The sequence below is a fragment of the Ruditapes philippinarum genome, unplaced genomic scaffold, assembly GCF_026571515.1.
Source record: "Ruditapes philippinarum isolate M1 unplaced genomic scaffold, ASM2657151v2 ctg650_1_1_1_1, whole genome shotgun sequence".
Classification (NCBI taxonomy): domain Eukaryota; kingdom Metazoa; phylum Mollusca; class Bivalvia; order Venerida; family Veneridae; genus Ruditapes; species Ruditapes philippinarum.
The window spans coordinates 216,660-499,033 of NW_026860878.1; the positions used below are offsets into that span (position 1 = coordinate 216,660).

At 32.3% G+C, this 282,374-nt stretch overlaps 14 protein-coding genes and 1 long non-coding RNA gene across 37 annotated transcripts; 9 read left to right on the forward strand and 6 right to left on the reverse strand.

Annotated features, from left to right (window-relative positions):
- Positions 1-15,927: 15,927 nt before the first annotated feature.
- LOC132713694 (uncharacterized) lies at positions 15,928-28,781 on the forward strand. The gene is made up of 4 exons (XM_060696367.1): positions 15,928-16,169; positions 16,890-17,030; positions 18,576-18,678; positions 28,550-28,781. The coding sequence occupies exons 1-4, from the start codon at positions 16,067-16,069 to the stop codon at positions 28,779-28,781; spliced, it is 579 nt and encodes a 192-aa protein (XP_060552350.1). The 5' UTR covers positions 15,928-16,066.
- A 20,498-nt stretch (positions 28,782-49,279) lies between these two features.
- LOC132713678 (uncharacterized) lies at positions 49,280-50,729 on the forward strand. Its single transcript, XR_009623477.1, has 2 exons — positions 49,280-49,331; positions 50,055-50,729. It is a non-coding gene; the product is annotated as an uncharacterized LOC132713678 (long non-coding RNA).
- A 2,653-nt stretch (positions 50,730-53,382) lies between these two features.
- LOC132713679 (N-acetylneuraminate lyase-like) lies at positions 53,383-62,144 on the forward strand. The gene is made up of 11 exons (XM_060696328.1): positions 53,383-53,789; positions 54,227-54,288; positions 54,699-54,769; positions 54,910-54,994; positions 55,745-55,799; positions 56,859-56,934; positions 57,237-57,329; positions 58,099-58,244; positions 59,529-59,654; positions 60,390-60,429; positions 61,188-62,144. The coding sequence occupies exons 1-11, from the start codon at positions 53,724-53,726 to the stop codon at positions 61,379-61,381; spliced, it is 1,014 nt and encodes a 337-aa protein (XP_060552311.1). The 5' UTR covers positions 53,383-53,723; the 3' UTR covers positions 61,382-62,144.
- Positions 62,145-63,110: 966 nt separating this feature from the next.
- Positions 63,111-75,571, reverse strand: LOC132713680 (uncharacterized). The gene is made up of 7 exons (XM_060696329.1): positions 75,508-75,571; positions 74,984-75,037; positions 74,742-74,771; positions 66,781-66,914; positions 65,911-66,063; positions 65,005-65,051; positions 63,111-63,309 (listed from the first exon to the last, which is right to left on the reverse strand). The coding sequence occupies exons 2-7, from the start codon at positions 75,025-75,027 to the stop codon at positions 63,265-63,267; spliced, it is 453 nt and encodes a 150-aa protein (XP_060552312.1). The 5' UTR covers positions 75,028-75,037; positions 75,508-75,571; the 3' UTR covers positions 63,111-63,264.
- A 927-nt stretch (positions 75,572-76,498) lies between these two features.
- Positions 76,499-80,908, reverse strand: LOC132713682 (uncharacterized). The gene is made up of 7 exons (XM_060696332.1): positions 80,767-80,908; positions 80,179-80,230; positions 79,772-79,798; positions 78,935-79,065; positions 77,884-78,036; positions 77,344-77,390; positions 76,499-77,017 (listed from the first exon to the last, which is right to left on the reverse strand). Exons 2-7 carry the CDS (start codon positions 80,226-80,228, stop codon positions 76,979-76,981), a joined length of 447 nt encoding a protein of 148 aa, XP_060552315.1. The 5' UTR covers positions 80,229-80,230; positions 80,767-80,908; the 3' UTR covers positions 76,499-76,978.
- A 1,162-nt stretch (positions 80,909-82,070) lies between these two features.
- On the forward strand, positions 82,071-93,251 carry LOC132713681 (crystallin J1A-like). The gene is made up of 8 exons (XM_060696331.1): positions 82,071-82,245; positions 86,267-86,443; positions 86,706-86,804; positions 89,550-89,648; positions 90,014-90,170; positions 90,572-90,762; positions 91,202-91,341; positions 91,806-93,251. Exons 1-6 carry the CDS (start codon positions 82,179-82,181, stop codon positions 90,759-90,761), a joined length of 789 nt encoding a protein of 262 aa, XP_060552314.1. The 5' UTR covers positions 82,071-82,178; the 3' UTR covers position 90,762; positions 91,202-91,341; positions 91,806-93,251.
- A 275-nt stretch (positions 93,252-93,526) lies between these two features.
- Positions 93,527-95,492, reverse strand: LOC132713683 (uncharacterized). The gene is made up of 2 exons (XM_060696333.1): positions 95,209-95,492; positions 93,527-94,821 (listed from the first exon to the last, which is right to left on the reverse strand). Exons 1-2 carry the CDS (start codon positions 95,366-95,368, stop codon positions 93,836-93,838), a joined length of 1,146 nt encoding a protein of 381 aa, XP_060552316.1. The 5' UTR covers positions 95,369-95,492; the 3' UTR covers positions 93,527-93,835.
- A 4,686-nt stretch (positions 95,493-100,178) lies between these two features.
- LOC132713684 (tRNA-splicing endonuclease subunit Sen15-like) lies at positions 100,179-108,399 on the forward strand. The gene is made up of 6 exons (XM_060696334.1): positions 100,179-100,396; positions 102,451-102,593; positions 103,385-103,466; positions 104,829-105,015; positions 105,953-106,060; positions 107,127-108,399. Exons 2-6 carry the CDS (start codon positions 102,561-102,563, stop codon positions 107,242-107,244), a joined length of 528 nt encoding a protein of 175 aa, XP_060552317.1. The 5' UTR covers positions 100,179-100,396; positions 102,451-102,560; the 3' UTR covers positions 107,245-108,399.
- Positions 108,400-110,240: 1,841 nt separating this feature from the next.
- On the forward strand, positions 110,241-166,032 carry LOC132713685 (TRIO and F-actin-binding protein-like). 13 transcript variants are annotated; one of them, XM_060696335.1, is made up of 27 exons: positions 110,241-110,349; positions 118,102-118,298; positions 125,379-127,334; positions 133,424-133,629; positions 135,694-136,236; positions 137,941-138,005; positions 138,612-138,842; positions 140,518-140,630; positions 141,177-141,373; positions 142,135-142,221; positions 143,118-143,229; positions 143,657-143,825; positions 147,252-147,480; positions 148,390-148,555; positions 149,519-149,590; positions 151,903-152,191; positions 152,661-152,804; positions 154,445-154,636; positions 154,946-155,166; positions 155,675-156,037; positions 156,242-156,695; positions 157,076-157,366; positions 158,560-158,727; positions 159,266-159,371; positions 159,885-159,905; positions 160,923-161,003; positions 163,449-166,032. In XM_060696335.1, exons 2-27 carry the CDS (start codon positions 118,226-118,228, stop codon positions 163,590-163,592), a joined length of 6,693 nt encoding a protein of 2,230 aa, XP_060552318.1. In that variant the 5' UTR covers positions 110,241-110,349; positions 118,102-118,225; the 3' UTR covers positions 163,593-166,032. The 13 variants fall into 13 exon arrangements, with proteins under 13 accessions (XP_060552318.1, XP_060552330.1, XP_060552321.1 ...); XM_060696347.1 differs by lacking the exon at positions 157,076-157,366 and adding an exon at positions 156,990-157,010 and having other exon boundaries at positions 163,449-166,031; XM_060696336.1 differs by lacking the exon at positions 110,241-110,349 and adding an exon at positions 116,086-116,505.
- Positions 166,033-166,743: 711 nt separating this feature from the next.
- Positions 166,744-174,607, reverse strand: LOC132713687 (ubiquinone biosynthesis protein COQ4 homolog, mitochondrial-like). Its single transcript, XM_060696349.1, has 6 exons — positions 174,475-174,607; positions 173,243-173,383; positions 172,423-172,519; positions 170,332-170,434; positions 168,644-168,867; positions 166,744-167,901 (listed from the first exon to the last, which is right to left on the reverse strand). The coding sequence occupies exons 1-6, from the start codon at positions 174,584-174,586 to the stop codon at positions 167,730-167,732; spliced, it is 849 nt and encodes a 282-aa protein (XP_060552332.1). The 5' UTR covers positions 174,587-174,607; the 3' UTR covers positions 166,744-167,729.
- On the forward strand, positions 174,600-176,268 carry LOC132713688 (DNL-type zinc finger protein-like). Its single transcript, XM_060696350.1, has 2 exons — positions 174,600-175,162; positions 175,449-176,268. Exons 1-2 carry the CDS (start codon positions 174,744-174,746, stop codon positions 175,561-175,563), a joined length of 534 nt encoding a protein of 177 aa, XP_060552333.1. The 5' UTR covers positions 174,600-174,743; the 3' UTR covers positions 175,564-176,268.
- A 5,200-nt stretch (positions 176,269-181,468) lies between these two features.
- Positions 181,469-226,628, reverse strand: LOC132713689 (high affinity copper uptake protein 1-like). Of its 10 annotated transcripts, none has more exons than XM_060696354.1 (8): positions 226,511-226,628; positions 215,295-215,431; positions 205,212-205,349; positions 202,485-202,551; positions 196,512-196,680; positions 192,007-192,030; positions 188,325-188,390; positions 181,469-185,350 (listed from the first exon to the last, which is right to left on the reverse strand). In XM_060696354.1, exons 2-8 carry the CDS (start codon positions 215,358-215,360, stop codon positions 185,149-185,151), a joined length of 732 nt encoding a protein of 243 aa, XP_060552337.1. In that variant the 5' UTR covers positions 215,361-215,431; positions 226,511-226,628; the 3' UTR covers positions 181,469-185,148. The 10 variants fall into 10 exon arrangements, with proteins under 10 accessions (XP_060552337.1, XP_060552338.1, XP_060552339.1 ...); XM_060696355.1 differs by lacking the exon at positions 226,511-226,628 and adding an exon at positions 220,850-221,091; XM_060696356.1 differs by lacking the exon at positions 226,511-226,628 and adding an exon at positions 220,691-220,826 and having other exon boundaries at positions 215,301-215,431.
- Positions 226,629-229,791: 3,163 nt separating this feature from the next.
- On the reverse strand, positions 229,792-268,868 carry LOC132713696 (FK506-binding protein 15-like). Its single transcript, XM_060696368.1, has 28 exons — positions 268,710-268,868; positions 266,362-266,490; positions 262,633-262,693; positions 261,997-262,095; positions 259,970-260,191; positions 259,366-259,509; positions 258,553-258,720; positions 257,562-257,684; positions 255,179-255,344; positions 254,568-254,650; positions 253,683-253,764; positions 252,528-252,640; positions 250,851-250,943; positions 250,031-250,125; positions 249,480-249,582; positions 248,809-248,980; positions 248,204-248,340; positions 247,276-247,359; positions 246,804-246,875; positions 245,905-246,057; positions 245,080-245,172; positions 244,516-244,718; positions 241,579-241,697; positions 240,787-241,143; positions 238,263-238,473; positions 237,491-237,614; positions 235,168-235,185; positions 229,792-232,462 (listed from the first exon to the last, which is right to left on the reverse strand). The coding sequence occupies exons 1-28, from the start codon at positions 268,757-268,759 to the stop codon at positions 232,388-232,390; spliced, it is 3,549 nt and encodes a 1,182-aa protein (XP_060552351.1). The 5' UTR covers positions 268,760-268,868; the 3' UTR covers positions 229,792-232,387.
- A 1,947-nt stretch (positions 268,869-270,815) lies between these two features.
- On the forward strand, positions 270,816-273,937 carry LOC132713691 (uncharacterized). Of its 2 annotated transcripts, XM_060696363.1 has the most exons (3): positions 270,816-271,000; positions 272,439-273,266; positions 273,324-273,937. In XM_060696363.1, exons 1-3 carry the CDS (start codon positions 270,949-270,951, stop codon positions 273,935-273,937), a joined length of 1,494 nt encoding a protein of 497 aa, XP_060552346.1. In that variant the 5' UTR covers positions 270,816-270,948. The 2 variants fall into 2 exon arrangements, with proteins under 2 accessions (XP_060552346.1, XP_060552345.1); XM_060696362.1 differs by having other exon boundaries at positions 272,439-273,937.
- A 32-nt stretch (positions 273,938-273,969) lies between these two features.
- LOC132713692 (circumsporozoite protein-like) lies at positions 273,970-279,369 on the forward strand. Its single transcript, XM_060696364.1, has 8 exons — positions 273,970-274,162; positions 274,386-274,472; positions 275,345-275,479; positions 275,826-275,903; positions 276,935-277,123; positions 277,510-277,702; positions 278,325-278,433; positions 279,098-279,369. Exons 1-8 carry the CDS (start codon positions 273,970-273,972, stop codon positions 279,287-279,289), a joined length of 1,176 nt encoding a protein of 391 aa, XP_060552347.1. The 3' UTR covers positions 279,290-279,369.
- Positions 279,370-282,374: the final 3,005 nt, after the last annotated feature.

The window sequence follows — 282,374 nt, forward strand, 5'->3', positions numbered from 1 at the left end:
AAAAATGACCCTATATTACTTCATTTAGCTGTTTCAACATCCGCAAGCTTTATCATAAAATATGAGAACAAACTTTTACGGTCGTTATCAGTATATATAGATCTAATCAATAAAAATCGTTTCAAAATTATGAAATGCTTACGTTATAATACGTTTTTATATTCGTTTTATTCATTTAGTATTTGATTTGTTTGGTTTTACGGCGAGCCATCACAGTTTAGGTGTCAAATGGCGCCGTCGCAGGAAAGATGGTTCCGGTAACCTCACGTTTTACGAACTTAAAGCAACAGTAGAGGGTCAAAACCACCTCACCTGATGGAGCTAAGAGATGCATAGACTCCAACAATTTGAAACCATTTGGTTGCATCTTATGATTGCATGGTTAAACGGTGGTTGCATTCTTTACGCCTGAGCTCGTTGAGGAAACCAGCCATTTAGGGAAATTTATTTAGTATACATTTATACAAAGCTAAATCACTTGGTCTTTCTCTTAGCAAATGGCCTATGCAACTGCGTCATTTAATCTTTTGAGACGATTATTTTTATAAATGATGTAACGGTAGACGATTAATTCTCCTTCTAATTTATTATTCTACCAATAGCCATTTTGTTGGACGCTTACAGATATCAAATTAAAGATTCCATTCCCAATGGTGTCTTGATTGATATGGTGGTATTTAATAACAGATATGAAATCATCTGTAACAAATCATTTTAACGAATTTTGCTTTCATCCATTGCCTTTGTATTTTCCTATTCTGTATTTTTCTGGAAATACAAGATGTATTAACACAAATGTATCATACAATTATATACATGTATATCATTTTCTGCGTCACATATTCGTTATATTCCGTAAATGGACTAATTTCCATATTTGTGTAACTTTGCTTTTTATTCTTCCTCAATTTTGTTTTTTTTCTTTTCTTTCGTTCTATCTTTTACTCCTTCGTATTCTTATTACTTTGTTGTTATTGATTTCCAATGTAGAAAGGAAGGTAATGCGTCATATTACATACAGATAAAAAACGAACATATTCTGATAGTGTATGTTCATGATCAATTAAAGATATATTCGGCTCAACTTTCATATATATACTGGGTACGCAAAAACTTTACTTTTAAGAACAAAATAGAAAAAACAACATGTTTCCCCATCAAAATGTTAATGTAATATCTACCAGTAACACGAGAATCGCAAAAACCAAAACTTGTTACGGAAATTGACGGAAACCCGCCCGCCATTATCGGAAACACTCGTGGTAATTATTATGCATTCCGTAAGTTCACGTTCAAAGGTCATCTATCAAAATGGCGGAACAACAATCAGACAGCGACAATGAAAGTTCTATGGTAAGTTTACGAGTTTCTGATGTAGAAATGGGAAATAAATTAATCAATTTTTGTCGTTTCAAAATCGAGGAAAAATGTGAGAATTAAGAGATGGGCTAGTTTGACAGACACTTCATCATTTCGGTGTAAACTTCTGGGAAGATAAAATGAAAATTACGTAGGTCATAATGCATTTTTGCGTCTGGAAAATTTTATAAACGGCACTGAATTAATCATACTTGATAGCGGGACTGTATTAATTGGGACTGTATAAATTATTCTTTCACGTTCAAATGTCTTATAGAATTTATGAAAGTAGAATAATTGGATAGAAACTTTTATACGATTCGGCCACACAATCTTCGACCCTTTAGTAATTCTGGCGAAGCACAAGGGCACGTTTACAAAATATGTTATTGTTGAGTGAAAACAATTATTTTCAAATGTCAGGATTTTGTAAATAAGATATAATGTAATGGAAATAAAATTAATTTCTGACTTTGATATATATTTTTTTCTTTTCAAACATTTTGTCAGAGACTTTTATTACAGATTAAATATAGCTCTGTGAACATTCAATGAGTTGTACCCCTGTAAAGTTAAGTAAAAGTTCCGCAGGCCAGCACAACTTGAACATCTTTAAAAATATTAAATAAGTACTCAAAGCAGGAACTGTAAATATTACAGTATTTTTTGAGAGAAAAAATATGACCATCAATTATCATCTTTGCATACAGGACAAATATTTGTAAAGAATAAAAGTGAGCTTTATATTCACTGACAACATCCTTATTTATGCATACATGATAAACATAACTTACATAATTCCACTTTAGATGATTATGTGAGTTTCAATTAGGTTAAATAAAGTTACCTTTTACTTCACCTGGTCTATTTATGTTGCTTGAGCTATGTTACTGTCAAAAGAAACAGTATTTTGTCCAATTCAGTTCAATCCGAAATCTTTGAAATAAATGTCTTTTTTAAGGTTTATGTCACCTGCACTTAGATAGACCCTTCGATAAGTCCTTTACATTTTTTGTGTAATTTAGACTTCAGCATATTTCGGGGCAATTATGTTTATCTTGAAAGAAAACATTGTTTATATTTGCCTAGCAATAAATCATAAAGAGAGGAAATTGGTTACGCAGAGGTTTTGTATTGACCAAACTAATCTGAAATCGTGGTGCCAAATGCCTTGTTAAAAATAATACAATTTAGGTTCGTATTACAGAGAGCTTACAATTTATTAGGAAATCAATTTTGTTTTTGACATCGGAACTTTTTTACTGCGCTGCATTTAGATAAAAGGGATACTAACAGTTTTTAAACCCATATATAACAAAATTGCCTGTAAAGGTTTTTATTTATGTCATGGTATATGGTTATCTATAATGTCCGATTTTCACTCAAAGCTAATTTAAGTGCATTTTCAACACATAGAAACGCACATTTTATATTTATTTAACTTGTTTGATTTTATATTGATTTGATATTATAAAATGTAAAAGGACAAATAATTTCCACCAAACAGGTTTATATTTGATCCTTGTACTACTTTATTGACTCCTTAGATATTGCCTAATAACCACTTTAAAAGTACTTTTTTACACAACCAGTTAAAAAAGTCTATTATGCCATAGCCTTATTAAAATCTAAAGTTTCGTTATGGAAATACTAACCTTCATTTACGAATGTTTTAAAATGCTAATTTACGTAAGCTTTTTAAATAAATCAGAACTATGATTGTTGAATAAATTTTGGAATATTATGTTTCCTTCTTTAAGCTTTTTTTTAATTTCAGAACAAACAGAAACACATTAATTTTAAGGATTATTCTGCGAAAAATTCCTTTGCTCATTTGAAGCACTATCTCCACTTTGAAATAGGCTAGAATCACTGTAAAGTGTGTTGAAAATGAGGGGCGTGGGTTCGAACCCCAGAAGGGGTTACTTTTTTTCTTTCTTTTTTTTTCTTTTTAACATATTTTATTAATCTCCCAGATCCCTAATGGAAGAAAAAAGTGTTTCATTTTAATAATATATTTTTTGTAGGTATTTTTTTTACTAAATAATGCCAAATTTAATAGCAAATATGATACCATATATTTTCAAAGGTTAATAAAATAAAAACTACACGGTAAAAGTATTTTATATTTTGCAAGACCAACCAATATACATTTAAGAAAATTCAGGCAAACTTTGAAAACAGCTCCTCATTGCGCAAAATTTTAGGAATATTTTAAATAAGGCTTTTTACACATGGAAATGGTGAAATAAGTGTTAAAAGTGGGTGGGGTAGGATTACATTTTTATACATATCAAAAACATTTCGTTTAAAAACAATCATTTTGTTTGTTTAATTTGTTACCTAAATGTCATTATTTGTTTCTTAACAATGAGCAATAGGAAAACATTTTTCATAATGATGATATTATAGATTATTTAGAATTTCCTCATTTCTGAAAAACACCCTTTTAATGGCAAAGTTTAAGTTAAGAAGAATGTGCATAACTCATAAACCACACGGTAAATTTTGTTTAAATTTTGCATACAGGTGACATTTTAGGCATATAACTGTCCTATGTTGTCAATTTTACAGTTCCTTATAGTGACCATTAGGGGTGTACTACCTTAAAACAATATCTTAGATATTGTTTTGGTAAAATATGATGTAGGAATTTCATTTCATTAAGTATCTTTGTTTATATTTTCATTGTATTTATGTATTTATTTTATTTTATTGATTCCATATTTTTTGCTACTGGGAATGTTCGTTACCACTGCCCCATTGGAGCCTCTGTGAAAAAAAACTGCATTGATATATAACAGGTGCGAAAAAAACTCAACCGATATATAAAAGTCGAGTTTTTCCCTATATGAATCAATGAAAAAACTGTACTGTTATATATCAATACAGTTTTCAAATGAGAGTAAATTTCATTTGATTAATTATCTTTCTTTATATTTTTCATTGTACATTTGTGTATTTAAATATTTATTTTATTTTATTGATTTTTTTTTTTTTTTTGCAACTGTGAATGGTCGTTACCACTGCCCCATTGGAGCCTCTATGAAAAAACTTTATTGATATATACAAGGTGCGAAAAAAAAACTCGACCGATATATAACAGTCGAGTTTTTTCCTATATGAATCAATAAAAAACTGTACTGTTACAAATGTATATATCAATACAGTTTTCAAATGCTCATTGAAGTGTTCTGAGTATAATGGGCTTGCAAAAACAAATGGAAAGTTCCAAATCATGCGATAATAAATGTTAACCTCGTTAATTGCAATGGACACGCTAAACCTTTATAACATTTTTTTTTGTAATTTACCAATATTTGATTGAAATATGAATTTTGACTAAAAGCTGTTTGGATTCTTGTAGACAAGCGTATCAATAATCAATTCATTTGCACAACGTTGTGGCTTATTTTTAAAAAAAAAAATCTAACAGTGAAAACCAACCAATTTACTAAACTCGATGACATCTTATATTTGCTTTAATATCTTTGAAGGTATCAATATAAAAAGGCCTAATATAAACAGAATATGTACACACATACACAAAATGAAGGAAATCTATGCATTTAAACAGGAGAGAAGAAAAGTTCGATTTGTTATTATCTAGATAAAATCTTGATCGAAAGATAAATGACAATAAAAAAATAATCATAATTAGATAGAGCAGTCATCATCAACATTATTTCAAAATTGTAATAATAAAAATCTAACGTAAACGTTATCATTTTTACTCATATCAGATACTTCAATCTATGAAAATACATATTTCAGCATAATAAAAAAATTATTTAAGTCACTTTATGAATCAATTTATGACAATATATTAAAAGTAAAAAAGAAATGAGTGGCTGATTGTAATTAACACATAACCTTTGTTTGGAACAAGCTCCTTTGACAAATTGCTTCTAAAGCTAAGTCAGTTGAAGCGGGCAATGAATGATGAAGTATCAGTTTGCCTCCCGTTGAAAGACTACATAATTTCGGCTGGAATTGTACCTCTGTGAGTTTGACCGGTACCTAGGTTGAAGGAACCTTAATTTATGTGCGAAACTCAGTCTCACAATGATGAGAATTTGTGCGCCAAAGAGTGCTGTTTTGTAGTCCAAAATCTAGTGACAAATCAGTTCAGTTCATATAACTTGGCCAAAGGTGGACAATTAAATAAATCAAATGTCCATAGTTTCAAGGTATATTTTTGTCTTATGTTTGTCCAATGTTGAATATAATATCATTTGTTCACATCACATTATATCACAATGTGAAGGCTACCAGATTGCTCAGTCAGTAGAGCCGGAAGACGATATTAATCAGGACTTTCTTACCATGTGAACAATTTATATGCTTGATTTTACAGTACAAATAATATATTATCATTATTCGGTGATATTTAACATAATCAGACCTCCCCTTTCATACAATATTATTTGGTGATACAATTTGTGAAGATAAAATCACAACCAAAGATCCTGTATGTCGTTATTAAGGATGTAACAATGCTTCAATGAAATTTTAAATATGTATATAAATATTATTCTTAAACAATTTTCAAACATTCAAGAATATGTTAAATATGCTCTGCAAATGCTTACACGCATTAAACGAGTCGAATTACATTGAACGTGTAACAGCGTGTCTGCAAGAAGACAGACGTTGCATTGTAAGGAAAATAAGTGATATTCTACGTTTAAGGTACATGAAATAATGACAAAGGAACAAAAATATCCAAAGTGCTACCACGATTGTTGAAAACAGAGGAAATAGCAGAGCGGGTGGATGCGTCGTCGTAGTTTTTACTATTAAATGGCACCGACAGCATTTCGTTTCTACCAAACATTATTACCACGGATGAAACTTGGCTGCATCTATATACGCCAGAATCATAGAGGGATTCCATGATATGGTAAACACCAAACTCCCCAGCACCGCTGAAGGCTAAACAAAAGAAATCTGCTAAGATGTTTATGTTCTGCCATCGTCCGAAGGGATGTTGCTCCAGCACGCCGTACCTAGCAATCAAACAGTCATTGCTGTATATTATCAGAAGGTAAATATTAAGCATGAACTAGTAATATTAAGCATTAAAGTAAATTAATTCATATTTTAAACATATAAGATTTAAGACAATATTTATAGCATGTGCGCTATATTTAGATGGCTTATAAAAGAAAACAGAACCAATGTTCAACTTCAACGGATTTTCTTTTTTATTCCAGGTTATCCGCCGTGATCTTATTCATGCCAGTAACGAAAGGGCCTGATATGGACATAGAGAAAATGTATTTTCACCAAGACAACGCACCTGCACACCGATGTGAGGAGACGCTGCTCACTATTGACATCATTGACTTCCGAAGACTACGACATGTACCTTACTCTCCCGATAAATAACCAATGGCTTTTGCCGTTTTTCCGAGATTGAAGTTTGACTTACGCAGAAAAGGATTTCCTGACCTAGCGGAACTACGCATGGGTGTCAGATCTGTTGAATCCGGATTCGGAATTGGTACAGAAATGTTTACAGGCAATGGGTCAGCAGAAATCAGAAATGCGTGGCATCACATGGACGTTTTTTCGAGAAAGAGTGAGAACAGACGTTCATTTGACGTTTATCACGTCAAAGTGTTCCGTGATTGTATATGTTATATGTAAAGACTGTTATAATGTTAATATACATCACTGTTAAATAGTTTTTTGCAAATTTGTTTATAAGATATGTATATTTTTGCTGGCAAAAAATCTAATATGTATGTATTGTTAAAGTGTACAGAATCAAATAGTACATGGACTTTCTGGACAGCCCTCTTATGTAATCATTAAAATATATGCATTCATTTCTTTTTGAAAAATTTGGCACAGAGTTTATAAATAATAAATTTCTAATTACCTCCCTTTACACGTAAATGTACATTCTGTAATATCTTTACAAATAATGCTTTTCGAACATACAATACTGATAACCTTCATTTGAACATCATATTTATATATAAAATATAAAAAAAATTTACAGGATCTTTTACCAACCAGCAATCTTTAATTGGGCATGATCAAGCAATAACAACATTACCACGCCCGGCAAACTGTCGCTCCACTTCAAAATTGTGGTGTACGGTAAAACGAGCGAACGGCATTTCCGAGATAGAGCGTAAGGCCGATTTAAACGGATAATTGCAAGTGTTGTTTATGTTTTTGTCTTGTTATTAATTTAAGTTGTATTTTTTCGAAAAACGGAAAATGTAGTTCCGTGTAGGATTGTTTAAGGCTTTCAACGATCTAAGATGTTACAAAAACAAAATTATATTAAGCACGGGAGAACTTTTCTCCCTGACGAAGTGAACGACGTTTTGTAGAATATTAAACGTCTATTTTAACTTTAATATATTTTATTTAAAGAAATTTGTAGACTATGCTTTTTACACCAACTTAATGTTGCCTTGCGCCCAACAACCGACCTTTCGCTCTCTCTTGTCCTTTGGCTCCACTACTTTTGAAAAAAATCGATAATCAAATTTAAGAAATCCACCATGAGTAGTTTATTTTGCACGAAGGACAAGTTCTTATTACGGGTTGATATTTTCCTAATACATGTTTTAAAGAAATCCGAAGGGTATGGCATATTAATGGTTGGGAAGTTCAATATTCCACAAATCGTCGTTCACTTCGTCAGGGAGAAAAGTTCTCCCGGGCCTAATATAATTTTGTTTTTGTAACAGCTTAGATCATTGAAAGCCTAAAACAATCTTACACGGAACTACATTTTCCGTTTTTCGAAAAAAATACAACTTAAATGAATAACAAGACAAAAACATAAACAACACTTGCAATTATCCGTTTAAATCGGCCTTCCGCTCTATCTCGGAAATGCCGTTCGCTCGTTTTACCGTACACCACAATTTTGAAGTGGAGCGAAAGTTTGCCAGGCGTGATTAAGTGATATATCAAGCTATTGTTAAATGTGTTTATGATTGGCGTCCGCGCCGAAGCGCGGAGCCCTTATGGGACGCCAAAGCGCGGCGCCCTTATGGAATGAAATCAGATTTTGTGAAAGGCGACAGCAACTTCTCGAGCCTTTTAGTCGGTCATAATAAAAGCCGATCATTCCGATCGGTATGAGGGTGCTTGATTATTAATTAAGAATGAAATGTCGCGATATGTTACAATGAATAGCGAACTGGAGAATTTCGCAATGCAAACATTTTCAACTGAAATAACCTTTTCCGTCAATAAATCGCGCTCTTCGGGGTTTTTTATTTATCATTTTGTAGTACACAGTGGGTTATCATGGTATGTTATTGTTGTACATGTATCCTAGAAAGATCAGTTGATGACCTAAATATTCCAAAAATGCATGTATATTTATAGATATATCTATTTATCACTCCTATCGGTAATTACCGGTCTCTCCCGGTCTATTTTGACCGGGATTTACTAGTGACCGGCGAATAGTAACACACGTTTATTGTCCGGTCTCTCCCGGTTTTGGAGTAGATGTTTGATATCGTTACAATTAGAAAAAAAACAACAATAGCATGTTTTATTTTATCTATATGAGATAAAAACAATAAATATGTACACGGATTTATATGTAATATAAATCCGTGATATATACAATAATTGAGAAAAAGGTACATTTTTTTGGTCCTAAAATGACATTATCAACTTTGAAACATTTTATTTAATTTGTTATCCGTGTTTAGTAAAGATGCCGAGGAATTATTCAAAGTTACAAATTAGATTTTATGAATTATTCAATTGATTGATAATTTAAAAAATGATAAAGAAAAATACAAATGTACATGTACATGGTTTAAAAATAAACAATATTATATATTAAAAGATAAACCATAATGTACTGACTTTTTCCAGTTAAGCTTTGACTTATAATCGTCGGTCAATATGACAATTGAATTCTTAAAATTTATTTCACAATTTTAATAAAAAAGAGTAGTAAAAACTCAGTATTAAAATAGCACATAAAACACAAAAAAGAAAAGAAAACAATATTCATAAAATTTGTATTTTTTTATTATTTATGTAACTGTAATGTATGGAGAGAAGAAATAATACAAGAGGGCCATGATGGCCCCGAATCGCTCACCAGAAACAACTGATTTTCAGTGATAGAAATAATTTTTCAAATAAACTTGTGGAAAGACAAGTCGAGCTCAACTACAGTTTGCCTCTCGAGTTATCAAGTTTCCAGACACTGATTGTGTTTGGCTATTTGAGGTAGTATAGGTTCACTACACACAGACGGACTGACACGGTTATAATGGAAGATAATAAACAACGTGGCAGTGAACACGTTGAATTTAGAACCAGGGACAGTTTAACTTGGAACAGAGAACATAATTCGTCTTCCAGAACTTCAAGAAGAAGACGAAGTATTTCACCAGAAGGAACTCGCCAAGCAGGCCAAGTGAGTTTCAATCGAGAGATAGCCGAGAAAGACAGAAGCGTTCCAGTGATATACGAGGTAAGTCCCCGGGGGAAAGGAACGCAGTTTTTGAAGAGAAGTTTTTTTCTCTCGTTTGTCTGACTTGAAGAATGATATTATTTCTCAAAGTTTAAAGTTAAAAAAGTAACTTTGAATAAAGAATGATATGATAAACAAGATCAACAAGGAAAGGCGGTGTTCAATGAACGCAACCCCCATATGACCCAGCAACAAGAACCAGTTGCAAGGAGCCCAGGCGGACCCCAAGCAAAAACAGGGCAGGGCAAAGACAAGAGTCGCATAACATTCAACACGAATTCAACCTTTAAATTCTTGTCGGCTTGGAGTTGATTTTGAAAGAGTTGTCTAAATCAGATTTGAAGGCTGATGTTCGATAAAGGTTCGATAAGTAAGATAAAACACAGGAAAAACTGATACAAATAGCAGATAGTTCCCCTGGGGGCTGGTCTACAGTCCGAGAATATGAGAAGCTTTCTCTCGCTAGCGATAGCGATGATAAACAGAAACTCAGGCAAGCCGAATCTAGAGCCATTAAAAAGGTTAAGACAACTTCTTCAAAACAAGCTCGTTTTCATTCATTAGTATAAGAGTGATTTTCTCTATTTTATGGGTACAAATCAACCACACCAAGGGCAGATGATTCAAGATATTGGTTAAAACCACGTCCCAACTTCAATCAGCTTTATCGTGGCCAAAGGCGAGCAACACCGAATGACGTCTGCTACGCATGTGGGTACAGAGGGCACTTCCGGCGTCAATGCAACTGTTTCTTGTCTAAAAAACAGGGTACCGACGAAATCGACAAAAATGAATATATTTTAGAAACATTGAGAATTGATACAAATTAATTTTTTCTGTACATCAAAGGTCAATTAAAAATAACAAGTCTGCATTAGATAATATGGATTTCGTAGAAAAAGCTGTTTGAGAACTTTTAAAAGATCATTATATTGTTGAGGTTCCATTTACACCACATATTATCAATCCATTGACTGTTTCCATCAACAAATTAGGAAAAAAGAGATCGATTTTAGATTTGAGAAAAGTTAAACATATTTGGAAAGAAAGAATTTCTGTTGAGGACCGGAAAGTTGGACTTGAGTATTTTACACATGATGGGTATATGTTTAAGTTCGATTTAAGTAAGGGCTACCATCATTTAGACATTTTTCCAAGCCATCAAACGTTTTGAGGTTTTTCAGTAAAGGGGAAAAACTACTGTTTTACTGTTTTACTTTTGGCATCAGTAGCGCCCCTTACATTTTTACAAAAGTGTTGAGGGAAATGGATAAATACTGGAGATTGAACGGAATAAAAATTGTAATGACTTTAGTTGATGGTTGGGGTAGCAACAAAACTTTTGAACAGACTCAAGTCGATTCTTATTTTGTAAAGAACAGTTTTGAGATGGCAGGTGTTTTAATTAGTAAAGAAAAGTCATTATAATTCCAAGTTCAAGAATTATAGTGGATTGGTATTTTCTGGAACAGTGAAAAATTTTATTTATCCATTCCAAAAAAAAGATTAAATTATTTTAACATAACTCTCAATATATTGTTGGGTTCTCTCCTTTATGTATCGGCGAGACATTAAGCGAATTTTACAGGAAAAGTCATTTCTATGATGCCTGTTATTTGAAATATAACAAGACTGATGACTAGGTATTTGTATAAAAAGATAGAGACTAGGAAGTCGTAGGACTTTTGTTTTAAATTGCCATCAAATCATCCTTGCCTTACTAAAGTAAAATATATGGGTTGAATAAAGAGAAATTAAATGTCAGAAAATTTTCGGCTTACAATCAGGTACAGACTTTGGCATATTCTGATGCAAGTCATCTGTCATGTTGATTTTATATCGTTGACTGCAAAAACAGTGAGTTCAATAGCGTTTGGAATAATGAAGAACAGTCTCTCTACTTTTAAAGAATTAAGAGCAGTTTATCTTGCTTTACGAGCTTATGGAAGTTTGTTAGAAAATTCTAAAGTAAAGTGGTTTTCTGATTCTCAGTCGTGTGTAAAAATTGTTCAGTCGGGTAGCACGAAATTAGATTTGCAACTTGAGTCGCTTAATATCTTTAAATTATGTTTAAAATGAAACAAAGATTTAAGCATTCAGTCCACGCCCTCTAGCACCGGCTTAAGCAGAATTCAACATTCAAACACATAAAATGGTGAAAGTTTGAATTTTGTGTCCATACTGCGGTTATCATGGAATCTTCAATGTGACACAGTAGTGTCATTCTATAAAAAGCGGCGTATGGTCCCCAAGTAAAGGAATGCGTGTGCCCTAAACGAGAAAACAATGGGCGGAACTAAATAAAATGTAATTTAGAAAGGAATGGAATTTAAACCAACATTAATGGAGGGGGACAAGATGATAAGTAAACGAGTGAAAAATGTGATGCTGTTATTCTGATATATTAATTACAAAAATAAATCTGAATTCAAAATAGATTTATTCAGTTTAACATACAAATAGATTAACAACTAACAAAGGCTTGTGTTTTCTTATTCTACGCGATTCGCTAAATCTTTTCTATTAAATCTTCTGTTGATGCAATATTATGTTCATGAAAATATTTTGACCTGCTTTAAACTCTAGAATATCTTCCTGACGCCATTGTTTTTAAACAAAATTGGCCAATATGACGAACTGGGTCATTTCGAAACTATCAGAGTGCATTTCCCTTTACATGCTACAAGGTGAAATATGGTTCTAGAAACAAGATATATATGTGCCACAAGCCAATTATTGCAGCCTGACCAAGACTGTGTAAAAGCATCGATTGCCTCAGACTTATATTCATAAAACAAAGAGTTAAAAAAATCTGGAAACAAAGTGATCCCTCGGAAGCATTAATTACAACAAAATTACAAGAGAATTGCAGACTCGGTTTGATTGAGTGTGTACATGAGGGATAATAAATACGTGCAGCATCCCTCACGCCCCCGAGCACCGGCTTTAAATCGATTTAATTTGTAATTTTTGAAGCTTGCAAACCTATCTACGTCATGAGGACCCCACAAGTTGAAAAATTCGGTAGTTACCTCCCACTCATCTTAACTATATATTTTACTAATGTCGTCTGCTATACGGAAGTCACTGGTCGCTATGCAAATTCATTGGTTGCTATGCAAAACAGGCGGTCGCTAACGAAAGGTTACGGCTGTTGAAGAAAGTCCGTGGTCGCTATGGGGAGTCAGTAGCTGCTATGGAAGTCATTGATCGCCAGGAAAAGTCAGTGGTTGATACGGAAGTCACTGGTCGCTATGCGAATTCACTGGTAGCTATGCAAAGCCGGCGGTCGCTATGAAGAGGTAACGGCTGTTGGGGAAAGTCCGTGGTCGCTATGGAGAGTCAGTAGGTGCTATGGAAGTCATTTATCGCCAAGAAAAGTCAGTGGTTGATACGGAAGTCACTGGTCGCTATGCAAATTCACTGGTTGCTATGCAAAACCGGCGGTCGCTAACGCTAGGTTACGGCTGTTGGGGAAAGTCCGTGGTCGCTATGGAGAGTCAGTAGGTGCTATAGAAGTCATTGATCGCCAGGAAAAATCAGTGGTTGATACGGAAGTCACTGGTCGCTATGCAAATTCACTGGTTGCTATGCAAAACCGGCGGTCGCTATGAAGAGGTTACGGCTGTTGGGGAAAGTCCGTGGTCGCTATGGAGAGTCAGTAGGTGCTATAGAAGTCATTGATCGCCAAGAAAAGTCAGTGGTTGATACGGAAGTCACTGGTCGCTATGCAAATTCACTGGTTGCTATGCAAAACAGGCGGTCGCTAACGATAGGTAACGGCTGTAAGGGAAAGTCTGTGGTCGCTATGGAGAGACAGTAGGTGCTATGAAAGTCATTGATCGCCAAGAAAAGTCAGTGGTTGATACGGAAGTCACTGGTCGCTATGCAAATTCACTGGTTGCTATGCAAAACCGGCGGTCGCTAACGCTAGGTTACGGCTGTTGGGGAAAGTCCGTGGTCGCTATGGAGAGTCAGTAGGTGCTATGGAAGTCATTGATCGCCAGGAAAAATCAGTGGTTGATACGGAAGTCACTGATCGCTATGCAAATTCACTGGTAGCTATGCAAAGCCGGCGGTCGCTATGAAGAGGTTACGGCTGTTGGGGAAAGTCCGTGGTCGCTATGGAGAGTCAGTAGGTGCTATAGAAGTCATTGATCGCCAAGAAAAGTCAGTGGTTGATACGGAAGTCACTGGTCGCTATGCAAATTCACTGGTTGCTATGCAAAACCGGCGGTCGCTAACGCTAGGTTACGGCTGTTGGGGAAAGTCCGTGGTCGCTATGGAGAGTCAGTAGGTGCTATGGAAGTCATTGATCGCCAAGAAAAGTCAGTGGTTGATACGGAAGTTTATTGAAAATGCTGGGCCTCTTAGAGGCATCAGTCACATATACAATAATATATACATATAATATGACATATCATAAAGAGATATCCACGAAATATATACTGATGTATAACATGGCAAATATAAATCAAAAATGAAAGTGTTACATTATGAAAATTAGCTTAGTGATCAGTTACTGAAATGCTGAAATAATTTTTTTACAGAATACTGCAAGTTTTAACAATATACTCCTATCTGAGCTATTCATTAACATAGAAAACTTGATTGAATTAACATTAGTACTATACTCTCTAGTAATATATTGTTTTCTATCAGTATTAAAGAATTGACAATTAAATAAATAATGGTATTCATCACCAAGTGAGCTATTATTGCATAAATTACACACTCTTAATTCTCTTGGTATATTACAAAATCTACCAGACTCAATAGGCATTTTATGGTTCATACATCTAAAGCGCAATAGTACCAAAGCTAAATGAGATGGTAAAATATCTAAAAACTTTTCAAATCTGAATTCACTTTTGTACATTCTATAATTCAGACATTTACTTGATTGTGACATTTCACTATGCCACTTTTGAATGATGAAACATCAACGTAGCGCTAAGTAATATAAATGATATTTTCCGTTTTTTCTTTGTACCGATTTGTTCACTTCGATGTTAATTTTTCGTTTAAGATAAGTCGTATTTTGAAACGGAGCATGCGTAAAACAATTTTTTATGCCTCCAGCATAAGTCTGAACACTGTGGAAATAAAAACCATAATTTTCCCAATTATTTTAAAGACGATTCTAACTGCAGAATCTTGAAATATAGCATGTATATATATTTAGAAGCTCAAATATCTAATTTAATTTCAGATTTGTGTTTTGTTTGTAAATTCCTCCCTGGCCAATTCGAAACTAATGCTCCAAACTATGTTCAATTGTAGAACAAATGAGTATATTATTAAAAGGGAGATAACTACTACTTAGATATAACAAAGCCAAGCATCACGCTAGAAGATCATGATTGTGCCAATACATTAACATACTCGAAACAACGCACTTTCGACCACCCCCCCCCCCCCTTTTAGGTCTCAAATAGTAAAAAAATGTCCACTTTGGCCCCCAACACATGTTTTCGTTTGAGAAATGTTGCTAAATGTTGAGCACATTTTCGGCGCCGCCCCCATCCAAAAGATACATCAGGGAGTTGCCAGAAGGGAGATGTGCCCCCGTTCTGTTTGGGGGGTTGAAGGGGCCTATTTCTATTTTTTTTTAATCAGAGGATCGTAGCTCTTTCTTGTTTTTATTCGTCTTTATTCGACTTGTTAAAATAGAGTTGTACGCAACTTTATCTTCATTATCTTTATATATCAATTTTGACCTACCAGTTTATGTACAAGTCCATTTTAATTGAGTACATATAAATAGGTATGAACACCACTAGACACAAATCGTCATCACATGAATAAATTGTTTATAAAATGTTTCATTATCTATGTATCAAATGACAATGGAACTCAATGTTCGGATGAGTTGTGGATTTTGTAAGAAGTGGGGACTTATACTTTCTTGACTATTTTTAAAACAAAAAAAAATCGATTGCTTTTATGTTCGCTGTATATATAATTCTTATTTTGAAATAATGATTCTTGTTGATATATACAAAATATTCAAAAATTTGTTCAATCACATTTATCGTTAGCTAAGTAGACACAGGCCAAACTTTGTAAACATGTAATCAAGCACTTTGTACAAAGTCCATGTTGACAAAACGAAGGTAAAATGTGATGTGATTCAACAACGGATTGAAATTATTTTGAATTTTTTAAGCGTTTGTTAAGCTCCTTTTAAAATACAACTATTGCTCCAGAAATGATCCCGTGACATAAGAAATGAAAATGTGCGTGGACGGTTGTTGGAGATGGACTTGTTATTTTCTAAATATTGCTAAATTATTAACTGGAATAATTTTGAAGGAACATTCTTGTTCTTTGAGTAAGTCCTTTTCTCTATTTAGGTTACATCATATATTTAGATTTTAACAGGTTGGTGCTATTGTAAAAGTAAATATGAAAATTTTCTTTCTTTCTTTTATGTACCAAACACAGTAAAAGTCATATGTCGATTTTCCAGCTTTACTGGTGAAAAAAGACGTCAGGTGCCTTTCCGTGCAATATTTCAGGCACCTGCGTAGGACCTCAAACGTTCCGTAAGCTAGCTGAGTTGCTTCCTCTCATGAAAGAATCTAAATCAGGATTAAATCTCACAGCGGTGAGGGGGCAAGCGGTTTAACCACTCGGCCACGGACATCCCATTTAAAACTAATAGTCCAGTATGAGTATTTTATTTTGTATTCTTAAGAAAAGTAAGAGTCAAAAATTTTATAGTTACAATATAAATTACATTACAGTATAATTTTTTTATTTCTCTTTAAAAATAAACTCTTGTTTAGCAAGAACACTAAATGGAACCTTATTTATAGACAATAAGGCAGCAGATTTATCCAAAGTTAAAAAGTAATCAATGGTTTGATAGAAATCGGAAATTAAACGATTTAAACTTAATTCTCTAATTGTTATAGTTCATTTATGTATAGGCATAATTGTTGATAATAAACACTTAATTACAATGCTTTAAATACTTTATGTAATTTATATGACTGTTGTACTGAATTGATAACTTTATATCATTATGATTATTATGTTCGTTTTTCAGTTGCTGGATTTACTACCCTTGTTGGAATTATGTACCTCAGTCTATTTTGCGAAGTACTTGCAGTGATCTTGTTATTAAATGAATTAATACGTCGAAATATTGACAAGAATCATCACTGGATAAGCATGTCTGTTACAAGCTGTAAGATATAGAGATTGCCTTTACCTTGACTTCACTTTGACTGTTTAATTGTAAATTACTTGCTGATGCGACACAGTATAATGAAACGACCACTGTGTCAAACTGTCCGTACATTTTGTCTCAAGTTACCTCCCTTTTATATGAAGTAACTAACAAGCCGATAGTGGGAAAGTTGTTATCATATATGTCACAGTGTGAGAACAATGTGCAGTCTGGCCGGGACTCAAACCTGGGACCCTCGAAATACCGTACCGGGGTTCTACCGACTGGGATATCTGGCCGCAAAAACGCTATTTCCCATAAATAGTGAAATATATATGATACTAGAAATGTGTCATCATGCCACGGATGCACCCGCATGCAGCCAAAATTTCAGATGGTGCATTATTTTTTTTTTTCAATTTAAGTTCAAGCCCTTAAACTTTTCATGTTAACAAAACTTTCAATACACTGTTTCAAGGGACTGAATTATTCAGTCTTATCCTTTTAAAAAAATAGCTATTGCATATTTGTACCAAAATATGGTAAAAGTATGAGTGCTGTAAACTGAAAGTTAAAATTTTTCCAACATTCAGGAAAGATAAGTTTGTCAAAATATTAAACCAACCAATTCAAACTTAACTGCTTATTTCTAAGATGTATCTATGATACTTTTAAAGTGAGGGACAAAACTCTGGGCCAAAATCATCAACCAGAAAATTTCCAACTTGACCTGGCTCATCCTTTGACATACTATATGTCAATTTAAGTTGTAATAATGTACACTGTTGGGTAGATAATGACAAAACTGTAAATTTCATATTATCTTCACAAGTGAAGGGGCATTTTGGTCTGCCAAAAATCATTGAACCATGACGCAATTCGAAACTTTGGCTGGGCAATTAACCAAAAAACCTACCCATATGTCAAATTTTGGAGTTTGAATTGTTGTACCTTTGGGGAGATTAATGAACGGGAAACTGAAAATTTCATTATTATTTTCAAAGTAAAAGGGGCATAACTCCTGCCAAAATCCATCAAACCAATGACCAATTCAAAACTTGGCCTGTATTTTCTCAATGCATATCCCAATGTAAGTTTGAGTTGAATGTGTTGTACCGTTGGGGGGAAGATAATGAACGAAACTGGATATTTATATTATTTTCACACAAGTAAAGGGGGAAATCTGCCAAAAATCATCGAACCATGAACCAAATTCGAACTTGCAGCTCTGTAATTTTTCTTCATGATATATCCATATGTTTCAAATTTGAGTTGAATGTGTGCAATCGTTGTTAAGATAATGAACGGAAACTGATGATGACGGAATGACAGAATGACGGAAGGACGGAAAGGACGGAAGGACGGAAGGATGGAAGGACGGAATGACGACACAGGGTAACACTATATGCCCCGGCCATTACATGGCGGGGGGGGGGGCATAAAAATGAAGCCAAATTCTTAAGACATTGTATGAATTGGTAAAAAAATTTCACTTAGGAATAACAAAATACTTTGTAAGATTTTATTTCTCTGTACATTCATAACAATTGTTTTCATTTATAGTTCTGTTGCAAATATGTGCGATTTACTGGGACCATAATTTGACGGGCAAAACTGAAAGAGATTTCGAAGGTACACATGCGTTGTCAATTTTCTTGGACTTCACGTGGGTAAGTAAATAAACCAACAATTAAAATAAACATCTGTTTACAGGTAAACACATCACACAGGAAATAAGTATTTCAATATTTGGGTTTGTTTTTTATAACAGTTATTATAAACTTTGACCGTATTCGGTATGCACTATATTCGATATTTTTTGTTGTTTTTTTTTTCAAATAACCTAAACTTTTTGTAGGCAAAAACTGCTTCAAAACGTTCTTTTTACTAAAAATTAAGTAAGGTAAGCTTAGAAATGTATTGACCACAGGCCACTGACTTGGGAAAGATTTTTGAAAAATTGTTTAAATATTTTACAAAAAATAGATAAACCATATAAGATGTAAAAATAAATTATTGAATGCTGATTTTCCAGTCATTTGGTACTGAAAATTTTTAAGTGTCGACTTTATCATCTGTTGTGGGGTTAAAAGCACCATGTTTTGTATACCTTTCAAGGACCTTAAAGAAGTACCAGATTCCATTTTTCATACATAGTTTTTGGTGGTGTAATGTAAAAGTTTTGAACTGAACTTTGTTTAGGTGGTTCAATATTTAAATATACTGGGAAGATAATTAAAATATTGCAAAAATATGTGATTTAGTGTCGGAGTTATCTCTCGACCCAGCTATAGTTACTGTATTTGTTAAATAGAAAAAATAGCAATAATGATGGAAAATGCGTTGATTCTATCTACTTAAAATTTATATATGTATTAAATGTTTACGACGGCTTTGTGCTAATATTTCAGGCACTAAGGTTTCAATAATCGCATCCTGCCCGGCTCACTCTTAATAGCAGACACTGTAGACTGTACATTCATTTTACTTGGTTTGGGAAGAGGGATTCCACTGGTGTGGGAAGGGGGTGGAGTTTCCGAACGGTGACTTGGCTGCGAAGGTTGCAACGCTAGGAAATTCTATGCTTTATTGCTTCAGAGGACGTTTGGTAATATTTTTTCAGTTCATGAATGAAGTAAAAAATTCAATGCAGGGTGTATATAAAGCATACAATAAAAAAAACGAATCTATACGTCAAGTAAAATATTTTCAACTTCACCAAACAACAAGAAATATCCTTGAACCTATTGTTGTTAAAGCATTAAAAGGAAAAACGTTTAATGAAAGTTACCTGCCCGTTACCTCCAACGAGCCACTCTTTGATAAGTAGCATCGCCCATATTTCTGTCTTAGAGTATATTTCGGTAAACAGTCTTGCTTCCAAGCGCTGTGTGACGGTGTTATGTCATTAAATCATTTTAAACGAGGAATCAACAGGAAAATAAACAAAAAAAAATATCCCAAGTTTCGAAAAGTTAAAAATTCTTCCAATTTTCTTCTGACTGCACCTTTGCGAAAGAATGTGAAATCTATCTATCATTTCAATAGATTGTGTATTCAGTAACTTATGAAGAACATGAATTATGCCATTTTCTCGTGCATTTTTGGCCCCTACAATAAGGCCAAATATATTGAGTAAGAAATATTTGGATATACCTATGTAATGCTCGGAGAAAAACCGTTTAAGCATGTAATAATCTTCACCTTAAACAAAAACTTACCTGTGGTCTAAGTCAGATAGATCGCTCGTACCAGTTGGATGTGAGATTTGATCAACTCGCTTCGCTCGTTGATAAACCTCACATCCAACTGGTACTCATGATCTATCCTATACATAACAGTATAGTTTTTTCATTGATTCATGTAGGAAAAAAACTCGACTATATTATATATCGGTTGAGTTTTTTTCGCACCTTGTTTATCAATACAGTTTTTTTTCTTCATAGAGGCTCCAATGGGGCAATGGTAACGACCATTCCCAGTGGCAAAAAAACCCATAAGATAATAAAAAATGAAATCAATAAAATAAAATAAAATAAATATATAAATACAATGAAAAATATAAACAAAGATAATTAATGAAATGAAAAAAGCCCTTTAATCTTAAATCAATCTAGGTAACAGTATAAAATCCGCCTCTTATATTGGAAGTCTTTTGTATATTTTTTTTGCAGCAGCGAAAACAACTTGAAAAACTGCCTTATGATAAATAACTTTAATGTAGGCTAACGATTAATTTATTTATTGTTTTCTATACAAAAAAGAAAAACATTATGCCATTGCCCGATAAAAACAGTTATATATATTGAAACTCGTTAGTTAGCGGGGGTATAACACTGGCTGGGGCGACATCTCGGATGAAACACCCTTGTTGTCGCCCCAGCCTGTGTCACGGTGTCAAGGTATACGCATCATTTTTCCGCTACCGTCGAAAATTTATCATCCTGCGCGCAGCACGTATCATTTTAGAAAAATAAACACGTAAACATAAACAGCATTGATGGAAAACGGCCTGAAAGTCACATTTTTAAAGTGCTAAGTGTATTCATAAAGTGTGTCTACGCGAATATTATGATCATTTGAAGCTTATGTCTTTAGCTAGTTTTTATCAAAGACTTTTACGATTTCTTGTTTTTAATGAAAACAGCTAGAGCTGGCTTGGGAAAAATGAGCATTTGAAAAACTTTCTAAAAGATCGATAATTATGTTGTCACTCAAAAGTATTTATTAAATATAACTGATAGCGTCAAAGATATATATACACAGACTCTTGCCAACATTTAAGCTGTTTAGTTCTTAAAAAAAGTCATAAAAGTGTGACAACTGACCGAGTTCTTGGTACCGTATCATGGGTCCCCACCGAAAAATTGTGGCGCCGTATACATTAGCGCTAGACTTGCACCGCATCATGATGATTAACCTAATGGTGAAAAAAATCTTATTTGTATTATTTATTGTTGCCATCTGGGCGAGGCCTGTAGATGTATATTTATTATTTTTGAACCAGTAGAAGCAAAACCTGTTTTTTTTTTGTGTGCCCGGCGCAAACACGTGCGTTTATTATAGTGGCAAATTGTTAATGGCATACATTTTTTTAAGTCATTTTGTAATTTACTTTGTTTGTTTTTTTTAGGTTAAGCGATTTTTTTACCAAATACATGAAATTAATATCGCTTATCATATAAAATAAATATCTCAAATTTCTAAAACCACATTAACTTACTATATTACATTAAGCCAACAAGATAGACCTTCAGGGAAGGACCCTAGATAATGTTGGTATAACTTTTGGTCCAACCCTTTTGGTATGTACATTATATTTTAATATGCTTAAGATATTGATGTTAGATTGTGTAAATTAATCATGTACAAAATATGCAATAAAATATTATAAAACTAAAAACACGTGGGACCCGGGTCATATTCAAAAGAATTCGAGTCGATACTTTATTATTAAGATCGGTTCGATTAACACAACCAGAGTGCAAAATTGCTAGACATTTTTTGTACATGTAAAGAAGCAAGTTTTTAGTGAAAATGTTATGTATATTTACCACAAATATAGATATTTAATTGTCACCATTTCATACATATTCTTTGAGATAGTGCTTACGGTGAGAGTTTCTAAAAAACAAGATTTCAAGCTTTCTCCTCAAGGTCCGTGCAAATTTTTAATATTTGTCAGTTATCATGAAATGAAATATTTATAAATAAAATATTGTTTAAGTAAAAGAATTTGAGTAAATACATTTTGAAGAGTGAGTGAATCGAACCCGTGACTTTTAGGACTGAAACGTCGGACTTGGAATTCTGGCATCGCTTGTCAATGCGTGAGCTCGAACCCGCCAGAGGCCATCCCATGTTTAATGAGCGTTGTGCTTAAAGCCTATTTATAAGTTTTATAAAAGTCTATCAATAACTGGAACTACAAGGAAAAATTCAAGCATGCCGACACATATATGTAATGGATACAGTACGAGTTTTCCTTCAAAGTGTCTTCTTACAGACATAAGAAGACAATTGAAGAAAAATATGAGTAACTGTATCTGGATTTTATACGACATTAAATTGTAAGAACCGATAAATTAATAACTCATTTAATTATAAATACAATGAAATAGAAAACACATTTGATTATAAATAGATCTATGTATGTTCACGTTGAAATATTAAGCTATAGAAACTATTTGCATGGCCTTTAAGGCTTTGGCAGTGAAATGTGTAGGTAAATTTATAATTCGCACGGACTTTCGTGCACTTAGTAAATCGGACATAATTCACTTTCATTTCATGTTAAAACAATGTTAAAAATGGCTGCCAGTCAATTAACAGAATGTCACATTTACTAAAATCGATTAATAGTATGTAATCGTCTCTAACTTGTTTTGCGTCAATGTTATATGGATTACGTTTTGGACCCCAAATTTAGTAAGTTTCCTTATTCACATGATTACCTTAACGCTAACGCAATGCTCGCCGTTTATTGGCAGTTGTTTTTTATGTGTGTGGGGCGGTGGGTTACGGTACATTGTAAATTCACTTAAAGGGACTCCACTGAGGTTTTTTTTTATATGATCGGACTGAATTTTTTTTTCCATGTAAATGTACCATTTGTTTGTAGGTTTAGACCTCTAATCTTTGTGCAAAAAATTTCAGATCATTCGCGCACTTCGTTTTTCCAGAAGAACTATTCACATTGTAAATAAATGTCACAAAATGAAAAGCGTTTAAACGCTTTTCACTCAAATCGGACTAAGAAAAGCATATAAATACAATTTTCAATTATTTCAAAGCATATTTCTTAACTATATTTGCATATATTTCTGTCTAAGTCCCCAAGCTCATTATGTAAGAAATTCAAATGTTATGATTTTAGGCTTTAAACTCAGTGGACGTCCTTTTAATGTTTTTTTTTAAAAAAATGTCAGACGATTATAAAAAACAACTATGTGGTGTACCATTCTTCCAAGCGAACAACTGTTTAGTTTCGTCCAATGCTAAAAATTTCAACAGTTACTTTGTTCCTGGAAATGGCCATCCAATTTCACGATAAACTGGACTTTCTCATGAGATGCACACTACTTTCCATCGGTTTCTATAGTGTCCTGTTTGAGAAAGTTAAAATATCGCCTGTTAAGATTGACTTAATCTCTTGATTTAGCTCAACTATTCGAAAAAAATGGGAGAGCTATTGCAGTATTGTAATTGTGAATTTTGACAGAACTATCGCCCTTATTGAAAAATCTTAAGGCTTTTGTTTTACTATCAAGCAGCGCACTGGGTCTTCTTAATAGATAAGAAGCGAGATTTAACTCTTTTTTTTCGTGGACTTTCTCTATAGTCACTGGTACTGTAAATAAGTTACAGTTCTCGAATAAAACATGCGAAAATTAAGTTTAATCGCGAAAATTGTTATATTTCGATTCGCAAGAGGATTTAAGTAACGGTTATTTAAAAGTATCTTCTTACTATAATGGCTGATTTGGAATTCTTTTGTGCGTTAACACCCTAGCGCTAACACGACAAAGCGCCAAACGGCGCATTGTCGGGCTTTCGTCTTGTCGTCATGTCGCTAACGATGTACGCCAAACGGTGCGTTGTCATGCGGCGTGTTGTCGCAATGTCACATTGTCGCTCGGTTCAAATCGAAGGATTTGCTTACAAGCCAAGCGACAGGACGTCATCACGCCAAATGTCCACGCGCCGTTTGGCGTGCTTCACTAGAGGCAGGACGACAAGACGAGAGCGCGACAATGCGCTGTTTGGCGCTTTGTCGTGTTGTCGTTAGCGACAAGACAAAAAGGCAATAATGATACCGACTACGGAAGCTTCAAAGGGTCACCTCTTACGCGATCTTTTATGAGAAGATTTACGCAAGTCGAAAGAATTAAGGTGCAAAGTCATGATATCTTTAGTGTTTTCGCAAAAAATAATTCGAATAAACGAGAAGATTTGAGTTAATTTGCCAAATGTTTTCTTGCAAAAACAGAAACATTACACATAACGATTAATATTTTGACGAAAAATTAATAAAAGGTGTTTTTCGAAAAAAAATATAGAGGCAATACATGATGCATTTCACTTTCTCGGAAAAGATTATGGACGCAATACCTAATTCATTTCACCTTCTCGCATTAACTTTTGATGCATTACCATAATAAATTTCATTTGATGAAAAAAGTTTGCGCAATGCCTAAAGTGTATTCCGGTTTTCGTTATAAATTTTGTCGAGATCGTCTTCCGTTTTGCATACGATGCTTATTATTTCGTTAAATAAGTTTTAATAAAATTGTGATAGCACGCAGCGTATTTGTCGAAGTCATGGAGAAAGTTTTAACAGTATTGGTATGTAATAATAATTTTTATCATCATCATTATTAGTAGTATTACAATTAGTTGTAATAGGAGTTGTAGAAGTGGCGGTGCTGGCGGCGGTGGTTGTAGCAGCCCCCAGCAAGTATCAGTCTAAGTAGGTACATGTCGTATTACACCCTTTGTTAGATTCTCACTCATTTGGCTTTTCATGATAGCTTATTTCATAGTGAGTGATTTACGGTTGCCATTCCCTACCTCATTTTGCATTTTAATCCACGGAAACAAATTCTTAAACAGGAGCTGCCCCGATAGGAAGCTCTGGCATAAAATCCTCAATATATGCCAAAATACTGGTTATATACATTTTTCCAAGTGGCAAAGTTAATTTACTGAAATCAGGAACTATTCACAACCTAGGCTTGGTGGCAAACAATTCTGTGAATAACCCCCCCCCCCCCTCTGTTTTTGGTGATGAAGCGCGGACAAGCTTATTTTACTCAAAAAAATGAACATTAAGGGGCTATAACTGTCCCAAAATAGATTCAAGCGGAAATCAAGATACTATGCACAACTAGGCATAGTGACAAACAATCCTGTGAAGTTTCACTAAAATTACCCATCAGTTTATTTGATGAAGCGCAGACAAGCTTATTTCACTCGACAAATGACCGTTAAGGGGCTATCACTGTCCCATAAAAGAATTAAGCTGAAAATCTAGATTATATGCACAATTAGGCATAGCGACAAACATTCCTGTGAAGTGTCACTGGAATCACCAATCAATTTTCTTCATGAATTACAGACAAGCTTATTTTACTCGAAAAATGATCAGGAAGGGGCCATATCTGTGCAAAAAAAAAGATTCAAGAGGAAAATCAATAAAGTATGCACAACTAGACTTCGTGACAAACAATCCTGTGAAGTTTCACTGAAATCGCCCCATAAAGCGCGGACATGATTATCGGACAAACGTTTGGAAGAGCGGGCAGAGGGACAGTGCGATTACTATATGCCAACCTTCGGGGGCATAAAAAATGCTAAAACGACAAAATAACTATATTACTCCAATTTATTTATTCATCCAGATTTAACAGTATTTTTAAATTACCTTAAAATTTATGTGGGCCCCCTCCCTAAAAATGGTTTAAAATGATTGTAAGCATGCAATAACAGGATAAACACTTACCAAACACAGCATTTTTAGGAATCTTAATTAACCTTAGTATTTACTTCAGAAAAAAAGGATGCATAATTATCAATATATATGATATTATTAAAAGTAAAATCAAAGAACTTAATATAACTAGTTGTATTGCGACTGGTAACAGCAACCCAATGAAGTACTTAACAAAGCATATCTCTGTTTCATTGTAAAGAATTTAATTGCCAGTGCAATGTGATATTAAAGAAATTCCATATGGAATTTGCCAAACGTGTTTATTGAGTTAAGTATTGAAAATAATACAAAATTCAATAAAAAAAAGTTATGTAATATCATCACTAATATGTTAAATTTTCAAGGTCATACCGATATCAAGGTCAAATTTCATAATGTGTTAGCTCACCTGCCACGTAACATCATGAGCTTTTGTGGTCATTTTTCCGTCATCCATCGTCCGTAAAAAAGTTGGCGTTAAAGCTCTAGCGTTTTCATTTTTGCTTTGATTTTGACTAAACTTTGTCAGAAAGTGAATCTCAATGTAAGGTACATGTAGATCATTTTATACAATGGATTATGTCGGGTTATGGTCAAGGTCACAGTGACTTTGAAAACAAAATCAACAAATTATGATAATTTGTTTTACATAAGTGTCACATTGAAGGTTCCATGATAACCGCCGTATGAACACATCTGCGGATGTTTCTAAATTCACAATTTAACAATTTCACGTTTAAATGTTGAATTCTGCTTAAGCCGGTGCTGGGGGGGGGGGGGCGTGTACGGTAACTTGCACTTTCCAGTACCGTCCATGAACAGGCTCAATGAAACCGAGCCTGCAACATTTTCAATTTTGCCGTGTTGGGCTTTCTTTAGGGATTCTGTATTTATCTATTTTACATAATAATATGCTTGGAACAGTTTACCAAAATATGATAAAAGAAATTTGCAAATGTAATAATATGAATGAAATTTGGGTGCATTTATTTGAACCATACGAAAAATTGTAAATACAATATTGGCTGCAAAGCTACCAAGATGCATGTTATTGCTAAAACGCTTTTTAAGTGAAAAAGTTTTATATGCAATTTTCTTCTCTAACTTGTGAACATGTTGCAATTTACTAGAAAGTACAATAAAAGTGCACTATTGAAGAAATGAAAAAATACTTTTAAAACACGTCCGCAATGAACCGGTTTCAAAAAATATACTTCTACACAATGCCCAAGCTCATTATCTGCCATTATACAGATGAAAGGTAACATTTTTATTGCACACTACTTATTCACCAAACCTTGCCCCTTGCGACTTTTTGTTCTTCCGAAATTAATAGAAATAAAAAAAACTAATAAAAATCGCTGGAAATAGTTCTATATGATACAAGACAGACACTAATCTTGGATCTTCCCTACTAGTATACCCAAATCAGCGTACCGTGACGCATTCCGGACTAAAATCATGCATTTCTAGTAAAGGGGAGTTTTTCGAGGGAATGACATAATGAAATTGAGTAATAACTGATTACTAAACTTTATTACATCCAGTTCCATGATAAGCAAATCTTTTCGAATACTTCCTGTTACTCCGACATTGATAACGAACATTGTTTTGAGGAAATATTTTTATGGTTCAAAAACACTTCGCATTCGATGTTCCAAACGGTTTAAAAAGTTGTGTTTAAGAAAGTTCATATAGATGTGTATTATTATTTACATAGTTGTTTGAAAGAGTCGATTGTTTTTGTTGTTATTTTAAACCCTCTAAAATATCCCGATTATTGAAAAAGCGCCATTCAACCATGCAGTAGTATTGGTCCTAGTATTGCTAGCAGCAGAAACAGCAGCAGCAGTAGTAGTAGGAGGAGGAGCAGCAGTAGTAGAAGTACTATCAGTAGCAGCAGTAGTAGTAATTGCCTAAGAAGTAGAAGTAGTATAAGTAGCAGTAGCAGTAGTAGCTGAAGTAGGTAATAATAAGTAGAAATACATGTGATAAAAGTAGCTAAAGTAGTAAGTAAGTAGTAAGTAAGTAGTAGTTATGTAGTAGAAGTAGTATTTATATTAATAGTTGTCTTAGTCTTATGCGTCGTCGTTGTCGTTATCTTTTATTTTACATAATTTAATAGAAATAGAAAATGTTCTTTGCAAAAGTACTGAGACACGCCTCCACATGAGCCAAAATATTTCAAGAAATTGAATCTTTGGAAAATTTATTAAGATCTTTAAAAGTAAGAAGATTCAATAGTAAAGTAATTATTTACATGTTTTGAGCGATTAATGACTGCTTTTGAAGTATCAATCACTAGTTCTGCGTTACTAACGCAGTAAGAGATTTTTATGTATATTTTGACCTCTTTTTGATTATTAACGTGGATTGTACTCGTACATGCCGTTTGCAATGTATAATTACTTTCTTTGTTCATTTTACAATACAATGTACTTGACATTTAAATACATTTTTAAAATTTCATAAAAATAAGCAAGAACCTGGAGGCATGTTGCTATTGAATGTGTTTGTATTCAGTGAAAAAATCTAATAATTTACATTGCTTTTTGATTACTTTCAGATACTTCTCTGTGGCAATTCATATCAAGTTGTCTTATGGTATGCTACCAGATGAGCAGAGCCTACACAATACTGTCCAAAAATACTTCAATCTTGGTTATACGCATTCGGAAATGGTTGGAATGTTTGTTCACCATATTGTAGTTTCCAAAACTAAAACAGAAAGAATTCTTCGACGTTTAAACTTACGAGACGTGAAGAAAGCAACCCAGAGGATATTACTCGGGGAATAGTACAGCTACATCGAGAGGGGTATTCCGAACTAGGTTTACAGAGCAGCATGGAAATGCATTTTTTTGAGATATGGAATCAGAGCACATCAAAATACAGTGAGGATTTGTCTTAAGGCGTTAGACCCTTGTGGAGAAGTAGTCAACAGGAAAGCAAGACGATTAAGACGTAGAAAATATTTCAATCGAGGCCCAAACTTCGTAATTCATTTCGACGGATATGACAATCTAAAACCATTTGGAATATCAATTCACGGAGCTATAGATGGATTTTCCCGAAAAATTAAATTCTATGGTTGAAAGCTGCACCATCAAATAAAAAACCTGCTTTTATTGCATTTTATTTCATACAACATGTAACGAAACGTGATCATGTACCAAGAATGGTAAGGGTTGTTGCAGGGACTGAAAACTGTACATTAGAGAACCTTCAGATCGCACTTAGAATGTCACATACTGATAAGCATGTCAGGCTACAATTCTGTTTCTGTTGGGAGATCAACTGCAAATCAAAGAATTGAAATGCTTTGGAGTTTCCTCTCGAGAAACTTTATTTGTTATTGGAGGAACTTCTTTAAAGATTTGATTGATCAAAACCTATTTGATAATACCGATCAGTTGCAAAATCGAATGCCTCAGACTTTGTTTTATGCCTCTCATTCAAATTCATCTTGACAGTTTTAAGAAATCCTGGAATATTACATACGATTCGGGCACAAACTTATTGCGAGACTGTAACAGGTAAACCCAACAATGATGTATTATCAGCCAAGGATGTTCGGTTATACAGATTGTTCGTTTGCAATAAATTGTTCTGAAGAAGAATTGGAGAATCTGGTGCGGGTGTATACCGAGGAACCACCTATCCATGGTTGTTGCAGCGAAATGGTGCAGTTGAGTGAAATTTGGATAGGGTTAAATGCACATTTCTGTCAACAACTGAACACTGCAGAACAAGCAAGCGATGTTTATCAAAACATATTATCATCGCCTCATAGTCGATTACTACAGAATTAGATTTTTAGTGATAAGGAAAACATTTCACGGGGTATATGACAGCGGTAGTAAATAGGCCACGTGGAGTTTTTTCTTATTATGTCTGTATTATGCACATGCAAATACATGTATGTTTGATAATTGTTAAAATGATATGGAATCGAAATGTGTTAATTTCCCTAAAATTATTTCATTTATGTACATATATCTGATAGCGTGTAAGGTATCCGATAGATTAAGAATATCGAAACATATCTAATGTCATTTGTCACATTTGTAGAGGTATTAAATAAAAAACGGAAAAGTATTGTTTTTCAAACTTTTTATGGTGATAATATGTTACAGACTAGAGTTTATCTTTTAATGTGATGAATAACCCATTTTGTTTCTCTTGACATACGAAACTTACTTTTTATTAATACATAAGTCAATCAAATAAAGATTATAGTTTATAAGCAGTTCAAAGCAATCTTAGTCTTGTAGATTTTACCTAGAGGTATACCAGAGCTTAAGTGAACACTTAATCTGTCAAACCTGTCCAGCCAACGTAATGCTCAGCTGAAAATCTAATAATGACATCCTAAGGTATTTCTTTATGTTTGTAAGGCCCATAATTTTATATGGGAAAAATTAAAAGACACGTAACAGGAAATGGTAGGAACGACTTCTGCATGTCCACAATAAAACATTTTAAGTTAGTATTTAGTATACACAGCTTTGTTTATAAAGTCACCGTAATAAAACGAAATTATTTGCAAAATTGTTTTTACTAAACAAAGACAGATCATTCCTAACGATGAATGCTTTCACTGTTGCATATCGACCCTTTAGACACCTGGAACTATCAAACTTTCCCCGTGCTTTGAAAGTGCTTGGTTGCAAACACGTTTTTTATTTATGATTTATAGCACTGACGGATTGACACGGTCAAAAACTATATGCCACTTCTGGAGGTAAGTTACCAAAGGAACGCAATCATGTCTTACACACTGTCCACGAAAAGACTGGTCAATGTTCAAATGTTGGTAAAAGTCACATGTTTGTTTTAAATTGAATTTATGTAGGTCGCCTTTTGGAAAATAAAAACGCGTCTTGCAACAATGTCATCGAAAGCCACTAGAACTTTTACAGCTGCAGACAGCCCACTCATGTTGCTCCATCATAACAATATTGTAGCGCCTGCAGCCAACCCGAAGCACCTAGGCGGCACACACAGAACACCTCTTAGTACTTAGACTGCCAGCAGTTAACGTTAGGCTGCTTGTGAGTTTGTTTTCCTTTGAAACCGATAAACATGTTATCTCTTCTTAGTCTGAGAAAGGCATTTTTGATACATAACATTATTCTTTTTAAACTTTTTTGTGGCTATATGAATCCCCCTTGCTAGGCCACTGGGCAGCTCGAATACTAACTTTAAGGCTGCTTCTTACGCAACAAATATATATCGATAGGAAAACAAAACATGACGACAAGCTGAGTGAACAGGGTCAATCATAGGTCAAGGTCAGATTTATGAATCAAATCGATCTATAAATAAAAATTATGGACCATTAGGACAAATTAAAACAAGAGCCACCGCCGGGCGGGGCCACTCTCGACTTTTTACTTTTTTCTGAAAGCAAACAAATAAATGTTTTAACAAATCTTAACGTTTCCTTTTTATAATTTTGTTTGTATGAATCCTGCCCATATATATCCGCATGCGTATTACAGAAGAAAATATGTATGTATGTATGTAAATCAATAAAAATTCAATAATTTGACCTTCAAGTCAAGGTCATTTTATAAGTGAAGGTCAAGGTCTGTCTGATTATTTAAAAGAGCTATCCTTGAAGATTTATTATTTTCAAGTTTGAAGACAATCGATTCAAAAATAACAAAGAGACAACCAATAATAGCAAGGAACAAGCAAAATTTGGACAGATGACCTTGAAGATCAAGGTAATTTATGACTGAAGTTCAATGTTAGTGTAAGTCTTCTGAAAGGTCTTGTCCCAATAGTTAGTGTGGTCAAGTATGAAGACAATACACCAAGAACTAAAAAAGTTATGATCTAGGTACCAGTTTGCAGACGGCAACGCCGCCAGGACTATAACAATACCTCTTCTGTTTTTTTTTTTGTTTTTGTTTTTTTTTAAATGTCGAAGTAAAAATGACCAAGACGATGAATGTCATTTAGGTGTCAAGGTCATAATTATTACTCTATTTAAAGGCGGTCTTAAAGAAATACTATAAAGGCAAATGCTCGACTATACTTAATGCTTGATAGTAAAAGAGCCTTGAAAATGTAAAATTTTATGTGTTTATAACGAATGGAAATTTTTTTTCTTTAATACATGTTACAGTTATAGGCCTCGGAGAGAGTCCTATTATGCTCTCAAAGAAGAGTATACAATTTCAACTTGTTTCAATAGAATATAAAACTATTTGAGGTGGTATGCAAACCTTAATGTAAATTCTAAGTTAAACAAGAAAAATATTACATACTTTCGTATGTAATATAGGTACGATTGCATACTACTTTTTAGCTCGACTTTTCTATGAAAAGGGGAGCTATCCTACTCGCCCCGGCGTCGGCGTCGGCGTCGGCGTCGGCGTTGGCGTCACACCTTGGTTAAGTTTTTCGTACCACCCCACTTTATTTCAGAAGTATTACAAGTATGGCTTTGAAACTTACCATACTTGTTCACCATCATAACCTCCATCTACAGACAAGAGTACATAACTCTGTCAAGGTTTTTGACAGAATTATGGCCCTTTTTTGACTTAGAAAGTGTATTGAGCTTGGTTAAGTTTTTTGTACCACCTCACTTTATTTCAAAACCATTGGAGGTATTGCTTTGAAACTGACCATACTTGTTTACCATCACGACCTTCATCAACAGACAAGAGGACATAACTCTGTCAAGGTTTTTGACAGAATTATGCCCCTTTTTGACTTAGAAAATACATTGAATATGGGTAAAATCCACTTATTGCCTTAACCCTTTGAGATATTGCTTTGAAACTTTTAATGCTATTTCACATCATTACCCCCATCTGTACGCAAGAGAAGGTAACTCTGTCAAGGATTTGTTTTAAAAATTAAGGCCTTTTATCGACTTAGAATCTTGGTTAAGTTTTTAGTACCAGTCCACTTTTTGACTGAACTGTTTGAGATATTAATTTGAAAGTTGGAATACTTGTTTACAATCATGATTCCCAAACATGTCCAGGAGAAGGTAATTCTGTCAAAGATTTTATTTGAATTATGGCCCTTAACTGTCAATGTTTTGTATTATAGGCAAGCACTAAAAAAGTCGAGCGCGCTGTCTTACGGACAGCTCTTGTTAAGAAGACTTTTTATGCTTGCTGCATTATAGGTGTAATGTAAAATGTACAAACATGTCATGAGATATTTTATATCTTTAAACATTTCCATGGAATGTAATTAATGTATCATCATATTAAAGTTGCATGCCTTCAGATGAGAAAAATGATTTCAAGGAAAAAAATATGAAAAGAAAATTAACGGTCAATTGACTCTTTTGAAGCATAATCACAGAATAAAATTACAGGAAATTATAAACCTTTTTAATACACTAAAGGTAGAGTTTCATTGTAAGTCATAGTCGCAGATTTGAGATATGATTATTTATTCATATTAACATCATTATTGGTTATATATTGATAAAAAAAAACCCGAAAGACACAGTTTGTAAATATCTATTACAATAAAATATGAAAAAAGGTAGTTTCTATCCTATGCGATGCGCCGAGGTTAGCTATATTTATAATTCCCGCGCTAAATCGCGGTGGTGCTTGGGATAATCACTATACTGTAAATGGCAGCCTTTTACGATACGAAAATGCCTGGCCCTCCTCGGACAGTTTAACCTGCCGAAAAGATATGAAAAAATTCTTGCAATTCAAAGTTTGTTTGCTACATAAAGATTATCGATTTACTTTTTGCAAACCTTTTCTCTGCCTGATTGTAATAATATTGATGTGTTTTCATTGGCTTAAACCGTCACGTTATCAATACACATAAAGGTATGAACTAATTTCGTGTTCATTAAAATTATTCCGTTAATAGACATATTACAATCTAATTTACAAATGAATTGATTAAACAACAATCCCAGAAGCATTTAAGATAATAACAATAATTGGAAAAAATGAATGCATATAAATTGTAAATTTGTGTATGACAACTCACCCCCTAAACAAAACATAGTAGACTCAACCAAAACAAGCGCCTGCTTCTTAACCTAACTATGTAGTTGCATGACCATGATTAGAAATAGCTAGCGAACCAAATCTAAGAGGTAAACCTATTGTAAAAATAATACTATGACCACAGCAGATTTCGTACAGAAAAGAAGCATAATTCTGTACAAATGCTTGATACACTTACCTCCTTCTGTCTACAGGTTGGGGTCATGATGTTGAACAAATGTAAAAAGGTACAAAGCCATATGTCAATGGACTTTGAAAATATTTGAGGTATTACAAAAACTTTAACATAAGTGGTTACACCGACGTTTACAGTCGGGTGACTACAATAGCTCTTTTTCGATAAGTTAAAGTTTTGGACTGCAATGGAAATCACAACCTGACTGTTATGATAAAAGGTTAGAACAAGAGCACCGCTAGGCGGAGCATTATATGCCCGAAAGTGTTTTTTTTTTAGTAAGGATGAAGCATTCATTAGACATGGGAATTAGCTGTTCATCCTATCAAATTTTACAGATGTAGGTTGATTAATACTTAAGTCCTTAACCTTAACCTTTGACCTTGTGACCCTAAAATCAATAGGGGTCTTCTACCTTATATGGACAATCATCCTATGAAGTTTGAATATGTGGGTCAAATGGAACTTAAGTTATGCTCCGGAAACTGTTTTCAGTATCAAGGTAATAGTGACTTGACCTTTGACCTTTTGACCCCAAAATCAATAGGGGTCTTCTCCCTTATATGGACAATTAACTTATGAAGTTTGAACATTGTGGGTCAAATGGACTTAAGTAATGATCCGGAAACTGTTTTCAGTTTCAAGGTAATAGTGACCTTGACCTTTGACCTTGTGACCCCAAAATCAATAGGGGTCTTCTACCCAACATGGACAATGATCCTATGAAGTTTGAACATTGTGGGTCAAATGGAACTAAGTTATGCTCCAGAAACTGTTTTCAGTTTTAAGGTAATAGTGACCTTGACCTTTGACCTTGTGACCCCAAAATCAATAGGGGTCTTCTACCCAATATGGACAATCATCCTATGAAGTTTCAACATTGTGGGCCAAATGGAACTTAAGTTATGCTCCGGAAACCAAATTGCTAACGGACAAATTGCTAACAGACGGAAACTATTTTCAGTTTCAAGGTAATAGTGACCTTGACCTTTGACCTTTTGACCCCAAAATCAATAGGGGTCTTCTACCCAATATGGACAATCATCCTATGAAGTTTGATAATTGTGGGTCAAATGGAACTTAAGTTAGGCTCCGGAAATTGTTTTCAGTTTTAAGGTAATAGTGACCTTGACCTTTGACCTTTTGACCCCAAAATCAATAGGGGTCTTCTACCCAATATGGACAATCATCCTATAAAGTTTGAACATTATGGGCCAGATGGAACTTAAGTTATGCTCCGGAAACCAAATTGCTAACGGACGGAAACTGTTTTCAGTATCAAGGTAATAGTGACCTTGACTTTTGACCTTTTGACCCCAAAATCAATAGGGGTCATCTACCCAATATGGACAATCATCCTATGAAGCTTGAACATTGGGGGCCAAATGGAACTTAAGTTATGCTCCGGAAACCAAATTGCTAACGGACAAATTGCTAACGGACGGACGGACGGACGGACGCCAGGGGGTATAACATATAAAAAAGTAGAACTGAAAATTGGTTCTGTATGATAAAATTGTCATAAAAAATTACTTAATAGAATTTACAGTCACAATTCAATGTCAAATCTTAAAACCTCTTAACTATTTCATTGTCCATGCCAGGGCTTTAATGTTATTACATAAGACACACCCGGATACTAGCTTTTTATGAATTCCAAATTGGTTTCAAAACAATGCTGACAATGCAACTTCTAAACAATACAACAAAGAATGATTTCTAGTTTTATTTCAAATAAAATATAACAGATCGCATAAAAAGTTTATGACTCTTAATTTTTTTGCAGAACTAACCAACATACATCAAAGAAAATTGTAACATCAAAGGCACTAATTAAAGAAAACTTATTTTCTATTCCTAATATATATAAGGTTAAAAATCAACAAAATATTTATATATACGAAACCTTTGTTTCTGTTACATTACAATAAAAATATAAAAGGAAAATACAGATCACACTAAAAATTAAGACTTTGTAGTAACTTTAAAATTTTGGCAGAACTTGCCATCATACATCAAAGAAAAATGTAACTTCAAAATTACTGATTGGATAAGACTGGTTTTCTATTCTTCACCTAGTTAAGACTAAGACTTAACAAAATGTTTATATACTTTGTTTCTGTTTTATCACAATAAAGGTATGAGAATAAAATACAGAGCATGCTAAAAATTAAGACTTTGTAGCTACTTTAAAATTTTGGCATTGCCTGCCATCATACATCAAAGAAAAATGTAACTTCAAAATTACTGATTGGATAAGACTGGTTTTCTATTCTTCACCTAGTTAAGACTAAGACTCAACAAAATGTTTATATACTTTGTTTCTGTTTTATCACAATAAAGGTATGAGAATAAAATACAGAGCATGCTAAAAATTAAGACTTGGTAGCTACTTTAAAATTTTGGCATTGCCTGCCATCATACATCAAAGAAAATTACTAATTGGATAAGACTGGTTTTCTTTTCTTCACCTAGTTAAGACTAAGACTCAGGTTTATATACTTTGTTTCTGTTTTATTACAATAAAGATATAAGAATAAAATACAGAGCATGCTAAAAATTAAGACTTTGTAGTTACTTTAAAATATTGGCATTACTTGCCATCACACATCAAAGAAAAATGTAACTTCAAAATTACTGATTGGAAATTAATATTTGAATTGATGTTTGAAATTAAGAACTTGTAAAAGTGAGATACTAACTTTACCTTCAGAATTTAAACACATGGCGGCTGTTATATTAAAATTTAAATCAGTTCCAAACAAGATTGCATTTGCGAAAAATGCTATGCCACCGCATTAATACATGTACAACACTAAATAGTAATGTAGGAACAGATTTTTTTTGTTTCTTTACAATTGAAGATTGCCATAATGCATAGATCACTGACCTATCTAATTCTTATTATCAGATTAGTGGTTAAATCGATTGTTATTCAAATGAAAGATCAGAGTAGAAATCTATCAATGCAGTTGAGTCTAGTGAATTTGGTGGTGAAGGTAATTTTCACATGGCCAAAATTCCATGACTGTACATCAAAGGCCAACAGTAAGACACTTTGTCAAAATCTACGCCAGCTGATTACAAAGTTCACTTTACATCTTAATCTGTGCACATGGTTCAAATTTCATAACTGCACATCAATGGACAAGAAAGTACATGTATGTCACATCATCAAAATCTAGTTCACCTGATCACAGTTCAATTTTACAACTAAAACTGTGCACATAGTCCAAATTTCATGGCTGTACAACATAGTTACAACGGAAGTTTCTGTTTTTCGTTTTCCATGCCGGCACACTCAAACTGAAATAAAAAGTAAGAGTAATGGAATATAAGGGAAGTAACTGTACATATTACAAACTTCATTCTCATCATTCCTTATACTATATAGCCGATTAGGTTCGTTCAAAAATTTATTTATTTATTATTTTTCATTTATGAATTTATACGTAAAAGGGCCGAAGGAGAAAATACTGATTAATTTGGACCTTTCAAACAGAACATTACTTCCAGGTAATCCAAATGAAAAGCAATTAATTCGCATCAACAGAAATTCAGAGTTTCTTGGATCGTGGACCCTTCGGGATTTCCAAAGCCATTGTCAAGACTCTTTGCAACAAAATGTCTACAGTTTTATCAGCAAATGATAGTACCAAATGCATGGATATGTGAAAAAAAATATGACCAAATGACATGATGCATATTTCTATCAAAATGATTCCCTATTCAGACAATAAGCCTAATCATGCATTTGCCAGTTTAGCAAAAACAGGAGAACTTACCATTTTTTCTTCTCGAATGGCCTCATGTCCAAAAATGACGATCTCGACAAAAATATAACGAAAAGCGGAATAAACTTTAGGCATTGCGCAAACATTTTTTCATCAAACGATATGTATAAGGGTAATGCATCAAAAGATTTTGCGAGAAGGTGTAATGTATAAGTTATTGCGTCATATTCTTTTTTCGAGAAAGTGAAATGTAGCATGTATTGCGTCTACATTTTTTTCGAAAAAACACATTTTCTTAATTTCTCGCAAAAATTGACTCGTAATGTGCAATGTTTCTGTTTTTGCAAGAAAACATTTGGCCAATTAACTCAAATCTTCTCGTTTATTCGAATTATTTTTTGCGAAAACACTAAAGATATCATGCCTTTGCACCTTAATTCTTTCGACTTGCGTAAATCTTCTCATAAAAGATCGCGTAAGAGGTGACCCTTTGAAGCTTCCGTAACCGACAACGCAACGCGCAATGTACCAAATCAGCCACCATATATTACAGACGTAAGAAGACACTTTTTGAATAGCTCTGCTGGGGGTATGGTCGTATAATAAATAATACAGGGAGGATAAATCAAGCACATAGTTGCCACCTTTCTTAAATTCAGTAACATGCATAAGTTACGTTGCCCAGTCAATTAGTAAGGTAACTAAAATTCAAATGTAAAAAATAAATACTATTTTAGAAATATGAGCTTTGGCTTGCTTGTGTGTTGTATTAACAAATTTGAGAGTAAAAGTTCAATTACTGATATCAGCAAATATTATGCAATTCCCGAGTCCAAAGAAAAGTTAAACTCCACAACAGACATAAAATGCAACTGCTACGAAAGCATAGACTTTTAATAAGAAATTATCTTTAAAAAAAAAACAATAGAGTTCTAGATTGCTTTCAGGCCCAGGTAATCAATTGCCCCGCTTACCCTAACCGATAACCAAACATTTACCTTTTCTTGTCAATCCTACAATAAAAAGTAACAATACCCCCTCCAAAAAAAACAACAACAAAAAAACAGTTAAACACATTTTTAAGTACATGTATGCAGTATTACCGCGCAAAAAGAAACGGTGCCATGGTTCTGCATGATGCGGTACCATGTTTATCAAAGTTTTCTTGATTTTACAACATTATTTTGCATTATTTGTATAAAATTGGTATGTAATCAGCTCGTATCAATGCTTTTTGTGATCATTTGACATATGATACTTCTTCCGACAACTTTACTTTCGGAAAAGGATGAAAAATGTTCGCATCAAGAACACAAATGTTTCACATGTATAAAAGTGTTTTCATTAGTTTTAGGTTATGATAGACAAATAGTGTTGCAAAATATTTTGCACACATAGATGAATCATTCAAAAGTTCCGTGGTGTATGCAAACTCTCTAAATAAAATAAATTTTAGTAAGAAATTGTCGCATTTTTGAAGTTACCTCTTGAACTTTTCAGAAGATTACGTAAGAATGATACGGTGCTGCGCGCAGGATGATAGATTATAGGCGGTACGCGGAAAAATGATGCGTATACCCTTGACACCGTGAGTGTTATACCCTCGTAACTAACTCGTTTCATATACTATAACTATTACATAATGATGGCAAATGTTAGACAAGTACATGTATATAGAAGGAATAAGTATCATAGCGACTGAAAAGTTACCTCACAGATATGAAACAGACCGAAATTAACCTAAGATACCTTTGTCTTTATTAATTAGTTGATTGATTCATTGATTGATTAATTCATTCATTCATATTAGTTCATTCGTCCGTCCGTTCGTTCATTCATTTATTAATTCTATTTGTTTATTTATTTGCAGTTCATTGTTCTAGTTCTCGTTCAATGCTGCAGATGCATTCATTAAAACTTGGACAATTCTACAAACAATATGACAACAAGAGACCGTTACCTTGAACCCGTTACCTTGAACACGTTACCTTGAACACGTGTACATGTAAAGGCTGTTCAAATGAAGATAAATATTTCAAAATGATGCAGACTCTTCGAAAAAAAGAAACAAAACAACACTATAAAAATTAAGACCTTTAAACAGTCGAAGATGCAATGTGTTCAGATTTTTTTTACTGCTGACTTTAATTTTAGAAATCTGGATAAAAAGAAAATGAAAAAAGTTTTTTGTCAAGTCGTGCATGTAAACTGAACTTAAAGCGTTAATTGTCAAGATTAAGTATAAATATTATTGTCTTCATATTTAATGTATGTTAAGTATGCACAACGCAGTTCATTGCAGTGCGCACAAAAAGTCACGTGGTATAGTGATTTACAATGATTCATCGGTGGGAATTTCCGATAAGTACTTTCGTTTTCTTTGCAATTTAGTCAAAATGGCAGACGACTGTGATAACTGTATCAAATGTTTTCTTTGCTTTGCGAAGTTTGTCTTCGGAATTTTGCTGAAAGTACAGTGTTGTAATAAAAGTAAGTCAAGTTCATTGTAGCATAATTTAACCTGCTCAATTCTTTCAATTGATTCACTCAGTTTTTAATTTGGAGTCCATTCAAATACTGGTTAAATACAAAGGGGTACGGCTCATTGAATGTTCACAAAATATGTATTTGATGGTAGAAAGCATTTATCCTAAGTCAGAAATGAATTCTAAGTCTATTCCCATTACACTATATACTAATATATAGACAAGGGTAACAACTCCCATAAGAAGGTGTCTATGCCCAATCAGGGTTTTGGCCTCGCAGTTTTTTACACGATACAGCATAGATAAAAAGGAATTATGCTATTTGTAGTCGAATGATTTATCTATCGAACCAATGTAAAACTTTTCTTATATCTCTTATATTTAACGAGTACTGGCCGTCAAAGTAACAAAAAACTGTTCATTTTCGCGAGGTCGACATCGATCGTGGCTACGCAGGAAACACAAAGTTACACGACTGTTGCAATCGTTGGAGATAATATCACAAGCATTTATCATGCTGGGCAATTGAAAATACATAAAAGTAATCAAAATATACCAATAACCTATAATGACAATGTGATATAAACTCACCTGCGGCTTCAAAATATTTCCCCGTTGAAATTTCTATAAAACACCGCCATCTTGACGAATGTAAACAACTGTCATCTGATTGGTCGATTTATTTCCCGAAAATATACCCGTAAATTTCCGAAAATTGTTTTGGCAGTAACTGACTGTAACTTTGCTATTTTTGAAGGGATAAACTTCATATTATAACAGAACATTCTTAAGGACCAGACCTTGTTGTTTATCAAACCCAAATTTGCTTGGGCTCTTTAATGACCTTGACGTTGAAGGTTATATTACTGAATTTTCTCAGATTGTGCATTTATTGGTGTGTGTGTATGTATAGTATATGTACTATATATATATTATATATATATATAAATGTGTGTGTGTGTATATATAACATATATTGCAGGTATATATATATATATAAATATATATATATATATATATATATGCATGTATATATATATATACATATATGCAGGTATATATATATATATATATAATATATATATATATATATATATCCCACGGGATCCAGTTGACTTTCGGAAATAGATATATAGTTCTCTGGTCCCAATCAGTGAAGAAGACAATAAAATTGTCATCGTTGATTTGTGAGACATGATAACAGAGAACAAACTCTATATATATGCGAATGTTGAGCTTGTTTCAATGTGTAGTTGCAGTTTGTGACTGTATATAAAGCTGTTCTGAAACCATCATTTTTTGTGATGGTGGATGAGCAGTGGCTATGCTTTCATGACTGTTCTGCTAGGCGCTGTGTCGTAATTGGACTGGCATATCGATGTGGGTGGTATGTGTGTATATATTCTCTCATTTCTTAACAATCTATCTGCACACTTGTATCGTTAAGTGATCCCACGCAGGGGAAAGTATAACTGTATGAATTTAATTATCTCCTTTTATATATACTTTATCTGTCTAAATTCATTGTATCCTACGGATCTACTTTGATCTTACGGGATCCAGTTGACTTTCCGGAAATAGATATATAGTTCTCTGTCCCAATCAGTGAAGAAGACAATAAAATTGTCATCGTTGATTTGTGAGACATGATAACAGAGAACAAACTCTATATATATGCGAATGTTGAGCTTGTTTCAATGTGTAGTGCAGTTTGTGACTGTATATTAAAGCTGTTCTGAAACCATCATTTTTTTGATGGTGGCATGAGCAGTGGCTATGCTTTCATGACTGTTCTGCTAGGCGCTGTGTCGTAATTGGACTGGCATATCGATGTGGTTGTATGTGTGTATATATTCTCTCATTTCTATATATATATATATCAATATATATATATGCGTCATTGTTTCTATTTTTAGAAATTGCGTCATTTTTTCTATTTTTACAAAATTGCGTCATGTTTGTCTATTTTTAGAAATTGCGTCATTGTTGCTATTTTTAGAAATTGCGTCATTTTTTTCTAATTTTAGAAATTGCGTCATTTTTTTTCTATTTTTAGCAATTGCGTCATTGTTTCTATTTTTAGCAATTGCGTCATTTTTTTCTATTTTTAGAAATTGCGTCATTGTTTCTATTTTTAGAAATTGCATCATTTTTTTCTATTTTTAGAAATTGTGTCATTGTTTCTATTTTTAGAAATTGCGTCATTTTTTTCTATTTTTAGAAATTGCGTCATTTTTTTTCTATTTTTAGAAATTGTGTCATTTTTTTTTCTATTTTTATAAATTGTGTCATTTTTTTTTGCTATTTTTAGAAATTGCGTCATTTTTTTTATATTTTTTTTTAGAAATTGCGTCATTTTTTTTTCTATTTTTTAGAAATTGCGTCATTGTTTCTATTTTAAGAAATTGCGTCATTGTTGCTATTTTTAGAAATTGCGTCATTGTTGCTATTTTTAGAAATTGCGTCATTGTTTCTATTTTTAGAAATTGCGTCATTGTTGCTATTTTTAGAAATTGCGTCATTGTTGCTATTTTTAGAAATTGCATCAATTATTCTATTTTTAGAAATTGCATCATTGTTGCTATTTTTAGAAATTGCGTCATTTTTTATTTTTAGAAATTATGTCATTTCTTTTTATTTTTAGAAATTGCGACATTTTTTCGATTTTTAGAAATTGCGTCATTTTTTCTATTTTTAGAAATTGCGTCATTTTTTTTCTATTTTTAGAAATTGCGTCATTGTTGCTATTTTTAGAAATAGCGTCATTGTTGTTATTTTGAGAAATTGCATCAATTTTTCTATTTTTAGAAATTGCATCATTGTTGCTATTTTTAGAAATTGCGTCATTTTTTTATTTTTAGAAATTGTGTCATTTCTTTTGATTTTTAGAAATTGCGACATTTTTTTCTATTTTTAGAAATTGCGTCATGTTGCTATTTTAAGAAATTGCGTAACAAAACTAATATGACAAGACAGACCAACTATATTTATAAAAAGGAAACGTCAATATATGTTCAAACCTTTCTATGTTTGCGTTTAGAAAAAGTAAAAAGTCGAGCGTTGCCCCCGCCCGGCGGTGGCTCTTGTTTTTTTTATTTTTTTGGGGGGGGGGGGGTTGGGGGGGTTGCTGTAATTGGCTATCACTTTGTAAGAAAAAATGGTTTGTTTTTATACTTGGGTACAACAATCTATTGATTGAATTTAATTGAACTTGACCTGAACTTAAATTTGACCTTGACACTACAGGTAAAATTAGTGAATTTTACACAAAAAAATGGCATTATCTTTTTTATATGCACAAGGACAAGACACAGAGTTAGTATAGCAAACAGTTATAATTCTAGATAAAAAAATACCGTATATGATATATAGACAAGGGGTTGAACAAGCCAAATCGGCCGAATGCCACTAGTCAAGTATAAGTCAAAATTGCAGTCATTTTTACGTAAATCATATAAAGCTGTATATCAAATTGCATCTAAATGACATCATTAGATTTTGACAATAATATTACTGTCCCCACTTAAACCGTTTTTGAACAACAAACCGATATTTCGGATGGAATATCGTATTTTTGCTGTAAAAACGCAATTCCAAGCCATGACTTTGTACTGACCCGCAATAAATCGATAAAACAAATTAAAAAAAAAATTTGCCACCGGAAATTGAATTGTATAACATCTGTAAACAACTTATTTTAAAAAGTAAAAAATCACACCATTGTTTTTCATACCGATTTAAAACGTTTTTTAAAATTTTCCTTTTTGGTTGATTAAAATAAAAAGCTGAGCTTTTCACAGTATCCCCAATAAACGCGTTTTAAAACCCCCAATATATCATACACGAGAAAAAATTTTAATTGTTTTTTTGGGAAAAATTTCCACAGTAATTTATTTTTTTAAATTTTATCATTTATCAAAATTGTAAAAAATCAAGTGCCCAAAAAAAGTAAAGTGCATCATAAAATGTATTATGAAAATTATATCATTTTTATATATTACCTAATGTATGATAATTCATTATCCGTCTTATACTGTGAGAATACCATGCAAAGTCTTGGTACATAATGAACAAGTCTTCTATGCTGTGACTAACAAAGAGAGTAAGACAGTAGTCTGAATATTTTGACAAATTACTGGTAATGTATTTGGAAAGTAAGTGCCTATAGTCATGTGAGATAATTTTATATGATTTTTGTAGGTTTTCGTAAAATTTAACACACATTTGGGAATCTTTCCTTCAATAGACATTATGGTATGGGGCTGACTTGAACCCTTTTTGTGGTCTTTCCCCGGGTCAAACGTGCCTTCGGGTTTTTGTAAAACAGGGCACTTCGACAAGGCGCCTTCGGGGTTTTCGCTAGCGAAAAGACGAAAAGGGGATAACATAAATTTTGTTTCGCTTTGAAACGCAACCCAAAAGTGTCCCCCAAAAACAGCCACCAATTATTCTTGTTGAAAAATACCTTTTTTTTCCCACATTTATGCAAATTTCTTTTCTGTTTAAATGGTCCATTAAACAATTATGTTAGCCTGGCTTCGGGGTTTTCATTCTTCAATAGATAAAGGGAGCTCTTAAAAAAGACTACACCCCAAGAGGGGAAAAACACAATTGGAAAATTGCGTCTGTTATAAGCTGTAAGTATTATTATTTCTTTTAATTGGGAATATAATTATTTTAATGCCACCGCTATATCTGCGATGCGGTGGCATTTAGTGATTCACCTGTGTGTGTACGTGTGCGTGATACGCGTCTGTTATATAGATTGTATAGTGAACTTGAGAAATCTTCTTAAAAACAAAAACAAAAGAGATAATGTGCACTAGACGTTCGTTATCTTGTTGACCAAGATTGCTCAAATTATAGTTGGCCCCGCCCGGAAGTCATAGTATTTTTTTTAAATCCTCTTCAAAACTAAAAGGACCACAGCTTAGATATTTGACATGAAATATTGTCTAATGGACCACTACCAAGATTGTTCAAATTATAATTTCCGAAACAAAATTGGTCCGGCCCCGGTCTTCATGGGTTTCCCTACAAACATATAATAAACATTTTGAGAAATTTCTTCTTCAAAACTACAAGAGATTTAGCATGAAACATTATTTATCGGACATCTACAATAACTATTCAAATTATGTACAGCCTTTGGGTTTTCTCTCTATGTTTACGTACTGAAAATATTTAAAAGAGCTTCTGCTCCAAAGTTCAAGGGCTATATCTTAGATATTTCGCATGAAACATTGCAGCAATCTTTTCCAAGAGTTTAAATCCGGTCAAAATTAGCAACAAAGGGAAATTTTGGGGTTTCCCTTTTAATTTTGTAATTTTTTTATTCACCTGACACTCAGGAAGTTTTTTAAATCGTTAAGCCTCTCCGTCCACATTTTTCTTTTAACCTAGTGGGCCATTTCTTCAATCATCAAAAACTTATCAGAACTTTCTATGTATTTCTCGATAGTTCGAAAAAGGGTTTTTCTCGTTTGAAAAACTAGGGCACAGGTAAAAAAAAAAAATTGTTAATCTCTAGTGGGTGCATTTGACTAAATACCCAGAAATTTCTAAAATTTGGATTTTCAGGGGAAGTTCGGGAAAGAGTCACCCGGTAAAAAAAAAATCACTCCGCCCAAATATGGAAAAACCTTGCTAACACTCTAGTAGTCACATTTTTGACTCGATTGTCATCAAACTTTGTCAGGATGCTTGTCTAGTTAATTGCTCAAATGGCTTTGAACATGGGTCATCTCAAATGAAAACCTAGGTCACAGGAGCTAAAAATATATAAAAATATATACATATAAAAGATATGTTAACTCTCTAGTGGCTACGGTTGTTATCCAAATATCCTGGAAATTGGTCTGAAAGTTTGTCTTGATGATTTCTTGGGCAAGTTTGAATATGGGACACTGCCCAAATATGAAAAACCTTGTTAACACTCTAGTGGTTACAATTGTGACTTAATTGTCATCAAACTTGGTCAGGATGCTTGTCTAAATAACTGCTTGGATGAGTTCGATGGGTCAGGTGAGCGATCTGGGGCCATCTTGGCCCTTTTATTTAAAAAGTAGCCCCTCCGATACTACATGGGCAAGAGCTAAGATATTTGGCATTAAACATTGTCTGGTGGACCTCTACATGACCAAAAGTGGTCCCAGCTGGAGTTTGTGAATGCAATCATTACCATGTTATCAATTTATTTGCTTAAGTATATATATATATATGCTTAATTGCAATTAAAGTTGCAATTGAATTGAATATGTATTATATAGTAAAAGGTCTACTCGCCAGACTTTGATCATTGTGATGTAAGGCGGTGTACTGATATGTTCAAGTAAATAGTAATCTACTTTTGTTCAAGCTGACTCTACAATGTGGTAGCATTGCATCATTTTTAGCTTAACTTTTTTTTTGAAAAAAAAAATGGAGATATTATTACAGTCATGTCGGCGTTCCCGTTGCCGTCCTCAAACTTTAATCTTGATCATAACTTTTTAAGTTCTTGGTGTATTGTCTTAATACTTGGCTAAAGCTACTTTAGGGATAATATTTGCACCAGGAATGACTCATTTATTCAACTTCAAAACAGTATCAAAAAGGCTAGACTAAACTTGACCTTTATTCATACTGACCTCTACCTTCAAGGTCAAATGTCTAAATTTTGCCTGATTTTTGCTGCATTTGGCTATAAATTTGTCATTCTTGAATGAATTGTTTTCAAACTTAAACAGAACAGTCTTTTAAGATAGATCTTTAAGCTAACCAGACAGACTTATATCTGCACTCATAAATTACCTTGACCTTGAATGTCAAATTATTGAAATTTTCTTCTTTTTTCCCCTTGTTTTTGCTGTAACTGGCTATAACTTTTATTTATGAATGGATTGACTTCATATTAAGACACAACATTCTTAAGGATAAGGATAAGATCTTCATGTACGTATATCTGTCTATACAAACTCAAATTGACCATAACTCATTAATGAACTTGACCTTGAAGTTTAAATTATTGAATTTTCACTGATTTTGCTATAATTGACTGTAACTTGGTAATTAATGAATAAGAGGTTAATACACGGCAGGAGAGGGCCGGAAGGTGATAATCGGCCCGCAAAATGAATAATGGACCCGAGGGCTTTAGCCCGAGGGCCATTATTCATTCAGGGCCGATTATCACCTTCCGGTCCTTCTCTGACGTGTATTAATGTCTTTAATACACTTGGTAGATCTTATAGTAGCATTTAAAAAAAAACACAAATACTTTGAAGTTCTTTCGTTGAAATTCTTGTCTACAGTACTCTTCTACTGTTCTGTACAGAGATGTTTAGAGTCTACTGTTTGTGTGTTCAAAGCAGTAGAATCTAGAAGCAAGTTTTATTTTCATTATTTTTTCGGAATGAATTTGTCGTATTATTTCTTCAAATTTCAATAGTACCAAAAATGTGTTTGTACTAAATATGCTTAAGCTCTCATAATAAAAATAAAGCGATTCGTGCTGACAACCTACTTTCACTTTTACAGTTAACTGTTTGATGACGTAAAATATGACGTCACTCTTTCAGTTTGTGAACGTGCACATGTTCTGCGGGCTGATAACTAGTTTCTCGGCCCCGGGCCGCAAACTCATAATAGGTCACGTGACACTCATAATCAGTTGAAATCATAGGCAATTTTGTTTCTATATATAGTAACAAGTGTATTAATAGACTATCTTAATACTTAGACAAAACAACATTTTGCACAAGACCTTCTAAACAATGGAACTGACTTTACCTTGAGCTTTAAATGACCTTGACCGTCAAGGTCAAATTAATGAACTCTCTTCTTTTTTTCTGTTTTTGGCTATAAACTTTGCAATTTATAAATGGATTAACTTGATATTTATACACAACATTTTTAGGTCTTAAACCTTGATGTATATCAAACTCAGATTGACATTTGCTTATGTATGAACTTGACCTTGAAGTTCAAGTTTTTGAATTTTCACTCATAATTGCTTATTCTTCTAATTGACTGTAACTTGGCAATTTATAATGGAATTTCTCCAAATTGACAAAACAACCTTTTTAAAAAGGTTAACGACCTTGAACCTTCAGCTTTAAAATTGACTTTTCCCCTCAGGGGCTTTAAAAAAGCATAATTTTTCCCTTTTTAAAAAAACTTTTATAAAACAAGACTTTTAGCCCAAAAAAACATTTTTTAAAATTTTAATAGACCTTTTCTTTAATTGAAATTGATTGCCCTTTTTAATTAATATTGAATTTATTATCTGACCAGATTTTTATGAATTTAAATTTATTTTGTCCTTATGAACATCTATTAAATTTTCAAGGGACATTTTTGATTAAAAAAAGAACGTTATATTTCTGACCTAGTTTGAAATCACCTTTATTTTTGTTCCTTTTTTGTATAGCATGAAATTGGGAAAAAGTGCACAATTTTAGATAAAAAAGAATTTATTAGCGACTTAAATATTTATGAATTACCTACTTTTCCTTTCATTTTTCTGTATGAAATTGAAAGAGCACTATTTTCATTAACATTAGGGAATATTTAATTTTGACAAAACTGTGAAAAAAGGAAAAACACCTACCTATTTACCCGCGGGGGCCTTGTTTTTAAAAACTAACAACAAATTTTTTTTCTAAATTTTTTTGTAACTTTTTAAAGATTAATTTAAAGCCAACAAACACATCACTATCAAATTTTTCCAATTTTATTTTAAATGGGTTTATTAATCTAGAACACTTTTATATTTTTTCATTTTTATTTTTTTAGTTTATTTCAGATATTTTTGGGTTTTTGTTGAAATCATGTCTTTAAAATCACATTTTTTTCTTTTCTTTGAATTTTTTCCCATAGTTCGTTATTTTAAAGCAAAATGGGGCCTATGTAAATAGAGTTTTAAAAACAATTTGGGTTGTCAGTTTTATTAGACGTCATTTGGGTAAGTAAAGCAAAAAAAAAATGCAAAACCTTTGCTTAACTACCAGCCCTGGTACATGGTCTTTATTGGCAGGTAAATCTGAAAAAATAATTTAATTAGTTTGTTCTATAATTATCAATATAAGATAAGATAAGATAATCATTTATTATAGTGACTTGTGTTTTGACAATTATTACAAAACTATATACATAATTATAATAATAATAATAATAATAATAACACCCGGTCCTATACAGCCTATAAGTCACCTCGCTCACAGTGTGTTTTTTCTCAGTAGTGGACGCAACATATTATTTTTTTTTATTTTTGTTCACGTATTTTAAGGTAAAGTATATATCATTATTATTTTGAATTAATTAAAATGGACTTTATTTATGTGTTAATTTCGGATTAGGTTATTGCTCAATATTAATTATGCCAATGTCTAAATTTATTTGTTTATGTATTGAACAATTATTTCAATGCCCTACAGAAATTTCCTTCGATCAGACAATGATGCGAAGGTTCCAATGGGAGAGCGTACTTTTTATATTTATTTATCAATATATTTATTTATTTATTTTGTTGTTGTTGTTGTCGTCGCTAATTCGGATTACTGCGACATCTTTGCAGTATTATTTAAATATATGAAAGATGTTTCATACAGTATCAATTAAGATATTAGTTTGTTTTGTAATAACAGACTTCCATTTTTATAAATTTACACTTATGTTTATTTTACAGATGATTGTTTTGCTGTTAAACGAATTATGCAGAAAATGCTGCTCCGAGCCATTGTTACCATTTTGACTAAAAATCACGATCTGCAATTGAACAATGGTTCTCTTTATACGACTTTCTCTACTTTCATATTTATATAATACAAGGGTAGGAAGAATGTACCCATTGTTAAAAGTGTCTGTAACATGTGCTACAAGAAACCAGGGAGGTAATAAGATTCATATGGGAATGCAACATAGATTTACGGACGGACGTTGATGTAAACAAACCAGGTCACCTGAAAAATCTGCTAAGGTTACATATAGACTTATATTATAGTAAATTGAAAATTACATAACACTGTGCACAGTCTTAGAATATGATAACAGATATTTGGTGGCGAATTTTATTACTTATTAGAATATATCTATTTGAAAGATACTAGATGTATTTAAATATTTAACGTACCGAAACATGTTCTAATTTGACAGATTAATGGCTAGATAAAGCGACATTACTTTAGTTATAACGTTATTATTATTTACTGAAAGCACTTTATTTAAAGTTGGATGATGGTTCTCATCGTCTGTTACCTTCCTAAATAGTTTCATTGTTTATGTATATAGATCTGTGAATCCTGATTTCTATTTTGTATTTATTAAATACATGTATGTAGCTATAATAGAATTATTTATTTTGCATATGACTTCAGTTGTAATTCTGTTTATGACAGGTATTTGTTGTTCATTTTTTTTTTGCTATGACCACTTGCATATCATATGAATTGTTTTAAAGGCATATGCTAGGGTCACACATAGAAATAAACTAGTAACTACATGTACTTGATAAATTTTATTTAAAGTTTGCTTATATTAGACCATGATTAATTTCAAGCGAAACATACTGGGGATGAGGTGCGGGCAGTCACACACTTCGTATTCGAGTTATTTGTTTAGCTTTTTTACTATTTTAAGTCATTACAATCGCAGATAACTTAGTACATATTAAGTAAAACCATTTTTACTACTTCTTTATTCATTTATTTAGTTATTTTAAAAAAAAATTATCCTTGGTTACAGTACAAAATTTTAAACATAAAAAAAAAATTCCGTCATTCAATGTAAGTACATAGACTAGTTAACAATTCTGTAGAACTATCCTATTTTTAAAAAGAAATGAAATTGGCATATCTTTAGATTAAGAAGAAAAATAAATAGACTTCTCATTAACAATTCTTGAACTTTGCACAATATTGAAAAGGAAGTCAGCTACATAAAAATATGTAGGAAAGACCTTGCTGAGACCATGCAAAGTTTAAATGAATGCTATTATACAGACCTATTTTTCATCTTATATATGTAAGCCTAGCATATACCTTTAAATAAAACTGAAACTGTTACAAAAACGCCCATTCATATCATTGTCTGACAACATGTTACAGCTCTTAGCCGAAGTCTTAAGCAGTGACGATATGGGTGTCGTATGAGTTTTGAAAGAACCTTGAGATATGTTATATTTTTACACAAGATATCCTCAACTCAAGTAGCTAGGATGGATTTAGTTCCTCACATAAATTCCAACGATAATGATCATTAATACGAAAGTACGAATACGTTAAAGCGACAGCACCAAAAACAAATACTCGACATTACGATGTAATGATATCCGCCGCTTTATCCTTATCGTTCTATCCCATAATCGTTATCGCACTGTCGCATAATCGTAATCGCACTGTCGCATAATCATTATCGCACTGTCGCATAATCATTATCGCACTGTCACATAATCGTTATCGCACTGTCGCATAATCATTATCGCACTGTCGCATAATCATTATCGCACTGTCGCATAATCGTTATCGCACTGTCGCATAATCGTTATCGCACTGTCGCATAATCGTTATCGCACTGTCGCATAATCGTTATCGTACTGTCGCATAATCCGTATTGTCGCATAATCATTATGTAGTACTGGCGCGTTTTCATTATCGAACTATCATAATTATCGTAATGTCTCACTTTTGTAAATTTAGCGTTACAATTATAATTATATCTTTAGTATTTATAAGGTTCGAGCTCAGTCTAACCACCTGGATGGGCTAACTCAGGAAAATAATGCAACAATATCATGATGATAAAAATGCGAAATTATGATAGCGAAAACACGACACTCTATTGCATTTCCATTATTGTAATAATTTACTTATTTCGCTGTGACATATTGTCGTTATCGTCCTGTCATATTTTCGTTATCATACTGTCTAGAATCATGTTTCAAATAAGTTACGCACACTTTGGGGATGGCAATAACGGTATTCCGTAGGGGAAAAAAGATAATTCTAAATTAGATTTTAAAAAAGACTGACTTCCATAATAATATATATAGAGAGAGAATGAGATAGTTTTTATTTAATATTTTGCACCTAATAATCACCATAATAATGTATTACGTTCAATGTACATTGTACTACATGTTTTTCTAGTATCTGCTTACGTCCCCTTTATCTGTTCAATAGAGCTTAAAAATATAGGTCATACGTGTTGTTTTTATGATAATCGAACAACCGGCTATAAAGCTGATTAACGTATCAAGAGGTAGGTTATCGTTTTTATTTTCATTTTCTTTAATCTTAAATTTTTTGATTTGGTTTAAACAAAAATTATATTTGAATTTGACCTGTATTATACTTGAACTGTGCGTTGTACATGCATATAGTTCACCTACATTATATCAGCAACTCAAAAAGACACGCACCTTCAGTTGTAGGAAAATTAACTAAAACATACATGTAATAGGTTTTAGAACGTTATATAATTGGAAAGTTACATAAATAATATTTTCTTTATACGGCTTCTCCTTTCCGTGTAATCAATAAATATCATGACGAAAATCTGTTTTGTACCGTAGGTCGTTGACATCTTGAGTACGTGTATAACAGCGTGAACTAGTGTAGCGAAAATAAACTATGGAAGCCCTGGAGGGACATTTGAAATTAATATTTAAAACTTATTATTTAATTCTTAATATTTAAAATTTAATTCTTAATATTTAAAGATTAAATCTTAATACATGTACTTAAAATTAAGATCAGAATACATTAGACGCGGGTATATGAATTCAAGGTTTTTTGCACAAAAAAAAGAAAAATAAATGAACCCGCCCAAACCAGTCCTCCCCATGAAATAAAGAGCGTGTGCGTGTCCTAGTGGGATATTAAATTTTAAATATTAAGAGTTACATTTTAAATTGTAGGTTTTTAGTTTTAAATATTAATTTGAAATGTCCCTCCAGGGCTTCCATAATATATGGATAAACTATTTAAATAGAAAAATAGAATACCTATAAATGATCGAGATGACCTCTCCTTATAAAGCTTAGCAACCACGGCTAAATCTTGAAATCATTAGTCATTAAAACTTAAAGAAAATGATGATATTTAAACTGTGGCTGTATTTTTAACGTGTCAATAACGTAACTTGTGTCATGACGTTGTTTGTCAAATAATTATACTTGTTTAACGTAACGCTGTTTTTTTTTATTTCAGTAAACGTCGGGGATGCTAAAACTTTGCCACCAAGTTTGTTTTTAGCGTTAATCTAATAAGAAGAGTTTACTACGTTAATGTGTGGGGTGTAGTCGTTTTAACGTTACGTTGTTTATCTCGACCGTCTGTTTACCTGGATAAAAGACACAATGTTGGGCATTGTAAGCAGGTCTTTGCGCGCAAACTCTGCCAGGCTCATACAAAGATGTACAATGGTATGATATCGATTCGATAATTTCTTATAGATAACCTTATGTGACCGTTTCTATATCATGACAGCGTTTGTAGCAAATTATACATCCGTTTTATTGTTTACAATTCATCATTCATAGGCGATGGTCCTAACGGAGCACCGTATTTAACGTATAAAATGAAAAATATACCTCTTAAATCCATATGTTGTCAAGACAAACATCTTGAATACCACTGCTGGATGTGAAAGCATGCACATGTACGTGCGTGTGTGAAACGCCAGATTTTTGTTATTGTTGTGGTTTCGTCATTTTATTTATATATTAAATTCCGTGTTGTTCTAAATGTATATGCATGGAATGATGGTATCTCGTCCCCGAATTGTGTACATGTATAAACTTCTATACATTAACGTTTGATTCATATCTTAAAACATTTGTTGTTGTTGGGTTTTTTTCAGTCCACACAGAGTAAACTTGAAGGAATGGTGGTTGCGCCATATACTCCATTTAACAGTAAAGGGTAAATACATCAAAATTAGAAAAAAAAATGTTGAACAACTTATCTTTAATATGATCATTGTTATGTAACTTGTAAAGAGGAAAACTGCATATAGAATAGAAAAATGACAGGTTTTTTTTGTATTTTAAACAAAATTGGGTATTTAATGTGAAAAAAACGATGCATGTGCAAACCTCTTGTTCAGTGATGGTAACGGTATTATAAAAGAAAAAGCGACTTGGCCAGTAATATGATTTTATATTTAATTACACTGTTCACACCCCTGCATGGAGTGGATTATAGATTGTAGATATACTTTATCAAATTTTGGTAAATTTGAGATACACATTGTTACATTTACAATTTAGAAAAGCTAGTGTAATAATGTTTTATTATTTTTTTTATATATATTTGTCTCTTTTTATTAACAGTGAGGTAGATTATACAAACTTCGAGACGTGTGCCAAGTACTTCGAAAAGTCCCATTTTAACGGAATGTTCGGTGAGCAGTCTTTAAATTTCTGTTGTCGAATTGAAACAAAAGAACTTCGATTCACGTGATAATCGAATTGTGGTACTTAGTTTCTAATATTTTAAAATTGCTCTTTGTAGTTTTAATGGTTATACATGTATATTTTACAGTTAATGGAACGCTGGCGGAAGGTATGAGCTTATCATGTAAGGAGAGAATGGAAACAGCCGAGAAGTGGAAAGAGGTCTCAAACAGGTTAATATAAACCGTTCTTATTAATAACAACGAAAAATAGTGAGTTTTGAAGAAAGAAAAAAATGATCGTGAAGTTTGAAAGCTGATAAATTAAGAGTACATAGTATTGATGATTTTGAATATGTTTCCACCGTGCTTAAGAAATTCAATAGAAGTCCGTTTGACAAAAAGGGTAGTGCATTTTTAGCGGGCTCGTGGGCGTACGGAGCATACTTTCTTCATGATTAAAGGGATCTTAATTATTACTTAATACACACATATTGACCATTACGAGACGCGGTCTCTAGGTCAAAGTTCAAAGTCATTCTTAGAGAAGAAAACGCTTGTTCAGAGCCAAACTTGTGCATGCATTGGGGTATTTAAATGTAACTTGGCAAAATGTTCACCATTGTGAAGGGGTGTTAAGCGCAAAATTTAGGACCCTGTGGCCTAAGTCCATGGTCACATGCAAAGGTCCGAAGTAAAAAATGAGTATTGAACATTTAGTCATCATGAAGATGGATTTTTATGTTAATGTTCACTATATTGAGATCGACTACTAGTATTTGTGACGATCGTTTATTTTGTTACACAATGACACTATTGTTTGTCATACATAAACTTTTCAATTTTCAAACAATCAAAATCATTCAAACAAATTGAAAACCCCTTTTTGTGAATGAACTACATGTATATTCATGCTTGTCTTAATTCAACTCAATGTCCTTTTTATGTTTTACATTTATAATGACATGTAACGTTTTTTTTCAGGTTATTTATCATCTTGCATATTGGTACTGGGAATCTGAAAGAAAGTCAGGAACTGGTATATGCTTTTATTTTATTATTATTTAATGCATCTTTAATACATCCGTTGTCATAATCGTTGTCATCTTAATCATTTTTGTGGAAAACTCCGTGGCCGAGTGGTTAAGTTTGCTGACTACTAATCACTTGGCCTTAACACTTAACTTTGCTGGATAACAGTATGTAATTTGCCTTTACCGCCAGTATAGAGCCAGACCAGCCTGGACAACTGTGGAGCCATTCAGTCTGACAATGCTCTAAATTGTTGCCTTATTTATATAAACTATTCATCTTGATGTACTCAACATTGATAATAGACTATTAAAAACTGTGGCTATTCAAAGAAAATCAGCAATTAAATTCAATTCAATTCACGTAAGGGACCTTGGACTTTTACATTTTAGGAAGCTATCAAGGTAGCCTTTGAAAGCTCGGTAGTTCAACTCATTTGCTCACCCGTGCCTGAAATTATGCTCGAAGTAACCTTTTCAACGAGTAAAGCATGAAAATCGTCATTTGACCATAACATTGTCAGTGTGACTTTAATATACCCAGCAGAAATTAAAATAAACAACACACATTCTGTCGTTGTCATTTTCATTAAACGTTCACTTCTGGTATACTGCCTAAAAGAATGGCAATGTGAGGGTCAATTAATAAATATATTGGTTTATTATATACTTATAAATGAAATATTGAGAAATATTGATGAAATAAAATGAGTATTTTCATTTTCCGTATTTTCACTGTAAAAATTTATTTTTCACTGCAGTGAAACATATTTTCCGTATTTTCACTGGTGTCTTGTCGGACTACTTTCTTTTAAATTCTGCCAGTACATAAAATTTAAGGGAAAGTCTTTCAAATTTTATCACAAAAAAGAGAAAAATGTATATAATAAACAGAAAATTCAAGTTTTTTCTATAAATACACGATTTATTTTCATCTTGTGGCATGAAAATTACCATATTTCACTCGTGGCTACCGCCACTCATGAAATATTTATTTTCATACCACTCAATGAAAATAAATCATGTATTTATAGAAAAAACTTAAATATCCTCTATTTATGTTTTAGGCTAAGCATGCTGAATCTATCGGCGTTGACGCGATAGCTGCCTTGCCACCAACCTACCATAAACCAACTACGGAAGGTATACCAACGTTTTGTCCAGTAGTTATTCAATTACATTCATAGTTTGAACATCTTTTTACCTCGATTATGATGAAAGCTTCACGTTACGTTTTTTTTCGAAACAAAATCTATTTCTTTATTGTTGTCTTATTGAAGGATGTATATGCAAGACTTATCTTATTATACATGTAGTTATATAGTTAGTTAGTCTGTCTTGTACTTCATTTTATATACAAATAGTCAATGTACTCGTATATGTTTGGAATTGTATAAGGTAAGAAATGACATAATCTAAAAATGTGTTAAATTTCGTTTTTTTAGAACAGTTAGTTGCGTATATAGAAGAAGTGGCAGGAGCGGCACCCAATACGCCTATGCTGTATTATGAATATAATGTGACAACGGGAGTTTATTGTAAGTTATTAATGATAAATGATGCCTATACATGGGTTTGAGTGAGTGAATAATAATAATTCCTTTCAATTGCATAATTTACTTCGAATGAAGGATAAATAACCCACGAGTCCCGAAAGAATTTCAGTGAATCGACCTGTAACGTTTAATTTATAAAAAGATTGGGGCAGACTTTTTTGTATTTTAGGCAGATTTATATTTATCCTAAACATTTTACAGTATTAATTGTTGGTCAATCAATATTATAACAGTCAATGTTTTGTAATATATACTCAGTTCAACTTAACTTGAGCATATTGACACTTGAACTCTGTATAACTTGACGGAACTCACGGTTCATATTCCGCATATACCACATACGGTAAATAGCGTGGGTTTCCGAAGGACATCAAAACACTGAAAGTCTGATAAAATGTGTTCATGGGAAATAATTTTGATTAACATCCTGTTATCATTATCTTTCAAACTATTGTATACAGTTTTGTTTCTAACTAAACTACAATAACGGTCAGCAGACTGCAATGCACTATTTTTGTTCAGAATCATCCCCATACTCGGGTTTTCTGGTACTAGAAATTGCCTCGTTTTGAAATGTTAAATACCGATTTTGAAATACGTTTTCGCCAAGGCTTCGTTGGTAGTGCAGTGAATAGTTTTTTTATGATTTGTTAGTTTGTTGTTTATTATCATCATCACCAATATCATCATTATCTTTTTTCAAGCACGAAATGAAAATAGAAATGATCTTTGCAAGTTTTTGTATTTGCAGTGAAAATTCCACGATTTCTTGAGCTTGCTGAAAATAGAATTCCAACATTATATGGACTTAAACACACTTCTCCGGAGCTCAGCTCTGCTGTGAATTGTGCCAACGTTTGTAATGAAAAATACAAAGTTTTCTTTGGCACCGAAACGGTATGTTAATTTTCTACTGTTTATTTTAAGATGATTATTTATTTTCTATATTATTAGTAATTTTGTTGTTTTTTTTCGAATTTTGAGGACCGGCTTAAGGGCAACTAGGTTCGGAAATGTACTGTTTTGAGTATATAAAATCGCCAAAATTTTAAAGAATCTTTACTTCTCTTTCTTTTCTGGCAGATATGATTTTCGTTCAAACAAGATGTGTTTGTAGTCGGGTTGAACCGTATCTGTAAAAAGATAAGTTCATCAATAAAAACAAGAAATTGCATTGTGTACCAATGGCGTTTGTCTTGAAAATTGTCTGTTTCTCATTATACGGCAAGGTCAATTTGCACAAACATAAATGGACTTTACGTCAATTGCATTCGCAAGGTTCTGTCTCTTTATGAATAGATAGCCGTACCTTATTCCGTTGGCTTTTGTTCTATTCGTTGTGTGTACTGCTGTGGGTTATTTTCTATTTTCTTTTTCTTGAAATTCAAAAATCATTATTGCATACAGTTAAGCTCGACTAGTCGAAGAGTTGGAAATGCTATATTGTATTCCGTTTTACCCATGCTTCGGCGTCGTTGTCATACGTTGGTTAATTTTGCAAGTTAGTTTTGTTTCCAACACCACTGAGGGAAATGGGTTAAAACTTCACACGCTTATTTGAGAGCATAATAGGAGGTCAGTGTTCAAGGCCCGTAACTCTAACATGGGCTTTGACTGAATTATGGTACGTTTTGAACTTAAAAAATCTACATTATCTGGGCTCTTGTTTTCCTATCAAGCACGGAAAATAGTCGAGCACGCTGTTCTACCGACAGTTCTTTTTTAAAATTCTCTGTGCAGTCAAAATGGTTACAGTATTCGTAGTTGTACAAGCTGATCAATTAGCATCAAACTTTATATTTAGGTAAAATACTAACATTGCAGAAAGTTATTGAAATCTAGTAAATTCTTCCTGAATACATGTCTGTATTGAAACAAGTGAATGTATAAACTATGTTTGGGAAACTGCATTCCCTGTTACTTGCTGAACTGATTTGGTCTATCCTTTTAAAAGCTGTCATTTTTAATGGAAGTATGTAATCATACTGTGATTACCTGTAGTGTGTAAAGTTAACATATTTCTGTATGTGTATTCAAAAGATGTTTATTTTACATTTCAAAAGAGACTGTAAAGTAATCATCAGTTTTTTTTCAAATATCAAATATCAGCATAATATATCTTTAATGTCATATACTTGAAGCTTCGCATAGTTACTTAAACTATATCATACTCTATTACAGCAATATTTACCAACACTTTGTCTTGGTATACCGGATGTTATAACATCACCATATTTGGGCAAATGTTTCTATAACCTGAAAGCTGCCTTTGAGAAAGACGAAAGAGAACTTGCCCAGGAATATCAGGTAAAATCGTTATCTGCCAATTGCAACATGTAAAAATTAACTTATATTAGAACAGCATGATATCGACATTATATCATGATGCCCTTTGACTTACAAAGTATTTTCTATGGTTTAAAGCAGCATGTCTTCAAATTCATGCTAATTTTCATTATTAATTTTAAAATTTATTAAAAGGTCAAATATTTTCAAGTGACAAAAGAAAGTAATTTATACTTTGCAAATAGCACTTAAAACTACGAAAAGTATCAAATATAGGAAAAGACCTAACTGCGTAAGTCGCCCAGTAGAAATATGGTGATAAATTCTACAAAATCAGTGATTTTTTGCATGTAACATGTAAATTATTTCTTGAAGTGTGAATATTTTTACTTTTCTTAAAATATATTTACATTTTTCTTAAGGTAGATTCTAGATATTTCTTGAAATATTTTTTCTATCTGGAGGCATGCAGCTTTATGGATCAAATTTACATTGTTTGTGTCAAAATGTGTACTCAACTATGCATTATTAGACATCGAATAAAATAATTTCTTTACTGTGTTCGTTATGTTCAAATGGTATATTAACCTAGATTTTATATCGTTATTTTTTGTCTAATTTGTTTGTATTAAAAGTGTGTTACTCAGGCAGAATCTGATGATCGCTCTTAGGATTTTCACCGTATGTTTTCTGATTCGATTAGTAAATTATAAGAAGTTTAAACTATCAAAATTTTTGAAATCTTTTTTTTTTCAGTTAAAAGCTCAACAACTTAACAATATACAAATGAAGCATGGTAAGTCAGTTATTTAAACTTTGTTTAACTACGTATTTGACATATAGATAAACCTGTACTCGTATGCTGCTGTTTACAGTGAGCATTGCAAGAAGTTAGTATATGGATAATTGTAATTAGCTGCATGGACAGGAAAAAGTGAAATTACTTTGTATTTTTCCGGCCTATTTAACATGTACTTATCGTGACAGAATTAAGTGTTTTTCGGTATATTTACCATTGATTTTATGTTTTAACCAGTCACCACTGAAATCTGTGTGTAAGTACTATTTGGTCTCAGATAAGGACTATGTTTATTAATAATTGATGAGATGTTCCGAATGAGTTCGGTATGTGTTGTGCTAAGGCCTCTATCTTTCATTTTTTAAGTCCATAAACGAGACACACCTTCAACTAAAAGTAGCGGAGGGCCTTAAAGAAGGTATAGTTATACCTAATAATGTGTTAAGGCAAGGCCTCGGTTCTGATCTTCAATCCGTAGACATGACACGTCTTCCCCTTTAAACATGCGTCATATTACACTCCACTAAGGTTTACGACGGGACCCGGGAATATTGTAGGGAGAGCGTTGGACTGTGAATTGGGCGAGCTGTGTCCAATTCTCGGACGGTGAAGGTCACCTTCGTTGTGCAGAAGTAAAAGTAACTTAAAGTAGTAGCGGGCCTTGATACTACTTTATAACGTGTTATACTTGAAATTGAGACTTTGAGGTTATTCTGATCATCAAAATAATTATAGCAAATAATTTTCATTTTCAGGTGGTGGTATTTCATGCTCGAAAGCATTATTTGAGATTGTTTCAGGAATCACGATGGGGGCTCCTAGGCTACCATTATCACCAGTGCCTCAGCAAGTTAAAGATGCTATGAAGAAAGATTTGATAGAGGAGGGTTTTCTCGCCGACATTACCTTCACGGAGGAAGATTTTGACAGTATTTTACTTACATATTAGTGGTGGGAATTTGGGCAAGAAATAGGATGAACAAAAATTATAAAAATGTTGTCAACTAGTGTCAGAAAGTAACTTACCAAAGAATATATTTAAAACATATTGTTAAAGTTGTAATAGTCAAGTTTTATGAAAATGTCAACTCGTTCTACAATATATCTTTTAGAATCACGATTGAGTTTTTTGTGCAGTTTTTGAAACATATTTTTAAAAAATCAAGATAATTGATTGATCAATCATTACTTATGACTATGAAATGGGGTAAAAACTCTGTCGAATGATTCGTAAACATATTTTTAACATCGCCGTCATTCCATGACTTCCTAATCAGTCCATCATTAGTACATAGGATTTACATGGAAAATAGACGCTAAACATAAGTTGAACAAATATTTTGGCCAGGGGACAAATGAAATTTTGCGGGTTTTATTGCTCGGAATTTTATAACTTTAATTATTTTAGATCTTGTACTTTTGGATTTAATTATTCAAATAAACCGTTGTTAATTATATTCAATTTTGATATAGGGTTAAATTGTACCTTGTTTTAATTTGAATATGAACAATATGTTTATTTTGTACGGGTTAACATTTCGTTAATTACATGACAGTGTTTATAATTGCATTTTGTTCTGTTTTATAACAAAACTCAAGGATTACAAATCTAAGTGATCGGTAAATATCGACTTATGTCGAGTAATATGGAACGTAAGTGGTTTGACTCAGGTGCTCCGAGATCTTCCTCTGACATTAAAGCTTGAAAGTCACCAGATGACTTTTACAATGTTCATTCGGTTCCAAAGAAAATAAAAAAAACAATTATGTATGAATGTTTAATTGTTTATGATAATATTTTCATGATAATATTTCCATGTCATCATGTTTGATTTAATGATATATATGATATATCAGTTATATGTGATATATAATATCATGTTATAAGTGAGTCGACTGAATATTAAGTTTTACTAACATAGAATTTTTTAGCTTTTATTTACTGTTTAAGTTGAGATGTAAACATTTTGTTTGATCTTATATAAATGTATAGTAATGCCAAGTATGCTTTTTGCCATGTTTTATTATTACATGTATAATGTTTTGTTGAAATATGCATATAACCAATTTATATATTGTACAGTGCTGTTCTGGGCATATTAGCATGCATGTTATGATAAAATATAAGTTGTAACTTGAACAACATAGTCACAAACATTTACAGATGTTCTATATATACTTGACTTATATTATTAGTTATAAAGATCGTTGATAGGTTATATGGCCCTATATAAACGGCTATTTGTAAATATAACCTGAACCGTTAGGCGAGTACGTTTGTAAACGGCCTTATAACCTGTCAACAATCTTTAGAACGAATTTATAATACATCAAACACCATTTTTTAGAGAAAAACAGTAAGATTTGTTCATGAATCGACAGCAGCCATGTCTATTATTAGTTATAAAGATTGTTGACAGGTTATATAGCCCTATATAAACGACTATTTGTAAATTTAGCCCGAGCCGATTTGTTCATGAATCGACAACAGTCGTATATATTAAACTATATAAACGTCACGATTATCCAATGAAAAACGACGTTACAAACATGCAGTATTATAAAAAAAACTATATAGACTTCACGATTATCCAATGAAAAATGACGTTACAAACGTGCTGAAATACCAAACACGTTTTCTTCAAAACATTTGTTTGAGTAATAACACGAAAAATCAATTAGTTTTCTTCAATTTATTTTTTTAATTGAAATGTTTTGAGTCACTCAATATAGTGGTAAAGAATGTCATCTGTTTTACAAAAATCTGTGTAAATGTACATGTATGTGACACAATATTTTCTTGTAAGGTAAATTAGCACTTTTGTTGTCAGCTTATCCAACAGGTTTATCTGTGACGGCAAACAGAACATTTAACAACTGAAAAAATAAAACAAATTATAGTCCAGCATAATTATATTTTATAAAGTATTACTGTAATAGATACTACTAGTACTAAATATGTGTACTAATATAATACACTATAAAAAGTATTTACATTTCTAGTCTGAAAAAAAAATTCGCAAAAATCGTCTAAACCTTTACTATTCCATAAGATAAGGACATACCAAACCTTGAATTAGAGGTTTTTGTGTGTGATTTCAGTAGTCAGTATTTTATATCGTGGTCAGACTGCACTGTTGGTCAGACTGTACGGGTGGACACACTGCAGGGGTGAACAGACTGCCCGGGTGAACAGACTGCACGGGTGGTCAGACTGCCCGGGTGGACACACTGCACGGGTGGTCAGACTGCCCGGGTGGACACACTGCACGGGTGGTCAGACTGCCCGGGTGGTCAGACTGCTCGGGTGAACAGACTGCACGGGTGATAGACTGCACGGGTGATCAGACTGTACGGGTGGTCAGACCACGGGTGAACAGACTGCACGGGTGATAGACTGCACGGGTGATCAGACTGTACGGGTGATCAGACTGTACGGGTGGTCAGACCACGGGTGAACAGACTGCACGGGTGATAGACTGCACGGGTGATCAGACTGTACGGGTGAACAGACTGTACGGGTGATCAGACTGTACGGGTGATCAGACTGTACGGGTGGACAGACTGTACGGGTGGGCACACTGCAGGGGTGACAGACTGTACGGGTGATCAGACCTGCACGGGTGGGCACACTGCAGGGGTGGTCAGACTGTACGGGTGATCAGACTGTACGGGTGATCAGACTGTTCGGGTGGTCACTTTTTACTATTAGTATTAGTTTATTAGTAGCGCAATAAGCACATATCAAGATTTGATACGGGTGTATCTGTATATTTCAGACTAAGTCAGTATTTCACAATCAAATCAACACATGAAGCATTATGTAAATTATATCAACCTATACTCACACGAAAATTAAAGGTATGCTTTTCGTTAGAATCTTAGAAAAGCAACGTGTAAGCAAATTCCGTATCAACGTGTACATAAATGTGTTTTCAACCTCTATTTTCCTTAATTTTTTATCTATATGTTATAAGTGTTTACAGAAATCCCAAAGCAAAGTACAAACAGTTAAAAAAATATTAAAAATACAAAAAATTATGTCAATTACTTTTCACTTCAACGTTACCACATAGTATGATTTTTTAACAAAAGCACTGTTTGTTTTTTTTCGTGTGAGCATAATAACATAATTCTTTATTTGTGAAGATATTTTTTCTATTTTGATAAAGAGTTTATGCATCTATCTAATCAGGTTTTTTTTTCATCATACTTAACTATTGAATGTGTAAATTAGGTTATGCTACATATTTTAAGTGTAGTATTGAATGTGTAAATTGCAAGAAACACCTCTTATAAATATATTTATGATTGTGTATTATGTATAATTAAACAGGGGAAAAAACTCACTTGTTTCTTATATATTTAAGATATAGGAATATGTTTTAGTGTTTAAATGTAAAAGTTTGCCTGTAAGCCGGTGCTAGTCAGGATGTGTGTGGAAGCTCTCAGTACCACTGCCGTCCATAAACAATGAGCATTTTAATAGTATCAACCTTTATTGTTTTCCATCCTTTATCATTTAATAAACATTAACGTTTTATTTTCAAAACAAAAGAAAGTAAAACTTACATTGATGTAGTACTGCCTAAATTCATCTTTTGTCACTTTCTGATTTTCTGTAGAAAGAAAATAATTATATATTAAGATTATGTTGTAACTTTGCAATCGCATTCGGAGTACATCGCCGAATACCCGAACTATGACGGAAAGGGCCGAAAAATACCGGTTCACTAGAAGGCCTACCGAACTTCTGTTTGACCATCCGATGCTCCATTTTACCTGGGAAAACGTATCTTTTCAGTCTTCCCGGATGTTACATTGCTATATATGAAAGTGTTTCGAACCTCGAACTTCAACTTGAAAAAATTTAAAAAGATCAGTGATAGTTATAAGAATCTTTGCAAGTCACTTCTCTCCGTACGTTTAATGACTAATTAACACTCTTAGATTCTGTGTTCATATTTGTTTAGGGGTATGTACCGCGACTGCCCATTACGGAGGTAACCATTTAGTTTATGAAAATGTATTTTAGTTCGATTGTGTTGCAAGCGACTGCCCATAACAGAGGTAACCATTAAGTTTATACAAATTTATTTTAGTTCGATTGTGTTGGAAGCTATAAGCTTATTGCAACACTCTCGAATCCGTTCCTGGAACCAACTACTACTAAGCAATGAATGTAAAGTTTCTTGCTCAATGAAACAGCAGTTTGTCCCTGAAAGGGTTTGAACCCACGCGGTCAGCAATCCTTAGATTACTAGTCTGACGCATTAACCGCTCGGCCACGCCACCAGGTAACCATTTGTCCTATACAATACACGGAGCATGATCCATCCGAAAGATTTATAAACTTTTATTAGCGGGAGATAGAACTTGCTGTCCTTTAATTTTAAGGCTGATTCACGCTCTTACACAAGTTTGACTCAGACGAGTATTAGTAACTATACATATACAATATTATACCCTGGTACTTACTATCTGTGTCCATGACGGCAAACTCTGAGGCAACATCACTAACTTTGAGGCAGTTTGTGTTGTGGACGTCAAAATGCTTGTATATCCTAGAGGCAACTTCTGTACCCCCTGCAGAGAAGTTTTCGTACTCTGTTATTGTCATACAGCCGTTATCTGAAGAGAAAGTAGAAACAACTTATGCCATTAATGTATGTACTTTGTTGTTGTAGCATACCATTTGAAATGTTATAGCAATAATTTCATTTTTAATGCAGTCTTTTTCTAAAAATACACGTTTCTAACGGAAAGTAAATATTTTATGAATTAAATGATTTTAGAATCAAACAAACTAGATATGTATCCATAGGATACAGATGACCCCGCCAAATAACATTTTTTGCCTCAAAAAACCTTGACCCATGTGCTGTTCTTTATACACCCTCCACCCCATGTGAAATCGGCCAAATGTTTTGACAATCCGTCAAGGAATAAGAAACATACAAGCCAAAAATGGTTAAACACAGTGATACCTTTGACCGCCAAGTACAACCTTGCCCTTGAATGTGAGAATATTTGTCTAAAGCACAACACATCTGACTGATAAAGATATGTGTCGAAAATTTCTACAAGACTAAGTTATCATTCAGATTTCACCTTGGACCTCTAAGTGTGACCTTGATATTCAATGTGTTGACGTGGGTCTTGCACGCAACACATCGTTTTACGGCCCAAATATTTCAATGATCCATCAAGTGATGGCAAAATTATATAGCCAGACATATGTATACACTTTTTCAAACAGAAAAAAAAACATACGTGCGGATGCGCACGCACACACAAACATGGACACGTGTTATACTGAGCATCATGTATAATATATTGGACACTTACTATCACTATCAGCTACAATAATCAATGTATCAAACTCGTATCTCTCGATAAAGTTGTCATGATCGTTGTCGAAGTTTTTAAAGCTCCCATCAATAATCTTGTCTAGAGCTGCGCCAGTAGGAATGTGAATGTTCCTGTAGCAAAGAATAAAATACAATAATCGCTAGCGCATCAGTCACTAACGCCATTTGTAACCTTCTCTTGGCGGGAGAATAAGGCGGTTTGATTGCCGCCAAATTATATGCGTATATACAATGTGTATCAATGCGAGGAATTATGCATTGACTGTTTCTACAGTAAGGCGGGCACTCCAATAGTACTTTGGAAAAAAACAAGAAGTGCTCGTTATTCTCAGAAGATCGATGTAGGGTTTTCATATATAGGTACATATCATCTCCACGCCCGTTTAACTCACAACGAGTATAAAATATCCATCGGTAAAAATGTTGTGAGCAACTTCCGTTCCTCGTTGTGAGCACCCATCTAGGACGTGTGACACGATAAACAAGGTGAGTTTTTCATAATTTTTGAAGATTACAGACATTTATGTAAAAATGTCGGAATGCAGTTAGCTAGCGATGTGTTTTCCGAGTATGCACATGTAAAGATATTGCCTGTTGGTCGACAATTTGATGGAAATACCGTGCGACGCAGTCACTCGGGGTAGCTGGAAAACTGGAGACAACTTCTCTCGGGACCAAATTTAACATTGAAAACGTCGATTCTGGTGAAGTTTTGTGCATTCTAACCTAAAACAAATGCCCACAAGACTTCAGCGTAAATTATTATCTGAAAGTCTTCATAGAAACGAAAATATACCCTTTTTTGCTTTAATCCTCGTTGTGAGCACCATAACCTCGTTGTGAGCAAGACAAGCGCAGTGCTTGTCTGGTTTTAAAATGTAATTCAAAGTGCGAGAATACAATTTTCAATCTAGCAAACGCAATCAAAACGTTTTTGCAAAATAGTTTTTCTTTTTTGCAATAGTTCTTCTTTTTCTTCATAACTTGGCTAGTCTAACGTGAATAAAGCTTAGGATAAATATATGTTTATATCACACAGACTGCCCTCTATGTTAACTCTTGCAACACGAAGTATATGCAATTAAATACATAATTTACCTCCCCTTATTAGTTCACCACCATTTGCAAAAACAGCAAAACATTTGCAAAATCGTATGTATATTCACAGGAGCTTGAAATTCTATCAATAATCGCTCAAAAGTCCGATCTAAAAAAAAATCCATACCTATATATAAAAAAAACACAAGGAAGGAAACAACATTTTTACCCCACCCACTTTAGACAACAGCAATTTGCCGATAATATCATTTGTCACGTAAATATCCGAGCTAAAACAAATTAAGTAAACATATAAACACTATTTAACTATTAACGGTTATCAATTTCGGTCCAGTCACACAGATTCCTCACGTAAACTATAGGTTTAAGTTCAACACAGGTTCCATTTACCCTGTTGTTGTTGTTTTACCCTGTTGTTGTTGGAACTAAATTCACTAACGGTTGAGCAGCTTATATTAAGTTCTTGACCACTTTGGACTACAAGACAATTCTATTGGCTAATTCGTACACACCTTTTCTTAGAAAATCTATAAAAGGCGCAAAGACCATTCAGTCGTCGGCAAATCACTCCGTAAACACGGACATGGTTTTAAATATTAACTGAGGAAACACCCAGTAAATCCGTAAGTTTCAAGTCGTAAGTTCTCGTCCGCAAGTTTGGTAACCATCTATGATCTTGGAACAGTCGCTAGTCTAAACTCCGTATATATAACGGTCGCGAGTCTGTACTGACGACGAGTCGCTAGTTTTGAAACTCACGACTATCCGATAAAAGATAACCTTATGTTTATAATGTATTGTTGAACAGAACAAAGCTAGTTTATGTGTCGCTACTCACGACCTATCGTTAGTCTGAACTTTAATGTAATATTACAGTAACAAGGTTAGCTTTTAAAAAAGCTAGTAGCGACTCGCTTCGTAATTTTTTTCAAGGGGTGTGTTTAAATGTAAAAATGACAGTTCTGTTAGCTGAAGAGACTTCAGCGAACATCAAAATAAAAGTGAAGTCAACACTGGTCCGGTGCCCGATGGCCAGTGTATATAAGTTCAGGCCAGTGTAAATTTAAGAAAATTTTGTTAATTATTTAGTAGAATAAATTCAAAACTGGAATTCGGCCAGTAAATTCAAAATCTTAAACTCATTGACTGAAAGTGACATATAAAGTTCTCTCAGTTTAACCAAGATGAGTATGAGTATATATGAAGGTGCATGTAAACATATAGAATGAAGAACCTATGTCTATGCACATTTACTATATGGCCTGTTGACCTTGACCACAAAATGTTAGATAGGTAGATTTCATAAAGATGTCTCTTTATACAAAATTAAGTTGTAATACATGTATTTTATTTAGTATTGGAATAAGAGGCACAAGTCCTAAAGTAACACAAGTTGTCAATCAATTCAGCCAGAAAAGCCGGGATCCTATTCAAAAATATAGGGATCCCGGAAATTGACCAGTCTAAGAAGATGTTTTTCAGATAAGCCGGGATCATATTAAAACATATAGGGATCCCGGGAATTGACCAGTTCAAGAATATAGTTTTCAGAAAAGCCGGGATCGTATTAAAATGTAAATAGATCTCACGGATTGGCCAGTTCAAGTATATAGTTTTCAGAAAAGCTGGGATCGTTTTAAAACATATTGGGATCCCGGGATTTGACCAATTCAAGAAAATAGTCTTTGATTTTTCCAATTAATTAGGCATATAATTATAAGTATTGTGATTTCCGCATTTTAAGTTTGTTAATAAATAGCTCTAAATATATCTATATTCTAAGTTAAATTAATTTAACGTTCATTAAATAAAAAAAATAACGTTTAATGGCCTTTCATTACGACAACAATCAACACAAATATAGTTCATTAGGTTTTTCCTCCATATCTTATACGATCCCGGATCCCGGGCATCCCGGATCCCGGCCAGTAAATACATACACTAAATACCGGAAAGGATAAAATGACCGGAAAAAAAGGAAAAATAAAAAATGCACAGAACCAGATGTACACTTAATATGTTAATTAACCAAACGAAAACTTACTACAGAGAAAACAGGTGAAATCGCTAAATCAGAAGTCAGTGTAAATATGATTTATTGAAAAGAATTCATAAAGACAAACATTTTAATCATCATTATATCTTTGCGCTCAAAACAATACTTGCTGATTTTTAAAAATGGCGTGAAAATTGAAGGTTTTTTGACGCTATGTAAGATTAAATTTGATTGGCTAAATAATTTTGGGTCCTAGCCCTGATAGATAAATTTTGTAGAAAGCTGGAAGCCAAGCTTCGATTAAATTTTTGGATAGCTTCGGAGTTTTAGGTTGTTTCTCAGTAAAATCCTACCGTAATACCGGCTCGCCGTGGCGAGCCGGCATAATACAAGAAAAGCATTGATGCAAAGCATCAAAGGGCGACGCCAAAAGAATTTGATCCAGATTTGCACCTAAATACTTAACAAAAGATGTGTACTTGATAGCAGTTCCATTACATGTGACCTGGAGGCTAGGGCCAGGTTAAGTTGAAACTTAAACCAAAAAAGAATAGACTCTGTCTTGCCAAGATGCAAAGGCAATTTATAGTCAATTAAGCAATCTTATAAGACTCATGTTATAAGAAAGAATTTCTTCAGATTTAATTTATGAGACACAAGGATTCCTGAGTCATCAGCATATAATCACTGGCACGAGTATCGGACCTGGGAAGAAAAAATATGACCAGATGACCAGATTGATAAAAAAAAACTGTGTTTATAAAAACCAAAACAAAAAATGTAAATAATGATCCCCTTTAAAAATATACTTTCAACTTGAAGTATATTTTTAAAGGGGGTCATTATTTACATTTTATTTTGGTTGTTGACACTTTTAAGATGAACATAGGTTTTTTTATCAATCTGGCCATATTTTTTCATCCAAGGTCTGATACTCGTGCCTGTGCATTATAATAAAAGCTTATTGCTTAGGGTTGAAGACATGTAATTGACATATATTAGACATAAAAGAGGACCTAAAATGAACATCAGGGGGACAGCATAGGTACTCAGAGCAGTAGTAGAATAAGTACCAGCAACATCAACCAGCTACTATCAGAGATAAGACTTAAACCATGTAAGAATGTCATTATATATGGCAGATGCTTGAAGTTTCATGAAGAAGAAGAAAAACAACTTCTTCATGTGCAGGATAGTGTGTTCAACTGTATCAAATGCCCTTTGTAGATCTAAAAGTATCATGCAATACTGCCTTTGTCCATTTCAAATAATGCAATCTGTTAAATGAATCAAACATGTGTCAATTGAAAAACCACTTCTAAACCCTGACTGAAACTGCCTGACCATGACTCAAACCCATGACTTTCAGAAGACCAACAGAGCTATCAGTCCTGCTACACATTTTCTCTTTAATAATGAAACAGTTCTAAACCACAACATATTTCCCCACTATATCGATTTGTGTTCGTGAATTTCTTATGTTACAGAGCATAGGAAATTGAACTCATGCTTATATGCAGTCATAGGATGAGAAAAACTTTGAGCTTGACCAGAACTCATTAACCTGTGACCAACATAAGAAGAAATTTTATGAAGGCTGATTTGTATTTTGCATCAAGGGCACCGGGCAAAAACATGAAAATGCAACAAACAAACCACTTTGTGGTAGATTGTATTTTCATGTTTTCATCTGGCACCCAGTTACTTTTTGTACTATGTTGGTTTTCATGTGGCACAAATCACCCACTATAAATTTAGTGCACAAATTTATTCAAGGGCAAGTAACAATCTACTCTATGTACAGTCTGTTGTCGCGTTGACTCAGGAGACCTGGAGGTTGAGACTGGTGTCCCTCCATTACAAATAGATATAAGACAGAAGCTGTCCTTTTCAAACTATGCACATGTTAGAAAAGAAATTACTATTCAGATTATGATTTTTTGAGACTTTATTAATTATATTGCTAGATCCAAGTTTAAGGACATTTTCAATAAATACATGCATAATCATTTATAACTTTAAATGAAAGTCTCATCCCTTTAATAATAATGGCATAACTGTAACTCTTTAAATGCAGAAAAATTATAAGTCTCAACATATCAATATACTACTGTCTAAGATATACATGTACATGCACATAACATTAATAATTCCCAGTTTATATTAAATAAATATGAAATCCTAACATTAACATGCTTTTGATGACCTTACAACTGGTGAATTATATACAACAAAAATATTATTATAAGTAATACCTAAGATAGACAGAAAAAAACAAATAATTTAGTAAACATAAGTTACTTCCCCTTAAAATAAAGAAAACCTGAAACCCAAAAGAACACGATAAACAGCAAAGTTATGAAATGTTGCAGGTTCAATTTTATCAAGCCATGCAAATTAATGGTAAAGTATTCATAAAAAAATAGATGGCCATGTGTCAGCAGTAATTGCAGAAAATCGGATAGCTTTCAACATCCGGATACTGGTACACTTTGTAAAAACAACCATTCTGCGCAACAGATAAATGTAATAAGGATAAAATCAATAGGATAATCGTTTACAACAGTTTCATTACCTATCCTTATACTCAATTGCAGGTGAACTTTCTTCTTGTAGGAAAATTTTGAAAATGTATAAATGATACGGCCTCAATCTAGACCACAACGATATTCGAAATCCGGGTTTTAGTATTGTCATTAAAACTAAGGGACAAGCTGTTAAACTTAACCCGCAATTTCGTGAAAATAATATCACAATGCACATGCTTTTTACATAAAGTTATTAAATACAAATATAACAACACATTTGTTTACTTGATTTTTACGAATCAAAATAAAACTAATTTACACAACATGAAATTAACTGCTAATAATAACAGCTCCTTCCATAGGCAAAAATAAAAAGCGTTCCATAATAGACGACGCCGCTCACCGGCGTCGCCAATAAAGGATAGCTGAACACTCGGGAACTACGATGACTGACACCTAGAACATAACCCCTCCTCAGAAATAATAATAAAGAATCTAACAATTAAATAAACCAATATATATGTGTTGTTCAATAAATGTTCATGTTGCGTAGTGCATTTATCTGATTTGCATCTATAAATAAATGCATTTTGGTATTTGAAATCTATCTTTGCTATTTCTTATGGATTCTGATCATTGTCGGTAGTTCATCCTGATATAAATGCCGTGCCGTCCCGTACTACTACCGCACACATACCGATACTCTAATAATATGTAGTTTTTTAGTTAACCATTATCTATTAAGCTAAAAATATACTTGTGTAGTGTTAAGATAGCGATAATCGCATAATAACAGATTCAAATAGTTCTCAGCGTTTGTTTGCTCTGTAGAGCATTTTTCATGATTTTAGTTGCACTGTCTTTCCTAGAAAGCTCACGACAGTCTGTGTTTGACATTTAAATAGCATTTTCATCATGAAATAGTGGCATTTTTAGAAATCTTCTTGACTTCTTAGGCGTTTCACCACTAGTACAATTTCAGGTGATTTTAAAGTGTGTTTGACTGAAAAGAATGTTTTGCAAGAGACATGACTCAAACTGTCTTTTGATTTGTATGCATCACTGACAGTTTTTCTAGTAGTTCTAATCTTTTTCAGGCCAGGGCAAGTACATACTTGATGCCTCGCTTCGGTCTTCCCTTGAACGACCCCATGTCCAATCATAGAAAAGAATAGTACTACAGTTGGAAGGCCTTGTCCAAAGAGGTGTTGTGCCTAAATATGAATTAAATTGATTTACTAATAAGGACATTATGGCCAATTTTAAGTTTTTGGACAATTTGACCTTCAAGGTTAAGGCCATTCAGGGGTCAAGGTAAAAAAATACAGGTCCGTAGGAAGGTCTTGTGCTAAGGGATGTTGTGTTCAAATATGAATCAAATCCGTTTACTAATTAGGAAGTTATGGCCAAGTTTTCGGATGGACGGACTGTTTAAAAGTAATATGCCTCCTTTCGGTGTATGCACAACGTCTTGCAAAGAAATGCTGCTGTGCAAAAGCGTTTTAATTGCTTTGGTAGATTGAAAATTATATTTTCACCATCTGAATTACATATTAAAACCAGACACGCACTGCGCTTGTCTTGCTCACAACGAGGTTATGGTGCTCACAACGAGGATTAACCGATGGACATTTTACACCCGTTGTGAGTTAAACGGGCGTGACCATGGTGATGCCTTTATAATGACAAAATACTAATACATACACGTAACTGCAAATTTGTCAAGACTTTATTAACCTAATTTCATTTATTTGAAATTAAGCTCAAACTAGACCTTTGAATTTTGTAAAATCATCAGAACGCTGGCTGTGATATCATTTTACAAAGAACATGAAAGAGAAACTTATAACGCAATTAGATTTGTCAGTTCTTTCTCATAAACCCAAACGTGACATAGAGCAGTTGGTAAACAGTATCTATTTAGACCAAATGTGTGTTGATTGCCCACCAGAACGCCGGAACAATTTCGGTCGAATATAATACAATGTAAAGTTTTGTGAATTTTGATTAGATACTGGCATGCGTTAGACCAATAGTAAACAAACTTAACATTCCCGCCATATGCCATGAAATGTAACATGTTGCTTTTGAAATTGGAACATCTTACCACATTTAGTTTTTGGGGTAGTGCAGATCAAATTAATATTTTTTAGCAATAAAGTAAAGAAATAAAAATTTAAAAAAATTTAATTTCTACATTACGAATTTTCATTTCGTAACAAAACTAATATTAAAGTACACCAGCTGCAATAATCTGGTTATTCTGCAAAAAAATAAGAAGCATTTATATATATTACTATACCAACGTAGTTCAGTCACGAGGTTTGTTAAGATGACAAAGAAAATTAAACTCACCCATGTGACGCGGTTGTAGAGGCATCGGCTCTGAAAGTATATTAAAATCAAATCAGAATATACAAGTGTGAGTGAACGAGCTATAATGTACATAAAATAAGTGAACGTGTCTTTTATATTTTTAATATATTCGTTTGGTGTAAGAAGACTATAAAAATGCCATGACTGGTGTGTACTCGTTAATTATAGATGGCCTTATAATATTTAGAATTTACCTAAACATGAATACGGAATAAACTTACCCAAACACAAAACACGCTGCTAATAAAGCTATAAAACTGTTCATGGTCGTGGGTCTGAAAAAAAAATTTAACTTTCTATTTCAACGCATCTTTCATAACGAAGAAACTACACGTTATATCTTTAAGCTATTAAATTTTAATTCGTTTCTATTACAAATAGAACCAGTTGCTCTCAATGCCTAGAATAAAGACAGCCACTGCCATGTGGGTAGTTTTGGCATAGAAATATCAACCTGAGTACTCTCTTAAAGAATCTCCAACAGGGTATCAGACCATTCAATCCCTTGGTCAGCTATTAGTCGATCTATCTCAGTTCCCTTTAATCTTAACAAATAAAACTGCATAAACAAATTAATAAATAATCTAACATAATGAAGTACTAGTATTGCTTCAAATATGAACCCTAGCTAAAGAAAATACAAGCGTGTTGTTAGTGGTAGAAATTTGTCGGAATTGCTAGATAATCAGACATATGTATTTCGAAATCATTAAACAAAAATTAAAAATCAGCTAATTCGTCTTACCTGACTTGGTCACAAGCCTGATATGTGAATGCCCGTTATATCTTCTTACGTAAATACGAATATTTTTTGCACCAGGACGAGTCAGTTATTTAGATAAGAAATGACGTACAGCAAGTTTAACAGATATAACGCACTATTTGTCATGAAAGGGATTTTTAGTGCTTCCGTGCTATCTTTATCTTTTATCATATTGATTTGTACATTTATCTAAATATGAACTACTTTGTTGTTTACTTTATGACACAGCGGTACTACGAAAACTTATGCTCAACGTGGCAAGTCAGCATTACCTCTTGGATCATGGGAAGTTAAAAAAAAATGTCCCATCTTGTGCACGCAGGCCGGATAAAAGGCGCTTGTAGACAATATCAGGGCTTGTTATAAGCACCAAGTGTTAATGGACGTTTCGACCTTTGTGACAATTTTATTCAGTCTCTGACTAAATCTGAGTGATAAATCTGACTGATAGCCCGTTCAGTTCAACATGGATAGCATTAGATTTGTTATACATGGGTCACTGGTTCGATCCTCAGGGAAGGCATTTTTTTATCATTATAATTTTCTATTAACATTGATTCTAATGCTCATTTCTTTTTCACCGCTGATTCAAAAATCATAAGTCATTTATGGAGAAATCAATAAATTACTGGCTAGTTATCCATTATTCAGAAAAGCCGACTCGGTCGACAGACCACCGAGATATGACCAAAATGTGTTCAAACATACAAATGAGCCGCGTCACGACAAAACCAACACAATGCGTTTGCGACCAGCATGGATCCAGACAAGCCTGCGCATCCGCGCAGTCTGATAAGGATCCATGCTGCTCGCTATCTGTTTCTCTACTTGTAATACGATTTGTAAGCGAACAGCATGTATCCTGGTCAGACTGCGCGGGTGCGCAGCCTGGTCTGGATCCATGCTGGTCGCAAACCCATTATGTTGGTTTTGTCATGACGCAGCTCAAATATTAGTGAACGGCAACTTTAGATTTGCTCACAAATTATCCGCCATTTATAAGCATCATCTATATTGACATATAAAAGAATAATTAAGAACTCGTTCCAAACATTCAAAGGGTTATTTTTAAATATTTACTGCAAATTTAGCATATCAGGCTCTAACAATAACTTTTTTTTTAAATCATACAAGTAATATATGTGTAGATATAGCTGACTTTTTAAAGTTGATTTTCAATAATTATTTTGTCTTGTAAAATAAGCGATTGTATACAGAAAACGAATCATCCTTTCAGTATATTATCTTGAAATACATAAAGATTTCCGCACAAAAAGGATATAATATAATTGACAACAAAGAGGGAGCATTTACTGCTGCTATGTTTTTATTTCTCTCATTTGTAGAAGTTTTTTTTCACTCGTCTGTCGTGGCATATTAAAAAAAATAACTTTTCAAATATTTTCACTCTCGTCAAATCAAACGAAAAGAAATGCTTCTATAGTACTGTTGTCTAACCAACAGTTGCCGTGTTGAACAACGTATGGAGTAACTGAAAAATACAATTACATGTACATGTATATACATAATTATGATTGCCTTTAATTTATTGCATACAGTGAATGCATTGTTTATTATATGTTAATTCAAACATACTTTCAACATAATTGTGCAGAATTATATATAGAAAATCGAGACATTTTGTGTTTCTGTTACATGAAAAGTGCGTTAATTTATAATCCAGTCGCAACATTTCGACTGTTGTCGTCAATCATCGGATAACGGAAATCGCCGAGGTGTCCCGAAAGTTTTTTTTTTGATAGTTGTATATACAGTTAAAGGCACATTATACCCCAGAATGCTTTTACTTAAACTTACCTTAACATAGTAGCTTTCAAACTCACGCAGTGTTACAGTGTTGCTATCTGTAATGATTGTAATATTTAAATTATTTCTCTTCGTGTAATTTCCGATGTTTTAAGAAAGATTGAAACATAATTCAATCGTTTCTTAAAATATTTTAAGAATATATTTATACTGACATATGTGTTTTAACATAATAAGATATATAAATAATGCTTCAGGTATTGTAGCAGTTATGAAATATGTAAGACTATGGGTTCTGCCTTATTGTTGAGTGACGCCCGTACAATGTTGTCGTGTATTTTTCTGTCAAAAATGAACATCTTACCGTGTCTACTAATTTGTGCCAGTAGTCTAGATTTATCTCCTTATCCAGATTCGGTATCATTCTATTTTCAATTGAGTATTATAATCATAAAAGGTGTTATGAATAAATGAATATATATGCTTTGATATAACCAACCGCGAGCAAGAAAATATTAATACTAGATTTAACGGAAAGTACTAGATATAACGGAAAGCGACGAAATTTGCCGAATTGCCAAGTATACTTACGGTCGGAGTCCATTAAATTAAACTGATCATACACGTCGTTCACCTGGAGGCAATCAGTATTGTCTGTGTCAAAGTGCTTGTAAATCATCGTGGCAATTGCAGGTGTACCTGCCGAGAAATTCTTGTACTCCGCAAGTGTCATGCACCCGTCATCTAGAAATGATGAAAAATATATCTAAATATGGTCACATGTCGTAGTACCGTGATTGTGAGTATAGAATATTCATTGCGTCACATAGTTAAAATCGTGTACGTGTAATAGCATCTTAATGCATGTTCTCGTCCTGTGACTTCATACCGTCATATTTAATTAAAATGCATTTAAAAAAAGACTACAACTATGTGCAAACTAAAATCAAAGTCAATGACCGCATCTACTTCAATAAATCTGCGATAACTTTGCCAAATTAAATCAAGATGGCGGATGACTCCAAGCGCCAACCTCTTATCTTAATACTTTCTATTTTGTAGCTTCTTATCCCTTAATATAGAACAGATCCAAGACAGAGTAACAATGTATTTTATCTTGAATAGTTTTCACTTTCATTTTTGATAAAGTATATAACCGTTAACGTACAATTTAAATCTTTTTAAAATGCAATTGCTGTCAATCAAATACAACCCAATCATTAAGGCTGAGTGCCATTTCATAGATACAAATAAATTAATGAATCAAATCCTGTAGTTGTAATAAGGATGTATACACAAATTTCCAGAAATGTTAAATGATATATTATTCTCTTAAAACAAATTTCCAAACAATCCAAGGGAGTATGTTAAATTTTATATGTACTTGCAGATGATATTCACATTAAGATAATCCCTTAAATAATATGCGATCATAATTTTGATTTGAAAGTTTGGAATATAGAACTATACAAGAATAAATTTCTAATACCTGACCTTATTTTCACTGTATGTAAAATTCGGTAGTATCTTTACAGATAATGTTTTTGGAAGTTACAATATTGATACATTTTCATTTGAGCATCATATTTATAATATAAAACCATAAAAAATGAGTTACTGCAGCTATTTTTGCAGTGCTTACCGTCCTTGTCAGCTACAATAATCAATGTGTCGAACTCGTAAGGCTCAATTAGACCATCCTGGTCACTGTCAACGTTCTTAAAACTCTCGTTTACCAATCTGTCCAAAACAGCACCAGATGGCAGCATTGAACTGTAATGAAAATGTATTTCTAAAATCATATAGGTTACGCGGTACAAAATGTGATATTAATAATAATATATGTTTTGAAAGCAAAGCATCGTACAGTATATGAGGTAGAACATATGAGAACTTTTATCAACAAGGAATGCCGATATTTAATGAACGCAACCCGCAACAGAAGACCACCAACAAGAATTGAAAATGCCTGTTTGTGATTAATGCTTGCACGTGCGCCTTAAATGCAAGAAAAGGTTGACGTGCTGGAATATCATATACGATCGAAAAAGCTATGATTTACCTGTAAAGTTCAGATACATTAAACATATAATCAGTAATATTAAGTATGTCATATTTAATTACATAATTTACAAAATTGATATTCATAGAGAAAAAAAAGAAGAAAGAAAACAAACGTAAAGAAGTACTGCAGTTTTGCTTAAATCAGCCGTTAATACTCATACAAAAGACCAAATAAACTATTTAACTATAGGTCGAAATGTTGCGATTTGCGTCCAAATCACAAATCTCAAATTTTTGACTCTCCCCGTCAAACTTCAGATATGGACATGAGGTGTTCCGAATGTCAAATCGCCGTACAGAAATTTGATTGGTTCGCTCGTCTGTGTACCGGCGCATAGGGAATCACTGCGCAGAAGTTTGATGAAGAATATGCATAAATATATGTTTAATATATGTATCAATCTAATCCTCTTACCCGGCTGGTTTCGTTGTCATCCCAATTCTGCAAAACATAATTTTTAGATAAAGTTGTATAATAGAAGATTAAACGTGTTCTTTTAGAAGTTTAGAATCGATTTCAGTTCAATGCAACTGTTTTACTTTCGGTCAATGAGATTCATTTCATACAATTTTTAAGTACTGATCTTTTAAACAAGACAGTAGGAATATTGTACATCGATATGTCAGGTCATATCTAAGATATTTTTAATAGACTTAAAAGATAAACAGTGAATAGTCAATGGAATCACTGATTAACAAGCGGTGTTTCAATTGATAAAACAAGTTTCAATTTTAAACGAATTTCCTTGTTTAATATTATGTCCGGATAGTTTACGTTTTATTCACTGTTGTTTTCTTTTTATCAATTGTTAAATATCTTACGCAACACCGATACACACGGCACAAATGATGCCCATCCACATGTTCTTCATGGCTGAAATAAAAATAGATAATCTACAGGGTTCCAGCAATAATAAGTTTAAGTTCAGAGATACCTATTTTAAACCATAGCGTAAAGATGAAAACTTGGTTATATGGTCCAGTATAAATGGTTGTTCGCTTATAAGGACGCTGGACCCGAACCGCAAGACGAGATAATATATATAGCAAACAGCCTTTTATATAGCCATGATCCTGTCAAATGATTTAATTGTGATTTTATTGCACAAATCCTTTAATTTAATCTTATTTATTTTTATTTAAGTTAATAATCGGATGACCTCGCCGATAATCCATAATCATCCGAAGTTTGACGAAAGGGGAAGCAGTGGAAAATCAACTTTAATAAGTATTTAAACAATGTCAAATAATCTTATCAATATTATAAACTTACAATTCATGCCGTCAACGTAAATGCGTCTATTATCACTTAATCATATCGCATTTATTAACATTAATTTATGTCCTTGTTTGAAAAATTAGAAAAACTTCAAAAAAATATGAAATGATATCGAAAAAAATACCCCTTACCTTTTAGTGCTTATAGTTGACCTTTCACTACTAACAGGTGATCTGAAAGTAAGGGAGAACCGTTAAACTGATAAAGGTTTGTCTTAAATAGTTTAAACACTAAGTATATATGACCTTTATTGACCTTTATTGACCAGGAGCAAACGCCCTTGTAAGATAAGAATGACCATATTTTTGAATTGTAGCTATCTAATAAGCTGGTGGATGTGAAATCCATATTTTGATATGTTTGAGTTAACTATCCATGTTGTTATATACAATTCTCATTTTCATTTTCAATTTGAACATGCATTATGGTGACAAGACTTAGTGCTTGCAAGATTTACACCATGATAACTACCTTTAATTTCAATTTTTAAGCTATTTATTAATCATGAAAACTAATAAATATTTATTCTGATACGGCTGCCATCATATGGAGTAAAAGGGAGGTTCAAAGTAAGTAGTTGTTTGTTTTAATGAAAGATTTTTTTGCAAGCAGACCATGCACATAATTTAGTGTGTGGTCACAACCAATATGTTGCTTGAAGTAATAGAAAGAGGATCGAAACACGATGCTATCTGATTTGTACGAGGGGGCATAGCCCCCGAGTATTAATCAGATTGCCGAGTGTTTTGATGTTCTTTCTCTTTTGTATCATAGTCAAACATAAAAACACGTTCCCTGTTGTCACAATATGAAACCCCAGGAAAAAGTAGCCAATGAACGAACGTCTGAATATGATATATCTATCGCGTTTCCTTTCGCTGCCGCTGATACCCCAGCAAAAATGAACCAATCAATTGGCGTGCTCTGGAGTGCGGGTAACAGTTAACGCACTGTGCATGTATATGTATACGATTTAACTTTTGCAAATTTTCAACTGAAAAGTTCCCAAACTATAATACAAGAAAATATGGAACACGCACAATGGATTGATTGTTAATAATGAATAAAACATATCATATAGGTCCTTGTAATTTTGTTACAATTGAAAATAAAAATTAGTTTAGCTCAAAATATTACCCCCGACATTTTCGACGGTGTGCTTATTCTTTTCTTCCTGCTCTATAAAAAGTGATTCGTATCAGTAAAATAATCTGGCCCATGGTCTCGTCACGTATATAACAAATATAAATTTTAAATGCTCCAATTGACTTATAAATCTACTTATGAAACTGTTTTTATTTTATTCATGCTACATATGCATATCAAACGTTTTAAACTGGTTATTTCAGCAAACGTTTCCAAATTATGCAAGCATCGCAATGTAAGGAGCACTGTTGCGCACGTAACAAATGCAAATCTCGCGTACAGCTATACACAGTGAAAAGATAAACAAAATAATGTCACTCGTCTTGTCAAAAACTGGAACACGATTTAAAACTGGAACACGATTCAATATAATGCTGAATTACAACCAGTTGTCAAAATGACTGCGGCTGTGCAATCCCGTCGGATTGCCGCTGTCGTCGGGGCGCTTGTAGCCGACGCTTCAGGTATTTCATTTTAATAAAATAAACTCATTTTTCAAACGCATTAATTTCTCAGATCTATTTCATATCATATCTTTGTTCAACAGAATTGTTAAGTTTGAAATTTTTATTAATCACTGTTAATTTAAATTAATTATTCGTATAGTGCATTGAACTTATGTGTGTTCAATATATTCACCGTAGGGAACGTGTTACAGTATCGCGTTTTTCGGTTACAGTATAGAAATTTCAAGATGGAGGATTATTTATGGGAAGAGAGGTAGGTGATTTTTATTCAGGTCCATACTACTAGTAGTGTAATTTCTAAAAGATGTTTTTGTGCTTTGCTTGTAAGGAACAGAATCCGGTATCTAGTCATATATTTCTTCAGACCCTGCACCGCAGAATTATCTCCATATTGTCTCATAAATGTGCAGATTTGACGGTTTAAAAATTTGAATCGAGAGTCCAACGCATTTTTTCTCCCCATTCCGACATTATTTAAGCATGCCTAGATAAAGTAAATCTACAAAACGTTAGTCCTTTATGTTTAGAAACGTTTATAAAAGAAAATGACCAGTTGAACCTATTTTCCTGTTGGTAAAATGCGTTTGAAAAAATAAACAATGTTACAGTATAGAGCGAGGTTAATTTTGAAGGGTTACAGCATAGACCTAGCGACTTTGATCCAATTTTGTTACAGTTTATACCCAGATTTCTGTTACAGTTTAGCTACTTGCCAAATTTCAAACAAAGTTCATGTATCCATTATTTTTATGAAATAACTCATACCTTTCTATCTAATACATTCTTGAAAGGTTGTATTACTTTTTTTCAGTTACAAGTTTCAGATTGAGACTTTTTGCAGAATAAGTAATGTCCTAAGTAAGGACTGTTTTCACGACAACAACAGTAACTTTTATCGAATTGTAATGAGAGAAGAAAGATTATTGCTTGATTTCATTATACATTATAATAATGCCTTTTAGTAATAAAATAGAGAAAAAAGAATCCTTAACAGAAGTCCAACACGGAAAACATGAAAATGTTGCAGGCTCAGTTTGACTAAACCTGTTTATGGACGGTAGTGGTAACTGCGAGCTACCGTTCACGCCTCCTAGCACCGGCTTCAGCAGAATTCACATTAATCATAAACTGGTACACTTCAGACTTTTAACATCTGTGGATGTGTTCATATGGCGGTTATCATGGAACCTTCAATGTGACACGTTATTGCCATTCTATGAAAAGCGGCATATTACCCCCCCCCCCCCCCCCCCCCCCCAGGTTAAAACTTGTGTGTGTGTGCCCTAAACAAGAATACAATGAGTGAAACTAAACAAAATGAAATTTTGAGAGGGGATCGGGGGTTATGAAGCCTGCATACCATAGATAGGCTGTCAAAAGACACAATTAACAAGCAGGCAATACCCTAGGAATGATTAAACAGTATTTAAATGAGCAATACTGCAACCTTAAATTCTATTTTAAGTTGGAGTTTCCATCTACCAAAAATGTATTTTATAAGTATTTAAAAGGGTTTATGAACATTTTCAATTTTGTTGTGTTGGAATTTCTTTAGCGATTCTGTTTAACTCTATTTTGTTACGTTTGTCTTTCTTGTATTTTAAGTTTCAACGACACTGAGGTCAGGTTAAAACATTCCTGCTTTAGTGTAAAGAAAGACCCAAGATACCCTTTGTGAAACATTTCAGACACGATCGCCTGACTAGAACCACCGAACTTCTGTAAATTAGCTTGATAGATTCCTCACATACAAAGAATCCAAAGTCATGATTGGATTTCAACTACAGCAGTAAATGAAGGATGATTTGAAGTCGACGGCCTTATCCCGACTCTGCCACTATTATGTACCTCCATCAGGCTCACTAGAGAAGATATTGTAATTGTCTGACCTTAATTTATACTCTATAACTTTCAATATTATTTTCTTTTTCAGAAACATGAAAACTGTTATACATGATGTCTGAAATAAAAAAAAACGGCTTTTTATTTAACAATGACAAAATAATCGTAACTTCAACAAAGAAGCATTCGAAATGACGCCATGATCATGATTTGATTTGAATGCTTTTGGTTCGAGATGAGAAGGGTCTTTAAACATTGCCTTTTTTCAAAATCTATGTTTTGGGTTTCAAAATCTATGTTTTGGGTTTTCGTATCCCCGATTGCAACCGAAACCATTTGAACAACTTAATTGGTAGAAAGTCATGTAAATTTCATCACATTTATTCAAGTAGTTATTGAGCGGTTGAGATTGCACAAGCATGTGTACGACAGACGGACGAATAGCCATCGGGCCAATAAGCTCACAGAGATTTAAAAGTCTATGTAACATTCATACATTTTACCTAGTATAATTATATAGAAAATATCGACGTCTAAACTGTAACCGAAATCTGGGTATAAACTGTAACAAAATCGGATACAAATCGCTAGGTCTATGCTGTAACCCTACACAAATTACCTCGCTCTATACTGTAACATTGTTTATTTTTTCAAACGCATTTTACCAACAGGAAAATAGGTTCAACTGGTCATTTATTTTTGTAAACGTTTCCTAACATAAAAGACTAACGTTTTGCAGATTTACTTTTTCTTGGCATGCATAAATAATGTCGGAATTGCAGAAAAATGCATTGGTCTCTCGATTCAAATTTTCAAACTGTCAAATTTGCATATTTATGAGACAATATAGCGACAAACCTGCGATGCAGGGTCTAAAGAAATATATGACTAGATACCGGATTCTGTTCCTTACAAGCAAAGCACAAAAACATCTTTTAGAAACTAAACTACTTGTAGTATGGACCGGAATAAAAATCACCTACCTCTCTTCCCAACAAATAATCCTCCATCTTGAAAATTCTATACTGTAACCGAAAAACGCGATACTGTAACACGTTCCCTACGGTGATATTGATTCGTTTCGAATATGAATCGATTATCTTTAAAACCTTATTACGTAATCAACTTCGCCGCATTTCGGATATGGAAAGGTTTACGGATACGGCTTAAATTTCATTTCTGTTGTATTCTCATTTCGTATTATTTTGTATTTGTTTATATGTTGACATTGTGTTATAAACATGTATGTGTTTTAAGTCGCCAACTTAAATTTTGTTGACTCGTGTATTTTATGCTCTTTATATCGTTTTGTCTATGAATATAATATCTAGGCCTGTAAACTCCACCAACGTCTCAAAAACCTTAAAAGATAAAATTTTAATTTCGTACATAGATCACCTGGGACACTTTAAACAGAAAATATACAAATGATAGTGAAGATATATACATTATGTACTCCGAAATATATCGAGAATCGTATTTGTGTGCTATTCTATGCCCGATTTTAGTGAAAAGCGTTGTAACGCTTTTCAAATCTGGCTACTTTTCACAATTTGAATAATTTTTTTCTAGAAAAACGGAGTGATCGAATGTTTTTTAAATTTTGTGTCTAGACCTACGCGAAATGGAACATTTCCCAGTTTTGTCATGTCAAAGAAGCCCAGTGGAGTCCCTTTGAACTAGGCTGGCATAGTTCCTGTTCGAAAATATTGATTTCGAAGCCAATGTTATATTTTATATCTAGCTTTTGAACTTATTTATTGCTCTTTACCGTTGTTCTTGGTATTTGGTGGTAGTGGTGTTGGTAGTTATCATTCCGGATCACGGCAGTAAGCCACATTGAATTTACCAGAGCACAGTTCGATCAGTCGCCACATCGTTCCTGGGCATGCTAACAAGCAGTAACCAGTACGACCTGCCTTCACTTTCGCCAGGAACTGATTATTTCTGTACATGCCAGAGCAGAGGAAAGGATTTCATGGTGAATCACAACAAAAGTGACCTGCACCGTCCGGGAATCGAACCAGGGTCGCCCGATATACAGTCCAACGATCTAACTAAACTAACTGGACGGCTCGTTGTTCTATTTTGTGACCAGTGTTACATATATTCGTTGTTCTATTTTGTAGCCAGTAATATACCGATAATAGCTTTAAATCGTTGTTCTATTTTGTAGCCCAGCCAATTCATTGGAACTACAATGTCAACAAATTAGACGCTTTGTTAAGAGATGCGACGGAAGTGGCATTTTGGGAACCATCTGCTAATCCATTCTACAAACTTCCGCTCGGGAGCCAGAGTTGCTATGGAGATCAATCATTTGTCATTCTCAAATCACTTGTAGAAAATGGAGGTAAATAAACAAGCTAAATAAATAATAAGTGGAATCACATTTTCAATTTGTTTTTACGTTCAGATTTTAAAGAGGAAACATATAGTATCGAAAATACATACATGTTCATAATACCCTATAAAGTATACCAAAATTCCGCTATAAACGGTTGTAAAATATGAACCATTATATATATATATAATTAATTTAACTTTACATTATTTGTGCATGTATGCATACACATGTATTAAGATCATTCAATAGATGCCAATTGCTATTTCAGGGTTAAACATGGAACATTTGAAACAGTCCACTTTTGACTGGTTTGGTCCAAAATCACAGTATGAGAACCCAACAAACGCGGTTTATAAAATCAAAACAGGTAAGTTTATCCTAAAAGGACTTATCAGTTATCACTAAAATCCAGAGTCTGCCGGCTTTCTCTAGGATGGGTCGAGTTGCCTGAGAGTTAAACTTATAATATATCACGACGATATGTCTGTCAAACTGCAACGACCGATCTTTCTGGACTCTCAGCAGTGTGAATTAAAAGCTGCTAGCTCGGGCGAAATAATATGGAGGGCGTTCATTGCCAAAATTCCAGACATGTAAATTGTTCCTTTTGAAAACTATTTTTGAAAATGCGATCGTGTAGCATTTTTATTGTATTCGTGCACAGCAAATGGTATGCCTCTTAATCCAATCTTTTAATTGAAGGCACCCGCTTTTGAATAACATGTTTACATGTAGATCTTAACAATTGACTAAACATGGAAAACAACATCAAATTTACAAGTTCGTATCTTCCATTGCAAATAATTCATAAGCAAGTTTGCACACTTACAGATATCTATCTGTATATACCTGAAATATACAAATGAAACGTAAAACTCGACTACAGAAAATAGAGTTTAAGAAACGTGTTTCGAGTTGTAGAACTACAAGGGTACGTTTACACAGTAACAAGTTTAGAATGACAAAGTTAAACGATTTTAAGTCATGCGTGACGCCCTGCCCCTCTTTTACTTATTTATGAATTTCTGTTACGGAAATGTACGGACAGGTATAAAACCCGGCGCCTCTCCCCTATTTCTCAATAAAGTAAAGGAAAACACGGCGTCCCTCATAACTTTTTTATATTAAAAAATGGTATCAAATGAAAGATAACTTCTAAAGCTTTCTATGAATGCCTCACAAATAAAGGTGAATCAAATAGATGTATAACAATTTTTGGGTCAAAATTTATGATATTTTCCTCTGAGAAAAAACACTCTCATATTCGGTAAAAAAAAACAACACGGTGTCCCCTCCAAACTTATTTTTTTTAATTTCTCAATCAATTTATTTAATTTTGGATTGAAAAAAAAGAGTCCGTCATAAGTTTTATAGTCTATAATTATGTAATGCCTAAATATAAAAATGAATAAAGGAGAAGTATTAAAATTCTCGTTTCAAAGAATATCATGTTACGTTCTGAAAACCACACTCTGAAATTCAATAAATAAAACACGGCGCCCATTACTTACCTTTTTTTCTTTTTTCTTTACCAATTTGTATATTTTTGGTGTCAAATGAAAGAATCCTTCATGTTATTTTTAGTGAGTCTTAAAAATGAAAATTAATTATGTAGAAGTATTTTCATATATTCGGCAAGAAATCACGGCGCTCCCTTTAGATTTATAAATTAATCAATTTCAAAATAGAAAATGAATATAGAATGAAAGTTAAGACGTATATTAAAAAAAGTATTTATTCATACTGAAAAAATCTTATCAAAGATTGCACATATAAGTTTGTACGATAAGTACTTTCTCGATTTCGGAAAGGAAATCTCGGTGGTCGCTTTAAAATCCTATTTTTTTCAAATACTCGTATAGATTTTGTTTAACATGAAATTTGTGCCTATACTTTTTTCAATGATACCAATGCAAATATTGGCTGATTTTTAGATTATGAATAAAATTACTCGCTTGAAGTTGGTCATTTTCCCCAATCGCCGATGTTTCTCAGGAAAACACGAGGTAAAATAGTAAGTTAGTGCATAAGTTATCTTAATCATTTTGTATAAATAAATGGTAAAATTAGCAATTTTCAGGTGATGTAGCTAGTGATAAAATTTTTGTAACAAATGCATCAAAAATATGTAAGGGAGGATTGGGCGAGTTTCCCTTCAGTTTTATTAATAAATATGGGAAAGGCGCCGGGTTTTATACCTGTCCGCAATAGAAGTTCGTAAATACTCAAAGAGGGGCGGGGCGTCATGCATGACTTAAAATCGTTTAACTTTGTGAATCTACTTTTGTCACTGTGTAAACGTACTCTTGTAGTTCTACAACTGGAATGAACAGAAAATGTGTTTTCTTAAACTCTATTTTCTGTATTCGAGTTTTACATTTCATTTGTATATTTCAGGTACAGATAGATATCTATAAGTGTGAAAACCTGCTTATATGTTTTATATGCAATGGAAGATACGAACTTGTAAATTTTTTGTTGTTTTCCATGTTCATTCAGTTGTTAAGATCCACACGTAAACTTGTTATTTAAAAGCGGGTGCCTTCAATTAAAAGATTGGATTCAGAGACATAGCAATTGCTTTGCACGAATATAATCAAAAATGCTAGACATACACGTTTGCATTTTCAAATTGGAACCCATTACATGTCTGGAATTTTGGCAACGAACGCCCTCCATAAGATAACAGCAACAGTATTCACGATCACGAGTGAGGGCGAATTCAACCAAAACATATTTGCGACACTTGATTTCTGTCACGTCTAAGATGAGCCATTTCTTTTATTTCATGACTGATGCTGACAAGTGATTTTCGATTGTGTTTTCGAGGTTGTTGGTTTTTTGTTGTTGTTTTTTTGTCATTTGCGGTTGTTTTTCTTTAGAGATAGGGTTTAGGGGTGTTAAGTTAAAAAAATGACCTGGACGTGTATATGTTACAATGATAGAAGTGAAAACTTGTTAACTTAATGTGCTGATTGCGACAAAAACCGTTAGTTCGTGGTTTTCGTTTCCATATCCGTATGGTAATCATATTTAGAAGTTTTTATTTGCAAAGGTGATACTTTGATTAACATCTTTATCTTCAACCAAGTGTATTTCATGATATTTCTAGATGCAGAAAAGGCAACCACGTATCCTATAGAAGGACCATGGAGACATTTCAGTATCAAAGATTTCATCAAGAATATTTTGGAAGAGAAGCCTACAACTGGTACTTACTTTATATTGCCGGATTGAAAATAAGTCTTACATATACACTTTTACACTATTATGTTTGGTTCTCATAAACATCTTTTACATATATAAAAGAGTCTCATATGTACAATAATTATGGCATAAAGCATATCCCGGCTCTTCATTGCATTATTTCATATATACTAGCATGCAATAGCTGGATATTATCTGAACCGTCAATTGTATGTTCGGTGTATATTTTTCAAGCGTTGGAACAACTTGATATTTCAACTTGATATACGATGTGTGATTAATAATATTTTGATGTTTTGAATATCCTTGACGGTACTAACCTTGACCTGATTTAATACCAGAACTATTTAATGTGTGTAAATGTTACAGGATCTGAAACAGACGCTCAGATGGATTGTACATTACGGATTGTGTCAGTGGTGGCGCTGTATGCTGGTCGACCGGAAATGCTTGATAAAGCGGAAGAAGTAATCAGGTCAACTCAGAATTCTGATACTAGCGTGGCTGTGGGACTGGCTGCCGCAAGGTTAGTTGGCATAGTAACATTTTAAATGTGTTTAAATATAGAAAAGTTTTGACATGATATTAATAGTATAATAATGTTTCGAAGCTTCCGTGACTGGCTTTCGAATCAGTGATTTTTGCCGCTATAAATTCTAATTACATGTGGTACTTGACTGCCCCATTGTGCCTTAGATAATACACATCAATAGGTGCACCCTGAGCTCTGCCTCCTTCACCACTGTGTGTAAATCAATGTATCTGTACCATCACTTTTTACCTGAAATGTGTATACATATAATAATTCAATAGCTTGATATGGTGTGTTGTATTCTAACAAAATTTTTAACACATATTGAACATCTCGTAAAAAGATATTCTTTGCTTTTCTGGAAGACAACTATCGCATTTTTTTTCTTTTTTCAGATTGTTAGAATACTATATTTTGAATGGCAAAATGGAGGACGCGGTTGACCACGTGATAGAAGATCTATCAAGTCAGAATCGAAAAAACGCTCAAGATCTCGACAAAGCCTTGGCCTCCTTTCTAAGAGAAGTACTCCGGAAGAGGGATGAGCCGCACATTAAGACGGCTCGAACCTTCCGGATTGACTGAGGTACATGTACCTTAATTGCATTTCTGTGAAAACAATTTAATTCAAGTAAAATGTGATAACTCATAGATCATGGTCCCGATTTTAAAAAAAAATAAATATGCAAGTTCTATATTATTCATGTACATTGTATATAGAGAATGTGTCCCTAACTTTTTGTAACACCAAGGCGATTATCCATATCAATGGTCCTTTATTACAGAAAGGGTCAGAAAGGATATGTTTGTTCCGTAGGATGCAATCTGCAGAGTGACATCCTCTTCACTTTAGGCATTCGCCAGATTTCATGTTGTTTCTGAAATATCGGACATATATAACGTACAAGTTTCTTGTTGTTGTTTTTTACTTTATCAAATTACACGTACCTTGCTTATAATTATTTGTAGATTTTTTAACTTTTCTTATGGCAGCGAAACATAAGTGTTTTCGTTTTGTTTTGCAGTAATCCCGGGAGCTTTTCAGTCTGCTGTACACGGTGTGATAACTGGTAAAGACTACCGCTCAGGCGTTGAAACAACTCTCCGTGCTGGAGGTTGTAATGCTTCACGTGGTGGATTTATCGGCGCATGCCTTGCTGCGCAGGTAAGTTACTTATGACGTTTTTCAACTGCCACGTGCTTAACAACGTATATTGACCACGTTTTGGCGTTTTTTCTCTACATCTGTCATTTGAACAAAAGAATTTATGCAACAGACAAATTTTAGACAGTGGATAATGATTTATCCGTTGGCTATCTCTAACCAATGTTTTGAACACCGGGTCCTGCTTTCTTTTTATTGTTAACTGATACACGTGTAGAGACATATTATGAAATATTTTTGTATTTTTGTTTTTTCTACTGATGAAGGACAGCGCAGACATTGTAATACTGCATTACATAATTATGTTACATAGATTCTTTTTTATTTCTTGATTTCAAGTTTTGTCCCTTAAGTTTTATCATTGCTTTGGATGAATTTGTATTGGATGTATTGTAAATAAAATAGTCTGATTTTATTTAGTATGTGCATGTGCAACAACTGACCTGTGTTGTTGTATATTTTAGCATGGATTGTCAAGTATCCCGGATAGCTGGAAGGAAAAGACCACAAGATATCAGGAAATATTACAACAAGCTGAGAAACTCGTGCAAATTAAGCTAGATTAAATTTTGCATATTGTGACGGTCCCGTTTTTTAAGCTTTTATTATATAAAAATATTTGGTTTGTGATATATTTAAGCTCAGGAAAAAAAACAGATATAGTCTAGTGTTTGCTCAAGAAGAATATATGCAGTCAGCCTGACGTACGAAACTCTTGGTTACCTATGCCAATTCAAAATTGTGCGCTCGAATAGTTCTATGGAATTAAGGGGGGTAATTTTTTTTGCTGATGTCATTAGATTTACCACCTAAGAAGCTGTAGCTTTTAAGAGGCTGTAACTTATAAGAAGACCAATGCTCATTAAAGAGACTCCACTGAGTTTTTTTGACATGATGAGACTAAAAATATTTTCCAGATAAATGTACCATTTAATGTAGGTTTAGAACACTAATCTTTGTGCAAAATTTCAGATCATTCGCGCTTTTTGTTTTTCCAGAACAATTATTAAAATTGTAAAAAACGACCCACAATGAAAAGCGTTTAAACGCCTTTTCACTCAAATCGGGCTAAGAAAAGCATAAAAATACGATTTTCAATTTATTTCAAAGTATATTTCTTTACTATCTTTGCAGATATCTCTGTTTTAAGTGCCTCAGCTCATTTATTTAAGAATTTCAAATGTTATGTGTTTAGGCTTTTAAACCTCAGTGGAGTCCCTTTAAATTTATTTCTTTGAAAATGTATTAAAAAGTGGATAAAGGGAGCTAATCTAGCATGAAATACTTCAGGGACACGATTGTCACTTGCTTTGTCATCTAGACCATCTTTTAAAATGCAATGAATATTTAATTTATATATCGCCGATACAGGTTTAAAGTTAAATATTTGTATGTTTGTACATAGTTAAAATATCAAGTGTTCTTAATTGCTGATTGATTAAAATTATTTTACTATAATCCTGACATAAGCCCATACACATGTACATTACATTGATCTTTAAAATCGATTTAAATTATGTACACATGTCTAAATCTGTTATACATATACTGTAGTTATATTAGTATTTTGCAGTCTACTTTTATATATACATGTAAGATCAATTGATCACGGTCGGGTGTTTATGAAAAGTGTGCCATAAAACTTTGTTAAAGTTGGCACGTTTTGAAGTCTGACCCACTTCTGATCTATTGATATTATTTAATATGTTAAAAGTAGATCTGGCCTCACGTCATGTATATTTTTATGTTAATGTATGACGCATTTAATCAGTTTATAAAGACAGAATTGAGATAAGCTAAATGTATGCAACTGAACAAACAAAAATGTATACACATACACGTACGTTTTGAATTTGTATAACTATATATATGGTTATGTAATATATAGACAATAAATATTTGTTTACTTATTTTCGTTGGCATTTAGTTCAAACATTTATTTAAATCGATTGAGACTTTCTTGCATTACCCTCATATCTGCTCCATGTACCTTACCACTACTGGCTTCAGAATTTGAAACACGGGTTCGAATACATAAATATTAACCATAAGCCCATTACTCCTCTTAGTTGGCATTGTGTCAAAACGTAAGTCTATTACGATTATCTTGGAAACCGCATAAGAATCTAACAATAATACTATCTAAAAGTATATTCAATAATGAAAGCACAACAATTGCACGGTGTTTTCTTTTAACGATATTTTATTTATTTCAATAGAGAAATAATAACATCGAATATTCCTTTCAATAAATGAATGGAAATCGTACATACTTTATGAACAAGGCTTATAAATATTTGAAAGGCACTTTAATACATAATGTAAGTAATGAAAAGAAATATTGATATTTGTATGCAATATAAATTTTAAGCCAATAACATACAGGCTATTTTAGTAAAATCAATGAAAAAGGCCTCTAAATGTTACCTCATAGAGGTTTTAATATATGTATAAATGTGTAAAAATTATTCAAAGTACCAGTGTCTTTCTCTTGTCATGAGGGTTCATCAACGGGTAGTCCATCTATAGGACAATTTCTGGAAGAATTTTCGAGCCACATGTCTATACACTTAGCATGGAAAACGTGGTTACAAGGCAGAAACTTTCTATTTTGTCCGATTTCATAGGCGTCCATACACACTGGACAAATATCACCAGCACTGTTGTTATCAACCACGTCAGTTTTGAAGTTGTCAAGTAAAGATTTATCAACAGTTTTAGGAGCAACAGATTCGTCAAGTCGTAGAAGGAGGTCATAATCTTCGGGAGTCAAATCCCTGTGTTGCAGATTAATAAGAACACTTACAAAATTTGATTCGAAATGTGATGCTGCGTTTGATTTTTGCAGAGCAAAGCGCAAATTCTGAGCTGTGGCCGCTCGATTATTATTATTATTATTACTAGGAATAGCCCCGTGTGGTTTTAATCTTGATTTAGTTTCATCTGCACTTTTATTAGATCTAAGGTCAATAATTCTAAAATTAATCCCTGTAGGTATATAATGCGTCAACCTTTGTACTTCAAAATTGATTAGTTTGAATAATCGATGATGAATAAACAACTTTCTGCGTCCTTTGTTATTTTTTACACTCGTGCAATGTTTGTCTTTAATTTGTCTTCCAGCCTTCCTAACTTTTCTATCTCTGTCATTTCTGGCAAGTTTATCATTTTTCTTGCAGTTTCCCTCGAACAGCTCAGTTTCTGTTGTGTCGAAATCCCTGTAACTGTCGACCAGTTTATCATATTCTTCAAGTTCGTTTTCTATTTTGTCAATTATTTTAGATTCTTCCTCGGGATCAATCATTTCAGGTCGCGTAGGCCTTGGAAAAAGCGAAAGGTTGAAGCCGAGGTCATTTAGAGAGACCGATTTCCACTTCTTTTTCTTTTTCTTATCTTTCATATCTGGTATTTCAGAAACATCTTTGGATTCTATACAGTTTTCTGTCATATCTTGAATGACTACCTTTGGTATTTGTAAGTCTGAAAATAGCCAAACAAATAAACATCCATTATGCATGTACATATTTCTATTCCGATCATAGCTGTGACAGCATGAATTATAGGTCGCTCTTCACGTGATTATTATGAAAAGTGCTCACAATAATTTGATAAAAATAAAGAAATTACTCTTGAAGGAAACTTTTATGTCAGAGATCCATGTTTTATGGACCTACATAGACAACTATACTAATATACATGTATATGTGGCATTTATTTGACATACTGTTTTTGTTTTTTTGTGTTTTTGTTTTTTTGTTTTGTTTTTTTTTGTTGTTTATTTTTTTAAAGGTAAAACAATATGTAACAGTAAAGAAAGAAAGAAAGAAAAATAGAAATCAGAAAATCTATCTCTATTTTAATAATTACCATTTTCAATTTTCTCTTTCCTCTTCAGTTTCCTTTCCTTTGCCATATTAATTCCTAATTTAACTTTTGCATTTTTGTTTGACAACGAGTAACATACACTCGGTGGGTCTGTCACGCCCATTTTCTGAGACAATTGTGGATATTCAACGGCACAACACATAATTAAAAGTCGTTTGAATCTTCTCAGCACTTTTTTGGACGCCGCCAACGGGCGGAATGGTAAAGAATTGCACAACTTTGCCTTAAATTTGCTGAACCTATCAATTCACGCGATTGCACCACTGTTGGTAAACATAGGTAATATCTATTTAAAGTAACAAGTAATTTATAACTCGACCGATCATTGGTCGCTGTATATGTAATATCTATTTAAAGTAACAAGTATTTATAACTCAATTGGCGTTATTTTGGTATAACTAAAATAAGAAAGTGACTTTTTATCATGAAATTTAATTGACAAAAAGTCCGTAATATCAATAACAAAAAAATATTACAGCTATTCATTAATGATAAAGCGATGACGATGTAATATGTTGATACGCTAATAAACTAATTGAAACAAATTTAATTGATTATATTATGTAGGTTATTTCTGTGAATTAAAGCTGCATGCCTCTAGATGAGCCAACATTAAAGGAACCAAGGAATAAAACGTGAGAAAAATACAATTGAACAGTAATATGGCTCAATATTCATTTAACAATTAACATGTCTTGTGAAATTAATAACTGATTTTGCAGTTCTTTTTTTAAATTTACGTGGAGTGTAAATGCCGTTTGCAATGTACAAATCACTTTTTATGACAATTAGGATGAATCTGAAAGCATGTTCCTTTAAACCTAAAAATAACTGTAGTTTAAACATATTCGATCGTGTAAAAGACATATTCAATAAATATCAATATAGAATAAACAAAAACAACAAAAAAGAACAAACAATACAACGACTTTTATTCTAGTTTCTACTATTTCACTTAGGGAGATATGAATATCCGTGTAAATTTTATGCAATCGCAACTTTTCAGCCCTTTCCGTAAGTCTTTTGTCTAGCCTACGCTAACAAACCAAACATGTAAACAAATAGTAATTTAATGCTGGGAGTTGGAGACAAGTTTTAACTCCGAGGTTATTATAGATAATAGCCGAGGACGTTCCGATTGAATTGTATGGTGTTCCTGGAATGTTAACACGAAATAAGATCTCGTCTTTAAGATGATGGACCAATTAAGGTACGTACATTTTTACATTCTAAATTTGTAAATACGTTTTGAATATTTGATAAAATTATCAGTGACATTATTTCAAATACTATTTTCTTTGAAAGTGATATTAATTTCAATGCAACGGAAATGCATTAGACTATATTGTTCGCACAGTAAAAAAATATTCACACTTAAATTATATTTGATTTATATATTTCAGTACTTTGCACTTTCCATTTTATAAATTTATTTCATTCATATTATATTTATTTGTATCCTTTTTCTGATATGTTTTCCGTGGTGGAAACAATATAGACAAGAGAAATAGTCGAGGATTTCAAATGGATCGTTCAGGAACTCGAGCAATGCGGAGAAGAGATTTCTATGCGAGATTCTCCAGCCGAGAAAAATTTCCAAGTTGGACGGGCATGATTTTCAACTCGAAAAGTTGTGAACAAAATGATGAAGAAACATTTATAGGTTCGTCCAGACTCCTTCATATCACTAGAAAAAAGACTTAAATACCTACGTCATGACGACAAGAACTTTTACATCCTGGGGCAAATGAAGGCGAATTGTTAAAATTACGTTGCGCCATTCTCAGGGCATTTTTAAGTACTCTCCGTAGCAAATAATATGTTATAAATTTAATATATATAAAAACAATTATGCAATGTCAATATTAAATTTTGTGATATTCATGTTTTTTAAGTAATAAATCTGTTATGTTCGTAATTATTAAAGATAAAAAAAAAATTAAAAAAAATATCTTTTCAATTTTAGTGGCTATATATATGTGTGTAGTATTTTAAGGGAATAAGCTAGGCTGTATCTTATGAAACATTTTTTTATAAAATTAATGATTTTAACAATACTTATGATTTTGCTAATATAATTTTTTTTTTCGCCATCCTATAATTGTACTTTATCTTTATTATAACTAAAATTTTGAATGAACTCGACCATAATTTTAAGTAGGAAGTAATATTTTATAAAATTAAATACATTTTACATTTAATGAAAATTACAGTGCGCTTCCTTTCGCTCACTATCGTATTTTAGTCATACCGGTGTTATTCACGTATTTTCCCGCGAGATATAACTCTATTTTTGGAACTGGGAAATTCCGACTTAGAAGGCATGCTTCCCACTAACCTTACTAACATGTAAAAAGACAACAAGAAAAGCATTGATGCAAAGCATCAAAGGGCGACGCCAAAAGAATTTGATCCAGGTTTGCACCTAAATACTTAACAAAAGACGTGTACTTTATAGCAGTACCATTTCATGTGACCTGGAGGCTTGGCCCAGTTTATGTTGAAACTTAAACCAAAAAGAATAGACTCTGTCTTGCCAAGATGCAAAGACAATTTATAGTCAATAAAACAATCTTAAGATTTACTTTACCAGATACAAGGATACCTGAGTCATCATCATATAATGACAGGCACAAGTATCACCCCCTTTAAAAATATACTATTAACTTTAAGTATATTTTTAAAGGGGGTCATAATTTACATTTTTTTTTTGGTTTGTGACACTTTTAAGATGAACACAGGTTTTTTTATCAATCTGGTAATATTTTTTCTTCCCAGGTCTGATACTTGTGCCTGTGCATATAATAAAAGCTTATTGCTTAGGGTTGCAGACATGTCATTGGAACATATATTAGACATAAAAGAGGACCTAAAATAAACATCAGTGGGACACCATAGGTATTCAGAGAGAAGGAGTACCAGCCACATTCACCAGCTGCTATCAGAGATAAGACTTGAACCATGCAAAGAATGTCATTACATATGGCAGATGCTTGAAGTTCCATGAAGCAGAAGAAAAAAGAACTTCTTCATGTGCAGTATAGTGTGATCAACTGTACCAAATGCTTTTTGTAGATTTAAAAGTATCACGCAATACTGCCTTTGTCCATTTCAAATTAAATGCAATCTATTAAATGAATCAAACATGTGTCAGTTGAAAAAACCACTTCTAAAACCCTGACTGAAACTGCCTGACCATGACTCGAACCCATGACTTTCAAAAGACCAACTGAGCTATCCGGCCGGCTACTCATTTTCTCTATAATAATGAAACAGTTCTAAACCTAAACCTTTTCCCACTATATTGATTCATGTACTTGAATTTCTGATGTTTTATTATTACAGAGCATAGTAAATTAAGCTAATGGTTATTTGCAGTAACAGGATGAGAAAAACTTTCAGCTTGACCAGAACTCAAACCTGTGACCCACAGAATAATGTACCGCGGCTGTAGCGATTGAGCTATCTGGCCGCTTACACATTTTCTCCCCTAAATAGTGAACAGTTCTAAACCGTGACAGATATTTAGATTTTTAAATTAACAGATAATTAATTCTTAATTAATAAATAAGAGAAAAAAACCTTACATACTCATAGTCTTAATTAAAATAACAATTTATATAATTATTATTGTATAATTATTTTTACTAAAAAGGGCTAAGACAGTTATTGGTTATGCCATTATTTATAACAGGTCAATTTGAAAGTGAATATAACTGTGCTAATACATGTACAATATCTATAAGAAATTTTATGAAGGCTGATTTGTATTTTACATCAAGGGCACCGGGCGAAAACATGAAAATGCAACAAACGAACCACTTTGTGGTAGATTGTATTTTCATGTTTTCATCTGGCGCCCGGTTACTTTTTGTACTTGGTTGGTTTTCATGTGGCACAAATCACCCACTATAAAATTTAGTGTACAAATTTATTCAAGGACAAGTATCAATCTACTCTATGAAAAGTCTGTTGTCAGGTTGACTCAGGAGTCCTGGAGGTTGAGACCGGTGTCCCTCCATTACAAACAGATAAGGCAGAAGCTGTCCTTTTCAAACTATGCACATGTTAGAAAAAAATTAGAATAACTATTCAGAACATGATTTTTTGAGGCTTTATCAATTATATTGCTTGATCCAAGTTTCAGGACATTTTCAATCAATACATGTATTATCATTTATAACTTTAAATGAAAGTCTCATCCCTTTAATAATAATGACATAACTGTATCTCTTTAAATTCAGAAATATTGTAAGTCTCATCATACCAATATACTAAGATATGAATGTATGCACATAACATTAATAATTCCAAGTTTCTATTAAATAAATATGAAATATTGGGTATATAAAGCCAGTAAAAGTATATATATATATCAATATTCACTCATCAGGGCCTCTATGCTTTTGATGACCTTACAACTGGTAAATTTTATAAAACAAAAATTGTAAGTAATACCTAAGATAGACAGAAAAGAACAAATAATTTAGTAAACATGAGTTACTTCCCCTTGAAATAAAGAAAACATGAAACCCAAAAGAACACCCTAAACATCAAAATTAAGAAATGTTGCAGGCTCATTTTAATTTATATAATGCCATGCAAATTAATGGTAAAGTATTCATAAAAAAGTAGATGGCCATGTGACAGCAGTAATTGCAGAAAATCGGATAGCTGTCAACATCCGGATACTGGTACACTTTGTAAAAAACAACCATTCTGTTCAACAGATAAACGTAATATGGATAAAATCAATAGGATAATCGTTAACAACAGTCCATTACCTATCCTAATACTCATTTGCAGGTGAACTTTCTTCTTGTAGGAAAGTTTTGAAAATATATAAATGAATGAACATCAATGTAGACCACAACGATATTCGAAATCCGGGTTTTAGCATTGTCAATAAAACAAAGGGACAAGATGTTAATCAGAGCCTGCAATTTCGTGAAAATAATATCACAATGCACATGCTTTTTATATAAAGTTATTAAATACAAATATAACAACATATTTGTTTACTTGATTTTTACGAATCAAAATAAATATAATTAACACAACATGAAATTAACTGCTAATAATAACAGCTCCTTCCATAGGCAAAAATAAAAAGCGTTCCATAATAGACGACGCCGCTCACCGGCGTCGCCAAAAAAGATGGATTCTTCAGGTGATTTATATCTGACTTAGATGAAAATTGTTTATTTTTATAATGGCGATTATAATATTTTATCATACTGTATTTGCTAAGGAATTGCATACGATACGATACCTAGTAAATAAATTATATTGGTCAAATTTTCGCACCAGAATACATTCGTACTTTTCTCAATTTATCTGGTAATTAATGGTCCTAGCCCCTTTAATTATTTTCTTAAAGTTTTGTCAGGACTACTTCTACTTATGGAATTTGAGTGAAATTTTACAGGATTGATTGAATCTCAAGTAGTTCCACATATTTAATGGATTTTCCAATTTAATAATTTTGTCAGAGTTATGGCCCTTGATTAGAAAAAGCGTGTTAGCCTATAAATTAATGATTTTTGTGTCTTGTGCTATAGTCAGTAGAGCTTTGCAACATGCCACAAAGTAGCTTTAACATATAGGGAACATACTGTCCAGTCACCCCTATATACAACTGCTTAATTGGCTATCATCTGGTGACATTGTTCACTGATTGCTGTTGTCTAAAATATTAAACAGTTTAAATTCTTAAACATCACATTAGGGCCCATATTCTTCACCTATTTATTTTCATGGTCACACAGTCTTAGGTCCATTTAAGGTAGAGCTGTCATTGATTCAGTGAAAAGCATATCAACGATATATCGATATCAAGTGACTAAAATCAACGATACACCGATATATCGATAATATCCTATACTCACTTGTCTGTCATTCGCTTTCATACCTGTTTCAATGATTTCAGTCAAAAACATGTTCTGTACAGTGTCTTGTCCACTGCTTGATTTTTTCCAGACAATATTTTTTGTCACCATTGCTATGAAATAATTCCACTATATAACAAAAGCATAACATTAGATATAAATAACTGTTTCTGCATATATTTTGGGTGAATTGTATAATTTCTAGACATTTAATATATAAGTCAAAAGTATCGATTTTTTAAAATGTGTATCGATTATTGATCGACAAAAAAATATCAACGATACATCGATATTGTCGATATCGATGACAGCTCTAATTTAAGCTTGTTGTTCCCCGCCTTTTCGAAGAAGAAAGGGGGATATAGAAATAGGCTCCATCCATCTGTCCGTCCGTCACACTTTTGTTGTCCGGTCATTTATCAAAGGAATCTGAAATAACTTGGCACAAATGTTTGTTATAATAAGTCAATGTGTCATGCGCAACAACAGGACCCCTACCTCCAGGGTCAAGGTCGCACTTGCTCATTCAAGGTCAACATGTGTCCCTACGTCTAAGGTCAAGGTCACACACAGAGGTCAAAAATTTACATAGTCTGTTATAGGGTATATTTTGTGTCCAGTCCATAACTTTTTCTTAGATCAAGGGATTTTAAAAACACTTTGCACAAATAATCACAATAATAAGATGATATATCAGGTGCAAAACATGAGTCCCTACCTCCAAGGTCACACTTAGAGGTCAAAGATTAACATAGTGTGTTATAGGGTATATTTTATTTTGTATCCGATTTATAACTTCTTCATAGTTCAAGGGATTTTGAAAATACTTTGCACAAAAAGTTACAATTTTAAAATGATATGTCATGCACAACACCTGCACCCCTACCTCCAAGGTCAAGGTCAAATCTTAACATGATAGATTTTTAAATTCGCGTTTCATTTTATTTCTTTAATAATTTATTGTTGCATTTGCAGATCTAGCATTGATCATAATTTTGGACTGAAAGTCCTGAGATCCATTCCTCAATATTTTGAAATAGCACAATTTTATGCTTCATATAAAACTTTCATGAGGTGGGGGACGTTATTAACTCTGTTACAAATTCTTGTTAACTAAGAATGGATGCTTTTACAATTTTAACACTTTCAAACCAGAACAAGACATTGACCATCCAATATTACCTTTATTATCTTGACAAGTGTAATTAGAATATCTTCAGCCCTGAAAGATCTCCAGTTGATAAAACATTTTTATGTCAGTTTGCTGTGAGACATTTAACCTTTAATCTATGTTATTAATGGAGAGAAAATTTATGTTATTTTATTCATTGAACAGATACACTTGTGACATGCCTTTTAGAAGAATTTGACTAACAGTAACCAAGGCCATAGAAAACAATAAACAAAGCTAAAGGAACAGAGTTCAGCAAGCTAAACCTAAGAGTCATGACAACTATACAATTTAAAGATCACCCAGTGGTTTGTAACTTTTTTCTTAGATAGAATATCTATACTATCCTACAAGACAATAATTATTGGTGTTATGTTTACAGTAATAAATACATGTAAAATCAGTCTTGGTTTGAAATTATTCAATTACAACTCTATTTTGATGAAAGTTTTTTAACCTCTAGGTCCATGTCCTGAACCTGACCAGGCAGCACTGGTGTCATAATTATGAAACATAAACATGATCATATGATCATGAACCTATGATCTCTGGGTTGAGAGGCAGACACCTTAGCCACAAGACAACGACTCCGAAGTGAATTTAGAGTGTAAGATGCTGATTTACCAACACTAAAGTTGACTCACTAAATTAGTAAATACAGCAAAGAAACACATCATGAAAGTTAATGTCAGTATTTTACTTCAAGCCTGTTTTATAATAATGTTAACCTATGACTACCAACCTGAGAATATGTTAGCAGACTCTGCCTGTTCATTTTTACAACCAAGAATGTTAATTGGTTAAACCATCTTTATAAGCATATACAAAACTATAAGCATATATAAAACCCCTTATGTATCTTTTTTCTGTCCATGAATTTATGGTTAACATCATGGTAGTCAAACATTTACAAAATAGTTTTAAACTTACTGGAGCTTTACCTTACAAGTGACATGTCAGATGTACAGACAATATTCTTGAGGTCTGGTTTGTCATAAATTTGATACTCAAGAAGCACAAATTGTAATAAATGCAAGTTTTTGGATGTTTTATGTTCACATATTTGATAAAAGAAGATGTTCTTCTCACTTTTTCACAGTGGAAAGATATCCAGGACTTTGGAACTAAAGACAAAATTCAAGCTCAGATCACATTTATGGTGTACATGGAACTTTGTGAAGGTACTGTCTTGACAACTGTTGTCATGGAAAAAAATCTGTCAAATATTTCTGTCAAAAAATATTTAATAAATATGTGATGGTGTAAGATTGAAGTATGGCTTTATATCTTTTCTTATAATACTGCATGTTTGTTATGCTTTTCATTGGATAATCGTGATGTTTATATAATCTTTTACAAGGCTGCAGCCTATTAAAATTATTTAATTTTTTCTCTAAAAAATGGAAGTTTTCAGCATTATAAATTTGTTCTAAAGATTTTTGACAGGTTACATGACTGTACTGGTCAGAGAGATAACTCCGACGCATAGATAACCCCGACACTTGATAAATATAATTGTTATAGCTTTGTTTTTCAACAAACAAGCACATGATCATCTAATAGTATAGGAACAGGACAGAATGTGATGATTTGTTATAATTTGGTAAACTTTTTAATGTTTTTCAAATAACCTAAACATTTTGTAGGCAAAAACTGCTTCAAAACGTTCTTTTTACTAAATTACAATAAGGTAGTTAGAAATGTATTGACCACAGGCCACTGACTTGGGAAAGATTTTTGAAAAATTGTTTAAATATTTACAAAAAATAGATAAACCATATAAGATGTAAAAATAAATTATTGGTGCTGATTTTCCAGTCATTTTTTAATTGAACATTTAAGTGTCGACTTTATCTACTGTTGTGGGGTAAAAAGACCATGTTTTGTATACCTCATTCAAGACCTTAAAGAAGTACCAGATTCCATTTTCATACATAATTTTTGTAGTGTAATGTAAAGTCTTTGAACTGAACTTTGTTTAGGTTGTTCAATATTTAAAATATACTGGAAGATAATTAAGATATTGCAAAAAATATGTGATTTAGTGTCGGAGTTATCTCTCCAACCAGTATATAAATGGTTACAAACAACTGTTTATATAGCGCTATATATAACCTGTTAAAAATCATAATAACTGATAATATACAGACCAATGGTGTTTTTGTTTAAAGTATTACATCATTTACATGTAAATCAAATTTGTAGACACATCAGGGTCTTTCAAATAGAAATTTCTATTTGAAAGATCCTGGACACATGTAACATTTCTTTAGAACAAGCTCCTTGATAATGGAACCGCTGCATATAAAAAACATAAGAATGATCTGGTCTTTAGTGAGATTGTGTTTAATACTATTTCATGTTGTTATGTATAAGCATTACACACATATGCATTATATCAAATTTGTAGACATATTACTCTGTTTTTATACTGAACAGAATAGAACAGCTATTTTATTTTTGACTTGTACATCTGACATACATGTATATTAACAATTTTACAACACATACTAACATAAATCACTATTTTATGATATTTTCAGATAAAGATTGGTGGAATGTAAGGTCACACATGTGTGAAGAGCTCTCTATCGTATTTCTGTCTGGTCATGCTAGCCGGAACAAACCAAGGGAGATAATTATACCTATGACATGTGACACTCAGCTTAGTCCTGCTCAAATACAAACATATATACATACAGTGAAATTACCAGATCAGAAAAGTAACAGGTAAGCTTTTTGACATTAGAATTCCAAAAAATAAAACATTTTCAGAATTTTAAAGATCCTAACAAGATTTCTAATTTAAGCTTTAAGCTTAGGTACCCCACCGAGATATTTTTTGACAATCTGGGACTAGAATATTTTTATCCAGTTTTTTAATTTATTCCAATGATATGTGTGCAAAATTACAGATCATTTGTTTACTCAAGTTTTCTAGCATAATTTTTTTGTGTGCAAAATTACTTACAAATGAAAAGCACTTAAATGCTTTTAATTAACTCAAACCGGGCTAATAATATTGATTTTCAATTTAATTTTGAGCATAACTGTTTAGAATCTTTTTTAAAAATATTTTTCTGTTTTTAGTGCCCCAATTGATTTTTGTAAGGATTTTAAATTTCATGTTTTTTTTTAAGCTTTTGGACCTCAGTGGCGTTCCTTTAAGATTCTCAAAACTAATAAGAGCTGAGATCTCTAAGTTTTATATATAACAGATATTAGGAATATCTTCTCTTAAAATAAATTATCATTTTCTACAATTTCAAGTCTTACATATATAAAGAATGCTTTTATTTAGTTTAAAACCAAACAGATTGCTGACAGGATGTCTGTGGTTCACACAGGGGCCCACATTTTAAATTTCTGACAGGATGTCTGTGGTTCACACAGAGGCCTACATTTTATTGCTGACAGGATGTCTGTGGTTCACACAGAGGCCTACATTTTATTGCTGACAGGATGTCTGTGGTTCACACAGGGGCCCACATTTCTGTCTAAGAGGATCAGCGTTCCTCTTTTTTTACCGGTAAAGATAAAAACTCTGTATGACCCTGTATTATCAGTGTTGTTAAAACTTGCAACCAAACAAAAACAAAAGATCTTAATGTCTTCAATGAAATGCATGTGGATTGTTTTGTTATTTATTAGTTTATTATTATTTCAGTATCATATTGGCTATATGTGGAGGGGATTCTGGAACTGTTTATTACAGATTAACAGATGGTTTGGTGACCCCTGACCCACCAGAACTCACAGAGTGGAAAAAATATAGGTAGTTTATAACTAAATTAGTTTGAAAGTTTAAAGTATGTGTGGGATTAATGTGTTAAAACTCTGCTAATTCCATGAATCCCTAAGAACATTTTTAAACAGTATTTCAGTACAGCCTTCAAGGGTTGATATTTTTTCAGGTTATATATGTCTTGAAGAGTCCATTGCCTATCTCAATACGAATAACATTGGTTTTGTAATCCAGAGTTGGTGGCTTGATCCTTTAGCCAGGCAAGATTTCTCTGTGACAGTTGATTATGATATTGAACATCAAATGTAATGGTCTTTTGTCCAGATATCATGCAGGATTAGTTGTTGGTCACTTTCAGAGAAATTGGTAATTACTGGTTAGTTATCCAAGGAAGGCAAGTTAGGTGGTCTGTATGCTGACATATAGTGATGGAAATCGGATGAAATTTGTCCCAATCGATCATCGGTTCAATCGGATGAGACATAATCGATAACTTTCCGATTAAAGTCGCATTAAAAAGAAATAGGGAAGAAACATTTCTTCCCAAGGCATTTGATTATATTCAGTAACATGAACTTCATTTAGCACTTTTCAACACAGTTTTAACCCTATATAGTTATAATTTTACAAAATAGATTTAATTTTCAAATGATGTCAAATAATTACATTCACATCACATTATATTACAATTGTTTTATTCACGTATTGATCATATTCAACTTCAAATTGTCTCTGAGATAATTTTTTTGCGATCAGCGAGGTGTTCCTAAAAGAAAATTACCGTCATAATTAATTCCCTTTGATACTTTAAACATTTTCTACGACATCGTGGAACAAATTTTTGGGAATCGATTATTGTCGCTTTACATAACAGTAACTGATTATCGGCGACTTGCGACAATCGGAACATCACTACTGACATATGACCAAAAATGTATAGAGATCAGCTGCATATAACGGGACACACAAGCATGTCTTGAACACTATAATTACCTATTTATTATATTTGTAATACTGGTTTTAGTATCTGTTTATCAGGTTTCATTTGTTTTGTGTGAAACATTTCTACATTAATATGTACATGTGTATATTTCAGGCGTGATGAAATGCAAGACTTGAAGCGTCACCATATAAGTGAACAGACTGCCATGTATATAAACAGAAAACAGGCAAAAATTTCAACAGAAGAGACACAGGTCAATGATAATACCTGAAAACTGGTAGAACATTTTATATCAACTGAAAAACAACTCTTCTACCTCATACAAAATAAAATTGTATTCAGTGGAAAATAATATACAAACGGCACAGGCATGTGATTAAGGCCTTTTCCTAATGAACAAAATTGTTGAACATTTCCCCACAAACCAGGTTGTAGAAGAAGATAAATTTTGACTGGTTGTCAGTATTAAAAGTGAACATATTCAGGAAAACGTTTATATAATTCAAAAGAATTATGATAGTTTTTTTATATGATTTAAGTTCAACATTTAGCTTGGTTATTCAGAAAATAGTACTTTCTCTGGTATTAGCATAACTCTTTGTTATACTATGAATTCACTTAAATGCATGGATATGAAATTTTGTAGTTTTGTCACAAAGAACAATTTTGTGGGTACTTAAATTTGTGGACTGTTTATTTTTCCAAAAGGTAAAATGTAAATAATATGAAGATAAGTAATCTTAAACCAGACTAAATGAAATTTCATTGCATCTTAAAGTTGTTGATTGACCTATCCACAAAACCAAAAAAATTAGTGCACCACAAACAATAATGATTTTACAGTAGTTTTTCTTGCAGCTTCAGATCTTATGAAACACACTTAACTTCACATTTGAGTTTATACATGTAAAACTGTTTGTCCATAACTCAAGCATGGTTTGTCAATGAATTATTCTCCTTTGTGAGAATTGTTATCCTTTGTCAAATTGTGAGAATTATTCCCCTTTCTCAAATTGTGACAGTTATTTCCCTTTGTCAAATAGTAAGAGTTTCCCTTTGTCAAATTGCAATAGTTATTCCCCTTTCTCAAATTGTGAGAGTTATTGCCCTTTGTTAAATCTTTTGTTCTTGTTAAACTATCCAGCCCTGATGATAGTTAAGCAATTTGATTTTCATTACAAGAAACATGTTTGTTACTTCTGTTTATACATGAACTCTGTAAGTGGCTTAGTATTTGCAGACTTATAGTTAAAGTTCATCAGCATGTGTTAATGTACATGTATATGGAGACAATATTGACTTCCTAAAGTGCATGTTTAATTATTATAATTATGTGTGTTTTATAGATATGTGTTGACTTATTATAATGCCAATAAAATTTCATGACTTCATTGTATAGAAAATAAAAATAATGAAAGTTTATAGAGTGCAATTCTTTATTAGTATATTTTACATTTTAAAAATATTCCTGAAACTCCTTTTAACATGTTCATTCATGTTCATTCTTAAAAAACAGTAATGAGTATGCCTCAAGATTCATGCTTGTTTTCATGGAAATTTTGAAATTGTATTCAAAGGTGAAAATTTGTCAAGTGAAGAAAGTAGGGATGGCAACGAGTTACCGGTTAACCGAGTACTCGATCGAAAATACAATTATCAGTTATCAAAATTGATATTCGATTACTTGGAAAAAATATTTAATTCTACTTTTTTGCAATTTAGAAAGATTAGTTCAGAAATTCGGAAATGTACATGTATCTGTATAAATACTTGTTAAATGCAATCAAAACATCCTTGCAGAGGTGTGAAAATTATATCGTAAGTTTAACGAGGCGATCAGCAGTTTGACTGAACACAGTCCTGTGTTGTTTACATCATTCGGCCTCTTATGATATTTAATCACCTTTAAATATTAGACAGTTTGTAGCCGAAACTTGTGAATTATAAAAACCTATGTAGCATGCAGACGGTGTTGATATTGTGAGATCATTGCAAGTCAACCGAGTAACCGAGTACTTTATCGGAAAAATGACCGAGTACTCGAGTATTGATTTTGGTATTCGTTGCCATCCATAGAAGAAAGTAATTTACACGTCATTACAAACGTGCCTTTTTCAACCCACTTAAGTTATCAAATAAATGTCAAAATATGCTAGAATAGCCCTTACTGTGCTACATGTTATCCTGCTGTAGATATATGGTGACAAATTTATAGATACTAAAAATCTGTCATTTATTGCATATAACATGAATTGTGAATACCTTTATTTTTCTTAAAATCATTTTTGTCAAAGCAGATTTAGCATCAAGCGGTTCCTTATATATTTGCCACTTTGCTTTGTCAGGTACCACTGTTAGTTCAAGTTGTGTCTTCTAACATTATTGAACAATACTTCTTAGTTAGAGAAAACAAAAATTCTCCCTTCCAAAAGTCCTCACCTTATTTTAACTCCGAGATTAATTGTCTTCTTTGGATGAAAGTTTGTTGTTCACTGCTATGAAAACAATTTTTATTTGTTTGGGTCGTCAGACCAAACAAATAATGGTAGCGAAATTTCAGACCCTGATGCTGTTAAATGCAAATGCTGAAAGAAGTCCTCTTTTTTTGAAGCGGTTACTTCCCTTTATATGTACACTAATGCCGAAAAATTCAGGGGATATCACTGCGTAGAGATTGTCAAATGACAGGCGTATTAATTTTCAAGCGAAATAGTTACCGAATGGTCGAAGATTTCTAATATTGTTTTATTCTTTATAGATCTACATGCTTATAGTAAGCTCCATGATTATTTACATCTGTGTTAAACAACAGTTAGCGTCGAAATAATAAGGGTTACAAACCCTTATTTAGAATAATATGGTTTTCTTTAGGCTCTTAACATATAACTTCACCGTGGCCGAGGGGTTTCCGTTTGTACGCTCGCTTAGGAAGCGAGAGGTCTGGAGTTCAAATCCCAGTTAAGGCATCTCATTTTTTTTTCAAATAAACATTGAATTGAATATCAGTGTTGCAATTAATCTTATAGCCAATTTACTGCTTTCAGGACTGTTTAATAAAACCACATTATGCTAGATTCCCTACAAGTGTCAACTTAAATTGATTGCAAATAGAATTCTATATTTTATTTACATTTAGATCAATCACTTTTACCTTGATTTTTACTGTTTCATGTGGTCTCTCTGATCTAAGGGAGGTAACTATTTAAGTATTTAACATTAAAACTTATGCAGTTACTTCCCCTGGAGAAATATTTCGTCTACAGTATTTTTACAAAATTAGTATTATTGTATTAACCATATACACAGGTTTCGGTTTTGGATAATTCAACAAATTTGTGTAGGAATGTGTAATTATGGATTGCAACGATTTTAATAAGTAAGTATAACGAATAATAATCCTTTGAAATTATCAAATAAACTACGAAATATTTTATGTGATTTCAATTTTCGCTAATTAAAATTGACAGGTGCCCGATTATGAGAAAAAATAACTCGAACGCCGTTTCGTTGGTAACATGACGCTTTTTTTATGCATGAATTTTCAATTTCATTGATTTTGAAAAAATGGACAAAAACGTGTTTCAAAATGAGGTGGCACGAACATTCACATAGCAGAATACCTTAGCAAAATCTAACCGAATCTATAAGGATTTCAAACACTGCTAACACTGGTATAAATAAGGAAATATGTCATTCATTGTCAACTTGTGGACTGACTATATGCAACATGTATATTTTTATTGACTATTTTTGTTAGTGAGTAGTGTACTTCAGTGAGTAAAACAATCTCGTCTCACTAGTGTTTTGATGAAGTGTAAGGCAACATAAAGATGATTTCCCCTTCAAGTATTGATTTGATATGTCAATCATGCATGTCCTGACATGATTTTTAAAGTGTCTGTTTTATTAGGTTTTTCTACTAGTATTAAAATAACATGTATTATAGGCTTAAAGGTTCATGTGGAGATCATTAAATGAATATAAATGTTAGAAATTATTTTAGTTAGTAATTATTTATTTTTATATTTATTGATTTTAATATCATAGATCTAATTCATATTATGGAATAACTTTTTTAGGGTCAATTAACATCTAGTGAATAGTCCAATTAACTGTACTTTAATCAAAAGCAAAAACTTGCATGGTGTAATCATATTAGTGAACTTTTTAACACTCACAATTGGAAAAGAATGAAACAATTGTCAGTGCTGAAAAATGACAATTAAAATTTAATAAATGTCATTAATGAGGAACCTCCTCATAGGGATGCAGTCATGGTGGCATGCACTTTCTGATAATGAATAAAATTATGTGCACAAATTAATCGGTAAACATGTATGAGAGTGAGGAATATTTTACTTATGATCCCTGCTATTATTAAATAAATGAAATAATAAAACATCATGTCATAAGTAAGACTACTGAGGAGTCTGATATGTAAAATAATTTAATCAACCCGAAGCATGCTGGGGGATACAGAATCTACCCATGCAACCAGTGCAGACAAAGATCAGCCCACACATCTATCTGTTTGCTTTTCAGTCTTTACATGAAAATTTCCCTAAAATGAACAATGATTTTTTTAAAATTGAAAAAAAATGGACATGTCCAACTGTAACGTGTACCGAGCGGATGTACAACGAATATTTAATAAATTTTTCTTTGGGCTACCTGCCGTTTGATTAGATACAAATGATTATGAAATTATCATATATCATAAACAATCAGCTTGAATCAATACTCCAAAATACACTATTAAATTCTCAAAAGTCACATTTACAAAATAACACTATGAAATAATTCAAAAGCTATAGATATCACGCTGCAACCCGATAATTTCCTATAGTCCAGCAACTACCTCCCTATCTATGAAGCGAGGCTTCTATTTAGATAGAAAGATAAGCTGCTGGTAGGGATTTACAACAAAGTTCCAACTATACAAAGCTTATTCGTTTTAAATCTACCTCTGGATTTTTAATACCTATATGTTACCAATTTTCTGATAGCGAGGCTTTCAGGAAATGTGGTGGTCTATAAGTAACCAGAGTCAAATACAATTTCACAACTAAACTATATCGACACTATATCCATGAAGCTAGGCTTCAATTGGATAAACAAGGGTATTTAGTTTTGCCAATTCTTCTTTTCTACCTATGAAGCTAGGCTTCAGTTAGGTAGACGAAATTATCCTCTTTGTATGAAGCGAGGCTTCAATTACATAAAGTAACCTGGTGCCGGTGAATTCCTCTGCAGACTGAATAATTTTGATCTAATCGCCGTATTTATACCTGCTGAGATGATCGCTCAAGCATGACTTAATTTTCATTGGCTGATTAGAATGATCACTATCACTGAGACGATTATTATATTATATGATATAAAACGTTTATTGAAAATACGTATACTAAACGTATATTGTAAAGTACCGTAAACTTAAATACATTGTCGCAACATAAACAATTAACATAATAGTAAAGTTACACTAAAATCATTTCAGCAAACGATAATCTTTAATAAAATCTAGCTTAGTAAAAATGTCAAAACGTTACACTACCCACGCCTCCGTTTTACATGCGCCCCGCATGAACATACAACATACTTTTTTAATGCCACTAACAATTTATGGCATGCACAACTTTCGAACTTTAGATTCCGTAACTTTATGTATTCTTCTACAGTGCTGTCTTATATAAGATTTCTTTTTAAATTTCATTCCACAAAAATGACACATCACACGATTACAACCTATCGGACCTTTACATTTCAATTGTATCTTTTTACCATTGGCTGTCAACTGATTATTCGGAACATCTATTACAATAGTACTTGCTGTCATAAAATCTAATCCTAATATTGCATCTTCCTCTATGTCAGAAACTATAAAAGGATTCGTCGAAATTTCATTATTCAATTTAATATCTAAATGTGTCCTACCTTTTATTTCTAAAGGTTTTCCAGAAGCATTTACAATATTTGTTTCAAACGGTTCTAAATTTACTGGAAACTGACATCTATTTATAAAACTTGAAGAAATAATTGAAAGTGTTGCACCAGTATCAATTAAACAATTAGCTTTGATGCCATTTATTGTAGCTTCAACAAATAATCCTGAACCACACGAATTAGACAATTTTTCACAATCTTTTTCTAACACATTAATTTTTCGTTTCGATCTGCCACTGAACTTTCGACAATTGTATTTATTATGACCTTTCTTACCACACTCATAACAATTCAAACTATTTGTATTTGGCTCATTAGCAAATGTTCTTGAAGACGTTCTATTATTTTGATTTTGCTTTGAAGTATTTCGGTTTCTTTTATCAAAAATCTAAAAATTATTTTTGCGTCGAAACATTGATAACATATTCTTCATTTTCTCTTTTTAGGCTATCTAACTTGCTATCTTGACTTTTCGAACACTCATACTGATCAGAATTTAATTTTCTCATATAACCACAGGTTTCATTGGATTTTCGATCCGCACTGTTGAAAGCCTCAAGCTCAACAGCGTGTCTCACTGCTTCATTCAAGCTAGTAGGAAGAGCTTGTTTTATTCTAAGCCCCATATCCGAGTTAACCAAAGAATCTATGAATTGTTCTTTCGCTAAAGATTCTTTCACATCTGATGGTGCTGAAGGGTATGCTAAATTAGTCAAACGTCTTATGTCCTGCCCCATCTCAGATAAAGATTCTTTAGCTTTTGTCTTCTTTTTCTTAGTTGAGCTCTATATAATTCAGTGTGATTGGGTGGTGAAAACCTTTCTTGTAATGCTAATACAAGTTCATCATAATTCGGTGATTTGCTTGTCAGATTGCCAAATACACCCTGAGCTTGACCTCTTAATAAAACAGATAAATAAAGACCTTTTTCTTTGTTTGTCCATTGATTTATTTCTGAACATGCTTCAAAATGCGCTTTATAGTCTATCCATGAGCTAGTTCCATCATACGTAGTTGGCTTCATCATAACACTTCGTTTTGAATTTGAGTTTTTAGGGTCACGTTTTATTTCTGTTGAATTTGAAGTATCCAATTGTATGTTGCTGTGTAAGGTCTCTGTTTTATTTGCTGGTTGTGATTTTCTCTTTCGAAAGGTAACAAATCGATCTCTCGGATAATTTAAATCAGAGCCCCAAGAAGATTCCGTAAACCTTTGTTTTTCAACTAATGGGGTTAAGACACTTTCTATTTTAAAGGGCTTTTTATCTGGGGTCGGTGGTTAGAAACGTCGCCTTCTTTCTGATAGAGGTGTTGCATATTGTCTTGTTAAAAATTTCGGTGTTGACGTTTGTTTGTCTTCATAGTTTGAGTCATATTGATTTTGAAAAGATAACTGCATACTGTCAATCTGTCTTTCAAGTATTGATATTTCATTTTGCAATTTCAAAGCTTCATTTTGGTGCTGCAAATCTCTGAGTCTTTCGTGCAACAATGTAAGCTCATTCTCATGACTATTATCTTTACTCTCAGCCATTGTTAACGAAATTTATTTTAACGTGTGGGTCTAGATAATGGTGTTTTTATCTATATTATCCCACCGCTGCCACCAATTTTTGTAACGTGTACCGAGCGGATGTACAACGAATATTTAATAAATTTTTCTTTGGGCTACCTGCCGTTTGATTAGATACAAATGATTATGAAATTATCATATATCATAAACAATCAGCTTGAATTAATACTCCAAAATACACTATTAAATTCTCAAAAGTCACATTTACAAAATAACACTATGGAATAATTCAAAAGCTATAGATATCACGCTGCAACCCGATAATTTCCTATAGTCCAGCAACTACCTGACCCTATCTATGAAGCGAGGCTTCTATTTAGATAGAAAGATAAGCTGCTGGTAGCGATTTACAACAAAGTTCCAACTATACAAAGCTTATTCGTTTTAAATCTACCTCTGGATTTTTAATACCTATATGTTACCAATTTTCTGATAGCGAGGCTTTCAGGAAATGTGGTGGTCTATAAGTAACCAGAGTCAAATACAATTTCACAACTAAACTATATCGACACTATATCCATGAAGCTAGGCTTCAATTGGATAAACAAGGGTATTTAGTTTTGCCAATTCTTCTTTTCTACCTATGAAGCTAGGCTTCAGTTAGGTAGACGAAATTATCCTCTTTGTATGAAGCGAGGCTTCAATTACATAAAGTAACCTGGTGCCGGTGAATTCCTCTGCAGACTGAATAATTTTGATCTAATCGCCCCCGATATTATATACTGCTGAGATGATCGCTCAAGCATGACTTAATTTTCATTGGCTGATTAGAATGATCACTATCACTGAGACGATTATTATATTATATGAATATAAACGTTTATTGAAAATACGTATACTAAACGTATATTGTAAAGTACCGTAAACTAAAATACATTGTCGCAACATAAACAATTAACATAATAGTAAAGTTACACTAAAATAATTTCAGCAAACGATAATCTTTAATAAAATCTAGCTTGGTAAAAATGTCAAAACGTTACACAACATCCATTTTTAGATATTTTACACATTCTCTTGATTTACTTGTTTATTTTACACATTAATTAGGGTAAATACACAGATATATGAGTCCACAGATACAATGTTGCTACATTGTATTTCAGTCTCATGGCAAGGTATTCATATCTCCTTTTACATTTTGAGTGAAGATTTACTAAATTTTCTTTTTATATTAATTATAATATGATACTATTCTTAAATTAATATCATGTATCATTTCATTAATACTTTAACAGTCCTCGTCACTGTTTTATTATTCTATATCTCTAGAACAGACACCACCCTGTAGAACACATTTAGCAACAAAAATCCAACCTTAATATTTAAACATATAATTTATAGGAAAATAAAATGGATCAGGGTGATAAAATTCTTGTGGAATATTGTAGGGCTTACTGTCTTGAATAATAAAAACTATTTAGATATCCTAAACATGCCTCAAATCATTCAAAATCAATTTAAGGGCCATTGAAGACCTATTATCAATGAATTATTGATTTAAATACTGCAGCTTATGAATAAGAAGTTCACATTGCAATAAGATACGGGCCTGATACGCGTTCTATGGCAAAGTTTTTTTTTCAAAATCAGGTGATAAAAATGTGTCTTCTAGTGTTTAAGGTTTTAATATCAAATTGAATATTATTCAAGTGGTAAATACCTTTATTTAAGAATTATTTACATGTTGAATAATCAATTTGGCTGACTACATGAGGCAATTAATTCAAATAGATTTGGTATTTAAATCGGGGGAGTGTTCAAACCTTAATCACTAAGAGAAGCAGTTTAAAAGATTTTTGTGATTCACAATTTCACAAGTTTGTGATCATCAGACATACAAAGTTGCTTTATCTGCTGGAATAAGTTTCAACATGATAGGTTTTTTTTATCTTAATCTAGGTCAACCTGTATGGACAAAATAATAAAGTTATAGTGATTGTTATTAAATTGGACAGGATATTATATTGTTTTGTTAGGAGTAATCCTCTAAAATCCTTAATAATCCTTGAAAAGGTGACATTTTAAATTATTTTTCATTTATTTGCCATGTATGGGAACTTTTATTATTCCCAAAATAGTATGTGCATGGATTTTGTTGAAACATTGACAAAAAGTTTGGACTTAGTAAAATTAAAAGTTATTTTACAGACTTAGTGAAAATATAGAAAAAAATCCTTTAAAAATTGACTTATAAGTTTAGTTGATAACATAGATAAGTCCATTTTCAGAAGGAATTTTTATCTGTGGAATTTGGATGTATTATAATTCTATAAGTGGATTGATTTTGGATGGTTTCCAAATTAGATTGAGATTGATTTAACAAGTTCAAAACAAATATCTACAGAATTTTGTTTGTTTAGATGAGTTTTGTTTGTGAAACAGTTGTATAGGTGATCATTACATGTATTATGCAGTGAGTGAATATTTTTCATCTTCTTCTTTTTCTTCTTCTTATATAATGATGATAATAATAATAATAATATTATTATTATTCATTATCATTATTATTCATTATTATTATTATCATTATTATTATTATACAAGTATTTAAACTTTATAACCATTTTTTAAAATACTAATTTTATACTTGTATAATAATAATAATGATAATAATAATAATAATTATAATATTATTATTATTATTATTCATTTTCATTATTATTCATCATTATTATTATCATTATTATTATTATACAAGTATAAATTAGTATTTTAAAAAATGGTTATAAAGTTTGAAGGTATTCATATTTAATTTTTTGAATATCTTGTAGCTTTCGAAAGTTTGTGTACAATTTTAAATCCTTCATAATCCTAAAAACATTATGGTAATGTTTAATCAAGAAAATCATTATGTCAGTGTTGGTTGTGTTAACATTTATATATTTATTTTTCATAAAGTATTCTGAAAAATAATGCTAGTTTTTGAAATGAAAAACAAATGACTAAAATGCTTTTATCTTTAAGTTTGTGTATTGTTTTTGTTATAACATTTAAACATAGATTCAAGTGTAGTTTTGGACATAAGCAATACTGTGATATAATCTTGGTATATCAAATGTTACTGCATGTTGATTCAAGTAAGATTTCTGTGTCCTAAGGGCATTTAAAAACAGTCTTGGTAGCAAAGCTGCAGTAAGCACATCTGAACTTAACAGTGTTTATCAATAATTATTAATTGAATACTGAATGTATCAAAATGTATTTTAATTAACAATCAATATATTTGTTGTCAGGGAAGGTTTTATTCAAATATGACATTCTAAGATTATTTTATTATTTATATTTATTATAAATACCGGTATATACCTTTAGTAAAAAAAAAAATAATATTCAATAATTGTAATTATGTTTTTTGAAAATGATTGAAAATGTATTTGGCTGATGATACATGACTGTATTATGCACAACAAGTATTGGAAGCGCTACCAAAATTATGGAGTTCTGTGGTTTTCTTATTTTTCTTTTCTTTTGTTTTTATTTTTAACACTGTGTAAGGAACATTTATCACATTTTGATACCTTAAGTACTATTTTTTTTCCACTTGCTATTACATGTATGTCAACATAAACAATAATAATTAAACATAATTCTTTTACTTCTACTTTATAGATCATGATGGAACTGAGGAAGTATTAAGCTTGACAGAATTATGTGAAAATTTGGCAAATAGAGTTGACTACAACAAAGTGAGTGACAGGCAATGAAATAACTGGAAATAATACATGTAAAAAGTATGGCATTTCTTGGAGGCTACAGTGAAGATTTTGATCTAGATGACGATGGAATTTTACGAGATTCTGTGGAATGTAAGTACAAAATGTATCTTGTTGAAAAAAAGTAAACCAAAATGGTCTACAACAAGCTTAAAACATAACTGTAAAGTTAATTATACATGTATATGTATGTATATATCGGAAAAGTACAAATAGTGTCTGTATTATCAGGGCCCTCGATCAACCAAATCTGCGGCCGATATTCGGCCGCAGTCCCCCACCAAAATAGTATGTTTTTTTCCCCCTAACAGAGGTAAAAATTCCCCATCAAAACATAAAGTGTTAAAGAAAAAAAAAGAAAACTAATGTTGTTTTTGCAAATTAAAATCCATCTATTTGACGTCTATTTTGTAAATGGAATATCGTACAGTACATGTCTGCACGTTTCCGTTTGTTTTTTCCCCCAAAATCTACCTATTTGACCATAAAAGAAAAAGAGGAAAATTCCCCCCATACACCAAAATTCCCCCTGCTGAGGGTAGCGACCCGCTTCCCCCAAATTGGATTGAGGGCCCTGATTATTAAAGCAGCATGTCTCCAGATTTAGGCTAATTTTTACGAAAATTTTGAAAATGTCTTTTTATTAATAAAGTAAAATGTTGTGAATTTTACAAAGAAATTAGAGCAATTTACTTATTACAAACAGCATCCACCTAAATTACCAAAAAGAGGTCAAAAATATGCTAAAATAGCAATATCTTGGTTTGAAAAATGTTTGATATGGGCTAATAATTATGGTATAAAATGATTCTTCATCAAGTTAATGCAAGAATATGTAACATTTCAGCTGGGGGACATTGGATGGACTGTATAATTGATAATAAAAGTAAGCTTAACATGCACTGTGTTTGAGAGATACTTATGTTTTTGTAGAGCTATGTGTGTTTTCAGAAAGATAGTGTTTTTTTTCAAATGACCTTTTTTCAAAGGGAGGTTTTTTTTCCCTTACATGGTGGCACAAAAAATAAGAAGCTTTGTGTTTCAGAAACAAAATACACATAAATTTAATTTTTTACATTTTAGCAATAATTTATTGATCAATTCACTAATTCAATAATGTCTTGGTTTTTTCAATAATTAATTTATCTTTTAAATAATTTATGAATCATGTCTCTTTCATGATTATAGGTAACATAAGATGTTTCAACTGACCTTGAGACATGGTACTTTTAATGAGACTTATCTAATTAAAGATTTATTTTTCCATATCATAACTATCCTTTATTGTTGTTTTAAATGACCTAAAATTTTGAGCTAAAATTTTTTATTTACTGTGAGTGCCATAATTATTCTATCTATATTGTCACAATAAAGTTACAATGTTCGATCATTTTAGGTGGTTAAGGTATCTGTTCCTTTAAGATGAGCGCATTTGTTGCCACAACCATGTTCCCTAAAATATGTGTAACAACAAAACTTGTTAGTTCCAGGAAGCCAAGTCAAGAATGCTTTGCTTTAAATATTTTAATGCACAATCAAGCTTTATAGATAATTAACCAATTGTTACTGGGTAATTGTGATTTCTATTTACCCTAAACACTATTATAGTAACATTGTTTATACTGTAATTGTATAGTATTCTCTAATGTGATTCATTATCAAATATAATTATTGTGTCTGGATTGCTATCAAGAAAAAAGAGGATTTATTAAAACCCAAACTTAGACAAAACAAATCTCTGAACATCTCCAATACTACAGAAATACTGGAGTCATTGATATTTCGCACAGATTTGGTTTTAAAAAAGAAATATTATAATATGATAATACAGTAACGTACACAATTGAAGATGAATTTCAGATACTGTTTTGTTTGCTATGTTATAATAAGCCAATCTGAGCAATTTATGAGCCAAAATAATAGTACTTGATAGCTCTACAAACACCTTGATTCCTTGCCAAAAGGTGTATCAAGTAGTTAAATCAGGTGTAAAATTCGCATGACTATGTCAAACTTGGCAGATGGTCAAGTCAAAGGATCATGTATGGTCAACTTAATACAGAGAAATTACACTTCATACAGTGACCCTGACAGTATAGAAAAAAATTATAGTAAATTATACTTGAAATGTTAAAAATCAGGCTTAATGATTGTTAAACAATTAATTTTTGGAGCATTTTCAAGAATTTCTGTCAAAATGAAAGAGATTTTTTTGCATTTATGCTAGTAGTTCTTATGAATGGGCTCTGGCAAAAACACTTATTTTATGTGAAATAAATGGTCTGTATACCATTATTAAAGTAGTATTTTAGCAATGTTTACTTTTAAGAGTACATTTATGCTTCTTATAAAGTTTTAAATAACCATCAGACTGCTTGTTATTAAATGACTGCATGATACCTGAGTATAAATTTTCATTCTGTCCATTACTATAAAATTAATATGATGAACTGTGATAAGATTGGTAAGGGGGAGATTATAGTAATAGCAGTTAAAATGTCTGTGCCTGTCATCACAGGGATCATAGGTTAGAGCCCTACTGTCAAAGGCACGCCTCCTTTATTTTCTAATGTGGCACCAGTCAGTCCTGAGATTGGTTTATCTTTTAACACAGTTGAGCTTAAATACATCATGAACTTAAAAAAATAGAACCAATTAGAAAAGATTGATACCTGGTTATGTTAAACTATATTTTTTTTAACAGTTTTATGTGTGAAACAGCTAGTTTATTTGTTTAACTGAAAATGATACCAAAAATCATTATTAAGTGATTTCTTACTTGTAAATTTTGCTTGCTCATTCTCTGTTTACACAATTATTTGTTCTGTTATAAAATAATATAAAAGACAGGTTGCTTTGGCTCAAATGAGAGAACTGTTTGATGTTTGATTTTGATATAATGAGGTATAAAATGGCCTAATGTACTAATATTGATGTAAACATTAGATGGTAAAAATAATGTTTGCTTGCTCTTTGACTCTATCTTTGGTTGTTTCCTATATCGAAGTACTTGAACAGTTGTGTTTTATTGGGAACTTCATTACATTGTAGTGTTGTGCATTTTCTTGGAAAGTTTATCTCTCTAATTTATAAGGAGGTTAGGGGTTGTGTGGTTGGCATAAGGAGATGTGTGTTGAGGGGATGGGGTGGGGTGGTGTTGGGGGTAAAGCATTTGCTATTTGTAACATTTGCACAGAAAGTGGAAGAAATTATCAAATTTTTTATCCCATGTGTGTCCCTGACTGTCCCTGAACTGCTGTGTCAATGTTGTGGCTTCGTTTGGCACAAAACTAGTTGAGAAATGTCCAACTCACATTGCAGAGACAGTGAATTTGTATTTTCACAGGCCTTTACAGGATGTTAGTTCAAATGACAGAGACCCAACTATAATTCCTCAGGAATGTTGGTCCAGGGGTTACATTGGACTGGTGTTTATTATATTTGCCCTTTCCTCCATGTAAATCATCCTATTGATCACTTGAAGGATTATGATGCTTGTGTAGACATACAAATTGTCATAGAAAAACTTGTGACATGTCTGTTAACAATCAGCTCACTTACTGGAAATCACTAAAGTCGTTGTCCCCCTTTTGACCAACCACTTCCTTACCATGGCTTTTTCTTACAAATGAAATCAGAAGTTTACCATGTCATTTAATAGTTTTGAATTCTAGAGAAAAGCTATTTGCTCCTTCAGGTAGAATAGTTCAACACAAATAAAAGGAATTGACAATATTTCAATTATATTTCTATTTATATAAACTTTGATCATTTTAATATACAGTACAAGGTGCGATTATGTGTATTTTTTTTCTTTGATCGGAATTCAATCAACAACCAATTAAGATATATACCATGTACACAATTTTCACTCTATTTGAAATAGTTTAAATTGTTAATGTAATCATTTTATACGTAGATAGTTGAATAGAACCAGAATTAAAGGCCCGTTTGATCGGAAAAATTCTTTTCACAGTATTGCTGTCACATATTTTGAAAATGGCTTAATGATCTTAAATGGCAGAGGGTTTTTACCTATAGAAATAAGGGAATCTTCGGCCAGTTGGAGGAAACATTTATACTAAGGATTTACTATATTGAAGCTTCAGTTTTGAATAGATTTTAATATATCAGGGGGGGATATTTGTGATCCTTGAACTTATTGAAGTCTCTCATTTTACTGTGATTTATTATATTTGTCAACGTACATTATATCTTATATAGATAGGTATGTATATATTTAAAAGTTGTTTATTGAAGGTGATATTCTGGATAAGGGACTTTGATAAAATACTTTGTGTGGAAGTATAAAGAGAAAGGAAATAAATGTGGGATAGTTTCATTTTAAGAAAGGAATTTAGCACTGGAGTCTTTAAGGATTGGAGTTTTTAAAGTATAGTTTTTAAAATAGAATCATTTTTTAGCAGGATTATTTGATTATCATAAAATTAATATGCAGCAGCAATAGGTATAATATATAACAAAACCAAATGTTTTATTTTTCATGGTGTTAACTTTAGCAGTGCATTAGGCGTGGATGACTGCAATTTAGTTAGGAGTGGTCAATATGTAATTATTTTGAGATGCAGGTTTATTGTAACATAACATAGAAAGATATGTAATACTTAATTGTACCTTTAGTTACTGGACTCGCAAAATTGATGATTAATCCATACAGAACACAATTAATTTGTCGAACTGACTTGCCCTTCTTTCATTTAGCTTTTATCCTGCTGGAACTGTTTGTTACCAACCATTGCCATGAGTACAGAGCCGGCGTCCAGCTAGCAATTCTGTGCACCGTCTGCCCAAGCTGACTGTACTGCGGGTGGAGCTAAATTTTTGTATTTTGGTAAATCCCTTAAACTTAGAATGGAGTGTTCTAAATTCAAAGCAGGGCAAATACATTATACAAATACTGCAGGTCATAGGTTCTTATTTAAAGGAATTCCATGTTTGGGTAGTCAAAATTTATAGTGCCTGGCCAGATTCTGTTCTGAACCTCTTTGTAATTCACTTAGATACCTACATGTAGACAACTACATTTTCAATGAACAGCGCCTTCGACCTGTTTGATTTGATTTTCTTTAAAGAGTAAAGATACATGTATCAAAAGCAAAAAAAAGCATCTATCTTTAATTATGATAATTGATCTTTAAAGAACTTTCAAATTTCTGTTAATCTAAGTTTTCTTGTTCAAATATCGCTATTATTAATTATTTCATAACTTTTCAACAAAAGATTTTATTTGTTCTTCAAAAATCCATCACTATCATGATTTGTTACTGCTGTTAAAGTAGGAAAGCTTTTAATTGAGCTCCACTGAGTGAGGTCCAAAAGCCTGAAAACATTAAATTTTAATTTCTTGCATAGATTAGTTGTGGCACTTAAAACAGGAAGATTTGTAAAAGATAACTAAGAAATATTCTCAGAAGTACATTGAAAATCTTATTTTTGTGCTATTCTCAGTCTGATTTGAGTAAATAGGCTTTGCAATTTTTTTCACAATTTTAATAAAATAATTATTCTGGAAAAGCAGTGAGCTGAAATTTTGCATGCAAGTTGTTGGTCTTAGACCTACTAGTATGTTAAATGAAACATTGATCTCAAAAAAAAATATTTCCAGTCCCGTCATGTCAAAAAACCTTGGTGGAATCCCTTTAAAAACAGCATTTTATTTACTGCTCAAACGAAAATTAGTGCTCTTAAAGTTATTGATTGCTTAATAGTGGCGATTTTCAGGTTAAAAGTAATAAAATCTGGTTCCAACATCAATAAACCCTCGGTTTATTTAATTGTTATTATTCTATTATTCATACAGATAATTGTCAAGTATTTATTGAATGTTTAATGATCCCTCGCATATTTTCCCTGTGGTACACTTAGAATTTAGAATGATTCCTTCATTTAATGATTTATTTCACTACAATTGAATTTGGGGTAAGTTTGTTTAACTTTGGATTTGTTTAGTGAATATTTAAAAGTAAGTGAAAAGTTTCTTATCGATTTTATTGTTGTTGAAATCTGATTGTTCCTTTTATTCTGGTACAAGGCAAAAATAGGTTGTGCCTTTTATTCTGGTACAAGGCAAGAATAGGTTGTGCCATTTCTGATTACACATATATATATACATACATGTATATCATATGTCACAAATGTAAAGTTTCAAACAATATGGATAAAACTAGCAGGAAAAAAGAATAAAGCGATGCCTTTTCCAATTTACATTGTAATTATTTATCAGCAGAACTATTTTTGTAATTAAGGAAATATCTACCGGTTTCACCGGTTAAAGCCGGATCTCCAAGATATTATACTTTTTCCTAATTATATTATAGTATGACCTGTTATAAATAAAATACTGATTTACTTTCACAAAGGTACTATTGATGGAAAATATGTCTTTTAATGTATTTTTGTTATGCTAGCTTTAATATGCCATCAGTATAGAAAACCAGCTTGCACATCCTTCTACATTCTGTTGCCGCCCAAATTTAAAACTTTAAACATTGAAATCACTTTGTTATTAACTCTTAAATCCAACCGTTAGGGATAAGGTAAAAAATTTAATATAAGATATACAGCTTAGTAATGGTTAAGGCAAACTAGTCTATTTTACACCTTGTATAAGTTCTGAGAATTGAATGTCAACATTTTAACCATATGGTCAGATTTTACCTTGATTATATTATTGATGACCTGACAGGAAACTTAAGGTCTTGATACTATTTATATCCATAGTTTCTTCCCATTCTACAAAAGGTGCTAAATCAATTAATAATTATAGACGCATTGTTGCCGAAATTTAGCAATATTAAATGTATGTCTTGCAGAAATGTGTGAAATTATTGCCTTTTTTGCGTCTGTTCTTTTAAACAATTCACAGATGTCATATTATGTCTGTTTTCTGATTCGGAAACTAGTGGGAAATTTTATTTAGAGTGGATATAAAAATATATCAGCAAAAAGTTGAAAAACTTGTGAAAAAAGGGATGAACTGTAACTGACTTTAAAAATGGAATACAAAAAGAAAATGCAGAAAATGTTTTTCAATAGGAGACCTGTTAAATGTAAGGTTAAATTCCTTTGCTCACAATGTCTTTTTTAATTTATTGCAGAGATCTAAAATGTTGAATAATTTTGATATATAACTCTTTGTATATATATTTTCAGCTGGCGGGATTCTTATTGACGATGAAGGAATTGTACGAGACGACTTTGATCTGCTAAGCAAACATGGTAGCTCCACCCACTGGACAGATTCAGGTCTAGGGGGAGATAAACAATCAAGCACTCCCTCAACATTACGTCAACTAGACCTTCAATCTTATGACTTCGAAGACGTTTCACGCAATTTTGATGAAAGTAATATAAATATCAGTGATTTAGAGGCGTCGAAAGATGATTTAAGTTTTGATGCTGATTTTGATGATACAGGTGATAAGTCTCGAGGCCGACTAACTCCAAAAGGAAATAGGAGTGGTCTTAGCAGCAGAAGTAGCTTTGATCATTCGTTAAACTATGATGAAATTCTTGATCATGGGATTTCACAAGGAGAAGATAAAAAGCAGGATTTATTTGGTGAAGAATATTATCGACAGTTGCAAGAATTAGGTGTTCTTGTTGACGAGGAGGATTTTGCAAATCCAAGAGATTCGTTACAGGAGTTTGAAAATCTAGAAACAAATTATTCACGAGATTACGATAATGACGAAACGCGAGATGAAATTGAAGATTTTTTAAATCAAGATGGACCGGACGCTACCCGAGAGTCTATGGACATTGAATTACCTGAAAATAATGGCAGACATGCAGAAGTAAAAGTGTTTGAGAGTCATGGTTTTGATTCTTTTGATCACCGTCAGTTTGAAGTAAATGAGGGAAAACGTACAAGACCAAATACTGCTAGCTCTACTAGAACAATAAGTAGTCGATCATTTCCTGAAATATCTCCAGAGGAAGCACTTGAACTTTATACCGAAAGACTTCAAACTCTTGATCATGATAATGATAGTATAACGTTTGAACAAACACAGAGTCAGCGAACTGATCACAGTGATACTGAGGATATAAATGATGATGAAATATTCTTTGTTGCAAGTCAAGAAAATGATGGAGAAAGTCCAAAACCGGCAAAAATGCCAGCCTATGATAATGAAAATAAGCCTTCGTTAACACCCCAAAAGAGAAATAAGAACATATCAGGACAGCACAGTGATGATAGTAGGTCAAATACTCCTCAAGGTCAAACATTAGATTATGATGACGAGTCTGACAGAAGTAGGTCAGTAACTCCTCAAGCAGATGACAATAATCAGGAAAATAATGGTTATCAAAGCAATGATGAGAGATTCGTTGATTCATTAACGCAAGTTTCTCGCCTCGACTCGCGTAATAAAACACAAAGTGAAAGTGACACATTTAGACCGGATTCTGCTCTTAGTGAATTATCCTCTGCCGCGTCAGAAAGTAGGTCAGCTCGACCAAAAATGAGCAAATCACAAGGGAAGCCACCTATGCAACAAAAAGGTGGTATGTCTCATGCAAGGTCTCAGGAAAGTTTCTTTGATCATGAAACTGGGATGTTCAAGAAATTGGAGAAAGGTCCGAAAAGGTTGTTACCAAAACCAAGCCCAGTTGATGAAAATCAACCCCTTAAAGTCAAAAGTAAAAGTGCTACAAATCTTAATGTCATGGGTCCAGTGAAACCAACTCACATGACCTTGTCTGAAATAAGGAATATTAATATTGACGATCCGTTACTGGACTTACAGGACTTTGATAAAAGTGAACCTAAGAGCAGTGCCTCTGATGTTCCGAAAGGGGAGTTAACTCAGAAATTGAAGCAAGAGTCTAGTAAGCGTCAACAAGCTACTCACCTAGTGAGGCAACTTCAGTCAGACTATGATAAACTTTTGTCAAAATATGCTCTAGCAGAGCTTACAATCGACCAGATGAGACTCGGTGCTAAAATATCAATTCATGCCAATTCACCGACTCCAAGCCAGGCTACAAGTGGTTCCCTGCAATCAGCACAGCATTTACAGATGTTACAGCTAGGTGGCGCTCACCGTGGTTCAATAACGTCTGCTTCACCTTCTATGTCACAACAAAATGTCTTCTTTCCAGGTAAGTGTGTACTGAATAATTTGATCGAAGAAACTGATAAAAATTTAACTTTTGATAGTTGATAAAACAAAAGAGTTAGCACCATTGGCAAGGAAAACATCTCCCATTGCATATGATTCCAATGTTGCTGAAAAATAATGGTATGTCTTCTACAGATTCTGGGAATAAATGTTTTGGGAAAGAAAAACACTTTAGAATATTGCTGACACAATCATAAACCAACTCAATACAGGAATACAGTGAACGTTGGATCAAGTATTTTTGGGTAGATGTTAATTAAGGGAGTACATCTGTAGCAGTTTAAAACGTTGATATTTTTCATATTTTTGATCTACAAGCTGTTTGTTGTTACCATATTTTTTGCACATGCATGTCAGGTTTATCCGCTTCAAATGAATAACTGGTCAAATACTGGTAAAAGATATATAAGGTTTTCATATTTAAGCCCTCTCATTGGGCAAATAAGTAGGTCAAAGAATGTAGCTGATGTCAATTAAACAAAAAAAGTATCAAACTGCCGGTAATAAAATGTATAAAATATCTAGGGGCCAAGTTACTTGAATCTTAGCTATTAAGTTCTAATAAATAACTAAATATATAATATTGATTAAATGAGTGGGAAATAAAAGATTACTTTTGAAAATCAGATTTCATTTAAATATCTACTTTTTTATTTAAAATGAAAATAAAATTAAGGTATTTAATTGAAGATTTTGTTTTTAAAATCAGATTTTGAGAGATGTGGAATTTGTAAATCTGAACTGTAAATTTGACCAAGATTTTAATCTGGTTTTTAGTAGAAATTTAAGACGGCCAAAAGAGCTACCGCTTTACTACTGGATACCGCATATAATAACCTTAAAAAGAACCTTTTTGTGTAAACCAAAACAACAAAACAATTTATGACACTTTTGTGTACAACAATAGCAAGGCTTTGTCTTCAGTCTGTATAGTAAACTAAAGCTGTTTGAATTAAACATTGTACAATGATTGTCAATCCCCTTTAAGCCTTTCTCGAAGATTATACCAGTATTTTAAATTCTTTAGAGTTAGACATCTTTTTCAAAAACTTTAAATATCCAGTTTCTGATTTTTAATCAAAATGCAAATCAGTCAGTTACAATATATATATCAATATTGATTTTTTTTAACATTTTGATAGAAAATTTGTCTTATTTTTGCAGTGTTGTTTTATTTCTAGCATTTTAGTGCCAATTAAAGGTGGACTGATGCTTTAATTGTTATAAGAAAATTGGACTAATAAATAACTTTATACATGTATGTATTTGAACATGTGATTTTCACTTTTGTAAATGAAGCTTTAGCAGATCCAGCATTTTCTGTGTCCAGACAATATTTAATATATTAATAAAAGAATGTTATGCAAAGACAAATTCGGATTATATTAAACTATGTGCAGCAATTCTATACAATTTATGAATAAAATCATGGAGGCAAAAGGTTGAAAGATGCGAGGTGGGGGCAGTGTGACCCTACAGTTGTTGGGGTTTCAAGTTCGAAGCCCACCTCTGCTCTATGCCATTAGTGAAGTTTCTGAAAGAAGTGTGTATGATGAAGATTTTAGTAAGTTATATTTCATAGATATAAAAATAATTTTTTTTTGTATGTTGTAAATTCTCTGTCAATTAACATTTAGCTTTTTTAAACGGAATTTCTTGACTTGTCCAGCTTTCATTTTAGGAACTAAACATTATAAATTTTGAGGATACTTAAAAAAATAATCTAAAGTCAGCAAACAATATGACTACAGGGATGTGTAGACTCAAAGAGTCAAACCTCTAGGGGAACAAAATCAATTTTTCTAGGTCATAAAAAGTGAAATCATGTCAGACTATTATGTACATGTTTACAAACCAGTTAATTAGTTGTCTTAAAAATAGTAAGTTCATTTTCCCAACAGTACAAAGGGATCAATGACCGTATTGATATATATATTGTCTGTTTATCAGAGAAAGTCATCTATGTTAGATAACATAGAATAATTGTCAAAAGGATTTAGAGGCACAGTTTGTACATATCCTAGCTAATTGTAAATCAAATTGTAAACAATAAGGTGCGGGTCTGAACAAATACAGGCGTGGCTTCAGGGGTACTTTATAATAAAAGTCTAAATGTTTACATTGAGGTGTTGAACAGTTGAAAGTTCATCAAAGTACAACGCTATTTTGTAAAAATATCTGACAAAAATATTTTACTTTTGCTATAAATATTGATTTGAGGTTTCATGTGGCTTGAAACATTTTCTTTCAATGCTTTTAATAAAAGTTAGTTAATAAATGTACAAGGTAGTATGATTTTTATCATGATGAAATTTTCAAAACTTAATTTAGAACTTTTGTAATTACATGATCTTCATATTTGAAAAGAATTATCTATATTGTATTCATAAAAATATTGTCATTCAGACCTTATTTAGTACAGGTTTATCTGATATACAGCTTTTGTGCTGAAACAGTTTAACAATAAGGGGAATGTGCAGTTAATTATAATCTGTATGAAATAGGGCAGTAACGTATAATTATAAGGCATTTTACATGCAGTTTTTACATATTTCATAACTCTTTGAATGTTAGCTGTAGACTTTCCCCACTATAAAGAGTTTGACCAGGATGAGCACCTGTGGTCTGCCTGCTTAGTTTGAGTTAGGGAAGGCATCAGATTTGTATTCCAGGGGTCAATAGTTCAATGTTCAGGTGAGGCAAAATATTGTGATTGTGTCAATTGATCATAGCTGATTCAAAAATTGTGTGGCAATTTTAAAAATAAGTTAGGTCCATCACTTGCAGAGAAATTGGTAATTCCTGTTTAGTTATCCAGGAAAGCAAGTTAGGAAGACCAGCAAAAAATATGTTGAAATTGGCTTAAAACCCGGGCAAACTGGATTTCACCAGATCCTATCATTATTGCAACCTGCATACCCAATCTTAGCATTTTGTTACTGAATTCCCTTGACATAACAATAGATAGTTTCAAATACAAGGCAGGATGAGTCCATTATTCAAATTTAGCATAGCAACTGTGTGAAGTCCAAGGAGATATGACAGTATTGCATTCTGGTCCATAATTATATCCTCCGAGATTGCATTCTTGTCATTTTACGTTTTACGTGTAAAAGGTAATCATGAAGGTATATCAAATATTCACAAATAATTCATATCATTACAAAATCAAATAACTGATATTGACTGTTTGCCAAGTGATACTTCATACCTGTTTTAAATGTCTTAAAATACCTATTGATAAATTTAACCAAGTATAGATTTCCAATATTGCTGACGATCATTATTATACTATTATTACAAATATTGATTTACAAAATTTTGAATATTTGCAATGGTATTTTGAATTCAATAATTTATAAATTTTAAATTCATATATTCAGATGTAAACTGTTTGCATATGAAGTCTTTAATAAAAAAAATAAAATCTCTGCAGAAGAAATTAACATTACACAAAAAGTGAGGGGTTTAAATGCTTAAGTGTTTAAAATGTTTATATTTTGTATTTAACCCTTACCCTGCTAAATATCTAATTAAGCATTCAATTTGCATAAAATCTTTTATTTATAATCTTAAGGGAAAAATTTGAATAAGTATGAATAGCTTACAGTGCCAACCATGACCTTACAGGCTAACTTGGCCTGTCACAGCTCAGGTGGCCTGGTTATATTTAGTTGTCACCAGCAGCCTATTAAGGCTAATTTGTTCAAATCTTTCACAGACAATGTAGTCTGTTGCAAATACAAAGCAAGACCAGTTCATTTTAAACATATACAATGTATATATCGTATTAAAGCTGCATGCCTGCAGAAGAGGCAAATTATTTTTTTAGAATTCAAACTTGAGAACATGTACTAAGATTTTAAGAAAAGTCAAAAAGATTAAAGCAATAATTTACATGTTAAATTTGATTAAAGACTGATTTTGCAGTATTTATCACCATATTTCTATATTTCTACCATATTTCTATTGCGTGATTAACGTCTTAAGGGCTATTTTTGCATATTTTGACCTCTTTTTGGTTATTTGTGTGTAATTGCAATGTGGGTTCATTTCACAATACTTAACTTTGAGATACTATTTGAAAATTAGCACGACTCTTATGAATCTAAAAAAAGAAAGAATCTGGAGGCGTGCTGCTTTAAACTATATAAAAAAAATGTTAAAAACCAATTTTAAATTTTTATGACATACAGCCAATATGTTGGTTATCATTATTTCAAAATTTAAAATTTGCCGCAAAGTGTTTAAACAAAAGCATTACAAGGTGTTCACTCAATTTTAACTGCCAGACAAATATTCCAAATCTCACGAGTAGCAATATAAATTTCCTATATTACAATTTCAATTAGCAATCAATAGATTACTTCCCAATAATTTGCTGACCAGTCATATTTGTAACAAGTGAATATAAGTATTTTATTGTTAGATTTATTGAATACCTTGTTATAATAAATATTTATATAGTCTATTATTGCTTGAGTGTTGGAGAAAGATTTACAAAAGGTCAACATTTGTCATTCAAGTGTTACCATAGGTCAGTTCAAATTGATTGAGGGGATAGTCTCCTGTAACACTAATGTTATAGCCAGGAAAACAAAATGTTTATTTCATGACCCCATATATCTATTGGTTTAGTATTCAATCCAGCATCACTTACATTATAATTTTCATAGTCACCGTGTCCAGTTTTTATTTAATCAAGTGAGTTATCTTCCCTAACAGCTCTTTTGAAAAAAAATTGTATTGGATTGAAATGAAATGCTATGAATTCATTTAATTTTGTGGCCAAGAAGTTTCGTGGTTTTGTCACAAGAAACATTTCATGGCTCCTTAAATTCATGGATTCTCTATTTTTTTCAAAAGAAATGCAAATAAAGTAATGATTTTACAGCTGACAAAATGAAATTTGTTGAATCTTAAATTCATGGGTTGACCTTACTATGAAAACCATGACAATTAGTGCCCCATGAATAATAATGATTTTACAGTACTCAAAAAAATTGTATTTTTTCAATTATGACATTTTATCAAACAGTACAAAGTCACTTGTATGTACATATTATCATCAGAAATGGATCTTAATTAAAATAAATTATCATCATCAATTTCACATACAAAAGTCTTTTACCATTTTAGGAATATGAATGCCCATTTGTTATAATTTATGACAAAATGATTCCTCAAGTCCTCTTACACAATGTCAGGGTGGGGGCATCATTATGTATACAAAATTTGACAACAATAATATTAAGATTGATAATATAAATCTGTTTAATTGACTTTTATAAGTAAAGATACCTGAACCCTTATTAATTAATGGGCAATATCTTTCTATATTTTTATATTCATTTTTCAAACATGCTTATAATATCATGTATAGAATAGGTGTAATGTTTACAGATATGTCTTATTTGTAAGTTTGTTCAAACACAAAGTGGCTTACAAAAATATGTAAACCTACACTTTTGGATTAGCCTAGAATAAAGTATTGGATATTTACTTTTGAAATTCTTAAGCACCATTGAGAAATGTCTCTACAGATCAATATCTAAGTCTCATTACGTTTAAAACTTATTACACCTATATAGATGTATTGACAAAATAAAGTAGGTATAGAAATATGGGGAAAAAAGCAAAATTTCTTTTTATCTTGGTAAAGACTTTAAATTTTATGAAAGAAACTTCTAATTTACTGTCTTTGTGCATTCTGTATTTATTGTCTATTTCGAACAGCATTGTTTTATGATTAGACAGTGTTATACATAATGAATAAAGAAGCAAAAGATTTGAATTTGGTTGTAGAATTTTTAACAAATGAAGAAATATGCTTTGGCCAATGTCATTTAGATTCCAAAAAAGGATTAGAATTAGATTTATGTCTTGGGCCTTATAGCAGTCTAATAATACTATATGTAATTATAGTTTGCAAAACAATACATTCGATTTATAAATACAAATACCCTATATTTTCACTTACCTTGATTAACTTACTAGAACAGAACAGATGTACATGCTATTTATGTCTATAAATGTTTTCATAAATATTTACTTATTTTATAATAACAGAGAATCAACCACAGGATGGGTCAGAAAGTCGCATGCCACAGCATCGTGGTACTTCCCCTGCATTGCTACCCAGGTCAGAATCCACCAACAGTATGGACTCTACGAGCACGCCCCGGGGAGATGTGGAGGAGCCTGGAGGTATCGCAAACGATGCAGAGAAAGTCAAACTGGGTCTCCTCTTCCAAACCAGAAATCTTGATGAAAGGGTAATTCAAGCAAATTTCTTAAAAGGCTGTCACACACATTTCTATCTAGAAACACTGGATTTTTTCATTTAAAATTTTGAGTCTGGCAACCAGTCTAGCAAATTTTATAAACGCCATGATTGGAAAATTTTCAAACTTAAGTTTTCAGCTAATGTTTTATTATTGCTTTAAAATCATCATACATTTTAACACATCACCTCACTACATCACCACATCACTTGCATAATTATGATATTTTTGTTTTAAGAGAAAAAAAAACATTTAAATAAATCATTTACATAAGTATTATATTAGTTTTCAGGACAATTCCTGAAGTCCAGTGTTTTTACTCATAAAAGATCTTTTTTCTTTATAAATAAGATGAAACAATGCTAGATTCAAAGTTTTCAGGATTAGTTTTATATTTTGAATTTACACTCATGCATTTACTGACTGTATTTCAATAAAAAGAAGACAAATTAAGTTTTATTAGACTTATTTCCTTCACCCTTTGAGGTTTTGCTTTAATACTTTGTTAACTTGTTAGTTACCATCATCCTCACCTCCAGGCAAGTACATGTGCTTACAATACTCGAGCACAATGTGTAAATTGGACAGTTCTTGTGTACATTTTGAACCTTTTTCCATGCAATTACTTTTTATTTTCAATACAACAAACACAAATAAGTTTTTATGTCTGCAGTTTATCTAGTGGTACTATATTTATTACTGGAAATATTTTGTTTCTATCGCTCAATTTCATGTTTAATAGAAAATGGAATGTTTAATTGAAGATAAGTTCTATAGTATTATCAGCTACTCAATAAATAAACCAACTCTTTATAATGTTCATAAGGCTTTCATGAAGTGTGGCTTTTCTTAAATTTGTATGATAACTTGGTGATTTCAAGTTAAACAAGTCTGGATATTTTTGCTTGTTAGTTTTTATGTGCTGGATTTTTTACAAGCATGGTGACTGTGATTTCTAGTTGACTTATCAACAGTGCCAGAGGAATATTAGAATTTTAATCTCTTTTCCTGCTCAACTTTCATATAAATGGACTTGGCCCGCTTCCAGTTTTAGAACTGTCCATTATCATTATTGGGGGTATCAAAGTGAATATTTGAAAATGGTCCGCCAACAGTATTGAGCCTGGTCAAATCGCACAAAAGTGCAGACTGGACTGGCCCTATGTTTGTGGCACAGTCTAATCACCATCTGACTTAGTGGAGCAGTCTAATCACTGTCTTATGGTTAAGAATTCATTATCTTTTTTTATATGTAATGTCTTGTCACTTGAATGGAAGAAATTTTCATTAAACATACACCATAGGCATGTCTTCTTTGATGTGCCTATTTTCCTATTTATAGATTCTGTTATTGAAAATAAGTTTTTGCAAACATAACAATCATAGCAGCTGATTTTGTAATACGCAGTAATGTAATATAAAGGAGTTTTTCTTCAATTTACTACAAATATAGAATTAATGTGGCTTTATTTATGTATCGGTAATGACTTTTTACAATTGTTGCCAGAAATGAAAGAAGCATGAAAATGCACCATTTATAGGTGGTTATTTTTTGTAGCATTTCAATATCTAATAGCTTAAATGTATGTATGCATAGATGAATTTGTTATGAATATTCAAAGGAGACTTTTGAAACAGCAGAAGTGAAAACTTTTTGAGTAGGTGGTGAATTATTTACTGTAACTTGTTGATTAAATTAATGTTTAGACTCATACTTACAAGTAATGACTACTTTTCAATTAAGTTTTGATTCAATGATAGGGAAACAAATAACATAGTAAATAATCTTAAATTCAGAAAGGGATAATTTGTTTGGAAAATAAGCCAAACAAATAAGTTCTTTTTCGTTTTGGAATTACATAAAAAACGTACATACATGTAGTTGCTGCATTTAGATATAGTACATATTACTTGAAGGAAGTATCCATTTTTTTTTTAAATATGTATAACAAATGGAACATTGCAACTATTTCGGACAAAGATTTTGATAAAAGTGAAAACTGTATTTTGTTACTGCATCAGTTATTTAAAATGTGTTGCTGTTGTTGTTTTCAGATGCAGTCATTCCAAGCATTACTTGGTGATAATCAGTTGACAGTAGAAGAGCAGGAAGGTGTTTTTGATAAAATACGTACGGATCACGAAAAACTACGTAGAGATTATTTACAGTCAAAAGAAGACTATAATGTATTACGAAGGTCAACCCCAGCAGGGTTAGATGTCGCATTTGACCAGGAGAAAGAACTGGAAGGAGAATTGTTCAAACTAGGAATGAAATTTGATGAAATTCATGAAAAAGTGGACGAAAACTTGAAAGAAAAATCTGCCCAAAGGCAGCCATTTCAGAAAAAGCATCAAGAAAGTGGGACCTCTCCAGACACTTCTATGGATGTGGATCCAGCAACAGAAAATGTCAAGAAAAAGATGGAGGGTATAAGTGCAGGAAATGACCTGTTAGAGCCAAAACGTGATTCTGAGTTTGATAATAAGTTAAAACATTTACATGAGGAATATAATGCATTAATGGATAGATACCGGAGATTAAAACAAATGGCTAAAACACCAGAACGTGAGAAAGAGATAGATAATCTAGTGAAGGTTAGTATTGTCTTTCATATATGACTTTTTCATATGTGAGCAATTGTTTTCATCAAGGATAACTGATTTTGATATTCATAATATTTATTTTGATCATTTCTCTCAAAGTCGTAAAATTCTTTTCTTGTCCATTTTGATGACAGATATTAGGTCATGTTCCAAATGCCAAAAAGTCTGTGTTTTTTTCCCAATTTCAAGAAGAAAGTTCTCAATTCAAGGAACAAAAAATAAAATAAGTAAAATTATTGTCATTTTGTTACCTTAAATTGCACTGTGCCAAAGAAAATTGTAATCTTGCATTCAAAATTGTAATATGTGCTTTTGAGTGAAATAGAAAAGTAGTTTAATTAACCAAATATTTGATTTCTTTTGTCTTATGTGATGTACACAATATGTTGTTAGTTTTTTGTTAAATTTATTGTGAGGTCTTACTTTGTAAAAGAATTGATACAGTTGTTGTAAAGAGGCTATGGGTATTGCTCTAGTCAGTCGACTGTTCTAAAGAGGGTACAATGTATGAATTATATTAATTGTAACAGGTTCATATTTTGAAAAGAAAATAACTAGCCTCCACACTGTTTAAATCCAGTGGCTTTGAGCACTACTCTTATAACTGAGGTCACAACATTGTTACCTTAAATAACACCTGAAAGTACAAGTGGAAAATGGACTTGAAAATTATTGATATATTGATGAAGTTTTAAACTAAAAACTAAAATTATTGTGATAACTTGTCCTGTATTTTATCTTATCTAATGAATTTATTATCAGAATGTGATTGGACTTTACAGAACACATTAGGCATGTGATTAAAATATAAAAATGTGCTAGCATTACATTTTATCTATCTTAATAATAGCAGATCACCCACAATGTATGTTAAGGCATAGAATTTATTGCAGTTAAGCTTTGAATTTCTAAAATTTAGATAAAGATAAGTGCTTTTTTCACCTGCATAGAATAAATGTAAATTTATTTTATCTTATTTGATGAATATTTAGACAATTAAAGTTGTTATATTTAAGTGACACTGTCCTTTGCACTGGGTATGTCCCTGAAGTTGACAAAAAAAACCATCAAAAACACAGCTTATTTGTACTGAAAAGCATGCAGGGTGGCAAATTGACATTTTGGCTGAGATTTAGCTTTGTCAATTTAATTATAATATCCTACCAATCACAAACAGTTGATCAAACTTTTACTGCAAGTAAATCAAACAGTGTATAAGGACTGTGTGACATTGTACATAATGAACCCAACTTAAAAAAAATCAGAATGATATGCATCAAAATCACATTGCAGACTTTGACCTTGTTTAAGTATATGCACCACTCTGCTCTCCATGGTGACCCCACCCCTTCTTCCACTTCACCACCATACAAATATTTTATATCCTCAGCACTTTTAGAGCAAAAACAAATATTTTATATCCTCAGCACTTTTAGAGCAAAATAATTTATAAATCAGTAAAGTAACCTGGCAGTAAGGTTTAAAACATTGGATTATTTCCCCTACCATGCCATGTACCCCTTTGTTGATGGAGCTACCGGGATTAAGAATTCAATTCCACATGCATTTTTCATTTAAATTTTAGCCCTGGAGACTTCAAAGTGTTTTCCACAACATGTGACGGCAATGATAGATGCTATTACCTGTTTATAATAATAAATAAACATATTAACAAATATGTTTTCTATATTCCAGAAACTGAGGAAAATTTGCAAAGAAGAGCCAGAAATATTCAGATTGCCGTCTGACCTTCAACCAGGGTAAGACTTCAACACTTTTTTTTTAGGTTATTACATATACAAAAGTTTGTAAGAAAAGGAATCCTGTATTCTTCCTGTGGTATGATATTCTCTTTTAGCTTGTATTTCATTATAAGTTTATTTTTCTATATGTAGCCAATGGTTTTTTTTTTGTATCTTGATGTTTTAAATCCAAGGTTTTACTTTTAATTGCATGCATTCTAGTCTTTGTATAATGGTAATAGAATACAAAATTAATGTAAACCCTATACTATATTCTATTTATAATGTTTTAAAAGTAACTTACTGATTTTTGATTTTCTTAGTGATTTTTGTTCAAAGTTTTGTTTACTTAGAATCCTACTTTGAGAACCTTTTAAAAGAGCTTTTGTTCAAAATTATATCAACAAAGCAAGATTACAAGTAAACCTCTATTTTGTATTAATTTTCTAGTATCAATATTGCTTATGGTGTTATATTCATGAATGCTTTTTTTCTTTTCTATGTTGTTGATATTCAAGTATAAATATGGAGTTTTTAATGAAGAAAAGAATATCGTTATAACTTTCTATACAAAAAGTCTAAGGTTTGGCTGTAAAATTGAAATTAAAACTTGATTTATTAAAGCAATGATACGCCACGTTCTCAGAAAGCAATAAAGTCTGAGACGGCCCATACGCAGAAAACAGGAAACGTTGGAACCTCAGACTCGGTTAAACCTCCCACTTCCGAGAAACGTAAACTCCCGCAACCAAAGTCTGATAAAGCTCCGGCCAAGGTTACGGATAAATCTCCGGCCAAGTCGTACGAAATTTTAACGGCTTCGGAAACATGGAGTCTTGCGGAGAGTATTGATAGGTATTCGCTCCTAGCTAGCCAATCATATCACTGCTAGTTACATATATCTTAAATACTGGTCACAGCTTCGCTATGAAAGCATATTTAATTTACTACACACATCATGATTTCCATCTGTTTATTAACATTTCAGCTCGTGCTTTTTGTGCTCTCCATCCAGTTGAAGAATTTCCAGCTCATTTTAAATTGACTTTATACTTTATTTTTCATTCATGTTGAATAAAATTCTGATACCTGGAAAAAGTCATGTCATAAGTTATTAATATTTAGTTCATACTAACATATATTTTATAGCAGCTTTCCAGATACATGCATACTTTTCCCCAAATTCTACCCTGTTAGTTATCAAACTTACGACAGGGCTTCCATTAGTGGATGTTTGGGAGTCAATTACTCCTTGTTTTGGCTTGAGAATTCTAAAATATAACCCTTTTCTTTCTTTACCTATATAATGTGACTTCCAGTGCCAGACAATTTGCAGCCTCTGACTTCGGAATTTTAAAAACTAGTGGAAGCCCTGTGGTCTTAACTTGAAGAGTATTACCTTCAATCATCTCACTGTTGATTAGTTTGTGTTGTGTATAATTATAAGCTAAATAGTGATGTCATAACATCTCCACAGTGTCATAATGTGACTTAAATCAAAACCAAAACAATTATGGTGGTAAAAAAGTTAAATGGTTTCTAATTTGCTTTGGGTTCATATCCTGCAACTTGGAATAAAGATTCTTTCATTTGAGGAGGCTGTCCTTAAAGAGGATCAGTGGCTCTACTCATAACAATAGGCACAGAAAGGCAGCCTCCTTTAGGGTCTTGCTTCACCATCAATGTTTGAAGTTGCCATTAGTAAACCTTAAAAGTGTGGATATTTGAACAATGAATTGCAATATAGTAAACTGGTAAATACCAGATTATTATTAGTGAGTCAAACTAAAATGCAAAAATGTATGCACATTGAATCATATAGAGTAGGTAGTCTAGCATTGCTATTTATTATATTCATACTTACTAACAACATGTTTGTATATGTTATGACACATACATCAGATTTGTTGGTTTCCAGTGAACAGTTTAAAGAAAAATTGTAAATTCATGATTACTATGATTATTTTATAATATTCTATAATAAATTCAAGTAGTTTATGATAAGTACAAGATATTTATGATAAATTTAAGTAATTCATGACTAATTCAAGTAATTTAGAATTAATTCAAGTAATTTATGATTAATTAAGCAATTTATTATTTAATTTAATACCTAATTTCATGATTTATTCAAGTATGATTATGTATTTTTGAAAATACTGTTATTTAACACTCATTTTATTTATCTCCTACCACATCCATTCCATATCCTTTAAACTACAAAGCTAGTGTACTGAAAAGTTTTTAAAATGACTTGGAACATCATATAACCATTATGAGATGCACAAAAACAAGGTCACTTTTTCTAAGGTCAAGGTCGGTCAAAGTTTACAAATCATATTGTGGCAGAGGATAATAAGGATCTTACACCAGCTAATAGTACAGACAGGAATATCTAGCTTGTGGGTACGGTAACTGTTTATGGTGGTAACAAGGCTCTACAGGACTTCAATATTGCTCTCAATACCATACATTGATAATTGTTTGGGCACAGAGTAGAAGTTTTACTGGTTTTTAATGTATATTTTAGATGGGCACAGAGTAAAGAGGCAGCTGACGAGGAGAGGAGACAAATGTCAAAGTCTACAGACAATCTAAACTCTTCAATGGCCTCTAACAGATCATTCCGTAGTGACAGAGGTGGTGAGTTTATAACCTGTTTTATATCATTAGGCAAACATTTGATTTAAAAAAAGTGAAATTATGTTTGCTATTTTTATCAAAACTACAAGAAGGCATGGCAAGGGTGAGTTTGTTAATAACAAATCTTAAAAAAAACTTAGATATTAAACACAAGTGCACTATAATTATGGTCTTTTCAACATATACACATCCTAGCATTGACCATAAAATTTATTGTGATTAAAAGTACAATGTCTATAGTCTAGACATGTGGCATATAGCATTTCCTAGATCACATCTACAAATTTCTAGAATATATGTAGATGACCCTCTTGTATAATATTTTAATTTGCAATTAATAATTAAATCAGTGCAATGACAGACGTTTTGCAGCTAGAAACTTATATTTTTCAAATTTTGAATATTTCATCATTTTAGAGAAAATACCACAGTATGAATTTTTAGCTTCTTTAAAGTCATTTCCTTTAAAATTAAAAAATGGCACTTCTGTAGTAAAAGATATACAATGCACATGTTGTGAAACTGATTTATGTGTATGTATAACAGGGGATTATCATGACGAGACGGACTCGCGGCTTCAAAACAGACATCGTAGTGGTAGTTACAGTAGTTTATCCAGTAGAGGGCGCCACACACCTGACTTCTCGTCACATGATAGAGAATCACCAGTACCAAGCCTTCCTCGCCCTCGTCGACATGACTTTCCTGACAGGGAGAGACGAGATAGAAGGGAACTTAAAAAGGTGTGTTTAATTTTGCTTTTGAGTGTCTCACTAGTGTTGTTCTGACAAAATTATTGTCAGTGCATTACTTAGAAAAAAACTAGTTTTAGAAATCACAGAGGCAGAGCTGGCCTTATGGTTAATATGTCTGCCCCTATTACTTTTGGGAATGTATGTTTGAGCTGCAACAGTGTCACATCTATGTTTTCTCAAATGGCACCAGTACTGGTTAGTTCCAGGAAGCAGACCTAAGAGTGGTTACAATTTATAAGCTTCAAGCTTTCTTTACAATCAAGCTAAAATGAATTTGTTTAGATATAAAATTAAAGTACATTTTTATTATATTTAACCATGTATGTGCATAAAGCTCAGTTTGATGCTAATAAAAGCTCAGTTAAGATGCTTAAAGCTCAGTTTGGATGCTGAAAGCTCAGTTAAGACGCTTAAAGCTCAGTTTGGATGCTTAAAGCTCAGTTTGGATGCTGAAAGCTCAGTTAAGATGCTTAAAGCTCAGTTTGGATGCTTAAAGCTCAGTTAAGATGCTTAAAGCTCAGTTTGGATGCTTAAAGCTCAGTTCTGATGTTAAAAGCTCAGTAGATGCTAAAAGCTTACTTGAGATTCACACTATTTGTAGAGCATTACCATCACACTCACTATGAGGTAGCTTCAAAACTTTGTCATGATTAAATAGTAGTTAGTACATGTAGTCCAAAAAGTTATTTGTCATAATCTCACAATGTAATAGTTAACTCATTTTAAATTTAACATTTTTTAACTATCAGAGCATGGAGTCATTGCGGGCAAGCACTAACAGTCTTGCCACAGACAGTGGTATAGATTCCGTTTACACCCCAAAGTCTCGTACTAAGGTACTATTACACCAGGCCAATCACCACTTTGCCTGCTGTGTGCACTGTTAATGTCCACATGTTGTACATTGTAATGTTAACGTCCTTTTTGCTTACAAAATATGCACTGTTAGTTACTGTACTGTACTGTAATGAAGTGAAGTTCCTTTGCTGTGACACTTTTAAAGTTAATCTGTTTGGATATTTGTAGATATTTAGATTTTTCAATAAATTTTTTTTTTTTTTTTTTTTTTGTCACTTACTGTAAAATCAGATAGTTATAATTATGAAAAATCTTTTCTTGATAATTTCAATACAAAAGTTGTTTAATTTATGATTGTTGAATGTGAATAAAAAAATCACCAACCAAAGTTCTTTATTTATTCGCCATGTTATTTGGAAGTTGCCACATGGTTTAGATATGACGAACACCCAATGAAAAGACAGGCTTCTTTTTAAGTTTTTATAAATCATTCCTGATTTTACAGTACTAGTAATTGTTATATTTTTATTTTATTAGTCAGATTTTATTTGATTTTGTTGTGATGCATTATCTAGGGTGACAGTTATAATGTTTGTCATACTTTTGAATTTTTCATCTTTATTTCTGTATTAATTTAGTGAAGCAAGTTTCATTCAATATAATGATTTAGTGGCTGAATTTGTATTTTGCAGACTTTTTTTCATTCAAAATGTTAACTATTTTTTGTGTTCAATATCATTGGTTTCAAAATATAGCATTTGTTAACTTTCACTTTGAGTTTGTTTATAAAATTTTGAATTAAGTTAGTACTTAAGATCTGTCAGATAATTTGTAGACTTTTTACATACCAGCTGTTTGATGGACATTTGTATTTTCTTTATTTGTTATAGATGTTTGCAATCAGTGACATATTTTTGTGCCTGTTATATTTCAGAAGCCTGACTGTGGAAGCACAACAAGTTTACAGGATAGTGGTATATCTGAACATGAAGGTGGGGCAACAGGAGGTCAATCTGGACAAAGTAGTCCCCTGTCAAAGTTACCTGGTATGATTTATTCAATTTTATTAAGAGTACGTGAATACTGTCCATCACTAGAGCAAATTTTTAAATTTGCTCTAGTGATGGACATGTTGAGTGTTGGTGGGCAAATTGAGGCTAATGGGCATACCGAGAATTGTCAGGGGTGCTGAGGGACATATTGAGGGTTATGGGGCAAACTGAGGGCTGATGGATATTTTGAGGGCTGTGGGTCGGACTTAGAGTTGAGGGACATAATGAAGGCTATAGGTCATTTTAAGGGTTAAAAGTCATAATGAGGGCTGGAGACAACAGGGTTGCACCTTGCACTTTATAAAGTATGTAAAATTTAATTTGTCAGTTCAACAGGAACAAATTGTATATTATAATATATGAAACATTGGTAATATTCATTTGCTGAAGAAATGTTTCTGACTGTGTTTGAATATTTCAGGACCAGGGAAGTTCAAACAGATGACCGGGCGAAGAGAACTTGATACAGACAGTGGCTTTATTGGGTCAATGGTAGGGTCAGAGGTCAGTGCTGGTAACCTGTCATCAAGGCGGCAACCTCCTCAGTCACCTGTACGGTTAAGGCAGCCTGGGGATATGCCAAATCAAAGGTGTGTAACCTACTTGAATGGTTTATTGTGTCGCCTCTACGGAGTAGTGGCGACATATAGGGATCACTTCTCCGTCGTCTGTCTGTCCGTCCGTCACAAAACTTGTCCGGACTACTCCTCATTAACTACTGGTGCAATTTCATCCAAACTTTACAGGAATGATCAGTACCAAGTCTAGTTGTGCATATTGTCAGCATTTTCCAGTTCAATGATTTTTGTCAGAGTTATGGCCCAATAATTTTTAATTTTAAAGTTTGTCCGGACTACTTCTCTTATACCACTAATGCAATTTCAATGAAACTTTACAGGATTGATCTGTAGCTCAAGTCCTTGCGCATATTGCACGGGTTTTCCGGTTGAAGGATTTTTGGCCGAGTTATGGCCCTTTGATAAAAAGGTTTCTTTTTCTGTGTGTTGCCAGATACACAAAAGCTTGTCCGGACTACTCCTCATAAACTACTGGTGCAATTTCATCCAAACTTTACAGGAATGATCAGTACCAAGTCTAGTTGTGCATATTGTCAGCATTTTCCGGTTCAATGATTTTTGTTCTAGTAATGGCCCTTTAATAATTTTTATTTTTAAAGTTTGTCCGGACTACTTCTCTTATACCACTCATGTAATTTCAATGAAACTTTACAGGATTGATCTGTAGCTCAAGTCCTTGCGCATATTGCACGGGTTTTCCGGTTAAATGATTTCTGGCCGAGTTATGGCCCTTTGATAAAAAGGTGTTTTTTTTCTGTGTGTTGCCAGATACGCAAAAGCTTGTCTGGACTACTCCTCATAAACTACTGGTGCAATTATATCCAAACTTTACAGGAATGATCAGTACCAAGTCTAGTTGTGCACTGTCCGTCTGTCTGTCCGTCTGTCACAAAATTTGTCCCAACATGAAATTGGCCATCATGAGGCGACACATGTGATTACTGATCGCTCTTGTGATATTTTATACAAGAAATTATTTTTGTTTATTAATAGTGGCATGTTTTATACATAAAAACATTTGAACCAGTCTCTTGTAGTTATCTAGTGATTCCAGTCTGTTATTACCTTCCTACAATTATTCAGTAAGTTCTATATTTTATGTAAGCAGATTTACAGGCTTGATATAGAAGAAGAATATAAATAAAGTCAATAACTGTCCGGTCATGAACTATTAATAAAACACTAAAAGTGATAATTAAATTAACACTTTAAGATAATTATTGTATTATTAGTTTTCTCTCTCCTACGCTTTCTGTTATACACATATTACACAAATGTACTTTTTCTGCACTTTGTTAAACATATATTTGTACTGTTAAAAAATACAAATTGCAAATATAAATTGAATGTGAGCATTTTTATAACAATATCATATGTAGAAAAATGATGTTTTTATGATGGATAAAACGTGATTTTAAGTCTGTTTTTAAGAGTAAGTATTTCTCAATTTGCTCATTAATATTTGATTTAGTTTACCTTGAAAACTTGTGCATTTTATTTTTATTTTTTTTTATGATTTTAATTATGATTATAATGGTTTACAGAATTTTCATAACTCATTTTTACATGAAAAATCACAATATATGTGTGTTTTGTGGAAGTAAAATAATATGAAGTTATAATATTTTTGAAATTCATTGTTAAAGTAGAGTGGAAAAAAATTGTAATTATTTGTAGCAAAGTAGTTTTCTTCTAGTACGGGTACATCGAAAAACAAGTATTCTAGTTTCAGCAAGTTTAATACATGTAAACAAACTAGACAATAAATTAAAGATGTTATTATTATGAACAATTTGTAGTTGCTTCATAACATAAGTTACATAGTTTGAAATTCTTTCTGAAGTAGGAAGAAATTTAATAAACAGATTTAATTGTTGAGAGAGGAATGTTTTTTGAAATAGCGGCATATGGATAATTGCATGAATAAATTATGTATAAAAAAGTGTGTGATATTTTGTGATGTAGCTAGACACTTTCTTAACAGAATGTTTACAATATAAGAGTATTAACTATTTTAGTAATAGTGTACGTCATTAAGGAAGAAACTGAATCCAAAATGACTCGGAGCATCTACGTATGAAGTTAAAAACAAGTGGTCATCTGTATTAAATACCTATTTAGTTCTTTGAGTTTTAAAAAGTGTGAAAATGTTTTAAGTAGATCATCTGCATATTTTATAAACATATTTCATTTTAAAGGTATTTTGAAGTATTTTATGAAGTAGCTACACAGAATTATACATCATTAACAAATTGAATTAGGAAAAAGCTTGAACTATCTTTTGTGAAGTAACTACTCAAATAAAATATTAAATATCCTTAACAAATTGTTTTAGGAAAAAGTGTGAACTATTTTTTTTGTGAAATAGCTAGAGATATTAATATTAGTTTTATAACTTGTTGCCTAGTTTGAGGAAGTTGGGACTATATAGTTTTAGTTCTGATTTTAAATGGTATGTATAGAATGTTTAGTGGTATGACCAATATTTGTTTTGTGTGTGTGTTGAAAAATATGTTATGAAGATTATAGGATTTGAAAGAGAGGTCGATGTGTTACTAAAAACACTTTTAATATTCATGTTTATTGTAAAGTAATTTTCACAATTCATGGCTATGTAATGGACTTGTCTAGCTATGAAGTTAAAAGTAACTGTCCACAGTTAATATGAAGGGTTTTAGTATTAAAATGTTAAACAGTATAATTTAGAGACCAGTCAGAATGTACGGATGGGTGTACAGGTCTGTCTGTATATTGTAGACATAGACAAATAATCCTTACTGTTGCTTGTAGTCAGGGTTGAAAAGCATGTTTTTTAATGTGTTACTTCAACCATTCATCATGAACCTATCAAATCCTAGAACAAAATATGATACATTTTTGTGTCATTGTTTATTGAACATGTGCAAAACTTTCATTAACAAAACAGCTTTTGATTTACTCAACATAACCTTAAAAAAAATGTGCTATGTGTTTTGCTTTTTTTACACCATTTTGAAGAAATTGCTGTTTTTAAAATGTTGCTTAAATTGCGTCATTCTCATGAAATGTATCAACTAATTTGCTGTTTGTACATTTTGATAATGGAAGAATATAATGCATAAATGCTGTTATTGATATCTGCCTGGGAGATTTTAGGGATAAAGAAAAAAAACTAATTTCAGGAAATAAAACGTTAAACTATGCTATTAATGTTCAATTTGCTATTTGTTGTTCTTCATTAGTGCTGCTAGCTTTATAATGCTAGAATTTTAATTCATCTTATTGAATGCAAATAAAAGATAATATGATAATGCCTATTGTATGCTTAATTATTCTCATCAATTATGACAAATCATTGCAAAGTAAGTGCTTCATTCATTATGATAATAATTCAATTAGACATATTGAATTGCTAGGTAAATGTATAATCATAAAATTGTTTCTTGTTAAAATTTGCAGGCCAAGTTCCCGCCAAAGTAATAGATCAGAAGATAGTGCAAGGGGGACAACTCCCAGGTCCGCCAGGTCTGTAGCATCATCCAAGTCATCAAGACGCACACCTACAAAAGCTTTCCCGCTTCCAGAATCACAGCCAACAGAAAATGAGGCACGGGCTAAAACACCGAACAAAGAGGAACGAAGAACTCCATCCAGATCTGATAGCAAAGCAAAAACAAGAGAACAACAGGTATGGATTATATAAATAGACAGTCTGTGTTACATGGAAATGCTAAGAACGTAGCAAATAAAGAGATTTAGATTGCGTTAAAATATTCCTATGTTGATCGAAGATCTCTTTAACATTAAACATCCATCATTGAATAACTTAGTTATGAAAAGCCTTTAAATAGGCATACTCGTAGATTGTTTTGTTGTTTGACTTTTTTATTTAAAATGATTGATACTTGAAATTATTTCTTTCATGTGAGATAGCTATCCTGAGCTATTAGTTACAGAACATCAGTGGTTCTACTTGGATGTGCATTTGTGCCTGAAATAATGTACAGAGGGGCACCTGATGTCTTCCTCCAACAGTAAAGCTGGAAAGTTGCCATATGACCTATACTGTGTTGGTGCAGCGTAAAACCCAATACAAACAAAAAAAAACAAAAAAACAATGCTCTACTACTGCTTTTTGTGAAAGAAATCTTTTATCTTTGCTGTTTGATAGTGAAAACAGAAATAAATATACCTATTTAAAATTTTAATTATTCTTCATATGAATTGGAACTGTTCAAAGTGACTTTTACCCTAGACATGCTGAAACCAAAATTGATTAGCCTTTGCCACAACTATAGAGCCAGACCAGTCTGCACATCCAATGCATTGTGACCATGTTCTATACTGTTGGCTGACAACTTCAAACTTTTTTATGTAGATATCTCAGAAATTGATAATGAACAGTTCCAAAAAATAGAATGCAGACAAGTCCTTTTAAGAAATTTAGCAGGTTAAGGGTTTACAATATCAAAATAAAAAAGTTTGAGCAGTCAACAATGTAGAGTCTGTACAGGTGTTCAGATTTTAACCTGGCTCTAAACTGATGGGGTAGGCAAGTCATCATGGTTACTAGAACTCAAGAACTTTATGATTTCAGCTGCAGACGTCGGGTAGATCACGTGACTACACAGATGATAGCTATACTTCAGTTACGGAGAGCGAGATGAGTTTTGACTCGGAGATGAGAGGACGAAGGAGCAAGCCAAATAGTCGCAACACGTCATTACGAAACATCGACAAGATCATGGAGGATAGTGAGGAAGGTATGTTATCATCTAACAATTTCACTCATTGGAATATCCTGGGATATTATATAGTTATTTCAAAGCAACTTCTTCTCCCTACGGTTGACTTAAACACCCATATACATGTATTGACTTTTGTTTACTACAATAGCTATTGTTAGGGCATATATTATAGCAATTATAATGCCTGTTTACAAGAACATGTCCATTTTGTCTTCCGGATAGTCTCTTCAAATCTTTGTCTTAGTTTTATTGAGTTGTACTTGAAAGCTCGGCAATCATATATTTTATACACCAATGCACTTAGGTTAGAGCATAGAAAATATTTTGTTGTTGACACAACACTTGTTTCATTTCAATGATTGAGCTTACATAATGTTGTGCTGTAATGTGTTAGAGAAATGTCTGTAGTAGGTAAAATGTTTGTATAGAATTTTATTTTTGATATCAACACACATAATTAATACCTTTAACTACTTGGTAGATGTGATGAATTTTTTTTTTTATTGAAGGTACTCTGTTAAACTTTGCTATTAACATAGAATTCAAAGTAATCGTAGAATTTTATTTATGCATGTTTACTTTTCTGTAAATTGTGAGTGTTAGCAAGAGCAATAGGAGCTTGGAATTTTATCAATACGCATTCATAAATGATCTGGTTCCTATTACAATTTGGAATAGTCTATTAAAAGTTTAAAGGGATTTCATTAATAAAAGAAAACAACATTCAAACAATTGAGAGAGCCTGATCAGACTACATGGATGTGCAGGCTGGCCTAGCTCAACACTGGTGACAAAGTAAGCTTTTGAGGGTTCCAGATGTTTAATGGTTGACAGTCGACATGTCCAGCCACTAGGAAAAGTTAAAAAGTTACATAAAAAAGACTATATACATTTTATGGGAATAGAATCCAAGCTCCTGTGTATAAAAGTGCTTTCAGTGTTTTGTTTTATGCAGTATGTATTAACATTTTGTTTCAGACCAGTATTCCATAGATCCAACATTAAATGAAACCACCGATCTCAATTTATCATGGATAACCTCCGACTCTGGTTAGAGATTATTTTAGAGAGTATTTTAATCTTGCAGTGTTGTATTGCTACACCCTCCAGTGCACTACGTTTTTGTTTGAAAACCTTATCACATTTTTAATTGTAGTTGCTTTAAAATGTAGCATGTTGTTTAGTGATATAGTGTTGGTTAATATATTTTACAATTTTAATTTTTCACCAGTCCTCTTCATTTTGCATGCGCACAATGCCATACCATTGGCATATTAACATGGATGAATTGATTAAGCATGTCTTCTCAAGTAAAAACTGAAAAGTCGCCATATGACCTTAAAATGTACTGAATTTTGAAATATAATGAATGTGTAATTAAAGTTTAATGAGTGAAAGATGTTGTCAGTTTAACTTTGTTGAACAATTTCTTGATGACCATCAGGACTATCATTATATCTTAAAAGCAAGCTTTCAAACGCTTTCACTACCAAACAAGCAGGTTATCCAATGTGCTTTATACATCCTTTTTCCCTTATTTGTTAGTCTGTTTTGAAGAAAATGTCCAGCTAATATGACTGTTCTGGCAACATCGTTGATATCATTGTTCTAACTTTTTTATATTAGCCCATTTTACAAAAAATTTTAAAGATTGAACTAGGGATACTTATACATCATGACTTTCAGTTGTAAGACATGGGACATTACTCTGAATGATAAAGCATTTTTTAGCTCGACTATTCGATAAGAATAAGTAGAGCTATTGCAGTCACCCGAGCGTCGGCGTCGGCGTAACCACTTATGTTAAAGTTTTTGTAATAGTTCAAATATTTTCAAAGTCCATAGACATATGGCTTTGAAACTTTGCACACTTGTTCACCATCATGACCCCAACCTGTAGACAGGAGGAGGTAACTCTATCAAGCATTTTGACAGAATTATGCCCCTTTTTCGACTTAGAATTTACGTTAAAGTTTTTGTAATAGTTCAAATATTTTCAAAGTCCATTGACATATGGCTTTGAAACTTTGCACACTTGTTCACCATCATGACCCCAACCTGTAGACAAGAGGAGGTAACTCTATCAAGCATTTTGACAGAATTATGCCCCTTTTTTGACTTAGAATTTACGTTAAAGTTTTTGTAATAGTTTCAAATATTTTCAAAGTCCATTGACATATGGCTTTGAAACTTTGCACACTTGTTCACCATCATGACCCCAACCTGTAAACAGGAGGAGGTAACTCTATCAAGCATTTTGACAGAATTATGCCCCTTTTTCGACTTAGAATTTACATTAAAGTTTTTGTAATAGTTCAAATATTTTCAAAGTCCATTGACATATGGCTTTTAAACTTTGCACACTTGTTCACCATCATGACCCCAACCTGTAAACAGGAGGAGGTAACTGTATCAAGCATTTTGACAGAATTATGCCCCTTTTTCGACTTAGAATTTACGTTAAAGTTTTTGTAATAGTTCAAATATTTTCAAAGTCCATTGACATATGGCTTTGAAACTTTGCACACTTGTTCAACATCATGACCCCAATCTGTAAACAGGAGGAGGTAACTGTATCAAGCATTTTTTTTACTATCAAGCACTAAGAATAGTCGAGCGTTGCTGTCCTACCGACAGCTCTTGTTTAGAATTTCTGTCAAAATTGCCATTATTACTGGTAAGTAAGATGGTTTTAAAATGATCACAGCTTTCATCATGAAACTTGGAACACTTGATTATCATGACAAGGAACAGTTTTTAGACATGGATCATTATCCCTAAAGCAATATAGGAGTGATGTCCCTTTTTAACTTAGAATGTGTATGAAAATTTGTTAACAGATGAGCGTAAACACGGCATGTGGTGTTCTTGTTAGACACGTGTCCGACTACAAAAGCTCTTACATCATAGAATTTATTTTTTTATATTTTAGTGTGCCTGATATGCAGTTGCCAGATTAGTTTAGATCAATTTATGCAAATATATGTGTTATAGATATGTGCAGATTGTAAATATTATAATTTTGTTAAATAGGTATCTTTATACAATGCTGAAAAATAAATTGTATATACAAGAAAAGAATGTAATTGTTTGTGGAGTTTTTATAAATTATTATCAAAATAAGTGTAACTTACCCTCTTTTATAAAACATCTTTTGTTCTGTCACAATAATTTTTTTTCTTGATTAGTATGTATCTTAAATTCACAAAATATATATATAATATACAGTTTGATTTGATAAGACCAAACAATTTTTGATTTTGCAAAAGAATTAATAACAATGATCAAGTGCAAAGTAGAGAAGGAAGAATAAAAAAAGTCTAACATTATTCAATGAAAGATTGTATTATTTTATTCCACAGAAAGGCCAAGTACCGTACAATCAAAGCGAAAGGAGAAAATACAAGCTACACCAAAAAAGTCACAGGAATCTTCCAAATCTGGGTCAAAGGTCACTACAAAGCAGGGCAGAGGGCAATCACAGCAACAAGGTAGAGGTCAGAGTCAGACGCCTACAAGAGGTGGAGATAGAAGGCGTGGTGAAATGACAGATGAAAGTACCACATCAACGATGTCAACAAGGGACGTAACTCAGGATATGACTCAAGATACGACACAGGATAGCTACACGTCAGACGAGACTACGCCAAGGTATTTTAAGGATTTTTTTAATCATCTATACACAGTTTATTTTTAACATTGACAGAATATTGGTCATAGAACCAAATTATAAGACTATGCTAAACTGTGTCTGCTTTAAATCTGTTATACAATGGCAAAATTTCTCTGAAACGGTGTTTTTTATAAAGCTGAAAAGAAAAGAATGACAAGATATTATTCATTTTATGCCCCTGCAATGATGGAAAGATCTCTGGGCATATTGTTTGTGTCTGAGACATCTGCTTGTTTGACTGCAGACAACTAACATTTATTCATGTTGTAAGGTAACAGAACAAACCAAGGTGTTAAAAGCTTAATTTTGAAGTTTGGAAATCTCACTTTGATTCTTAGATGACCTTGATGTTTAAGAACGAATTTTAGTAGCTTTTAATTTAAGTTGTTATTTAAATGATTTTTAAAAAAGGGCTTTATTTATTCTATATATATTTCTTTCTCCTAGGTCAGTGATAGAAAGAGAAAGAAAACAGGCCAAATTAAAGCAGCAGTCAAGGCCAAACCAGGAAACAAAAACTAAAAGAGGGCCTTCCCCAGCAATGGAGATGGCGCCACCTCCACGTAATACAACACCTGTCAAGGCTGCAAGGTAAATTTATGTACATTTATAGAATACAAAGGGTCAACACTTATCATTCAGCATGATACAGGATAAAAACAACATGAAAAGCAGTTTCACAAGGCATTTTTCATACTTCATTTTTATAATACTTTCAGAGACAGAAAGGAATATTTTCATTATTACCTAGTGCATTTTTTCATTTAAACTAGATTTTTCATGTCAATGTCAAGATGCTTTCATAATGCCAATAACAACATAGATTCTGGTCAGAGAACATGAACATGTATGTGCAAGCTGACATGGTTTTATAATATAAATTGATATAAATTTTGGAAAGATAATGTTTAAGGTATTTATAAACAATACAAAATTGGATTAGACTAGAAGCAACCTAATGCTTATTAAAGTCTTCCTATGTATAATTAAGTATAAGATAAGGCAAAAAAATTGTTTGTTGACAAAGAAGGCTGTTGTGTTTCATCTAAGATTGAAAAATAAGAATGTTGTTATGATGATACCATTATTTTTGTTATAAAATGCATTAATTTGAAGAGTTTGAAGAGTGCATTTATTTCAACACTTGACACAGCACATTTTTTATGCCCCCACAATGTGGGAGCATATAGCGTTGCACTTGTCCAACCGTCCGTCCGTCAGTCCGTACGTCCCGAAATCTTGTGAACGCAACTCCTCTTAAACCGGATGGCAGATTTTGCTTAAACTTACAGGGATGAACAACCTTAATGTGTAGATGGTAGTAAAGGAAGGAATTTTTGCTGCGACCAAATTTAACAGAATTATGGCCCTTTGTTGATTTTTTCACTAGATACTATGTAGAAATTTTGTGAACGCAACTCCTCTTAAACCGGATGGCAGATTTTGCCTAAACTTCCAGGGATGAACAACCTTAATGTGTAGATGGTAGTAAAGGAAGGAATTTTTGCTGCGACCAAATTTAACAGAATTATGGCCCTTTGTTGATTTTTTCACTATATACTATGTAGAAATTTTGTGAACGCAACTCCTCTTAAATCGGATGGCAGATTTTGCTTAAACTTACAGGGATGAACAACCTTCAGGTGTAGATGGTAGTACAGGAAGGAATTTTTGCTGTGACCAAATTTTACAGAATTATGGCCCTTTGTTGATTTTTACACTATATACTATGTAGAAATTTTGTGAATGCAACTCCTCTTAAACCGGATGGCAGATTTTGCTTAAACTTCCAGGGATGAACAACCTTAATGTGTAGATGGTAGTGAAGAAAGAAATTTTTGCTGCAACCAAATTTAACAGAATTATGGCCCTTTTTTGATTTTTTCATTATTTACTATGTAGAAATTTTGTGAACGCAACTCCTCTTAAACCGGATTGCAGATTTTGCTTAAACTTCCAGGGATTAACAACCTTAATGTGTAGATGGTAGTAAAGGAAGGACTTTTTGCTGCGACCAAATTTAACAGAATTATGGCCCTTTGTTGATTTTTAGTTTTCAACTTGTGGCACATGTAGTCCAAAAAATATTTGACCTAGAGTCATAAGATTGACAGAACAGTGGCGTGTGGGGGCATCCGTGTCCTATGGACACATTTCTAGTTCATATTTAGAATGATATTCGAACTCTGAAATCTGAACTTTATTATATGACATAAATTTTGTGTTTGTAGGTCAGAAGTTCATCCTAAGAGATTGTTAGACAGTACTTTAGACTCAAGCCCAGAAAGGCCGAGGGCTGAGCCTCGCAGGGCTCTAAAACCAAAATATGTGGACAGAAGTATAGGGTCCGGTGGCGAGGAGACGATATTAGCCTCTGATGCTGAAACCGCGGCATCTGGTGCTACCAGAGGCTCGGCAAACAGGTAACATATTTTATATAATAGAACACTTGGAATAGAAAGATAACTTGAGGGGCTTTAAAATGCAATGTTCTACTTTAAATTTAAGTGTTGATGCAAAATTCACTTATAATTTTCAAAATTTTCTAAATTTCACCTGTTTATTAAATTTTAAGTGCATTAATAGAAAGATTATTTACTTCACAGAAAGTCTGTTACAACATCTTCAGGTCTCTTTTATTTCCTGCTGAAATATTAACTCATTTAGCAATGTTTGCAATGAAAATGTTTGGTTTGATCATATATTTACCATAATTATTTTTAATGTAACAGTGCCAGAATCAAGTTGTTATCTGACGAGATTGGAAAATTAAGGGAGGAGTTTGTAAAAGCCAATAATGAGAAAACACTGCAGCAACCTTTGGCCCCTCCCCCAGCTCTGCCTCAACAACAACAGGATCAGTATTATGACCAATATTTTGACCCGACTGAGGATCCACTTGCATTTATGAGAGGGCCTAGGAGAAGAGCCAACTCATTTTCTGGTCATGGAGGTAAGCCAGTGTACTGATAAACCAATTTGTTTAAAGTCTTTTCAATTCTATTCAGTTTCATAGAATACTAGTGTAGGCAGGGTTTTCATTTTTATCTGAGACAACAGATGCTCCAAAGAAAACAACCGATTTTGCCGAGGGTCAAGGGTTATACTTTAATCTACAGGATGAAAATACAACTGACTTTAACAGCATTTTAACTGATGGTTTGAATTGCCAATCGGTTAATAATGAAAACCCTGTGTAGATAAAGGTTGTTTATTTATCCCAACAGACAATGTCAACCTTTGTTCTTGTATAAGATTTACTCTTCAATTAGAATCATTTCACTGACTATTGACACTGTTATTTCTTTGTTGTAGAAGATCTGGGCACCAATATGTTTTCAATTTAATGTGGTTGACTTTTTTAATATTATGAATATGAAATGAAATGCTGTTATGAAGTGCTATCTGATTAAAGCTATAAATTGTTAGTAAATTCAATATATTTTCATTCCGTACTTAAGGGCGTGATTGGGATTATGATTGGACGTTGCCGAATGTACATCGTGACGGTGATATTCCCCTTGGATACGCTGCAGCAGACGCCTACGCTACACCTAGACATAAACATAAACAAGAAGAACCTCCAGTTGAGGAGAGTAGAACAAGGGGAAGACACAGACTGAGGCGAAGAATTCATCAGAGAAGTATGGGAACACAACATATACCTGATCAAAATGGTTACGAATCTGACCAGTCTCCAACAAGGGTACACGCAGAAGAAGTGCAAGCATCTCCAAACAAAGTTCAGGGGCATTATGGGTATTATTCGCCTCAGCAGAGTGCAGGAGTCCCGACACAACAAAACATCCAAGTTAAATCTCCAGGTACATATATATATGATAATAAATGTTACTTTATTCATGGTTTTGTTTCTCTATGATTTCAATTTCAAACTAATAAATCTGAGTATTTTACTTGGATGGCTATAAATGTTTAAATTAATTTTAATTTTTTTATTATTATTATTTTTATGCACATTGATAAAATATGATGTAGAAGTGTTTTGCAATAAACTGGTCTTTTTACAGTAAACATGCAGCCAGGAAGACGTGTTTTTGGTTCCCAGCCTAACTTAGCTTACACAGGGTATCAACCACCTCCCCCACCTAGATCTACAGCCTCCGGATCAACAAGATCAGCCAGCCAAACATCATCATCACGACCCCTCAGACAAACACTTTACTCATACGCTGCCAACCCAACACAAAATAGAGCGGGTTACAATCAGACAGAAATTCAACCTCCACCATACGGTCATCATCGACATCGTCAATATGCCAGTGACGATATACGTGTGAACGATGGACAGACAAGGTTTATACCTAATGGTGCTTCTGATATCCATAGTGCACAAAGTGAAGGTGGGATTTATACATCGTCCTGCCCTATGTGTGGCAGCTCAAGTTACCACTCACATGGAGATTTTGTGTACCCCCCAGAAGATCATAGAGTGCCATTAGGATACATTGTTCATGATGGAAGGTAAGTTACCATTTCTTCTATTAACCTATATAGTATCTTGCTCTATAATAGAAACAAAACATTAAGAAACAATCAAAACAAAATAAAATAACCATTCCTTGCTGGTAAATTGCATAAATGAGATGATTTTCATTATTTTGTCTTGCTTTTAATTTGTAGTTTAGAATAATTTTCATGAAAGTTCTGGCTTTAGTTTATAGTTCAGCTTTTGCTGCTTTGTAGAAGCTCTGTCCTTGTTTTGTCCAGCTCATTATTTTCATAGTTTTCACTTTTTGTATTTCTTCACATATTTAGCTTAAATCTGCAGCCAGTACTGTAAGTTTCACAATCACATTTTGAGCATGAAGTTCTTCACTTGTTATGATTCCCACCATTTTCAGACAAATTGTTGAGAGCATTCAAGTTCCTGTCTACTCACTCCCTCCAAATGAAGCCCCTCCTACCCCCAGACCATTATCATCTCAATCCTTCAGGAGCTCATTACCATTCAGAATGTACAAGGCTCCACCTCATATAAAACCACACCTATTTCCTATTAACATACCCAAGAAAATCACACCTTCTCATGTAACATTCCAAACTCCGCCCCCTGCAAGAAATCAGCCAATGACAGTCATTCATGATGCAGAGAACGAGCCAATCATAGAGATGGACTCTCCCTTTGAGGAGAGGTAAAACTGTATTTGGTGTTATAGTGTTACATAATTATTTTTCAATTCATTAACATTGGATGGATTATTTAGTGCTATAAAATTTTGTTAACTTTATTACATTTTGAAATTTACAAAAATGCGTGGAGGTTTGGATGTGTCAGACACAGTTTGGGTTGAAAATGTTATTTCTTTAAAATTAGTAAGTTTTTAAATTGTGGATTGGAGTAGTTTTGTCATGACTTTTAAAAATCACCAACTTAAAACCTATTTGCATGCAGATGTAACAAATACCTAATACATTGTTCTCATTCTTTCATTTCTGCTAATATTTAACTTGTGTGCATTAACTTCATTGTGCTTTATTTATTTTAAATCATGTTGGCTTATATAATGTTTAAAATCTGATAAACTGTCTATGTGATAAACTGGCTGTGTGATAAACTGGCTATGTGATAAACTGGCTATGTGATAAACTGGCAATGTGATAAACTGGCTATGTGATAATCTTGCTATGTGGTAAAATTGCTTTGTGATAAAATTTCTATGTGATGAACTCGCTATATGGTAAAAAGTATGAAAAGTTTTATTTTATTTTTTTTTTTTTGTCATAAATCATAATAAACTTTTTGAAAAATGAAAAAAAATGGGTCAAACTAATACTTCTCACTGAAAAAATCAAATGTTATGCAATTTAAGCTGCTTCTAATTGTACTTCTATGCAGAATTTGAATGTCTTTATAGCTTTCTTAGCTGGTAATCAATATAATATACATTTGTATATTTATCATCATAACATTTTATTCTTTCATAATCAAACTAAAATGTTTTATTCATTCATTCAAATGCTACTTGATTTATATATTCATATTTTTAAAATCTTTATTAGAGGTAATCCTAATAAACATTTAAACTGCCGGTTGTCATAAAACAAACGTGTTCGAGCTTCCATTTTTGGAGCTGTCCAATATCAATTTTACGTGAATATCAAGATGGAAACTTTGGAGATCATGTCAGTCAACAGTATAGAGCCTGGTCAGACAGCAAAGATTTTCAGGCACGTCTTGCTCTATACTGATGGCAAAGGGATTTTGGTTCAAGTATCTTAAGGTTAAAATAACTGTATCAATTAGCAACTGTTATCAAAAATTTAGAAAGTCTTCTTGTGCTTTATTTATTGTCCTTTTTTGAATTATTAAATTTTCTGATTGCAGCCCAGAACCAAGGACCAGAGCTAGGTCAAGGTCATGGGGTCGTGCAGGAAGAATACGGCATTATTCACCAGATGGTAGAGTTAGAAGAAGTAGATATTTTGTGCGGGAATTTGGCAATGTTGAAAGTGAAAGTGCTGATTCAGAGGAGGAAGAAGCACCTAGAAGAAGGTAAAATACATAATCTTGACCTTTATATAACCTATGACCTTTCTTATGATTTTTAGCTTGTCTGTTTAGAGGAAAGAGCTATTCTGATTGCTGCATCATTGTTATTGTCATCAGGGAGAAACCCATAATTCAAACATTTTAAAATAAATTTTAATCTTGACAAGGTGCAGAAGTTAGACAAGGGGCATAATTCTGAAGGCTTAATTTTTTTAGTAATACCCCTTTTTAACTTAGAATCTCAAAAAGAAGAGCATTGACACTGCATGCTGTGCTCTTTTTTTTTTTTAGATTTTATTTTTTATGAAGCAATTACTGATACTGAATACAAAGCTGTTGATATCTATAAGGATATATTAAACACATAATTATATTGTTCTGCTGTTATCATTCTGTGAAGTTGATTTAAGGTGCGAATATTTATTTCTTTAAGACTATTTACTTACATGATACAAAACTGACTTCATTGTAGAATTTGATATTTTGATTACATTATTATAGTTGTCATTGTAATATTTTACGTTGTTGAATTTTGTAACAGAAGTCGAAGTGTTGGTAGACGAAGGATGCGGCACGGACGTAAATATCGTCGTGTTCGTGGAGAGGAAGAATATGAGAGTGACAGAGGATCACAGTCATTGAGTTTGGTAAGCTTGGTTTCTTATATAGAATAAAAAACAAATGTCCGTCATAAATGGATTTTAATGCATAATTGTATACAATTATGTTCATTTTAGTTTAAGTCCAGCAAGGAGAACACTGGATCTGTAGTCAGCTTTCTTTGTAAACTTGAAACCAGGCCTTGGTAAAGGTTTTTTTGTGAAAGACAATATACTTAAGCGATTCATATATCATCTATAATGAAATGAAGAGATTTCTATTTAAGTTGACAGTATATACATATATATATTAAAAATAGGTTTGTACTTTGTACAGAATTAATAACAATTTTTTAAGTTATTAAGTGCCCAAAATGTCAACCACAGAACTGATTTAAAATGTTTTTGTCACTTGATCTTACACTGTTGATAAATATTTAATTTGATCCACTAGGGCTTTATACAAAAGTGGCTTATATCGTGATTATACTTATTCATGGACTTATTAATTTCAAATCCAACTACAATTTGCATATAATTTCTGTATCCATATTCTTATAGAAAAAATCAAGAAAAAAGAAAGTGAGTCTGAGTGTAAAGTTTAACTTAAGTGTATATTATTGCTGATAATTTTATATTTTATAATGTTATAACAAACTATTATTTTGTTGTGGTAGTATTTCATCATAGAAAATATGTTTTAAAGGTATTCCATTAATTATCATGGTTTCATTTTAAAATAAATCAGAAAGCTTTAATGTGATAAAATTCTTCTGTATTCAGAGCTTGTTAAGTCCATTACACAATTCTAGCTTGCCAATGTTAACAACATGGATACCATCTTTTGAATACTAAAAGCATTAAGATATCCTTACTTTTGGAATAAATCAAAATTGCAAGTTAGAACAGAACAGAGCTTGTATTAAATTATGTACATGGTTTGTTAACATAAAATTATACTGCATATTTTCTAATTAATAGGTTTATTTTAGTGCAATCAGTCAATGCAATAATATGATAGAAAAATGTTAAAGCTAGTTATCAAATATAAGTTGATTAAAGCCAGACATTGGTGATTGATTGGTGGAATATCTTTAGTGTATTATTAGAATGTTACAGTGTACATTAGTATTAAAATTAATAATGTGTTAATCAAAATGTACCAGTATGACTAACAGTAAAAAGTTGTTGTGAATTTGGTCAAAGTTTTAATTCAATGATGTTATGTACATTTATATGATTCAAATTGTTTAACTAGTAAATCATAGGTTCTTTATCATTTACCTTAAGAATCTAAAGTGACCAGCCTTTGCTACTGGTATAAAGCTAGGCCATGGGGTGACCCTGTATAATTGTACAGTCTGACCTGGCTCTTTACTTTTAATGTAGCTTTGATACTGAAATCCCTATAACTTTGAATGAAGTGTTCCAAAATTCATATCAGGGCAAATCCAGTTCTTAAATTCAGGAAGTTAAGGGTTTAATCATTTCATCTGCTTTAATTGTTATTAAAACCAGTCTGGCTTAATTGTTTTAATACCAGTCTGGCTTGAAAATTATTACTTTTATCATTATGTAATCATTGTTATGTCTATATAGAAAAGATCAAAATCTCAACCAAACATCAATGATGCTGCTGAGGAGACAAAGGGGGATAATCCATCCCCTGATATAAAAATTGTAAGAATAAAGGGAGTTAACTCTTAAATTGCACACAAAAATATTAAAATTGGCTATTTATAGAACTTGATTTGATTTTTTCACTTTTGTGTTTGTTTTTGTTTGTGCTAATTGATCGTAAAATCATTAAAAAATCATAAGTCACCATTTACTATTCATCATAATGATGTGAGATGCTAAATTCGAACTTTTTTTTAGAAGGTATTTGTTGATTTATAAGATAATAAATTTTACTTCTTTGTTATGTCCAATGGAAAGTTGGAAAAGAGATTTCCCAAGGTTTGCTTGGAGACTAATCTGAATAATCATAGATAATCTTAATTTGCCTAATGAATAAAATATTATTATTTTTAAGATGATTTTTGACATTTTACATGATGCTACTCCTTCAAATGATCCTTGATAATTTGGCGACAGTCATTTTTTTTTAAATTTCAAATAATCATCTTAGACTCAATGGCTATTTAATATAAAGTTTGCTACCAAATCAAATGTTTTTATTGATTGTTGGCTACATAATCAAATTTTATTGTCAGCTAGTTTATCAAATGTCATCATTTGAAAGGACCTATTTCAAATATTCAAAGTATCATGTGTTTAACTAAATTATACAATGGTTAGAAATAAAAATGTTTCAGGATGAAGCAAAGGCAGAAATTATAAGATATTACAAATCATTAACTGCCTCGGAACAAGATTATGTAAGTTTAGTGCCAAGCTTAAACTTAGTATCCAAGTAGGTCTTAGAATCTAATTAGGTCCATTATAGAGGTTGTTGAATTATACCTCCTCTCTCTCTCCCTTAGCTATAACAAAAAAAATCAATTAAAGCTTAGATATCTAAAGTTACTAAGATTAGGATTTTTTTTTAAAAAAACACACGCCTCAAAATTTGTTTGCCTGATTGCAAAATATTGTAATTGCATGTACATGTATAATTCATGCATATGAATTATTCCCGTAGGAATGCTGTGATAAACTAGACTTAGCTTAGTTGCTGGTTAAGGGTATAGACTCATCACATAGTTATAGTCCCTCCCTTTTAAAGATTCAAGTTGTCCGTCTGTCTCTTCATATAACATGTTTATAATGATGTTAATTAAGAACTTTATGTCATTTATTTTAATAAAAAGCTGAAAAAGTTACACACAGATTACTTAATATAATAAATATTGGTTCAAATCTTATTTTATATAAATCATTATCCAATATTTCTCACGATTGTGGTTGTGCTCAATCAGATGCTGTATTTATGAAAAGAATGGAATAATCAATATAGAGAGACATTTTTCCAATCAGTCCTTTAAATCTATGACTTACTTTCTTTTGGAGATAATTTTGTAGTAAAATTTAGACAATTGATATTTTGATATGGAATAAAATCACACCTTTGACATGAAACAGCACTAAAATAGATATGTAAAACACTGCTTTAGAGAAAGCAAATTAGTTTTAGATTAGTTTAATTACAATGTTTTTAAAAAAATACATGTAAATTGTGCTATTTAGATTGGTCTGTAATTGCAATTCAAGACATCATAGGACCCATTCATAGCATTGGAGACATAGTCAACATGGCTTAATCTTAATAAACCTTAACAAAAACTTTAAAAAAAAACCAAAGTTTAGCCAGATTTTGCTTCAAACTCTAATATTGCATAATACTATATACTACATTATATCAGCCATTAAATGCCTCCTGGTCATAGTTTTATAATGCTAGACATGCTTGATAAGCTCATGTCATTAAGTCGTTCATCTTCATCAAGAACTATTTTAATACAATGTACATTAAAATCACAATTTAATGGCATATTTTAACAGTTTTTCTTAATAATAATGTGTTCTAACAGTATTAATTTTATGTATGTTAAGTCGTAATATATTCTAAACTGTATTAATTATGTGTAAAATCATTCTAACATTTTTTCTGTGATTTCTAACTGCAACGTCACTGTGCTAATTTTGTTCATTTTAAACAATTGTAATTGAAAATAATTTATTATATGCTATTTTACCATAAAGTAATATTAATGTTTTTAATAAATAAAAAAAAAGATGAATGAATAAACAAAGATAAGTTAATTTAAGAAAGTTGTTATATTCAATAATTTCTCCCAATACAACTTTAATGCTATAATTACTTTTCTTTACTGTGCAAACTCTAAAATGCAAATCTTGCATTAATGCTTATAATGCGAGATGATGGGGTACATCATCGAGGTACAGAAATATTATAAGATCTTGGTTTGCCTTTTATTCCAGCATGCTAAAATTTTTTGTTGTGGGTGCTGGGTATTTGTTCTACAGGTCAACTCATCACTGCAAAAAACTCAAATCATTTTAATGACTACATTATGTTATTCAGCCCTATGGCAAGCATTTTTTTAAATGTTGTTTTTCTTAATATTTCTAATAAAATGTTTTGTTTTGATTTTTTTACAGTCGGCAGCTGGGGAAGATGATTTAAACCGGTCATTACGATTAGTCGGGGAGATTGACGAGTTAACTCATAAGATGATGGATACAGTAAGTGGAGAACTTGCAATGTCACGTCGGAGAAAAGATTTTGGGTCATCAGTTTGGTAGGATGAATCCGAACATCAGCATTATGATGGTGAAAAATGTGATATTTGTAATGTAGATACTGCAATGGTATAGAGGACGAATTTCATCAAGTATCACTTTATTGACGACAGAACAGAATTTCCCAATTGAAATTAGATTTAATAGAGCCAGTTTCATTTGTATAATTATAATCAGGGACTCTGTAGATATTTCATAAAATTTCAGTACTGTTCAATTAAAAATGATACCATAATATATTAAATTTTCTGTAACCATTGTAAAAATTGCTGAAAATTTTTTACATGGCTTTTATAATATACGTGTACATGAAATTAAATTAGGGAAAAAAGCATTAAGTATGTATGAAATCAAAATGATGTTGAATATAAGTACATAATTGTATTAAAGTGAAATTGGATATGAATGAAATATGGAGTTATGTAACTGGCATACAATTTCATGAGCTTCATCCAGTACAAGAATGAATAAAATGCATTTAGACATGGAAAACAGAATTCACAAATGGAAGAATTGTGAAAGACTGTCCTTAAATATTTAATAGTGTATTACAAGTTAACACTTTAGAAAGTTTTTAGTTTTAAGCTAAAATAAATTTCAGGACGGAGCACCATTTGTTCACTGAATTGTTACTGTTTATTATATAAATTGTTAAAGTATAATTATGTTATATTAACCTGGAAATCAAAATGCTTTTTATTGCCATGATTTCATTTTATTTATCATATTGCATTTAGTGTTAATGTCTGTGAACTTTGGTTCTTGGAATGATATTTTAGTCTTTAGAACAGCTTTTTTCTGTGAATGTTTTGACTTTTTTTGTCAATTTTTTCCGTCCATGACTTTTACTTTTTATATGTGTTAAGACTTTTTTTATATCCATATATAAACTAGAAATTAATTATGATATTGTTAGAATGAACCAGTGTTAAACACTTGCTGTGGTAAATGGTTGACTTACCTTAGCTTATTAACTTATAGAGGAATGAGTGATTAACTGTAGGATTCTATAAGAAAACAAGTAAATAGCAACAACCAGTAGGGGAATGAGATAATAACAACAGCCTATTGGGGGGACTTAAGGACATTTATGTAGTGACTATGACACTGACACTAGAAATGAGGCTATGAATGCCACATCAAACATGAGAGCAGGATACAAATTGCCACCTTAGTGCAATAACTGGTTAACTCCTATTAAATTCAGAAGGACTTAACCTGTTAATGCAATAAGGTGACGAAATTTGATTGGTTAAAATTACCAGATGATTTCATAGATTATTTCAATTAAAATTCTAGCTATCAAATTTGTTAAGACTTTTTTATATCCATTATACAATGTAAACTAGAAATCAATTATGATATTGTGATAACAACCAGTGACTTTCCATAGCAACCATCAATTTCCATAGCAACATAATAATGGAATTGTATAGCTATATCTTATACACACAGCTTTTATAGGGTAGATTAGCCGAGATTAAATGTATTATTCCATTCAATTCTGGTGACTGAGAAAGAACATGGGGATGCTTTAATGTATCTGATATAACAATACATTTGAATCATATTTATTTTTGGATTTAAATCTTGTACTGATTTGTGATATATTTCATTTTAATTTATTTAAAAAAACATTGTCTTTTTACCGTCCATTTTTTTCCATTTCTTGTTGTTTTTTTTTGTATTTATTTGATATAATATCAATGTACAGTATTGTTATATTTATTTATCATAATGTAACAATTTTGACATTATACAGGATGGCCTAAACAAGGTTTGAACATTAATTAGCATTTAATTTAATTGACTGTTATATAGTCGAATGGTACTCATACCTGTATTTGGCATTCATAATTGTGACTTATTGTAATTGTTAAAGACAGGTGGCTGTTTAATTCAAGTAAATACAATGAGGAAATAACATTTTATGATAAAGAAGATTGGCTTTTTAAAATAAATTTTAATACATAGTCTTTGTTACCAAAATTTTAAGTTAGACCGTAAAAGCTTTGTTTAGCACAATGTCCCTGACATTTAGTTTAGATAGTTGATCACCAACCACTAAAACTGAGACCACTAAAGCTTAATAAAAACTCCATGTGTAATGTATAGGAAGTATTCACTAACATTTGAAACCTTACAGAAGGTAATATATTTTTTGAACATGGTTCCACAAAGTAAAAGCTTATGATGATTTTGATTTTATTTTTATTACCAGTAAAACAAAAAGGCCAAATATCTTGCATGTATTGTATATTGTATTAAAATGTTTTGAGGCACTACTACATTAGAGTAGTGATACCATGTGATAGCTTTTTATGTATTTAATACTTAATTTATATAATGCTGTACAAAATAATGTACGGATATTTTTAACAAGTGTGATATTTTAATCTACATGTACATTTTTTTATACTGAAAATAAATATTTATGTATAAATCTTGTGTTTGTTTGTGTATACTTACCTTTAACACACAAGACTGTGTTCTTTTGAAATTTAAAAAAATGTAAAAAAAATTTACAAAAATGTTATTGAGCTCTGTCTGGATCATAGGATTCTGCAGATGTTTATGTGCAAAATGATAAAAAAAAAAATGGATAAATATCAAAGCAGTTTGAAACCCAATCCAGAATTCACGCAAAATATAACCCACAAATGAAATAAATGTGGTTTAAATATTTGAAGCAAAAAAATAAAAATAAAAAAAATATTTACAATAATAAGACGATATGCCATGCACAACACCTGCACCCTACCTCCAAGGTCAAGGACACATTTAGAGGTCAAAACTTAACATGATAGATTTTTAAATTCCTCGTTTCATTTACTAGTATTTTTTTAATTAATTTGTTGTTGCATTTGCAGATCTAGCATTGATCATAATTTTGTTCTGAAATCCGTACCTCAATCTTTTGAAATACCTTTCATAAAACTTCCCCCCGAGGTGGGGGATGTTGGTAACTCTGTTACAAATTCTTGTTAGCTAAGCAGGATATTTAAACCAACTGGATAGATTGCTAACATGTAAGAGTTTATAATCCCTGGTGGGACATAGGATTTATGTAGCTTCCTTACACTAAATATTTGAAGGTCAACAGCAGGATTACAACCTACTGTAGGGAGTAATAAGTGATTTGAAAATAAAGATGTAAGTGGGATGTAATAACTTTTATTTATAAATCTGAACATGGTGACAGTGTTTAAATAAATCTTCATCTACATTCTATTTTTAAACAGAATTTTTAACAAACAATTTGACAAAAGGAATATATGGCACTTTTAGTGTAACATTTCAAACTTTTTCCAAATGTCGAATTTGCAAACACATAACTGTCCTTGTTAAGTGAATAGTCAAGAATGACTGCCCAAGTGCTCTTTCAGTAATTGGAATCACTGGTCTAAAAACAAACTACATTCTAAACAACATTTACAAACATGTTACTGAAATGATCTGTCCAATAGGACTGTAACAAATGATGAGATATTATAAAAGAAAAAGATTGAAAAATCAGTAATATTAAAATTAAAAGTTTTAAAGAAATGGCTATACTTTGATCATATCACTGATCTAATAATTCGTATAAAGTGAATTGGTCTAGAATAGAAGATCTGTAATAAAATAAACAATTATGTTGATAGTAATCACCATCATATGTGAAAACTAACCTCAAAACAATTATATATGGAATGATGTTGAATACATGATCTGATATGACATTTAAATATATACTAGCAGATAATAAATTGTTCTAGAACAAAATACTATTATTCTTTATATATGTTCATACTGAATCACCTTAGAGCTCTATCAATGGTCAGTTTTCCAGAAATAGTTCATAAGAACACCCAAATGATATATTTCTATTGCTTTTATCAATATTTGAAATACTCATGAAAAATATGCCCATTATAGACCAATCCACTTTAAGCATCATTTAAATTAGGGCCTTAGATTAACACTCTAACTTCACTAATGTACGATGTAACTTAAATAACCATAAAGAAAGAAAACATTCTATTCAATAAAATGAGTTCTAAAGGTAAAGAGAAAATAAGCAACACTCTGGTAACAAATCAAGCAATAATAAACAGTATAAGTCTATAAGAATATAAACATTGATTTAAGAAGTCTATATTATGACGATGGATAGGGTATTTCCGGAGGAGGTTCTATGTTTAGCTCTTCTCGTAATTCTTCAAGGTCACGTTCCCAATGTTTCTCGAAATACACGCACATCAACATCTTACCATTGCGTCCATTTCTAATTGCCCATGGTAGATATGTGGAAATGTACTTTTGTCTGTGTCTACAAGAAAAATAAAGGGTTTGAATGATATATACCAAAGCATGCTTTAATGAAACAAGAACTTTCTTTCCAAATTGATAGAAATGGGCTTAAATGTGTTACAATTTAATTTAGTATAAAATACACCAATTTTTTTTTCGCCCTTCTATGTAAATATCTATGCAATTTAAGATAATGTTTACTCAAACTCTGTATTATCAACGCATTCCTAATATTTTGTAATATGCAATCATGTGTTTGTTGATCTTAAACAAATTTGACCCAGTTCAACAAAAAATGCCATGTTTATGGTAAAATTATTTGCATCACACTTAATTTAAATATAAACTCAATGCAAACATAGCAAAAAATGTTAAGTACATCAGTTCCATGCTTTAATTAATTAACAAATTCTTTGAATACAGTATATATAATACTTCATTCATGCTAATTTTACGTCCACTTTTTCACAAATTCACAATGTGCAGCACATGCACTCAAGTAAATAAAGAAAGCCATAAAGTTTTGTTTTACTTATCTCTAAGCCTGCTAAAACTAACAATGTTTAGCATTTTTTGCCACCAGTAAAGAGCTCGTCCAGCCTACATATCCATGCAATCTGACCAGGCTCTTATACTATTTGCTGACCAATTTCCAAAAAGTATTCTTTCTGATATATCCAAACTTACTTTGTAATAGACAGGTCCAACAATGTAAGCTGGAAAAGTTTATTTAAGACTTTCAGCAGGTTACGGGTACTTACACAGGTCCAAGCCTAAGACCTCCAAAAGCTGCCCCCATTCGACACATAGGGAGTCCAGTCTGTATTGCCTCAAACCATTTGACCGCTACCTCTCCTAACATATTTGGCTTCAAGCCAAGTATTGTATGGAATAAATCGTGACATTGACGGTATCGTAACATCACATATACAAGTTCAGGATCGTCAACATAATGAACAGGCAGGCGACCATCTGGTGAAAATCCCTGAAATACAACCATTTCATATTCATGTATTTGATTAAAATGGTCTTTGAATTGTAATATGACGCTGCAGTATTAACATGAGGTGTGACCTTGGCATTTGCTCATTACTTTTATATTTGACATGCTGTTTCACCATTGTGAAATTTAAATAATAACAAGAAGCTCCGCAATGCGACGAAAACCAGGCTTTCAATGATCAAGTTTTGATGTGACAGCAATCAATATGTCAAAGTGTACTGAAGTTATTGAGTAGAAGCTGTAAACTCTATTGTAATCAAATGACCTTAAACTTGCTCCCAGATATCTATGGCAATCCAAAGCTGCCACACAGCAAGTTTGGTGTCAAAAGGTCAAAGCAAACTCAAGTTATTACGTGAAAACTGAATATATTAACCTTGATCAGTCACCTGAGTAGCAATCCAAGGCTGCGTCTTGATACATGCTACCCATACACCAAGTTTGGTGTCAATAGGCCAAAGCAAACTTGAGTTATTGAGCGGAAACTGAATTTCTATTTTTAGTAACAGTGAACTTGACCTTCACCACTGACAACTGGGTAACAATTCAAAGCTGCCTCTTGATATAACCTACCCATATACCAAGTATGGTGTCAATAGACCAAAGCAAAATTAAAGTTATTGAGGGGAAACTGAATTTCTATTTTTAGTAACAGTGACCTTGACCTTGATGACCGACGCCTGGGTAGCAATCCCAAGTTGCCTCTTGATATAAGCTATCCATACACCAAGTTTGGTGTCAATATGTCAAAGCAAACTTAAAGTTATTGAGCAGAAACTGAATTTATATTTTTAGTAACAGTGACCTTGACCTTGATCACAGACACCTGGGTAGCAATTACAAGATGCCTTTTGATATAAACTATCTATACACTAAGTTTTGTGTCAATAGGCCAAAGCAAACTTTAGTTATTGAACGAAAACTGAATTTCTATTTTTAGTAACAATGACTTTGATCTTGATCACATACACCTGTGTAGCAATCCCAAGCTGCCTTTTATATAAGCTATCCTTACACCATGTGTTGTGTCAATAGACCAAAGCAAACTCAAGTTATTGAGCGGAAACTGAATTTCTATTTTAAGTAACAATGACCTTGATCTTGATCACAGACACCTGGGTAGCAATCCCAAGATGCCTCTTGATATAAGGTACCTACACACCAAGTTTGGTGTCGATAGGCCAAAGCAAACTAAAGTTATTGAGCGGAAAACGAAAGTTGACGCCAGCCCACCACAGCATTACAATAACCCGGTTTTCGTTGAAAACCTGGTTAAAAAGAGTAAAAAGCAATCTTTTTGAAAAACCTTACATAACCTTCAAAGAAGTTATTGTTAACAAAATCATCAAGATTTTTTTGATTTTTTAAAATTTTACATGATCAAATAGATGACCAACAAAGATTCCATTTGGACAAAATATTACACAATTTTTGAAAAACTCTTACATGATTGCTGAGGAATCTCCAGTATTCTTTCCCAAATGTATTCCCTGGTAAATTACCAAGATAATCTATTGAGACTGTACTTGTGTTTATAATAGGTTGCTCTCTGAAATCATGATCATGAAAATATCAATGAATATATTCTGAAATCTCAGAAAGCAAAATTAATTTTTATGCTTTCAAGTGAATGTTTCTAAAGACTATTATAGAAGGTCTGCAATACATTGAATAATTACTTTGAACAAACAACAAGAAGTTGTACATGAAAGTTGTTGGTCTGATACTACATATATTTATATAGCAGATAATTAAGTGTTCTAGATCCAAAAAGTATTATTCATCAGACAAGAGGGCCATGATGGCCCTAAATCTCTCACCTGAGTCAGAATACTCGATAATTTGGGGTTTTTAATAGAAGATTTTTTTGTTTTTACTATTATACATATAATGAAAAACAATGCAAGGCAGGGCCAATTTCATCAATGACTCCCTGGGGCGGGGCCAATTTTGACCCCAGGGCTTTTATTTAAACAAACTTGGTAGACACTCACAAGAACATAAAGGGAAAATCAATGACCCTCTGGGGGTGGGGAGGGCTTTTATTTGAACAAAATTGGTAGACACACACTGGAAGATGTTTCATGCCTAATATCTAAGCGCTAGCTCTTTGCATTTCTTAAAAGAAGATATGCAATATTAATATCAAGTTTTTTCTTACGGTTGCCATGGCAACCAGAGTTTTGCATGGAATTAAATTCTTTGAACAATTTTTAAAGGTGACCACCAAAGGAACATTCCTGTGAAGTTTGGATGAAATTGGCTCAGCTGTTTATGAGGAAATGTCGTTTAAAGTAAATGTTTACGGCTGGACACCGGAAGAAAAGCAATCACAAAAGCTCACTATGTCACTTTGTGACAGGTGAGCTAATAAATAGTCACTCCAAATTCTTTAGAACTTTATCAATATTTTTCTTCAAGCAGCATTTTATAAATATCTGAAATACTACAGGAAAATGTGCTCATTGCAGGGACTGCCTTCAGGGCGAAGTCGGGCGAAAACTTCGCCGTAAATATTTTCACTTCGCCCTATATGATCTGAAAAGGGAAATTCTAGTCGCCCTAAAATCTCTATGATATGTCTGACATGTATATTTCTCCACTCGATAATACTGCCTGGAGACAGATTTAATTGTGTAATCTGACGTAATTAGCACACGCGCTGAAGCGTGGTCATAGCGACATTTGGAATTCACACTTGGAAATCCACATCGCTTAAAATAGTGCATTGATTATACGGTAAATTTAAGCTGTGAAAGACCCTGATATGGATGCAGTAGATGATAAAAAGCAAGCTAATTGATAACTAAGTTACCTCAAACGTATATTTGTGTCTTATTTACAATATCCCCTGTACGTTTTGTTTGTTTCACAATATTCCCTAAACGTTCTGTTTGATTTACTAGTTCTCCTATATATATGTCCTGTTTGATTTACTATTTCCCCTATATGTCCTGTTTGATTTACTATTTCCCCTATTTGTCCTGTTTGATTTACAATATCCCATATACGTTTGTTATCACCATTACATTTAAGATAGTAATATTCATCATTAAAACTGATGTAAATTGATAGAATTTGGATAATTATTATGAATTAAAGAACTTTTCATTTTAATTAATAAATTGCATTTAAAAGTTAGAGTCAGAAACTGTTGAACCTAAAAAAAAAATTAAAAAATGTTGTGTTGATGTAAATCAAATGCAACTAGTACTTCATTAAATATCATCAATACACATTTGTTTATTTTCCATGCCATATACATGTATATTTTATATGCATGTACATATAAAGGTGTACATGTATATTTTGTGAAATAAAATTAGAAAAAAAATCCAATGATATAACTCGATTTGATGATCACTTCTCCCTAAATTTCAAAACTTCTCCCTATTTTTCCTGAAGGGAGAAGTCACTTCTCCCTAAATTTTCAGTCCAAGGTAGTCCCTGTCATTGTAGACCTATCCACTTTCAGTAATATAATATGTTTCATAGCAACCAAAATTTGTCCAGGCTTTTGAGAAAATAAAAGCAAACCTTAAAATTTGTTGTCCAACAGGATCTACCTCCATTTTTTGTTTCATATATTTGAGTGCTGAGGTTGCTGTCACATCTCCAAGTGTAGCTACCATATCTGTAAACATAAATAATCATCTTCTCAAAGTCTATGTGTTCCTTCACATCATGTGCATTTATAATATTTTTCATGAATTTTGCTTTAGATACCAAGTAAAAAAATATCTGACATCAGTGTTGTCAAAGAATATCAAAATATGTTTATGAAGCTTTCCAATTTGTGTTTTCATATAGATTCTACATGTAAAATAATCTTAATTATCTTTATAAACTTTAATAGGAACTTATACAAATAAATTGTCATCAAAAGAAACATGTATACTTGGGGACTTCAATGTTAACTTTGATTTACAAGAAATACAAGATACTAGGCATGGCCAAGTTGTTAACATGCTAAATTAATGATTGCTAGTCACAATGGGTTCAAACAGGGGCAGTGGCAAGTTGCTGTTTCCATTAGCAAATTAACTTTACACTCATTGCTCAGTACTGGTTGATTCCTAGAACGGATTTAAAAGTGTGTATATAAACTTATAGCTTTCTACGCAATCCAACAAAAGTAAATTCTGTTTAAATCCAAGATAGGCATACAGATGCCATAAGGCATGTAAATTAACCCTAAGATTATGATTTTTTTCCGTTTGTTTTCCATTTCATACATATTACTTTTTTTGACTACCTTATAAATCAATAGCAATTGAGAAACAACTTAATTTTATCTAAAATGGACCCATCACAATTTTCCTAATGCTGAACATAAAAATATACTAGTTTTACTAACCACCCCTCTCAGGATTATATAAAGCCATAGCAGCAGATCCGGCAGTAAGGAGAACCTTCTGGAACACAGTTGTTGGTATATGACCAGGATATCTTTCTCGATTTGAAGCAGACTCATCCTCTACTTGTTCAGTATCACTTGCTGAAAATAAATATTTGTTCAGTATTAAGCTGGACGAAGAATATAAAGTCCCTGTTGGGATTCTAACCCCCAGCCGTGAAGTTCAAACAATTTGCCTCACCTTAAATGCGTATTAAACCGATAAATTTTAAAAGGAAATCGAAAAATTCCTTTCGCCCGCTCCATAAAGTGCATGATTTATACATAACCTAAAATACAAGCTTTGTTTTCGGTTTTGGGTCCTTAAATTTATGTAAACAAACTGATTATGAAACTTTCTAGCTGTCTATTGCATCGGTGAGGTTCTAATGCATCGGAAAAGTTTATAATGAAAGTTTTGCCAAAAAATGCAGGATGAGTAGCATAGCATGCTCCCTGGCTAGCAAAAATTTGAAGCTTATCGTGTGGCTTTGTAAAAATATTTTGCTCCTATCCTATCCAGGGCCGGCAAAATCTCAGAAAATTGGACTTGTCCACGGACATGTACAAATGTATTTACTTACAAAATTAATCTTGCATTTATGTCAAACCGCTTGCGGCGACGTAGACATGACACTTACACTAGTCACTTCAGAGACAACTATGGGATACAAGGGAATCCGGGAACCAGTCCCTAGCTCTTATTGAAAAGACCCCTTGGTTCAGTGTATAGCACTGATTCATGTGAGGAGGATTACCTGGATTTCTTACCGGTACACCTCTAGTTAGGTGGGAAACACTGAAAGTGTCCCTGAAAAATCCCAAGGGTGTTACCCAGGATCATACCCTGGACCTCAGGAGTGACAGCCAGTGGTCTAGCCAACTGACCTAGGCTATAGCACCACCTATTTACATGTAAAAATGACAGTAAAAAATTACAGGAAAGGTTTTGATAAAAGGGAGAACATAAAAATTGGTATAACCGTTCAAGCGTAATAAATAAGGGTACATTATACAAATAATAGAAAATGCAAAGTTTCAATGCTAGGACTTTAATTCTGGCATAATGGACACTGGAATATTTTTTACCCCTTCACCTTCAATTTCACCCGGAGACAACATAAAAATATTCTGTACAAACAAATTAAACCGAATTTCAAGAAAAACTCTATAATAAATTAAGATTTCGTTACCTGTATTCGTTGCAGAAGTAAGAGTTCTTTTAAATGTTATTTCTTTGCTTTTAAATAATCTGAAATACTCTTTCAAACGAGAGTATTTTGTGTAGCTGATCGCACTCTTCATGTTTACGGAAGTTGATCCACGCACATGCGCGTTGAAAACGGAACCAGCATGTGTCCAAAGATAAACAAATAATTTGACAGGAAGGTGCCTTTCTGACAGTTTTTAAAATAACGAAAACTTGATTTAGAGCTAACTGGTTGGTAAATTTACACCAAAAATGAGTACAACTAAATTTATAGGATTTTCTAGACTCACAAAACAGTGCTGGCATTTCACAGCAAATGTAATGGCAAAAAGAAAATTGCATCAGTTTATAACAACAAATTTAACTTCAAAACTGTATCAAGTTCAAGAATATCAAGGACGACAATGTGTAAAACCTATTCAACAGATAAGAAGCTTTTCAAGGTCTAAATGTTTACCATCAGAGTCAACTGGTGGAACAAGTAGTTTGCCAGAAAAACAAGAAGTAAAAAAATTTTTAGCTTACACTTGCAAAGTGTGTAACACAAGGAATAGTCACATGTTTTCAAAGTTAGCATATGAAAAGGGAATTGTTATTGTCACTTGTGAAGGATGCAAGAACAAACATCTAATAGCAGACAACCTTGGATGGTTTAAACATGTTGAGAAAAGGTAATAAATGTTATATTGTGCAATAATAAAAGGATTATTAAAGATAACAAAATATTTAATGTTTAACAGATTGATACACCACTTGTTTTTTTATTTGAATTTCTAGTACTATTTTATATTACAGTTGATCATGTTTAGGTTTTGTTCTGATGATTTGATACCATTTAGAACATTAATTTTATGGTCAAATATAAACAAACCTATGATGTCTGCTTGTTTATGTTGATAAATTGTTTTCCTAGCTCATAAATACTTTCTTATTCCAAAGTATTTGTTTTCATTTCAGAAACATTGAAGAAATTCTAGCAGAAAGAGGAGAGGAGGCTCGGTATATTCTAAATGACAGTGATGATATTGAACTAATTTTGAAGAATACACCAAAAACAGATGAAACTACATAAACAGTCGGTGTCAGTGTTTGATAGCATATACTTCTAAAAAAGGTTGATTATTTAAAACACAGTGTATAAACAAAATCAACGTACCTGTCTTGCAAGATTCTACCATTCTTGTGATTAAAAGCACATGCTATGTACGATCACTGTACCTCTCTTGGGAGATAATATTACTTGTGTCTTTCTTGCAATAACAAAAGTAAATTTGTTTATATGCTGTGCAATATAAGGCAGAAGATCTTTTTGAGACTAACCTTTTAAATGGTGTACAGTTACACACTGCATTTTTGAGAGGCATTAAAATGAGTTGATAAATAGCAAAATTACTACTTAGGTGATAACGTTCAACTAATATTTTATGCAAAACGTTGTGGATATTTTAAAAGATTCTATACAAAATATTAAAATCTGATTTATTATGATAATGATAATAAATAGATAATGTACAAAGGGTCTTTTAGTTATAATTTGTGCTCACTTACTGTGTCTGACATAATTTGCACAATTACAGGTAGCTAAGTATTTCTTCCACAAGTAAGCTGGAAAGTCACAAAGTTCTCTTACTTGAATATTTCTCTCTTCTATTCTTTTCCCAGACAAAAACAATTTGATTATAAGCTAGAAACAGTCTTTGAAAGGAGTTGTGAATCTGTTAAAATATTAGTAAATATTCAATGTTATCTCATGAGAAAAAAGGTTGAATTGAATTTATCTGTGGAATAGATTCAAACTATTCTGTGTTGAACTAGTGTTTAGAGTTTTACAGCAGGTTTTACATTTTTTGATTGACATTTTCAATCAACCAAGCAAAAACTTTAACTGAAGGCAATGAAAAATGCTGTCAGACAAATTGAAATTTTTGTCATATCTTACTGATTTGTTTGACCAAAAGTTATCTTGTAAAATATCTTGTAAATTTTTTTTCCTAATTTTTATTACTGAACATATTGTGAACCATTCTGTTTAATCTTTTTCAATTTGCCAGGCTGTGAACCAGTTTCCACAAGGAAACAGAGTACAGATTTCTGGTTCCCATTCTTACAGGATTTTAGTTGGGATGGGGGAGGGGATCAAGAATAATTTTTTACTATTTCCTCTCACTGATTTATACCAATCAGTGTTATTTTTCTCTACTTTGGGAATGGTGCCGGTACCAGACTGATTGGGAAAAAATGCATTATTTTGACTTAAATTGGGAATTTTTTAAAGCATTTTTTCAGCTAGAAATAAGATTAGTCATCATGAATATAGATAGCTAACAGCTTCCACTGTCCAGGGAGAACTATTGAGTGGTGATTTATATGAATATGTTGGATTTAAATGATTTCAGAGAAATCACTTGGCCTTGTGGTTATTTTGAACAGCCATTTTGGGAATTTAAACATTGGAAATTGGGAATTTTAATGTCTATTTTCTATTGGGAACAGTACCGTTTTAGGGTAGTAGTTATATAAAGAAAAAAAAAAACACTGCCATTGAATGCATAGATCCCTGACCTGTCCAATTCTAATTATCAGATTAGTGGATACAAGAAGAATTTCACCATTGTTATCATTTTTGTGTCGCCTCTACGGAGTAGTGGCGACATTTCCGTTGTGGCGACATATAGGGATCACTTCTCCGTCGTCTGTCTGTCCGTCCGTCCGTCACAAAACTTGTCCGGACTACTCCTCATAAACTACTGGTGCAATTTCATCCAAACTTTACAGGAATGATCAGTACCAAGTCTAGTTGTGCATATTGTCAGCATTTTCTGGTTCAATGATTTTTGTCAGAGTTATGGCCCTTTAATAATTTTTAATTTTAAAGTTTGCCCGGACTACTTGTCTTATACCACTAATGCAATTTCAATGAAACTTTACAGGATTGATCTGTAGCTCAAGTCCTTGCGCATATTGCACGGGTTTTCCGGTTGAATGATATTTGGCCGAGTTATGGCCCTTTGATAAAAAGGTGTTTTTTTCTGTTTGTTGCCAGATACGCAAAAGCTTGTCAGGACTACTCCTCATAAACTACTGGTGCAATTTTATCCAAACTTTACAGGAATGATCAGTACCAAGTCTAGTTGTGCACTGTCCGCCTGTCACAAAATTTGTCCCAACATGAAATTGGCCATCATGAGGCGACACATGTGATTACTGATCACTCTTGTTAACAAAAGAGCACATATCAATGTTTGTGGTTAAATCTATTGTTATTCAAATGAAAGGTCAGAGAAGGGATCTATCAGTTATGTAGTGGTCCAGAAAGTGATGTTAGATGCCAAATATCTAAGTTCTGGGTATTGTTATTTCACACAAGTTTGAACCTGTTCATACAAGAAGTTTGAACCTGTATTCTGCACATCGTCACATTATAAGTAATATTTCTACTAAGTACTTTCACTTTTTTCCATTGGTTCAAAAGAAACAGACAAGACATGAAAATTGCAAACAGACAGATTGATGATCAGGTGCATAAAAATATACTCTAAAATGCTTTTGGGCGTATAAAAAAATGTTGAGGATACAAACTTGCAACCATGCGATTCAATTCTGTTGTACTTAACAACACAAGGCCATTGGACTGACTAGTTGTGGAAAAAATAAAACCTATACTATCATTAATACCCAATGTGTAAATTATAATAAACTATGGAAACTGACAACAAGAGCGATCAGTGATCACATGGTGCCGCCTAATGATAGCTAATTGCATGTTGCAGCTACTGTGTAGCAGGAGACACAAAAATCATTAACTGGGCAAAATGTGTTTTTTATTCAAGGGTCATAACTCAGCCAAACAGTTATTAGACTTGGTACTGATTATTCCTGTAATATTTTGATGAAATTGCATCAGTAGCTCCTGAGAAGTAGTAGGGACATGCTGCAACAACTCTGTAGAGGCGACAAAAAAAAAACACACGGAAATTAATAACTCTTGGGTCAATATTGGCAAATAATATAATATTATATGAAGCAGAAAAATAAAACACCTTTAAATAAAATAACTTTATTTATATTCTTTATGCATCTTTAATTCTTTATACATCAATTATTTGTCACCATATTAATCACAGGCTTGAAATATTAACATTTCCATAGAAAACAAGATATGTTTGTAAAACATGTATGCCCCCTATCAGCAGCCAATTAGTCATGTGATAAGGTTATTATGCATGACGTCTGACCCAGTGATCAAACAATTAATAAGGGTTATAAAGTATCTACTGGTCATGACCTTGACCTTTGACCCAAAACTCAATAGGGGTCATCTGCTGGTCACGACCAATCATCATACAAAGTTTGAAGTTCCTAGGCCTAGGCGTTTTTAGTAAATTGATCAGAAACCGTTTTTACCTACAAGGTCAATGTGACCTTGACCTTTGACCCCTTGACCCCAAAATCAATAGGGGTCATCTGCTGGTCATGACCAATCACCATGCCAAGTTTGAAGTTCTTAGGCCTAAGGGTTCTCTTATTATTGATCGGAAACCGTTTTAACATACAAGGTCAATGTGACCTTGACCTTTGACCCCAAAATCAATAGGGGTCATCTGCTGGTCATGACCAATCACCATGCCAAGTTTGAAGTTTCTAGGCCGAAGCGTTCTTTAGTTATTGATCAGAAACCGTTTTTACTTACAAGGTCATTGTGACCTTGACCCCTTGATCCCAAAAACAATAGGAGTAATCTGCTGGTCATGACAAATCACCATACCAAGTTTGAAGTTCCTAGGCCTAAGCGTTCTTGAGTTATTGATCAGAAACCGTTTTTACTTAAAAGGTCAATGTGACCTTGACCTTTGACCCCAAAATCAATAGGGGTCATCTGCTGGTCATGACTAATCACCATGCCAAGTTTGAAGTTTCTAGGCCGAAGCGTTCTTTAGTTATTGATCAGAAACCGTTTTTACTTACAAGATCATTGTGACCTTGACCTTTGACCCCTTGATCCCAAAATCAATAGGAGTAATCTGCTGGTCATGACAAATCACCATACCAAGTTTGAAGTTCCTAGGCCTAAGCGTTCTTGAGTTATTGATCAGAAACTGTTTTTACTTAAAAGGTCAATGTGACCTTGACCTTTGACCCCTTCACCTAAAACTCAATAGGGGTCATCTGCTGGTCATGACCAATCATCACACAAAGTTTGAAGTTCCTAGGCCTAAGCGTTTTTAGTTAATTGATCGGAAACCGTTTTTACCTACAAGGTCAATGTGACCTTGACCTTTGACCCCTTGACCCCAAAATCAATAGGTCATCTGCTGGTCATGACCAATCACCATACCAAGTTTGAAGTTCCTAGGCATAAGGGTTCTTAAGTTATTGATCCGAAAGCATTTTTACCTACAAGGTCAATGTGACCTTGACCTTTGACCCCTAGACCCCAAAATCAATAGGGGTCATCTACTGATCATGACCAATCACCATCTCAAGTTTGAAGTCCCTAGGCCTAAGGGTTCTTTCATTATTGATCGGAAACCGTTTTTACCTACAAGGTCAATGTGACCTTGACCTTTGACCTCTTAACGCCAAAATCAATAGGGGTCATCTGATTGGTCATAACCAATCACCATACCAAGTTTGAAGTTCCTAGGCCTAAGGGTTCTTTTGTTATTGATCAGAAACCGTTTTTAATTAAAAGGTCAATGTGACCTTGACCTTTGACCCCTTGACCCCAAAATCTATACGGGTCATCTACTGATCATGACCAATCACCATACCAAGTTTGAAGTTCCTAGGCCTTAAGGTTCTTTAGTTATTGATCGGAAACCGTTTTTACCTACAAGGTCAATGTGACCTTGACCTTTGACCCCTTGACCCCAAAATCAATAGGGGTCATCTACTGATCATGACCAATCACCATACCAAGTTTAATGTTCCTAAGCCTTAAGGTTCTTTAGGTATTGATCGGAAACCTTTTTACCTACAAGGTCAATGTGACCTTGACCTTTGACCCCTTGACCCCAAAATCAATAGGGGTCATCTACTGATCATGACCAATCACCATACCAAGTTTGAAGTTCCTAGGCCTTAAGGTTCTTTAGTTATTGATCGGAAACCGTTTTTGCTTTTAAGGTCAATGTGACCTTGACCTTTGACCCCTTGACCCCAAAATCAATAGGGGTCATCTACTGGTCATGACTAATCACCATACCAAGTTTGAAGTTCCTAGGCCTTAAGGTTCTTTAGTTATTGATCGGTAACTGTTTTTGCTTTCAAGGTCAATGTGACCTTGACCTTTGACCCCTTGACCCCAAAATCAATAGGGGTCATCTACTGGTCATGACCAATCACCATACCAAGTTTGAAGTTCCTAGGCCTTAAGGTTCTTTAGTTATTGATCGGAAACCGTTTTTGCTTTCAAGGTCAATGTGACCTTGACCTTTGACCCCTTGACCCCAAAATCAATAGGGGTCATCTACTGGTCATGACCAATCACCATACCAAGTTTGAAGTTCCTAGGCCTTAAGGTTCTTTAGTTATTGATCGGAAACCGTTTTTGCTTTCAAGGTCAATGTGACCTTGACCTTTGACCCCTTGACCCCAAAATCAATAGGGGTCATCTACTGGTCATGACCAATCACCATACCAAGTTTGAAGTTCCTAGGCCTAAGGGTTCTTTAGTTATCACTCGGAAACCATTTGGTCTACGGACCGACGGACCGACGGACCGACGGACCGACAAGTGCAAAGCAATATACCCCCTTTTTTTCAAAATGGGGGCATAATAATTGTGACTTTTGTTACCAATGGTTTCATGATATAGAACAATTGATACTTAAACTAACATACATAATAATGAAATATCTATTTATAGAAATGTCTATTAATAGACATTGAAATATCTATTTATATAGATGAAGCAAAATTTTATTAATTTAGGCAAGATAGCCTATTTAGTACAGAACCTAGAAAACATCCAAGTATTTTTAAATAACTGACAGTTTTTACAGCTAAATCAAGATTCCAGACAATTTAGTACATGTTTACAAATACAGAATCATGAGAATGATGTATTGTACTCTCCCATGTTGATTTATATAAACATTTGGCCACATAACAAAGTCTCCATGCTTCAAAGACAACAAATGAATGTCTCACTCTTTCATTCCAAAAATAGACACACTGTCCTCTAGAAACACAAGACCCTTATCCTTCCTTTGATGTACTTTCTTTTCCTCTCCTTAAAGCATTCAATATAATGTATCATCATAATTCATATTTATAGGCAGGGAAAATGTTTATGGTTGATAACTATTTACAAGCTTCTGATTAAACACTGTCATTATGCACACATTTTAGGGACTGTGATTTATCCCAGAGTTATCTCCCCTAATGATAGAAGCTGGACTCTCAAACTACAAGCATTTGTGTAACACTGATGATTCAAATATGGTTTTCATTGTGATATAACTAGCACCATTGAAATATCTTAAAAAAAGAACTTAATTGAATTATCTGTTAAACCCTTTACATGTTAATAATAATGATAATTTACCTATGTCACAAGTACCTGTACCAATTTAAGTTAGGATGGCTAAATAATTTTAGCACTTTAACATCAAAACCAATTATTATACTCGTACATGTTAGTAGAAGAATAAGTTCATATCACTAATTTAGTATGCTATGCATTGACATGTTTTAGTTGTTTTGTAGATATGTTTGTACTTTCCGTGTAGATTAATCATCTATAAGCAAGGCCTGGGACAAAAGAAAAATAATTAATGCTTAAAATAACTTATGGGATTCTAACTCTAAGCCTGCTGATGGCATCAGATATCTACATGTACCTATGCCAAAAGTGCTGACAAAGATCTGCCGGCATATCTGTGGCATCTGACCATGATCTGCACGGTTCACTATTAAGTCGGTATTTATTTTGAAATAAATGGTTTTGTCGAGATTGAAAGATGGACAAGTCCATTTAAGATAATTAGCATGGTAAAGACTTAAAATGTCAAATCCCCTCATTGGAACATTAACATGTGTACTGAGATCATTATTTTGAACATTAAAATGAATTAAAACAAACATCTGTGGTCAAAATAATCTAAATAAAAAGTCAATAGTTTTCAAAAACATTTTTCAATAGTAATTTCATTCTATTTGTCATAACAATAAAATACATAAGTTAGAAAATACTAATACTACATAAATATGTTTAGCATGAATAACTAAAAAAAGGTTATTACAAATTGCTACATCACCTGTGTCGTTTTATTTTCTTATTTTTGTCCAAAGAAAAAAAGTAGAAACTGTTGAATTTTTTTTTTTACATGAAAAATTTGTACATGATTTTATATTTATCCTCCTCACTGTAAGAAAAAGCTGCGTACATGTATATACACATATCCTGGATGTTCACAAGCCTTTGGCAGATTTAGCGATTTTTTTTCAAATTAATTACACAGACATATATTGTATAGAAATCCTGTTTGTAAAACTAACGTCCCATGATAACATTAATAGAAATATCATGTTCACAACAGGTTTTGGTTTTGATAATCATTATTTACATAGAACATACAATATTGTAATCTAATATACGATAAAAATGTACAACCACATGCATGTTATGTGTATTTTAAATGGCAGATGTTCACACCACAAACAAACATACAGTATTTCTTTACAGAATGAGCTGCTAAGACTATCTGGGATTTGAACACAAGACCCTTTGGATACTGTTTCACAGCTTTTACCGGCTGAGTTTCACATTTCTCCCCAATAACTGACAGTTGTGTAACACGACATGAAATTTGCAGAAACAACTGCTGTGTCTGATATTGTCAATATATCAGCAACACTTCGAAAAAAAAAAATACTGAATTCCTTGTCCTTTGTTGTTGTTTTTTTTTTTGGGATATTATGAATTTAGTTCTCTATGCTTGCGCTGAAAAGTTATATTATCATTCATCTATGCTTAAAAATGGTCCCCATCTCAACTGAAAAATTGTTGATGAAAATGCATAATATAATGGAATGATTTCATAAAGCAATGAATGGGTGTTAATGACCTGCAAACCGTTATAATCCGTTAGTTGTTATTATTTTAGAGGAAACAGGTCATAATGAAGGACACATATCCTTAGAAAAAACAAAACATGGATAAATATTCTGCCGTTTTTATTTCTGTGGTGCTGAAACTGACCGCAGAAAACGCAGAAATAAAATCACCTCAGAAAAACCACTTATATGGTATTTCTGTCAAATTCTTCACCCCACCCACCTGACAGATACAGTACAATAATGCTTATGATAAAACTGTATCATACACAATTAAAAATATCATTATTACTTATGCATGTAAAAATATCTGTTTAATCTACTGATACCTTCAAAATAAAAGAAGATGTAAAACACTGTGTCAAAGTCTATAAAGCTAGCATGACAAAGATTAGATTAGTTTATTATTCAAACCAGGAACATATATATTGTACATACCCTGTTCAAATTAACAATATTTTAGTTATTAAAGATGCTATATCATAATAAGATTGCCTCTAAGAATGACAATCTGTACTATATTTTTTTATCTACTAAGAGATGTTCATACATAATATATCAATGATTTGTGAATACATGTAAACATATTTGAACATTTTGTTGTAAGTTTTGTTTAAAAAAAATTTAAAATGAACAACTGAGTGACCTGCCTGCTGCTCATAATATTAACATTTTCACGTTTGATTTTTATAAAAACTCAAATTGGTAATTAAGCAGGGACAGTTATCCTTAAAAAATCAACTAAACAGTTAAGGTAGAAAAAGAAAAAATTGCTGGATACAATATTAATACATAAATTGCATTAATATTGTTATTCAGAAAGATACTTTCTTAAAAACTTCAAAGGATATGTACTTATTACTTGAGAAGAAAATAAATTATTACAAGAAAAAAATAAAATAAAATTGATATGATGAATTTTGTTATAATCCAGCTACCGTTAAAAACATGTTTCACAGAATGTAAATTACACAAATTGATGAATATAATTTGCCTTAAAACTATTTGCATTCACATTAATGTAATGTCACAAACAATAATATACTATACAATACACCTTCAAGGCAAGGATAATTCTTTATTTTATATCTGTTCATATTTTTTTTATCTATACCAGTATTTACTGTTTAATGGATAAATACAACTCAAAAAAACAAAATTCTATACAGATTGTGTGACTCTGGTTAAATATATAGTTTAAATACACAGAAGTGTATAATAAACAGGGTAATATAATGTAGTATATTATTCTAGTACCTGTATTTGACTCTGATAGATTTTACTGAAACACTGACTCACACCTGGTGATTCTGTGCCTCATATGATTCTGGCTTAGCAAAATCCACTTATATCAAATATAAGTTCTACATAATAAAGATATTCTTATAACCGTTTTTTATCAACTTAATTAACACCTTGGTCCTAAACAGTTGTATCTTATCTACTATATTACAAATAAGTAAACATCATTATGCATAATAGCCTTGAAATGTGGAAAAACATGATCATTTAAGGATAATTGCTTAGATTTGTTCATTATTAAGTTATATTGTTGACATAAAAATCTGTAATCCAGTCCGTATGAAGACAATTTGTGTTAGTGACAATGTTCGTTAATATCCACCACGATCGCCTTTCGCCATCCAAACAGGAAGTAGCCTATGCCAGCACCGAGGATCACGCTCAGACATAACCAGACGTTGTAGGTCATGAAGACCAACATTAAACAGTAGCTGATGAACACCTGGATCATGTGAAGTACCGTCTGAATGAAGTGGCTACATGTCATCATGTGCAAACTGAAAATGATAAAAAGAAATTAACTTCATTTTGTAAACAAAAACATTAATACAACAATTAAAGAACCATATAATTATATATTTTGAAAAATAGGCTAATGAATGGAAAAACATGAATCTTAAACACAAAGAAATAAGCTTTATCTCAACATTTTATTATTTTGTATTATTTGGCTTATAAAAGTAAGATTATTTTATATACATGATTGTACATGTATAACTTTCATATAAATCTATAAACTATTTAACACTCTCTATACCCCCACCCGAAATTGATGAATCACAAATCTAACTGAGCATCTAAAATTTATAGGAATAAAGTTTATACCCAGCTTTAAATTTAAATGACAGTCTTTGATTTAGTGACTTAAACATTAAGCAGGCATGAACAAATACTAAAGGCAAGATTTATAAAAAAATCTGATTTCATAAAACATTTTCCAATTAGTACAGGTAATTACACGATTGCTGTAAACTTGAACAAGTCTGTACTGGTTGAGATTTTTTTTTTTCACATGACATAATTCAAATCTTTGCTTGTATTTTATTTTATAACTAGAAAGTTCATAGTACCAGTCAGACCTATTTGACATTTTTTTAGTACAAAATGTCAACAAAAAACTTATAAAGTAAGTAACTTATCCTACATAAAATCAGTGACTGTGCAAGACTGTACCTTGTACACTTACATCATAAAAAGATTAAGCTATTTAAAACATTTTATCATTACTTTTACTGTAAAAATTACATCAGCTGTCAAATCTCGAGCTAATGTATTACCTCTAATCTAAATCATAATAACACTGCCACCCTGTTATAACATTGTGCGCCCTTATTACGCTAACCTCAGTATCACGCTCTCAGACTGTGGCGCCCCCTACCCAAATTTTTTTAAATTGCATATCATATTTGTTTTTCATGTATATTTATAACACTTGTTGTACATGTTATAGAATATATATATTATATATATACATGTATATACATGTATACAAAAAATGAAAACAAGTGCCGGAAAAAAGTCACATATAAATAAAACAAAAAACACAGTCCATGAGTTAACTTATTTAATTATTTGTGTTTTTTGTTTTATTTATATGTGACTTTTTTCCGGCACTTGTTTTCATTTTTGCATATATAAATCTCTAACTTGCTGTATATAATCAAAAACACTAATTAATTTTGCCGTAGCTATAATTGGCCTTACAACTTTCTTCAGTAGCATTTGTTATACATACAGATATATCAAAACAAAACAATAGATAGTGACGTATAACATCATTGAATGACATAAATTTATATGTATGGGTTTATACATGTAATGCACTGCACTGATTTAAAGTCTTAAATCTTATTATTGTGTAGAAAGTCAATGTTTGCACATTTTGATGAATACATATATTTTTTGAAGAAAAAAAAAGAGGATATTTAAGAATCCAAAGGTAAAAGTTCTAGACTGTAAATAACATTTGGTTGAACAAGCTAAATTAAAGAGAAACAATTAACTGAGCAAATAATAAATAAAACAAACAACTAGCTAGAATATTTTTCTCAACATCAAAATCAAATAACAGAATGTATAGGTAAAAAAACATGTAATTCCACCACCACAATGCATTATGTAATAACACGGGATACTACTTTTGAAGGTTATAATTTCCATTAAACCAATGTCTAGCCATAAACTACATGTATTATAACACTCAGACTAGCTTAAAAAACTAAAATTTCAATTAAAGGTAAGATAATGTGTCACAAATTATATAGCTGATCATCTTATGAAATTTCCACAACTGAAAGAGCTCTTTTATCTTCAGTATGCTTCATTCCATGTTTATTTTTTTTAATAAATAAAGCATTTACAAAATTTAACCCTAAAATACAATGCTGAAAACCAAATATCAGACAAGTGTACTACATGAAGGCCAGCCTAGTCTGACTCCATCTTAATAACTCTGAAGTCAATAAATTGGACTGTTCAATGATTGGAAGGTGGACAAGTCCATTTCACCACCTTAGTGCAGTATTTCGGTTAAGTCCTTCAGTTAACCAATTTTTGCACTAGCATGATTATTTCAGAAATTTGGCAGGTTAAGGCTTTCTCTGCTAATAATTTTTACTATGAACACAATTTATATTCTTAAATATGCATACACTTTTTTGTTCTAATAAGGCATGTATTTCATCTGATTATTTTCATTCATTTTAATCAGCAAGGTTGTTCTGGTTATTTCAATTTACCAATGATGTAACTGTGCAAGGCATCCACTTACACAGCTCATATTCTCCCTACTGTGACCTTGACCTTCTTTAAATAATGGTGTAGACTCATTTGGCTTATCAGTCCTAATAATCGTATATAATATAATGACAATGAATTTAGCATTTGAGACACAAGTTCTAAAGATATTCTAAATAATCATCTCTTATCTAATCTAAGAGACATTTTCTACAACCACACCTGGAATAAGAATTATATAAAACTAGTCCTATAATATAAATAAATTCTAAAAAAAATATATTAGTAATGCTGGTTAGATAGGAACAAAACCTAAACATAGAGGCACAGCCAGACAGTGGCTCTTAACTGTGTTGTTATTTTTTTGTGTTTAACGGGGGGGGGGGGGGCCGGAGAGAGGGAATTTTAATCATTGTGTGTTGTTTTTTATCCCTCAGATATTCAATAGTGATTGTCACTGTGCTATGTGACCTATATTGTCTAAAAATACAGAGTCTTCTTTTCATTATTTTTTTCCGTATTTCAAAATCTCAAATCAGCAACTTGTTCAAATGATATCCTGTAATTTTTGGAATATCCTCTCATTGTATTAGTAACATTAAACATTGAAATGTTCACCTTTAGATCCTGTTCTTGTTGAACTTAACTTTTTATAACTTAAGATATTTAGATCACAATGTAAGGCTGAATCTTATGGCTGTGCCTCTGGGGTTATTATATTAAAAGTTCAGTCACCAGCAAGACACATCAGTGCTAGGTTTTTGTTGCCGGGGACCAGAAACTCCATTCTGCTGGGTCGAACTGTTAAACAAAAGTGAAACTATAACATAAAATATAACAGAAAAAATAATGTCATTCTTCCACCTTTGACCTCCGTGCAGTTGAGTAAAAATAACTTTCTCCATAAATATACATATTTCTCTGGCTGCTGCCACAAAACAATATTAAAATTAAAATTTTGAAGTTTATTTAGCACTGTCACCTTTTAAAGACCCTAAAATATTTAAAGTTATTTTAAAACTTAATGAAATCAGAGCTGTTTATAGTTTAAATATATATTAAGTACAGTCAAGACTGCCTTATCGACCCCCTGAATTAAACAACTCCCTATCTGATGTGACGCTATTTTATGCCTTGACGCATTATTTAATAAATATAGTCTAAATTCTTATGTGACAAGCAACTGTGAAATCTCAAACTCCCAAAGTAAATGGGTTTTTGTCATCAATAAAGAAAAATGTGGTTTGTAAATTGACATTCACAAATTGTCTCAATACTAGACTTTTTTTACAATTTACAGGCAAATATATTCTGTTCCACAAATCAAAAAAGGCCAGGCCCCTTCCAATTTAAGTAAAACAAGAGCTGTGACTGCCAGGCGATGATAAAAGTGTTCTTTTGTCCATACATAAATAACAAAGTTATGACAATTTAAGTAAATTTCAATAATTTGACCTTGAAGGTCAATTAAAGGTCAAGGTTATATCAGAATAATTCAATGTGTTGGTTTTGTCATATGTGTTCTTTTGCCCAAGCATGAACTAAATCTGTAAATGTATAACAAAGTAATGACAACTGAAGCAAATTTCAATATTTTGAACTTGAAGGTCAAGGTCATTTAGGAGTGAAGGTTAAGTACAGTCTGGTCAACTTGAAGGTCTTATTGCAAAAAAACAAAAACATGACCAACATTTTACTTATTGCATGACTCTAGCAATAGCTCTTTTTTTATCTTCGAAAAAGTCAAGCTAAAAAGCTCTGCACAGTGAGTGTCAACCTATTTGCAGCGTTACATGAAGCAAGGATTTGATTTGTGCTCGGAAAAGTCTGCATCATCACATACAATAGACCTTTGTATGATACAGAACTAACAACTTGGTTACAGATTTATTTCATGCAATACATGGGTGTAATTGTTTCAATCACCAGAAGAACACGTCAGATTTAGTGTTTTGTGACATTTGACCAGAAGAGTCCCAGGCACTATTTTTCCACTCAGAGTACTTCATTCTGCTAAATGTATAATGTTACATAATGTAAACTTAAGTATTCAAAGTAGTGTTATAACTTAAATTTCGCCAGTACTTAAAAACTGCTATTTTTTCTATGAAGTAGGATCTACTAGTATACAGGTAACCCAACAATATGCAAAAGGAATAATTTAAGACAGTTACAATATCATGAAAATTTATTTAAAAAAAAAAAACCATTATTTAAGATGTTTTAGGTCTACGCAAGATGAATGTCTAAAGAAATTTGAATATATCAGGTAGCAATCCTGTAGCTTTGGGCAATGAAACACCAATAGACCCATAGATTTATACATTATTTCAGGCAACTACAGAATAATTATTTTCTGATAAATCACCCTAGCTTTATTCAACCATCATATAAGAATCTTACACCGGCTGCCGGTACAGACCGGAATATCTAGCTCAAGAGTAACTGTTTACAGCGGTAACGAGGCTCTGCCGAGTTTCCGCTAAACAGTTACCCAAGAGCTAGATATTCCCGTCTATACCAACAGCCGGTGTTTGATTCTTTTTCTTGCATATTACATGTCAATTATTTTCGGAACAGAAATTATGAAAACTTATATTCTCATTACGCACTTTTTTCTTATAGTAGCGTATGAACATACAACTTCATTCATAACGGAAAAATGACGTCATCTTAAGAACGCGATTCATTCATAAAAGGCGCGCGTCAATGACGTCATTTAAAGCGTGCGACTTGTCTTACATGGAGGGTGTAAGACAGAGTTTTCTAGCACCGGTGTAAACGGTAGATAATCCTGTCTGAGATGCAAGAATATATGGGAAGAACTTGATTTGAAACTAAATTAAATATCTATCTTCATCACTTGGCCCGTAAACAGATAAAAAATATTGTAAAATATTTATTTGTTTATAAAATAATTTTCAAAAAGGGGAAAAAAGCATTATAAAGTCAAAATATGCTATCAGATTCTCGTAATTTTCGCCCTAGATAAAATACATTATAAATGTTGCATGTGTAAATCTGATATAACACCAGCTGCTAAAGTGAAAAATAAATTATTTCTAAAGTGAATGAAGCATGCTCTGTTCCTTTGTACTATTGTATTGTAAAGTAAATGTATAATCGTGAAAGACTGAACAATAGTTGACTGTATTATTACACCGCAATGATTCAATAGAGTCACAAAACAAAAACTCTCATCGTAAAACTTAGATATAACAAAGCTGAGGAAGCTGATGCATTCTTTTAGCAAGCCATTATAGCATCTGCTGCACATTCATGACCTTTCCTCAAAATAATAGATGATGTCTACATACTTAATACATTCTTCCCGACTTTATGTAAGGTATTTTAAAAGTAATGTCCAACAACCCTTCATAAACACATGCACAATAAAATCCTATATCAAGTAATTATTACAAGAAGTTTGAATTTTACAAATGATTTTAATTATTCATGTATACTCTAAAATGAGTCAGAAGCTTAGAAAACATAGCTACAGATGAACCCTTTGACATTTTGACCTACTTAACCATTTCCAAATTCGACACATTTTTTCTGTTATCAACCTAATTTTAATCACAGACAGCACTTTTGTATCATAAATTTTGTCAACAAGCAGGAAAAGATAGTCTTGTTTTTGTAAAGTTTGTGAATTTGACCTTGACCTACTGACCCATAAATTTAGAGACCGAAGGTTATAAGTGAGAGAATTTTGCTTCATAGAGACAAGGATAGGAAGTTTTGCTGAAGCTGTTATAAGCTTTAGTGGTAAAGACAGCAAAGAGATAATGAAAGAGGGATAATGGAAGACAGAAAGATAAAAAAAGTTTGCACCCATGAACCAAACATTTCTAAGGTTAAAATGTTTTATTTTCATAAATTATTATAATACAGTCAAACTTGGCAATAAAGACCACTTTTAAAAGACCACCATTTTGAAAATCAAACTGTCCTTAGTTCCACACATTTTTACCCTTAACCACAATTGCACCTATTCCACCAGAGCAGACTTGAAGATCTGAGTCAGCACATATTTGCTGTCTTCTCATGGTCTGCACTGGTCACTTTCAGTCAGTATCAATTTGAATTGTTTCCTAAAAATGATGAATGGTTTTGTCCAGACTGATAGATGGAAAAGTCCATTTATGATATTGAGTGTTGTAAGGGTTAAATATTACATTGACAGTAAATAAATAATGCCTTTACCAAAACAGTTTTTTTTTTAAATTTTCATACAGATTATCTCAAGGTGGTCTTTTTGTTTGGTAGAGAGGGCTACTTTTACAACAAGTTTGACTGTATTGTTGGTTTATTTTTGTTAACTGTTATGGCTTTTATTATAAGCTTTTAGTAAAAATAGCACACTATTAGCACTCTTTACAATTAGGAGGAATTATACTCAAACACATTTCACCTTGAAAACTTTGAATCCTTTGCCCTATATAAAAATAATGTATTGAAACACTATACAACAAAAATATCACGTGCAACAAAAGCTTAAAACAACAACAAAAGGTTAATTCAAATGCAGAGAAGTACTTAGTATTACATAATACATTAAGTACCATAAAAGTGTTAACTGCTGAAATCTATACAATTAACCCATAACCTGCTGAATTTTGTATACACTAGTTCTGGAATTAAGAATTTTTGTTTTATTCCAAGCTAATCCGTAGGTACAAACAGTACAGTAACAGATTTGAAAATAAGTGCAACAAGTTGACTCAGGTACTCACCCTGAAGCTATAATGGTAAAAGTTTGTTTGTACATACGGATTAGCTGGGAAAAACCCACATTTGCCGAATTCAGGATAAATGTAATAGTCAAACTTTTTTTCCATTTTTGGAACTGTCCATATTCTATATTGAAGATATTAATAAGAAAATTTGAAGTTGGTTGACCAACAGTGTAGGGCCTGGTCAGACTGCACTGATGCATGCAGGTAATTGCCGGGCTCAAAGTTGGTGGTAAAGTTTATTATGAATTTCAGGTGAAGCAGGTTAAGGTTAAGATTATGCTGCATTGAATATGAATGATGTCATAAAATATTAAAATTCATATTTAAATACACAGAATAAGTTTGGCATCTTTTCAAATTTAAGCAAATATAACAGTTAAATTTCTTGCCTTATTTACAATGTGTGCATTTTATAAAAGGCATTCAACAGATCTGAATAAAATTATTTTAACACTGGCAAGATCTGTGAACATAAATATCCTTTATCATGTTTTTGTAAACATGTATTTGAAGGGTATGGTTATTATAATGTTTAAATACACCATAAAACCCAAATAAACATGAACTGCTTTTTTCCCCCAAGTTTCAGTAATGAAATATGAATAAAATTCAGTTGTGGAAATGTCTCAAAATCAGTAGAAAAGACATTCTACAACACTATACTGAAATCAACTGTACAAATTTCTTGATCGCTGCATTTAAATTAACAATTTGAACATGAAATATAATAATAATAATAAGACGAAAAAATAAAAAAAACTTTCAAAAACCAAATTAACCCATACCATGCAAATGATTCAGTGCTAGGCTGAAATCTTTCAAAATAGAAGACATGCTTTAAACATGCATGGTCTACTTATCTATGTAACATAATTTTTATTTTAACAATGCACAAATGGAACAAAATTTTTATCAAAAGCACAATTAAAGTTGGGTTTTTTCTCTGTTAAGTGCATCATCGGATACCCACGGCCGAACCATTAACATTCATCAGATTGCATGTTATGTGACATGTTTATCAATCGTGGGTATCCAACGATGTGTTAAGTGAAGAATAAATTGATCAAGTCAGCAAAGGTTTCAAATAGTAAACTAATAATGGGTAAGCCCCCCTCTGATAAGATTATCCATTCAGCAACAAGCTTACTTGGCAGTAAGCTTAAATACTTGGCTATCTTCTGATTTTTAATAAGTCACCAAGCAATACCATACTTTAGATACTTTTGTGTTAAGTTTTCCCCACTTTGTAATGGTGGAGCAATACACAAAATTTAACCAAGGCGAAAATATCCCAAAGTACAGTAACAAGTTCTTACAACAGATGGTAATATTAATGAATCTGAACTATGAATACAATATTCTATACAAAGCAAGCTGTGTTTCTTTAATTATTGAAGCTACAATACTCAGCTATGAATGTTTACATGTTAAAATACAATATGGTTTATACTGTTTGAACAAAAAGCTTCTTTTCCTGTCTCAAAGGCTTAATCGTACAGTTTTTAAGCAACTGACCTTCCAAGTATTGAAATTCAAAATTGACAATTGTTTATCTGTTTGAATTTATGACCTTTAACCTGGTGGAGCAGAAAGTGACTAAGTGACTTAGTCAATGACACCTGAATAAAGTCATGCCAGTCTGCAAAACTATACACTCTGACTAGGCTCTATACTGATGATAGGTCAATATTTGCACATACATGTGAACTTTTTTTCATAGTCAAGTGGGAGATTTTTCTTCAAAAAGAGGGAGATTTTAGAATTTGCAATAAACAAAGAAGGAAGTTCTGACATTAAGAATAGGTAGATTTTTTTAAGTTGTGAAAATACCCCTTATTTCAAGAAAAATCTTTAAAAATATGGCTGCAGAAATAGGGAGTCTCCCGCTAAAAGTTGAAGAGTTCACATGTATGTTTGTATTCTGATATAGCAATCTCCTTTAACTTTGAATGGACTGTTCCAAATTAAAAGCTAGGCAAATCTGTTACACAAATTTAGGAGATTAAGAGTTAAATCACACAGCCAACAGTACAGACTGGCTGAATACTATTGGCGTGTGCATGTTATTTCTGACTCCAGTTCTGAGGTAAATCTTATTTTCCCTAACATCTAATTTAACAGTCAATTTCCTTATTTTAGTTAACATGAGATTTACCCATAAATAGACCTTGTTTTTAATTAAGTATGCACTATTCAAAGACTAGACAGTTTTGGTAAACAAAAAGGTTCCGTTACATCTTGATTTCAAGGAAACTGTATCTGCTTTCCTGAATAAAACACAAGTCAAATTCATTTTTAGCTCGACTATTCGCAGAATAATCGAGCTAATGCAGTCACCCATTTGTCGGCGTCGGCGTCGGCGTCCCTGTGGTTAAGTTTTTGTATGTAAGCTGGTATCTCCATAACTACTGAAGGGAATGGATTGAAACTTCACACACTTGTTCTCTGTGATTATCTAAGATGATTGGCACAAGTCCCATAACTCTGATTTGCTTTTTTTCATAATTATGCCCCTTTTTCAACTTAGAAATTCTTGGTTAAGTTTTTGCATGTAAGCTGGTATCTCCATAACTACTGAAGGGAATGGATTGAAACTTCACACACTTGTTCTCTGTGATTATCTAAGATGATTGGCACAAGTCCCATAACTCTGATTTGCTTTTTTTTATAATTATGCCCCTTTTTCGACTTAGAAATTCTTGGTTAAGTTTTTGTATGTAAGCTGGTATCTCCATAACTACTGAAGGGAATGGATTGAAACTTCACACACTTGTTCTCTGTGATTATCTAAGATGATTGGCACAAGTCCCATAACTCTGATTTGCTTTTTTACATAATTATGCCCCTTTTTCGACTTAGAAATTCTTGGTTAAGTTTTTGCGTGTAAGCTGGTATCTCCATAACTACTGAAGGGAATGGATTGAAACTTCACACACTTGTTCTCTGTGATTATCTAAGATAATTGCCACAAGTCCCATAACTCTGATTTTGCTTTTTTACATAATTATGCCCCTTTTTCGACTTAGAAATTCTTGGTTAAGTTTTTGTATGTAAGCTGGTATCTCCATAACTACTGAAGGGAATGGATTGAAACTTCACACACTTGTTCTCTGTGATTATCTAAGATGATTGGCACAAGTCCCATAACTCTGATTTGCTTTTTTACATAATTATGCCCCTTTTTCGACTTAGAAATTCTTGGTTAAGTTTTTGCGTGTAAGCTGGTATCTCCATAACTACTGAAGGGAATGGATTGAAACTTCACACACTTGTTCTCTGTGATTATCTAAGATAATTGCCACAAGTCCCATAACTCTGATTTGCTTTTTTACATAATTATGCCCCTTTTTCGACTTAGAAATTCTTGGTTAAGTTTTTGCATGTTAGCTGGTATCTCCATAACTACTGAAGGGAATGGATTGAAACTTCACACACTTGTTCTCTGTGATTATCTAAGATGATTGGCACAAGTCCCATAACTCTGATTTGCTTTTTAACATAATTATGCCCCTTTTTCGACTTAGAAATTCTTGGTTAAGTTTTTGCATGTAAGCTGGTATCTCCATTACTACTGAAGGGAATGGATTGAAACTTCACACACTTGTTCTCTGTGATTATCTAAGATGATTGGTACAAGTCCCATAACTCTGATTTGCTTTTTTGCATAATTATGCCCCTTTTTCGACACATGAATTCTTGGTTAAGTTTTTGCATGTAAGCTTCGTTGTCTCTCCATAACTACTGAAGGGAATGTATTGAAACTTGAAGAGTTTGTACCTTTTCGGACAATTTTATGTATTCATATAGGTAAGCATTATTATACTCAATGAAACACCCTTGTGACAAATTTTCGAATAGTCGAGCGTTACTGTCCTCCGACAGTTCTTGTTGATTTTCACAACCTAAAAAGTGTCTCATTTGACCAAATAGTTACCTAAACATTTTAAAAGATTAAAAATTTACACGTGAAAAAAAACCAAAAAAACAAACAATCTGTCAAATATTGCTGTAACCAAGTACACTCATTCACACTGCACAACAAATATAAATCATTAAAGGCCCAAACCAACATCATGCTTCACTTGCATTTACCATCCTTTTGTTTACAGACTTAAGCGTAATTAATTACAAAAGAAAAACACCGTACATCTCAATTAGCAATGTCTAAGGATTTACGTACCCAACGTTTTTATTACTGATAACCATGGTGTCAGTTGAAGCTGTTCCGTTGGATATTGAGTATTTGTTGCCAGAGATCATCGCTTTTTGTAGCAACATTTCACGAAATACTTTGAGTCCCTCGTAAACGATCGCCAAAGCAAATATGGCCACACATGCTCCCACAAGTCCTGTAAGATATCAAAGAATAAAGATAATTATAAAGTCATGTACAATAAAAACTCTGAAAACTGCACCCTGTCCGGACTTGACCAAAAGTCCGGTTTTAGAGGATTCTGGTTTTCAGAGTTTTTACTGTATTATGAACCCTACATAGAAATTTTCTTTATGTTTATCATCAGTGTTTATGTGATATTCACAGACAGAAGAAGTATTGGAGGGACTTGCAGTGACTCACTTATGTTAAAAGGACCTTTCGATCTCATCTCAGAACATAGGACTTACATCTTACTAGGAGGAGCACTGCCTGATAATTATATTTTTTGTCTCTTACAGCAGACACTTTTAAACCAAACATCTCAGTTTTACATGGGTTGTCTGAAAAAAATTCTGGAATTTTTTTCATACAAATTTCAAATTTTAAAGAAGTATAACAAAATTTTGTAAGATTCATATTGCATAAAAAGTGTTAAAATGTCCATCTTAAATTACCTGTAACATAATTTTGGCTTTTGTAAAGTTGTAGCATACTTTTAAATATTGCACCTCATAAACAATTTTTTAACAATACACATCAATATTTGGTTTATACAGAATTTATTTTAGTTTGATTGTGTACGTAACTAGGAAGTTAGAAGCTTATAGACACACTTTCGAATCCATGCCAGAGACCAACCAGTACTGCGCAATGAGTGTAAAGTTTCCTGCTCAAGGAAACAACAACCTGCCCCTAACAGGGTTTGAACCCATGTGGCCTGTGATCAATAGATTAACAGTCTGACACGTTAACCACTCTGCCATGCCGCAACTAAAATATTTTGTAGACCTATTCAATAATCTAAATTTCATAATAATCTTTACAATTATGCTTACACATTTTTCATTTCTCTGATTGTTTTTCAGAATTTTGAAAAGGCTTTAAAATCATAGAAAGTACATTAATTCAATTATCCTGAAAATTACCTCCCTTCACAACTCTCCACTGAAAAGGTCAATGAAAACTTCTATATGACACAGATGTTTAGTTGTTATTAGAACAATCAGGACAATCTTATTCCTATTGTTGCAATACTCCACACAGAAAATACTTATACAATAAGCAGTGCTGCTATCAATAGATTTCAAGCAGCTGCTAAATTATTGTGAATGTTAATGAAAATCAATTCTTAGCATCATGGAAGCTATAGTTCCACCCAAAGAATCCATGAGGATCTCTTCTAATAGAAAGAGAAAGATGGGTTGTTTTGTTTTTTTTATAAAAAAAAAAAAGGTACCATAATATTATAACATTCACATTTATAATATCTTTGTATTTGTAAACATTTTTTTCCTTATTCAAATAAATTTACTACAGATTTTTAAAATGACACCCAAGTCATGTGAAGCAAAACAAAGGGCTACAACTCTGTTTAAATTGAACTGGAGTTACATGTACCGGTATATGCAGGACATGTACAACTATAATAGGATTGTAATTTTAGAAGATGTGCAATGATAGCATCAAGCCTGCATAACAGCAATACACTGATTGTTATACAGTACAATAAAGTCATACAAATACAGCTATAACAAGAAAAGCATTGATGCAAAGCATCAAAGGGCGTCCAAGCAAGAAATGCAGAAAGTGAAGATGAACTAGTAGACATATGATGACAAGATATTCTTATAAACTTTTCAATGGTTAATTGGTTTTTACCAGAATGAACGGACGAAAGACATTGTTCATTATGAACTTTGATTGGCATGCTAGAGATTAGAATATAACTTGTTATTTCTTTATGATCGTGATTATTAATAGCAACGGATATACATGTATACAATCATTTATAATCCATATGTGTAACGCATGATCAACACGACACTTGTTGAATTGTCCCTTATTATGTTATCGCTATTAGCGAAGACCCCCTCTTAAGGTATCTGTTCAGTAAAAATATGATACTGGTTATGAACATTGATCATGTTGAGCATAATTGTTTATTACACAATAATTGTAATATCTATTTTATAATAAAAATACAGATTTTATGAATATTGTTTTCCTCTCTTTTTTGTGTTTTATGTGCTATTTCAATACTGAGTTTTTTATGTTTACTACTCTTTTTTATTAAAAGTGTAAAATAAATTTTAAGAATTCAATTGTCATATTGACCGACGATTATAAGTCAAAACTTAACTGGAAAAAGTCAGTAAATTATGGTTAATCTTTCAAGATATAAAATTGTTTATTCTTAAACCATGTACATGTACATTGGTATTTTTCTTTATCATTTTTTAAATTATCAATCGATTGAATAATTCATAAAATCTAATTTGTAACTTTGAATAATTCCTCGTCATCTTTACTTAACACAAGTAACAAATTAAATAAAATGTTTCAAAGTTGATAGTGTCATATTAATACCATCAAAATGTACCTTATTTCTCAATTATTGTACATATTTATTGTTTTTATCTCATATAGATAAAATAAACATGCTATTGTTGTTTTTTTTTTTTTCGAATTGTATGTTTATGTATAATAATAATCAATGAATTTGAGAGTTGATCTATGTTTATTAATTATTGTAACCAAACTAAGTGACAAACATTCATTTTGGAAAAAAAGCTTATTTATCTGTAAAATATTTGTTCATCAAACATCTACTCCAAAACCGGGAGAGACCGGGCAATAAACGTGCCGGTCACTAGTAAATTCCGGTCAAAAAAGACCGGGAGAGACCGGAAATTACCGATAGGAGTACATCCCTCTATAAATAGATTTTCGGAATGTTTAGGTCATCAACTCATTATTGTATTTTAATAATAACCCAATGTGTTCTAAAAATGATAAATAAAAAAACCGAAGAGACGGAAAAGGTTATTTCATTTGAAAATGTTTGCATTGCGAAATTCTCCAGTTCGCTATTCATTGTACATATTACATATCGCGACTTTATAATAATCAAGCACCCTCATACCGATCGGAATGATCGGCTTTTATCATGACCGACTAAAAGGCTCGAGAAGTTGCTGTCGCCCTTTCACAAAATCTCATTTCATTCCATAAGGCGCCGCGCTTCGGAGCGGACGCCAATAATGTTTATTTTGGATGTTAAACGTTCTACAAACTATTAGCAACACTTTTTTTGTAAATATGTTTGAAAGGCTCATGTATATAATTCTTAAGATTTGATCAAACATCAAAAGGTAACACTGTCTGTATATTTATAAGGTAGCCATGCTTGAAAAAGTTGAAATTTGTCAATATGAAAAAATTATGTATTTTGATAATACATGTATATAAAAGAAAACATTGTGGTGCAACTATTACCACAGTAGTTTTGGCTCAAAAATTGGACTGTAAATATTGGAATGTCAATATGAGACTGTAAATATTGGACCGTCAAGACCGGACTGTAGATACGATTTAACTGCAAATATTGGACTGTAATGAATGGATGGTAAATATTGGACAGTAATGATTGGACTGTAAATATTGGCTTGTAAAGATTAGACTACAGTATTGGACTGTAAATACTGGACAGTTAATTTGGATTTTAAAGAATGGACTTTGAAAGATGTATGATAATTAGCACATACATCAGCATGACTGTACTATTACAATAATGATCTCTATCAAGAAATCATAACAAAAGATTGTATGTACATGTATGCAACGTACATGATAAAAATCATTATCACTATAGCGGAAATGATGTATGATGAAATATGCAACTTTAGATAACAACCACGATATAAATTAATGTACATGTATTAATAAAATATCAGATATGCATGGTAATCTATATATGTTGTTGTTAAGGGACAGCCTAAGGTGCCATTTTCAGTGATATCTTCTTACTTGACTTATAATGACAGAGTTCATGTTGTTTTTGTTTTTTTTATTTTATCATATATTTATCATGTATGCACTCACGCAAGAACTGATAATTTCCATACCTCAACCAAATTTTTTGCATTGGAGTTGCCCTGTTTTAACGATGGAACAAATTTTCATTTTATTCTAAAGACAAGCTATCATCAGTAAAAAGTATTGTTTAAAATGTATGGATATGCAGTCTACCCTAGCATAAGTAGCATATAGAAATCAGTTAAAAATACAGAAAACAGAAATATTCAATGAGTCAAAAGGATATGGCTGACTTCTGTTTTTTGGTTGGGGTTTGCATCAACTTAAAATTTGTATATACACAATGTACATTAGCATTTCAAACATACTTACATAAAAGTGTTATTGTTTGTAGGGTTTTTATCATTCGAAATAAACATTATAGCTGTGTTTTTATTACTATATGTACTATAAATATTATGTACTGTATAACTATATTGCTATATGCAGGCTTGAGTCTGTCATTGCACTTGCACTAAAATTACAATCCAATCATAGTTGTACATGTCCTGCATACATGTAACTCCAGTTTAGTTTAAGCAGAGTTGAAGCCCTTTGTTTTGCTGCAATTGCACTATTTCAGGCATAAACCGGAACTTGAGTAGAACCACCGACGTTCCCTAAGCTTGCTTGATAGCTTCCTCACATGAAAGAATCCAAAGTCCCTGTCAGGATTTGAACCCAAAGCTGTAAAGAGCAAGTGGTTTGAATTCACCAACCATAACTTCTTGGCCATGGAACTCAAAGCTTAAACTTTCAATAATCATATTGCGTACTGCAGATATAGTGATTATAGATATTTAAGGTATACTAGAAGTACATAAGCTAAGGAATGTGACTTTCAAATAAAATTTAGACACTGAAATTAAAGATAAAAGTCCCCCCTCTAGTCAGACTCAACACTATTTTCACCAGATGTTTATCTAAAATCATTGTCTACACTTGAGTGACGTCTAATGACACACTGCTTCCAGCAATTTGTTGGGGTTTTTTTGTTGTTGTTTTTTTTTTCTATTATCAAACTGTATTAATCTACTTTATCATCTTGTGAATATATTTGTAACTAAGCCCAATATACACAACATTTTGTGTAGCCTGACTAGACTTTAGGCTCTAGACTACCAAATCTCAGCATTTTTTATATCAAAAACCCCTTAAAATAATAATGGATAGTTCTAATTTCAATATAGGGAAAGTCCATTTAACAAATTCAGTGTGACACAGGTTATTGCTTTATATCATGACACAAGCTATTATAATGTCACAAAATCCATGGAGTAAACATTTATTTTTTGTCAAGTTAACTGATAACTAATGCTGAAAAACTTACAAAATCACTTTAAAGTATATATAATTATATAAAATAATACTATAAGTATATAGAGGAAGCCAAACAAGTGTTATTCAAGAACTGAATTTGTAAAATGAAGAAAAGACATTGCATTAAATCTTTTAAGGGGTTGTAATATCATTGTTCTGAAGAAGTCTAAGAAATTCAATTTTTCCAGATTTTATCACATACCATATTTAATTAAATACAAGCAACTTCCTTCTTATTAGCCCCTCCCCCAGTTATGAATTTAGTGAGGCTCAATGTCAACTCCCACTTAACGTTCGGTTTTTTTTTGTTTGGTACCAACACAATTTAGGTAATATGGCGCCAAAACCAGAAAGATGATTTTGGCTAACCTTTGGAGAAATATGGTTCTGCATACATGCTGATAAAATGTAAGATGGAACAGAGATATTTCACTTTTGTTGACAGCAGTGTGAATCAGTTTAATTATTTGCTTATTGCTAAGCTTGACTGTGCAATATTGTTTCTATAGAACTGTATAAAGCTACACTTGGGTTAGATTATACAAGTATTAATATGAATCATAAAAGAATAGAAATGCAAACATTCAGTATATAGATACAAACCTCCAACATCCTTTGTCCTCAGTGTCTCAAATAAAATAAATTCACATTTCCCTGTGTGGAAAAACATCTGAAATCAGAAAAAAGATAGAAAGTTATTTCATACAAATACATCAATGGCCTACTTTGATAATTATGCAACTCCCTATATGAAATAATGTCTTTTAAAAATCTTTAAATTAGAAGTACTTTTTGTTAAATTGTTTTCCTGCTGATTTTAATTAACTCATTTTTGGTTATACTATTTTAACAATACATTCAGCCTGCTTTCCTAGACCACTCAACACTATTACCAATATCACCACAAGTGAGAGACATCTGACCATTAGACTTAATGCCCGATATCAATTGATAACAAGTGATAATGACTGACCTTACAGAATACAGTCTGACTAAAAGTTGCTCAATTTTAACATAATGATACTGAAATCTTTTATGTTAATTTTATTTCACATTTGACAGTCCATGTGTCCTCATGATGTGTTAGTGGTTTCTGAATGGCGAAAGATATCTGTCCAACAGCTGTATTTCAATAATACCTAATATAAGGCTATTGGAAAATCAAGGAACCTAAAGTTCTGAGTACTAAATACTATATCATACAGATTTAACAGGATATAATAATACATTATACGGAATGAATACCTCGTGAATAACTGCAACAGATTTGCCAATCTTTGAATTTTGAACAGTCCATTTCAAAGTTAAAAGATTTATACATTGAATATAAATATTGAGCGAGCCTGGTCAGAATACATGGCACTGCAAGCTGGTCTGGGTAAAGGCTTTAGTCACTTTAGGACCCAGATGGATAAAGGTTAAATATATCAACTATATTATTAACATACCAACATGTGACCAGCACATGGTTAAACAGTTTAACTATATACGTACCAACATGTGACTAGCACATGGTTAAACAGTTTAACTATATACGTACCAACATGTGACTAGCACATGGTTAAACAGTTTAATCATATATGTACCAACATGTGACCAGCACATGGTTAAACAGTTTAACTATATACATACCAACATGTGACCAGCACATGGTTAAACAGTTTAAGTATATACATACCAACATGTGTCTAGCACATGGTTAAACAATTTAACTATACATTTGTATTATATATATATATCAACATGTTACCAGCACATGGTTAAACAGTTGAACTATATACGTACCAACATGTGACCTGCACATGGTTAAACAATTTAACTATATACATATCAACATGTGACCAGCACATGGTTAAACAGTATAAATATATACATAATAACATGTGACCAGCACATGGTTAAAAGTTTAACTATATACATATCAACATGTGACCAGCACATGGTTAAAAAGTTTAACTATATACATACCAACATGTGACCAGCACATGGTTAAAAAGTTTAACTATATTCATACCAACATGTGACCAGCACATGGTTTAACAGTATAAATATATACATATCAACATGTGACCAGCACATGGTTAAAAAGTTTAACTATATACATACCAACATGTGACCAGCACATGGTTAAACAGTATAAATATATACATATCAACATGTGACAAGCACATGGTTAAAAAGTTTAACTATATACATACCAACATGTGACCAGCACATGGTTAAACAGTATAAATATATACATATCAACATGTGACCAGCACATGGTTAAACAATTTAACTATATACGTACCAACATGTGACCAGAACATAGTAAAACAATTTATCTATATACGTACCAACATGTGACCTGCACATGGTGAAACAATTTAACTATATACGTACCAACATGTGACCAGCACATGGTTAAACAGTATAACTATATACATACCAACATGTGAGCAGCAAATGGTTAAACAATTTAACTATATACGTATCATTATGTGACCAGCAAATGGTTAAACAGTTAAAAAGTTTATTTATATATGTATCAACATGTGACCAGCACATGGTTAAAAAGTTTAACTATATACATAACAGCATGTGACCAGCACATGGTTAAAAAGTTTAACTATATACATACCAGCATGTGACCAGCACATGGTTAAACAATTTAACTATATACAGACCAACATGTGACCAGCACATGGTTAAAAAGTTTAACTTTATACATATCAACATATGACTAGCACATGGTTAAACAATTTAACTATATACGTACCAACATGTGACCAGCACATGGTTAAACAGTTTACAGGGCTGCAGATAACATGCGTATTTGCGTTATTACCCAATTAAAATGTCTAAAAACCCAATAGAAATAATAACTAAGGGTAAGAAAAAGTAAATGAATTCTTATTTATACAAACTACATTTGAACTGGTGCGTAATGACGAAAATTATTACTTAACGCGTACATCAGGCAGATCATACTGTTTCAGACTGTTTTAACCTTTAAATTATATAAGGCAACTTGGAAATCTCCTAGGCGAATAAACCATAAAGCAAAGTAGTAAGTAGCTTTTTTATTACCGTACAAATGACTACAATGAAGGTCAAAAATTTTGGGTAAAATGCATGAACTTGTACTTTATAACCCAAATTGGTTAGAGGGGGTAGGGTAAAAAATACAGAAATAACTCAAAGAAAATAGAAAAAACCCAATAGATCACAAAATAAGGGGTAATTACCCAATATATACAAAATGTTATCTGTAGCCCTGAGTTTAGCTATATACGTACCAACATGTGACCAGCACATGGTTAAAAAGTTTAACTATATACATGTACATACCAACATGTGACCAGCACATGTACGATCTGTTTCATTCATATCCATTTCCAACCCCGAGTGTAAGTGACCTGAAGGATTCCCAGATCCCATATCTCCATGGTCCATATCCATATGGTTCATTGTAGTAGTTGATGTATTCTATAAATAGAAAAATTATTATGTTAAAGTTTTGAGTACAGATTTAGATATTGTTATCGGAAATATTTTAAATTTGTGTACTAGGAAAAAAAGTAATTACAATATAAATAATGCTGTATGAAAGATTATTGAAAATATTACAACATTTCCAGAGCAGCATCATTTCGGAAAAAATAATTTTGGTTGCTGTTTTATTTGTTTGCCTGTTTGGTTTGGTAACTCTGACCTGGCTGTGGTAATTAACATTGGTTCTTAACAATGCCTTGTTAAGGTTAAAATTTCAGAAAAGTTTGAAGAAATTCTTTCAACAAATACAGATTTTATAGAGCGGACATAATGTAGATGAACTGATCAACTGATCAACCAATGCAACAAAGTGATTTCCGTACAGTGAGCCCCTTCTTCATAATGTGGTAAGCGTCTTTGGGTGTTTTTTTTTCAGTTGAGTTACTTGAAAAAATTAAAAATTTTAATTTGTTTTACTTTGCACCAACACCGTATAGGTCATAATAATGGCTACTTTCCAGCTTTACTGGTGGAGGAAGACCCCAGATGTCCTTTTGTGCACTATCTCTGGCATGACCAGGTAACAGTGTAGAACCACCAACATTCTGTAAGCTAGCTAGATAGCTTCCTAACATGAAAAAAATCCAAAGTACCGGTCGAGATTTAAACCCACAGCAATGAGGGGCAACTAAGTTGTTTAAAGTCAATGTCCCATAATGAATATAATTATCATTAATATAAAATTACTGATAATACATATACAGTATATCAAATTAATTGGAAATAACTATTTTTGGTGTTCTATTTCTATATAATCTAAAGTATAAAATGTAGCAACCTAAAAATAAAAAATCTATTATGCAAATGTATAATGTATCAACCTAAAAAAAAACTAAAACCGTACCATTCTATATTAAATACAGATTTTTTTCTACGTGGTAAAATAAGCCAAAATAAAATACATGTACCAGGGAAATAAGTACCGGTACAAGGACTATAGTCTGTAACAATATGACCTGATCACATTTTAGATTATTATTAAAAGGATATAATATTACTTAAATAAGGGATAGGAAGTAAATTAATACTACAGAACATTATTAAATAAAATAAAATACCATAAAAATGTGTTATTGTACAATAAACAGTAAAAATATTTTCAGAGTCACTCGTCCTGCAGGACGAGCAGCAATATTTTTCTATTTGTCCTGCAACAAGTTCTCTTAAATTCTATTTGTTATTATGAGGGGACAAGTGGAATTTTCAATCTCTGTATCATGCAATGTTTGTGACCTTCAAAAAAAGGTCAAACTGTTGACCCGAACAATAAAAAAAAGAGGTCAAGTTGAAACAGACTATAGTTAACATAACCTGTGGCAGTTCAACCAAAGCTTAAAGAAAGCTGATACAGTAAACTCAGTTTATAACATTGAATATTCAGGGGATGGTCTAATTTATGTCTTTAAATATATATTCGACAGGCAACCAATTTGCATGAAATCAAGAGTCAGGACCAAGGCAACAGCACTGTTATAAGCAATATTGTTATAAGTGGAGTTTACTGTACATAGTATCTAGTTTAAACAATCTAAATATCTTAAATGGACTTGTCAATCTTTTGTCAATCTGAACAAAACCATAAATTTTATCTCATTTTAACAAAATTTCAAAATAAGTACTGACTGTAAACAGTACAGACCATGACCAGACAACACAGATGTAAGTGCTGATCTTGGTCTGCATTGTTTGCACTGGTAAATTAATTTGACGCCAGCTAGGTAAAGGTTTAAACACCAAAGGAACACTGAAACAGAGAAAAATGTAAATGTAGTAACTAAATCAGGTACAAGAATGAAATTGGTTCAACATATGAGCTGCGTCACGACAAAACCAACATAGTGCGTTTGCGACCAGCATGGATCCAGACCAGCCTGCGCATCCGCCCAGTCTGATCAGGATCCATGCTGTTCGCTTACAGACCCTATAACAAGTAAAGAAACTGATAGCGAACAGCATGGATCCTGATCAGACTGTGCGGATGCCCAGGCTGGTCTGGATCCATGCTGGTTGCAAACCCATTATGTTGGTTTTGTCGTGACGCGGCTCAAATTTCTTGAAATAAAAGTAGTTAATAAATCCACCAGATCTGATCTTCTAATTTGGTTCACTGTCTGATAAACAAAGGTTGTTTTGGTGTTCAAAATGTATTTGTTTTCCTTTGTTAAATGTTGAAAGAATAGAAGATAAAAAAAATATCAATTACTTTATATCACTGCATATTTCTAACATGAAATAAAGTTTATCAGACAACAAACAATCTGAAGATCATGCTTGTTTCACATCTACAGGAACTAAACACATCCCAATCGGGGTACACACCTGAAACGCCATAAAGTTGATTAACAAGAAAGCAAAAACGATGACAACAGCTATCAGTGCCAAATAGACACGCTTCAACTGTCGTGGATATATCATCACAATACTTCATCTTTGCCTCTCCAAAATCTGTAAATGAAGAACTTATCATAATACTATTATATGCTTCAATGCATTGAATGTATGTTTATCAATTGTCCAAAAATTTGGGAATTTAAAATATTCTTACACAAAATATTACCTCACTTTTATAATAAATATTCTTAAAGCATTTTATTTGACCATGCAATCGCATGTTTTCTGTTCTGATACATAGCTATCCTAGTGTAATGTTCGTTTCTTTGTGTTTCTGTTGTTTTTTTTACTACAGTATTTGTACAGTTAAATAGTCCAATGCAAAACTAACAAATCCTGGTTCAAGACGCACACAAAGTGAATATTAGCCAGTTAAATCAGAGTTGTTAGAATACTCTATAGACATTGTAAAAAATACCTTTTAATTAACCTTGATGATTCAATATTTCAGTAAGGATGACTGTATAATTGGTTACAAACTTAAGATAATGACTTAGGTACAGAATAAATAAGATCACTGTTCTAAACAATTTGTTACAATGATGTAGAATATATTTAGTCAAATATTATAAGGTCCACTAAGCTAGGTGCTCTTTGTTTTGTACAGACAATGATGTTAAAATAATTTTATAGTTATTACCGGGTATTTGCCAAGTAGCATTTCAATGTAGATACAAAATATGCCACATGGTTTTGTTAAATGTTTGTTTGTTTCATTTTACACCTTTTCCCAACAGTATTTCAGTCATATAGGAGGGTTGTTCCTGGAGAGTTTCACCAGTACCAGACTACCTCCTCTGTGCTTAACTACCAAAGCATCTCCCGGGGATCAAACCCACGCCAGAGAGGAAACTGGAAAGTCATCGACTCTGACCCCTGGAGGCGGTCATGCCAAATGGTAGATATAAAATTAATACAATGTATATAAACTTACAGTAGTCATTCAACTATGTTAAGTACAGTACATGATATAAGGTGTTAGATAAATAAATTATATAAATAAATTAACTTTTGATATCATATTTTCTATAAGGCGGTGACAGGTAATTATTTACCTGTATAATATTTATAATAGAAAATGAGAGTTAGTGTGAGATGTTACATTAATTTTGTACTTAATTACATTGCTTTCAATGTAATATGACCCCTGTGTCACAATATGTATTACATCTTTTGTTTTAAATGAATCTACCACACGTCTTTAATAATTACATAAGGTAACAACATGAAATTACACTTTCCTTTATTATATACCTGTATCATACACAGTTACATCATGTAAATAAACATTGAAACGAACAAAGTGGCACATAAAAGTGATCCTGGACACTACCATGGTATAAAATATTAACAGATTTAAAAAGATCATTTAATAAAAGTTGAGAACAGTTTTGCAGTCAAAAACATATTTATCATAATTATCTAAACAATTTTTACATAATTATGAACAGTGCCTGGACATTTAGTACCGGTATCAATAATTGTCTATATAAAAACTGAAAAAAAAATTACTGTTTATTCAAATAAATGTAAACCTGATGTAGAATAGTCCTCAATACTTCATCAATTTAACCTGTTGAATTTGTGAAATTGATTTGCCAAATCTCCTTTAATTTTCACAAGTAGAAAATTTGGGGGGGTCCCTCAAGTCTAAAGAAGACTATCTTTTAAACTATTCAAAAAAAAAATGATCAAACAAAAACATAATTTTCATACATGACTTAAACATGAAACATAAACAACACAAAAATGACAAAAAAACATTCAAAACATGATATATAAATTACACACCTTTGAGCTCATTAAAGGACATGAGAAAGTTTGTTTTGTTATTGATGGTTGTTTTTGCAATGAAATTCTGCATATGCAAAATATTTATTATCTAAATAGTTTGATCATTTTTTGTATAAAATTTCCAGACTTTTTGTCTATGCCTTGTTGAAAACTTGTTTAATAACTGCCAAAATTTAATGGATTTGAAAATGTATAACTATGTTTTGGAAAACAAAAAAAAATCTCGTAAATGAAAATTAAACACGCACTTGTAAAAAATTTTGCCTTGTAAATATTTCTGTAATCCTTCTAACACTATGTCAGCAAAAAACTTATAATAAAAATAAAAAGAATTTTCAAATAAAAAACCAATCATAAACCAACAAAATAGTGCGTAAACTCAAATTCCTGTTTTCAAATCAAAGCATTCAATACCTTATTATAAAAGAACAAAAATCATGTAATATAGATTAATACTAAATAGTTCAAATATCTAACAAATTTAGCAAATTTTACCTTGTGCAATTATAATCAATGTATTAAACAAGATTTATTATATCACTGTATAACTCAGAAATCCTGTTATCTATTTCACGTTTTTATCTTTAAAATTGTCATTAAACTGATTACTGGTATAAGTGTTGAACTATTAACTCTTAATCTTTAATATACTTGAAAGTATGAAACTCAAAACAAAAGTGCATATATTCGCACGTTGTCGTGAATTTAGTACTTTTACACTCAGATTATTCACGTTTTATTGACATCACAAACTAGTTCAAATCATCATTGCCTTGTTGAAAATTCTTACAAATCTTGACCGTTTTATCTATAGTTTGCCTCATTCAATATCTGCCGTACTAGTCACATACTTAAATTTACTGTCTATATTTAAATTTGTCAGACAAGATTTAATTAAGTCACTATCAGTTATGTATTTCTGTTTAAGTGTTGTACGGATTCTTACACCGCCTGGATTCTGCAATATGTCCAGATAAGTTACAACCTATACTGACATCAGACGAGTGTTTATGTTTTCTCTATTCTAATCTAACAGAATAGATCCTGTAGTTTGTGTAACACAGGATCTCACTGAAAGTACATGTCAACAAAGCTAATACATATTTCCTCTATAAGTCATACGTGAACATTTAAAGTCACATGTATGTTTATCCCATTCTGTAACAAAAAATTTATTGATGCAAAAATTTGACTATCACATGCATACACATGAAAACATAAACATGTAAATTAGACAAAGCTTATTCAGGAGATGATATTATTATTATAATGAAGCAGGTGCTTCTTGCAATCACTTACAGTGGAATAAAGATGTGGGGGAGCATTTACATGTATTTTTCAAGTGTAAAGGAAAATTGGAACTAGCTAAGAATTCTTTTTAAAACTTTGCATGATTAAGAGAATCATGATTGAAAGAAATTTATAGAAAAAATTAGGTGAACACCAACTTCCTTTTACCTGCCCTTGGAAACGAGTTCATTTTGCGATTTTAGATCATTTTTGAGTTTAAAATTAAGGGCTATAATTATATCCAAAATTCATGTCAGAGTAAAATGGCCTTTGAAAATGAATATTATGATCTCAAAGACAAGTGTTATTGACAAGAAAGTATTTTAAGTGGAAGATATGAAATAAGATATTGTGCAAGAAGGTGCACATGAAACTTTAACCAAAGTACACTGACACTTGGGTTGAGTCTAAGGATATCCCCACTGAATTCTTCCAACAATCAAGTTAAAAAAGCAGGGTTGCTTTTTTCTCCAGTTTGTTGGAAATCACATTCCAAAACTTTTTGACAATTATGACTATCCAGCTAAAATATCTAACACTACAACTTAATTAAATCTTTTTTACTTAACATGAAAAAAAACCTAAGTAACTGTTTTTTCTTTACTGTACTCTTTTTTTTGTGTTTTAGTTTTTAAATTTTCCTCCTATGTATTTTTCTTTTCTAAATTGCCCCCAAAAAACACCCTAGTTTTCAAGGAATTTATTTATTTTATTTTAAACGAGAATACATTTCAAGCTATCTTTTAGTATGACAACCCGTACAGAGTGAAGGTCAAATGAAAATGTGCTAGTTTGAAACCTCATTAAAAGTTTATATTGTTATAATTCACTGATAAAATGTAAAACGTGCCTATGGATTTCTTTTTACCCTTGTATATATAAAGTCAAAGTCATATAAGTGCAATCATCATGAAATGCACCCAGGGCATGATATTGTCTAAATGGGTTACAAAGGTAAAAGATAAATATGGGTCACAAACGTAAAAGATAAATATAACAGGGTCATAATGGCACAGTGACATTGTGTAACTGGTAAACAGTGTTAAAAATTATATATAAGAAGTTTCATGATGTATTATCACTCAAAGCAATTTAACATTTAAGCACCTAATGATACAGCAGATATCAAAATCATCTCCAGGTCTGCTGTAACTTCATGTTCTTACATTATGTATAATTTAAGTCATTTATAAGCTGTTTATCTTCTCAAAACTCACTGTCAATATTATAAACTCCTAAACAGTGAAATCTTTCAAAGGCACTGGCAATATATTACAATAAATATTAAGTCAAACTCCAAAATGACTCATACATTACAGGGATCATATGGTCAGCCTACACATCAGTCTGATTGCATGTCCATAATTAAGCATGGTAAGGGTTTAAACACAACTAAATTCCTCATAATGTAAAGTTAAAACCAATGATATAAATATTTTGCAATAGTACTGTATAACCTACCCTGTTTAACCCATTACTTCATATACACGCCTTTTAACGCCTTTTTCACCCCCCCCCCCCTTTTGTTGTCTCAAATGATAAAAAAATGCCTTATTTAGGCCCCAAACACTTGTTTTTGTTTGAGAAATGTTGTTAAAAAAAGTGACCTCTTTTTCGGCGCGGCCCCCCAACCAAAAGATACATCAGGGGGTTGCCAGAAGGGGGATGTGCCCCCTTCTGTTTGGGGGGGGTTTGAAGGGGGGCGGAGTTCCCCTCATCGCCAAGAAAATTTTGGACTTGCTAGAGGCTGTAAATGACCCCAGATTGATCATAAGGTAACGTGTAACCAACGCTGAAAAGCATTTGACTCTATCTCAATCCATTGAGAAGTTGCAGCACTTTGAAATCAATTTTGATGGAAAAAATCAACGCAAAATAGTGATTTTTGGCAATTTTGAGATGTCCCCTCGTTGCCATGGTAACAGAAAATTTAAGCCTGAGCATGTTGTTGCAAGGGCAATGGTCCAGTCAACACTTGTGCCAAGTTTGGTTAGTGTTGAAGCAGTTTTTATAGTATTATAGCAATTTGAACTTGTAACGGGAGACTTTTCAATGAAAACAGCCATTTTTCACAAAATGCTCATGAAGCAATGGGTTAAATTATATATTCATACAGAAAATAAGGTTTTAAAAAACTATTTCGCCCAATGATCTAAAGTATTCAAATAAGGAAGTTTTTATAATCACTGTGTGTTTAACTGACATCTTAAATCTAACATTACAATCATGCATATTTCAATGCATGCATGAATGACATTATTTCACCTTGCCACTAATCAAACATACAGTTTGTATCTTGAAGTGAAGATTTCCATACATTTGATGATTGAAAATAAATAACTAGAGGTATTACATTGAAATATTAAGATGGGATTTTATCACAACACATCCATGATCAAAGTATTCTTTAAAGGCACATTATTATCACTCAGAAACGAATAATAATGTTACCTTGATCTTACGAAAAATCAAACTTAAGTTTTATAATATTTAAATAATCATTAAATAATAATAAGAGTATGTTAGATGCTTATTACCGAAAAACAGTATTGCTGATTAATAAATTTTAAAAAGTAACAAAATGTAAACAAAATAGTATTTTCACTTCCATACAAAATACTTAATTATTATTTTATGCAGATAGTAAAAATGACAAGCGCTCTCATTCTGCTAAGCTCAGACATATTCTCGGCATTTTTTTAAGGATTTTGGGATAATGACCCATACCCATGGAATTGGGAATTTTAGCGGTGTTTTGTTAAGAATTGGGAAGAAATGCATGACTGAAATTTTACAATGATTAAACTGATGCAAACAATAACTGTCTAGGATGGCATCTTCAAACATTTTAAGCACTATTACAGTGAAGGAGCCCTCAGATTTTAAAAGATTTTAGAATTTTTATTCAATATTTTTATTTTGTAACTTGCAATTGGGAATTTTTTCCTGTGGATTGGGAAAATAATATACTATTTTCAATTGGGAATATGACCCAATAACGGCTATAAAATAAGCCAAAAAAAATCCCTGTTAATTCTTAAAACTTTGAATGACGTTGATCATAGAAAAAAATCTTTCAGCATAAATATTTATTCAAATCTGTAAGTTAATTTAAATCTTATCTCAAATAAAGTAAACTTTTACAAAACTGTTTATAAACATTTGTTGCTTTTCATTTCTTTAAGTAAGGCTGTAATTAATAATTAATTTGTTCAGTTACGCAATTCTATTTAACGCTGATTCTGACCTACTTTTAAAAATAACTGGGTTAAAATATAATGTTGACAGTTTAGGCTTTTACTATGATTCCTAAAACACCAACAAACATGATATATACGAACATCGAACAAAAAGTGAAATGACACAATTAATTGCGTTAATGTAAGCATTTTAAGACATCAACGTCAATGACGTTTATGACCGTTAACAACACTCCAGTGAAAAAATAATGCGGATAAAGAATGACATGCATTTCGTCGATTCGATGGAAGATGCCGTCACATCAACGTAAAATATTACAACAGTTTACGACATTGTTGCGATGAATGTACTGTATTTCAGAGGGTGGTATTCATAATATGTTTAAAGTGCAAAGGTTACTTCTGTTGTTGAGCATTTAGTTCATAGTTATTTCATCATCACGCATAAAACGTACATTTGTTATCAAGATATATATATATTTTAATTACAAATGTCTGTATCATAGCATGGTACTTTAAAAGTACTATATGAAATGGAAAGAAAACACCACTTAATATATGAAAATATGTCCAGAGCTCATAAAAATATCACTCAATATGGAAAACATGATCTTAAATTGAAGAAATCGTATCAGCTTAAAGGTACGGCTGCTATGAGCTGCAGTTGGTTATATTTATTAAGGACACTGAAATAACACTATGAATATTAAATTTTTAGGCTTACATTTGTATGCAACTTTTAAGTCCCAAAGAGTTCCCAATTTAAAAAAGTTTATGATTCATGCAATGTACCTTGCGATTGTAAAATTTTGTAGCATTTGCTTAAAATAATAGCATTTACATAATGGTTGTTCTCCTACAATAGTGACAAAAGTATGAAAGAATTGTCTTTTTCTGTTGATTAAAACAGCTCACAAATTTATCAGTACTATTAGTATTGGAACTATGGAACTTTTGTTTTATTCACCTGTTTTGATTTAGAATTTATGTGTAAACAGTTGGATAAAATACACTTAACAGTATTCAATTATTGGCTTTAAAATGAGCTAAAAACAAACTCATTAAAATCATATCCTAACTGTCGCTCCACTACCCTTCTCTAGGTAGCGAAGTGCAACAGATTGAAAATGCTGATCTGAGATTGAGCTAAAAACCTTTTGAAATATAGATGAAAAAAAAGATAATATGAATTATTTTGCCTTACCGGTACCACATTGTGATGATGATGATGGCCAGGCATCATAGATGATGTATTCATTGTCATATCCATGGTTAACTCTAGTTGTAATAATGTGAAGATCTATCTTACTATTCTAATGCTCTTGTGGTTCAATTCTTGTTCTGAAAATATAAAATTATAATTATTATAAAATGATGCTTATGTTGTTTACTTGATGTAAACCTAAGGAGGAAAATACATGTAATTAAAAGTTTGAAATGAAAGTTTAAAGTAGACATATTATCATTTTAATTTTATTCCTAATCATATTAATTTAAGTACACATTTATAATGTTCTATGCATAGCAGGTAATATTGACCAGTGTCCAAATGAAATTTTACCCTTAAATTTTAAATCTGCAAAAGAATCTTGTGGTGAGAATAATGTTTCATAAGGGATGACTAGAAATTTTCAGGAAAAGCAACCTTATTACCAACAAAAGACAAACTACTGATTAAAATCAAAAGACAAACTTACTAATCGAAGAGACCAGGCATGTATTTAACTCAAGGACAAATGATTTTATTGGTAGAATCTATAATAACACATTCCTTTATCATAGTAGTCAGGCCTGAGCCCACACATTTGTTGGTAGGTGAACTTAAGTATTTAGATACTGAAATGCTTTAAGCTGCTGAATAATGAATTTACATTTGTTGAGCTTTGAATTTTGAAAAATCCATTCAAAATTAAACAGATTTCAATATATCAAGATAAAAAATTTCAGCAACCATGCCATTGTAAAGAGCCTGGTCAGACTGCACTGAAGTATAAGGCTGGCCAGGATATAAATTTGTGCCATAAGCTATTTATATTTAATTTCAGCAGATTAAAAAATACTTATGAGTTTATTTCATAAATGGACCAGTCCTTAAAAGAGTATTAAGTTGAAAAAACTGATCAAACCAGACGTAAATCAGACGGCTTCCACATAGATAGGGAAAAATATATAGGACAGTTGTGTAAATAAGTACAAAATAACAATGACTAAATGTACTAGAGCTTTAATGTAAATAAATGAATAACATAACAATATTGTATTACCAGTATAATGAGGAAGTCCAAACATTCAGAGTTCATGTCAGTAAACAATTTAACAGTCATGATATTATGTGTAAGCTACTTTGTTTTGGTCAGATATCAAAGCCTTAATAATTGCCATGTTTACAGGCAAGTTTACAAGTATATGTTTTATGTTGAAGTATAATTTACTGTCATGTTTCCATGATCTGAGTGGAATAAATAAATTGAAATTAAAATTATTATATCATTATACAGCTGGCAGCTACAAAACCTACCCACGCTACCAGTGCATGCACAACTGTACCGTCTGATCATGGTCTGCACTGTTTGCTATTCAGTTTGTACAAAATTTTGAAAATTTCCCTTAAAGTGATGAATGGCAGGTTTCTTACAGATTGAAAAATGAACAAGTCTATTTCAGGTATTAAGCATGGTTAAGGCCTTAATGAATAAGTGGTACTGGATCATGTGACAAAAAAAATTATATAAAATAGCCTACTTGAATATTGTTTTTGAATCATTAATACACCTGACCTTGACATCACTCAGATAGGACCTTCATCATATATCACTATACTATCTAATATCATCAACCCTGATTCTGCTAAATTTGTATAATGGACTCATCCTGTTTTCAGTTTGGAACAGTCCATTATAAATTCACAGGGTTTCAGTATCAAAAGAGCTCAACAGACAACTTAATTTATGTACAGAGCAGACAAACATAATTATAGGGTCTGGTCATCTTGTCCTGGCTCTATATTATACAATAATGACAATAATTATGTAAGTTACTACTGGTATTCTATAGGTTTAAATAAAAGAAATTCAAATACATAAGAATTACAATCTGTGATGAACATGAATATTCAAACTCATCTTCATGAATATAGAAAATTGTGTTTGTTTGTTAAGGAAATTATCATGAAATTTGAAAAAGTATTAAAAGTATCATTTCTTTATCATGAACATGTACTTTAAAAATGAAAGACTGATGAGATAAAATGCAGATTTTCATTTTCTGTACATGGTATATTCATTGTAAAATTTTCTTTGTTTCACTGTTATGAAACATATTTTCCATATTAACACTTCTAAGTGTCTTGCCAGATCACTAAGTTCTTCTAAATTCAGTCAACAAGGAAGTGTTTCGATTTTTGTAAGGTAAAAAAAGAACATAATATTAAAATTCAAGTTGTTTTTTTATATACTGCATGAAGCGTGGAATGAAAACTATCATATTTCACTATGGTTATGGCCATTCATGAAACCTTTTCTTTCATACCATTCCATGAAAATAAATCCTGTTTTCTTTGGAAAAAAACTGAACATCCTCTATATATAGTATTTTCAATTGTTTACTGTTCTCAATGTCTCCCACAAGGGAAGTTTTACATGAAGCACAAAAGTGTGCTATTTCAAAAGACTGAGGTGTGGATCTTTCAGTGCAAATTTTTTATCAATGCAAGATCTGCAAATGCCATTAACAATAAATTCATGAAACAAGTCCTGTGTATGGTCTGTTACAGGGTAAATTTTGTCCAGTCATCAATCAAGGTTATAATGTGGGCAATTCACCAATAACATTTTATTTGGATGGGCCTACCTAACTTGGCATTATACCCTGTAACAGACTATTTTAGGCTTTGACCTCCAAGTGTGACCTTGACTTTTGTGGTAGGGGTCTAGTTTTTGCGCATGACATGTTGTCTTATTATTGTTTTATATAATTTGTGCTAAGTTATTTTATAATTCTTTGATTGTTGAAAAAGTTACATACCGCACACAAAATATACCCTTAAATAGACCAGACCATATTAAGCTTTGCTACTCAAGTGTGACCTTAACATTGAAGGTAGGAGTCTGGCTGTTGTAAATAACACATTGCCCCATTATTGTGAACATTTTTGCCAAGTAATTTAAAAATCATTTGAACAATAAAGAAATTATGTACTGCATCCATAAAAGACCATGTTAAGCTTTCATCTCTAAGTGTGGCCTTGACCTTGGAGATAAGGGTCTGGTTATTGTGTCTGACACATTGTCTTATAATTGTCAACATTTATGCCAAGTGTTTTCAAAATCTATTAATGGATGATAAGTTATGCACTGGAAGCAAAATACACCCAATAACAGACTATGTAAATCTTTGACCTCCAAATGTGACCTTGACCTTGGAAATAGGCAACATGTTTTTGTGCATGGGACATTATCTTATTTTTGTGAACCTTTGTGCAAAATAATTTCATAATCCCTTGATCTATGAAGTAGTTATGGACCATATACATATATACCCTGTAACAGACTATGATGTATCTTTGATCTCCAAATGTGACCTTGACTTTGGAGGTTACTAAGGCTACTGGTTTTTGAGTATGACTCTTCATCTCATTTTTTCGAACATTTGAGCTAAGTATTTCCAAAATCCCTTCATGGATAAAAAAGTTATTAACAGAACACAACATATACCCTCAAATAGCCTATGTTGACCTTTTATCACCATGTGTGGCCTTGACCTTGGAGATAAGGGTCCAGTTGTTGTGCATGATACATCATCTTATAATTGTCAACATTTATGACAAGTATTTTCAAAATCTTGTAATGGATGAGAAAGTTATGCACTGGAAACAAAATATACCCTATAACAGACTATATTAATCTTTGACCTCCAAATGTGACCTTGACCTTGGAAACAGGCAACTGGTTTTTGTGCATGGGACATCGTCTTTTGTGCCAAATATTTTCATAATCCCTTGATCTGTGAAGAAGTTATGGCCCAGATACATATATACACTGTAACAGACTATGCTTATCTTTAACCTCCACCTGTGACCTTGATGTTGGAGGTAGGCTACTGGTTTTTCAACATGACATATCATCTCATTATTGTGAACATTTGTGCTAAATATGAACATTTGTGCTAAGTATTTCCAAAATCCCTTCATGGATAAGAAAGTTATAGACTGGACACAACATTTACCTTCAAATAGACTATGTTGACCTTTAATCACCATGTGTGACCTTGACCTTGAAGGTAGGGGTCAGGTTGTTGCTCATTACACAAATTATTATTATAAAATACATTTGTGCCATACTATTTCCAATTCCTTTGATAAATAACTTAATTATGGACCGAACACAAAAATGTGACAAACAGACAGACAAAGTTGGATGTGGGACAAAAAAGGGCACATTTCTCTCCCTTTTGTTTAGATGATTTGCAATGTTTAATATGCCTCTTTATTTTCTATATGCATATAATTATAATATAGGTTATACTGTTATGTATTGACATAAATAAAGATTGAAATAAACTTTGAATCTAAAAAAAGAGTACTTCTGGTATCTTTAAAGTTGTAATATTTATGATCATTAAAATGCTAATTTATGCACTCACACCAATTAAGGAAAAATTTAATTTACTCCACTCTAGACTTACTGTGCAATGTATAAAATATAAAAAGATCTAAAAACAAAGAAACAACAAAAAGACAAAAAACAATCAGCTCATATGTCAAGTAAATACATGTTGACATCATATTTGTTGAAAACAGATTTCATCAAGTTCACAGTAAGTACTAGATATAACCTGTTTCAGCCAATTCTTCCATTAAGTATGAATCCGATGAGTATTATTTCTTGCAAGCTAATATAGTGAATTTAGTATTAATCGATCATTACTACAACATTGAATTCAATAAACTCACAAGAAATGATATATTTAATTCAGTGACTAAATTCAAAATAAATAATGCATGTTGAATTCAATAAACTCGGCACTGATACATGTTGAATTCAATAAACTCTGGAATTGATTGATACTTGTTGAATTCAATAACCTCTGAAGAAATAATACATGTTAAATTCAATAAACTCACAAGAAATTGATACATGTTGAATTCAATATACTCTAAGGAAAATCAAAATAATAATGTACAATGTATTATCTTAAAATTGACATATTCATAGTTTACATCTTATATGATACACTGACATTTACCTGCCTCACCTTACATAAAGAAACATACTTTTACTTGAATAATCTTGTGTCTTGAAACCGGTGTCTGAATATTACAGTTTGAGTTAAATTTTTATATATAATACAATGTTTTTCAAAACAAACTACATGTATTTATTCTTCATAATTTAAGGTCCAAATTTTCAATTGTATTTAAAGCTATCAAAATATAAATTTTTACAATAAATACATATCAAACCTACCTATAAGCAAGACTAATTTACCATTTAAGAGTATATGTCAATATTTACGATAAATTTAAACATTTAAGTTCATATATTGTAATATATCACAAAAAGAAAATGAAAATTTACATTGTTTACATTAAATTATACTCACACAAATTTTTGTACAGATTTAAACCATACTTATAATCCAAAAGTAACAAAATGTGTCTGACTTACACAGATCAACATACATATGCCTTGTGAGAACAACATTCAATTGATCAACAGACGAGAAATAAAAATACAAATTTAACGATACAAGTAAACTTACTCAAGCGTAAAGCTAGATTAATCCCATATACAACTGCATACAAATGAAAATACGAAGCACTCTTACCAAGTTGGTATGAATATTAGCCAATCAAGCTTCAGGTTTTTTTATCATTATCATCTAAGCCCTTTGTTACGATGTCAATTTATACATCATTTTCACCTAATATATAAATAGTATACACTTTATCACATGATCTCTGCACAGTATTAATATATAACTCCTAATAGCTGTAGGCTATATATAATATACAGCCTTTTAAAACAACTGCAGTCTACGTCGCCATCGTCATCAATGTTTAATGTATCAGACAAAAAATCTACAGGTTCTTTAAATAATTGTGTGAAAAACAGTGACATGTGACAGAAGTTTTTGTGATTCAATTTTGACTGTGTTACATTTTGCTGGTAATCACAAGATTCATTAAAGTGTCTGTCCTTATACATAACCTTTATTTCTATTGGGTTTTTTTTTCTTGTTCAGAATCAAGACAAGAGTTCAGTGACTGGGATTTAAAAGATGCATTGAATATTTAAAAACAAAATAATGTGGTCTAACTTCATTATAGATTCATGTTCTTTGTCTACATTATCAAAAAATATGCAATAATAGCATTATGATTATAATTATGATGGTATTAACAGAAAGAGAATTGTTGTTCATTAATGATTTTTTTGAAGGTTTAAGATATTTTATAAACATAATGATCAAAGGAAACATTTTCCATGTCAAAATTATAAGCACTGGTTGCTTGGAGCAGCCAGCAGAGGGTAAAGGTTAAAATTTTCTACAACATTAAAAATGACATGCTTTAAACATCTTCAAAAACGGATGTATTTTTATATGAACAGTAAACACTTCAAATTGACGGCCTATATGTTATAACAACATGCATTTTCAGTGTTGTTAACTTCCTGATATGAAAAACTAAGTGTACCTAAACCAAAAACAGAGTGTTTTAGGAAAACATTTAATTACTCTGGGCCTACAATATGGAATGACATTCCAATACATGTTAGAAATTCTGAAACTTTGAAAAAATTTCAAGCCAACTATATTCATTGGCAATTTTCCATTTAAATGTATGTCAATTGTGTACATAGTTTACTAAATATGATACCAAGATGACTATTACTTCTATAACTGTGTTGTTTTTAACATTAGTTGTATTTTTTATTGATTTTTACTTTGTTTGTATTTTTCAATATTGAAGTTTTTGAAAATGCCCTAAAGTGTAAAAATTAACAGTTTATTTCTTAAATGATGTTTTGTAAATGTTGACTGTATATAATTTAAGTTACATTGTATCTATATGTTGTTATGTTACATTGTATGTATATACTGAGGCCCACATGGAAGATCGGGAAACCGAATGTGCTAGCCTCATTTAATAAAGTTGTTACTTACTTACTTACTTACTTACCTCCCTTGGCATGTTTGTACTAAACTAAGACATTAGATGTATGAGAAAAAATGTTTATATTTATTTCTTAAACCAGTGACCTTGACCTTGACCCTAGAGACCGCTTACTCCACAAAAAAATTAGAGGACCATCAAAGGTATCTATCTACCTACTAAATATGAAAGATATCATTAAAGAAATTAAGCAATTAGGAGAAATTTAAGATAAATCCAACTTGCCGAAATAGGTTAACCAGACAAGGCCCTATTTTCATAGTGAAAAAAGGGAAATAACTGGGAAATATGGATGACAAAGTTATATAACTTGGCAATATCATGTACTTCATATTGATAAGTAAGTGTGGAAATTATAAAGCCATTAGTATAGATAGAACTTAAGATATTTCCAACTTGCCGTTTTAGGTTAACCATGATTCATTTTCTAAGTGCTGAAAAGGGCAATAACTTGGTAAATATGAAAGCCAGAGTTATGTAACTTGCCCAGATCATGTACTTTGTATTGATTAGTAAGTGTGTAAACTTAGAAGCCATTGGTACAGGTAGAACTTAAGAAAAATCCAACTTGCCGTTCTAGGTTAACCTCATACGGACAGACAGAGGGACAGACGGACGGACGGTTCAATTTCTATATGCCTGGGGGCATGAAAATTACCACAACTTGGAAAGGTTTGAAAACAGCCAATAGAATATATAATGAGGTTACAATCCATACTCAAAACCTGAGCACAGTTTTCAAGCTTCTGGCACTCAATTAATAATAGAAAGAAGTCCTAGAAGATGTGGAAGTATTATCATTTGTATGTCTTTATCCTGTTTTACTTTAAAAAAAATTCTTGTGGTCCCGCAGGCACAGTAAGGCATTGGTAATACAGTAACACTTTAAAACCTGCGTATATTCAGCAAAAAAAAATTTTTAAATGGTAAATGTGAAAATATTATATTTAGTGCTTCACATATTATATTTAGTGCATTATAAATTCAATAGTAGATATGGTCACAAGTTTTATCTATCTGTCTATCTTCAATTCATGTCAAACCCCTCGCGGGTACGTGGACATGACTCTAGACTAGTCACTTCAGAGGCAGCTATGAGGTACAAAGGAATCCAGTAACCAGTTTTACTAATATCCCTTAGTTCTTCACTAGTTAAATTATGATACATGTATTTTCAAATGAAACATTGAAATAAAACAAGGGAAAGAATTAATAATAAACATACCTGTCTAGGAATATTTTAATTTTAAGCTACCTTGTATAGTAGATACATCAAGGTAAATTTAGTATGTCACAGATTTTAGTGACTTCAGTCTTGTAACATTAAACCATTGTTGCGGTAAAAAGACGTCAACTATACAAAAATTATTTCAATGTCATCTGCACAAAAAACTTTTTATGGTCATAGACAATTGACATTTGGGCTTTGTCCATCAAAATATCATTATCAATTTTAACTAGTCCAAAAATTCTAACAAAAGTTTGTGGCCAGGTTTTTCAAATTTACTTAAATCTGGAGAAAATAATGCAAAGTGATATCACTTGATAAACATTTACTTCTGATATTCTAAGACAGTAGACAGAAAAAAAATCAATATTCATATCCCTATCAGGAAAATTTTGTGCCAATACCTTGAAAAAATCAATATTTCCCTCAGTCATTGACTGTACAGTACAGCTGAAGTGATTTTTGCACTTTCCACTTTGTTACCACATACACTTTTAACAGCTAGTGGAAAATCGCTGGGGACATACTATGGTCATATACACTGGCAAATCACAGCAGACTGGTTAAAAAAAATCTCCGCAATCCCCAGTGAAATATATATACATGCATATAGATAGATATCGCATATAAATGTTCACGTACATGTACAATGTAGTCTTGTTAGAAAAAAAATCAATAACACATACTATATCTTTGCTTTAATAACAGCCGTAATAAAATCTGTATATGTATAAAAATCGGTTGTTTTAAAGTTCCAATAAATGTAAAAAAATCACATTGATTCAAAATGCACTTACAAGTAATATTGTCAATAATGGACATGATAAGATAATTATCCAACAGATCCTTTTGGAGGGCTGACTAGTCATTTGTCAGTGGTCATCTCGTGTGTAAATTTTATGTATATTATTTATCAATGGAAACATTATAATTCATTTATTTATGGATGCTACTTTAAGCGCAAGTGGTTTTTGTATATAATTTTTATAACCCTATGAAATTTCAACATTGGCAATTGGTAACCAACAATTAAATAATTTAACATTTGTAAAACAGGCGGGCAAATATCCAACCTTCAGAAATTTCTCCTCGACAGATGTTACGTTTGTTATTTATTACAGACACAAGTAAATAAGTCAATTGATATAATTATGGTCACTCGAGAGAGCAAAATGCCCCTGCAATATTTCACAGTTATCCACGGTGACAATATCCCGCAGCCCGAATATCACATGTTGGGTGATGCGTGGAAAGTCACAACTGTCCAGAGCAACAGATAAGCTTTAAAAGTGAATTGGGTATTACTCCATCATTTCTTTTGGAATTGGGTATTGGTTCCATTTAATTGGGTATTCCAAACATACCAAGACCATATGATTCAAGATCAATTGGGTATTCAACTATGAAGATATGAGTTTTATGGTTTCTATCAATAAAATTTAAACTGTTTTAAAAAGAAAATAGGATTAACATTTCACAATTTTTTATTTTTTATATAAAATGCTCATGTTATATTTCATAATATTTTTATTAAGTTTGTTTTCTGACTGATTTTTGATTATTTACGACTGTTTTGTTTCAAATCATTTTCCCTTTTGTACAAAGCCATATTGCTTTCAAAGCGTCTATTGATACAGCTGGGACCTACTTATAGACGGTCTCCGCAAAATAAAAGGTCTCTGCTGGTCTGTAAAGACCGTCGACCTGAGTAGACAAATCGACGGTCTCATGCTTAATTGATATGGCTAAGTCTGTCTCTTGAGACCCGGGTTCGTCGAAGACCGGAGACCGTTGATTAGTTAGCATTGATTCAGGAATATTCGGATAGCATGCATATCAATATAATTTGTCCAAAACTATGAGCGCACGACAGATTAACAGTGTTGCATCTAGAATTTCAAAATTATGGGGGATTGTCCCCCACTTAATCGAAAAATGTGGGGGATTTGAAAAAAATTTGGGGGACATACATTTACCTTACAATATGACATACCGAATAGAATTCATTTATTTTACATTCAGGCATTTTTGACAGCTATCGTCCGCTCAAAAACGGAAGTAGAAAAAATAAAATAATGACAAATACTACAAAACACACCCGAGATGACTTAGTCGGCTGCTACACGCGATTTAGTACGTATTTTAGTCATAACCACGAGTGAAAACAAACATGGCTGAAGCGTTTAAGATACGATGAAGATAAACTGAATTAGGTTGAAAAGATAGTTAGATGCGCGACTTGGCGCGCACTGACTTCATTAAATTGCGCGATCTTCATAAAAAATTTTGCAAATCGCGCAATCACGCGGCCAAGATGCAACACTGGATTAATTTTGCGGTGATGAAAATGACAATTCGCATGGTTTTTAAGACAATTGCGTATTTTTCTTTTAATGGGTTTTGATATTCTTAAAAAATCAATTGCGTATTTTATAAAATTAATTGCGTAAATATGCAAATAGGCACCTTATCTGTTGCTCTGTCGCAAGGAAATAACAGTGACAATCCGCCATAAAAAATCGCAGAGATTGGCAGACTTTTGAAAAATTGTTAAAGCTGTACAGTAAAATTGTTGTTTTTTTACAGATCTCAAAACATTGCTAGACTGTCGGACTACTCTCCATATATTTTATGTTTGCCCAAAAGAATTTTACCAGACTGGGTCGATGCTTATTTTTCGCAGACTGCAATGTCAAGTTGAATATTGTCTTCTATTGAGGCCAACTTCATCAATTCATGTAAAGTTTTGTACAGGTTATAAATCAACTACATTACAATATCAAACTGCAGTGCACTAGAATTTAACCCAATGATAAATAAAACATTTCAAACACTAGTTAAACTAAACCTTTATCTGGGATAATTTTTACACAATAACTTTGTCACGTTTACAATGAATCATTGACATTGAATGATAATATAAATAAGCTGTGGATCAGGTGACACTGTAAGTGTAATATTTCATAAATCAGATTAAATGTATACCATAAATTCTACATATATAGAAACTACCTACTCATAGAAATCATGCACTAAGTCCTATCTCAATGTAATTCTTCCCGATTTCAATGGTTCAAAATAATGTTGACATAAATTTTGTCAATAAAAACATTACAATGTGAAGAGTAAGTGTCAAAGGGAGTTAATTCAATACTGGTACGAATAGTTTTTGGAAATGTTGTTGTCATCACAAGCTAAAAAATACACTTAATTTTGTTTCCCACATTAAAATAAAAAATTGATTATAAATTGAATAATCTTAATTATTTTTTACGAAAACAATTCTATATCTTTCAATAATGTCCGACCCCTCGTAGGAAACAAAACATTTAAGTAAAGGTGTCTAAAGGATATTTTATTAAATTCTCATTTAGTATTTAAATACATGTACTCTGAGTTGTGATTTCTAAGCTACATTGTATTTTGGAACTGCTCTCGATTTCATATATTTTAAATTGTTTTGCTGACACTGAGGTGAATTTATTCAATGCTCAGAATAACAAGGACTTTGATTGAAAGATTTCAAACCTTTGGTAAAGATTATAAAGACTAAACTCAGCTCCAGTTAGAGTAACATCATAAGGTTGACATAGCCCATTTGCTTTTTAAAACAAAACCACAATAGTGGTATGGTAAAACTGAGCTCATTTTTCACACTTATGTAATCCCTCACCTCTCACTTGTTTTTCATATTGTCACATGATGATATGTCTACTGCCTGACTTAACACAGTAAATTCTTCAGGCTTATTGATACTTAATTTACATGGATTGATAGTGTAAATTACTTTCTTTACTGACTCACTTCACAATATTTCACTTTAAAAATTACATTTCAATTTTTTCATGAAAATTATTAGGATGAATCTGGATGCATCAGCTGCTTTAAAATTGATATAATTATCTTGAAACCAATAAAAGAAGACCCGTTCACGGACAGCACACTCAATTTTTCTCAAAGGCATTTTCAAAGGGAAAAAAGGAAAATAATTAAGCAGAAACCAGGCTTTCAGAATTATCTGCCTTTTAGAAATGCATTTCAAATTTGGTAGTGAACAAGTACTCCAATACTAAAGGAATATCTACATGTATATGATATTTTTCAGAAATAACAAAAAATTAACCAAAGTAGAGGATTTACCTGCCCTTTATAAATGATTGGAAAATTTTTACAAGTTTGGAGTGATTTACCTTATAATAAAAAAAATATTAAAAAGGGGCTCATCAGCTTTGCTAAAAATGAATTTTAGGGTTATCTGCCCTTCTGAAATGGTCTCATGTTTTGATAGTGAACAATCATGTATATTAAGTTTGAAGTGAATAACTTCCATAGTTTCTGAGAAAATTGATCGTGACAAACAGTAACTTGGTTGAAAAAGGGGTGACTTTGCATAAAATAATTTTAGGACTATCTGCATTTTTTAATGGTGTCCTTTTATGACAATAAACATGTATGCCAAGTTTAAAGTGAATAGCTTTTATATTTTCTGAGATTTTATTGTTGGGTTGCACCTGACAACAGTTTTGACCTTATGGTTACTTCTTTACAGGTGGAGACTTTCCAGCTTTACTGTTGGAGATTTGCAGCTTTACTGTTGGAGGCTTTCCAGCTTCACTGGTGGAGGCTTTCCAGCTTAACTGGTGGAGACTTCTCAGCTTTACTGACTTTCCAGCTTGGAGACTTTCCAGCTTTACTTGTGGAGGTTTACCAGCTCTACTGGTGGAGACTTTCCAGCTTTACTGGTGGAGGCTTTCCAGCTTTACTGGTGGAGACTTTCCAGCTTTACTTGTGGAGACTTCTCGGCTTTACTAACTTTCCAGCTTTATTTGTGGAGACTTTCCAGCTTTACTGGTAGAGACTTCTCCACTTTACTGACTTTCCAACTTTACTGGTGGAGACTTTCCAGCTTTACTGGTGGAGACTTTCCAGTTTTAATGGTGGAGGCTTTACAGCTTTACTGGTGGAGACTTTACAGCTTTACTTGTGATGACTTTTGAGCTTTACTGGTTGAAACTATCCAGCTTTACTAGTGGAGACTTTCCAGCTTTACTGGTGGAGGCTTTCCAGCTTTACTGGTGGAGACTTCTCAGCTTTACTGGTGGAGACTTCCCAGCTATACTTGTGGAGACTTTCAGATTTTACTGGTGGAGTTTTGCAGCTTTACTTGTGGAGACTTCCCTGCTTTACTGGTCGAGACTTCTCAGCTTTACTGACTTTCCAGCTTTACTGGTGGAGACTTCCCAGCTTTACTGGTGGAGACTTCCCAGCTTTACTGGTGGAGATTTTCCAACTTTACTGGTGGAGACTTTCCAGCTTTACTGGTGAAGACTTCTCAGCTTTACTGACTTTCCAGCTTTACTGGTGGAGACTTTCCAACTTTACTAGTGGAGATTTGCAGCTTTACTTGTGGAGACTTCCCAGCTTTACTGGTGTAGACTTCTCAGCTTTACTGACTTTCCAGCTTTACTGGTGGAGACTTCCCAGCTTTACTAGTGGAGACTGTCCAACTTTACTGATGGAGACTTTCTAGCTTTACCGGTGGAGACTTTCCAGCTTTACTGGTGGAGACTTCTCAGCTTTCCAGCTTTACTGGTGGAGATTTTCCAACTTTACTTGTGGAGACTTTCCAACTTTACTGGTGGAGACTTTCCAGCTTTACTGGTTGATGCTTTCCAGCTTTACCGGTGGAGACTTTCCAGCTTTACTGGTGGAGACTTTCCAGCTTTACTGGTGGAGACTTCTCCACTTTACTGACTTTCCAACTTTACTGGTGGAGACTTTCCAGCTTTACTTGTGGAGACTTTTTAGCTTTACTGACTTTTCAGCTTTACTGGTGGAGACTTTCCAGCTTTACTGGTGGAGACTTTCAAGTTTTACTGGCGGAGGTTTTCCAGCTTTACTGGTGGAGAATTTTTCCAGAACCATAAGCTAGCTGGATAGCTTCCTCACATTTAAGAATACACAGTCCCTGTACATATTTGAACCCAGAGTGGTGAGGTGCAGGTTGTTTGAAGTCAGCTATCTTAGCCACTTAGAGACAGTCAGTTGGATAAAACAATCTACAACCTTTCTGATTAGTCTAGTTGTAAGGTCTAGTCAAAGATTGTAAAAGTTTTGATAGGCACTCAGACAGTAATCAAAATCAATGTACAGTAGTCAAAATCAATGTACAAACAGGGAACAAAAAAAACTATTGAACATGAACTGATGAAAATTGGCCCAAAATTCACACAAACATAAAAGTTCATTGTAAACACTTTTTGTTCACAAAACTCATATAGAAATAAACTACAAGAATTTTTTTTATCATTAGCATATTTATTCATCAGCAATAACATCAATCATTTAAATTTTCATAAATTACTACATCAATTTCTTATACCTAGTACACATGAAAATATATATGAAAATAACATAATAATAAATGTTTGCACTACTGGATATAGGCTCTCACTTTCACATTTTATATCAAAACAAAGTACATGCATATGTATGAGAAATTATTAAAATGATTTATTTGGCCCCATACAAGTATAACTGATAATCAATACGAAAATGGAAAAAAACAAACCCTTCCTCACGATACACATTTTCTTCAGTTAAAACACCTGGGACATATCATAATGTGACAAGCAATGCTGACATTCAGTTAACAGCTAATAGAACAATAAGCATAATTTTGAATGTTATGTATGTTATCATAGTTTTGCCGCTAAACGCCATAACGTTTTCGCGCGTTTAACGTGTGTTCCGTTATGACGTCGCTTCCGGTAATTTTATTATGTTTTGCACTGATGAAGGCATATAGCCGAAACATATGCAATAAAATTTAATTACTGAATGTTTGTGTTTGTGTGGCTTGCTTGTTTATTTTTGAATAAGGTACATGTATTTGTGAATTTTATAATATAAATAAGTTCAATGAAAACAAATGCTTTTCTTTTTTTTTTTTTTTTTTATATTTACATTAATAAATTTTCTGAAAATTATGTTAATATTGACTTAATTTTTTTAAATACTTAAGGAATGTTAAAATCTATCTTATTTACAATATTTACCACAGACAATAACAATGACCAACAAGACAAAATGGTGTAGCCTTGGATGAGAAAAGATAAGGCGGTCCTAATATCACTAGTTGTTTGTTCCATTATATTATGTTCTAGGTAATTTATATTTTTCAACATACACAATTAATCAATGACCTGCACCAACATTGCATGAAATATACTGCCATATACATGTATATACACATATGTGCTGCTATTTTATTTTTATTTACTCTTTAATCACTCGTAAATAAGAGGCTTAATACCATGCTTCTCAGTGGCCAGTGAAATATCAAAGTATATGTATAATTAGTAAGATATTTTGCATGCGTATGCGAAGCAAAATCGTGCATTATAAATTAATGAAAATTTTGACAGCAATAATCTCTATTTTACTTCTTTAGTGAAATTATAAATGGTTACTGGAAACACATGGATAGGTTAATAGTTTAATGAATAACATATGTCTTGAAAATTTTCAAGATTATTGTTTAGCAGAACATTTTGTCACCTTAGTGCAGTAACAGGCTAACTCCTATTGTATTTTATAGAAGTTAACCCGTTACTGCACTAAGGCAACGATTTGTGATACTGATGAAATGCTGAAAGAATCTCCGTGATATAGCACTGCAACAATCAGTAACAATGAAACAAATCCATTATAAAGCAGGAAGCAAATAGAAAATTCATTTGTTTGATTTGTATACAATATCATATCTTATTTTAAACATGAACACCAGCTGTTATGTTTTCACTATTAGCTATACAACTCATAAAAATATTGCATCTGGTATTCAATATACATGTATGAAATATACTACAAACAGACTACATGTGTGTATTGTAATATGTTTAAAAAATGGTCTTTTAACTCATCGATTTTATTGGTCATACTACAATCAAACAAACATGTTCTAAACTATGTCACCTGTCACAGTTCTCTCATCTGCTGCAATGAACTTACTTTTTATTGTCAGAACTTTCAATCAAAAACAGATTATTTTCATTGATCTGCATAAAAAACCCACATGAAATCTATATCAAGTATAATTGTAATTTAAACTTCATGTTTTTATAATAGGGTAAGTAATCCAGAAATACACAAGCTTTTCATTGTTTCATAATTATTGCTACTTCTAGTAGTCCTTGCCATAATTTTTTGTCTAATGAGAATGACTTAATGAAAAGAAAAATTTAAGAGTCTTTAACAGCTATAGTTCACTAAGTAGGTCCTTCTCCTCCTTAATTGAGCTGTTTAAACTGTTAAATTTGTTCTTAATAGCATCTAACAATCATTTGGTGGCAATTTAAAGAGGACAAGATTTGCCATAACTTACTCTGAATACAATGTTCAAAAATTTAACAAAAATCACAGATTTGTTTTCTTCTTAACTGTTACTTTCTTATACTTTGTGTATTCCTTTTTTAATATAGTTAAGGTAATACAGCATTCATAAATGTAAATAAAAAAAAGAATTATTATCAACTTTTAATGGCTCGAAAATACATAAATGATTAGCACAACAATTTCACTCTATCTCTGCAAATTTAAAGCCGTTAGTATTGTATACTTATGATTTATTATCTTTAACCTATGCCAAGTAACTGTTTCACATTTTCATAGACTTGAATCACTCATACAAATGAAGTACATGTATTCACTAATATTGTATAAACCTACATAATAAGTGTATAATATACATGTATAAAATACATATTAAAAACAAATGTTTGAATATTCCATATTACAATTATTCATATCACATTTTTCAAAGTACAGTCTCTTCTGTTTATTACATATCTAAATTCATATAATATCTATCCTATGTTTTGGAAGGTACGGGTTAACTTAGCCAGTCCAAATCATCGTCATCATCATCATCTCCAAACAGTGGTGGGGGAGGCTTTGGTTTCATATGCTGTAAAGAGATTAAAAGAAAATCATGAAGACATTTTACATAACAATCTTGAACTATTCTTCTATAATGCTTGAAAATACAAATCTAAATTGTTGTTCCATGTTATTAAAGATTTCATATATAAAAAAACAAGAAACGTAAATATAGAAAATCATATAGTTGCAACAAATGTAGACCAAGATCACCCGGCACATTCATGCTGTCTGATCATGGCTTGCACTTTTTGCTATATTAAGTCTGTATGTATTTTGAAATTTTCCCCCCAAAATACAATGATAAATGGTTTTGTCCAGATTGTAATTAATACAAATACATGTATAAAAGTTCTGAAAATATTGTAAGAATTTTTACTTGCAAGTGTTTGATCATGGTTCAAAAGCTGCTTAATATACAGAATATACTGAAATTCAAATATTTGCAAGTATCAAACAAATGCAAGTTTATTTTTGCACTATCCGAACATATAGTGCACTGTTTCTAAAAAAAACCTTATCTTTGGTATCTAAAAACTACAAAATTTGAGGAGAACTCAACAGTTCTTTATGCATTAAAAGTGATAAAGTAAACAAAACATGTACATTGTATATGTATATGAAACATATATTCATGTAACATATTTTAAACAGACTGAATTCCCTAATATACCCAAAGCCAAAGGAACATGCTAACATAAAGTCATTTAGGAATAAGAGCACCAAGGTGGCCACTTTAAGCTTGCATACTGATGGCACATGCTGTTATTACTTATATGAGTGTTAATTTTTTTTTTGGGGGGGGGGCAGTTCTGAAATAAATAAACCACTGGTTAACTCTAATGTAGCCACAAGTTAAAAATAAATGGCAGGGTCATAAATTATATTTATCATAATTATATCATTATTAGGTAGGTAAAGACTGTAAAATGTCACTAAAAATGATTTATTTAAAGAGAAACCATCTGATTTTTTGTTTCAGGAATTGTTAGAACAGACTCTGGATAATATTGGGAGCATTTCATACTTTCTCTTACATCTGAACTACTGGATAGAGATTTTTGGCGCGTTCCTTTCCACAGGAAGCTGAGAGCCTGCTAAAATTACATTTTACTACAGAAAGAATCAAACAAATTGCTACATAAGTACATACTAGGAGTATAAGAGAATGTTATTTTCATCATAACTTCACCATAAAGGTATTTGACATTCAACAAAATATAAAATAATTCCACTCAGTGTATTTGACATTAAACAAATGTAAAATAATTTCTCCCAGTGCATTTGTGACATAAAACAAATATAAAATAATTTCTCCCAGTGTATTTTGACATTAAACAAATATAAAATAATTTCTCCTAGTGTATTTGACATTAAACAAATCTAAAATAATTTCCCTAGTGTATTGTGACATAAACAAAATGTAAAATAATTTCTCCAAGTGTATTTGACATTAAACAAATCTAAAATAATTTCACTCAGTGTATTTGACATTAAACAAATCTAAAATAATTTCACTCAGTGTATTTGACATTAAACAAATCTAAAATAATTTCACTCAGTGTATTTGACATTAAACAAATGTAAAATAATTTCTCCCAATGAATTTGACATTAAACAAATTTAAAATAATTTCTCCCAAAGGATTTGACACTAAAAAAAATTATAAAATGTCCCTTTCCACCACTGTAATGGGCATTAAACAAATATTAAATAATTACCCCAGTGTATTTGACATTGAACAAATACATAATAATTTCTCCCAGTGCATTGGGCATTAAACCAAATACATAAAATAACTTCTCCAACTGTAGTGGGCATTAAACAAATAGAAAGTAATTTCTTAATGTGTATTTGACATAAAGCAAAAGAAAAATATTCCCCTGTCGTATTTGACCTTATATACAATATATTGTATTAAACAAATTTAAAAAAAAACAACCTAATCTCTGTGTATTTGACATTTGGCATTAAAACAAATAAATTCTATTTTTTCCTGGATTAATGTAAGTACGTACAAGTATATAAGAACAAATCTAATAGTACATTTTATGAAAAGTATATTTTATGAATTTGTATTTTACATGTATTTTATTTTTGAATAAATATAATAATGTTCATATCAACTGATCAAATCTATCACCAATGATCAATTAACATGGTATTTGAAAATGTGCATCTTTAATAATATCTTGACATTTTGGTTATTGTTATACACATGTAAATTGTATATAATGCAGAGAAAAGAAGCCATTCAACAATTACATAATGAACTTATATGAGACGTGAGAAGATGTCCAAACAAAACAGTGATATAAATTTTGAGTTACGTTACCAGCAGTGATGACTTGAAAAGAAAGTCAAGATGTGATCTTGCAAAGAATTTACTAGTTGGGTACTTTAGAATATTAGTTATAAAGATTGTTGACAGGTTATATGGCCCAATATAAATGGCTATTTGTAAATATAACCTGAGCCGCTAGTTTATATAGGGCCATATAACCTGTCAACAATCTTTATAACAAATTTATAATACAGCAAGCATCATTTTTTAGAGAAAAAAGTAAGATTTCTTCATGAATCGACAGCAGCCGTGAATATAAAACCATATAAACGTCACGATTATCCAATGAGAAGTGACGTTACAAACGTGCAGTATTATGATACAAGATATAGCGAGCTCTTGCCAGAAAAAGCAGTACACATTTATTTACATACATTGAAAATATTTACCTCAATATATTCCTGTTTCTCAAAATTAATCAATGTAAAAATATTTACTTTATCTTGTATTGTGTTTCTTAGCATTAATCAATGTAAAAAGATTTACTTTATCTTGTGTTGTGTTTCTCAAAATTAATCAATGTAAAAAGATTTACTTTATCTTGTGTTGTGTTTCTCAAAATTAATCAATGTAAAAAGATTTACTTTATCTTCTATTGTGTTTCTTAGCATTAATCAATGTAAAAAGATTTACTTTATCTTGTGTTGTTTTTCTCAAAATTAATCAATGTAAAAAGATTTAAGTTATCTTGCATTTTGTTTCTCAAAAGTAATCAATGTAAAAAGATTTACTTTATTTTGTGTTGTGTTTCTCAAAATTAATCAATGTAAAAAGATTTAAGTTATCTTGTATTGTGTTTCTTAGCATTAATCAATGTAAAAAGATTTAAGTTATCTTGCATTTTGTTTCTCAAAATTAATCAATGTAAAAAAATTTAATTTATCTTGTATTGTGTTTCTCAAAATTAATCAATGTAAAAAGATTTAATTTATCTTGTATTGTGTTTCTTAAAATCAATCAATGTAAAGGTGGTTCTAAAAAAACAATCTATGTAAAAGTGTTTCTTTTAATCAATATTAAAATATTAAAATAGTCTTGTATTGTGTTTCCTAACATTTATCTGTGCTACAGAGTTTGTTCAATTTAACTTACACCTTTTAAAAATCTATCAAAAATAGTGTGAACAAATGAAAATTCCCACAACATAAAAATAAAAATCACAAAGACCCTCTCATTTCTTTCCTATTATCACATCATACATTCAAACTTGTCTAGTTAAAAACAAAGCCTTGCGTGTTCGGAAAAATTGGTTGATGTATAATACATACATGTCTCTCATGACAGGGTTATTTGTATTGCAACTATTTAAAGGGTCTGAAACACATGTTTGACTGTAGTAAATGAGATTCACTTTGTGAGAATTCTTAATAAAACAGATTTTCGTTGCTAAACCAATGCCCATGTTGCTCTATGTTAGTTTCACAACACAACACATTGTAATATTATCGTATATGTTCACTGTCACTATACACAGTCACTTTACAAATACATTTTGTAGTCAATACCAATACATTGTATATCAAATGCAGGCTAAAAATAAATAAATATGCATGTATTCAGTATTATGGGTTTATAATACATTTTTTAGTTTAATATACTGAATTCTATTGGTTAAGCACACAGCCAGACGAGGCACTAGCTGAGTGCCATACAGGTTTTTCAGCTGTGTACAAGTCCAATAGAATCAGTATTGTTCTCAGCAATGATTACTGGCCTCTTTATTTTTCATTTGATGACATTTTGTCAAAACTTTGCTACTTTAGATATAAGGAATTGATTAAAATTTTTGACCTTGAAAATGGAAATAATGTTAGATTAATAGATATGATGTGCAATTGATATGTTGGACTTTGAAAATAAAAATAAGGCTATATTAGGTACAATATATATTGATATAGATACTATGGACTATGGAAATGAACACAAGGCTTTATTGGGCTTGATATGCATATAATATGGATAATTTGGACTTTGGAAAGAGGCTGATTTGATAATGGATCCGACAATGATTTGAGCCGTGTCATGACAAAACCAACATAATGGGTTTGCAAACAGCATGGATCCAGACCAGCCTGCGCATACCCAAAGTCTGATCAGGATCCATGCTGTTCGCTGTCAGTTTCTCTATAGGGTTTGTAAGCGAACAGCATGGATCCTTATCAGACTGCGCGGATGTGCAGGCTGGTCTGGATCCATCCTGGTCGCAAACACATTACGTTGGTTTTGTCATGGCGCGGCTCATTTACTTTAGAATTGCGTTAGTTTTATTTTATAAGGTATGAAATAAAAGCATTTACATATTTTGATACATGTTCAATGCTTCAATGACATGCGCAAATATAACCAGGTGACAAGAAGAAAAAGTGTTGTAATTGAATGACAATGCTGACTAAGCAACATTACCTGAGATTGAATACTCAGTTAAAATACAGGGAGTTATATAAAAACAGGGTAATTGTTAGTGGTTATTGACCTATTGATATACCACTTGTATTTTGATCTCATGAATTTTACTATGTAACACACTCAATGGTTCTGAACTTAGATCCTGAACAAGCAAAATTCATTCAAGTCAAATTAGAAGTTTCAGATCAAGACACTATTTAAAATTATAATACATCTTTTAAGTTATCACTTTTTTTCAAAAACTGATGAAAGAAAAGCAATTAAAATGCAAACTAGAATTATAATTAGAGGGATAAACTGCTGCACCTCATCATTTGTAGACTGCTTCTCTCCCGATTTGTTGACTGTGTCACCATTTACTTCTGGTTTATTGGTAATGCCTAAAGTTTGTGCTACATTATCATCATCACTGTCATCACCAAATACAGATCTGCAAGCAAAATTTTACCTCAATTTTTTTTAAGTTAAGAATGGAAACTATATACTAGATACATAAAGCTTTCATTTCTAGTTAGTTTAAACACATTTAAAGGAACTTCATCGAGATTTATTGACATGACTGGACTCCAAATATATTTTCCAGATTTTTATGCTATTTGATGTAGGTCTATATCAATAAATTGCCGAACGCTCACTCTATTTTATTCCATGAAAATCTTCCTTATTGTGCAAGAAACGAAGAGTATTTTAATGCTTTTAAAGAATTGCACTTTAAATTTACACTGTATATCCTTTTCCTTTTCATATTTTCTCATTTAAAGTGCCTAAAGTTGACTTATGCAAGATTTCCATTTTTTATGTTTTCAATTTTTGGACCTCAGTGGAGCTCCTTCAAGATCTGAAACAAGATCTGGCAATTTACATTAATCACGTTCAAGTCTGTTTCCTTGAACTCACTTGTATTTATTAAGAGACTTTCTTTTGAAGTTAACCCAAAGCAAAATATAAGGTGCTTTGCACATTGTATGCCCCTATTTGCTACTTTAATCCAGACATACAAAATCTTATTTTTACTATTTTGAGACAGGAAATCTGAAAACCTGATTCAGAGTACTAATATTTTGAAAAATTTGCATACTTTGTCCTATCTTTCTCAGTGATTTTTTCATCTTCACTTTCATCAGTTAATGGTGGTGGTTCTGTACTAACTAAAGGTGCTGGTACCGTCTCCGCAACTTTAGCTGGCTTGCTCTCTAAGGCTGAATCCAATAAATCTTCCAGGGAACCAGCTTTCTTCAAGTTTGAATCCCCTGACAGAGACTGATTTTGTATCACGGGATTTTCTTCATCTAAAGATAAAAATAGAACAAGGAAAACATGTAACAGTAGAAGCACAAGACACAGTTTAACCGAGGATACAGTCAGGAGAACCAACACAAATCTGTCCATCTCTGACAAAGCTCTATATCGTTGGTAGCTTAATTTTTATATTTGGATACTAAAATCCTTAAGCTCTGAATACGCTTATCAGCAAATCATTGAAAATTTGGAATCAATTGTAAGTGATATGTACCAGGGACTATTCTCTGATGGATAAAGTCTGATCCCATTCTGTAATTGACAAACAATATGGTATGAAGAGTTTAATGTGAATGGACATGAAGTATGTTTTATGAATCTAAGTGTAAAGAATAATAAAATGCTTTATCACATAAACCACGGCACAGGGGTGTAATAAAGCCATTTAATAAAACAATATTACACTAGAGTAATAACACTTTGACGTGATGTCATTTGCATTATATACAAATACAGCGTTAAAGCGTGCTAATATTAGCGTAACACTATACAATGAAAATGACTCATTTAAACTGTTAACCGCTCTTATTTTGAATATGTGATATAGAGGATATTTGATTAGTTCAGTGTAAGATCGGAATATATTTCACCGAGTGAGCACCAAAAGGTATATTTCACGAGTGGCGCAGCCACGAGTGAAATATGAACTTTTGGTGTTCACAAGGTGAAATATATTTCGATCTTACACTAAACTAAACAAATTTTCTTTTTATTATATGCAAAGAAACGTTTTAAAAAGACATTAAACCTAATACTGAATAAAAAGCGCGCCAAATAATAATACAACGTGACGTCATTTACGACGTCACGTTATTAAGTTGGTACCCAGTGCTGTGCACGCTGGTATTTAACTGAAACAACGTAAGGGGCTTAAATTCAAAACAGTGAAATTATCAAAGTGGTAATTTCACTGTTTCAAACAGTGAAATTACCAGTTTTATATCACTGATATATTTCTATAAACCACCGAAAAGCATGTAATAACTAGAAATGTGTCCATAGGACACGGGTGCCCCCACCGCGCCACTGTTCTGTCAATCTTTTTACTAAGTCAAGGGAAATAACTCTACAAATACTGGATAAATCCACAAGCGAAACCCCAGGTGCAAATCTAAATATGCTGAGCAACCTGCCCATAAGGTTTAATGACTATGTCAAATCCTTTTTGAGTAACTTGCGATCACATGCTGATCAACATTCCTGTAAAGTTTCATGACTCTAAGTCAAATACTTTTTGAGTTACATGCGACACAAGTTGAAAATTGCAAAATTTTACTGAGTCAAGGGCAATAACTCCAAAAATACTTAAAATATCCAGACGAAAATACCCAGGTGCACAACTACACATGCTGATTAACATTCCTGTAAAGTTTCATGACACTAGGTCAAATACTTTTTGAGTTACGTGCGACACAAGTTGAAAATTGCAAAATTTTACTAAGTCAAGGGCAATAACTCTGAAAATACTAAAAATATCCACATGAAAATACCCAGGTGCACAACTACACATGCTGATCAACATTCCTGTAAAGTTTCATGACTCTAGGTCAAATACTTTTTGAGTTACATGCGACACAAGTTGAAAATTGCAAAATTTTACTAAGTCAAGGGCAATAACTCTGAAAATACTAAAAATATCCAGACGAAAATACCCAGGTGCACAACTACACATGCTGATCAACATTCCTGTAAAGTTTCATGACTCTAGGTTTAATACTTTTTGAGTTACGTGCGACACAAAAGTGAACGGACGGACGGACGGACGGAAGGATGGAAGGACGGACGTTCTCACAGGACAGTAATTATGTGGCTACTCTATTGTTCTCTCTATTGTTCTTTTAGCCACGCAAAAGAAAATAGCCACATAAAAGCATTACGGAATGAATGACATCAAAGAGAACCTATTGTCCCTCTAGCCACATAATTACTCTCCTGTGAGTGCGGACGGACGGACAGACGGACGGACGGACAAGGGTAAATCTAAATGCCCGCCACTAACGTGGGGGCACAAAAATAGAGTATTATGTTCATGTAGATCCAATGATAAATTTATTGAACTTGTTGAATAAAACAAAATTATATTTGCCACAGCTCGCATATGATTTTATTCAACTTGTTCAATAAATTTAGTATTAAATCTATACACATTCAATATCTTCTATTTCCTTTTATTGGGCTACTGTAAAACTTCCATATATAAGGCTTAGAGAAACAGAGCAGTTTTAGGTAAAATTAAATAGGTATTCCTTATCAAACAAAATTTCACAGTAACTATTATTGTAAATGCTTTAAAAAAGACAAACCTTTTTGTTCATCTTTAACCTCCTGAGTATTGCTATCATCTTCTGTATTCTGTTTTAATTCTGAACTATCACCAATTTTATTAGTCTCTTCACTGTTATCTATTTCATCCTCAACATTTTCTATTTCTTTATCAAGTTCATCATCATCATCACTACCTTCATCATTAACACTGTTTTCAGTTGCTATATTGGCATTAGCAACATTAGAACTAATTGCACTTTCTACATTGTCAGATTGAGTATTACTAGATGCCTGCACTTGTTGAGTTTCTACTCTTTGTTCTACAGTTTCCTTAACTTCTTCCTTTACTGGTTCTGCAGTTTCTTCTTCTTCTTCTTCATCCTCCTCGTCCGATTCTAAAATGATTTTCAAGCATGTTTGTGTGAAAATAAACTTATCTAAATGATCCTATATTATCAACATTTTCATAATTCTTCTCTTTTCTAGTTCAAATATACAAAAATAATCAGTGAGTGATTAAAAGACAGCAATCTAAACCTTTAGGTCACATAGTCTTCCTAACTCTACTCAACTGTAACATTTTAATGACTTTGAAGACAATGTGCATAACACAATTATCTGACCTTCTTCTTCATTTTTCTATATCAATAGCCTGATATATATATATATATATATATGTGTGTGTAGATACCTCTTACTGTCCTTTTGACTTCATCTATGGTGATTTTTTCTCCTTTATTTTGGTTAATAAAAAGATTTATGAAAAGGCCAACCTGTTTGAAAGGTTGATATATATTATAGTACTTCTATAATTATTTTATAGCTTATACCTTCATCATCTTCTTCTTCTTCCTCACTTTCAGCTTCTTCTTCCTCTTCTTCACTCTCTTTATCCTCTTTGTTTTCCTGCATTCTTTTCATTAATGATAATGTTGTACTCTGGAGACAATAATATACAGTTGATGATTAATTTCACGACCATAGATAATCATAACAACTTATGTTCCTAATTGTATAATTCCAATCTCTTATTTGCAAAATTTATGTATCCTCTCCTTGTATTGTCAGTCATAACCCTGTTGCGCATTCCTCAAATAACCAATTTACATCGTTTCTACACTTCTATTTCATTTACAAGTATCTTTATCCTTAATATTCATTACATCCACCATAAAATCTATAAATCACATTTCCTTGTAACTCCTATCTTAAACATTTTGCATTCCCTCAATCAAAAACTCACCTGTTTCATGTAATTGCTACATTCCCTAATCATAAATATCTTTAACCAATGTTTCAAACAATCTTTTTATCAATAGATATTTAAGAACACTTTCGGCCATTACAGGAAGGAAATCTTGTTCGTAAGTATCCATATAGCATAAACCCAGCCAAAACTTTTGATCATCTCTAACAGGTACTCTCTAAATTAGTGATTCCTGTCTGTACAGGTAGCCAGTGTAAGTTTCTCACATTTAAAATTTCTAAACGACAAATAATAACAAACTTTATAAATGTTGCCATCAGGAAAGTCTACCTAATGTATTTCCTTTTTTATACACAATCAAAATAGGTAACATTTAGGCTACAAGATATACAATGTATTCTTCAAACACTGGCAAAATAAAAAGCAGACATTCCTTTATAAGGGTTTAAATATTACGCTAGTATTTTCATTTTCCCGTATTTCTTTTCCCCTGCTTTAAAAAATGTCCCTCCCTTTTTTTATTTTCGGTGTTCATGATCTTTTTTCACCCAAATATACAACAAAAAATAAATTTGTTTTTTAAAACATTCCTTTTATGTTGCTTTCAGCAAAAAAAACTTTAGAACCCCCCCCCATCTTTCTTTTGTATGGTTAGTTTTCCCGGAACAGATTTGACAGTGTCTCAATAAGCCTATAGCTTCCAACACAATCTAACTACAGTAAAATAAATTACTATAAACTTAACTAAAACATTGCCTTATTATAATATTATACTGTAAAATCATTATTATTTGTGGGGCACGAATTTTCATGGTTTTCGTGGGTAGGTCAATCCACGAATTTAAGATCCAACGAAATTTTATCCCAACAATTACTTCTAACCATGTCTCTATTCTATACATGCGTCGCCGCTTTTCAGGTGAATTATTGTGTTATGATGGTATGCAGTTAATCAGGTAAGTGACAGATTAAATCTATAAATAGTTTAGGTTTGCAATTTTTAAGAAACTTGAAAGCAACATCACTGAGACTGCTTAGTTGTTGTAGGCTACTTGAATGTGTTATCCAGAATACTTGACATAATCGAGTGAAAATGGGAAACCAGTGCAATTATTAGGGCTAATATAAATTGTCAGTTTGCTCTTATTAATTGTTAATAAAATGAAAGAAATCTTTGATATTAATGTTGTAAGCTGTATTTGTGCGACTGCTATTCCATAAACATCAAAGACGCTGCCGACTCCTTAATATATCCGCACAATCTCGTACTATTTACTCATATTAATTTATATGTATGTAAATTTACACAGTCAATGTGATGTTGCCTGTAGTTACTGTCAAATATAGTAAGACCAATTCTGGGTGTAAACTTTTTAAACTCGCTGGTTAAAACGTGTCAGGGGTCGTATAAATTATGCAATGTTTACATCGGCGAATCACAGGGGCAGTGTGTACAATGGAGCTGCATATCATGTCATCTAGATGTGTTAATTGCAGTCAATTATCGGCAGTAAATGCTATCTTTATATTATGCCTAGAGGCAAGGATTAGATTATTGACAAGCGCTGTGTGATACGTAAAGATATGTTCACGCGGTATTAAGTAAAAATGCGCGGTGATTAATTAATTGTAAGATTACTTTTAATTAGGTTATTTATTTTTTTACAATAAAATGAAAATCCACGAATTTAAGAACCCATGAAAAGGCCCGTTTTGATAAAACCACAAAATTTTATGCCCACGAATATAAGTGAATTCGCAGTATGCTTAAAGCTCTATTTATAGCCTAAATTAGCTTACTCAACTAACCCAAAACCACACTTGGGGATAGTGGTTCATAGGAGGGACAATTACAACAAATACTGTGAATTCACTAAATTTCGCGAGCATGTCACAAAGAATATTATCATGGGTTCACAAATTTTAGATTGTTTATTTTTCCCAATTGTTAAAGGTTTTGATGTTTTTAATCTGATGCAAAAAATCTTACAGCAGACAAATGAAAATTTGTTGGATCTTAAATACTTGGATTGACCTATCCATGAAAACCACAGAAATAAGTTCTAAACAAATATTAATCATTTTGCAGTATCTAAGATATCTGTCAATATATGAAGGTAAAAAAACACAGTGCAACAGAAGGCTGGACAGAAAAGCAAACTGAAAACTATATATGATGAGCTCCAGCAAAACATATTGGGAGTATTCACACTGAGCTCAAAACAAACATTTCATGTTAAAAACACAAAAATTTCAACTAATAGATAGAGGATATTGAATGAGTGTAAGTTTGATACTGAATTTATTGAATGAGTTAAATAATTTCAGTATGAACTTACACGAATTTAATATTTTAATTTATCACATACCAAAAATAAAGACTGAAAAAGAACCAGTTTTCATTGACGCATCCATAGTATAATGCTTACATTTAGCAGGTCTTAAGGCTACATGTCAAAATATATGCATGGCCGCACAATACCATTTTTACAGAGTTGAAAAGCGGCAAGGGTGTGTGATAAATAATCACAAGTTTTTCATTCTTTTGAACATCAATAACCATAAACTTACTTCGTCTAGCAAGTCACCGGACACTGCCAAACCTGCCGCAGTAGAACCTGTACCTTGAGCTTTAGCGGTCTTTAGTTCTGTCTGTACAGTCTCCAGTTGTTCACTGAGATTGTCTCGCTCACTTTCTATCTCTTCAATACGTTCCTCGTACCTTTCTTTCATTGTGGCAACGTTAGATCGCAGTGACTCATACTATGTATATATGAACAATAATAAAAACATGAAAAATCGTATCCCAATGATACTGTCAAATTTGAGGGAAAAAAATATGTATGGACAAAATTTAATCTTTAGAGCGAAAGCAGTGGTTGCAATAGTGCGAAAAGCCCACTTTTCACAATAGTGAAATCCAAGCAGACTATTATTATGTTGCTTTTCAATTTCATTAAAAAGTTTGTATGATGCTGTTTCCAAATTCAAAGCACAGGAAGGTAATGATTGGTAAAGGAAATAATACTCTTATTATTTAAAGCTGTAAAGCATACACATGTATCTGTACACAAATCTGGAGTATGTGTAAAGTTGTATTATCTATATAAGACATAATGACTACCTTATCTTTCCATACAGTCAGTTGTTCTATCTGTTCTTGTAAATCCTGCACTTTCTCCTCACTTCCTTGGCTATTGTTCCTTATTGAATGAATCTATAAGAAAAATAAATTATCTATTACAGGAATATGGTGATGGTATAATGCTTATAGACCAATTTTAGCAACTATATACCTGACAGACACCCAACAAATTGACCCTTGAATTGAGCCCTGGAATGACCTCTGAATTTGATCTGATCATTTGGTATACATTTTTTATAATTATTATATAAGTCATAAATCTGAGAAAACCTGGGTCTCCAAGGTCTTCTAGTGTACACTTGTAATCTAGACTTCATTGATGTTAATGTGTCCTTTAATTAAATTACATGTAAGTCACACAGGCACTTCAAAGGGCATATGACACTATTCCAGTTTTAATGGTAGAGGAATAATTAAGGTGCCCTTCCCTGCATATAATCAGGCACAAGTGGGCATCAGGGTATAACCATCAACAATCTATTACACAGTTTTCTCTCAAGAAAGAATCCAAAGTCCAGTGAGAGGCAAGTGGTTCAAAGCCAACAACCTTAACTACTTGACCACAGGCACCTCTTGAGTAAAATGATATGCATGAATTTTTCTTTATTTAACTTTCTTTTGCCATGAATTTGAGGGGAAAAAATGGAAGTATAATACTTCATTGCTCTGGGCTCATTCCTACAGTGATTCAGTAAAATCACTGTTCAGGCCATATGGTGATTATCTCAAGTTTTAATTGATGGCTGAAAACCCAATAAGGAAAATGAATATGAAAACTGGTCATAGTTTAATTCTAGGACAAACCTTATTTTCAAGTTGATTCACTTTTGTTTCAAGTTCTTGTTTCTCCTCTACCACGGCCTGTAGTGCCCGGTTATGTTTCTCCGTGGCAACTGCCAGTAGTCTGTCACTTTTATCTTGCCAGTCTTTATTGATCTCTTCCTCTATCTGAGATATCTAAAGTACACATATGTATAACTCCATTCATTTATAACATGCTTTTCAATATAAATAATAATTATGAATAAAATAACAAGCTATATTTTGAAAATTAAGTTTAAAAAAACATGTATTTATCTATGTTCAATTGTGAAACAAGCTCTGTGTGTGTTTTCTTCACACTAAACACTAGTACTAATAAGGCTGTGATTTATAATATATCCTTACGATGCAAGTAGAATGATAGAAGATAAAAATAATTGGTTGATAAAATTATTTTCATGTAAACCAATATACACAGTTATTCAACTTCATTGTGAAATAGAAGTTGTTAAAAAAACAAACAACATGTTTTCATAAAAAACACCAATGCCCAAATTCAAGGTCTAGTAATAAAAAATATAGTTGCAATGAAATTTCCTAAATTTTAAGCACTTAATCTTGAATGTCAATGCTGTTAAGAAATCAAGGTCATATTTCAATATGTCGCAATGAAGATCTTCAGGAATATTTTGTGTCAAAAGTAAAATTATAACAGAATCCCTAAAGAACATTCAAAACAGCAAAATTGAAAAATGTTCCAGTTTCATTTTGAATAAGACTATTCCAGCGTATAAAATGTAGAGTCTAATGACCATGATTAAAACTGTCTGTAAACAGACAGACAGACAGACAGACTGACAAATAGATAACGACAAAAAAAATATGCGCAAGGCTATCAATTGATAGAGGGGTATATAAACTGATCATTATATTTTACCCACCTGCTCCTGACTAGCAGCACTTGCTGAAGTTTTCTGTTTCCTCAACTTCTCCTTCAGAGATTGTATCTCAGCCTTATGAAATATAATAATGAAAATTTTTTAAAAATCATGTTATTAACATAAAAATAACGAGATAAAATACAGTAGAAAACATAAATATAGGGATTATTCAACCAGTCGGCTATTGATTCTGATACATGTAGGTTGTATCACTTCAGTTGATTTAAAAGTGTGAATATAACTATACACAATTAACAAAAGGTACATACAAATACATACAAATACAAACATTCATTGAGAAAAGCATAATCATGGACTTTTCTAAAAAAAAAGTTTTATAACTTCTGTTATGTAAAGAAATTAAATCTCAACAAAACCAAAGGAATTATTTTTCCTTATGGTGTATGAATATAACGTCCTATAAAATGTCCCTATATGATTAAATTATCTATGATAAACTTAAAAAGCTCACTTCAAAATTAGCTTTAACATCTTCTAGTTCATCTTCTAATTGTCTCCTCTCTTCAGCTGCTTTACGTTTTCTGTCTGATATATTCTGTAAATATAAACAATCAATATTTTAATCCTACATTCCATATTAACAACATACAGGAGTTGTATAAGAATATTTTCTTCAGACTTCAGGTGACAAGCATCTCTCATGTTCAAAATCTATTATTTTAACATTATAAATACATATTTGCCTTTTGTCACAGAATGTAAAATTTATTCATTTCTGAGGCTTAATGTGCCTTTAACCCACATACAATACTAACAACCCAATTGAAACTCCAAAGCACAGTGTCAGAAAGTTCGTCAGGATGAGAAAAGTGTCTTTAGCAATAGTTAGTGGTGTACAAATAATGGATTAGATTAGATCACTCAAGCATAATTTCATTGGCTTTATTTATAATTCAATCCTTAACATGCTGAATTTCTTGTATGAACATATCCAACTTATATAGACAAAAAATCTTTTATCAATTTTCAGGAAATCAATATGAAAATTTGAAAGACAGCTCACAGCATACAGACTGGCCAGCCTGCTCGAAGCAGAATGATCATTTCTTAGAATATAAATATTTCTAATTGTCAAGAACACAAAAAAAAATTGAAATCTCTATTTTTGGGATAAGAATGTTTAAAGTCACATTACATTGTTCAAGACTGAGAAATAAATCAGGTAATGCTCTGTATAAACATAACTATCTAAATACATATAAAAGTATCCCCCCCCATGAGACCTGGCTGCACAGGGGCTCAAATCAACAGATATACAATTAAACATGAATTAATGAGTTTTTTTTGAAGACAAAAAAAAGAAAAGAATTCATTTACTATTCAAGGCATCTTTTAGGCAAGGAGACAGAAGTTTTAGAACAAAATGTTACAATATATACTTTTTCTAAGGCTCGTTTAGCCTCCTGTAAGTCAGACATCTCTTCTTGTAACTGTGTTAACGAATTTTCTGATGTTTTTCTTGCATGTTTTTCCTCTTTGAGCTGCCTTTGTAAATCACCAATCATGCTTTCATCCTCTATAACAATATAAGATTTCATAAATTATTAGTATTAATTACTTTCAATGATTACCCATATACATTTACTTAAAGGCAAGTTAAGATAAAGAAATAATATGCCGAAACTCAAGAGATTAGACAATTCATTTCACTTACATGCAAAACAGAAAGACTCACTTTATGGACTGTATTATTGTTTAATTATCTCACATGTAGGTTTTTAGTATTTACAACGCTAAACCTACACTAAAATCAATGAACCAGTGCCTTTCCAGCTTTACTGCTCAAAGAAGACATTAAATCCCAACTTTGTGCATTATTTCATTAGTAAAGTGACAGCTTTAGAAGTTTAATTACTTCCATAATCAAGCTTATAGCTTTTTCACATGAAAAATAAAACTGAGAACACGCACCTTAAAGATTTGGATGGAAAAAAATTATCTTAATGGCTTAACATGACCAAGGTTTTATATTTTTCATTCTAACCTTTATGTTGAGTTTTCAGATTTTCTAATTCTTCACTCTGACGTCTAGTGTTTTTCCCGCCATTCTCCAGCTGCTGTGACAGTTCAAACTCTTTTTTCTTTAAGACTGACGTCTCTAATTGTAAGGCACTTATTTGAGATGATGCTTCTGATAGCTGTTTTGTTAACTCAACCTGTTGTACAGAATCAAACACTGTACATTTGTAATTTTTCTATTTATTCAGTTTTTACTGATGTTAATATAATTTTTGATCCTAAGACTCAATCTTTAATATGATTACTTTTTCAAAATAGTGAAATTCAATATACCTTTTTGACCTTACAACAATAGGTACTGATATAGTATGTGGATATATGGACATAACATAAGAATTACATAACATTCACAATCATATTGATATCTTAGAATTTTTTTTTTGGAATATTTCACATCTGAATCAAAAAGGTATAAAAACAATTTTTCAAGTTATCTCCCTTCACAAAAATGCCCTTGTATTTTAATGAATGATAACTAATGAAGGAATTATATAATATTAATTATTACAGAATGACTCTAACCAATAATAAAGATTTTATCATACATTTAATTTTCAATTGGGATAATTGAAATGTTTCATGAAAAAAAAACAAACAACACCCGTCAAATAATTCATTACTAATAAATGAAATTACCTTCTCTTGTTCAAGGGAGAGTACTCTATGTTGAGTTTGATTGGCACTAGACAGAAGACCTTCATTCCTCTGTTCCATCAATACTTGACTCTTCTCTACAAAACTGCAATTTTGCACATAAATGAAATTTTAAATGTTTTTTCGTGATCCTTATGAACCTAGATTTTGCCAGAAGCTGTGAACATCACTGTGCCATGTTGATTTTTGTTCTCATATATTACAGTTTTGTGTATCAGAAATTCTTACAAACAATAATACCAGTAAAATTCAATTTAGAAATACTTCACTGGAACATCAATTTTTTCCCTTAGACTTCTGAGACCAGTTAGCGATAAATTCCTTGACATTCTACTAATAAATGCCACCATCCACTGCACAAAATACTTGTTAAAGCAGACCACCTTTTAAGAAAAGCCTCTTTTCCTTATTTTGATAAGACTATTTTATTCAAATTTTAAAGTTAACTTATTGTTTGACTTTCTTTCATGCATACAGTACAACTTATAGACAGTATTATTAGTAAGTAATTAGATTCAACAAAAAAAAATTACCTCTGATTTCGTTGTAACAATTCTGATATTTTCTCATTTTGTGACTCAATTTTCCCACTCTTTTCAAAAACATCTTTTTTCAATCTTTCATTTTCCTGAAATATTTAAACACAAATTATCTTGTACATCGAGCGTGCATAGAAATTTAATGCTATCAGAATCAGAAAATGAAACCTCCATTGTAATGAAACAATGTTATGTGTTATTTTATGATATCATGTAAATTGTCACAATAAAAGACTGTGGGAATATTGTGAGTGATTCTACCCCAAAAATAATTTAAGAATTCTTTTTAAATCAATTAATCATTTTATTTGACTCTAGCATTAATTTTTAACCTATTTAATTCCCTTTCTTATATAATGATGTCACTTTACTCTAACATTCTTTAGGTGCTTTGTTTAACCTGTCAATAAGACACATAAAGTTTCCTATAAGTCTTTAAAGAATATATTACTTGACCTACAATGCAAGTAAATAAAAATTTCCTTCAATTTTCATTTTTTTTTCTTTTTTGAGCAGCTCTAGTAGGAGGGGATTGAGTTGGGGGAATGGCTCATGCCTTTCTCTGCCAATAGCAATAACTTGCTCATGTAACCAGTAAAAAACCAGACCAGCCTGTGCATCCACATAGTCTGGCAAGATTCTACAGACTGTTTGCTGTTTTTCAAGCATTTTTCAAATTAAAATCCCTAACACTTACAATGGACTGTTCCACATTTAAAGCAGGACAATTCCATTATATTAAAATAGCTGGGTAAAGGTTAATGTAACACCACTGCAGACTTGTTATCAAATGTTAGTACATATTTTATCCTACCTGAACAATTCTGGTGATATTATGAAGTAATACTGATGTTTCCATATTAGGTAACATGGCCGTGCCACTATTTTGTGAATTAGCATGATCAATCTAGAAAAAACAAAAGTAAATTATAAGAATAAAGTGGAACAAATAAATCTGTTATGTTGTAAACATTTGTAACAAGGTTATTTGGAAAATATTTACAACTTCTGTGCGTCACATTTTAATAGTTGTCACACCAAAATAAGTCTAAATGCCATGTTTTGAAACTTCCATCATAAAAGACGCAAAATGTTTAGCAGGAATATTCTGGAACTTATTTAAGCACAATTAAAAGATAGTTATGTAATAACACTACAGCAAAAATTAAAAAGACAACATCAAGTCCTCAGAAAAGTTTTAAAGACACAGGTCCTTTACTTTGTTTTAACTGAAATATATGGCACATCTAATGACTTTCCAACATCTGAAACTTAATATCCCTGCCATGTACTTACAAAGATAACCTTAAATCGCTAAGATAAGATGTAATAGTTCAAGATAAACTAGGTAGCACCAATGACTTTCAATGTATAAGTTCTAGGGATGGCAACGAATACCAAAATCAATTCTCGAATACTCAGTCATTTTTCCGATCGAGTACTCGGTTACTCAGATGATTTCCAATGATCTTACAATATCAACACCGTCCGCATGCTACTTTTGTTTTTCTACTTAAATTAATAGAATTCGTAACTATAAATAGGACTGCACAGGAGATAAATTAATTAAGATTGAATCAACAACATTATATTATAACGTTTTAATTATTGCAATATCAAGTTTAAAACATGTATAACAGTTCATATATCTTTTTTTCTTCTTGAAATAATATAGACTGATCGCTGGCAACAAAAGTTTAATCAGGTCTAAATACTAGTTACCTTTATTCACACATTCATAATAATCGGTCCTTTGTTGTTTTCATAACAGTTACTTCGGCTACAAACTGTTACACAATTTAAGGAAATTAAATATCATAAGAGGCTGGATGTCATAAGCGACACTGGTGCGCGTGTCAAACTGTTGATAGCCTCGTTTAATTTATGATATCATTTTCGCACGTCTGCAAGGATGTTTTGATTGCATTTAACAGGTATTTGTCTAAAGATACATGTACATCTCCGAATTTCTGAACTAATTGGAACCAATCTTTCTAAATCGCAAAATAATAGAAATTATATATTTTTTCTGAGTAATCGAATATAAATTTTGTTAACCAATATTCGGACTTTTGATCCACAGTCCTTCCATGTTCTAGTTCAAGATTACCTAGGTAGAACTACCAACATTTTATGTACCAGTTCAAGATTACCTAGGTAGAACTACCAACATTTCATGTACTAGTTCAAGATTACCTAGGGAGAACTACCAACCTTCCATGTATTAGTTCAAGATTACCTTAGTAGAATCACAACCTTACATTAGTTGTATGAATGAATACAAAATCCTTGAGAATATGAATTTAAAGCAAAGTAGGACAAGAGAATTAAAATCATAAACCATTACCAATTGGCAACTGAAGCCCCTGGGTAAATGTTTATTTGACTGCTTTATAAACCTTTGTCATCTGAAAAAAGCAATGTTGTTAACCAGATGGCCATTACTTGCCCTTGCACCTTATCAATGATGAAACATTAAGAAAGCAATCACCTTTTGTATAACTTGATCCATTTTATCTGACATTTTTGAGAGTGAAAGCCTGACTTCCGTGTTCTGCTGCCTTGTTTCCGATAGCAACATCATATCTGTACCCTGAGACATTCCTACAATATAAAAACAAGTTTCAATCTATTCCTGAACCTACTTTTAAAATCTCTAAGCCATTTTTTTCTTTCAATATCAAAATTGGAAGTGTAGCAAGATTTGATAAAAAAAACAAAAAATCAACAACAGCAGAAACCAAGAGTAAAATGTGTATTAAAACCATCATGTATATACATAGAAGAATATCTAAAAAAAATATTCAAAACAAAGCAAAGCATGTATCAAAAGGCGAAGGTTCAATTTTATTAAATGCAGTTTTATGTTAAAAAAATATTTCCTAGAATTCCTGAAATTCAGTGTAAATATATTATATGAAGGTAGGCAAATATAAAATCAAGGGACGGTGGTATGTGCAAAAATAAATGATGCAGTGGGTCAAGAATAGGGCCTGGTTCTTGTGACTATATGGGTTTGTGTAATGATTCAGCTTAAAAATGTTTCCAATGTACTGGGTTATATTGTATCTAGATGTCAATTTCAGCAGGAAATGGTCTTAATTATCATGATAAAGAATTATTTACTTATAACCTTTGTCTCTAAATATCTCATAAGAACAACATATTATTTAATTATTCTAATATTCAATGCAATATCTGTAATTACACCAAAACAAAGATTTAATTCTATTGTTTAATAAAGGCCATTAAAATGCATTAAAAACCCTGTACTGATTTCAAACATTGTGTTTTTTGAACATTTTCACTACTAAGACAAACATAACCATGTTTATATTTATATTTCTATTATTGCTTACTTAAACATCATAAAAAAGCCTCTAGAAATATGCTACAAAATTAATTGTACATGTATGCGCACAAATTTTCTCAAAGTTTTAATTCAGTATCAATATCTAAATTTTGAGCAAATATAGATTATATCAATAAATCTTATTCTGTTTCAATATTATTTAAGGTATAAAAATTAATGGTTTTTGTCTAAAATATTCTGCTAGTAACAACTTTTATAAGGTTGGTTGATAATCATTAGAAAGTAAATACTACAAACGTGCAAGTCTGGGAAATGCGTGCTAAGAGAATATACCTTGAACTACATAGGGAGGGAAGTTGCTACCTGGAACAGCTTGTTGTGTCTGATTGGGAAACATCTGAGTCTGGAAACCAGGCTGAAATATACATGTATATAGAATAAATTCAAATCTGTTCCATATTTACCAGTACTTTTGTTTCATAGAAATTTGAAATTTAACTTTTGTGAGTATCTCTTCAAAAAATGAGATCTTAAGATATATTTTTTACTTTTAGCCTAAAGTTGCTTGTGTAACATATTATATGATAAATTTAATTTTTGATATTAATAAAACTTACATTAATCTTGCTATATGTTTTACTCAGACAATTTTCTTAATTACCAAAAAATCATGAGTGCCTTCTAACATTAGAGTTTAAATAAACGCATGAGTTGTACACCGTTAAGTAAACTGTATCTGCTAATGAAAAATAACCCATAAATCACCATTTAAATGTTTTTGCATTCATGGTATAGAGCTTCATATGACAATGAGTAAGATCCTTTACACCAATGAGCTTGTAAAATGGACAAGCTCTGCTTTGAATTTGGAGCAGTTTATTTTTTGTTTTAAAGTAGTTTAATTAATTACCACAATGATAAAATTAAGCAGACAACATTACAGAGTTCAGACAGATATAAAATGGTCGTTTTTTGTTTTATCATATGCAACTTAAAGAGTGTTTTTTAAGTTTTATGACAGCCACAATTGCATTTGAGACAGTCATAGTGACCTCCAGTCACCTCTCAATGACAACCCTGTATTCCATTAGTACATGGGTACATATTTTGAAAATTTCCCTATAAATGGTAAATGGTTTTGTCCATATTGAAAGATGTTGAGCGATGGACAAGTTCATTAAATACGTTCAGCAGAGACAGATTTAAGATTACATGTACCTGCATCATATTAGCCTGCTGTTGTTGCTGTAAGAAATTTTGTTGAGGTTGAAATACTGCCATTTGTTGAGCACCAGGTAAATCTATAAATTATAAATAGAAAATATTGAATGAATGTAGGTTTCATACTAAATTAATTGAACAAGTTGAAAAAAAGTATATAATGCTAACCTTTGGCCAGCATAAAATTGTTTTTATTCAACGAGTCCAGCAAATGACATCATATGAAAGTGTTATTACACTAGTGTTATGTCAATGTCGTTTTTATTAAATGGCTTGATTACATTCCTGCGCCTTAGCTTATGTAATAATTAAAAACCAATACTTCTAAAACATGATTTGTAACAAGGAGATAAAATTTAATAAAGTTGTTTTTTTTTCATACTGAATTCATTTTGACAGTTTAGAAATCATCCCTTATATGTGCTTTGTAACAATAATTTATTTCATTGAACAATATTTGCTATATTCTGTAGAGGTAAAAAAAATCTTTAAAAAAACAACAACAGTTTACTTCTAAACCGATGATAGAAATAGATCAATTATTACTTTAAAAAAATCAATATTTTCCAACTGTTTCATATCAAATTTACATTCTATTTTCAACCTACTTTGTAAAAACGCAGGTTGTGTTTGGACCTGACTTTGCATTGATGTTGGCTGGAACATTTGCTGGGGTTGACTAGGCACAGGTGCCGCAGTCTGGGCTGCAACCTTAGGAACTGGGCGGTGAACTTCTTTAGGTACTGGCTCTGATGCTACAGGTACTGGGGACTCCTGTGAAAAAAAAATAGAATTTATCTATCATCCTTTGATTACCAGATTTTAAAAATAAAGTTTCTGCTCAAATTTATAAATTCAAGAATTACTATCTATTATAAACAAGAGGGCCATGATGGCCCTGAGGTCGCTCACCTGTATATAGGCCCCCCCCCCCCCCCCACCCGGGCAAATTTTTACCCAAGGGCTTTTATTTGTTTATTTGAACAGACTTGGTAGTCACCCATAAGAAGATGTTTCATGCTAAACATCTAAGTTCTAGCTCATTGGGTTTTTTAAAAGAAGATTTTTAAAGTTTTTACTATACACATATAGTTAAAAACAATGACACCCCTGGGGCAGGGCTAGTTTTGACCCCCAGGCTTTTATTTGAACAAACTTTGTAGATATTTACTTAAAGATGTTTCATGCTTAATATCTAAACTCTAGCTATTTGGGTTTTTTCAAAGAAGATTTTTAAGTTTTTGCTATACACATATAAGGAAAATCAATGACCCCCCCCCCCGGGCGGGGCCAGTTTTGACCCCAGGGCTTTTATTTGAACATACTTGGTAGACACCCATTAGAACATGTTTCATGCTAAATATCTTAGCTCTAGCTCCTTGAGTTCTTTAAAAGAAGATTTTTTAAAGTTTTTACTATATGCATATAGGGAAAATCAATGACCCCCTGGGGCGGGGCCAATTTTGACCCCAGGGCTTTTATTTGAACAAACTTGGTAGACACTCATTAGAAGATGTTTCATGCTAAATATCTTAGCTCTTTGGGTTCTTTAAAAGAAGATTTTTTAAGTTTTTACTATATGCATATAGGGAAAATTTATGACCCCCTGGGGCGGGGTCAATTTTGACCCCAGGGCTTTTATTTGAACAAACTTTGTAGACATTCACTAGAAGATGTTTCATGCCAAATATCTAAGCTCTAGGTCTTATGGTTCTTTAAAAGAAGATTTTTTAAGTTTTTACTATATACATATAGGGAAAATCAATGACCCCCCTGGGGTGGGGCCAATTTTGACCACAGGGCTTTAATTTGAACAAACTTGGTAGACACTCACTAGAAGATGTTTCATGCTTAATATCTTAGCTCTAGCTCTTTGGGTTCTTTAAAAGAAGATTTTTTAAGTTTTTACTATATGCATATAGGGAAAATCAATGACCCCCTGGGGCGGGGCCAATTTTGACCCCAGAGCTTTTATTTGAACAAACTTGGTAGACATTCACTAGAAGATGTTTCATGCTTAATATCTAAGCTCTAGCTCTTACGGTTCTTTAAAAGAAGATTTTTTAAGTTTTTACTATATGCATATCGGGAAAATCAATGACCCCCTGGGGCGGGGCCAATTTTGACCCCAGGGCTTTTATTTGAACAAACTTGGTAGACACTCACTAGAAGATGTTTCATGCCAAATATCTTAGTTTTAGCTCTTTGGGTTCTTTAAAAGAAGATTTTTTAAGTTTTTACTATATGCATATAGGGAAAATCAATGACCTCCCAGGGGCGGGGCCAATTTTGACCCCAGGGCTTTTATTTGAACAAACTTGGTAGACACTCACTAGAAGATGTTTCATGCCAAATATCTAAGCTCTAGCTCTTAGGGTTCTTTAAAAGAAGATATTTAAAGATTTTTCTTTCGGTTGCCATGGCAACCAGAGTTCTGCATGGAATTAAATTCTTTGAACAATTTTTAAAGGTGACCACCAAAGGAACATTCCTGTGAAGTTTGGATGAAATTGGCTCAGTGGTTTATGAGGAGATGTCATTTAAAGCAAAAGTTTACGGACGGACGACGGATGACGGACGGACGACGGACGGACGCCGGACGAAAAGCGATCACAAAAGCTCACCCTGTCACTTTGTGACAGGTGAGCTAAAAATCAGTGTGGGAAAAATCATACATATTTCTTGGACTCCTTTATTTTCCACATGGACTGGAAACATTAAGTATTTAAAGTATTGTAATAAACATTTTTTTTATAAATTAATAGAATATGAATGACCATTATCAATTATATCTCATAAAGAACAATGCTGAGAAAATGGACCTTAACAAAAATTTTGACACCAATACCAATGAGAGGGTCATGACAATTGCTCCATTTTTTCTTTGAAAAAGTAGTGATAAAAAAACAGATCTAAAGGATAGTTTTAATAAAAATTCTGTTTCATTGGTATAAAACTTTATTCATACAAAGGAAATGTAAGAATATATACCGGAACATGTTCCTCCTCGCTATCTGGATGGGCTGCCACTGCCCCTGATAATGGTAACATGGGCCGCCCCATCTTGGCCATGCGGGAGATCAACTTTGCTTTACTTGTGTCAGGAGGTGGTGACTGAAAATAAAACTATTAAATTAACTGTGATATCTAAATTTATGATTATAACTTAAGTTAGGTACTATTATATCAATATTAAGCCCAAGGCATCATAGACTTCATTAAAGATCATGTTTGAAAACTATTTTCTGACTTTCATATCAGACAGGAAGTAACATTCCTTGTTGAATTTAAGTACTGGACATGGCCAACTTAGCATCTAGAACTGTCTATTGTTATTTAAAGGGATTTCAATACCCAAATACTAAAAGTCAGTATAGTCTGGAATGACTGCAAATATGTTCAACAAGGCCTTAACATATACATGTACTATTGGTATACACAAGTAATAATCACTGTAAATTTCCAAACTGAAAGAAAACTATGAGACCATTTTCTTCAAAATTAAAAAAGAAATTAAAGGAACTCCACTGAGGTTTATAAGCCTAAAAACATGAAATCTTAATTTTTCACATAGATAAACATGAGCACTTAAAACAGAAATAAAAATAAGATATAATTAAGTAATTTATAAGAAATATAATTAAAATCATACGTTTGTGCTATTTTCGGTCCGATTTGAGTGAAAAGCGTTTAAACGCTTTTCAATTTTGGGTCATTTTTCACTATTATAATAATTATTCTGGAAAAACGGAGCGAGCTAATGATCTGAAATTTTGCACATATGTTATTGGTATAGATCTACATCAAATGGAGTAATATTCTCAAAAAATTATTTCCAGTTCCGTCATGTCAAAAAAACCTTAGTGGAGTCCCTTTAAGGGAAGATATAAAATGATTTATAGTTTTCTTTATTTCTTTAACACATAATGTTTATGCAAAAAAAACTTAATAATAATGATCTAAAACAACAAATATACATTACATGGGTTAATTGTTCTGTAATTGACTTTGTTCTTTGTTTTACATTTGGATCATCATCATCAAAATCATCAGCATCTCCAGTCCCGCCTTTCTCAGCAGTGGGCGGAGCTTGTACTTGCTGGGAAGGTGGTGCTGGAGAAGGGGAGGAGTCTCTCCCCACAAGCTTTACCTGCAAAGAAAAAATGTAAATTTGAAACCATTTTACCATTTTAAAGTTTTACTGTTTGTTCATCATCCAAAGTTATCATATATTTTACCAGATTTTTATAGCTTGAGTTTATTATCTGAAGCATTGAATTGATTTAGTATGAAGAGATGCGGCCAGATGGCTGCATGTGTTTAAACCCTGACAGGATAAAGCTCTTGCTTCCTTGAGCATTGAGTAAGAAACTTTACAGCCTTTGATAAGTACTGGTTTGTTCCATGAACGGATTTCCGGGTGTGTGTATACGGTAATAGTTTCATACAAATAAACTTAAATAAATTTTGTATAAACTAGAATGATCTTCCATAAAAGTATTGTAAGTAACACTGCCTTGATTGACTAGTGTTAAAACACTAGACTTTTGAAAGAAATAGTTGCAGTGTCAACTACCAGCCATGTCATTCAATATGCATAAATAACAGAACTATACCTAGCTCAGCATAAATATATAAAAGAGTACTGGTATTTTCTTTAGAATCTTTTACTTTATCAGATATGAACGATGATTTACATAACAAAAAGAACATTTTTGTTTATAATATCAATACACTTCAAATACATCAATATAGAAAAAGAAAGAGTTTTCATAGATATGATAGAAAAATATACCCGAACAACTTCTATTTCAAACAGCAGCGTTGCATTTGCTGGAATTCTGCTGGGCATGCCTTGACTACCATATGCTAAACTAGGGGGTGCCACAAGAAACCGCTTTCCTCCCTTCTTCATTCCAACAACACCTGTGTCCCATGCCTGAAAATCAATTAAATTTTTTAAGCATAATTGATTCATTTCTTTTCTTATCTTTCATGAAAGATATACCATTTAAAAGTCTTATGACAACTATTTAGCTTCACTGGTTGTGTAAGACCTCCAGTGCCCTTAATTGCATTATTTCTGGCATTACTGGGCATCAAAGTAGAACCACGGCCTTCCATAAGCTTACTGAAATTCTTCATTCACCTAAAGGAGTCGAAAGCATCTGTGAAGATTCCAACAACAAAGTCTGAACATTTCTAAAAAATTTCATTTTTGATCTGAAAAGTTTTTATAGTTTTAGTTAAAGTAAAACCTAAAGAATTGAAACAAATATTTGAAAATAACCAGATTCTTCACTTATAAAATATATGGTTTGTTTACATGAATACATGTGTATTAATGATTATCATATTTTAAGAATTTTATAATTCATCAATTAATTCTAACATTTTACCTTGATCACTTTTCCAGCACCAAGTTTAAATCTAAACAATTTGTCGGCATTCGCATTGGAGTCAAACACCTGACCAAAAGTACTGTTTGTAAGCAACTTTCCGGTGTATTTCACCTCCACCGAGTCACCAGTCTGTAGGGCCTCCCCATCTCCAGCCACAAGCTCCTGTGTGAAGAGTGATGTTGGGATAGGTCCTGTAGATAATGCTTTTGCTAAACAAACCTGAAAACAACACATAATATATATTTATAATTAAAATTATCCAACAATTCATTTTATAAGATAATAGGTAAAAACAAGAGCTGTCCGTAAGACAGCGCGCTCGACTTTTTTATTGCTTGCCAATAAAAAAAGTTTTTGCAGTAAAAGGCAATACAAGAATCTCTGTATTTTTAAAGTGAACAATGGCCATGAGCATTAAGATATTTAGTGAAGAATTATTTTACTGAATTGTGTGATACCCTTGAACACTGCAGCAAAGTTTGAAATGTTTAAGTCAAAAGAGGGCTGGTAAGAAAGAAAAAAAAACTGAGTTGAGTTTTTTAGTGCTTGCCTATAATACAAAACATTGACAGTTAAGGACCATAATTCAAATAAAATCTTTGACAGAATTACCTTCTCCTGGACATGTTTGGGAATCATGATTGTAAACAAGTATTCCAACTTTCAAATTAATATCTCAAACAGTTCAGTCAAAAAGTGGACTGGTACTAAAAACTTAACCAAGATTCTAAGTCGATAAAAGGCCTTAATTTTTAAAACAAATCCTTGACAGAGTTACCTTCTCTTGCGTACAGATGGGGGTAATGATGTGAAATAGCATTAAAAGTTTCAAAGCAATATCTCAAAGGGTTAAGGCAATAAGTGGATTTTACCCATATTCAATGTATTTTCTAAGTCAAAAAGGGGCATAATTCTGTCAAAAACCTTGACAGAGTTATGTCCTCTTGTCTGTTGATGAAGGTCGTGATGGTAAACAAGTATGGTCAGTTTCAAAAGCAATACCTCCAATGGTTTTGAAATAAAGTGAGGTGGTACAAAAAACTTAACCAAGCTCAATACACTTTCTAAGTCAAAAAAGGGCCATAATTCTGTCAAAAACCTTGACAGAGTTATGTACTCTTGTCTGTAGATGGAGGTTATGATGGTGAACAAGTATGGTAAGTTTCAAAGCCATACTTGTAATACTTCTGAAATAAAAATGGGGTTGTACGAAAAACTTAACCAAGGTGTGACGCCAACGCTAACGCCGACGCCGGGGCGAGTAGGATAGCTCCCCTTTTCATAGAAAAGTCGAGCTAAAAAGTAATAAAACAGTATATTATGTAATACAACAATTTCTAACTTCTTAACCAATGAGTCAGAGCTATAAGGCAATAGTTCATTCAAAGAAAACAATAAGTTATGACTTAAAATTTCTAGTATATTCTCAACATGCTGGCTGATTTAACATATTTCTTATGATCAATCTATTTTTTCTGCTCTTGAAGAAATCCAGGCACATGACAGCACCTGAGTTTGGTTTAAACATATCTATTTAAGCTTGATTGCAAAAGTAGTTCTTGCAACTTATATTGATCACTTTCGAGTCTGCTTCCTGAAACCAACCATTACTGATCTCATGGTCTTGACCTGATAAGGGCTTGAACCCATGATCCCTGGGTAATTCTTCTGAAACTGTGGTGAAAAGCTCAGTCACAAATGGCAGTATTATACATGATATAAACTTCTGCAGTGTAATTTTGTAAACCATATTTACAAAATTGTATCACTAAATATTGTGGCATGGCAGACTGGTTATGGAATCTTAGGATTGCTGGCTGCATGCGTTCAAACCCAATCAGAGGCAGGATATTATTTCCTTGATTAAGAAACTTTACACTTATTGCTTAGTAATGGTTGATTCCGAGAATGTATTCCAGAATGTGTCTAAAAGCTTATAGCTTCTTACACTATCAAACTAAAATAAATACTATATAAACCAAAATCTTACCATATTTTTTAAGGAATTAAAAATAGATTCTTACATATTTTGCAAACTCATTAGCATTCTGTTCATTTTCAAACAACACTGACCAACTTTGCCTGGCATCATCATAAAAGTTGGCATAATTATTGGCTTGGACCTGAAAAAACAACATAAGATTGATTGTCTTCTTTAATTTAAGGTGTCATATGCTATGTGAAGCAATGTGGAGATGATATTGTTGAAAAGGAACTCAAACAATCTTTTATAATACTGTATGTCTTTAATTTTGATTTTCATATGATAATTATGATGTTTATATTACCTAGAGCTGTCATTGATTCAAGGCAGGGCATATCAACCATATATACATATTGGATGACAAATATCAACAATACACAGGTATATCGATTATTACCTAAAATTACTTGTCAGCCATTTACTTTTAAACATGTTTAAATGTATTCAGTTGAAAACATATTCTGTTCAGTGTCTTGTTTATAAAAGCCAATTGTATGATTTTTATCCAAACCATTTTTTGTCATCATTGTTGTGAAATATTTTCGCTATGTAACAACAGATAATGTTATACATGGACACCTGCTTCTGTATATGTTTTGGGTGAAATTTTCTAGACATTTAATCAATAAGTCAAAATTATTGATTTTTTTAAACAACAGATAAATATCTATGATACATCAATATTGTTTCTATCGATGACAGCTCTAATATTTCCTACATTTGTATTTATCCAGCTACTGTAAGTTAATATATTGTATACATTGTAGATTTTTCTTTTTCCTCAAAGGAAAAATTTTTCAAAAATATCAGAAAATTTGGGCCCCCAAAAAATTTTCAAACAAGTGAATAGCTTTTTGGGGAAAATCATTAAAGTTTACCAAACCAAAAAAAACTCTTCCCCTAGTGGCTTGGGGGTTTAAAAAAAACTTATGCAAATTTTTTTCCCGGGACAAATAAAATTTTTTAAAATTTTTTTATACTAAAATGTTCCCCCCCAAAGATTTTTTCAAGAAGAGCTTTTAACTTTTATAGGGCCCCCCTGGGGTTTTGAAAAAATTTTCATGAAAAATTTTAGTCCAGAAGAAAAATTTTTGAATTTTTTAAAATTTTTAAAAAATTTCCCAAAATAAAACAAAAATTAAAGTTTAAAAATAACAAAAAACAGACTTGGGGAAAATAATCCCAAAAATTTTAAAAAAGCCCCGCCAAATTTTTTTAAATCAGAATAAAAAAAAAGGGGCCCCCCAGTTTTTGGGGATTTTGGCCCCAAGACCGCTGGTTTCCCCCTTGGGAAATTTAATTTTTTTTTTGCCCTAACAAACCCTTGGTTTTAAAAATTCTCCCAAAAAATTTACTTCAATAACCAAAAAATGTACTTAAAAATCTTTTCCCCGAAAAACCCGCCTTTTTTTAAAATTTTTTTGTCAAAACTAAATTTTTGTTTCTTATTGTTGGGTTTCCCCCGGGCAGATTGGGCCCCCAAAATTAAATACAAAAAGTGGGGGGGGTATTGGGTTAAAATTTTCAAAATCATGACATAAAAACCCCCACTTTAAATTTTTAAACCCGAGCCCCCCAAATTTTTGCCCAGATTTTCCCCCGGGCAAAGGGCCCTTTTTCAAGGGAGTTTTTCCAGTACTAGTTTGTCTTTAAAATTTTTAACCCAAGGGAAATGATTTTCTTCCCCGTACATGGGCCCGGCAGAGGTTTCATTTGTGGGGAAAGAAATTTTAAAAATTGAAAGGATTTTTATGGGTAAAATTTAAACAAAAGTTTTAACCCCGTGCAAACCCCCTTTATCCGATTTAACCCGTTTTTTTAAAGGGTCTACCCATTTTAAACTAAACCGGGTGGGTCCCCAGCTTTAAAAAATAGAAAATTTGGTTCCCAAAAAAATTTAAATTAAATGTTTTGAAACCAAAAAAGAAATTTAAAATTTTAAAAATTAAAAAATACTTTACAGTGTTAAAAAAGCCCAAAAGCCCGGAGGTTAAATTTTTTTTCCCAAGGTTTTTTTTTATTTTTTCTTTTTTCTTTGGGGGAAAAATCATCAATTTGGGGAATTTCTGAAAATACATAAAAAAAATTTTTTTAAAAAAATAAAAAATATTTTCCCCTGGGTTTTTTCAAGATTTAACCAAAAACAAATTGGTTTTTTTTTTTCTTATTTGGAATAAGTAATCTGAAAAAATTTTAAAAACAAAACAGCCCATACCTTGGGGTAAAAAAAAAAATAAAAAATTAAAAAAAAAATCAAAATTTTTTGTTTTAGAAAAGGGCCTTTTAAAATTTTTTAAAATACCGGTAAATTTTTTTTTTAATAATAAATTTGGGGTTTTTTTAAATTTAAAAAAAAATAAACAATATTTAAAAAAAGAACAAAAAATTCCCCATAAAAGGGTTTTTTTTGGTAAACTAAAAAAAACAAAGTAAGACCCCCTCTTTCCCTTACTGCGAAGTCTGGGTTTTTTAGAATTATTTTTTTTTTTTCTTTGGGGAAAAATAAAAAGTCCATATTTTTTACATTAAGAAAAACATCTCAATCTTTCCAAAAAAACCCGGTGGAAAAAGGCCCCAAAAAAACGGGCTTTTAAAACACCAAACAGAAAAATTAATTTTTTTTAAAAAATAAAGGTTTTACACAAAAAAAGTGTGGGGGTTTTTTTAAACTTTGGTTTTTAAAATTTAAAAAAACCTTGGAAAAAATCCCTCACTGGAACCAAAGGGTTTTGGGTAGGATGGCAAAACCCCCCAACTTGCCCCTTTTGGGTTGCAAAATTTGTTTTTTCCACACTAAAAAACGTATAAAAAAGAAATGGGGAAAAGTAAAATTTTCCCCCAAAAAAGATTTAAAAACAAAAGAATGTTTTAAAAAAAACCAACTTTAGTAAAAATAAAAATTTTCCCTTTAAGTTATATTTTTTAAAATTAAAAATAAACAGCCCCCGCATAGAATTTTGTACCCTGTAAAATTAAAAGTATGGGGTTTAAATTTTCCCCCAAAAGACATTTTTAAAATTTTCCCCTTATCCAAAATTTAAAAATTAAAAAAAAATATATTTCCCAGGGAAAAAGGCCCCCAAAATTTGGGGGCTTGACCCTTGTGTCTTAAAGGTCCCCTTTTTCTCACACTTTCCGATTAAAAAATCATTTTTAAAAAAAGTTTTGTTTGGGGGAAAAATTGGGGGAGTAAACTGGTTTAAATTTAAACATTTTTTAAAAATTTAAAATTTTAATTTTTTAGCCCATAAAAAACCCCCTGGGAAAAAACAACAAAACCCAAATTTTTTAAAAGGAAAAAATTTAAAAAAAATAACCCTTTTTTGGGGTTTAAAAAAAAAAAAAACAAAAATGACTCATTTTTTGGGAAAACACTCCAACCCGGGTAAAAAGCAAAAAAACTGCAAAGGGCCCCCCTTTTTTCCCCGGTGGGTTGGCTCTAAAATTTAAAAAAAAAAAAAAAAGAAAAATTTTCCCCAAAATTTTATCCAACCTAAAAAATTTACTTTTTTGCCCAAAATCCCCTTTTTGTCATAAAGTAATTGCTTATTCTGACTTGGATTCCCCCAAAACATTTTTGAAGTTTTGAAGTCCCTGAATATTGCCTCAAAAGTCGGGGTGTCTGTGCCAGGTTGTTGTAAGATTTGTTGTTCCTTCTATTTTTCTTCATGAAAGATTCAAATCAAAACAGACATACAATATTCATCTTTAGAATTTGAATTTTGCCTGCTCTCTGAGCGATTCTCCCCTTATATTTTTTGTTTTTTACAGGTTAAGTTATCAAAAAAAGCAACAGTTTTAACTGATATCTACGATTTATGAAATTGCTTATAGTACAAAGCTTTCAAATGCTTGTAAAAGTTTCAATATCAAAATATATATATTTAGGTTTGGCAGATATTTTATTGTCTTGTAAAAGTAAAAATTGCAGTGAAAAAAAAATTCAAATATAGTTTGTAGTTAACACAATTATGCTTCATTAAGATTTGACGCTCCAGGATTTCAAACTAAAAACAACAAGAGAAGATCATGGTAAACATCTAGTAGGGTTAGATTTTATAAGTCTGTTCTAAATAGACATATTTAGCAACAAATTTTATACAGATATTGTCATAATGATAATATATGCTTCATTAATGGAAAAAGAATACAGATGCATTAGGTTTTTATCATCCTTTTGCATAAAAGTTTGAATGACAAATTAGGAAATTTTCGAGTCATTAAATTAGGGTTTTTGTCTTCACAGGTAGGGGAAGAAGCCCTTCCCATTATTGGGGGGGGGGGGGGGGGGGGTGAATTATACATTTTTTTTTTGTAAAAGAGGGAGAAAAAACTTTACATAAATTGAATTTAGGGAAAAGAACTGCATGATTATAAAGGGAAACAGTGCTTCATTAGCCCCTACCAGTTTTTACAAAGACTAAATGTGCACAAACCTTTTTTCTTTGGTTGTTTGGGAGCTGTGTAGGTCAGTGATTCATTTCCTCCTTTATTACCGGCTTTATCCATCCCAAATAAAGCTCCTAACTTTGATCTGTAAATAAATATTTCTTTAAATGTAAACAAAACTACATCATGCTATAATATCAATAAATTTATGTTATTGGTGATTCAGTTTTCCAATTTAAGAAAAAAATGTGGTGTACTGGTATGTTTGTCTATAGCTAATCGCCATCAGTAAACTATCTAGCTACTTCCTCTAAAAAGTGTTCAGTTTAATATAAGAAGTTATTTTAAACTCTGATTAATACTCAGTAAGTAGCTTGTACAATACGTCATGTATGCTTTACCTGCACAAAAACAGAATTCAATGTTTGATTTTTTTGTTTTGTTTTTTTTGTTTTGGGTTTTACGTCACATTGACACAGTATAGGTCATATCGCGACGTTCCAGCTTTACTGGTGGAGGAAGACCTCAGGTGCCGTTCCGTGCATTATTTCAGGCACAAACGGGTTTGATTTTGATAGAGGACTTTTGAAAATTTAGTTGGACATTCAGGAGAAATTGAAATTCTGTAATTATGGAGTTTTAGTCTGATTACATTGGGCTATATATATTAGCCTTTATTTGGAGTTTTAACCAATTACTTGCACATTATTTAATTATATTTTTTTTGGTTGTGTTTTACGTCGCACCAACACAATATACGTCATATGGCAACTTTCCAGCTTTGCTGATGGAGAAAGACCTCAGGTGCCCTTTCTACATTATTTCAGGCACACATGGGCACCTGAGTAGAACCACAGATGTTCTGTTAGCTAGCTGGATAGCCTTCTTACAATACATGAAAGAATCCGAAGACACTTGCCCGGCTCAAACCTACAGTGGTGAGAGGCAAATGGTTACTTGCATATTAATATGACTTTCAAAAATCAACTCATATGTGAGTCATCATGTTTTATTTCCAGGATAGTGCAACAACAACCACATATATAAATTAGTATGACCATTAGTGCATCATGTACTACCAATGTTCATAGTCATCTAAATGCAGTAATAGGTTAACTCCTTAAATATAATAATTCAATTATCAATAGGAGTTAGCCCATTATTGCACTAACATAGCACTTTTATAATGTCATAAGCAAACTTTGTAAACCTTCAGAAAAATCAATGTGGTTGGCATTTATATGATATCAAATTAATGTGTCTGTCTTTGTACTTTATCATATATAATTGCCTTGTTATTATCTTGTTAATTTTCTTTACTGCCCTGTATACATAAATATCACCACATCCTAGTAAACACCATATATGACATTACTTTTAAGCCACATCCCAGTATAAACTAATTATAAATGTTAGTGTATATAGGATGTGCCTGAAAAGTAATTCTCAATAATATTTTTGGCAGTTTGTGTTATATGGATATTATTTGATTAGTTTATGACTATTTAAGGACTCAGATGCTGAAGACTGAACCATACCTGACATGTTTCATTTGTTAAATATTATCTTATGTTATTTGTTAAATGTATCTATCAAATTTGAAACAGAGCTTCATGAAAATAATTTCTCTACTAAGATTGGCAGTGTTGTATCTAGGTTGCGCGATTTGCGCATATTTTTTGCAGATCGCGCATTTTAATGAAGTCAATGGGCGCCAAGTAGTGCATCTGACAGTCTTTTCAACTTAATTCAGTTAATCTTCATTGTATCTTGTCAAGCGAAGTTCTGTCATGTCTGTTTTCTCTCGCGGTAATGAATAAAATACATGTACATACTAAATCATGTGTAGCAGCTGACCAGGTTACCTTGTGTGTGCATTAACGGTTTGATCTGCCCACTTTACTAGTCAATATTTCATTTTTTCTATTTCCATTGTTTAGCGGACGATGGCTGTCAAAATGCCAAAACTTAAAGTAAATAAATTCTTTACGTTACATCACATTGTTTGGTAAATGGTCCCCCCTTTTTTCAAATCCCCATTTTAAATAAGTGGGGGGAAACCCCCCTAATTTTGAAATTTTGATGCAACATGGATTGGTAAGTGCCCCGTATGGTCGAAAATCTTTAAAATGTACTTGCAAATTTGAATGATATAGATATACCTTTAAAAAATTTTTAACAAAATGTTATATTTACATTTTTGGGCCCATTTGAGATTTCCTGGCACTTAGTACACATTTTTATAAAATTTATTAGAAACTAAAAAGAAAAATAGCTATCCAAGGAGTAATAACAAAAAAAATGAAAACCCCTTTTTCATTCTTTGCATTCTTTTACGAGTCATCAAATAATCTTTAAACTTACCCTCCAGGATTAAGGAAGTCTGTATCTTCATCTTCCTTATCAAAGAACATCTTCCTTCCAAATTAGTCTCACGAAATATCTAAAAACATTCAACAGACACCCTCACATTTCACCAGGAAGTCATGGGATGTTGACAAAATGTACAGAGCTAGTTTCACAAATTAATTTCGAATTTGGAAAATTAAACGCATCGTTAGAAAAAAAGGATGCATATCTATATATGGTCACGCTCATATATCTTATTGATTTTATTATCATATGTTAATAGCTTTTCTTCCTTAATCATCAAAAAAAATATTAACGATAATCAATTCTTAGGTTGAGCACCACTAAAACTGAATACAGCAGGTGCTAGTGGCATTGATTTGTTTAATTAACACTGTAGGCCCTAATTCATGCAATAAAATATCCATATATTAAAAAAACAAAACAAAAAAATCTGTATAATATAATATATTTTTTATTCTCTAATAAGGGATAGTTGCATGGAACTAATATATTGATTGATTTTATGCCAACTAAACATTTTTTTTTCTGTTTAGAAATGATTTTAAATAGGCTGTAATTACGAGTCTTAAGCTTATTTGATTGAAACACAATTTGTATGTCTGTCATCATTGCTGTCTCTTAAAATTGTAACTATTGAGTGTACAGTACATTTCTGACTGTTTTATTTGATATTTCAAAATATTTCACGTTACTGTTGAGCATTATTTGTAGCCTACTAAAATTATTAATTTGATTTTTCAAAATTTATTTATGGAGTCAGCTGTGTTTAAAGTGACATTTTGCTAATTTTTCCACTATGAAGCTGAGAAAAATTCGTTGAATATGACAAAAGATTGATTATTTTAATGGCGACTGAACAATAACATTACTGATAATTACAAATGTTTTTAAAGATAAACTTTAATTTATATAACAACTGCCTTAGATATAAATAAAAAAAAAAGACTACCCCCACACTGTTTATAAAATAAACATTACTGATAATTTCTGATGATATCGTGCGTTGAACATAGTGTTCTCGATTTATATAAAATGTTTCTAACAAGGTTTACACGTCGTTCATTTTATGAGTGAGTGGTGAAAATTTAATGTATGAAATTGCGTTAAATCATTCGCATACAAACTTTATATAGTTAATATTCATTTTAAAAACAATTTGATTGACCATAATTCATTTCTACCTCAAGAAGACTTACTCCGGATACGGGAAAAGTTAACCCATAAATCAAAATATACGGAATTTATATGTATTACAGCTTTTTTGGAGACTTTTTTACGTGAAGTTGGCCGGCTATATAAAATATTTTCATATATATGCTTCAAAATAAAACTATTTCCCTTTCAGCTGTGTAAATACATGTATTTGTGCATTCACTGTAGAAGTTCAGTGTAGTGTGTGTTACTCTACAAAGTATAAATTAATTTGAATAAAGTTAAATATATTGTCATGTACGTCATGTTAAATGATACTAATATACATTCTATACATTATTTTGTCATAATAATGTACATCTCTTAAATTAGTTTCAGTCATGTATATATTATTTGTATCATAGTTTGGAGACCTTTCTGTTAAAAATGTGTCAGGGTTAAATCGTATACATATACATGCACAGTGCGTTAACTGGAGTGCGGGTATTAGTTACCCGCACTCCAGAGCATGCCCATTGATTGGCTCATTTTTGCTGGGGGTTACATATTGTGACGGCAGAGAAAGGGAAAGCGACAGAAATGTCATATTCAGATGTTCGTTCATTGGTTCATTTTTGCCGGGGTTTCATTTTGTGACAACAAGGAACGTGCTTTTATGTTTGACTATGATACAAAAGAGAAAGAACACCAAAACACTCGGCAATCTGATTAATACTCGCGGGGCTACGCCCCCTCGTACAAATCAGATAGCCTCGTGTTTCGGTGCTCTTTCTATTACATACTATGTATTGTTTGGCTTTGACACAATGATGTATAATCATATTATGGAATAAGAGAGAAATTTCTAAAAATAAAATTCATGTTCTATTCTGTTTATCATAAATTTCCGTTGATAAATTTTATGTACAGTTAACTGACCATTCATTCCATATATTTCTGCCTTAGGTTTATCACCAAATAGGAACACCTGTCTGCAAATATTTATGATAAGGTTAATTGATATCAGTGACCCTTGTTCAATTGACCACATTATCTCGTCAAAATTTAAGAATTAAGTGGTCAATAACAGAAGAGAGACATGTTAAGGGTTATTTTTCTGTTCCTGTTTCTATCTCAAGATGCTGCACAAGGTAAGTTCAGCTTTCAGTCTTGTAAACCCAATGCATCATCTGAACAATACCGTTTACTAACATTTCATTTGAAAAAGGAAGGAAAAAAATCTTAAAATATCTGATTTTCTTAATTAGTCATTCATAAAACAAAACCCTATACTAAATAAGAACATGTCCATGAAACATATATAGAGACGCTTGAGAGCCGTCATTCAGTAAAGTATATGCAGTGGCCAACGTGGTCATTATTTCCTGAACTACGACAATTACTATGTGCCGCAAGAACTCGACTTGTTTTAAATACATGAGTTATTTCAGGATGAAATTAAATTTGAAAAGCCCTTGTTTTAAAGAAGATCTTTATTGACACCATTATTATGTGAGCCTATATTAGATGGGATGATACAGCTTTTAAAGATCGAGAAATTTCACAAATTCAACAAATAATATATAAGGTTAGAATGACATGACTTCTCGATACCACTTAAACAATATTAGATCATGTTGCCTTGTCTTTCATGCCACTGTAATATGGCACCGCACAATACATATAAGCTCCTTTTGAAATAATGAAGGATTTGACCATTTCCCCCCGTATGTCACCTGTCCTAAGCTAATCAGAATGGAGAATTTATTATCACTTGATAAAAAAAGAGACGACAAAAGGACCTCAAAAGGGGCGCCTACAGGGCACGCTATCCGCCATGTCTTTGTCATGTTACCTCCATACGAAGTTCGAGGCCAGTTTGAAAGCCTGTGCAGGCTAATCAGTATTTTGAATGTTTCTCTTTAAAGAAGAAAAATTAGCTACATTGTTAAGGAATGAGTCTCTGACGGAAAAAAATAATACAAAATAACAACATCAACAAAAACAGAAAACAATAATAACATTTTTAACGAATGCAAAAATGCAAAAATCACGGAAATTGACGAAATCCCGTTTTCCCGCCGTTCAAATCACGATCGAATTGAATTTAGTGTTTTTTATATCGTAGTTTTACCTAATTATACATGTATTAAGTATATTTTACTTGCTACATGTGTATGTTCAAACTTATAGACTAACTAATAATAGTGATGATGATGATGATGATGATGATGATGATGATAATGATGATGCAAATGTAATAATAACAGCAAGAAAATGATTTAATTCGTGAATTGTCAAACGGGATGAGAACCGTGTTTGTAAGCTTTAATTGTAAGCCCTTGTACTTGTTGGAAATACTAATACTTAACAGTTTTAATTGGAACTTGTCGAGACACTAGTGATGAATTTTGAGAATGGAGAAAATGGGAGTCCGTGGCCAAAATTAAAGGGATTAGATAAACAGAAAATTATTTACCGCTTAAAATCATATACATTTTGTCTGCTGATTAACATTATTTTCTCTGTGTGTACATGCGTGCGTGAGTGAGTTATACTTATTTATATCAATATTTGAATGCAATTCAGGTGCGAAGCGGAAAAGGCAGTTATTTACCCCTGGTGGTATGGGATCTCCAACGTTTAATGCTGATAAGGTTAATGCAAACCTAATGGGGAGCTTTAATCCAGGTGCAATGAACCCAAACATGGGTAACTTTGGTGGCAGTAGCAATGGTTTTGGTAGTTTTGGAGGATCAACCTCTGGTGGTTTTGGAACAGGTTCTGTTGGATTCGGCACTGGAAGTGGAGGATCAACTTCTAGTGGTTCTGGAACAAGTTCAGGTGGATTCAGTACCGGAAGTGGTGGATCAACCTTTGGAAGTTCTGGAACAGGGTCAGGTGCATTCGGTACCGGAAGTGGTGGATTCGGTACCGGAAGTGGAGTTTCAACATCTGGTGTTTCTGGAACAGGGTCAGGGGGATTCGGTACCGGAAGTGGAGGATCGTCTACTGGCGGATTTGGAACTGGTTCAAATGGATTCGGTACTGGAAGTGGAGTTTCAACATCTGGTGTTTCTGGAACAGGGTCAGGTGGATTCGGTACCGGAAGTGGAGGATCAACTTCTAGTGGTTCTGGAACAAATTCAGGTGGACTCGGTACCGGAAGTGGTGGATCAACTTTTGGTGGTTCTGGAACAGGGTCAGGTGGATTCGGTACCGGAAGTGGAGGATCGTCTTCTGGTGGTTTTGGAACTGGTTCAAGTGGATTCGGAAGTGGAGGGTCAACCTCTTTAGGTTCGGGAACAGGGTCAGGTTCTGGAATTGGGTCAAGTGGAGGTGGAAGCGGAGGATCAACCTCTGGTGGCTTTGGAACAGGTGGATTGAGTTTTGGTAGTGGAGGATCAACCTCTGGTGGTTTTGGGACAGGGTCAGGCGGATTCGGTACCGGAAGTGGAGGATCAAGTTCTGGAGCTTTCGGCACAGGTTCAGGTAGTGGAAATAGTGGAATGATTAATAATGGAGGATCTAGCTCAAGTACTGGATCCGGATCGAGCACAAATTGGAATGGTCATTATACAGATGGATCGAAATCTACCAACAATGGTGGAAGTTTAGCTACTCTTGTCTCTGGTACCGGAAACAGTTTAACTGGTGGCAGTAGTAGCAGTGGCGGTGGAGCATCTGGAGGCGGTTCAACATCTTCTGGAGGAACATTCGGTAGCTCTGCAAGCGGAACAGCAGGTTCTGCATTTGGAACCGGTGGTGGATTTACCGGGTCTTTTGGAGGTTCAAACTCTGGTGTTGTAAGTAACTTTGGAAGTGGGACAAGCACAGGTTCCGGTAGTTCCAGTTTAAGTGGAGGTACAAGTACAGGTTCTGGATCGTCAATAATATCAGGAGCAGCATCCTCGTTTGGAAGTGTATCTGGAAGTGGAACTGGTTCTCTTACTGGAACAACATCCACGGGATCTAGTAGCTTGGCAAGCACGATTTCAGGCGGGGGTAGTTTTGGCGGTGGAATTGGAGGGTCGACTTTAGGTGGTAAAGTAGGATCATTCGTTTCTACAGGACAGGTGAAAGTTTAAAACCTGGAGGTTTTGGTGGAACTAATGCCACAATGGATGGATTTGGCGGTTCATTTGGAAGTTCTATGGGAGGATCAAGCCCCTCTGGATCTCAGAATTTCGGTATGGGTGGTGATGGTCAAGCCGGATCATTTTATGGAAAACAAACCAATGGTACGTCCACAGGTGCTGCTGTTGGATCTCAGGTTGGAGGTGCGGTTGGTGTTAAAACCGGAGCTGCGGCTGGTAGGTGAATTTCTAAAATGAATGCAAAATTCATTGAAATGGAGATATTTTAAAAAATTGTAAATTTTACACCGTTATAGGTACATGTATTATATACATTGTTTGGGCTATATAAATGGATTCTGTTTTCAAAAAAAAAAAAAAATATGTGTTTATCCTATACTTGAGTGCTGACATGAATTACAACATTACTACAGCTTTTATACCATCGTGCTTGTTTCAGGTGCTGCGGTCGGCAATGTGTTGGGTGGCGGTGGCAATGGTAAAGCAGACATTGATCCAATGAAATCCGGAGTACTCAATGTTGGGGGTATAAATCAATTCTTTTGTGTTTTAATCACGTTCTGTTTACTATTTTCAAATTACAAGTACCAATATAAAGTCAAGTTTGTCAAGAATTAAAAATTCAGCATTTTTTCACCGATTCCTTGTCTTCTTTAATATATTAAGCGTCCTAAGCGCCAGGAGTAATAAAACTATCTTGTGTTCAGGCCGCTTTCAAAGTTTATGCACGGAATTGAAATAATTCCAAGCATTTATAAACTGAATACCTAGGTTTTGTTCATAGTATTTGCTCCATCAGACAATTACGGGTGCAAACAGTTCTTTTGTTGTTTTGTGGATATATACTAGTTTCGAATTAGGTATCCCAAATCGTTAGATAATATATCAAAATATATCGCTCTCAACCAAATTTATAAGTAAAACACCCGGCAAATACATTTGTTAATTTGCATCCCCGATCCCCTTTTTATCTTTTATATATTAAAAGGTTACAAAATTCCTTGGAAATGCAACAGAAAATGCTTACTTGAATGCTAAATATCTGATTCTGAATATTCTTTGAACTTGTATATAAATCTCTAAATTGCAGTATTGTATGTTGACAAGCTTGTTTTGTCTGAAGATATTTGTTTGTATAATAAATGCCGCTGAAGAGAATCGAAAGACAACAGAAAGCTACGGCATATTCAAATTAGCGTTTTAAATTAGATTAATATATTCATATTTGCAATATCCCCAAAATGAATATGAAATGTCTAAGGTAAAATAGTATGGAGGCTATTCGTTGCTTCAGATGATAAAATTACTCTTCAACGCTGTCACTCGCCCACAGTTTAAAGATGAGGAATGGCAATTCTTTTGATAATCAACAATAACTTTATTATTATACGACGATAGGTGGTGATATGGTGAACAATCAGGGCGGCTTTGACAAGGAGACTGGCTCCTACCAGCCCGGTAAAGGGTCCCAGCCGACTTCTGGAAAGTACAACTATGCCGGGTTTAATCCAGAACAAATTGATGGCTGGAAAGGTAAATGAAAATGAGGATATTTATGCAGTGCATATCAATACAATATAGATGAAACCATCTGACATTTACACAAAATCTTTTTTGTTGTTGTTGTTGTTGTTGTTGTTTCTTTGTTTTTTGCTTAACGTATGTGATAACAAAGTATATGAAAACAAAGATCAACAAAGAAGGGCGGCATTCAATGCAAACACTGTGTTAGTTTAGGTATATTATTGCAGCCTGTCAAAGCTCTATCTATTGGTGACATTTAAGCGTATCATATTTGCCTATTATACACTGATTATTCTCGAATTTGAATGCATTTTCTTACGTAATCTATTTCACAAAATTTAATTTCAATGACTAGGTCGGGACAAGGACATGAATAATGGTGTTGGGGGATGTTGTGACGGAGATGGCACGGGGACAGACGGGAGCAAAACCGGTACCTAATCTGTTAAACTTTCAAAAGGAACAACAAACTTAGGCTGTCCAGCGTCCTTAAAATTCCTAAAAAATACTATTGTTTTCGGTTTGGCTAAAACTCCTAAAAAATGAAAACTGCAAAGAGAATTCCTAAAATGCCCTATTTTTTCACTTAATTTCATTTCTTCTTTTTTTTGTTATTATCATACTTGTAACTTCTAATTATCTTTTAATATTCTATTCAGAGTAGGCATTTAAAGGCAATTGACCAGTGAATCCATTAGTCAGGTTGTTTTTGGTTGTGACTGGATGATAGAGATGTAATTTCTTAAGGATGCAGCCAACAACACCTGATGACTATGGAACACTGGTAGACATGTTTGCTATAACTAAACTAGAGCAATATTTGTGACTTACTTTTGTGTCAAAAAAGCAAAGGTCAGCCCATATCCTAGTCTTTTGGGACCATAGTTTAGTTATGAAATTAAAGTACAAATTTTAGCCCTAAAAATTCTGTTATGTGCCCTAAATTCCTAATTTTAGCCCTAATTTTTCTAAAATATTGCCCTAAAATTTCCCCTAATTTTTGTCAGAAGGTGCTGGACAGCCTGTAAAAACTATACCCATTAGCTTTGCTGCAAGGCGTAGCTCTGCAAATGAAATTACATGGAGGATTTTACAAATCACTGCGATTGGTGAGGTGTTCAGTTTTGATAATTTATTTGGGATTTCATAGTGTTTATTGAATATGGAAAACCCTATGATAGATTGTGTAGTATTATTACCATAGATTAATATACCAGGTATGTGTGTATTATAATGCTTTATAGATGTACATTCCATTCCTTCCCCTATTATCTCATATTTTATATATTTCTTACACAGAGCCTACATTTTTTTTCACGTTTTTCGTAAAACCAACATTAAATAGCGATTTATGAAGCCAATTTTCTTTATTATCAATGACAGTAACCGGTATTCATATCAACAAATGTGCATGTATTCGTTATGAGTTAAACTTAAAAAAGTCTTTCAACGGTTTATTTCAAGCCCAAAACATGGGATGGTCTGCCGGTTCAAATAGTAATATTGTCGGCTGGGGAGGTAGTGGTGGTAAAACAGGAGGTAACAGCCATGGATGGGTGGATGAGAATCAAGGATCTAAACCGTCAGGTGGCGCTGTTGGTAACGCTGCGTCTGCTGCAGTTAATGTGGCAGCAGAAGCTGCAAAAGCAGAAGGTAAACATTTTGACAACATGTAGAATACATGTAATATTTACGCAGAACAAATAAGGAGAGGACTAAAACAACAACGTTAAAGCATGTTAACTTAGTCTAGTAATTATGCAGTTTTGTTACAATTATATTTACAAAAAAAAGTTTGATTTACAATAATATATTATGGTAGGTTTTGATATGAAGTAAACGTCGGAGATAAAACCAGAATGATTGAAGCACAATTAGTTAAGGTAGCACTGTAATTTTTCTCTACCATTTATCCTATAAAAATTAATAATTATGTAGGACAATGGGAATCATTACATTTTTATTTTGTAAAAATATTAGATTACCATTTCAGTTGAGCAAAATTATTAAATCCCCGTTTCCTATTTTATTCTTTAAAGTGAAGGCATTGGCCAACTGCTTCAATCCCGTCGGTATGGCAATGGCGGGTAAGATTCTGGTAGATCCAAGAATAACGCTGGCTACGCAACACGCCGATAATCATACTGACAAAGCCACGGCGTTCCAGGCCACCCTTGACTGGGTGAAAATGCTACTACCACCTTACCCTCCTAAAATACCACAGAGATCTAGGTATTGTTATAAAGCTATTTGATTCTTTATCCGTTAATGCACGTGCTTTAAGAATCTGATATTATTTGGAATAGATGTATAGATCTTTGCATAAGTTTGGAAAAAATTATCACTTTTAGCGTCTCTTTTAGGGCATAATCCTACACAGCGACGTTTTTCTTAATCATTACCCCATTCAGGCCGTGTATCCCTACCTGATAGTAAGAAGCGACTAAATGTGTTTGAATTACTGGAGTCTATTCATCTCTTAGCTCTAGCAGTTGAGTTGACTCCTGGTGTTGCTTTAAGTTTGTAACACCGGAGATTAGCCAAACGCATATTTCCTGTTTCGGTGTCATATGGCCTTAAATGTGTTGGTCCAGCGTAAAACAAACCAAACAAAAAATTAACATTATCAGTCACTGACGCTGGATGTTTATGCCAGTGTTTACGAGCTTGTCATTGATGGTTTTATAGGCATTTTAAATTCTACAGAATAAGGGATATTACTCCTTTACAAAAATATAATTTGTAATAAGTTTTCACAAAACTAGCTCGAATGATGATTATATTAGATACAAGTCTTTTTTCGTAGTATTCTTGTGAGGCTAGCCATGTTATCCTCTTAATATATAATTTACAGTTACTCATGTCCAGATCGGTGTCCAATACCTGCACCAGGACTGTACGGCTGTCCAAGTGTTACTGTATTAAAATACGTCAGTAAGCTGGCGGAAAATGGACCAATCACAGTAAGACATTTTATATGTGTTCACATGTTCAGCGATCATTCCTAATAATCCATGTTGTCCAACAAGCATGAAACCAACATCATGTAATCATATTCCTATTGAGGTTTTATGGCATGACAGGACTGGAAATAATTCATTATTTCGACATGAATATTCCATTTGATGTAGGTCTAGACAAATAATTTGTGCGCAAAATTTCAGATCATTTCCTTTCTCCGTTTTTCAAAAATTATTAATTGTGAAAATGACTGAAATTGAAAAGCGTTGCAACGCTTTTAATTCAAATCAGGCAATAGCACAAAAACGAGTTTTAATTTATTGCCGTGTATATTTCATTAATTATAATTTGCATATCTTAATTTCTGTTTTAAGTGCCCCGGTTAGTCTATGTAAGAAATTCGGATATTATGATTAAAGGCTTTTGGACCTCAGTGGAGTTCCTTCTATGTTACTACATGTATAAATATCACATACGATTTTAACAAGTAAATTTGTACGAACTCGATATTTATTCTTCATTTAAATCATTTACAACTTAATTCTTATTGCTTTTATACTGTTAATAAATATATATGTATATTTGTATACTTAGACTATAAAGTAAAAAGATGATGAACATGATGTTACCTAAAACTAGAGTTAAAGTCACCTTTCTTCGTTGCAGATAAACGATTTTTGTGGTGGATGTCATGATTGCAATTCCCCACACTACGCCGGTGATGCAGTTGATCTGAAGAAGGACATGATTCGTACTAGTGAGTTTTGGGTAGAATGCCAGAAAATGGGCGGATGGTTTTTTGACGAGGGAGAAAGTTTGCACTGTGATTTCCGTGCAAAGAAAGCCGGAGTTGTTTAATGTATTTTACAATATAAATGTTTCATACTAAATAATTTTAAAAATGGATTCAAACAAAGTGATAAAATATTAAAATATAAAAAATGCTGAATGTTGTTGGGAATATTTATTGATCTTGATTATTTAAGCGACCTTAACTAAATATGATATGTTATTTAAAAGTAGCAAGCTATTGTACGCCAAAGATCGGTTGTATAAAGTTTTTTAAGTGTAGATACGAGTATGGTGGTAACCGGCATGGATAAAGTTTCTATTGATTTCCGGTGGCAACTATCAGCTTTTCTTGTGTCTGAAGATTTTTGGTGACTCACAGTGCACTATTTTTGTTGAAAATCTGTCATTTCCTAGTCTTTCAATCTTTATCGGTGAAGATATAATAAGGTCAGAAAAAGTTAAATTTGATCACATATCCTAAATTGACTTAAAACTAACAAACAATGAAGAAAATACAGTTACACTACGTTCGCTCGAACTCGGGTCGCTCGAATACCTCCCCTCGCTCGAACTAATCGTCCATTTCCGGCAAAATTCATATATGATATATAATATATAAGTTTGCAACCAAAATGCGCTTGGACACGATATTTTCATATATTTAAACTTTATTTTGAACATGCAAATTCAAACATTTACATAGCATAGAAAGATATATATTTTCCTTTGTTTGGTGAACTTTAAAACTTACAGATGTGAATAAATGAGCATAAAAACTGCCAATTATTGTCACTTGTCGAATCTTAAAATATGTACATGACCATTTTATACCTTCAATTATTTCGTCATATCAGAAGACATTAAACCGAGTGTACCACACATATTGATTTAAGGAATAGACACATTAAAGAATTTCAAAATAACATACAAACCCACATACCTGAAGAAAAAACGTGCAAGCGCTATAAATTTCAATGACTCTGTAACCATTTTGTCAAGTTTGCAACCAATTGTCTTGCTTGAAACAAGTGTGCAACCACTTCTAGTCCTGCCCCTTGATAGTTTAGAAAATATTGAGCGTAGGAGGTCACAGTTTACATTTTAAAGGAAAATCACATGATAAGCTAAGATAAAACCCTAAATATTAATTTCACAATATTTCACCAAAATGTCTTATATACCATTTCCAAAAGATTATCTTTATCCTAAGTACATAGACTTCAATAACAGCATAAAATTATCACATTTAGCGGTTAGGAAATTGGATTTATAGCGTTGGTACTAGTACCGGTTGCCCAACGTATACAGGGGTAGGTTAGTTTATGTCTGGGTGATAGCGAACTTGACTACTAGAATACAAGAAACGGTAATACGGAGTATTGAACTTTGTTTGGACTGTGAGAATTCGTTAAGTTGAGAGTCGGATAGGACAAGTGGGTAATCTCGGTGAGAGTGATCCATTCTCCCGGAATAACAGTCTTGTAATTTTAATGTTGTTTCATGACCGTCATACTCAACGATCGCCAATGTTGTACTTATACAGTACAGAAAAGTTATACACTGAATATTTCGAAATCGAGAATGTTTTACAGATGATTCAGTCCAGAAGTAGTAAACAACAAGAATAAAAGATCAGCTATAAAGATTGATCCTTTATTAAAACCAGGTCTTAATATCTATAGTCGCAGCGAAAACAGTTTTGAGGGTGCCACCTTTGAGTAAATACAAAAACAAAAACTATTTCGGCAACTGTATAGTTCTTTGACCAATGTCATTGCAATAGATTTTTATTTTGAAACAAAAGAAAACCGTTAGAAATAGGCAGTAGACAGGACCCTGTTTGTTGTGACGTTATCACAATATTCGAAATGATTTGATATTATTGCTTTAAAATATGCACAGCAAGCAATAGACAGTAAGCAAAACGCTGTATTTTGTAGAATTCCTTAGTATGTTTTGCTTATTAACACCGATTCCTAAGTGATATTATTAATATCTTAGCATCAGAATATCATATTTTTTCAATCTACTGTTATGTAAGAAACAAGTTATTTGGAAATACACCACATCTGATATCTTGGCACATATCCTCGAATCAGTGAACATTTCAACTTAAAAAAATGCTGAACTAAATGTACCAGAAACTCTTGTTAATTAACATGCTTCTTAGAGGAAATTATTTCCATCATGTTTTCATTTACATGTGCATCGACCAAAGGTCATTACTTTCTGATTTGCTGAAAAAGGAAACCCTATTGATACTACACAACTACAGAAAATATTATGAAAAATGAAAATATCGAAAATTATATGTTGAATTACGCACCTATGTCCGGATTCAAAGTTGAATTTGGCTCGTTTAATAATGAAAAAATCTCGTCCAGTTTGTAAAGTGGATAAAAGACATACATCATTTTTACATCATTTATTGATAAATTACAACGTTATATTCGGTCATAAAATCAATTATCTAGAAGTATTCGGCAAGCATTACGAAAGCAACCGATTTTCGATTGTAAATTTAAAATTTGTCTAAAGATACAATTACATATCCGTAGCTGTTTTACTGAAATTTGAAACATTCTCCTGTCGCTATTGCTCCCGTCGAAGTTTCAAATTTCTGTAGAACAGCATGGATGAACACTACCATATACATATAAAATTGTCTACTTTCTTTCTATAACATGTCCCTATAATTTAGATAGACTGCTTTACTCAATCCAGTTAATTGTGCTATTTTTTAGCAATTGATGTTTAATAACAAAATCAACACTGAAAATAGTCATGTTGTGGAAGTCGTCATACATGAATTGTTGAAAATATATTATTCATGTCACTGGTGCTACTGTCATCTTCACGTTTTATAATTTTGCTACTACTACTGCTGTGCTACTGCTACTGCCAACTTCACGTTTTATAATTTTGCTACTGCTACTTCTGTGCTACTGCTACTGTCGATTTCACGTTTTATATTTTTGCTACTACTACTGCTGTGTTACTGCTACAGCCAACTTCACGTTTTATAAATTTGCTACTGATACTGCTGTGCCACTGCTACTGCCAACTTCACGTTTTATAATTTTGCTACTACTACTGCTGTGCTACTGTTACTGCCAACTTCACGTTTTATAATTTTGCTACTACTACTGCT

Excerpts from the sequence above, each read along its gene's own strand:
- LOC132713681 (XM_060696331.1), top strand. The coding sequence starts at position 82,179 with ATGACTGCGGCTGTGCAATCCCGTCGGATTGCCGCTGTCGTCGGGGCG. Across the intron at positions 82,246-86,266 it reads GCTTGTAGCCGACGCTTCAG|CCCAGCCAATTCATTGGAAC; the intron begins GTATTTCATTTT and ends TCTATTTTGTAG. Across the intron at positions 86,805-89,549 it reads GGTTTATAAAATCAAAACAG|ATGCAGAAAAGGCAACCACG; the intron begins GTAAGTTTATCC and ends TGATATTTCTAG.
- LOC132713696 (XM_060696368.1), bottom strand. The coding sequence starts at position 268,759 with ATGTTCTTTGATAAGGAAGATGAAGATACAGACTTCCTTAATCCTGGA. Across the intron at positions 254,651-255,178 it reads ACAACCTGCGTTTTTACAAA|ATTTACCTGGTGCTCAACAA; the intron begins GTAGGTTGAAAA and ends TATAATTTATAG. Across the intron at positions 247,360-248,203 it reads CTAAACGAGCCTTAGAAAAA|AATATATCAGACAGAAAACG; the intron begins GTATATATTGTA and ends TTATATTTACAG.
- LOC132713685 (XM_060696335.1), top strand. The coding sequence starts at position 118,226 with ATGGCATTTCTTGGAGGCTACAGTGAAGATTTTGATCTAGATGACGAT. Across the intron at positions 138,006-138,611 it reads CCGTCTGACCTTCAACCAGG|CAATGATACGCCACGTTCTC; the intron begins GTAAGACTTCAA and ends GATTTATTAAAG. Across the intron at positions 138,843-140,517 it reads CTTGCGGAGAGTATTGATAG|ATGGGCACAGAGTAAAGAGG; the intron begins GTATTCGCTCCT and ends TGTATATTTTAG.
- LOC132713692 (XM_060696364.1), top strand. The coding sequence starts at position 273,970 with ATGGATGGATTTGGCGGTTCATTTGGAAGTTCTATGGGAGGATCAAGC. Across the intron at positions 274,473-275,344 it reads CGGAGTACTCAATGTTGGGG|GTGGTGATATGGTGAACAAT; the intron begins GTATAAATCAAT and ends ATACGACGATAG. Across the intron at positions 275,480-275,825 it reads ACAAATTGATGGCTGGAAAG|GTCGGGACAAGGACATGAAT; the intron begins GTAAATGAAAAT and ends TTCAATGACTAG.
- LOC132713691 (XM_060696362.1), top strand. The coding sequence starts at position 270,949 with ATGTTAAGGGTTATTTTTCTGTTCCTGTTTCTATCTCAAGATGCTGCA. Across the intron at positions 271,001-272,438 it reads ATCTCAAGATGCTGCACAAG|GTGCGAAGCGGAAAAGGCAG; the intron begins GTAAGTTCAGCT and ends AATGCAATTCAG.
- LOC132713682 (XM_060696332.1), bottom strand. The coding sequence starts at position 80,228 with ATGAAGAACATGTGGATGGGCATCATTTGTGCCGTGTGTATCGGTGTT. Across the intron at positions 79,066-79,771 it reads ATGACAACGAAACCAGCCGG|TTCAATGCTGCCATCTGGTG; the intron begins GTAAGAGGATTA and ends TTTTCATTACAG. Across the intron at positions 77,391-77,883 it reads TAATTTAATGGACTCCGACC|ATAGCAACACTGTAACACTG; the intron begins GTAAGTATACTT and ends CAATCATTACAG.
- LOC132713688 (XM_060696350.1), top strand. The coding sequence starts at position 174,744 with ATGAGTACAACTAAATTTATAGGATTTTCTAGACTCACAAAACAGTGC. Across the intron at positions 175,163-175,448 it reads TTTAAACATGTTGAGAAAAG|AAACATTGAAGAAATTCTAG; the intron begins GTAATAAATGTT and ends TTTTCATTTCAG.
- LOC132713694 (XM_060696367.1), top strand. The coding sequence starts at position 16,067 with ATGAAAATGTGCGTGGACGGTTGTTGGAGATGGACTTGTTATTTTCTA. Across the intron at positions 17,031-18,575 it reads AAGCATGTCTGTTACAAGCT|TTCTGTTGCAAATATGTGCG; the intron begins GTAAGATATAGA and ends TTTCATTTATAG. Across the intron at positions 18,679-28,549 it reads TCAATTTTCTTGGACTTCAC|ATACTTCTCTGTGGCAATTC; the intron begins GTGGGTAAGTAA and ends GATTACTTTCAG.
- LOC132713683 (XM_060696333.1), bottom strand. The coding sequence starts at position 95,368 with ATGTGTTGTGCCGTTGAATATCCACAATTGTCTCAGAAAATGGGCGTG. Across the intron at positions 94,822-95,208 it reads GAAAGAGAAAATTGAAAATG|ACTTACAAATACCAAAGGTA; the intron begins GTAATTATTAAA and ends GGCTATTTTCAG.
- LOC132713680 (XM_060696329.1), bottom strand. The coding sequence starts at position 75,027 with ATGAACAGTTTTATAGCTTTATTAGCAGCGTGTTTTGTGTTTGG. Across the intron at positions 66,915-74,741 it reads TCTACAACCGCGTCACATGG|GAACATTCACATTCCTACTG; the intron begins GTGAGTTTAATT and ends TCTTTGCTACAG. Across the intron at positions 63,310-65,004 it reads TTAGGCAGTACTACATCAAT|TTGTTAAATGTTCTGTTTGC; the intron begins GTAAGTTTTACT and ends TTATTTTTTCAG.
- LOC132713689 (XM_060696351.1), bottom strand. The coding sequence starts at position 207,830 with ATGATATATCCACGACAGTTGAAGCGTGTCTATTTGGCACTGATAGCT. Across the intron at positions 196,681-202,484 it reads GAGGACAAAGGATGTTGGAG|GACTTGTGGGAGCATGTGTG; the intron begins GTTTGTATCTAT and ends GATATCTTACAG. Across the intron at positions 188,391-192,006 it reads AAGGATTCAAAGTTTTCAAG|TTCGACCCAGCAGAATGGAG; the intron begins GTGAAATGTGTT and ends TTTGTTTAACAG.
- LOC132713679 (XM_060696328.1), top strand. The coding sequence starts at position 53,724 with ATGTTGGGCATTGTAAGCAGGTCTTTGCGCGCAAACTCTGCCAGGCTC. Across the intron at positions 54,289-54,698 it reads ACTCCATTTAACAGTAAAGG|TGAGGTAGATTATACAAACT; the intron begins GTAAATACATCA and ends TTTTATTAACAG. Across the intron at positions 56,935-57,236 it reads CCATAAACCAACTACGGAAG|AACAGTTAGTTGCGTATATA; the intron begins GTATACCAACGT and ends TCGTTTTTTTAG.
- LOC132713684 (XM_060696334.1), top strand. The coding sequence starts at position 102,561 with ATGACAACTATACAATTTAAAGATCACCCAGTG. Across the intron at positions 102,594-103,384 it reads AATTTAAAGATCACCCAGTG|TGGAAAGATATCCAGGACTT; the intron begins GTTTGTAACTTT and ends ACTTTTTCACAG. Across the intron at positions 105,016-105,952 it reads CCAGATCAGAAAAGTAACAG|TATCATATTGGCTATATGTG; the intron begins GTAAGCTTTTTG and ends TTATTATTTCAG.
- LOC132713687 (XM_060696349.1), bottom strand. The coding sequence starts at position 174,586 with ATGAAGAGTGCGATCAGCTACACAAAATACTCTCGTTTGAAAGAGTAT. Across the intron at positions 173,384-174,474 it reads TACTTCTGCAACGAATACAG|CAAGTGATACTGAACAAGTA; the intron begins GTAACGAAATCT and ends ATTTATTTTCAG. Across the intron at positions 167,902-168,643 it reads GGTCTTAGGCTTGGACCTGT|ACACAGACAAAAGTACATTT; the intron begins GTAAGTACCCGT and ends TTTTTCTTGTAG.